At 39.5% G+C, this 207,318-nt stretch overlaps 3 protein-coding genes and 1 pseudogene across 7 annotated transcripts in view; 3 read left to right on the top strand and 1 right to left on the bottom strand.

Annotated features, from left to right (window-relative positions):
* Positions 1–24,099, top strand: part of LOC127421654 (electrogenic aspartate/glutamate antiporter SLC25A13, mitochondrial-like) — a 24,884-nt gene extending 785 nt beyond the window's left edge. The window contains exons 2-7 of the mRNA XM_051664783.1: positions 2,516–2,708; positions 10,906–11,021; positions 15,592–15,746; positions 20,472–20,618; positions 21,704–21,842; positions 24,017–24,099. Of these exons, the coding sequence (XP_051520743.1) occupies positions 2,516–2,708; positions 10,906–11,021; positions 15,592–15,746; positions 20,472–20,618; positions 21,704–21,842; positions 24,017–24,099 (833 nt within the window). The remainder of the gene's footprint in view (positions 1–2,515; positions 2,709–10,905; positions 11,022–15,591; positions 15,747–20,471; positions 20,619–21,703; positions 21,843–24,016) is intronic.
* A 5,858-nt stretch (positions 24,100–29,957) lies between these two features.
* LOC127421359 (electrogenic aspartate/glutamate antiporter SLC25A13, mitochondrial-like) lies at positions 29,958–59,990 on the top strand (annotated as a pseudogene).
* Positions 59,991–60,078: 88 nt separating this feature from the next.
* LOC127421314 (cytoplasmic dynein 1 intermediate chain 1-like) lies at positions 60,079–179,117 on the bottom strand. 5 transcript variants are annotated; one of them, XM_051664303.1, is made up of 19 exons: positions 179,049–179,093; positions 178,862–178,946; positions 177,703–177,816; positions 177,451–177,565; positions 172,836–172,923; positions 168,235–168,294; positions 163,763–163,878; positions 136,505–136,597; positions 132,127–132,289; positions 127,511–127,610; positions 127,243–127,368; positions 100,800–100,946; positions 99,283–99,396; positions 98,959–99,092; positions 97,661–97,805; positions 75,134–75,274; positions 67,475–67,600; positions 64,107–64,133; positions 60,079–61,874 (listed from the first exon to the last, which is right to left on the bottom strand). In XM_051664303.1, exons 3-19 carry the CDS (start codon positions 177,808–177,810, stop codon positions 61,764–61,766), a joined length of 1,914 nt encoding a protein of 637 aa, XP_051520263.1. In that variant the 5' UTR covers positions 177,811–177,816; positions 178,862–178,946; positions 179,049–179,093; the 3' UTR covers positions 60,079–61,763. The 5 variants fall into 5 exon arrangements, with proteins under 5 accessions (XP_051520263.1, XP_051520266.1, XP_051520264.1 ...); XM_051664305.1 differs by lacking the exon at positions 60,079–61,874 and adding an exon at positions 61,889–62,173 and having other exon boundaries at positions 178,862–179,117; XM_051664306.1 differs by lacking the exon at positions 168,235–168,294 and having other exon boundaries at positions 178,862–179,117.
* Positions 179,118–180,212: 1,095 nt separating this feature from the next.
* Positions 180,213–199,233, top strand: LOC127421335 (pyruvate dehydrogenase (acetyl-transferring) kinase isozyme 2, mitochondrial-like). The gene is made up of 11 exons (XM_051664347.1): positions 180,213–180,761; positions 181,721–181,862; positions 187,514–187,585; positions 187,689–187,873; positions 188,049–188,138; positions 188,574–188,651; positions 189,548–189,624; positions 189,950–190,048; positions 190,205–190,315; positions 190,930–191,043; positions 194,812–199,233. Exons 1-11 carry the CDS (start codon positions 180,644–180,646, stop codon positions 194,953–194,955), a joined length of 1,230 nt encoding a protein of 409 aa, XP_051520307.1. The 5' UTR covers positions 180,213–180,643; the 3' UTR covers positions 194,956–199,233.
* Positions 199,234–207,318: the final 8,085 nt, after the last annotated feature.

Consider the following 207,318-nt stretch of genomic DNA (forward strand, 5'->3'; position numbering starts at 1 on the left):
TGTAGGCCAATCAAAATGCTCCACAGATCAACTCAGCAAACCATTTTTTCCCCCAAACCAATCACTTTGTGCACAAAGGGGCTTTAGTACGCTCCATTCTACTGTATATTTATAAAGAAATTGCATGGCTGTATGCTTGATTTTATGCACCTGTTATTTATGGGTGTAGCTGAAATGGCCAAAGGTGGTGTTCTTATGCTTTTAAAGGAGGAGAATGAGCTATGGTGCAACCTTCTTGTACATTAATCATAGATGACATGATCACCGTTACCAGTGGCAAACCATCCACGGGTAAATCATTATAGGAATGCTTTAGCCCAAAGTAATGTTGTTAGACAGCATAGAGCCTCATGTATGCAACCTAAATACCCCTGTCAGTATTGTCCCTGTGAATAGATTTCAATAGTAAGCTAAGTCTCCATGTTTTTTGTTATATTTAAAGGTATACAAGAGGGCTGATCCAGCAGAGCTCAAGTCCATTTTCTTGAAGATATGTCACCGCTCAACTCCACTGAGAGTCTTTAAATGAAGGGATTGGAGCCTTAGCCCAATGTCCAAAGCACTGGTGATAATGAGATATATCTGATGTAATCATGTAATAAATTTCTCATTGCAGAAGAAAACCTGAGGATTCATTTTAAAATGCAACGAGCACTGTATTCATAGTAAGTTCACATGAATATATGAAGCAGAGTTCCTTAAAAGCACAAGAAAATATTTTGCATGGATTAAGTATTTTAATAAACAGTAATGAAATGAATCTAACAACAAATGAATTTAACAACAAGCCAGAATCAACCTAACATATGCTTTATTAATTGTCCTGCTCCTATTATTATTCGATAATCAACATTTTGCTTACTTTCTGTTATTTACAGTAGATTAGACAAGAATTACACTCAGTCTCCGGTAACATTTTACAATAAGGTTCCATATGTTAAGATTAGTTAACAACATTATTTATCATGAACTAACAAAGAAAAATACTTCAGCAGCATTTATTAATCTTAGTTTCAACATATAATAATATATTTTTTAAATCAAATGTTGTATTTGTTGGCATTAGTTAAAGGGATAGTTCACCCAAAAATGAAAATTATCTTCATTTACTCACCCTCATGCCATCCCAGATGTTTGATTTTTAGAAGATTATCTCAGCTCTGGCAGTCATACAATGCAAGTGAATGGTGACCAAAATTTTGAAGTTACAAAAAGCACATAAAGGCAGCATAAAAGTAATCCATATGAATCCAGTGGTTAAATCCATGTCTTCAGAAGTGATATAATAGGTATGGGTGAGAAACAGATAAATATTTACATACTTTTTTATTCTAAATCTCCAATTTGACCAGTCCTTCTAGGTGCATTCATGAGAGGACCACGTTCTTCTTCTTCTTCTGTGTTTTAGCGATTCAAATTATTTGTGCATATCGCCACCTACTGGGCACGGAGGAGAAAAAAAGGGAGGGATTAAGCAGAATAAATAAATCGTATTTGCGCAACAGTCCAGTAGGTGGCGATATGCACGAAGAATGCGAAAATCGGCCAAAAACAGAAAAATAACTCTCCTGAACGTGCGTAGGAGGGCTGTTTGAAAGTGGATTTATAGTAAAAAAGGACTTGTTTCTCACCCACACCTATCATATCTCTTCTGCAGACATGGATTTAACCATCGGAGTGGTATGGATGACTTTATGCTAACTTTATGTGTTTTTTTTGGACCAACAGAGCAGAGATGTTTTTCTAAAAACTTTAGGTCTGTGTTCTGCAGAAGAAAGAAATTCATAGACATCTGGGATGGCATGAGGGTGAGAAAATGATGAGATAATTTTCCATTTTGGGTGCATTATTCCTTTAATGCACTATGAACTAACATGAACTAACAATGAATAATTGTATTTTTATTAACTAAGATTAATAAATGCTATAATAAATCTATTGTTCATTGTTTTTTAATGATACCTAATACATTAACTAATGCTAACAAATGGAACCTTATTGTAAAGTGTTACCCTGTCTCCTTGTAATATTGTGTCTAATAAATGCTGTAATAAATGTATTGTTCATTGTTTGTTCATGATACCTAACACATTAATGTTAATGAATGGAACCTTACTGTAAAGTGTTACCCTGTCTCCTTGTAATATTGTGTCTCATGTCAGCTTTTAGCTGTGAGGATCTGTTTTATTTGTTCATCTGTCTTGGGCTTGTAATACTGAATATTCATGATTGTCATTTTTGATCAACATGATTTTTGATCTTTAACTGAGACATGTTTTGCCATACTAATAATCTGTCTTTTATGGACAATGTATTAAACATGTTTTGATTAAAGTCATTTATTGTTTTTGTTATCAGATTGAATTGAATACTTTGAGTTTACTGCTTTGCAATATAGAATGTATTAACCATATTAATACCTTCTTTGAGAGTGTCACATTAAGATTAAGTATTTTCAGACTGCTCTCATGAATGTTCAACAAACAATGAAATATTGATCTTTTCTGTGATGCAGTGGCCTCAGCACCATATATGAAGCTAGCTCAGTTTTCTTTCCCTTCACATTATGCCAGTGTGGAGAGAAATGGAGAGCGCTACATGTCCCCAGAGGACTTTGTGTCCAAGTTCCTGCATGCACAATCAGACATACGACTGTCCAAGGAGGCAACAGTTCTACTGGCAGGTGTTGTAGACCAGACCAAAGATGGGTTAGCATCTATTTCTCTGCACTATTGTTGATAGTACATTTTTTAGTCACCTTTGGACCTTTAGCTGGTTATAGTTTGGAAACAAATCAAAATATCCTACAAAAGAGAAAGGCCCCCCTACTATAGATTTTCTCATATCTAATACAAATGAACAAGACGCAGGGTGAATTTATGTCTTTCATTAATATTCACGACTTTTGTAAATTACAGTTTACAGTTCAGATGATTTCTGAACAAAGCGTTTGCTGTGGATTATGTGGCGGTATATTCCGCATTTAATCCTGCATTAAGAGGAAAGGTCAGACATCTTTACATGGCACACTTTGTTCAGGTGCTGCTCCATCCAGGCAGCACGGCTCAACCCCCTTTTGCATTAATATGTATGCTTTTAATGATACATAATGATGGCCAATGATACGCAAGCGTAAGTCCAAAAAGATTGTGTGTTGCCGTGGCAACCACTCGGCCCACATTACGCGCAGAGTGCATGTGGTCATGCGGCACACATTATTAGGGCTGCCTTAGACCGGGAGAGGTACACATGCACCGTAATTGCCTGTGCCATTCAGCTCTCATGCTTTGTGCGACTTTGAGGATGGATAAATTGCTGCATCTCAGCTATTAACGGATAACTATTAGGAAATCATGGCCTGAGCTCTGTTTCTGAACATCATTTTTTTAATTTACAGGGCTTTGAGTAAAAATAAGAGGATTGCTTGATTTAATCAAGCTCATGGAAAAAGGTTTGTAGAGTATATTGGTAAGCATTGTGCTTTCAGTTTATTTTCGGAAGCAAGTACTGCTTTTTTAATATATAATTTGCAAATTTTTTGTAGATGACTGAGCTTGGTAAATAAAGATATGCATCATACAAGAATTTCTATGATTTGGTTGTAGAGGCGGCAGTGGTCAGAACCTTCATGCTGTCAGGATTGTGGAATGTTGAAAATGAAGAAACTTTAATTGTAGGCCCTTGGTTCTAGAATTATGATGGCATGAGATCTTTAGCAAGGCCTTAAAGGAATATTCCAGGTTCAGTAAAAGATAAGCTCAATTGTCAGCGTTTGTGGCATAATATTGATTACCACAAAAATGTATTTTGACTTGTCCCTCCTTTTCTTTAAAAAATGCAAATATCTGGGTTACAGTGCTACACTTACTTTTTAAACGTATAGCCACAAGACATAAAGGATATGCATGTAAACACAATTTTTGTGTAATTACAATGTCATGTCAACAAACCCTAAAACCCTAAAATGACTGTAACAATGGCAATTTAAACAATTTTACATCTCAAATAATGCATGAGTTTTAACAGAAGAATGAATGCCAGTGCTTTTATACAATTACAAGCTTCACATTTCTGTGTTTAAACCCTACAAAAAAAGGCCCCTATTCACTTCCCATTGTAAGTTCCTCACTGTAACCTCGTTTTTGGCTTTTTTGAAGGAAAAGGAGGGACGAGTCAAAAAATGTTTTTGTGATAATCAACATTATGCCATAAATGCTGTCGATTGAGCTTAACTTGTATTGAACCCAGAACATTCCTTTAAGGGATACTGCAGTTCACCCAAAAATAAAAGTGAATTCACCAGTTACTCACGCTCATGTTGTTCAAATTCTGTATCTCTTTTCTTTCTCTTTTCTTCCTCCATGGAACACAAAAGGAGATGTTATGCAGAATGTCTCGTTCACCGTTCACTTTCATTGTATGGAAAAAAGATGCAATGAAAGTGAATAGTGACCAAGTCTTAACATGCTGCCTAACATCTAATTTTGTGTTCCATGAAAGAAAGAAAGTCGTTAGCCTTTTGATTTAAATATTGTACCAATTAGAAAAGAAAATAATTTCACACTTTATATAAGCTAATCAAGTCGAGCTAAAAGCTCTGATCTATCTACAGCTACGGTAAATGTGTTTGTGTGTGTTTTCTTGGGAGCCGATGTTTTTGGTGAACACAAAATGTTTTACAACTGAGGTAGGTTTTCATCTGATTGAGATGATTTCCAGGTTATCTCTGTTTCACAAGATGGATACAAACAGCATGATGCATTTTCTACCTCCTCCTGAGCTGGAATAAATCAAGTGATATGGTGACATCCATCAGGCACTGAATCACTTCTCCTTTATTCACTCAGCCCTGTTTGAGCGGCATCCTGCCAACGGTCCTGAATCATTCATTCAGCACATGTATACTTCCCTGCTGATTCAAAGATCTGCCAGAGACATTCTCTCTTTTTCCCCTCTCTCCCTCTCTCTTTTCTCCCCCTCTCCATTTTTGATGAAAAAACTCTTCAAGTGAGAAACTCCATAGCCTCTTGGGGGTTAAAACTTTGTAAAGAGCACATGCTGAGAAAATGGCAGTCCGTGCCCATGTTCCTTTAGGCTGGTCTGAGGTATGCACTCAGGGAAAGCTAAACCAGCCCCTGTCCCTCCACATCCATGCTTGTCAGTGACAATGACAGGGCCAGAGCTTATTGAAGGTGCTCTCTCCTCACCTGTCATGGATAAAAGCTACTACGCTAAGCCACTGAAATAATAAGTCTGTAAATAGTGTTTCTGCTAAGGACAGTGTTTACCAGCACCTTTATGTTTTAGAAACAACACAATTTAAAGGTTTGTGGCACCCCGCTGGGTGATAAAAGAAAATGCTTTGCAAAACATATGCCTAGATGTGAAACCCCTTCTGCCATTCTGATTAGCATACAAACATTGAAAATTAATAACAAAATTATATTAATATTGTAACAGAAATATCCTAAGGCCATTGAAGAATTTTTATTGGTTTCTTAAAAATTCAGTTTGTCACAGTCTGGGGTTTTTGTGATTGTGACACAGAATTAGAATTTGATACATGCTTGATAAATTTAAAGGTGAAGTGTGTATTGTTTTTCCATTTTACCATATCCCAGATTAATTTGTAGATACTGTACAAGTACAGTTGAATTTGGAAGTTTACATACACTTAGGTTGAAGTCATTAAAACTAATTTTTTTTAACCACTCCACAGATTTTATATTGGCAAACTATAGTTTTGGCAAGTTGTTTAGGACATCAACTTTGTGCATGACACAAGTAATTTTTCCAACAGTTGTATACAGACAGATTGTTTCACTTTTAATTGACTAAATCACAATTCCAGTGTTTCAGAAATTTACATACACTAAGTTAACTGTGCCTTTAAGCTGCTTGGAAAATTCCAGAAAACCATGAAAAGCCTTTAGGCAATTAGCCAATTAGCTTCTGATAAGAGGTGTACTGAATTGGAGGTGTACCTGTGGTATTTTAAGACCGACCTTCAAACTCAGTGCCTCTTTGCATGACATCATGGGGAAATCAAAAGAAATCAGCCAAGACTTCAGAAAAAAAAAATTGTTGACCTCCACAAGTCTGGTTCATCCTTGGGAGCAATTTCCAAATGCCTGAAGGTACCACACTCATCTGTACAAACAATAGTACGCAAGTATAAACACCACGCAGCCATCATACCTCTCAGGAAGGAGACGCATTCTGTCTCCTAGAGATGAACGTAGTTTGGTGCAAAAAGTGCAAATCAATCCCAGAACAACAGCAAAGGACCTTGTGAAGATGCAGGAGGAAACAGGTAAACAAGTATCTATATCCACAGTAAAACGAGTCCTATATCGACATAACCTGAAAAGCTGCTCAGGAAGGAAGAAGCCACTGCTACAAAACAGCCATAAAAAAGCGAGACAACAGTTTGCAAGAGCACATGGGGACAAAGATCTTACTTTTTGGAGAAATGTCCTGTTGTCTAATGAAACAAAAATTGAACTGTTTGGCCATAATGACCATCGTTATGTTTGGAGGAAAAAGGGTGAGGCTTGCAAGCCGAAGAACACCATCCCAACCGTGAAGCATAGGGGTGGCAGCATCATGTTGTGGGGGTGCTTTGCTGCAGGAGGGACTGGTGCACTTCACAAAATACTGTATATGGCATCATTAGGAAGGAAAATTATGTAAATATATTGAAGCAACATCTCAAGACATCAGCCAGGAAGGTAAAGCTCAGTTGCAAATAGGTCTTTCTAAATGGACAATGACCCCAAGCATACCACCAAAGTTGTGGCAAAATGGCTTAAGGACAACAAAGTCAAGGTACTGGAGTGGCCGTCACAAAGCCCTAACCTCAATCTGATAGAAAATTTGTGGGCAGAACTGAAAAAGCATGTGCGAGCAAGGAGGCCTACAAACCTGACTCAGTTACACCAGTTCTGTGTGGAGGAATGGGCCAAAATTCCAGCAACTTATTGTGAGAAGCTTGTGGAAGGCTACTCAAAACGACTGGCCCAAGTTAAACAATTTAAAGGCAATGCTACCAAATGCTAACAAAGTGTATGTAAAATTCTGACCCACTGGGAATGTGATGAAAGAAATAAAATCTGAAATAAATATTTCTCTCTACTATTATTTTGACATTTCACATTCTTAAAATAAAGTAGTGATCCTAACTGACCTAAGACAGGGAATGTTTTCTACGATTAAATGTCAGGAATTGTGAAAAACCGAGTTTAAATGTATTTTGGCTAAGGTGTATGTAAACTTCTGACTTCAACTGTAACTATAAATAAGCCATTTTGTAGTGTGATTTCACCGAAGTTAAAATAAAATGACTTCTGTGATGCTTTCAAAATATCGCTTGCTTGTTTGAGCATCCCGACCAGCAACATTGGCTCAACCAATGGCAAGAGAATCCGTTTTTTTTTTTTTTTTTTTTACCAATGGCAGATGTGGGGGAGTGTTTGGGAAACCTGTTTGAAAACCATCATTATTTTTGCAATTCTGTTTGGTGCCACTAGGGGTGCAGAATATACATACTTCACCTTTAAGAAAATGGACCGGTTTGTTTAGCCTGATCTCATGAAAATTACGTGACAGTGGTGACATTTGTGCAAAATTATGGTCCCTTATACCATTAAGGCAGTTTTGTGGTGAAATGTCCACTCTGTGGTGCTAAAAGCAAGTTAAATTTTCTCCCAAATAGATGAGGTTTTTAAAGATGCACTCAGTAATATTTTAATATGTCCTCTTGGACTTACACTGACACCTAGTGGTGTGGATGCAGCATCATTTAAATGCAAAAGGTTTTCAGAACTGATGCCATTGTCGAAATTCTTTATTCACAGTCAGCTATGATTAACTGAAACCATGAGTGAAAGTGTCCAATAACAGGGCTGTTACTGAGATTATGTGAGTAATATTCCGCTGGTCATGTGATCATAGCATGCCAGTCCCCATGAGGATATCCTCTCCTTGTAGATTTAAACAGCTTTTGTAAGGTTATTGATACAACTTGAGTTTTCATCTCATATGAGTGCTCACGATTTTACATACACTACCGGTCAAAAGTTTTGAAACACTTGACTAAAATGTTTCTCGTGATCTTAAAAATCTTTTGATCTGAAGGCATATGCTTAAATGTTTGAAATTAGTTTTGTAGACAAAAATATAATAGTACCACCATATTAATTTATTTCATTATAAAACTAAAATTTAATAAAAAAAAAAAAAAGTTTTTGAAATTGATGACTTGGACCAAATAATAAAGAAAAGCAGCCAATAAGTGCCCAACATAGATGGGAACTCCTTCAATAATGTTTAAAAAGCATCCCAGGGTGATACCTCAAGAAGTTGGTTGAGAAAATGTCAAGAGTACATGTCTGCAAATTCTAGGCAAAGGGTGACTACTTTGAAGATGCTTAAATATAACACAGTTTTGATTTATTTTGGATTTTGTTTAGTCACAACATAATTCCCATAGTTCCATTTAAGTTATTCCATAGTTTTGATGACTTTACTATTATTCTAAAATGTGGGAAAAAAATGATAATAAAGAATGGGTTTCAAAACTTTTCACCGGTATTGTATATTTTTCAAAATTACTATTAATTTCTTTGGGAGTAAACTTTTTTTAATGAGTAAAACAATGACCAAGTGCACCTTTAAGGTTAATACTCTATCGAGTATTAAATCATCAAAATTTACAAATCTAACTCACAAATCTAATCCTTAAACCTAAACCTAACCAACAGTGTCATAATAAGCAAATGAGAAAATGAAAAACAGAGGTTTTTAAAGTTAATGTTCTATGAGGTTTTGGGGCGTTTTCACACCTGGCTCATTTGGAGCATTTGTTTTCGGAACCTGGTGTGTTTTCTCCCTTGGTTTGATTCGTTTAGGCATATATGAACATCATTTTGCCAAAAAAGTAGCTATAGTAATGTGATTCTGTGAGACCAGGTTGAATTTATCATCCTTCTGCTAGTCATAATATTTCATATTAAATAACTGCATTTTCCATTTTTTTTTTTTTTTTTTTTTTTTTTTAATATTTGGAAAAACAAAGTTCCATGTGAAATGTTGAACAGTTTCAGTGTCATATTTAAGGAATGTAATAGTTTTTGCATACTGCACCTTATCGTGAACCATTCTGGTTATGTGCCATGTTAGTTGATTGTTGGAGGATGTTCTACATTGAGCTTATTATCCAAGCAGTGGTCTAGTTTGTTTTACATGGCTATGCCAGCTCAGTTTTTTATTTTTTATTTATTTATTTATTTATTTTTTATGTGTGTGTCTTTGTATCTCTGTAATTGTTAGTCAAGGAACTGTTAATCAACCATCATAGACCTCATGTCTGGCATGCTGCTGGGGAAGCTATGTCCACTCTGTAAATGGTTTTGGTGTGTGTTGATAGAACGTAAATGCAGATACACTCCCAAAATCAATTTCAGTGACACTGACCATCAAGCCCAGACCTGATCTAAAATGAAAGCTATACCATCTGATGATTAGAAGACCATCAATGCCTTTTAACGGTTTCCGGGTTCTGAGAAGTTTTAATAACTCGCTGAGTTTGACTTTTGCTTTTTGTAAAAGCAGCACTAGCTGTATCATTTCTGTTTGCTTTTTGGTTTTAATCATAGATGCCTGGACCCTGTGGATCGCCTTTGTAGCTCTCCACCCACTCTGAAACAACAGGCTCCTGTTCTCCAACTGTCAGATTAGTTAATAAAACAATTACTCTTGACTCCACAATGTGCCTGATTTGGCATGCTGGAAGCACACAAATTCTCAATTCCTTTGAATTTCATCAGTAAAAAAATTAATTAGAGTGGCCACGAAAATGTAATCATTGCTCCCTGGAAATTGAAATAAATTAGACATGCATGCATTGGGACTGCTTGTTAGCAGTGACCTCGAGTAAATGCTGTATCCATTTGTGAAATTCATAATGGAGTTTAGGCAACTTTGAACTGTGCTTAAATAAAGACTATATTGCATGGTCCCCAGGGTTTCATATGAATGTTGAAATTGCTTATTTGATGAGGTAGGTATGTCTGTTTGTGTGCGTGTTTATGTATTTTATGATGGCTTGGCAAATATCATGCTTTCCATTATAATTCAAACTTTTAGTCATTTGCAGAAGGAATGCTGTTCCCCTATATGATTGATATATATATATATATATATATATATATATATATATATATATATATATATATATATATATATATATATATATATATATATTTATCTTTCTCCTGGTTTACTTGATTATTTGTCAGACAACAGAATGCAGTGGTCTTCACTGCAAAGAGAATGCATATATGGAAACTAATGAAGTCAATGCATTGCAAAGCATATATGCTTATTTTATGTTCCTCATGTTTTTCTCAAAATATATACACTTATACCAGTATTTCTGGCATGACATGCATGGCAGGACTGTACATTTCCTCACATTACTTCTTCTGTAATCACTTTGTGTACTGAGTTCCCAACCATCCTGAGGGTCTTATTTGAACTGGTCCCATTCTCAGTAAGGTAATGACATTTGACAGTCAAATTGGAAGCCCTTCAATCAAGATTGGGATCATTGAATAGCTTGTTATGTCAAATTGTTTTGTCATTTACTTAATCTCTGGGCATAGAATTGAAGCCGGACTGTGTGTTTAGATTGTTTGTACATCATAATTTTAGGCTGATAATTACAGTTGAAAAAATCATTCAAGTGTCAAGTGTTCACAATGAAAATATGTGCTACCTTTTTTTGTTTGGCGACAGGAAGCAGTAATCAGTGAATGATACCCTCTCATCATACAATAATGTAATGCCAGGCTGGTGGAGTGAAGTGTCCGCAGTATGTAAGTTGTAAGTGTTTCTCTTCATCAGGTTGATCTCCTTTCCTGAGTTTTTGGCCTTTGAGTCTGTGCTGTGTGCTCCAGATGCTCTCTTCATGGTCGCCTTTCAGCTCTTCGACAAAACTGGAAATGGATTTGCCACTTTTGGTAAGCTTTAAACATGTTTCCTTTTTTGTTAATTTTTTTTTTTTTTTTTTTTGAGACTGCATCTGTTTTAATACTGTATATCTGCTTGATTTTTTTCATTCATTACATTTAAGTGCTAAACGGTACATTTGTTGGTGAATCTCATGAAACGTGTCAAGAAAATGTCAAGTTATTTGTCACAATATTACATGAAAATTAAGCCCCCTCCTCCCCCCCATTCTCATTTTCGCAATGCAAAAAAAGAGATTCTAGTTCTCATATTCTCACTACTGTAATTTATTTTTATTTATATATTTATATATACTGTATATACACAGTTGTGCTCAAAAGTTTGCATACCCTGGCAGAAATTGTGAAATTTTGGCATTGATTTTGAAAATATGACTGATCATGCAAAAAAACTGTCTTTTATTTAAGGATAATGATCATATGAAGCCATTTATTATCACAGTTGTTTGGCTCCTTTTTAAATCATAATGATAACAGAAATCATCCAAATGGCCCTGATCAAAAGTTTACATACCCTTGAATGTTTGGCCTTGTTACAAACACATAAGGTGACACACACAGGTTTAAATGACAATTAAAGGTTAATTTCCAACACCTGTGGCTTTTTAAATTGCAATTAGTGTTTGTGTATAAATAGTCAATGAGTTTGTTAGCTCTCACGTGGATGTACTGAGCAGGCTAGATACTGAGCTATGGGGAGCAGAAAAGAACTGTCAAAAGACCTGTGTAACAAGGTAATGGAAATTTATAAAGATGGAAAAGGATATAAAAAGATATCCAAAGCTTTGAAAATGCCAGTCAGTACTGTTCAATCACTTATTAAGAAGTGGAAAATTCGGGGATCTCTTGATACCAAGCCAAGGTCGGGTAGACCAAGAAAGATTTCAGCCAAAACTGCCAGAAGAATTGTTTGGGATACAAAGAAAAACCCACAGGTAACCTCAGGAGAAATACAGGCTGCTCCGGAAAAAGACGGTGTGGTTGTTTCAAGGAGCACAATAAGACGATACTTGAACAAAAATGAGCTGCATGGTCAAGTTGCCAGAAAGAAGCCTTTATGTCAATGCCACAAAAAAGCCCAGTTACAATATGCCCGACAACACCTTGACATGCCTCACAGATTCTGGCACACTGTAATTAGGAGTGACGAGACCAAAATAGAGCTTTATGGTCACAACCATAAGCGCTATGTTTGGAGAGGGGTCAACAAGGCCTATAGTGAAAAGAATACCATCCCCACTGTGAAGCATGGTGGTGGCTCACTGATGTTTTGGGGGTGTGTGAGCTCTAAAGGCACGGGGAATCTTGTGAGAATTGATGGCAAGATGAATGCAGCATGTTATCAGAAAATACTAGCAGACAATTTGCATTCTTCTGCACGAAAACTGTGCATGGGACGCTCTTGGACATTCCAGCATGACAATGACCCTAAGCACAAGGCCAAGTTGACCCTCCAGTGGTTACAGCAGAAAAAGGTGAAGGTTCTGGAGTGGCCATCACAGTCTCCTGACCTTAATATCATCGAGCCACTCTGGGGAGATCTCAAACGTGCGGTTCATGCAAGACGACCAAAGACTTTGCATGACCTGGAGGCATTTGCCAAGACGAATGGGCAGCTATACCACCTGCAAGAATTTGGGGCCTCATAGACAACTATTACAAAAGATTGCACACTGTCATTGATGCTAAAGGGGGCAATACACAGTATTGAGAACTAAGGGTATGCAGACTTTTGAACAGGGGTCATTTCATTTTTTTTTTTTTTTTTTGTTTTTTTTGCGCCATGTTTTGTTTTATGATTGTGCCATTCTGTTATAACCTACAGTTGAATATGAATCCCATAAGAAATAAAAGAAATGTGTTTTGCCTGCTCACTCATGTTTTCTTTAAAAATGGTACATATACCAATTCTCCAAGGGTATGCAAACTTTTGAGCACAACTGTATATAGTTTTTATACAATATGATAGTATTTGTTTAACTGCCTTTAATTTATGCTGATTTTAATTAAAAAGTATTGCATAACAGTTTTGTTTTACCGTAATAGAGTAAAAACACTACTGTATTACGGTAATGAGAATCATCATTGAAAATAATATTAATGACAAACGTTAAATGTCAGGATGAATTACAGAACAATTAGGGGGTAAAATATGCTTACATAATTGTCCTGAAAATAATGACCAATGCAAAAAATCTTAAAGGAATAGTTCACCCAAAAATGAAAATTCTCTCATCATTTACTCACCCTCATGCCATCCCAGATGTGTATGACTTTCTTTCTTCTGCAGAACACATATTAAGATTTTTGGAAGAATGTTTCAGCAAAAATGCAAGTGAATGGGTGCCAAATTTTTGAGGCTTCAAAAAGCACATATAGCCATCATAAGATCCAGCTGGAATCCTTTAATGATCCTAAATGTAGGCTTTGTTTTCTTTAGGCAAAATATATTTTCTTTGTTTAGAAGAAAATATATGATATGACATTTCATGATAATATGATAGTAGGATATTTCTTGACAGTTTTAATTTCCAGCTGAGGGAAGAGTTGACATTTTAATAGAGCAAGACATTTTATCACCATGTAATATTTAATTTTCTTGAAGAATGGTGTTTTGGCCTTAGCACTTATTGATTTAAGCCTTCAGCTATGAGATAACCTCATGAGAGTACAATGCCAAAGCACCTTAAGTCACCTGACCAAAATAAAACAAAAGGCTGAGGTTAAGTAGTTTAATCTGAATGTTTGATTAAACAGACCGCTCCCTGACACTGAACAAAGTATTACCTCACAGGATCAGAACTTGTAATCGGGTTTATTCAAGCACTGTCAGTAATCTTTAAAATGGAGATTGATTTTAAATGGTCCCTAGTGGACATCAGTATAATCTTACACTGGACATTCATTGTGGTTATTTGATGCCAGACAAGACAGAAGAACAAGGAATTGTATAGTAATAGTAATACACGAACATTATTAGATGTTGCTTTTACTGTTACCTTTGTTCTTCAGAACACTTGTGCAAAAAGACTGCATGTGTTTTCCATGTGTTTCAAGGTTCCGTAATCGACTTAGTCTAATTTGCCTTCTGTTGGTGAGAGCTGTCAGATCAGCTTTTTTAAAATGCAAAGTGCCTAGGCGGCGAGAAAGAGACTTTCATCAACCTGTTTACTCAATGGGGTATAAGATCAGATAATACATGCAAATATTCAAATTTTCATATTCAAATGGGATGTTTCTGTGCTATTCAAAAGACTTTTGTTGTTAATTTCATCAATAGGGTGCTGTAAGGAGTACGTATAGGCAGTATTTGTCTCATGTACACCTGTTTTCAACTGCTATAATCACCTCAACGTAAATAGCAAATAACTTCTGACTAAGATTATGGTCATGTCAAAGTCACTTTATTGTGATGCACTACAGAGTGTCGGAAAATGAAATGCCACTCTGTGTTGAAGCAAACAGGAGACTCCCGTTTATAACCCTCTTAATGTCATTAAAAGCATTAAAGGTCTCTCGCTATTACATTAAACAGTCTTTCTTTTTTCAGTCTTTAATAAACCCTGTCTTTGCAAGTCATGTTATGAAGGGTTATTTTTAAAGGGTTAGGAAAATTTAAGTTTTAATTAATAAATGACTAAATGGGTCTTTTTTTTTTTTTTTTTGCGTTTTTTCCCTTCAACTTCAATTAAGTGAATTAGAGGTAATAAACTTGTAGGCTCCAAAAACGATATAAAGAGAAAGGAACAGAGAAGTGTTGACAGATTCATAAACACTGATAGAATAAAGGCCAGTCTTCAGCCAGTCTGGAGCGACTCTACAGTGGAACTCTGTAGTAATGCTGTGTAAAACGCGTCTGCTAAAATGACTATTTGCTGTACTCTATATGCTGCCTGTAAATGGGGAAAATGTGCTGGAGTTCTGTGTTTGTGTTCCATTAATAATACTTCTCAACAAAAATTTTTTTATTGTCATCTTTGTTGCTAAGAATTATTTTAGCTTATTGATTGTGCAATGGCTGTTTTTCATGAGTGCCGTATATTCAGGTTAGTTCATTTTAAAGGGTTATTTCACCTCCCCAAAAATGAAAATTCTGACATCATTTACCTACCCTTGTGTCATTCCAAACCCCTATTTCTTTCTTGTGTGGCACACAAAAATGAACTAACCACAAATGAATCAATTTGATACTTTTACTCTCTAGTCATGGTAATTGGAAAACCTGGAAATAAGGGAATATCAGGGAATTGTAAAATTGGCATGGAAAAGTTATGGAATGTAAAAAAAAATCATAAAAAGTCATGGACTATAGCGTATATAAATTTTTCTAGTTATGCTCAGCTCAACGTTGGCTATAAATTGCTCTTTGTGAATGTAATCCCTCTAGAATGATTTTAAAAAATCCAGTCATCATTCCAGTAATCACGAATGACTGAAAAAGTCCTGGATATGCATTGGTAATCATCGTGGAAACAATACATAGTTTTGTAACTCAATCCTCCTGTTCCATGTCTTTTGTGTTCAATGACATTTCTCACATCAAGCTTCTCTGTGATTTCAGAGGATGTGAAACAAGTTTTTGGTCAGACCACTATTCACCAGCACATTCCCTTTAACTGGAACTCCCAGTTTGTTCAGCTTCACTTTGGCACAGAGAGGAAGAAACACCTGAACTATGGGGAGTTCATTCAGTTTCTGCTGGGAGGTATGACTGCTGTTCAGATCGATGCAATGTCTTGTTTGGTATATTTTGTGCCTGGTCTGGTCTAGATTGACACAGAGTTCTGGGCACCATTTCCCTAAGCACAACGAGGCATATTGACCTAGTTAGTCATTAATGAAACACTGGAGATATATTCCTATTCCAGCATTTGTTTCTCATTAGGTGACGTAACCTCAGTACAGTCCAGCGATTTCCCCAAAAACAGGTAAAGGTTTTCTCCTATAAGGAGAATAGCGGTATTCCTTTTGTATTTGCTGTTTGCAAGACGTTTTCCAATATAATGTCTAGACCTGCGAGTGGGCAGAGGGGGTGTGAGGGATCGGCTGTGCCAAGTTTACATCTACGCTCGCTATATCTGAATGAGCTTTTCATATTAAACTTAAATTGGACCAGATGTGTTTTGGGGAACTGCGAGAAACGCGCTGATATTGTGTTTGTGGCCAAGACAGAATGAGGTTTTTTTTTTTTGTGACTTGAAAATGTTGAAAAAAAAAACACATTTCCTGTTTGATTGGTTTCATTTTGTTTACATTGAGAAATTCTTATGGTTGTTTGGAGTTATTCAAAAATCCAGTGAAAGATATTGTAATTGTTAGATTTCATCCTCTATACGCCATTGCTACAAAAAAGTTATATCATGTAAGTTACATTCTGCTTCATTGGTTTGATTTCCAGCTTTGTTAATTCCATTTTATATGTTCTGTCCATTAGTTTGTTATAATGCATTATACATTAGACTGTTATAATATGCCAAAATTATTAATATTCATGTTAAAAGTTACTGCTACATGAAGAGATTTTCTCTTTCTCTCTCTTTCTCTCTCTCTCATACACACACACACACACACACACACACACGTATGTATGTATGTATGTATGTATGTATGTGTATATATATATATGTATGTATGTGTATATATATATATATGTATGTATATGTATGTATATATATGTATATATATATGTATATATATATATATATATACATATATATATATATATATGTATATATATATATGTATATATATATATATATATATATATATATATATATATATATATATATATATATATATATATATATTTACAGTATATATGTCTGTTTTATGCAGTATTATTGGTATCATGGTTTTCCACATTTACAGACCAGGGACCTCCCATCCTGTCAGACTCTCAATATCAAAAAAGCTAAATTTCTCATCAGCACTTTAAAAGGAGTTTCATTAAAAACATTAACAAACATTATTACCTCCTATAATGTTTAACAGCTCATTTAATGTACCACATTTAGAAGTAAACTTTAAAAGCGTATAATATATTAGATCTAGATGCAAACTAATTACATAAATTATTACAACCACCATGGCCTCTGTTTGTTTATTATTACAATTACATTTTTCAAAAGTACATCACAAACTAATTCAGCAATTTCAATAATAAGACACTATTCTGGTGGTATTTTTTCTTTATCCTGATGTTTAGTGTGTCAGGAGTTCATGTGTTTTTAATTAAGGAATAATAAAGAAATATTTGCTGAGACCCAACCCCTCTATGACAGACGTGTGCTGCAGAAACACTGTAAAAATGAACCAGCAGCTCCATGTATGAGAAAGATGCAACTGGTTTTACTGCAGATTCCTCTCATGAGCTTCCATGCTAATTTAGTCTCAATGAACCACCCCCCACCCACCCACCCACACTTTGTGAATGGATGCATTCCAACATTGAACTCATTTTTCGTATGATATTTGTAGGTCATATTGACGGGTATTGGTAATGCCAGAAACCTGGCTCAGCTGTCAGAAATGGAATTACTGTCATAGCCAAAGGTCATACATTCTGCAATTTCTTTAACCTGAACATTGTTGATGAGATCTTTAAGACTTCTCAGATATTTCAAGTAGGCAATTTACTGTTTAAATGTGGGTTTAGTGCCAGCGCCTGAATTGAAATAATTGACCCAAACAGAGGTGGCTCATCAAATGTTTTTATTGGAATCCAAAGATAATTAAAGGCACAATAAATGCCAGGGTGGTTTCAATATGGGCCTTCAGAGGTTCTGTTCTTTTCCTCTCTAAATAAAACACATGCTTTTGAAACCCTCACAGTTGCAGTAATTTAAGGTTTTAAGAGACTAACTGTAAACTGTAATGTTCAGAGCCACAATTATTATGCAATTCCACGTGTTTGTGGCTGCACCAGCACAATGCAATGCAGGAAAAATCCACTGCCAGCTATTATTTACCTCGACCTCTCAGCTTGTTTTGTTTATTTACAGTGCTACTCGCATTTCCTTCGTGTTAAAAACGTTAAATGTGAAAGACGAGAACATAAGAGCATGTATCAGACGTACTTTTTTTAAATGAACTTGTGAAGGCAGCGTGTTTGTTTTCTAATGTCTGCTCCCTCCGTCAGCTTTGACATGAATTTGCGAATATTCAAATAATTTTATAGGTGTGAAAAATAGGTTAATAATAGTGAAATTACCGCTAACAATCTGTAACGGCATTTTTGCTGTTTATGTGAGGACAGTGACATTTCTAAAGTATCAATAGTTTGGCGCGGAGTTAGACATGTAAAGCTTTGACATTTTCTTTAATAGCGTTTTTTTTTTTTTTTTTTTTTTTTTTTTTGGCGTTTCTTACATGTGGAGACGCGTCCATTTGCGCAGCAGACCTATATTTTCAGTACTTTGGGACCATAGCTCAATTACGCGTTGAGAGAGAGAAACACAAAGAGAGGGGGAAAAACAACTGGATTTAAAAAGCTTGTGATGTCGGAGAAATTAATTCCTGTCTGTGTCTTGTCTCCTCGTGAGATAAATTCGCGCGACAATTTCCCGCGTTTATTAAGTGTGTTTTTTTTCTCTCTCCAAAATACTTTTTTTTTAATTTAACGACTCAATGTAATATAAACGAAGTAGTATATAAAAAATACACACACACAAAAACGTTTCTTCGTCGAAACCTATCAAAAACAAATACAGCCTACTCCTTTTCTGTCCTGTTCGTGTATATTGAACCTTGACTGCACCTGTCGTCGCGCATTTATGTAATATAGGCGTAGCCTATGTAATATTTTAAAAACATAAAATGTTATTGTAAAATGTTCTTATCTAAAATTCTATTTTAGACAAAACACTGAAGCACTCGTTGATTCAATCAGGGTAGTAATCTTTATTTTTAGGATCAAATGAAGCTGTTTTGATTAGGCCTAGGGGAGAGCGGGGCACAAACTAACACTTTTTGTTTTTCTTCAGTTTGTGTAAATGTGCTTGGGGTTCGATGTATTTTTCGCAATCTACCTCGAAAAAAAGAAAGTGAAACGTTACAACGTACCCCATAGGCGGGGCACGTTGTAACAAGACCATATAACAGCTTAAAATCCACCTCTAACAACTGTATCTGATCTAATTAAAAAGCCTAGAAGATAAACTACATTTTCATGTCAATAAAAGCCGTTTAATAACTTTGTCATATATAATATAGCAATAATTTTGGCACCTGACAATAAATACACAACAAAGCCACAGCACTGACTGAAATAATGCATGGATTGATGACAAAACACACACGCGCACGCACGCACGCGCGCGCGCAGTAAGGGGAATTAGGTAAATTACATATCTGAATGCATGGAATTGCATATAGTTTTTTGTAATTGGGGCACTGGGATTTAAACCTGCTGGTCACTTCTGCTGGCTATCTTAGAATTAAAAGACTAAGAAAGATGCTAGCAAAAAGATTGAAAATTAAAAAGATACCAAGTTTGCCTTGTTTACTTTCATGTGAATTTTTACCTTTGCTACTTTAAAATGAACTTTTGGCGATATCTTCCAAAGGTCTTTTTTTTTATCTACACAGGCTGTCACATTTGGAAGGATGCATCCTCCGGAGGTCGCATTTGTCGGCCGCATACGTCATCGAGGCTGTCTCGTTTCATAAACGCAAGTAGGACACTTCAAATTCGGAGGATGCATGAGGTGTATCCTTCGTGGGCACTCATAACCCACAATTCTTTGCTTCAACGGAAATGTCTAAAAAAAAAAATAAATAACGCCAATTTGCCCGTAAATATGATGTTCACGTGCAATTAATGTTAATTCCCAAGTTGAAGTACCTCAGTAGATGGGTGCAGAGTATATAATATGTATAATTATATTAATATATAATTAAAATAAAGTATTAGACTAAAAGTACACCTGTAAAATCTATTTTCTTTTCTCTTTACATCTTTATAACTCTCCTAAAATTTACCTCATACATTCCCTTCTAAAGGGACTTTGTTCCCTTCTCACTCGAAGCGCTCGCGCTTGTTAAAGAGTGGCGTGCTGTCATAGCAACCATGTTACGTTCTGTTTCCGTTTGTCCTACGAAGGCCGTCTCGTTTAAACGAGATTTGTTTAAAGGAGGATGCTCGGTATATTGCACCCTTCAAAACCAGACACAGCGTTGATATGGCAACAAGAAAACAAATTAAGTTTCGTCTTACCAGCGTGTGTGGAAACGTTTAAACCACGTGTGTAACAAAGACCCGTGCTCCCCTATTTCATTTACATCTGTATCTTTTTGTTACAATGAGGGCCAGATGTAAAGCATGTATCTTGTTTTATGTTAAAAGTACATTTATGCCATATCGGTTTGTTTCTAAATCACTTAAGTGCAGTATTCTGTAAAGGACCAGCATGTAGAAACTGACTTATAATTACTGTGTTGCAGGAGATGCAGCTTGAACATGCCAGACAGGCTTTTGTGCAAAGAGACCAGGCCTGGACGGGCACCATCACGGCTCAGGACTTCAGGGACATTATGGTGACCATCAGACCACACACGCTCACACCATTTGTGGAGGAATGCTTAGTGGCAGCGAGTCTGTTTATCTTTAAAAAAAATAATTTTTTTTATACAGTAGGACAGGGGTCTTGCATTGATGCATTAAGGCAGTTTTAAAGAAACTTTTGGTTTAACATAAACCACTTGGAGATATTTGTTTGCAAGGTGTTTGGCATGTGTTTATTTCTATGAAGAGCAGTCTGTTTTTTAAACACTCCCTGGAGTCTGTCATTTTCTCCACAGTTTGTGCCATTATAAACCTTGTGATTCTGGGAGATGTTTGTAAACACAATTTCGAGGCCATTAGAAATGAATTAAAGACAATACGCTCGTCAAACCTAGCCTATACACTCATCCACTGATTTAGACGCTTTGCAAAACACGACAGGAGGTATAAATATCTTTTCCCATCTTTGGGGGTTTAGAAGTTTATGCTTTTTTTTGGGTCAGTATTCACAACTCCTTGACAGGTTTATGCAGGGTTTTTACAAATGACATGTTGGTTAAAGAAACCTCAAGGCAGGTCTGAGTTTTTGTGGTCTTCAGGTACACATCACAATTTCTGCAAAGCACACAGCGCCATCTAGTGAGAGACAATCCGGCCTTGATTTTCTTTCCCAACCCCCTCTAGCCTGAAAACAACTATACAAGCTCTCTTTCAGCCAAACTAGAGTATGGCCCGTCTCTGCAGTTAACAAATATAAATTAAAAACGCTGAGATTAGGAACTACTTAATATTTATTTTCTTATCCCATCAACCTCTGAATGAATACGTTGAGGACATTTTTACACTGAAAAGGGGGGAATGATTCTGTCAGATGCTATATAAAGATTTAACTCATGTTAGTTTCCCACTTTTTATATGCCCCTCTTCTCATAAAACAGCTTAATTAAAATGCCCCTCGAGCTCGAATCCCTTGAAAATTACCAGTGTTCGTCTCTGTGAAACACATGTATTTATTTAGTGCTCTGTGGGGTGGAAGCGCTAAAGATGTTGCCATACTGCAGCTTGATGAATGTTTTGCACTCCATAGAATATTCAGTTATTTATCACCTCTGTTCCTCATAAAAGGATGTCTTCGTGCAAATGTCTGTGTGTGTGTCTGCTAATTTTGCAGGCGGCCGGTGGCAGTACGTCACATCAGGTCAGCTTTTCCTACTTTAATGGCTTCAACTCTCTGCTAAACAACATGGAGCTCATTAGAAAGATCTACACCACCCTGGCAGGCAACCGCAGAGATGTGGAAGTTACTAAAGGTTAGTAATGAGTTGTTTTTGTCCTGTTTTGTTTTGACGTTGTCCTTCCTCTCCTGGTTAGGCTGACTGGATGTGCCCCAAAAATGCACAAAGAAATCATACCCACAATACTTTGCTGGAGATATCTCTCTGAGCACTTCGTAAGCTTATATAGGATACATGTTCATGAAGTCATAAATTTAAATATACATGTTCATGAACAGCATAAATTTAAATATTGGTAAAGTACATATGAAAAATTAGACTATGGAGTGCTGGTTGCTGGAAGGGGCAGCAAGTTTAGTTTGGCTTTCAAACATTGACATAATAAAGTAAAAAAAAACTAGTCACTGCACAGTAATGCATTTTAGCAAACAGTGTGCCACGTTGCAAAAAAACTGCAGGTGTATCCTAATTAACTAGTACAAGGGCTGAGGAATTCTAAAATCTTAAAAGGGACCCATTTTCATTTAAAGGGATAGTTCACCCCAAATTAAAATTTACTCACTGTCATGTTCTAAAATGTTATTTGACTTTCTTTCTTCTGTGGAACACAAAAGGAGATGTAAGGCAAAATTTGATCCTCAATCACCTTTCACTTTTTTTGTTTGGAAAAAAAGATGCAATGGAAGTGAATGGTGACATTCTGCCAAACATCTCCTTTTATGTTCCTCTGAAGAAAGTAAGTCACATGGGTTTGTAACAACATGAGGGAGAGTAAATAATAGCAGAATTTTCATTTTTGGGGGAACTATTTCTTATAAGACATTTCCAAAACCAAGTAAAATATGCAAAAAAAATAAATAAAAAAAAACATAACCATTGTAAGAAAATGATGCTTAAAGAACAATGATTATGGAAATCTTTTTTTTTTTTTTTTTTTTTTTTGTCAAAACAGACTCTTTATTTAAACTGGCAAAAGTTGTGACCTTTAAATGAAAAATCTAATAGGACAGTAATAGCATCTGTAATCTACCCCGTTTCCTGGTAAAGTTTTTAAATATAAGAGCTTGCACAAAATTAATAATTTTTTGTTGCATTCTAATGGTGTTTACTTGCCCTTTTGCTCAATTTTTATTCCCTACAGTCAAATTTTGTATTTAACAAGTTTATTTACTGTATTGAGCATCTTTACCTCATCACAGGTCGATAAATAATTTCAAAAACCTGTCAAAAATCCTACCAGGGAGTACGATTCTGAAACAAAGCCCTCTTAAAAGCTTGATCTCCTGGTCTGGCTCCCTGGCCAACTGCTGACCTGTGATACAGCCCTCATAGTCTGGCTGCAATGGAGCTCTTAGACACACACTCTTGCTGAACACACCCAGCCTGCGATGCTATCAGCCCTGTGGAGACCGGGGCCAGGTGTGGGGAAGCTACATTTAATGCTGCTGATCCCACAGAGGCTGCAGACCGCCATCGGGCTCCACTGGGACCTGTGCGTGCAAATTTCCATGTCTACTTCTCTTGTTGACCCTCAGCTGATTGGTTCCGTATGTTTTGAGTGGTACGGCAAGGCCTAGTTTCATCATCGCAAACAGTCAACATTGGGCACCTGGGGAAAGTGGCGAACACGTCACTGTGCAAACAAGCTGCACATAGAAAAAAGTGCCTTTAAATGTGGGCCATTTAAGTCACAAGTCTGTTCATTCTTTTTTTAAAAGTTATATTGTTGGCATTTTTACCTTTATTAGATAGGAAATTGGAAAGGGAGAAAGAAAACAACAGGGGAGAGTAGGGGGAACAGGACCAGGAAAGGACCTTGAACCAGAACTCAAACTTGGTTCACCCGTTATGCTTCTGCATGAAATATCGGAGCACTGCCCACAAAGCTACGGCTCTAACAGATCTGTGCATTCTTAAGCAGAATTTCATTGCAGCTATTGCATTGTAAAAGGCGTACTTTCAGATGTACTTTTACTTTAAAATACCTTAAAGTCTATTTCCAACTTTTTGCAGAATCAGATATAGTATCAGTCAGATGATTTTTGGCACTGTAAATGTTCTTGGTGACATGCTCGTCACACATAACGGTAGCCAGTGTTTGTTTTTGGAGAGAGCTGAAGAGACCGATGCCCTGCGTGATCTTTGATTGGAGCGTTCTTCACACTTCACAGCATGTTTAAGACCGGGGTAAGCTGAGCTGGCCTTGATTCAATAGAGCTCTGTGTAAGAACACTTGCTGCCTTTTTCAGGGCAGTCACTCTATACCAGTGCAGTGGGAATCCCACTGTTAACCAGCCTGTGTTCATCCTGCTCATTACCACTCTACACTTAACCTACACAACCCACTGATATCCAATACATGCCCAGACTCAATGATTTACTAAATATTTCCATGAATTATTTACTACTCAAAGGTGTAGGGATGTGATTATGTAAAATAACTGTTCATTAATAGAACAGTGATCGAAGATGATTAATACTGTGGCCCTTAAAAGTATTTGGACACTTAAAGCAAAACATTAAACCAAGTGGCATTTACTTTAAACAAAGAAAGCCCTAGAACACTTTTCAAGCACAACATTGCACAAAAGGAAATTTATTTTATTGAAAATGATAAAACAATAGATGTAAAACTATGAAATAACACAAATAAAAGTATGGGAATTACGTTGTGATCATAAATGTTCAAACAAATTAAAGCTATCTTATATTTTAGCTTCTTCAAAGTTGCCTTACAAAAATAAATAAATAACTCAAGACATTCTCTCAACCAACATAAAGTGTCATCTGGGATGCGTCTTAAACAGTTTGAAGCAGTTGTTTGCGTATGTTTGCCAGTTGTTGGCTGTTTTTCCTTAACTATCCAGTCCAACTTAATTGTAATTTAATTTTTTTTATATTAGTGGTATAAATTCATACATAGGTACATGTTTATTTGTCTACATGACTAATCTGTAGATAAGCATACTCCTTTAGGTCACAAGGATATTAAAATTGAGAAATTCAGTCAAGTCTATCTAAACTATTGATTTATAGTGTGCACGTACATGTCACTAGTTATTGTAACGCGCCATTGCGCCCTCTGCCGTTGATTGAGGTCCCCTTCGAGAGAACTGGCATAGACCTTGTCGGGCCATTAGAGCGGACTGCACGCGGGCATTGCTTTGTACTAGTTCTGGTGGACTATGCAACGTGATATCCGGAAGCAGTGCCTCTTCGCAACATCTCAGCACGTAGTGTTGTGGAAGCACTCTTCAAAATTAGCTTCCAAGTGGGGATTCCAAAAGAAATCCTCACTGACCAAGGCACAACATTCATGTCACGTACACTATTAGAACTGTACGAATTATTAGACATTAAGTCAATTTGCACCAGTGTTTATCACCCGCAAACCGACGGGTTGGTCGAACGATTTAATAAGACCTTGAAATACATGATTCGTAAGTTCATACACAAAGATGCTAAAAATTGGGATAAGTGGTTCGAACCCCTATTTTTTGCAGTACGAGAGGTCCCGCAAGCCTCCACAGGGTTTTCCCCATTGGAGCTACTGTATGGGCATCGGCCATGCGGCGTGATTGACGTCATACAGGAAGCTTAGGAAGAAGGACCTTCTATTAGCAAAAACCAAATTCAATACGTTCTTGACCTTAGAGCAAAACTCCACACTTTGGGGAAGGTAACACAGGATAACTGTACGACAGGGGCACTCGACTACGGGAATTCGCACAGGGAGATAAAGTGCTTGTATTGCTGCCCACTTCAAATTACTCGCCAAATGGTAAGGACCTGTAAGGGGGTTTAGAGGAAAGGAGGAGGCGAGAACCGGCTTGACAACTTAAATAATAATTTATTAAACAAAAACACACAACTAAAAACACAGCACAGCTGTCTGTAATTCTCTCTCTCTCCCGAACTGTCGTCCCCGGCCGCCTTTATCCCTCGCGCGCCCCATCAGGCTGATTGGGGACCGGGTGTGTCTCATTCCAACCTGGCCCCGCCCTCCTCGGCTCCTCCTCGGAGCCCCCGGCATGACGTACATCCCCCCTCACCCTTCCTCTCCGGGTGGGGGGCGTGCCTTATGCCCCGACTGCCGGCGGGTCCTCCCCGCCTTCCTCGACCTGGGAGGAGGAAAAAAAAAAAACACAAAATGGCGAGGGAAAGGCCAACACGGAGCGGCAGAGAGAGGAGAGAGAGGAAAAAAAAAAAAAAACCTCACCGGTTCTCTGATGCACCGTCGCGTGGTCCTCGATCACTACTCCACCCTCTCAGGCGGACTGCAGCCGCTCCTCCCCGGGCGGACCGGAGTCAGACCTCCGACCCCCAGCGGACAGAACGCCCCTCCGCGTTCCCGGCGTCCCGTGGGGACTCTCCTCCGCCCCTGGCAGCGGCCCTACCACTCCAGGCGGTCGGGGAGTCACTTCCCTCCTCCCCCCCGCGGACGGCGGTCTTCTCTCAACCCCTCCACGTTCCCGGGGGACGGCAGGGCACTCCTCCGCCCCCGGCAGCGGCTCCCTCGCTCCAGGCGGTCGGGGAGTCCCGTCCCCACTCGCCTCGCGGACGGCGGCCGTTCCCCGCGTCCGGGTAGTCGGGCTACTCCGTCCCCCGTCGGACGGCAGCGGCGCTCCCCTGGGTGGACGGCAGTGTCGAGGACTCTGCGACGGGAATCCCTCCTCCTTCCCGGGTTTCGGCACCAGTGTAAGGGGGTTTAGAGGAAAGGAGGAGGCGAGAACCGGCTTGACAACTTAAATAATAATTTATTAAACAAAAACACACAACTAAAAACACAGCACAGCTGTCTGTAATTCTCTCTCTCTCCCGAACTGTCGTCCCCGGCCGCCTTTATCCCTCGCGCACCCCATCAGGCTGATTGGGGACCGGGTGTGTCTCATTCCAACCCGGCCCCGCCCTCCTCGGCTCCACAGGACCCTTTGAGGTCACACGACCAGTTGGAGATCTCGATTATGAGGTTAGGCGAACGGATAGGGGAGGAGCATGTCAAATCAACCACCTCAACATCCTCAAACCATGGAGGGAGGCGGTGCCTGTAGCTTTGGCGATGGTAGTTCTAGAGAGGGTGGAGCTCGGGCTGGAGATATCTCCCAAACCAAATTCATTCATCCCGGTCCCTTGCGGAGACCACCTCTCACTGTTGCAGCCTACAGACTTTGCCAGGTTGCAAGCGGAATTCGCGGACATGTTTTCACCCCTTCCCGGTTGCACAAACCTTATAGAGCACCATATCGAGACCACCCCAGGGGTGGTGGTTCGTAGCCACCCCTATCGCTTTCCTGAACACAAGAAAAAGATTGTTCAGCAAGAATTAGAGGCAGTGCTTGAAATGGCCGTAATACAAGAGTCGCACAGCGATTGGGCCAGCCTGGTAGTTCTGGTACTGAAGAACGACGGCTTTGTCCGGTTCTGTGTTGACTATCGGAAAGTGAACGCGGTGTCCAAATTTGATGCTTATCCAATGCCGTAAATTGACGAGTTACTTGTTTGGCTGGGCGTGGCTTAATTTTACTCGACGCTGGACTTAACAAAGGGTTATTGGCAGATCTTTAACTCCAGTATCTCGAGAAAAAACGGCTTTTTCCACACCGTTCGGATTACACCAATTCGTGATGCTTCCATTCAGTTTGTTCGGGTCCCCGGCTACGTTTCAGCGCCTTATGGACAAGATCCTCAGACCGCACACGGCATATGCCGCCGCATATCTGGACAATATTATCATTTATAGTAATGAATGGCGGCGGCATATGCAACATCTGAGGGCTGTCCTGACTCTGCTGGACTCACGGCCAACCCGAAGAAGTGCACAGTTGGGTGGGTGGAAGTTAGGTATCTGGGATTCCACTTGGGTCATAGGCAGGTGCATCCACAGGCTAACAAAACCACAGCGATCGCAGCCTGCCCGGCGCCCAAGACCAAAAATGAGGTAAGGCAGTTTTTGGAGCTGGTTGGCTACTACCGTAGGTTTGTGCCTAGCTATTCTGATGTCACCAGCCCACTGACTGACCTTACTAAAAAGGGGGCTCCCGATCCGTTCCAGTGGACAGAGTCATGCCAACAGGCTTTCATTAAGGTAAAGTCTGCACTGTGTTGGGGGCCGCTTTTGCATGCACCTGACTGCTCTCTCCCCTTTATTTTGCAGACTGATGCATCTGACAGAGTGCTGGGCACGGTGCTCTCGCAGGAGGTGGGAGGGGAGGAACGGCCAGTGTTTTATTATTAGTCGCAAGCTCTTCTTCAAGGAGACAAAGTATAGTACCATCGAGAAGGTGTGTCTTGTGGTTAAGTGGGCTGTTCTTACCCTCCGCTACTACCTGCCAGGGCGGGCCTTCACCCTTTGTTCCGATCATGCTCCTCTGCAGTGGCTCCACCGCATGAAGGATACTAACGCGTGAATCACTGTTGGTATCTGGCTCTTCAGCCCTTTAAATTCGAGGTGGTCCACAGACCGGGTGCGCAGATGGTTGTGGCTGACTTTCTCTCTGGAAATGGGGGGGGGAGTAGGCAGGCCGGATGTTGCCCTGGCCTGAGTCGGCAGTGGGGGTATGTGGCATGGGGGACGTGGTCATGTGTCGGTCTGTGGGAGAGCGGTAAGGCTCATCACCTGGGCCGTAATTACCTCTAACACATATCTCTTATTATAGTAATGGCAGAGGGAGATCTGAAAAGGCACGCCAGAGTGTCAGAGTGGGGAAAGAGACCAGAGCCACCACCTGAAGCTGTGTGTGTCTGTTTGGCTACCAAGAGCCCTTTTGTTTTGAGTTTAAGTAAAGACTGAGAAAGAGTAATAAAACACTCACCTTGACTGTTCGCTGTCTCCTGATTCCTCCTTTGCCCAGTACCCAAAGATCTTGTTACAATGACATAAGAACAACAACCGCAAAAACTATTAATTCTGGTTTTGTTAAACAAGCACAATTTAAGCATAAGCAACAATTATCTTGGTGTATATATAGCACATACAGTTGAGAAGAGCCGTCCGACTCGCGATTCACCGCCGTTCTTTTAAATCCAGAATTTTGAACATGACGTCACCTCAGCTCCTGAGGGATTATGGGATCGTAATTTGTCCAGTCGATACACACTTCAGAATCTCACCAGAAATAGAAGGTCTTCCATGTACTTCTTGCTTACTGCTTCATGAATGCTGTGGATCCGGACATACTACTCCATTGGCATACTGTTTTTGGCATACTGTATAGAAGGGAAGTATGGATATTCGGACGCAGCACATATTTTCACTGAAATGACCTTGGCACCATTTGGTGAAAGGAATATGCTGGGTTCAATAAGAGTTAAGCTCAATCGACAACATTTGTAGCATAATGTTGATTAATACAAAAAATATTTTAGGCTCGTCTCTCATTTTCTTTAAAAAAAAAAAAAATCGATATTATGGTGAGGCACTTACCATGAAAGTGAATAGGGACAGTTTTTGGAGGTGTTAAATTATATTTGAAGCATATCATTTTGCAAAAGTACTTATTATTTCTTCTGTTAAAACTAGTATTATTGTCATTTTAAGGTTTTTGGGTTTAGGCGTCGTTATGACAACTAAGTAGTAAAATTGGATATAACTTTACCCAGAAATGATTAGTAAGTGATTTTATCACACTAAAATCATGTTAGCAACCATATTGTTTACGTCTTGTGGCTATACCTTTGAAACAGAAAATATTTTAATGTTAACAGATTGGGCCAATTCACTTCCATTAAGTGCTATATTTTTGCTTTTTTTCCCCCACCAAAGAATAGGAGTGGCAAGTTAAAATTATTTTTTGTGGTAATTAATATTATGTTACAAATGCTGTCGATTGAGCTTAACTTGTATGGAACCTGGAATATTCCTTGAAAAAGTAACTGCAAAAATGTCCAAGAAAAATAAAGTTAGTTTTGAGAAAAGGTCTTGCGGCAGTTGTTCGTAGATTCCACTTGGTTGGATATTTTGTTATCTATTGCAGTGAATTCTATATATAAAATCATGCGTTTTGGCTTAAGTGTCCAAATACATGCCACTTTATATTTTTATGAAACAGATATATTGCTAGAAACACTGTTAAGACTTCATTATTAAATTACACTGTATTAATTTCCCTCTCTTTCCTTCTGTTCCTCTCTCTTCCTCCTTTTCCAGAAGAGTTTATCATTGCTGCTCAGAGGTTTGGCCAGGTAACCCCCATGGAAATGGACATCCTGTTCCAACTGGCTGACTTGGCTGAGCCAAGAGGGTGAGTCACCTGGGCCCTGCTGAGACATCGTCTGAGAGCATGTGCCCAATGCAGCGAGAGGAGGGTTCGAGGCAAAACCATAACATACTTCAGCACAGCCTCTTTAGCCACTCGCGCCTTCTAAAAACTGCGTCACTTGACTCTTCTCTAATTATATGTGAATATTTTCTGCTCTCTCTTTTCTGAGTCTTGTTCTGGCAATTGCAAAACGAGGGAATAAATGACTCTTCCTATTATTGTACAGTGAGAGGTTTTGAACACTTTTTTCCAACTTTTCTGCAGCATTAGATTGTAGCAGGCACACATGTTTCTACACCCCTGTAACTGTTGCATAGTTTTTACCAGAATGGTAATGATCTTGGAAGTGTATTTACAAAATGCCTGCTCTGAGCCATAGAGCAGTGTAATCATGCCCAGAGACATCACATCAACATTTCTGAAGAGTCAGATACTGTGGCCTCATGACTGCACAGGGTGGGGTCGTAAAGTATGCTGCAATCGCTAATCAGTAATTGCTTTTTTGGACATTATTATTTATTTGCAATGAGTTACTGTAATCGCCCTACTCACTTTGAGTCAAGATGTTGGAGGTTATTACTTTTGAGGACATACTATGCCACTCTACCTCAAACATCTTGTAGATGTTATGTTTTGAAAAGTAGACTTTGGAAAGGTTTAGAATCTGTTTAACTGATTTATGTTTGCCTGTGTTTTTGCTCTTACAGACATGTTGGTTTAGTTGACATTGAGAATTGTTGACTGCACCTCTGGAGGAGGGAGCCCTTCATTACAACCTTACTGAGATTCAAAGACAGGTACGTTTAGCTTCAGAACGCCTGAGTGTAATCTTGTCTTGCTTTGAAATCAGTGATCAGGGGATTCAGTCTTTTTTCTTATTTTTCATTCTAAGTCGTGCTTTCTTAGGCAAGCACCTTTATTACTTATGAATCCCTAAAGTGAAGGATTTATTTAAAACACTCGCTTTAAAGGGACAGTTCACCCGAAAATGAAAATTCTGTCATCATTTCCTCACCCGCATGTCATTCCAAACCGGTAGGACTTCCCCTACAAAAAAATTGAATGTTCTGACAAATTTGCCACAAATTTGCTGCAAACTTGCCACAAATTTCCCACTCATTATTTTCAAATGCAAATGAGCTTGGGATTTTCCACAAATGTTTACAGGTCTTCACCGGTAGTGGTGAATGTGCAGCAAACCTTTGATGGTGACAATGAAAAGTTTGCCGCAAAGCTTATTTGCATGTGAAAATAATGAGTGGCAAATTTGCGGCAAGTTTGCAGAAATTCTAGATTTTTTGTCAGGGTTATTCTTTTTTCTGTGGAATACAAAGGAGATGTTAAGTAGAATGACCAGTCCCCATTTCTTTTTCCATCTCTCTTTTTTGGAAAAATATGCAATGAAAGTGAATGGTGACTGAGACTATCATACTGCCTAATATCTCCTTTTGTGTTCCACTGAGGGCAGAAAGTCATTTGGAACAACATGAACTGGAAATTACAAATTAGACTTGGACATGTAGCTGTTTGTGCTACAGATATCTCAATTTGTATGGGTTGTTGAGGAAAGGTGTGTTATTTCTTTTCTTAATGATCAGTTTCATGATGTTATAACTGGCGGACCAAAATTTGGCAAAAACATTCCACAGACTTAACTTGGAGTGACCCAAGCATTATTTAAGGCGGGTCTTTGGGGTGGGCTCTTAATTGGGTCTTTGGGGTGGGCTCTTTCGACTCTTGCAACCTAGCAATGCCCTAGCAGCCACCCACCCCTTGCATTGTGGTGATGAGCTGACATACTTTTTATGTTCCCATTCCCATTGTTTTGAATTATCATTGCAGGAATTAACTTCTAGGTTGTAGGTTGTATTATGGTAGACACTTTGTAGACAACTTTATGGTAGGGTTTGTGTATATACTGTAGTCGAGTACATTAAGTGCTTCAGATCAGCACATCATTTCCAGCCCCTCTGGATTTTTACATCAGCTACTGCTGGGCTCTTGCTTTTCTCTTTGACCAGAGCAGTGAAAGAAGAGAATATCTGAATCTGTCATCAGCACAAAGATCACACATATAAAAAGCTGTAAATGAAATGCAAGCCCAACAGTCGAGGAAAGTTATCACCCTCTGATGGCGAGATGAGGGGAAATGAAAACAGAAAGAAAGGTTTGAAGACTCTACAGGGAAAAGAAAGTGTGTCTGTGCCTGTATATTCCCTCTTTATTTTATCCGAAGTTCTGCCTCCAAACACATCGAGGGCTGAGTTATTCCTTCATGCTGGGCCATACAAAGCGGGGGCCCCGGACAGAGACGCCAGTCCCACCACAATGAGCCTCTTTGGGCTGTGGTCTGGCCTTATGGGCTGCTGGCCAGCCCTCCCTCACTGCCTCCCCCAAGCGCAGTTCATCCCACACCCTTAACCCCTCAGTGAGCCTGTGGCCGTTTGGGCGGCTCCTAACAGGTGGTCTTGTTCCAGGTCTGAGACGGGCAGGCTGGGTGACTGTATCTCTGTCGGGGAATGCAGTATGGAATGCTTGGATGGTTCTGGCTAGCTAATGGTGCTTTCTTTTTTGCTCTCTTAACTGTGGGGCTATAGCCATGGCTGGAGCACTGATCAGACCCACTTGATTGTGGTTTCTGCTTTTCTGACTAACATTACTCTGAAAGTTGCAGTTCTTGTTATTTAGGGGTGTAGAATGACACTAAATGAAATCTTTACATCTGGTGTAAAATCCTGAATATTCTTTGTTCCAGTGATGAAACTAACAGGACTTGGCCAACATTAGAAGGATTTTTTGTCTGTGACTAATAGAAACAATATACAAAAAAAATCAACCCTCATAATACACAAGGCTGCATCTTCTGTACTGCTTGTATAGGTGCAGTGTTCCAAATACAGTACAACTACTGTTGTTATATGGACCACTATTTTAGGCATTTAAAGTAGTAGTTCACCCAAACTAAAAATTCTGACATTGCTTAATCACCCTCATGTTGTTCTAAACCTGTATGATGTTCTTTCCTTTGTGTAACAAAAAAAAAAGTCATTTAGAAGAATGTTCATGCCTCTCATTTCTATATAGCTAAAGGACACTTTGACAAGGGAATGTAAAGTTACAACCAAAAGGAAGAAAAACCAACATAAATGAGTCCATAGTTTTTTGTCGAGGCTTTCAAAGAATAGTTCACCCAAAAATGACAATTTTCTCATCATTTACTCACCCTCATACAGTCCCAAACTTTCATGACTTTTTTTGTTTAGTCCAAGTCTCCTGAAGCTATGCAATATCTTTGTGTGAGGAAAATGTAAGTCATTATTCACTGAAAATCTTCCCCTCTGACATAGCTGTGAAATCCCTTTTTGATATATGCTTATATTCAAACTTGGCACATTAAAATGTGTCGTTCCAAGTCTGACTTCCATGACACCAAACCCTATGCGGCAGGTATAAATTGAGTGAATTTTGCCTTTAATATTTTAAATGAAAGTGTAGAAAAAGATTTGGAATACGTGTGGATTAAAATTTTTTATTTTAAATTGATTATTGTAAATTGTTGAGAAGCATTAATGCAGTTCTCTTTCTTTCTCTGTTTCACTGTAAACAGCAGTCTGGTGGGGACATATCTCGCTCTGTAATGATTCAGGCCACTGAATCTGCATACAGGTTCACCCTGGGCTCTGTGGCTGGAGGTGAGTCAGTCACGGATCATTGTGCACCACCCCTTTACTTGAGCCTGCACCACCACCAACCCCTCCTCTGCACGAGATAGAGACAAAAAGAAAAACAAAGCTTGCCCTATTGGCTTCTTAGGGGGCTACTCCTCCCATTTAAAGAGGAGAGGAGAAGAGGTTATGCACCATGGAAACCTCCTGCATGGATTCTTTTGCACTTGTGAGTGATCAAAGGTGGGTGTGTGTCGGTGTGTGTGTATGTAAGGAGGTGGTTCTTGGCCCTATGCTTGGCTCCAGACTGGCTCTCTTGGAGGAGACAAGGTAATAAGGAGGTAGTGCAGGGTGACTTACTTTTTAATTAAGCCTGTCGGTGCTGTATCCCCTTTGTGTCCACCCCAGTGTTGTCAGATAATAATTGACTGATGTGTTCTTCAGAAATATCCGGACGTTTTTTTCCCCTACACACGGCTTTTTTTTTTTTTTTTGTGGTTGTTTGATGTGTCCATCACTGCAACCCCATCCATCACTTTCTGGCATACTTCTCCTTTAACATCCTTGCTATTCCAGGTCTTCCTCTTACATATGTTTAAAAACAATTCTTCTGTGACACTTTCCTTTCTCTGGATAGCCATGGGCGCCACCGCTGTGTACCCCATCGACCTGGTGAAGACCCGCATACAGAACCAGCGTTCTTCAGGTTCCTTCGTAGATGAGCTGATGTACAAGAACAGCTTTGACTGCTTCAAGAAGGTGGTGCGCTACGAGGGCTTCTTCGGCCTCTATAGAGGTCAGTACCTGCTCGATCAGGCCATCAGGGATGCACCGACATTGACAAAGAGCGTTTTCATAAAAGCCAGGGGCAGGTCATCTTCCCTCTGGCCTTACCTGCTTTGAAGAGATTGCTGCTTGAGGGGACAATGTGCAAAGCATGAAAGGGCACATACCAGCACAGAAAGTTAACAATGAAGAGCATGAATGCTCTACACAGTCAATGCCGCTCAGAAAACGAGGATCTGCTCTGCTTTTAGAGTTTTTAAAGCATTCAGGTAGGTCACAGATTCAAATTGTGATTGCAAGGTGCAATTGGCATGTGACCTCTATTGAGAACTAACTACTGGTATTTGTCAATCATAGAGCTGACAAAAGAGGGGCTGAGATCTTCATCACCTGTGCAGAATTAGAACTGGGGGATGGTACAAACATTCAGTGCATGTGTTAGCAAGCCATATCGGTGCTGTATGACTGAAAGCACTACATTTGAAGAAGGCCAAATAGTTTACTGATACGCTGTTTTAAAGTAAAGGCCTTTTACTGACAAATATGTAAAAGCCTTAATGACCAACAAAATGTAGTATAGTAGAAACTTGTTTAGAAAGAACAGTTGTGTATACAGTATTAGTGGTTCACAACTGGTTTTACTTCAGGCTTGCCCAGATATAATTAATTTTTTTTATTTTTTTTGGTCATGGCGACCAAACATAGTAATAAAATTGCATATCGTGTAAAAAAAAAAAAAATATATATATATATATATATATATATATATATATATATATATATATATATATAACAAAAATGCCCTTAAATCAAACAATTAAATGTATTTGAATTACCAGGAACTGCATAGATGCAACAATTTGCATACATATTAACATGAAATGACATGATGACTGAATAGTAAAATAACTTTTTAAAAAACAAAATGTGTTTGGTTTCTAAATGTCTCGACATATATTTGATGTAGTCTGGGTTGTATTTTTTTTAAACTTTTTGTTTTGTTTTGTTCATGGTTTTCAAGGATGATGGCATGTTACACAACCTGTCCATACTTGCATCTGTCTAATTTAGCTAGCTTCTACAAATTAATTTGTGCCAAATACAGTAAAGTTTGATCAGATGCGCACAGCTTTTGATGTCAACAGCAAAATACAGTATATGGGAATATTTCCTCTTCCCTTAAAAAGTTGATATGCCTATTTATGTTGCTTTCCTAACAATGCATGTTTATTTGGTTGGTTAGATTTGATTATTTGCCTTAACCGGTAGTATTTTTGCATTTCATTTTCCCCTGCTGTCCATGACTCTGTCAGAACAGACCAAAAGGACACTTCATCTACGTGCACTTCAGCAGTGAATTGGGTTGGACTTCAAAGACACTTAATCATTATTCTTACAGTTAATAAACAGTCCTTTAGTGTATGAAATTGCCTCCCAACATCTACTCAGTTTACTTAGATAAAACAAGACTTGTACTACACATAGATAACTGAAATTGCCATTATGTTCATGATGTTAGCCAGAGGGAACTGGCTTCCCAGTTGAACCTGGTTTCTCCCAAGGTTATTTTTCTCCATAAACAAACAACACTAACAGTTTTGTGTTCCTTGCCACAGTCGCCTTTGGCTTTCTCACTTGGGGCCTAAAGACAATAAATCTTAATGCAATCGCGATATTCATTTAAAACGCACAATGATGACTTTAAGACATCACAGCATAATTTTCTCTTACTGCATCATTTTCTGTAAAGCTGCTTTGAAACAATGTATGCTGTGAAAAGCACTATACAAATAAAGATGACTTGACTTGATTTTACTTGACCTCGACCCACCAGTTGAGAACCACTAAAGTATAATGTACTATGATCTCAGCTAGTGACTTCAGTGCTGTGTTCATTGGCTGGTTATTTCATGCAGTCACAGACAAGTTCATGCACTCTTCTTCATTAACTTGTTGTATTTCAGCTTTTCAAAAGAAACACATATCTAGTATTATTTGAGACAGATCTAAGCTCAGATGAAGATTGTTTATCGACTTTCCAGCAAATCAAAACAAATAAAAACAAAGAAATTATTAAAGACAACAGTCCATGATGTCACCATCCTGGTAACCACAAAGAAATGAGCAGCATGCAAGAACAATAACTGTTTACTGGAGTGGTGATGGATGATTAAGTTTGCAAAATGAACAGCAGTTTTATACAAACACATATCTGGTCCGTAGGCCATGCATGCAGGAAATGTTTGTATTCATCTTGCTGTGTGGCCTATTTGGACTGGTGCACCCACATTACTACAGTATGGTTGATTGTTACTGCCGGGGGATGGTCATCACTTTTAAATCAGATTATTTAGTTTATTTTGATCTAAGCCAGAAATCTGTGTTGTAATTGAGGGCTGTGTAAACTTTGGTTAGGCCTGTTTTTAAAGGAAAAAAAAAAGAGTTTGTAGCACTGTTAAGTTTCCAATATTTAAACACTCCACATCAATAGTGTTCATTAGTGTGTGGATGATAGGGAATTGAAAGCAGTTCTCCAGAATTTTATATTGAGGAAATTTCTCCTGCCTGCTACAGTAGTCGTGCTTCCCTCACCCCCTGTCTTTTTTAATCAAGTTGTTTTCTAATTATAGGCCTCGTACCGCAGCTTCTGGGCGTGGCTCCCGAGAAAGCCATAAAGCTTACAGTAAGTGCTCTGCCTTTACCACATCAGCGTGGCCTCTTTAAACCTAAGCCCTCTCAACTCCTCAGAATTACACCCCTCTGTTTGTCTCTTGCCTTTAGAAGAAGTAAATGTTTTCTGTTTGATCCCTTGTGAAAGCTGTGCACAGTCTTGCATCGGACATCAGTAGACCCGTATGCAGTCTGCACATTATTTCACTTTTGATTGTGGTGGAAAATCTGTTGAATGGGTTTAAATATGGTAAATTGTGTTTAACAGCTGAGAGTACTACATTTTGGAGTGAATTCACTAAAGAGTTGCACCATTTTTGTGCATTGTATTTTATCACAAAACCTGCTTTTTTTTTTATCCAACCAACTGCAGTCGAGTTTAACTAGGCATCCAGTGCATTAAAATAATCTAGTCATTGTCAGTCTTTTCTATGCACACTTTATTTACAAAATTCAGCACTCTTTCACGCAATTCAATTTCCACTATTAATGCCCGAGGAAAGCAGGTGGTAAACAGAATTTTATTTACAGTAATATATGTTTGTGTACATTTTCTGATCATGGTAGCAGTAATTCATTAAATTATTATGAAATGATGGAGAAGAGCATTATAATTGGGCATATATATCCAGACATGCAGTATAGATAAGCACACTGTCTACATTTTAAAGAGCTGATTCAGGTGCGTGTATCGCAGTGGTGGAGCGACAGATTGCAGTAGTCTGTAGCATCTTCCACAACCTAGCACTTAGAACTGGCCTCCAAGATGGGGAATTGCCACATGCAAATTGTGTTCAGCACATATTTTTTGACCGTGTCTGCGCTGTTATCTGATTTGCATAATTTCTTTAGTGAATCAGGTGCTAAAAGAACACAGTGCGTTCAAATGTCGCTATCATCAGGCGCAATTCAATCTTACTGAAGTGAATTTCCCTCTCCATTGAGGAAAACATCGTCAAATTAACCGAAATATTAACAAACAAACACACTTAGGGATTAGGAAGTGTAAAAAATTTTAAATAATGGATGTTTGAATTCTGTAAAAATATGCTGAGCATTCCACTCATTTCTGCAGGCACAGACACTGTGTTCTGTTTAAGCTAAGATGGGTTGTACAAGCGTATGTTTTTTTTCACAGGTAAACGACTTTGTGAGAGGAAAGACAATGCAAAAAGACAGCACCGTTCCTCTAGCTGCTGAAATCCTGGCTGGCGGATGTGTGAGTACCGCTTACCACTTTGATACATGAATGTATAATCCATACATTGGATAGTAGCAGTGCCTTTTGAAATCCTGACAAAAGGAGTTTAGTTTTGAGTGTCAGTGGGCTTTGAGGTGTAAGCCTGGTCCTGAGGGAACACTTCTCTCCTTTTGTTAGGTGATTAAAAGGTACTTCAGCCCCATCAGTGTTTAAAAACACGTATAAAACACTTCTCCTCTGTCATCTCACCTCTAAATCATAGTCTACGGCCCCACTGCTGCAAGTTCTCAACCTGCCCCTCGCAAGCATGCAGAGAGAATCTCTTATCCTTTTCATTAGAAACGTAAAAGTAAGATTGATATTATTAATGCATTGTTTCCATATGCTTCAGTTCATTCTAGTCTGAACTGATATTTGAAAGCAAATAAGGTTTTTATGTGGGTTAGGGTTTCAGAGAGTTTTATCCTGGCTGTGACCTTCCCTAACCCTTATGTTCTGTTGTGATTGACTATACTGTCAATGAAAAATGTGGAAAATGTTGCATAGTGGGGATGTCTTCAAAAATAATGCCATAAATAGTTTTCATTGATCAATTAATGTCATGCAAAGTCCAGTAAACATAAAAAATCTAAGTAAATATTTGGTAACCACCTTTGCTTAAAAACAACACTAGTTCTCCTAGGTACACCTGGACACAGTTTTTCTTTGTTGTTGGCAGATAGGATGTTCCAAGCTTCTTGGAGAATCTGTTTAGGCTGTCTCAATTGCTTCTGTCTCTTCATGTAATCCCAGACTGAGTCAATGTTCAGTTGGGGGCAATGCCATTTGTTGCAGGGCTCCCTGTTCATCTATTCTATTTTATTTGCAAAAGGAATGTTTAGGAGTCTAAAATGTATATTTCCTATTTACACACTAAAGCTGAATATATACAGTAAATAACCATCTTAAGGCAAATGTTTTTGTGAAACATGTGCCTAAGACTTTTGCACACTATTGTACGTGTAAAGTAAATGCTAGTAATTCAAAAGTAACCTCTTATTTTCCATTCAGATTCTTTTAAAAAGTCCCTCTGACCTAATCAAATCCCAGTAAACATATATTATTAAAGCTTTATCCTTCATTTTTAACACAAATTAGTCATGCACTTTTCAAAAATGTGACTGGTATCCATTTTAGTAACGCTGTTTCTGTTTGGCAAAAACACATTGTAGAATTGTAAAATAAAAATAATAAATAACGTTAAAAATCTTTAATGTTTCACAAAAGAAAGAAGGTTATATTGGTTTAAAGCAAGCAGAGTTTTCATATTTAGGTTGAACTATCCCTTTAATGTTTCATAGCTGGGGTCTCTGAGACTCCAAACAAAAGTAATGTAATGATTAAAACATGTTATAAAGTTAAATTATGGTAAACAATTTGTTAATTAGTTTTCATAAGATTAGGAATGTATCAACAAAGTGTCTTCCTGATACTGCAATGTTAAGGTATTTTTAAAGCTATTAAAATGGCCCTGAAGTCTTTAAAACCCAAAGAGAGCATGAGAGCTAGGATCAACATTTTGTGTATGAAAGAGCAGCAGACAGCCCCTGTACCTGCGAGCTGTGTAGTTTTTGATCGGTGAGCTGTCAAACCCTGACCCTGCTTCTTCATGTCTGTCCAAGCCCGGGACCCTAAGAAACGCTCCATGAAAGAGCCTCTTTCATTTGACAGCTATCACTAAAATGCTTCTACGCTCCTCATTTCTACACTTGTGGGTTTCCAATTAAATGTGTCACAGACACTCTGATGATTGCAAGTCTTGATTATGCCGACATGAGTACCTTTATCCCAAAAAGATCTGCAAGCTGATATTTGGCCCACTGATATTTGGAAAGGAGATGGCCACAGAAACATTGGGTAGGTTGCATATGAAGTCAGCTCAGAATGGCAGCTTGTGCTGAGGAGATGTGTTTTTCCTCTTCTGATTTCTCTGACAGCTCCTTTCATCCCGGCCTAATCCCTGGTGTTTGGCCTGGCAGGATCCGCAGCCTTTCTCACGCCTGCACACGCACTGCTCACTCAAAGCTGTGTTTATTGACACTGCAGCTGCAGCAAATCAAATCTATTTATTTGGTTTGAGAGGGAAAAGACTAGACTGCTGATTTGTGCACTATGAGTGTTCCTGTCTGAGAGAAGAGAGTGTGAGGAGAGCAGTGTTGAGGAGTAACTAACTAACTAACTAACTAACGTTAATGCTAGTAACTTAAATGAATAGTTCACCCGAAAATGAAAATTCTGTCATCATTTACTCACCCTCATTTCTTTCTAAACCTATATGACTTTTTTTTTTCATGGAACACAAAAGGAGATGTTAAGCTGAGTGCCTTAGTCAGTTATCCTCCTCAATTGCATTTTTTTCCCCATGCAATGAAAGTGAATGGTGACTGAGGATAACATTTTGCCTGACATATCCTTTTGTGTTCCAGTAATGAAAGAAAGTTAATCATTATAATACAGGCTTGGAACAACCTGGGAGGAGTGAAAGATGAGAGACTTTTCATTTTTGGGTGGACTATGCCTTTTAATGACTAATTCTTCAGTATCAGGACTGTAGCTCATCTGTTTTCAAAATAGTGTAGCTTCTCCAGTAATATACTGGTTTCCAGTTCCAATGAATAGTTAAGACTACAAAGCTCATAGAAGCATAATAGAGATCTTGCTTTTTATGTGTCAGAAAAATACAACAGAAAAAACAAAACAAAAATAATTTCTAAACATTTCAGCATTTCTAATAATTGGCCTATATAAACATATTACAGCCTAAAATAGCTTTAATGTAGTTTGCTACATTTTGCTAGTATTGTGTAGTGTTGTTAGCTAATTTTTGTTAGCATTCTGAAGTGTAGTTAGCAAATTTTTGTTAGCATTCTGAAGTGGAGTTAGCTGCGTTTTGTTGTATCGTTAGTTATTTTTTGTTAGCATTTTGAAGTGTACTTAGTACACAAAAAATTACTAAGTACACTTCAAAATGCTAACAAAAAATTACTTTGCTACTTTTTGTTAGCATTTTGTTGTGTAGTTAGCTGCGTTTTGTTAGCATTTTGTTGTGTAGTTAGTTAATTTTTTTTAGCATTTTGTAGTGTAGTTATCTAATTCTAGGTTAGAAGGGTAGCTTCACTGTAGTTTAACTTCCTTAAATGATGTGTTACTTGAAGGATAACAGTTTACAGTATAAAAGTAATTTCCCCAATACTGGAGGAGAATAAACTAAGAATGAGAAGGAAAATGCAAGAGAGGGTCAGGGTTATGGAACTCTGCTCTGATTCAAAATTTTGAAGGTTTTTTAAATTTTGTAGCTCCTCTCTTCTCACATTGCTGCCTTTGAATTAGGCCCTTGACAGTTGCCAAGAGTCGATAATTTGGTAAGAACAGCACGCTTTGCTGGCCGAGCAGTTGGCTGGATTCTTATCTGGATGTTGCTGGCCTTCATTTGAGGGCTGGGTTACTCAAAATACCCTCTTAGCCAACGTAAAATGCCGTAGACAGCGGGAAAACCATGGCACGCATACAGTGACGCTTTGTTCATTTTCAGCTCAAGTTGTAAAGCTATGTAATTTAGACTACCCAATGTTTCTCAGCCTTTGTAACGGTTTGTTAGTCTGTTGCAAATCTTTTTTATCACAGTGCTCCTTATTTCTATGTGAAAACCCACTTGTGAATTCCCAGCGAGTTTTAATGAACTGAGGCTAATGTTTGCGTCTGGTGCTGAGCTATTGTTTTTAGAAGACTGCAATGTTTTGTGTACATTTGTGGTGCTTGGGGATGTGCGTGCGTTTAAGTATTTGTCCTTACGTCTAGGCGGAGTTCAGTTGTGTTCATCTCGTCAGCAGAGCGTGTATTAGGTATCGCCCCTCCAAACACATACACATGCACACACTACACTCAAAAGCTCTCAGTGCCTCTGGGGATTACCTTGCCTTGTAATTACCACAGAATTATCGAGCTGTTATTGGCTCACTTTGCACACAAATCGCATTTCTTGCAGTCACATTGCAGCGCATGCCTTCCCGCTCTTTAAACTGCCTTCTTCGTCAGAGGTGATTGAAATGTTGTGTCCCTCTAACTGCTGTTCTTGTTTGCTTGTTATTTGTTCTTTTTGAAAACCTTTTTAAATATCCAATTAGTACCTAATTAATGTGACTAAAAACCTGGCCCTCTCCTTAGTGCATTGTTCCTTGCCAAAACAAGTTTGAAACAGATTGCTCTTGGGCCCGATGCCATAATTAACCATAAAAGATTACTTTCCACATAAATAACTATTAAGTCGTAGCTTTGAGCTCTAAAAAGGTAGGCAGCCCTTACTGCATGTCTGTGCTGTAATTTCCTCTGGAAGGGAAGTATGGGTCATTCTGTTCAGTCCTATTTAAAGTGCACCTTCAATGAAACGATACTGATCTTTTATTTTTAAATATGGTATCGTTTACTCAATGGGATTTTTAAATCTGCAAAATTGAGACTCATTTACCGAATTCCCATAAGACAGCCTTGCACACAAGCCTACATTAATATCTCTGGAAGATTGGAGGAAGTAAATTAACAACAAACAAACAGTAAGGCCCTTATGTGTTCGAAAGTAGGGCTGAAGAAATCCATGGAAACTGATTTCCATCTAATTACACCACTCTGTTTTTCTGCGTGCAGCCTCAGTAACTAGGAGCAACGGGGAAGATAGGGCACGGAGGCGGTGAGTGGCCAGCCTCTTTGGCGAGACATGTTTAAATGCATCTGTTGCAGCCTCAGATGCTGTCAGGTTAAAGCCAAAATTTTTATAAGAGCTCAGAGTAACCTGTTCTAACCTGCACATGCTTTTTATCTCACAAGTACAAGGTTGAAGTCATGAGGTTGTTTTTTGAGAGGCCCCTAGGGGCCTGGATTCTGTGTGATGTTTCAGGCACTCTCTGTCTTAGGCAGGGATAACCACCTCTTTCTCCTCCTCCAACAAAGTGTGACAATCAGACCAAGTCTCTCAGGACTGAATGTAAACCATTGTCCTTTTATAATATCACATTATCTTCCTCTTTTCATTTTTGTTTTAAGTCTCCGTTATACATTCCCTCATATTTACAAAGGTTACATTTGACTTGATACCTCAGATGATCTGCACATGCTTTTTGTAGACTCTCTGTTCGTCATTACTCCTCTATTACAAACATGATTGTTAGTGAAGCTTTGTGAGGACCTACAGTATATGGTGTGTTTTGGGTCCTCAGGCTGGTGGATCTCGGGTGATCTTCACAAACCCCCTGGAGATTGTGAAGATCCGGCTGCAGGTGGCAGGAGAGATCACCACAGGGCCACGCATCAGTGCACTCTCTGTCATCCGTGACCTGGGCTTCTACGGCCTGTACAAGGTAGACCTCACTTACTCAAAACAGTCATTGAATCCCAGTTCACATACTTCAATCACAAACTTCAAACTTTGTTGCTGATGGGAAAGAACATACTATCAACATGTTTCACAATTTTTAAACATCTTTTTTTCTACATTAGTTCATTTTAAATGGGCCTGTGAAATTACAAATAATCAGTTTTGGGTGTAATCTGATTATAAAGTTATTAGTTACTGATAATCGAATTACATTTTTTAATACAAAAAGTAGTGAAACGCATTGCATTTTAAATTTTTGTGATCAGATTACAGTTGTTAACATTTAATTATTTAAGTACATTACTTGGGTTGCACATATTTCTAAAATAATATTTGTGTTGAATACTTCTAAAACATGAATTATGTTAGTGAGCGTCTGTTTGCGTTTCTGTGACAACTGAACGATGTATGCCCCCAAAAAGAGTAACTGAAAGTCAGAAATACGTGTAAATACAGGCATTATGAATATGAATTTGTTCAGCAGAAAAAAATAAAAAAAGCTATGATTTTGTTTTAGAAAGTAACTTTAATTAATAATATAATTACTTTTTCGATGAAGTAATCAGTAAAGTCAGTAATCTGTATTATTAGTAGTAATCTATTTCCAGTGAATTACTTTTTTTGTAAACTTATCCAACACTGCAAATAAACTTCTAAAAGTACAAATATTCCATGTAGTGTCTCAATTTATATGTGTTGAAAATCGTTTTAGATGGAATATAGCATGTCACACCTCAGGACATGTCAAATTCACAAAAGTATTTTATGTCAACTACCCATATAAGAGTGTTTAAGATGGTTTGGCAGTATTGGTACATATTTTGACATCAATCTTGCATCAAAGACTACTTTGTCACATACACAGCTTTTAAGTTAATACATATACATTTTTTATTTTTTGCCATATTTATACATCTAAAAAGTCAAAAGGAATCTATCACAAACTTCTGTGGCATATGTATTGTCGAGTATGTCATATGCGCACCTTTGGTATACTATTTTCAGTGTATTACTATTGCGGATGCACTTATCCAAATATAATAAACAATTTAAGAATGAATAGTATGCAAATTGGGATTCAGTCTCATTCTTTCATTCAATCTATAGCTTTACATCCCACGACGTTGTCGCTAACTACCAAGCAGACAAAATCTGTTTAGAAGGTGTCATTTAAATTTCATAAGAGTTTGGAAATGTAATTTCTCATTAAATAGCAATCCAAAATAGAGTCTGACCCTCCTTGTACCACACTTAAGACCCAGGCTAGTATCTTCAGCTCTCTAGCACCTCCCACCTGTGGCTTCACTCCCTGCACTCCCTCTCATAGCCCAGAGTGCTTCAGTCATGCTCCACACTCTTCAACTGTACCAGCAAGACTAATACACACCCACATACACACACACCATCAGGCCTCAATCCACCCCCTGCGGACTTGTGTAGTAATCGGACCAGGTAGCACAGACTCTCAGAACAATGAATGCACCGCGGCTTCCTGAGTGCTGCTTTTGTGTCCTGTGTTTCCACATGAGGCTCAGTAGCACTGCAGGGGAACGTTTCACATTAGACTGCTGCTGCTCAATGCATCTGAGTGGGATGCAGAGCTGCATTCCTGAGGCTTGGAGCGTAGGAGGTTGTGGAGAGCGAGTGTTTTGGTGCAAACAACATTGTGGGGACTGCCATGATGGCGTTAGGTCGTAGCTCATCGAGCGGCCGTGTTATTTGACATTTTATGTACAGCTGGAGAGAAGATCGTTCCATATTTACCTCGGTGTAGGTTTTTTGTTTGGTGCTAATTAAATGTAGAAATTAAAGATTGTTAATGTGCATTTAAAATTTTTTGTACATTTTTTTTTGGCCTATTTATAAGGATAGTAGAGTAGGTTATGGGTGATAGGATGATATAATTGGATATTGACGATATCTGACAAATATCCTGATGTCAATTGCGACACTTATTGACAGACAATGATCGACAACATCAGGAAATGACAAAACCATAGAACTGGGAAGTCACCAAATATATTAAATAGCAGCACAGGGATAAAAAGCAATTTTGCTTATCTACCACCATTGTGGTGGGCTAACTGTAAGACGTCTGGGAATGAGACATGACAAGAAATGCTGTTAGAAACAAAGACTTGAAGACTTGTTCTTTATCTCCCCAATTTGGAATGCCCAATGCGCTCTAAGTCCTCGTGGTGGCGTAGTGACTCGCCTCAATCCGGGTGGCGGAGGATGAATCTCAGTTGCCTCTGCATCTGAGAACGTCAATCAGTGCATCTTATCACGTGGCTTGTTGAGTGCGTTACCGCGGAGACATAGCGCGTGTGGAGGCTTCACACTGTTCTCCATGGCATCCACACGCAACTCACCATGTGCCCCACCGAGAGCGAACCAAATTATTGCGACCACGAGGAGGTTACCCCATGTGACTCTACCCTCCGTAGCAACCAGGCTAATTTGGTTGCTTAGGAGACCTGGCTGGAGAATCTTGAAGAAATACACTTTATTATATTTTGAAGAACAGACAAAAGAAAAGCCACTGATGCTCGTGTCTGATTCGCTGTTTGTTTAAAGGCATTTAAAGTTTACGCTTGACATGCATTGTAAACACAACTCTGTAGATTCACTTTATATATGGCATATTCATGTGTGATTAAATCATAAAATAATACAAAAACACATTCACCTTGAAATTATTATTATTATTATTATTATTATTATTATTATTATCATCATTATTATTATTATTGTTTACATGTATAATCGTCTTTAGATCTTAATTTTCCACTTGTTGTCGTAAACGGATACTTGCGTGATGGCAAATGGCTGACAATTTTTTTACCATTTTGTTATTTTAATTGGTTTTTATTTTCGTTTGAAGTACAATTTGAATTTAGAAATATCTTTTGGTTTAAGTTTTTGTGTTTCAACAGATTAATTTCATTTTTTAAGCAAAATCAGTAAAGTAAGAATATTCACCGATCCCTTGGCTGGGGGGTTGACGATGTAATCGTATATCAACATTTTTTAAAATATACATTTCGTGAACATATTTCTTGCATATCGCCCATCCCTATAGTAGAGAGATTGGATAAGACTGGAAATGATGCAAGCCGGACTAAAACTCACATCGTCCAGCACCATGGCTCAATGTTGCCTCGACTACACACCAGAATACCACACAGTACTAATATGCTTTTGTAGTTCCTGAACAAAAAATCTTTTGGAAATTATTTATGTGCAAGAATTGTTTTTTAATGTATCTCATAACACTACATGGCCAAAAGTATGTGAACACCCGAACACCACATCCATATGTGCTTGTTGAACATTTAATTTTAAAACCATGGGCATTAATATGGAGTTGGTCCTCTTTTTGCTGCTAAAACAGCTTTCGCTCCACTGGAAAGGCTTTCCACTAGATGTTGGAACATGGCTGCAGGGATTTCTTCTTATTCTGAGCATCAGTGAGGTCAGGCCCTGATGTTGGGCCGACTCGCAGTCGGTGTTCCAATTCATCCTAAAGACGTGTATATTTATGACACAAGCTGATATGAACTAATGTTGTCCACAGGAGCATCATGACTCAATATGTCAGAGCATATGTGTTAACCGCTAGGCCATGGCTCCAACACTAAGGTTCACTTTTGTAATGTTGTCTTTTTTCTTTTTTTTTGCTTTATTCTTAATCAAATCCTGCTCTTTAATGTCTAAAATTTTTTAAGTATCAATACCTTAAGTAAAGTTTCAATGTCACTAGATTACAGTAGAATGTACTTGATTAATCAGTGAATCACATGGCTGGTCACATAAAAAAATTTGCACTCCTGTCATCTGGCTGAAGCAGGTAAGTCTCCATGGATCACCTGTCAGCCTGTCGTGGGAAAGGAGCTTTTTATTTTAGAGTCTACGCTACGGCACACAACAGCCTGTGTGTGTGTAAGAATGTCGAATCCGGTGCCTCCCCTCCATCTGTGTCTCTCCTGAGCTGCACGGACAATGTGCTTTGGGTGCAGGAGACGCGCTGCAGCCTGCTTCTCTCAGACGGCCTGGCTCCTCATGGTCCGGCCCAGGCACAGAGCTGTCTTTGTCAGCCTAATTACCCCGCCTCTCCCTTTCTGCCGCTGCAGGGCCTACACCACCACCACCACTCCCTGCCCATGCTCCAAATTGAAGAGCTAGAGAACACACACACTCATGCATGCTTGATATCATATCCACACTAGGGCACGACTTTTCTACTCTACTAGTCGACTAGTTGCCTAGAAATGTCAACAAATCGGTGGGTTGGGGTTTACCTTATGAAAATGACGCAATATGTTAGCATCAGTGGTCTTTGCTGTTTCTGCAAAGTGCAGTGATTTGTTGACAAAGATTGGTGAGTGGACAGAATGTGAGAATGAAAGCACACATTGCAAATGAAAAAAAAAAAACGAAAAAGAACTTACAGGGTTTTTATAGGTCACTCTGTTCCAAAACCTAGTGAGCTTCCTCTTTGCCTCCTGCCTATATATGCAGCATCCTAACTGAGATGGTTAGCAATTGATTTAAAAATAGGTGACGCCAGAGGAACGATGTGCTACTCTAATGAGCATTTTCTAAATATAATACATGACCCACACACATTTTGGGTAAAATGGTCAGTTTTCTATTATTAAAAATTATTTGTAGCAATATTTAAGCACTGAATGGATTATAGGTATATTTATAATAAAAAAACAATTATTTGTTCTTTTTTTCCACCAAGCTCTTTACAGTGCATTCTAAGATTGCCTTCCGCAGGAAGGTTACATACCAAATTTGGCCAAAATGAGGTATCTTAGGAGACAGCATAATTAAGTTACCTACCTTTTGTAACTGCCTTTGCATCGGGAGCACGCCTATGCCTTAAAATGTTGTCACTGGAGGCAGCTAGCTAGGTTTTGGAACAGACTCATTGTTTCTGTCAGCCCTCATTAGTTTCAAGGTGATTCGCAAGAATTTTTGCTTTGAGGATGTGGAAAGAGCCAAGACAGTTACAAATCAAGTGTGCATACAGCAAATTGGTTTTCTTATAACTGGACCGACCTGTCTTCTGAATTTTCATTGGTCAAGAGATGCCTACATCAGAGTGCGATGCAGCAAAAGTTTTAAGTTTTCTCAACTTATATATGGAGCGTTGTTTTCACAAACCCTTGTGTTTTCTTTTTTCCCTGTCTCCTCCCATCTTTGCAATGCACCATTCCCATTTAAATCATTGGATTTGCAGTGTTCTCTGCTGCAGTGTAAACTCCATTGTACAGGCAGGCAACCATAATGCGCGCACACACACACACACCTGTGAACCTGCCATGTTGTGTTTTTATCATGCATAAAAGTTGTTGTGCAAAATCCAGATGTTGCAACTTTCCTTCCATCTGCACCAGCAGTCCGTGAGCTGCATTAACACAGCCCTCACCTCCGGCATTCCGGGCCTGCCAAAAGCAGATGAACCAAGCCTGTCCTTTTGGAAGCAGGGCCAATTTTCTGGTTTTGAAGCAGGCAGTCTGGCCTGGTCTATGGCAGAGAGAGAGAGAGGTACACAAAGATCGCTTCAGGAAAGAGATACCTTGGCTATCTGTGCTACCTGTGTATACGCTGGAGATTAACCTTGCGAGTTTAATGAAGCCTGTCTAAAGCGCACTTCAGCCAGGCTTTAAAGCATTCTGCTGAGAGGAATATCTATGTTTCTCCCCTGCTGACGGCTCGCCAGTGCACTGGAGATGAGGAAACTGAATCTCGTTGAAGGTTTGGCTTTGTTTATGGTGACAGACACTGCAGTAGTTTGTGGCGCATCTTGTGCTGCTGCTTCTCTTCCATTTTCCATCCAAGAAAAAAGACGGTGAAACACTCTGAGATATTTCAGAATTTCTTTGAAGTGACAAGTTAGAAAATCACAAAGCAGACTTGGAAACAGACAGACACATACTCGCACACAAATACTCACACACACACACACACACACACACGTTGGTATGACTATTCTTATGAGGACTCTCCATAGACACAATTATTTTTATACTGTGCGAATTATAGATTCTATCCCCTAACCCTACCCCTAAACCTAACCCTCACAAAAAACTTTCTGCATTTTTACATTTTCTAAAAAACATAGTTTAGTATGTTTAAGTTATTTGAATTATGGGGACACTAGAAATGTCCTCATAAACCACATTTATAGCATAATACCATTGTAATTACCAGTTTGTAACACACACAAACACACACACTTAGACTTATTCCAAAGGGCTGACATTAACACACCATAAACCAAACTCCCAGAATACCTCACATAAGTACAATGCTTCTGTGGTTCGTGAACTAAAACACTCCGAAATGTGTTTTATCTTATATACTTTATAAAATACAGTGGAGTCCACTTTGAGAATATTGGATTCCAAATCTAATTTAAACCTTAAAATATATTGGAAGTTTTAGGCTTTGGAAAAGTGTGAATCATGAAATGTTATGATGTAAAATTAATTACAAAGATTCTATACTATTTCTAGGTCACTAATCAAATGAGCAAATTTGTAACATTGACCGTGTTAACTCCTTTGTACAAAACGTTTTCAAAATATGGAGCGTCAGGTTTTGCACATTACAAAAATGCAAAATAGAATAATTTTCTGAGAAATCCTCAGGTTAATTTTGAGATAGCATGTCCATCTTCCTCCCCTCAGGGTGCAAAAGCTGAGAGACATCCCTTTCTCAGCCATCTACTTCCCCTGCTATGCACACACCAAGGCAGCTCTGACTGATGAGGAGGGGCGAGTGGGACCTGGCAGGCTTTTGCTGGCAGGGGCGCTGGCGGGTAAGCCACCACGCACTCTCCGGTAGCCGCCTGCCACCGCTGGCTCCATTGTGGTTGGCCCTAATTAGAGTGCTCAGTGATTTAGACTGTTTTGAAGTGTGATGTGCCTGCCAAGGGTCGGATATTTTCCACTGTTAATATATAGGGGCTGGAAGTTTGTGCTTTGAGCTTTGAGAGTGTTAAAAGGGTGGGGGGATTACAACGTCCCAAAGTAGCCATACTGGAGCTGAAGCAATAAACAGATCTCACAACACTGACATGATCAAGCCAAAACATCCAAGATCTGACTTGCAATATTTTTACAAGTCTCTCTTTCCTTGTCACATATAAAATATGATCTAACTCTGATGTTATTTTTAATATTTAACTCTTGTGGTTCAACTTAAAACATCATTTAAAAGGCCACGTCTGTAGCCAAGCCAGTACGGTTTGGAATGTAAGTCAAAGACAATTAATTGTTATTTCTAATCCTTTTTGCCTGATGGCTACATTGGATTTACTACTTCTTGACTCAAATTTTAGTATGATATGAGATGGAAAAGCCATACATGTTCAAAGAGAGCTTAGCATTCCTGTCTTCCCCAAAATCTGTCATTCATGTCAGATGGTTTAAAGCAAGTTTTTTATGGTTAGGTATGTTCTTATGGCATGCATCACTCAGTTTGTCATTTATCAGCAATTCGAGCTTTAAGCCAATTAGTTATTTACAGTCGGGCTGGGAAATTTAATTACATGCTCAGTTTGTGTGCCATTATTGGTGAGGCAGACATCAACCAACATAAAATTGGCTTTTCCCCTACTTCTGCCTGTTTCTAAAGAATGGGTGTAAAGATGAAAACAGACTTGTATTAGTTAAAGGAATAGGTCAGTCAAAATAAAAATAAAAATACCCACATTATTTACTCACCCTTGTGTCATTTCAAAACTGTATTTTGTTCTGTGAAATACAAATATAAAAAAGCTTTTCATACAACGAAAGCAAACAATGACCAATGGGCTGTCAAGCTCTAAAAGAAAAAACAAAACTCATGACCTACGCACTAAATTCCAAGTCATCTAAAGCCATACGATAGCTTTGTGTGAAGAACAGACTAAAATATACAATTTGATTCACAAAAAAAAAGTCCAGCCCTCTGCTGCAGCTCTCACAACATGACACCTCGTAATGATTCATATGAGATGGCAAAATCATCCTTGGCTCATACGAAAAAGTATGACATTTATTCCGATATAGAGACCAACCAACAAACATAATCAACAAACTGAATTCCATATTAATACAATACCGGCATTCAATTTGAACTCACTTCCTATACAACACTACTTTAAGAAAGAAAAACTCAGTGAACAAATATGATTACTTATTCCATATTATTTATGCAATACAAATGACTAATGTATCTCAATAACTTGTAATATGTTTCCTTCATCTCATTCCAAACCCTGAAGTTTTCTTCCATGAAAGTTATTTTCCTTAAAGTCATGTTTAGGTTTATGGTTTGGGTAAGGAGTTACACTTTATGGTTAGGTTTATGTTTGGGTTAGGGGTTAAATTTTGGAAAAAAATATTGGCAAACGAAGAGAATTAGAAGCAGCATCCCGAAATTCTGTCTGGCTTAATCATGTTAGCCTCATGCCCATTCCTCGTCCAATAAATAGGAATCTCTGGATAAGAGTATGATGTAAAGGTTGCAGAAGTGAGTTGTCTTAAGGAGTTTACAGATGTGGAATTGAAGCAAAATTTTAGAATGACACAACATTTTTAACTTTTTGGCTTTATGAAATGTCATGCAAGAATATATGTTCCATGCAGAATTAACAGTGTGAGCCCTCATACCCTTAATAATGCATTTTGCCATTGCTTTGTATAAATTAGGTTCCTGTGGCGAGTATTGTGTAATTTCCAATCAATTTGGAATTCATAAAAACATTGTTCGTTGCACTCTGTACATGTGCACAAGATGTTTTTGAATCCAATATAGAAAGTAGTCGGATTTAAAGGATTACATGGCTAATATCCTTCTTTTTAACAGATTATTTAAGGTCTACACCACACCTTTCAATCAGATGGAAATTCATTCGGATCGAGTTCAATTCAAGTCGAAACAAATCGAACATTATAGGAATAGTTCACCCAAAAAGTATTCACTTATTCTGATGCCATCCTAGTTGTGTATGACTATCTTTCTTCACTAGAACACAAATTAAGATTTTTAGAAAAATGTTGAAGCTCTGTAGGTCCTTAAAATGTAAGTAAACGGGTGCCATCAGGCTGCTGGCTATTTGACGGTCCAAAAGGCATATTTAGGCAGCATAAAAGTAATCCACATCCAGTCAATCAATTAATGTCTTCTGAAGCAAATCGATAGGTTGGTGTAAGAAACAAATTGATAATTAAAACGTATTGAACTTTAAATCGTTGCTTCAGGCCAGCGCTGGGATGCTGTTTGAAATGAACTACACTGCTGGTCAAAAGTTTTGAAACACTTGACCGAAATGTTTCCCATGATCTTAAAAATCTTTTGATCTGAAGGCATATGCTTAAATGTTTAAAATTAATTTTGTAGACAAAAATATAATTGTGCCACCATATTAATTTATTTCATTATAAATCTAAAATGTAATTAAAAAAAAAAAAATGTTTTTTGAAATTGATGACTTGGACCAAATAATAAAGAAAAGCAGCCAATAAGTGCCCAACATAGATGGGAACTCCTTCAATACTGTTTAAAAAGCATCCCAGGGTGATACCTCAAGAAGTTGGTTGAGAAAATGTCAAAAGTACATCTGCAAATTCTAGGCAAAGGGTGACTACTTTGAAGATGCTAAAATATAACACAGTTTTGATTTATTTTGGATTTTGTTTAGTCACAACATAATTCCCATAGTTCCATTTATGTTATTCCATAGTTTTGATGACTTTACTCTTATTCTAAAATGTGAAAAAAAAAAATATATATAATAAAGATTGAGTAAGTGTTTCAAAACTTTTGACCGGTAGTGTAACTTTCAAGTGATGTTCAATCCTCTGTTGTGTATAAAGCGCGCGCTTCCGACTTCTTACGTCACTGATGCACCAACTGCTGGCAGGAAGCGATTTTTATATATATATATATATATTTTTTTAAAGTTAATACAGTTTTCATTATCGATTTGTTTCTTACACTACCCTATTCTTTCAGAAGACATTAACTGATTGACTGGAGTCGTATGGATTACTTTTATGCTGCCTAAATATGCCTTTTGGACCATCAAATAGCCAGCAGCCTGATGGCACCCGTTTATTAAGGACCTACAGAGCTTCAACATTTTCCAAAAATCTTAATTTGTGTTCTGCTGAAGAAAGATTGTCATGCACAACTAGGATGGCATCAGGGTAAGTGAATAATGAGAGAAGTTTCATTTTTGGGTGAACTTTTCCTTTAAAATGTTTCAGTCCGATTTAACTATAAATCAGATTATAACGGATTATTAGGTTGCGTGCAAACATAGCCACTGTCATACTGGTTTGTAATGACATGATGATAAGTGATGACAGAATTTACATTTTTTGTTCAACTATCCCTTTGAGAGAAGACTAAAATGTAAGATCTATAAGCAGAAAATGTATTTCTGTAGTTTTTTTATGCCTTTTCTGAATTTGCTATGTCTCGTTTCAAAATTGTCTGACCATAGTCAAAGTTGCCCATTTAAGCAGAGGCTTGTAATTATTCAGAGGCAAATATTTTTATTTAGAGGTTAAAATAAAGCTCTTGAAAACGCAGTGGAGTTGGCATGCTGGTAGTGTTATTCCAGCCTCATTATTAAGTATTGTCTTGCCCTTTCAAGTTCATTTAAATAAAAAAGGAAACATAAAGTTGAATAAATGGTGCTTGGTATTGTCAGGACCCAGGACAGATATTTACAGTATTTGACAAAACAGGCCTCAGATGCTTAATGGAAATTAAACATCAGTATTTATTTGCATGCTGTCAGTATTTATTTGAATTCATGGCATGCTGTGATAGATACAGAGTTTACATAGGCCAATGCTTTAATTCTGGGCTAAAAACTGTTCATGTTAAATACATTTGTATAAATACAAATGTTGCCTGAATCTGCCTCCAAGTTTAATGATATGAATCAACCATAAAATTGTTCTGTTGAATTAACCTTAAACTCTTAAATGAGATGTGTCTTCTCTTAAGGCATGCCTGCAGCATCCCTGGTGACCCCTGCTGATGTTATCAAGACCCGGTTACAAGTGGCTGCCCGTACAGACCAGACCACATACAATGGACTCATTGACTGTTTTTGGAAGATTCTCCGGGAGGAGGGGCCTCGTGCCTTTTGGAAAGGAGCTGGAGGTATATCTTGATGACTTGTACCTGAAAATAACAATGCTGATAATGTAGAAAATCAATTTTGGATACAATGGATTTTACTTTATGGAATACTTTAAATAGTCAGTCCACTCGATCATTTACTCAGCCTAATGTTGGTACAAACCCATATGACTTTCTTTACGCTATGGAACATAAAAGCAGATGTCCAGAGTGCTCTTTTCTATACAATGAAAATGAATGGGGACTGGGGCTGTCGAGCTCCAAATTGACAAAAAAGCATCATAATAGTCAGTAGAATTCATACGCTAGCTTTCAAGTCTTACAAAGCTTTACAATAGTTTTATTTAAGGAAAAGTCTGTAATTTAAATTATTACTGAAAATCTTACCCTTTTATCTCATTCTTGATCACTAGGTTTGCCTCCTTGATGTCAAACAGATTTTTGTGTGTCTCATCAAAGACATCAAACATGCTGTGACGCGACCTGAGCCACCATATTTGAGATAAGGATATTTGAGAGCTGCGTAGAAGGGGCAACAAATAACTTAATATAAGTCTGTTCCTTACAAAGAATATCAGATGGCTTCAGAAGACTTGAAATAGAGCATGTATGTCGCATGGACTACTTTATGGTGCTTACTCTGCCACTCTGGACAGAATTTGACAGAATTTTAATTCTTATTTTTTATTTTCATTTTAAACTTTGAAAGGTGTCAGGCTGTAAGAGGACAGGTTGATACTTCTGTAATGACTACTTATTGATGCTTTATGCTGAAGTTTCTTGCCATTTTTATTTCTTCTCAGCACGTGTGTTTCGTTCTTCGCCGCAGTTTGGAGTAACGCTGGTAACCTATGAGCTGCTGCAGAGGTGGTTCTACATAGACTTCAGTGGACAGTAAGGCTCTCACTCTTCCTCATACCCTAAACTCATCCAAATCCAAAATGTAACAGTTTTGTAACTTTTTTTTTTTCTTTGTTTTCTGACAGCAAAAAAAGCAGGAAAAGGTCTTGGGGATAAAGTATGACTATTAAGTCACTGAAATGTCAGAAGCAGTGAAATTTTATTAATAGTTGTTTAGAGAGGGTTGGCTTTCTTTCAGAGGCCCTCATTTCAATGGGCATTTCATTGTAGCTTGCAAGTCAGGGAGGCTTAATTGCTAGACAAGAAAGCAATCTAAAGCCTGGACTGAAAGCTGTTTGCGGTGGCGTCTTTATCTCTCATGATGAAGTGAAAGACTCCCTGTATAATGCAGAGAGTGTCAGCTGACTCACTGAAGTCTGGAGGTGACATTCCTAGAAACACTCCTCTATAGAGCGCAACAGTGACCGCCCACTTTTTCAGCCGCCTGGGTTCCGGAAGTATTTTCCCTATTAATTTCTTCCATGGACTTTTAATAAAATCCTTCATAAAAGAGTTGTGAGCCATGAACCAAACCAACCAGCCCCAAGGTGAATCACAACATCACGAAATTTGTTTTGAGGCAAAGAAGTATTTGAAAATCGGACATAAAGACAAAGGTACAAGGCTGTGTACTTATTGTGTTCCATGAGGGAACGGACTACAATCCCACGAAGCATTGCAAATGATGTCACTGAATAAAAAATGATGGGAATATATAAAAATATTGATTTTAGGTTGATCATTATAAGTATAGAAGCAATATATTTTACATTTATTGCAAAATATCCCGATATGTTCAAATAAATAAGCAGTTTAAGGGTGAAGGGGGACTGACTCTATTGCGTCATTCACAGTGCGTCATGGGAGCGCGTGGTCGCTCCGAGCCACTTTTCGCAGGTTTCATTGGATGCGGTTCTCTGATTGGTGGAGCTTTCTCTACTGTATCATGGGTAATGTAGTTGTTTACCATGAATTCCGCTATCAAACACATTTTTTAAACAATGAAGTTGAGATAACGCAGACGGTTGGCTTCAACGGAAACAAATACCATCGATGAACAACCTCGGAGCTCATGGTAGGTCTGTCTTTTAAAGGTTTATAATTTATCGTTGAAAATCAATTCATCTATGGGATAATTGAATGGGATTTTTACTTCTGGAACCAGACTGTTGCACTCTATAGCCATATGGCTCCATGAGTCCCAGTGATTTGAGGCAGGGAGAATTGCTTTGACTGGAGCCTGTTCCAGTTTTGGACAGAATTACCTTATTTTCCCATGGAATATTGTGCTTCCCTGGTACCCAAAAACCACAGACGCATATGAAAGAACATCCTATATTCAAGCATACTGTATGTGTTGATTGTTTTTATACCTTAGTTTATATATCAATTCCCTATTTCAGTGAAGACCACTGAAGAATCGCCCACATTTAATAAAGTGCAACCTCAATTAGGGTTACTTTTTTGCCTCCTAGCATGATTTATTGCTATATGAAAAAAAAATAAATATAGGAAAATGTAAATAATATAATAATAAATCTAGTTCTAAAGGGTAGTTTTAAAAATGTGTAAACAGTTTTGAAGGATAGATAAAAATGACGTTAAACTGTTTGTTTAATCTTCGTTTTTTTTTCATTTCTAATATTAGGCTGATTATTGTAGGTATCATCACCAAACCAGTTAGTATTTGAAATTTTTTATTAAAAACAATCTGTTTCTTTTTATTTTCATAAGTTCAAAGTTTAATGACTTCTACAGTACCTACAGTAGGCTTATCTGACTTCTTTTTCTAAAAATTGAAAAATGTCATTACCACCACACACAGTAAGTGTTGGGAAGTTATTCCAAAAAGTAATCCACTACATATTAGTTTTCTTTTACTGTAATCAGATTACTGACTTAATACTTCATCGAAAAAGTAATAAAATTACTAATTAAGTTACTTTCTAAAAACACTTTAATGTTCATTGTCATATGCAAGTCATGCACTCAGCAGCATGCGTTTCTATCGTACAATGACTAATGTGGCACATGCACTCTCACAGAAATATCAACATACTTATGAATATAATTCATGTTTTACATGTATCCTACATAAGTTATATTATTTTTGAAATATTTGTGTATGGAAGTGAATGGGAACAATTTTTGGAGGGTTTAAAGGCAGAAATGTGAAGCTTATAATTTTATAAAAATACTTACATTAATTCTTCTGTTAAAACCTGTGTATTATTTGATATGTAGTTTAAATCAAGTTGAATAAACCGTTGTTTTTGTGGAATTACAAGGTTATCAATGTTATGTGATTATGATAGCGAAGTTGTTAAATTGGATATAACTACACGCACTTCATCTCTCACAGAAACTTCAACGTGCGTATGAATATAATTCAAGATTTACATTTATTCTACATAAATTATATTATTTTAGAAATATGTGTAACCCAAGTAATGTACTTAAAAGTAATTAACTTCACTGAAAGCCAATAACTGTTATACACTACTTTTTTGTACTAAAAGTAATTAGATTACAGTAACTAATTCATTTGTAATTAGATTACACTCAACACTTACCACAGTATCACAAATCCACACCATCACACATTATGATCAGATCTTTATTCCAGTGCATGTGAAGTCCCCCAATTGTAGAATCACCCATATGTTGTTTTATTGAAAAGTTTACTGGAGATGTTTAGAGCCCAAGATTCTTCAAACAGATCTGTGCTACATGATCTCATTCCATTACTCAAGCTAAAATGGTAAGAAGACGTTCTAAAATAAGACCTGAATCCTTATTGGAAGGGTATAAAGAAGGGAAAAAAAAACATTCTGGTCCATCCATTTACTTTGTGTTCCATAACTTGAGGGGAACATATTGTTTATTCTTTATGACGGCACAAAGCAAAATGTGAAGTCTCTCCTCCACCACCTTGCTTTTTTTCCTTTTTTTTTTTTTTTTTTTGCTTCTCCTCATTCATCTTCTCCGCTTCTTTCCTCACCACAGAAAACCAGCTGGCTTGGAGCCTACTCCCAAGTCTCGGATCAGCCTCCCGGCGCCTAATCCTGACCACATCGGTGGCTTCAGGTTGGCCGTGGCCACGTTTGCTGGCATTGAGAGTAAATTTGGACTGCATCTACCACGATTCCAAGTGACTGCCGCCCCCACGTCAGACCACGCATGAGGCTAACGCGTCAACCCGGAGGTGCTGTTAGTGTTCGGCTGCACTGGCACAAACGTACATTTATGAATCTCTTCCTTCTTATTGAGAACATAAAACTTTCAACAGATGAATGAGAAATGATGTTTTATGTGATTATTAGTGCAAATTACAGCTTTACTGTAAAGTACAAAAGAAATGGGATGATGCTTAATTTTTTTTTAAATCTACCATAATGTCCTGGATTGCTCAGTGGCATTGTAGCATGACTAATTTATTAAATGTAAGTATTATATTATCTTATATTATTACATTTTATGCATTCAGTTCTGTTTACCTTAAAATAAATGTAGTTTACTTTAAACAAACTGGTAATGCAAACCAGTTACTGCAGAACATTTACTTAAATCAGTTAATGTAACTGATTGGCTTAGAAAAGACAATCTAGAAAAGACAACTCTTTAAATTTAATTTCCAAGTCTCTTTATGCATATTGCCAAGTTTGAAAACAATCTAAACATATCCAGTTGAAACGGAAAGAATTAGATGTTTTCCAACTATTTTTTTAAATAGATGTGCATCCTGTTTACATGCTTTTTCTTTTCTAACCATAAAACTATATGTTAGCACATATACCATGCACAGGGGCATCTGTCAATGTCTTTTCATTTCATTACTGATGTGGGCACTCTTACCATTGAATGAATTATACTGTAGTTTTTCATGTTCATGTTTGTATCATTCATTGAGGTAAAGAAATTCGGCCAATTAAGTGTCAGTTGTCTTTTTAGGATCTACTTGTAATGGTGATTTTTATGGTCTGTGTAATATGAGACTCTACAGTCAGGTTTTGCAGATAAAATACTATATGTCAGTTTAAGGGTACTGTATTTCTCTACCCTAAGCAAAATAATGATGTTAAGACACTAATTTGATTTGTAGAGTACAGAATTGATGTACATATAGTGTGTAAAGATTGTGCCTTTAAGCATGGCAGCAATACAGGTACTGATGGAGAGAAATGTTTATTAAAAGGAGATACCAAAGGTAATTGCTGTGAACATGTTTTATTTGTTGATAATGGACCATTTAGCCACACACTGCTCACTTAAAGTTTTTTATTACATTACTTCTATAATGTTAAACATCTTTTGATAAGCACATTGTAACTGTTTGCCAATGTGTGAAACATTAATCTGTAGCTGAATCACTGTAACACTGACAAGAGTCATATTTACCAACTGTCAGACGACTTAATTTGTAAATATTTCATGCAGGAGGCTCAGTACAAAAATATACACACAGTTCAAGTATAGCAAACATCACACCATCAACCAATGCTTTCCTAGCAGCAGGTTACCATTGCGACTTCAAATTCACATTTTCCCAGTTCTAGAAGCCATAATTTACCATTAATTGCCATCACAGTAATGAGACAGAACATGAATTACACAAAACTCTTGAACAACCAAACTGTATATAAAGCTCAAGTAGTACGTTTACATGCGCAGTTAAAGTATAATCGAGCTATAGTCTTCATCTTTTTGTCCAAATATAGAAGACCAATGTGTAATCGAATATTAGAAGGACGTCAGCTGAATTAAAGGAATATTCTGGGTTCAATCAACAAAATTTGTGCCATAACTTTATCACAAAAATTACTTTCGACTTGTCCCTCATTTTTCTTTAAAAAAAAGAAAAGAAAAAAAAGAAAAAAAACGAGTTTCAGTACAGTGAGGCACTTACAATGGAAGTGAATGGGACCAATTTTTTGGAGAGTTTAAAGGCATAAATGTGAAGTGTATCATTTTATAAAAGCACGCATTAATTCTTCTGTTAAAACTTGTGTGTTATTTAAGATGTAAACTTGTTTAAATCATTGTTTATGCAGGATTACAAGGTTTACAGTGTTATGCCGTTATGGCAACAAAGTTGTAAAATTGGATATAACTTTACACAAAAAAGGTTAGTAAGCAATTTTATCATGTTATGTCTTGTGGCTATACTTTTGAAACAGTGAGTATTTTCACGTTTACAGATTGCCCCATTCACTTCCATTGTAAGTGCCTCACTGTAAACTCGATTTTTGCTTCTTTTTTTTAAAGGAGGGACAAGTCGAAACAAATTTTTGTGGTAATCAACATTATACTGTATTCCATGAATGCTGTCAATTGAGATTAACTTGTAATGAATCCAGGATTTTTCTTTAAATACATGTCTTGCGCCAATGCCGAGACCAATCGTGATCCGATTAATATGTACATGTTGGACGAAGCCGAGCTACAATCTCAATATAGGTATGTTACTCCGACATTGCAAAAATCAGACTGGTACGATTTCGGTCGTATACTACAGCGTTTACATGACATTTTAAAAAGAACAATTATTGTTTTAGTCTGACTGAAAAGTGCATGTAAATGTACTGACTGTAACTGAACAAAATTTTATGCCAATGTAACAAAATAGTGAGTAACAGAACATTTAAGGAATGTTCCGGGTTAAATACAAGTTAAGCTCAATCGACCGCATAATGTTGATTAACACAAAAATTTGACTTTTCTTTCAAAAAAGCAAAAATCGAGGATAAAGTGGGGCACTTAAAATGGAAGTGAATGGGGACAATGAAAGTGAATGTGGCCAATTTTTGGAGGGTTTAAACAGAAATGTGAAGCTTTTAATTTTCCTTTAATTCGGAATATACAGCACAGTACAAGTGGACATGCCAGCTAATAGGGTGCAAGACATCAGGCTCAATCTGGGTTTGGGAGGAACAGATCCTGGATCAATTTTTATCCTGCCAGCTCCACAGGTCCCTCCTCCTCATTATCACCCCGGTTGGCGCGGATCTCCATCAGCGTGCGGGCGAAGCGGGCCCAGTCCTCACTATGGGGCATGGCCAGCTGCAGGCAACAGATGAGTGTTTTAGTAATCTTGCACCAAAAAACCCCCACCATACCACCACATCAAGAGCAAAGCTACGCATTACATGTGCTGTCACAGTGTGGGAGAGGAGAGAGATCACCGCACATTATTGTGATTCAGAGACAGAACAATAAAGCTGCTTGTTTGGCCTTTGAGTGCTGAATATTTATCGTGTCAGTTCTCAGGAAGGGGAAGATGAGGACTAAGGGCCGGCTGGGTGGCTTTCTGCTGTCAGAGTAAGATTTAGATGAGAAAGGATGGCTGCCTGCCGCCCAGGCTAAGAGAGAGAGAGAGAGAGAGAGAGTTAGAGATAGAGATAGAAAGAGATCTACAGGGTATAATTAAACAGGAATAGAGAGGTGGGAGGAGATGACAGCCACTTCCAAACCAAAGACCAAATCAAGCTCTTTTTTTCTGTACAGAGGGGGTCACGAGGCCTTCATCAATAAACAACCTTATGACTTATATACAGTTGAATTCAGAAGTTTACATACTCAGACAAATACATTTAAACTCAGTTTTTCACAATTCCTGACATTTAATCGTAGAAAACATTCCCCGTCTTAGGTCAGTTAGGATCACAACTTTATTTTAAGAATGTGAAATGTCAGAAAAATAGTAGAGAGAATGATTTATTTCAGCTTTTATTTCTTTCAACACATTCCCAGTGGGTCAGAAGTTTACATACACGTTGTTAGTATTTGGTAGCATTGCCTTTAAATTGTTTAACTTGGGTCAAATGTTTTGGGTTGCCTTCCACAAGCTTCTCACAATAAGTTGCCGTAATTTTGGCCCATTCCTCCACACAGAACTGGTGTAACTGAGTAAGGTTTGTAGGCCTCCTTGCTCACACATGCTTTTTCAGTTCTGCCCACAAATTTTCTATCAGATTGAGGTCAGGGCTTTGTGATGGTCACTCCAATACCTTGACTTTGTTGTCCTTAAGCCTTTTTGCCACAACTTTGGAGGTATGCTTGGGGTCATTGTCCATTTGGAAGACCGAGCTTTAACTTCATGGCTGATGTCTTGAGATGTTGATTCAATATATCCACATAATTTTCCTTCCTCATGATGCCAACTGTTTTGTGAAGTGCATCAGTCCCTCCTGCAGCAAAGCACCCCACAACATGATGCTGCCACCCCCATGCTTCAAAGTTGGGGTGGTGTTCTTCAGCTTGCAAGCCTCACCCTTTTTCCTCCAAACATAACGATGGTCGTTATGGCCAAACAGTTAAATTTTGTTTCATTAGACCAGAGGACATTTCTCCAAAAGGTAAGATCTTTGTCCACATGTGCACTTGCAAACTGTAGTCTGGCTTTTTTATGCCGGTTTTGGAGCAGTGGCTTCTTTCTTGCTGAGCAGCCTTTCAAATATGTCGATATAAGACTCGCTTTCCTGTGGATATAGATACTTGTCTACCTGTTTCCTCCAGCATCTTCACAAGGTCCTTTGCTGTTGTTCTGGGATTGATCTGCACTTTTTGCACCAAACTACGTTCATCTCTAGGAGACAGAATGTATCTCCTTCCTGAGCGGTATGATGGCTGCGTGGTCCCATGATGTTTATACTTGCATACTATTGTTTGTACAGATGAACGTGGTACCTTCAGGCATTTAGAAATTGCTCCCAAGGATGAACCAGACTTGTGGAGGTCCACAATATTTTTCCTGAGGCCTTCTTTTGAAAGCCCAGACCTGGACCCCACTGATCACTTTTTGGGTGAACTGGAACAGCAACTGTAAGTCAGGCCCCATTGACCAACATCAGTTCCTCACTGATAGCCTTGTGTCTGAATGAGAGCAAATCCCTGCAGCCATGTTACTACATACAGTATGGTGGAAAGCCTTCCTAAAAGAGTGGAAGCAGTTATTACAGCAAAGGGAGAAATTGATGCCTAATGTTTTGAAATCAAATGTTCATCAAGCACATATGGTGTCCACAAACATTTGGCCATATAGTGTACATACACAGGTACACCTCCAATTCAGTACACCTCCAATCAAAAGCTAATTGGCTAATTGTCTAAAGGCTTGACATAATTTTCTGGAATTTTCCAAGCTGCTTAAAGGCACAGTTAACTTAGTGTATTTAAACTTCTGACCCACTGGAATTGTGATATAGTCAATTAAAAGTGAAACAATCGGTCTGTAAACAATTGTTGGAAAAATTACTTGTGTCATGCACAAAGTAGATGTCCTAAACGACTTACCAAAACTATAGTTTCCTCATATGAAATCTGTGGAGTGGTTAAAAAAATAAGTTTTAATGACTTCAACCTAAGTGTATGTAAACTTCTGACTTCAACTGTATATATACTATATATTTATATATACACACACACACAGTATATATATATATATATATATATATATATATATATATATATATATATATATATATATATATATATATATATATATATATACACACACACATACACAGTTATTTAACATTATTCTGTAAATTGTATATATTCCTTTAAAGCCAGAAATATACTTTACATAAGTAAGTATACGCAGACTTAAACTCTTGGCCAACGCATCTGTTCTTGCGTTAATGTGCGGTAACAAACCTCTGTCCTCAAGGGGGCGATAAAGTTACCTTTGACAGTTTGATGTATTATTTTTAAGGTAGTTTGTAGTGTTATTTTTCAGGTAAGTTGCTATAAATATATCAACTTTATCTACCTTGCTCTGCAATATTCTCTTCAAACTGTTGCTCCACCATGACAGTAGCTGATTTGAAAGAGAAAAGTCACCATAGAAGTGCACAATTCACACCTATGTCCACTAGCGTGCCCCCTTGAGGCTGTCTCACACATAAGCAACAATGCAAGGAATCAAGCTTGCATAGCTTGAAGTGTTTGCGTTGTCGTACTTGCGTGTTTCTGGCTTCACACCTCTGCTTTAGCTTATGTACTACTCTGGTTTATGCTTAAAATATAGTATTGCTGTACTGCTAATACTGATGACTCCTGTTTGCTAAACTGCTAGTTTGTTTTATTTTTTATTTTTTTTTACCTCATTTGTAAGTTGTTTTGGGTCTATTTTTAGCAAAAGCATCTGCCATACAGTCTGCTCAATGAGTAACTTTCAGTCTATATACAGTAAATGAAATGGGTCAGAACGAACAATGCAAGTTGCCGTGAGGGGTGCTACATTAGCATTAGCATAAACGGTTTTCATCAGTCAATTCACATCAACTACTGTTATTATAGAGCAGCAGTTTAAAGATAATCTTCCTGAGAAAGGAGCTGTTCAAATGCATTTTTTAGCATCCATCCGCACTGTTTTTCAATTGTTTTCCTATGTAAACATGCGCTAGAATTACATGTTTGACTGTTACAAGGTCTTTTTTTTCAGGGTCTTGCACAGGAGCCCCACGTTTTTTATACACCATCAAGTTAAAAGAACTTCAGCAGATAAAAAAAAATGCTGTGCGACACCTATATTCTGCTCATTTCTTGGCGCTGTGCCTAGGAGTTTTTTTAGCGAAAGGACTTGCTCGGTTTGAACGGCACCTACTTAAGTTAGTTGAAGTTAGCAAAACTGTCGACGTGCAAAGCTAGCTACCTGAATAATAATGCATCTGGTTCAAAGGCACATACATTTTAAGGTAACTATAGTGCCCCCTTGTACTGAAGCATTTAGGTCTGTATTTGGGTATGTCGTAGGGTGTTTCTAGCCTTACAAATCTTTATGTTTCCCTCTGCTTTGTTATAGGAGTGGCTTGTGGTTGAAGAACAAAATGTAACATAACTTTGCCTGTAAATCACCCAAAATGGCATCTAAACCATACGCAATATGATTCAAGCATAACGGAAACATGCTGTGGTGGTCCAAAGCAAATACTGAACACGGTCAACTAAATATAACACAAAGGGACCTTAGGAGATGTCAGAAGTGGTACTTCTAGCCACAACTGGAGGTAAGTGACTGCCTCTGCTGTTCTCTTCACTGTTGACAGAGTCCATGTTGAGTGTTTTAAGTTTATGGGAAGCCTTCTGTAAATAAGCCCCCATTCTACCTAAACATAAAACCCTTCAACTTTCCTTCACTTCATTTTAATGATGACCTACCATTATCATCAACCCAAGGAGCCCCCAAGATGCTCAACCGACGTACTCTCCAATTACCACAGTACACTGTGCTAAAATTAACTCTGCCCCACACAGAAGGCGAACCCGAGAGACTGAAAGGAACATGGCGAACATGGGAGTCCTGGTGGTTTGCCGCTCTGTGGCGGTGGTTAAGTCATGTGGAGACTGTCTTAAAAAAGGAATTAAAATAAAGGATTTAAACAAAACAAACTAGCAACACAGAGACATAGGTAAACATTCAATCCCTTTATGTCACGGCCTGACATGCAGGCTGCAGGGAGAAGAGAGAGAGTTTCTAATTTACTTCCTCGTGAAATTGTCACACATTAAGACTTAAAGGTGCACTCAGTAACTTTTTACTCATGTCATCTTGGACTTACAGTGACACCTAGTGGTGTGGATGCAGCATCATTCAAAATCAATAGTTTTCAGTTACAGCAGATTTCATTGTAGAAATTCACTATTCACAATCAGCCATGATTAAATTTAATCCAAGAGTGAAATTGTCCAATGACAAGACGGTTACTGAGATTAAGTGAGTAGTATTCAGCTGGTCATGTGATTGTAAAATGGCAGCCCCCATGAGGGCACCCCTGCCCCATGTAGAATAAAACAGCTTTTAGAAGGTTACTGATATGACTAGAGTCCACATCTCATTTGAGGGCTCATGATTTTATACATAAAGTATGTTTCAAAATTACAAATCATTTCTTTAGGAGTAAAACTTTTTTAATGGGGAAAAAATACTGAGTGCACCTTTAAAAAGTAAAACTGTTGGTATAAAAACTGTATTCCACAGTAGCCAATGACGCTTGTTGCTAAAAAACAAAACAAAAACAGCTTAAACCAGCCTAAACTAGTTTGCTGGTCTTAGCTGGTCTTCCAGCCTGGAAAAGCTAGACTGTTGACTGGTTTTCAAGGGTTTTGTGCACTTTTCAGCTGGTCAGGCTGGCTTAAAGCAGCTAAGACCAGCTTTTTCATCAGGGCTATGTTTGCATCTTCCTTGTTTATACTAGAAAAATCCATGTTTAGGGATTTGGAGATTGAAGGGGCTGGTAGACTAAACATTGCAGGAAGTGCAGGAGACTTTTAGGTATACAGTACCTCAAAGGTACAGTAAAAATACAGGTGGAGGATACAGGATTCAGAATGAATGAAAAAATGCACCTTTTTTTGGACATTTAAAGATTGGACAATTTTTGTACCTTGTGCATAAGAAGTGAATGGACTTGTTTATATTTATATGATTAACCTACTGTTAAACATCTTATAACAGTGTCTGAACTTTTAGTAATTTGATATGCTTTCAAATTTGTTACACACTTTCACTCTGCATTCAGTTAATGACTTCAGACTGGTTTGGGTGAATGATTGTTTATAAAGCTGCTGTACTGAAATGATCCTGAGTGGAGAATAATAACAGTTATTTCACACTTTATGGTGATTAATTACGAACATAAAGAAATTCTGATTCATACCTCTCCAACGTCATATATCCAAACACGCCCCTCTGAGTCTCCTACGGCGACCTCCTTGCCCCCAGCGGCCCACCTGACACGGTTTAGAGCGGGGGCTCCCTCTATAGTCACACTAGAGGTGGGCACCTGGACTCAAAACACATCTCTAATTAAACACAGCATAGCACATGAAATATGCACACCCAGAGATTTTTTTTTTTATTGCTCAGAGGTTGCTCTTTCATAGTTCAAGAGACTTAATGGAGTTTTCAGTTCTGCTTCATTTAAGTATCAGCTCTGAATCAGATGTTGTTTCTCCTAAAATGAATTATTAGAAATGAAAAAAGACTCAAATGAGACCTCAAGGTATAAAAGAACATTAAGGTATAAAATAGAGGTATTAATGGTGGGAGAATAAAGCTAATTTGGTCTTTAAAATTTTTTGATTAGAAATGCTGTTGAGTTATTATTAAAATAAAAAGTTATATTGAAATCTCAGACTTTGGTAATTACTTTTGTATCTTGGCTGCAAGCACAGTGTGTGACATTGTTGAGATCTCTGTTGAAATTCTAGAGACACGTGAGATTTTAGGGTCTTTTTCTCAGGAGAAAAATCTGACAAACAGGACATCTCAGCAAAAGTCTCTGTTTGCTCTCCATTTAAGCTCATTGCTTAGGTGCCCTGATCCAGCCATGAGGAAAAAAAGTAATTCTGAATTTATGTCTCAACATTGCAACTTCATTTCTCGTAATTGTGACTTTTTTATCTCACAATTGCAACTTTTTCTCGCAACTGCATCTATTACTTGTAATTTCGACTTTATATCTTGCAAATACTCCTTTATTTCTTGTAACTACAAACTTATATCTCGCAATTGCAACATTATTTCTCCTAACTGTGACTTAGTTTGTCGCAATTGCAACTATTTCTCACAATTGTGATTTTATGACCTGTAATTGCGACATTATATAAATAATATATCTTGCAAATGTGACTTTATTTCTTATAACTGTGACTTTATATCTTGCAACTGCGACTTTATTTCTCGTAATTGCAACTATCACTTGTAATATCGACTTTATATCTCGCAATTGCAACTATTTCTCACAATTGCGACTTTATTACCTGTAATTGTGACATTATATATCTTGCAAATGTGACTTTATTTCTTGTAACTGCAACCACATATTTGACAATTGCGACCTTATTTCTCGTAAATGCGGATTAATATCTTGCAATTGCGACTTTATTTGTCATAATTAGAATTTTTAATCTCGCAATTGCGACTATTTCTTGTATTTCTGACTATATCCCGCAATTGTGACTTCATTGCTCCTTATTAAGTTTATACATAATTATGATCAATTAAATTGCAATTGCAAGATATAAAGTCATAATTAAGAGAAATAAAGTCGCAGTTGTGAGATATACAGTCAGAATTACTTTTTTCATTGTTTGGTTTGGTGGCGGGATCAAGGCACCACACGTTGCTGTCTAGGAGAAACAATTGAGATATTAAAGAGATTTCATGTGCCATTTTTTTTCCCACTTAAAGACTGAAAAAAAAATTTCTCTCTGTGTCTCTTTTACAAAAATTCTGAATTACATAGAGCTTTCTTTATATAAGATGTATCACCATTAGCTTAAAATCAAGGATGAATATAGAAAAATACATTAAATTATGGAAAGGAAAACTGGTGAATTATAGATCTGGTGTACCTCAGAAGAAGTTTGTGCTGTAACTCTTATTGCATATTATGTTTCATATAATGAAAACATATAGCACCCTTGTGATATGAGATTGTGTACAGGATCACAAATCAAAGCTGAGCTCTGAGAGGAAGAACATGTTTCCTCTAACTCAGCTCCTGAATCCACAGCTCCACTGGAAATAACTAAAAGCACTTCTAATTATTCATAAATCATCATGAAAAGTTGCACTATAATACACATTAAAGCAATACACAGGCTCTGTTAATGTGTGTGTGTATGTGAAGTTGATTTCTGCCTATTACTTATGACAGCTTAGACTGGCCTGACATATGTTGTCAGCAAAGATGGAAGCTGTACGCTGGCTAATACAAAAGCCTCCTCGCTTCAGAACAGGCTAACCACAGCCTGAGAGCTATTAGCGAGTGGCTTCCTCCAAGAGTCAACTGCAAGGTTAAATTGGCTGCAAGCTTCTCTCTGCGTAAATTGGAACCAGGCAAGCTCACAGTCTGTTAATGGTGTTCTGGGTGAAATTTCTTTATAAGTTGACAATGGACAACTGTTAGCTGCTTTCTGGCTGCAGATCTTTGCGTGTTTGTGCATGTGTGTGCGTTAGCATGCATGTTGCCGTGGCACAGGGGTCTCCTGATATTTCTTATAATGTGTATTGTTCTTGAGACAACATACACACAGATTGAGCATGCAAATTTATTCTCATATAAATGCAAGTCATACTTTCAGAACATGAAAATGTCAAAATACTGTATATGACATCCCAATTGCCAAGGCCTTAAAGGAATATTGCAGGATGAATAAAAATGAAACTCGAAATGAAATATGAAAGGATTTGTGGCATGTTTTCAATTGCCACCGAAAATAATTTTGACTAGCCTCTCAATACATTTGCCCTTGCAATGGAAGCCTATGGGGCAAGGCTTCAGCGCCTAATATACATTTTCACTTCAAATGAAACTGTCACACTGTTTCAAAAGTATAACTGTAACTTTTCAACATTAAATGTTTTAGCGTGATTATTTGGTGCAATATTTACAGGTATATCCAATCTTTCAACTCCTGTCATGACCATGTAAAACTGGGAAGACCTGTTAATTCTCAAATTATATCTTTGCAAGGATCCAAGAAAGGAACATAGTTCAAGTTGTATTTAATCCAAAATATTTCTTTAACACTGTATGATTTACAAGCAGTGAGCTGTTTATTGGGTACCTTCCACCAAACACACAGATTGTATGGTTAGAGGGAGATGGGTGAGTCAGGAACAGATCTCAGACCAGTATGTAATTAAAGTGGGTGTGTTTGCCTCAGTGGACAGGCAGTGTCAGTCAGAGCAGATCTCATTTCACATGAGAGAGACGTAACACCCAACTGCTCTCTGTCAACTCTGTGTCCTCAGGGGCCAGCAATTGTGAGGCATGTCCACCTCTGTGACTGATGTATTATGTGAATGGTCCGTGTAGCACTAAGTCAACTGTCAAAGATTAAACAACATCTATAGTATGCACTGTACACTGACATTCCATTATCAGAGATGCTGTCTGATGATTTATGATGACCAATATTAGAGATCAATACACTGCACAAAAAAAAAAAAAAAAAAAAAAAACCTTTTCTTAATCATTATCTTTTGTCTTGTTTTCCAGTAAAAATATATAAACATCCTTAAAACAAGATTTATTTACATGAAAAGTAAAATTGTGTACTAGACTTGTTTTTAGATCACATATTTTGAATTAAGTTTATTTCTCATGTTTAGTATTTTTTTAAGCATAAATCTAACAAGGTATATCTAAAACTAACTCTGAGAGAAAAAAATTAATTCAATATATATTCCCTGAAAACAGGAAAGTCTTTTATTATTATTTTACGAAACTTTGCTTCATGTTTTAATTTAACTTGTTTTAAAATGTTACGATATTTGTATTGGAAATCAAGACAAAATACTCATTTAAATGTTAATGTTTTTTTCGTTTTTTTACAGTGTGCCTCAAATGTCATATAATGTGATTGTCTGTGACACTGTGCTGTAGTTGCAGGGCCGGTGGCCTCAGAAGACCAGGTTAAACCGCTCTGCTGGGCCGTAGCCCATGGGAACTCAACGACTCTGGAATGGTGGAGAGAGTGGAATCCGCACACATCGGAGTAATTAGCCTGAAGCCTGCAGACTGTGTGTGCGTGTGCAGAGGATCGTTGCAGGAGTGTTGGTGAGGAGCTGTCAGAGTGTTGATTTAAGTGCCTGTGGGGAAACGCCCACACAGAAAGGAACTTGTTGTTGTTTTGATGCGTCTCTGGCCTGGCGTGATCTGGGGGACCATAGCTGAGAGCGTTACCTCACCTCAGTGTCGCTGTTCCAGTTTTACTGATCCAGATGACCCATGTCATCCAAGATTATAGAGCTACAAAATTAATGTGGATAGCATAGCCCAGATCAATTAGTCTTTGAAGAATTTGTTGAGAAATATTTAAGTTTGTCAGAGCAGTGGCCTTGTTGTCAGTGCAAGTGCTCTAATGCTCATGGGACATCCTGATTCAAGTATATTTTATTTATATATTTTATATTTATATTTTAAGTGTGTGTGTGTGTGTGTGTGTGTGTGTGTGTGTGTATATACTGTATATATATATATATACACTATATTGCCAAAAGTATTCGCTCACCCATCCAAATAATTGAATTCAGGTGTTCCAATCACTTCCATGGCCACAGGTGTATAAAATGAAGCACCTAGGCATGCAGACTGCTTCTACAAACATTTGTGAAAGAATGGGCCGCTCTCAGGAGCTCAGTGAATTCCAGCGTGGTACTGTGATAGGATGCCACCTGTGCATCCTATCCAGTCATGAAATTTCCTCGCTACTAAATATTCCACAGTCAACTGTCAGTGGTATTATAACAAAGTGGAAGCGATTGGGAATGACAGCAACTCAGCCACGAAGTGGTAGGCCACGTAAAATGACAGAGCGGGGTCAGCGGATGCTGAGGCGCATAGTGCGCAGAGGTCGCCAACTTTCTGCAGAGTCAATCGCTACAGACCTCCAAAGTTCATGTGGCCTTCAGATTAGCTCAAGAACAGTGCACAGAGAGCTTCATGGAATGGGTTTCATGGCCGAGCAGCTGCATCCAAGCCATACATCACCAAGTGCAATGCAAAGCGTCGGATGCAGTGGTGTAAAGCACGCCGCCACTGGACTCTAGAGCAGTGGAGACGTGTTCTCTGGAGTGACGAATCACGCTTCTCCATCTGGCAATCTGATGGACGAGTCTGGGTTTGGCGGTTGCCAGGAGAACGGTACTTGTCTGACTGCATTGCGCTAACTGTGAAATTTGGTGGAGGGGGGATTATGGTGTGGGGTTGTTTTTCAGGAGCTGGGCTTGGCCCCTTAGTTCCAGTGAAAGGAAATCTGAATGCTTCAGCATACCAAGAGATTTTGGACAATTCCATGCTCCCAACTTTGTGGGAACAGTTTGGGGATGGCCCCTTCCTGTTCCAACATGACTGTGCACCAGTGCACAAAGCAAGGTCCATAAAGACATGGATGAGCGAGTTTGGTGTGGAAGAACTTGACTGGCCTGCACAGAGTCCTGACCTCAACCCGATAGAGTACCTTTGGGATGAATTCGAGCGAAGACTGCGAGCCAGGCCTTCTCGTCCAACATCAGTGTCTGACCTCACAAATGCGCTTCTGGAAGAATGGTCAGAAATTCCCATAAACACACTCCTAAACCTTGTGGAAAGCCTTCCCAGAAGAGTTGAAGCTGTTATAGCTGCAAAGGGTGGGCCAACGTCATATTAAACCCTATGGATTAAGAATGGGATGTCACTTAAGTTCATATGCGTCTAAAGGCAGATGAGCGAATACTTTTGGCAGTATAGTGTATATATATATATATATATATATATATATATATATATATATATATATATATATATATACGTATATTAGCAGCTGATCCTTTAAGACATGTAAGTTGTGAGGTGGGGTCTCCATGGATCGGAACTGTTGGTCCAGCACATCCCATAGATGCTCAATCGGATTAAGATCTGGGGAATTTGGAGGCCAAGTCCAACACCTTGAACTCTTTGTCATGTTCCTCCAACCATTCCTGAACAATTTTTGCAGTGTGGCAGGGTGTATTATCCTGCTGAAATAGGCCACTGCCATCAGGGAATATCGCTGCCATGAAGGGGTGTACGTGGTTTGCAACAATCTGTCAAAGTTACATCCACATGAATGCCAGGACACAAGTTTTCCCAGCAGAACATTGCCCAGAGCATCACACTGCCTCCATCGACCTGCTTTCTTCCCATAGTGCATCCTGCTGCCATCTCTTCCCCAGGTAAATGATGCACACGAACCCTGCCATCCACATAATCCAAAAGAAAATGTGATTCATCAGACCGGGCCACCATCTTCCATTGCTCCATGGTCCAGTTCTGATGCTCACATGCTCATTGTAGGCGCTTTCGGCGGTGGACAGGGGTCAGCATGGGCACTCTGACTGGTCTGCTGCTACGTGTATGTTCTGACACCTTTCTATCATGTCCAGCGTTACATTTTTCAGCAATTTAAGCTACAGTATCTCTTCTGTGGGATCGGATCAGATGGGCTAGCCTTCGCTCCCCACGCGCATCAGTGAGCCTTGGGCGCCCATGACCTTGTCGCCGGTTCACTGGTTGTCCTTCCTTGGACCACTTTTGGTAGGTACTAACCACTGCAAACTGGGAACACCCTAAAAGACCTGCTGTTTTGGAGATGCTCTGACCAAGTCATCTAACCATCACAATTTGGCCCTTGTCAAATTCGCTCAGATCCTTACGCTTGCCCATTTTTCCTGCTTCCAACACATGAAATTCAAGAACTGACTATTCACTTGCTGTCTAATATATCCCACCCCTTGACAGGTGCCATTGTAATGATATAATAAATGTTATTCACTTCACCTGTCAGTGGTTTTAACGTTGTGGCTGATCAGTATATATATATATATATATATGTATATACTGTATATACTATACTATACTGTATGTTGTCACATGTGCAATATCTCAGTAGCAATAAGATTTAGAGTCTAAACTCCAATTGTACAAATGTGTTTTGTCATGCAAAGGTTTTGTAAGTTGTATTCAAACACCTTGTATTCAAACAAGTGTATATATTCAAAACCCTGTTAAACTAGAATCATTTTGTGATTTCTATTTTGTAAAGTGGGTAGAATTATTTTCACTACTTTTTACTATCATGTTTTGTATGTTATATTTTTGTTCTAGCTCTTAGGTAAATATGATAACATTATAGAACGACAATGGCATATATTAAGACATTTAATAGAGTCAACTATATTACAGTTTGAAGGAAGATTTTTACCAAAAGTTTTAATTGTTGTCATAGTACAAAGGTATTTTTCATGAAAGTCAGGTTGGGACAAGTTGTCACATGTGTTTAAAGTGTCATAAATTTATACAATTAATTTATTACAATATTTGTTGGCCAAAACAATGTTTTCATATTTTGATATCACCTTTTAAATTTTTGTTGTTTCTTCACTCGCTTTGTGCTGTATAATTGTTTAACTTTTTAGGTTTAGCTGAAAAGCCTATAAAAGGGTATTTAATGCAGGCATTTTGGTATTTTGGTGGTCGTAAAGGTTAAACCACTACTGGTTTATTGGCAGGGTCCATTGTGACAACTTACCCTAAGAAGTTTTTGAATTCATATTGAAATCTCTGACATTTGATTGCAGACTTGTGGAAGGTATCTAAGTAAATCTGAGAAAAGAGCTTGATATTGTTGAGATCTCTTCTGAAACTCTAGAGAAGACGCATTAAAGACTATTGTTTTGTTTTTTTCAGGTGACAAATCTGAAATCTAATTTGTGATCCTTCGAAACAATAGGGAATTAAATACCCTGAGTCGGCAGATCTCAGACCAGACTGAGAGTGTTACCTCACCTCAGTGTCATTGTTCAGGTTCCACAGATCCAGACGACCCATGCCGTCCACGGATGCGAAGAGCGAGGGGTGCACAGGTGACCACATCACATCGTAGACATAGTCTGCATTGTCCTCAAAGGAGTAGAGCGGCTTGTTTTGCTGAAGGGGACACGAAAAGAGAAAAAGGAGATTAAATATAAAGAGAGGAAGAGAATGAAAGGGCAAATGGGACAAGCAAGGAGTTGATGGGGTTGTAAGGGGACAGGCAGAGGGCGAGAGAGCAGATGAGTGAGGGAGAGAAAGAATGAGAGAGTGGCATAGGGAGTAGACTGAGTGGCGCTGCTGCAGCCCTGAGGCCTGTCTGGGATTGGGCTAATTAAAACCTATGCACATTCAAGCAGTGTCATAAAAGAAAATAAAAAATAAAAAAACACAGATGAAAGTCTCTCCAAGGTGTACTGTAACCTAAGTGTAACAGCTGTCTGTGGCATAGAAGAGAAGAGAATAAAAGGAGACAGAGTGAGAGAGAGAGAGAGAGAGAGTTCCTAAGGACTGCTAGATGAATTCCAAACAGGTACAAGGGAGACAGCTGGGCGGGAGCAACACAGACCACAGCACGCTAATGAGCCACAAAGAGAGACAAAAGAATGTGCACAGAGCCACTCGACTACACACGCTGTGCATATTTACATAAGTGATCTCATAAAGTATTTGGACATTTAAGTCTCACTTAAAGGGATAGTTCACCCAAAAAGAAAATTTCTCGTTTCATTTACTCACCCTCATGCCATCCCAGATGTTTAAGACTTTCTTTCTTCTGCAGAACACAAATGAAGATTTTTAGAAGAATATCTCATCTCTGTAGGTCCATACAATGCAAGTGAATGGTGACCAATATTTTTAAGCTCCAAAAGCACATATTTAAGTCCTTTTTTACTGTCAATCTCTACTTTCACTTTCACAGTCTTCTTCTTTTGTTATTGGCGATTCGCATTCTTTGTGCATATCACCATCTACTGTACAGGGAGGATAATTTTAGTAAAAAGGACATAAACTTTGATCTGTTTCTCACCCACACCTATCATATTGCTTCAGAAGACATAGATTTGACCACTGGAGTCGTATTAATTACCTTTATGTTGCCTTTATGTGCATTTTGTAGCTTCTAAATGTTGGTACCCATTCACTTGCATTGTATGGACCTACAGAGCTTAGATATTCTTCTAAATATCTTCATTTGTGTCTAGCAGAAGAAAGAAAGTCATACACACCTGGGATGGCATGAGGGTGAGTAATTAATGAGAGAATTGTAATTTTTGGGTGAACTATACATTTAAAAATGTATGAATTTCATTGCATTAGATAACAAAATTTCAGCACGGTAACTACATACAGTGTATCCGGAAAGTATTCACAGCGCTTCACTTTTTCCACATTTTGTTATGTTACAGCCTTATTCCAAAATGGATTAAATTCATTATTTTCCTCAAAATTCTACAAACAATACCCCATAATGACAACGTGAAAGAAGTTTGTTTGAAATCTTTGCAAATTTATTAAAAATAAAAAACGAAAAAAAAAATCACATGTACATAAGTATTCACAGCCTTTGCTCAATACTTTGTTGAAGCACCTTTGGCACCAATTACAACCTCAAGTCTTTTAGAGTATGATGCTACAAGCTTGGCACACCTATTTTTGGGCAGTTTCTCCCATTCTTCTTTGCAGGACCTCTCAAGCTCCATCAGGTTGGATGGGGAGCGTCGGTGCACAGCCATTTTCAGATCTCTCCAGAGATGTTCAATCGGGTTCAAGTCTGGGCTCTGGCTGGGCCACTCAAGGACATTCACAGAGTTGTCCTGGAGCCACTCCTTTGTTATCTTGGCTGTGTGCTTAGGGTCGTTGTCCTGTTGGAAGATGAACCTTTGCCCCAGTCTGAGGTCCAGAGTGCTCTGGAGCAGGTTTTCATCAAGGATGTCTTTGTACATTGCTGCATTCATCTTTCCCTATATCCTGACTAGTCTCCCAGTTCCTGCCACTGAAAAATATCCCCACAGCATGATGCTGCCACCGCCATGCTTCACCGTAGGGATGGTATTGGCCAGGTGATTAGCGGTGCCTGGTTTCCTCCAGGCATGATGCTTGAAATTCTGGCCGAAGAGTTCAATCTTTGTTTCTCATGGTCTGAGAGTCCTTCAGGTGCCTTTTGGCAAACCCCAGGCGGGCTGTCATGTGCCTTTTACTGAGGAGTGGCTTCCGTCTGGCCACTCTACCATACAGGCCTGATTGGTGGAGTGCTGCAGAGATGGTTGTTCTTCTGGAAGGTTCTCCTCTCTCCACAGAGAAACGCTGGAGCTCTGTCAGAGTGACCATCGGGTTCTTGGTCACCTCCCTGACTAAGGCCCTTCTCCCCCGATCACTCAGTTTGGCTGGGCGGCCAGCTCTAGGAAGAGTCCTGGTGATTCCAAACTTCATCCATTTATGGATGATGGAGGCCACTGTGCTCATTGGGACCTTCAATGCTGCAGAAATTTTTCTGTACTCTTCCCCAGATCTGTGCCTCGGTACAATCCTGTCTCGGAGGTCTACAGACAATTCCTTGGACTTCATAGCTTGGTTTGTGCTCTGACATGCACTGTTAACTGTTGGACCTTATACAGACAGGTGTGTGCCTTTCCAAATCATGTCCAATCAACTGAATTTACCACAGGTGGACTCCAATCAAGTTGTAGAAACATCTCAAGGATGATCAGTGGAAACAGGATGAACCTGAGCTCAATTTTGAGTGTCATGGCAAAGGCTGTGAATACTTATGTACATGTGATTTTTTTCATTTTTTATTTTTAACAAATTTGCAAAGATTTCAAACAAACTTCTTTCACGTTGTCATTATGGGGTATTGTTTGTAGAATTTTGAGGAAAATAATGAATTTAATCCATTTTGGAATAAGGCTGTAACATAACAAAATGTGGAAAAAGTGAAGCGCTGTAAATACTTTCCGGATGCACTGTAGCTATGTTTCGTTATCGTTCCACTTCAGTTTTACAACCAGAACGTGTCTCAATAATTTCTCTCTTCATTTTGAAGAGTATATCTATTATCTATCACATTAATAACCTTATTTGCTTGAAAAGTGAGCTTGCGCCTATCTTTCTTCAAAATGAAGGCCACTTTGTATGATATTTTGTTTGGTAATGCAATGACAAATTGTCCTTTTTGGAGCCACAGTACATGCAAACTAATATTTCACCACCCAAATCCGTTTAGAGGTATAAAATGCAGCCCAAAGGCCATCCAGATGCAACGCTTGTTTACATGTCCACAGGTTATAATCCTTTGAATGCACCGATGAATTGCGGATTGTTAAATTACTGTGCGTGTGATGACACATTTCTGTCCTATTCTCTCCCTAACTTGTGTGCAAATCCACCAGTATGAAATGAATGGTGGTTGATTTTACATATTCAGTACTGTTCTGTATTGCTATGGTAATGTAGTTGTTTTGTTTTGTTATGTTATGATCAAACCAGTACAGGCCCAATTAGAACATGAACTGTGCTCATCAGTAGATCTGATCCACAGGATCCACAGCCACAAATCCAAATCCTGAAGGCGCCAGTGCTGATTCTGGCCTCCCAGAGGACTACAGATCAGTTTGCACACTATTTTTTTCTGTCTAACAGAGCGTGATGTGCATACTCCTCAGCCCGCAGAGCAGCGCACCTCTTATTCATTCCATGACCTCTTTGACAGAACATAGATCTAGAGGGATTTGGTATTTGTTTGTATTTAGTATCCTGTAGCACAAGTATTTCTTTACACACCTCGGCATTTCTTCAACTACAGGCACTTTTATGTCCCAGGGGTTGATTTTTATTAAAACTAACTCCTTCTTTTGGTTTTATGAAGGTCAGATTAAAACTGTCTTGGAAACGTTTTGCCGTTTCTAAATCATTTATTTTTTATGTATAGATTTTATTGTTTTTATTGTTACCTGTGTCCCAGATCCAGACTTTCAATTTTAAAGCATGAAAATCCATAATATATTTTTTTTTTTGACATTTAAAAAAAAATCTAGGATCATCTAAACAAAGTACAAAATAACATTTATTTCAATATTTAGTGTGTGAAAATAATTTATACCAATTTTTACACAAATTTCCACCTGCCCCTCATTTGTGGTGGCAACAACCAACCATTCTGCCACTAATAGAAGTTTTAACAGACGTTAGTGTGCTTTGTTATCAAGGAAAAAAAGTGTTAGTGAAAAGCCTGCTTGATACGAATTTTAGTGTTCTTCACTTCCGATCAAGCTATAATTTTTGCAAATTGTGCAAAAAGTGTGGAAAACAATTTAATTACCTTGCTACCTATGAAATTAGCCTTAGCTAGACAAAGGAGTCTGTCATTTTATTCTAATGTTTTAAGTGATAAATCCATCGCAGCATGCCATGAAAAACAATACATAATTTGAGATGAGATGGAAATTACATTGTGGCGAAAATGAAAAATTAAGAAAAAATTACAGAATCTTCTCTGATGCATGTATACACTGTTAGTACACAAATTAAATAAACTAGTAAGAGTGTGAAAAGTGTGTTTTAAGAGATTTTATTTTCTAAAAGTCCACATGACCACAAGTGGTGTTATTAACAGTCTCTGTGACGCTTAGACCGGCCATCACATCACAGATCTGGACAGAGGATACTAAATCATTAAGGGCATTTAAGGACGCAAATTAGGGCAAAAGGAGGGTTTTCCAAGCAGGGAGAGGGGTTTGACGGGAAGCATACTCAGGTTTTTCCTTCCGTGTTTTATAAGGCGCCAATAAAGGACACAAATTTACTGTCTGTCGGCACCGACTTGCATGTAGTCACAGAGCATACAGATTAATGGAGACAACTTTATACTTATTAAAATAAGATTATCAATTTCTATTGCCCATAATGACAAATACTTTCATGTATTTTTATTTTATTTTAACCTGCCAATGTCTAAAAATAGTGTGCCAGGTGTAATCTGAAGCTCAGACTATTGCATATGGCCGATAATGTGCAAAGGCTCCCACGGTGCTTAGCTTCAAGCTAAGGTGTGCCCAGAACCACACGCGGGAAAAAGAGACAGGTCTGCATTCCTGCGGCTCTCCTCAAAGGGGAAGGAATTCCCCCGTCCCCAAAAAATAACAAAGGCACATCCATAACATCCCAGGAATGTTTTAATATCTGTCAGAATGCACGAAGCAGAAGATTTGTGAGGAAAATACGTGGAGCCCAACTTACAGTGACAGGACGGTATGTTGTGGTTTCAGGAAGCTCAGCGCTTTATGTATGGTTGTGCACAGATTATGCTGTGTGTTAGAACATGATATGTATACAGCAGACTGGGGTTTTCATTCATAGAGCTCAGCTGGATTATCCATCGCAGGGCCTGAGGCAGTAGATGTGCCACTTCCGTGGTAATTGACCCGTGTCCACCCTCTTCTTCAGTTGTTTACTTTCCTCATCTCTGCCTGATGACTCCTTGTTAACTTCTTTAAAACTCCTTCTAATGTTTTCCTTTTTTCCAGAGTCTTTTCATTGATATGTGGGCCATTCTTGCCATGCAGTAAATGCTCATGTTGTCATCATATACAGTATGTCTTAATATATTAGTAATAATAATAATTATTATTATTATTATTTGTATTCATATAGCACCTTTCCAAAGCTTTGCAATGAAAGGAGAGACAAAATCAACTATCAGAGGAGTAGTACAGAGAAAAGGTGAGTTTTGAATGTAGAGATAGAGGTGATGTCATGGAGGGACTGTGGATTGTGGACTGTGGGTAAATTGAATAAAATATTAAACTCACAAACATGTTAGTTTACTTTCATCACAATTAATTAAACATATAGGTAAGTTTTAAATAACTTCACTCATTTGGTTTGAGCAGATGGGTGATTTTACTCCAAAATCAAATGAAACAAATAAGAAATTGCATTTTTCATGTGAAGCCTATTTTCAAATTAAGCCTATTTTTAGGGCCATTAAGGTTTTTTACATTGTGACATTATTTTCATGACAGTTACTCACATTTTACCTCTCATTACTGCAACATAAAACATTTTATATTATAGAAATTGTAAAGTATTTACACATAATAGCAATACTCCCTTGTTACTGCCATTCATTTTTTTGTTTTCTCCAGATTTTATTTCAAACATTTGTTCAGCAGCTTATTTTTTTACTGTAATACAGTTAAAATTGTTATGGTAATGAGAATCATCACTGAAAACAATGGGAATAGTAAAAGTAAAATGTCTGGACACATTACGTTAATTCAAATTGGGGGGTAAAATGTGCTCAAGTATCCTAAAATAATGTCACACTGCAAAAAATCTTAATGGTCCTAAATGTAGGTTTTATTTTCATTATGCAAAATAGAATTTCATTTTTATTTTATTTTTTTATTGACATTTTCTTGACAGGTTTCATAATCACCCAGATGTTGCTATTGTTTTCATGCTCTAAAATTAAAAACAGGCAATTTATTAAGAAATACTCCAAGCATGTTTTCTTATTATAATAATTGATAATATTTGTAACTTTTTTCTTTGTCCTAAATTTTACTTTTCATTCTGTGAAATTCCCATCAAAAGCCAGTTGGTGTCATCCTCCAGGAAGTGACATCATCTTTGGAGGGAAAACAACAACACAAACATCAGTAAGTATTAGCAATGAATTTTATGAATTCAGTGGTGTTTTGTAGTTTTAGTTGGTTTGTTTAATTCTAAAACTCTCCATTCTGTTAGAATGACAATAATCGGTATTATAAAAATGTAAAGGTTAGTTACAAAGTAGACCTCATGCAAGTAAACTCTCAATCCCTCACTGACCAATGCCTAAATTTAGCACTTTATTTCCATCTTGCTAGTTTCCATCCAATTAATTTTCTTGCCATTGAGTAAATATTCATGTTACAATTAAAACAGTTTGCGTGCCTGATATTGACCAGATCATACAGGTATTTCTTAAAGTATGGTATACCCTTTCACAGAAATGCTTGCTTAAATTACAACACATACATATTGATTTACTAAAAGTTACAGAGATGTTAACAGAAATGGCCCATATCTTCTCCAAACTCTTCCACATTTCCCTCTTTTTTTATCATGCCTCTCTCCTCTAACATTCTTTCTATGTCCATCTTTTATTCATACTTGGCCTTCATGCTTACCTCACTGTGGTTAATGTGATCTGAGCCAGTATTTCCAAACACAGATTACAGTATCTGTGAGCACAACCATATCCATACGTTTCCAGTCCTAGCTCTCTCTTGCTCAATCTCTTTGGCCCTTGTGGTTTGAACCCCAATCAAGAGACTCAATCATTCATTTCTGAACTTGCAGATTAAGCTTTAAGGCAGAGAGCCACCACTGTCCAGTGGTCTCAGTGCTTTGGACCCACAATGGCTCCACCATCAGTCAAACAGACAGACCATCTACATACAAGACAGATATACTGGTCTGTACACGAGACGGCCAAGATACCAGCATCATATCCTGATTAACAAAGCAAGGCTTATAGCTTAAATGTTGGAAACTGTGAGTACATTTTGAATTAGTCTAGTCTGCAAATTGCATATTAGGGTTTTAGAGTACCACGCTCAGTGTGCCAAAGCATTAACTGCAAACACGTCTGTTGTCACTCTTCACTCCACAACTGACATTTCAATATTAATTCAGGAATTATGGGTGCATTTTTGATAGATTAATTATTATTTGGTACTTTCTGAGCAATGTGCCATCAAACTTCAGACTCTTGGATGAATTCAGTAAATGTGCATAAGCATGAATGAGATTAAAAATAGCTACAGCACAGGGGAGGATTTTCTGTGCATAAAGAGATTTCAGTCTGTTCACCTCAAAAAAAGCCATTAGATACCTCTAAAGACTTGGAATATAGCTATTGTATGGCTTCAGAAAACTTTGAAGCATAGCACATGCTTTTATGGTTCTTTTTTGTCCTTTTTGGAGCTTTGCAGTGTGAAACACTGTCCCATTCTCACTCAACCTAGTCTCATAGAATGAAGGTTACTATAACTTCATTTTTGCAAACTGACTTTTATGTGCTGTGTTCTAGCACTACAACGACTACAAAGGCTGGCTTTGACATTATAAACACGTATTTTTCACACTATTGCTCAAACACTGCTATGTTATGATATCTATATACGGTTACAATAACGCATCATTTGAAAAACAATACATTACATTTAACGTATTGAGACCCACCTACATTTACACACTCTTTCCAACATGATTAGCTTCCTCTGTAGCTCACCTGATAGAGTGTTAGACTTTGAACTTGGAAGTCTGCGGTTCAGGCTAAGTCAAGCACATAAGCTGACACATGAGACGAAAGTGTAACACTGCAAAAAATTATTTTCAAGACAAGTATTTTTGTCTTGTTTTCCTGTAAAAATATCTAAACATTCTGAAAACGTGATTATTTACTTGACAAGCAAACTAGCATAAGATTTTAAGTCTTGTTTTGAGAGAAATCTAACTGATGAGATTTAATGAGATTTATGCTTAAAACAAGAAAAAACTGTTTGCCAGTGGGGTAAGAAAAATAAACTTAATTCAAAGGGAAAACGTCATGGTTACTTGTGTAACCTCTGTTCCCTGATGGAGGCAACGAGACATTGTGTCGATGTAATGACACTAGGGGTCACTCTTGGGAGCCCGAGACACCTCTGGTCTTTGATAAAAGGCCATTGGCAAGTGGTATTTGCATGCCACTCCCCCGGACATACGGGTATAAAAGGAGCTGGTATGCAACCACTCATTCAGGTTTTATGCTGAGGAGCCGATATAAGGTCCGGCCATTTCAGCGGTAGTTCAGCGTTGTGGCAGGAGGGACACAACGTCTCATTCCCTCCATCAGGGAATGGAGGTTACACAAGTAACCATGACGTTCCCTATCTGTCACTCACTCGACGTTGTGTCGATGTAGTGACACTAGGGGTTCCTATACGAAATGCCACAACTGGCTGAACTGTGTTATGTGAACTGGCGGTGTGTGGTGGGCAGACTACTGTGTGCCTCATAGCCAGCATACCAGGTCGACACGTAACCTCCCCCAACATAGTTATGAGTGTCGAACAGCCCTTTTTGGGGACAAGTCGACTACCCAAAACATAGAGACAGGCTTAACCCAGTCGTGGCCTCTTTTCCCTTTCTTTTTTCCACTCCCTAATAAAGAAGGGGGATTATCCGACTGGGCCGCTAGGTCTAGTCAGGCGGTGTCCCTCCCAAGGGGAAGACACCGCGGAGACCACACCTCGCCCAAAGAGAGGGGGGGATATTTAAGTGGAAGAATATGTCACATGGTCTTTCCAACTATGTGGAGAGTCTTCAAGGTAGATCATGCCCAATGGGGGAGGAGTTACTACAAACATGGAGACTGGGGCAGAGGGGCTCTGCCCAAGGAAGACGCAGTTTGCCAACAGGGAAACGAACTAGCGGAAGATATATATCGCATGGGGTAAGCCTTACAGGGAACCGCCACATGCGGAGCACCTACCCTAGAACAGGACTCTTAATTAGCACGTGTACTGGGCCGGCAGTGAGTCTCTCCAAAAACCTGACTGCCACAGGGCTCGGAGGAAGTCAACCAGGGAACAAAGTTTGTGAACACTACTGGGAATTAATGGCGCACGTCTTCAGCTCCAAGGAAGGTGGAAGGCGCTATGTGCAAGCGATACACCCGGCCAGCTATCCCGGCTTATCCGCTTGTGTTGCGTGCCACTACCTGGGATGAAACCGGTTCCACCCGGAGGTTGTAGAACCTTGCAAAGGTGTTGGGTGTTGCCCAGCCCACTGCTCTGCAAATGTCTGTTAGAGAGGCACCTCTGGCCAGGGCCCAGGAAGCCGCTACACCTCTGGTAGAATGGGCTCGTAGCCCTACCGGGGGCGGCATGTTCTGGGCGAGATATGCCATAGTTATGGCTTCAATGAGCCAGTGGGAGATCCTCTGCTTGGAGATAGCGCTTCCTTTCTGCTGTGCACCAAAGCAAACAAAGAGCTGCTCAGAGATTCTAAAGCTCTACGTGTGGTCCAAATAGATGCATAAAGCATGCACCAGACACAGCAACGACAGGGCTGGGTCTGCCTCCTCCTGGGGCAGCGCTTGCAGGTTCACCACCTGGTCCCTAAAAGGGGTGGTGGGAACCTTGGGCACACAGCCCGGTCGGGGTCTCAGGATCACTTGAGAGTAACTCGGACCGAACTCCAGGCACGTTTCGCTGACAGAGAACGCTTGCAGGTCACCTACCCTCTTGATGGAAGTGAGCGCAGTCAGGAGGGCAGTCTTCAAGGAGAGTGCCTTAAGCTCGGCTGACTGCAAAGGCTCAAAGGGGGCTCTCTGTAGACCCTGAAGAACTACGGAGAGGTCCCATGAGGGAACGAGGTGCGGTCTGGAGGGATTCAGCCTCCTGGTGCCTCTTAGGAACCTGATGATCAGGTCGTGCTTCCCTAAGGACTTACTGTCGACTGCATCGTGGTGTGCTGCTATGGCGGCAATGTACACCTTCAAGGTGGAAGGAGACAGCCTCCCTTCCAGCCTCTCCTGCAGGAAGGAAAGCACTGATCCAACTGCGCATCTCTGGGGGTCTTCGCGTCGGGAAGAACACCACTTAGCGAACAGACGCCACTTAAAGGCATACAGGCGCCTCGTAGAGGGGGCCCTAGCCTGAGTGATCGTGTCTACCACCGCGGGTGGTAGACTGCTTAGGTCTTCCGCATCCCGTCCAGACATGGAGATTCCAGAGGTCTGGGCGTGGGTGCCAGAGGGTGCCCCGTCCCTGAGAAAGAAGGTCCTTCCTCAGGGGAATTCGCCAGGGGGGAGCTGTCGCGAGGAGCGTGAGGTCCGAGAACCACGTCTGGGTGGGCCAGTAGGGTGTTACCAGGATGACCTGCTCCTCGTCCTCCCTGACCTTGCACAGGGTCTGTGCAGGCAGGGGGAAACACATATTTGCGTAGGCCAGGGGGCCAGCTGTGTGCCAGCGTGTCTATGCCGAGAAGAGCCTCGGTGAGGGCATACCAGAGCGGGCAGTGGGAGGATTCTTGGGAGGCGAACAGGTCCACCTGTGCCCGTCCGAATTGACTCCAAATCAGCTGGACCACCTGAGGGTGGAGTCTCCACTCTCACCTGCCATGACAGCGCGTCCGCTGTAGTGTTGAGGTTGCCCGGGATGTGAGTGGCTCGCAGCGACTTAAAGTGCTGCTGACTCCAGAGGAGGAGACGGTGGGCGAGTTGTGACATACAACGAGAGCGCAGACCACCTTGGCAGTTGACATATGCTACCGTTGCCGTGCTGTCTGTCCAAACTAACATGTGCTTGCCCTGGATCAATGGCCGGAACCTCCGCAGGGCTAGCAGAATTGTCAACAACTCGAGGCAGTTGATGTGCCAATGCAGTCGCGGGCCCGTCCAGAGGCCGGCGGCTGCGTGCCTGTTGCAAACAGCGCCCCAGCCCGTTTTGGAGGCGTCTGTCATGACCATGACGTGCCTGGAGGCCAGTTCTAGAGGAACACCTGCTCGTAGAAACAAGAGGTCAGTCCAAGGGCTGAAAAGACAGTGACAGACCGACGTGATGGCCACGCGATTTGTCCCGTGGCGCCATGCCCATCTTGGGACTCGAGACTGGAGCCAGTGCTGAAGCGGCCTTATATGCATCAACCCGAGTGGGGTGGCCACTGCCGAGGATGCCATATGCCCCAGGAGCTTCTGAAAAAGTTTCAGTGGAACCGCTGTTCCCTGTTTGAACGCCTTCAAACAGGCCAGCACCGACTGGGCGTGCTCGTTCATAAGGCGCGCCATCAATGAGACTGAGTCCAACTCCAATCCGAGAAAAGAGATGCTCTGAACCGGGAGGAGCTTGCTCTTTTCCCAGTTGACCCGAAGCCCTAGTCGGCTGAGGTGTGAGAGCACCAGGTCCCTGTGTGCACATAACATGTCTCGAGAGTGAGCTAGGATTAGCCAGTCATCGAGATAGTTGAGAATGCGAATGCCCACCTCCCTTAATGGGGCAAGGGCAGCCTCTGCGATCTTCGTAAAGACGCAAGGAGACAGGGACAGGCTGAAAGGGAGGACTTTGTACTGATATGCCTGACCCTCGAACGCGAACCACAGGAAGGGTCTGTGTCGAGGAAGGATCGAGACGTGGAAGTACGCATCCTTCAAGTCTACCGCCATGAACCAATCTTGATGCCGGACGCTCGCCAGAATGCATTTTTGTGTCAGCATCTTGAACGGGAGTCTGTGTAAAGCCCGGTTCAGTACTCGCAGGTCCAAGATTGGCCACAACCCACCGCCTTTTTTCGGTACGATGAAGTAGGGGCTGTAAAACCCTTTCTTCATCTCGGCCGGAGGGATAGGTTCTATCGCATCCTTCCGTAGGAGGGTAGCGATCTCCGCGCACAGGGTAACAGCGTTTTCGCCCTTGACCAAGGTGAAGTGAATACCGCTGAACCTGGGCGGGCGCCTGGCAAACTGATTCGTGTAGCCGAGTCGGACCGTCTGGATCAGCCATCGCGACGGATTGGAAAGCACGAGCCACGCCTCCAAGTTCCGCACGAGGGGGACCAAGGGGACAACGTCGTCGGACGTACCAGCAGGTGGGGCCTCACGGCAGGGCGGAGCGTGAGGTGCCACAGCACGTCGTGGCCGTGCTGAGTCTAGGGACATCGAAGCACTTACCTGGCTCCTTGTGACCACCCCTGGAACAGCCTGGGACGGGGGAGGAAGAGGCCTGTCCTCGTAACCCATGGAGACTGCCACATCGGGGACGGCTGTGTGCCACAGCTGGGTGCTCGGGGCGGAAAGGCCACCGCTGGAGCGCCAATCCCGCAAGAAAAAGCCTGTGGACGGTAGTCGTGGTGATGACCGTACACACCTGGTATGTGACCCAGGGAGGAAGGAAGCCGCTCTTTTGCTGAACTGTTGGGTACTGCAGCCACTTGGGCATGCGGTGAAATCAAACAAAAAGGCAACAAAAGATTTTCTACCCGGCCCTCCACCGGGGGATGGAGTGGTCTTCTTACCAGCTCCACGTGAGTGGGTTCCCTCGTCCCTGGGTCGCCCGTCTCAGGGGCGCTTCGAGGACCTCCGTGGGTTCTTCGGCACCGGCTGTGAGACGGGTAGTGTCGGCTTCCTGCGGTGGGCTCCACGCCAGGGCCGGGCCGAAGGGGTGGGCTGTGGCGGAGCCGGTGCAGTCACCGCAGGGGGACGCCCTTGGCGACGAGCAGACGGGGTGCGGGATCTTGAGCCGCGCCGGGGCAGGATGTGCCGGATTGCCTCCATCTGCTGCTTCACCGTCGAGAACTGCTGGGCAAAGTCCTCGACGATGTCGCCGAATAGGCCCGCCTGGGAAATGGGGGCAGCAAGGAACCGTGTCTTGTCAGCCTCGCCCATCTCGACCAGGTTGAGCCAAAGGTGGCGCTCCTGGACCACTAGTGTGGCCAATGTCCGCCCGAGAGACCGCGCCGTGACCTTTGTCGCCCGGAGAGCGAGGTCGGTCGCCGAGTGCAGTTCCTGCATCAAACCTGGGCGGAACTACCCTTGTGCAGCTCTTTCAGCGCATTGGCTTGGTGGACCTGCAGGAGAGCCATGGCATGCAGGGCAGAGGCGGCTTGTCTAGCAGCACTGTAGGCTTTAGTTGTCAGGGACGATGTGAGCCTACAGGGCTTGGACGGGAGCTTAGGGCGTCCGCGCCAGGTGGCGGCGCTCTGCGGGCATAGGTGCACTGCGAGCGCCTTATCCACCAGGGGAAACGCCGTATAGCCCTTGGCCGCCCCGCCATCGAGGGTAGTGAGAGCGGGGAAACTGCGGAGTCGGGCCGGGCATTAAATGGTGCCTCCTACGACTTCGTCAGCTCCTCATGCACTTCCGGGAAGAATGGCACTGGAGCGAGGCGTGGCTGCTTTGAGCGGCGCCGCGAGCCCAGAAACCAATCATCAAGCCGCGATTGTTCAGGGGAGAACGGAGGGTTCCACTCTAACCCGACGCTCGAGGCCGCCCGGGAAAGCATGTCCATCATTTCGGCATCGGCCTGTGACTGGGCAATTGTCCCCAAAGGGGGAAGCCCAGCTGAGGCTTCTGCGTCCGACTGGACAAGCCCGCTCTCCGATGCTGCGCTCGAGAGCTCATCATCTTCGCGGGCTCCGAACAAGCCAGACTTGCTGTGAGATGAGCCGGCGAACTCATCCGGAAGCCCGATTGGGGCAGACGAGCGTGCTGGGGAATGGGAGGTCCGCAGGGGGATACCCGGCGGAGACGATCCCATTGGGGTCCCCAAATTGCCCCCAGTGCTAGCCGCACTGGCCTTATACCCATAGGTAGAAGGACCGAGGCGGGGAGCCGCTGGGGTGGCTTGCTTTCTTACGAAAGCAAGCCGCGACCGCAATGTTGCATGGTCATGTTCTCGCAGTGAGAACATGAACCATTCACAAACGCTGCCTCCGTGTGAGTCGCGCCCAGACATGAAAGACAGCGATCATGACCATCCAAAGCTGAGAGATAACGACCGCTACCAGGAATAACACACAATCGGAAAGGCATCTTTAAAAAGACGCGTCTTTAAAAAGACGTTCCGAGTGTGCGCTCTTTTAGAGAAATATATACTCTTTTAGAAGGGAAAAGCTCTTTCAGAAAATATACTCTCTAGTTTTTTCTGCCGAAGCGCCCAGGGGCGTTCTCTGCAGTGCACCAGTGCAGAGGAGGGAGAAGCCGCTAAAATGCGCCGCCAGATCCAGCAGGGGTGAATGAACAGTAGTATTCAGCTCAATGAGCATAACCGTTCGGCTCCGAAGAGAAAATCTGAATGAGTGGTTGTATACCAGCTCCTTTTATACCCGTATGTCCGGGGGAGTGGCATGCAAATACCACTCACCAATTTTCATTGGCTTTTTATCAAAGACCAGAGGTGTCTCGGGCTCCCAAGAGTGATCCCTAGTGTCACTACATCGACACCAACGTCGAGTGAGTGACAGATAGGGAACAAGTTTATTTTTCTGCCCTACTGGCAGATTTTTTTTTTCTTGTTTTAAGTCTAAAGTTCTCAAAATTTGGTCAGATTTCTCTTAAAACAAGACTTTATATCTTATGCCATTTTGCCTGACAAGTAAATAAATCACATTTTAAGAATGTTTAGATAATTTTACAGGAAAACAAGATACAAATACTTGTCTTGAAAATCATTTTTTTGTGTAGAAGCAACACAAAATGACATAATTGCTTTAGAAAATGTGCTTTTCATTTGGCATTTTCCAACTGATGACACTATCGGTTAGGTTTAGGTGTTGGTAAGGGAAAGGATGTCTGTTTTGTTCAACTCTCGTTTGTTTTTAGGACACTGTTGGTTAAGGTTTTTTTATGATTAACATTTTTATTTATTAAACACAGGAAAACAAAACATAATTATAAATACACAAAATCAACTTTAACACCCATTACCACCCCTCCTCCTCCCCAACCCCAACCCCACCCCAAACCTCAACAAACATCTCTGTGTTCTTAGATGAACACATATAGAAGAATACAAAAACAAAAACCAAACAACTAAAATAGGAAAAAAGAGAATAATAATAATAAATAAAATAAAAATAAAAATACATATATATACAAATATAGAAATCACACACACTGACAATTACCCCTCTCTCTCCACTATTCCACCCGAGAACCCTCCAAGAATGCTAAATATCCACCCCATTTTCCCACAAACAGATCCGGATTCCCCAGTCTTCTATAAGACCCCTCCTCTAAGGCCGCCACTCTTCCCATCTCCAAGCACCATTCCTGAAACGGGGGTGCTCCAACCGACTTCCAACCCCTCAAAATCACCCGCCTGGTGACCATAACACAGGTCAGGACCCAATCCTCCACATGTTTATTCCCCACATTAATTTCTGCCTCATCTCCCAAAATACAGAGTCTGGGACAAAATGAAACCCGAGTGCCCAAGACCTCACATACAAAATTCTGAACTCTCAACCAAAACCCCTGGATCTCAACGCACCTCCAAAAAACATGGGTTATATCTCCATCCTCCGATTGGTATCGCCAGCAGGTAGGTGTGTCTTTAAGACCAAGCCTATACAGTCTAGAGGGGGTCCAATAGAATCTATGTAAAATCTTGAACTGAATAAGGCAAACTCTTGCATCTCTAGATACAGACTTGACATTTTTCAGAATCTTAGTCCACACTCAATCCTCCAATACAAAATCCAAATCTTTCTCCCATAATCTCTTAATAAAAGTTAAGGCTCCATCCCCCATACTCTGAATTAACAGGGAGTAGTACACTGATGCCTCATGACCTTTTCCAAAAGATGCAATCACTTCACCCAAAGCATCTGCCTCCATAGGGGGATGTGTGCTACTCCCAAAAATAGTACAAAGTAGGTGGCGCAATTGTAAATATCTATAAAACTGAGGTCTGGGGATCCCAAAATGTTGGACCAAGTTTTCAAACAATCTCAACACTCCACTTTCACATAGGTCACTGAGTGTAGCAACCCCCCTCACAATCCACTCTGGCCAGCAGAAAGGGGACTTTCCAATACATAATCTTGGGTTCTGCCATATACTCGAGGCAACATTTAAATAAGTGTCCAATTTAAACAATCTGGACACTTTAGTCCATACCGAGTGTAAATGCGAAATAACGGGGTGTAACTTAACTTTTCCGATTAGTTTGATAGAGATGCTTTGTAATGGCGAAATGGGGCAAGAACTGCCTGTTCAATAACAAACCAGGGAGGGGCTCTCTCAGGTGGAAGTGATCAATGAGCCAAATGTCTGAGACTGAGTAATAAAACAAAATCTTGGGTAGGCCTAGCCCTCCTTTGTCTATTGGCCTATGTAACTTATTAAAATGCAATCTGGGACGTTTACCATTCCAAATGAAGGACTTTGCTATGCGATCAAATTCCTTGAAATAAGAGAGGGACATCTACAGGGAGAGATTGTAGCAGGTAGTTAAATTTTGGAATACAGTTCATTTTAATAACATTAACCTTCCCAATCATAGATAAATGTAATGAAGCCCACCTGCCCACATTGCTCGAAAATCTTTTTATTAAAGGGTCAAAAATAACTCTAACTAAATCAGACAATTTTGCTGGGAATAAAATCCCCAAATATTTAATGCCCTGTTTGGGCCATTGGAAGGCGCCTGGCTGAAAAGCTGTTACTGGACAGTACGCTGTCAAAGCCAAAGCTTCGGATTTAGACCAATTGACTTTGTATCCTGAGAATTTGGAAAAGGAATTAATAATTCTGTGGAGGCAAGGCATAGATCTAGTAGGTTCAGGGACAAATAATAAAATATCATCTGCATAAAGCAGAAGCTTATGTGCCACACCTCCCGCCACCACCCCTGGAAAATCATCCTTCTTTCTTATCGCGGCTGCTAATGGTTCCAGGCAGAACAATAATGGGGAAAGAGGGCAGCCCTGCCGAGTGCCCCTATTCAGAGTAAAATAATCTGAAATTAATCCATTTGTTTGTACCGCTGCTACAGGGTGTTTATAAAGTAACTTAATCCAACCAATAAATGTACTCCCGAACTCATACATTTCCAAAATCTTAAAAAGATAATCCCATTCTACCATATCAAACGCCTTTTCGGCATCAAGTGAGATGGCAGCGACCGGAGACTGATCATTCGCCACTGACCACATGATATTGATGAGACGCCTGATGTTATCAGAAGAGCTACGTCCCCGAATAAATCGCACCTGATCTATATGCATAAGAGATGTCATAACCTTCCTTAATCGGTTAGCCAAAATTTTTGACAATATTTTTACATCTAGTTGGATCAGGGAGATTGGACAGTAACTTTTACACTTGCTTGGATCTTTGTCCTTTTTAAGAATCAGACTGATCCGGGCTTGCGTCATGGTTAGAGGAAGCTTTCCGTTCTTTAATGATTCCATATAAATTTCTAGCAAAAGTGGAGCCAGTTCTGTAGCATAGGATCTGATAAATTCTGCAGCAAAACCATCTGGCCCCAGAGCTTTGCCAGTAGGTAGGGACTTAATTACCTCGTCAAGCTCCTCCAAGGTTATCTCAGAATCAAGAGAGTTTTTTTGCTCAATCGTCAATTTAGGTTATCTAATGGTTCCACAAATTTTCTAATATCTTCATCAGTAGACGAAGACATGGAACTATAAAGCTCAAGATAGAATTCTTTAAACGCATTATTAATATCAATGGCTGAGGTAAAAATTTCACCACCAGCAGATTTCAATGAGGGAATGATAGAAAGAGACTCTCTCTGCTTTATATATCTAGCCAAAAGCTTCCCTGCTCTGTCACTGACTCAAAGTATGACTGTCTTGCCTTGAATAACCAAAACTCCACTTTCCGCGACAAAATAGTATTATACCTATACTTCAATCGGGTCAATTCTCTGAGGCCATCAGATGACATACGGTGCTTCAGCTCTGCCTCGGCACTTTTAATATTTCCTTCCAACTCCACGAGTTCTTGTGCTTTGGATTTTTTGAGGAATGAGGCATACTGTATGATCCGACCCCTAAGAACCGCCTTAAGTGCCTCCCAAGCCACGCCCACAGAGGATACTGAGGACCAGTTGGTCTCCATATAATCATTGATTTCAGTCTTTAACATTTGTTGGAAATCAGGATTTTGCAAAAGGGACACATTAAGGCGCCAACTATTTGATTTCTTTTTCTCTGTATATGGCAACACCTCTAAACTCACCAGGGCATGATCTGAGACTAAAATGTTTCCAATTGAGCAGTCAACAACAGATGAAATGAGGGATCTGGATATCAAAATATTCTGGATATTCTGGAATAAATCTTATGTACTGATGAAAAAAATGTATAGTCCCTACCAGATGGGTTCAAAATATCCAAATATCCATAAGACCAAGATTTTTACACATCCTGTGAAGCATAAATGTTGCTCTAGGGGGTTTACACACTTTTGCTTCACTGTGATCAAGGACTGAGTCCATCAAAAGATTAAAGTCTCCTCCCAATATTATATCATGAGGGGTGCCAGCGGTTTGCAGCATCCCTTCAAGATCTATAAAAAAGCCCTGATCATCAGCGTTAGGTGCGTAAATATTAGCCAAAATCAACCTTTGCCCTTGAATTTCAGCTAAAACAATAATGACACTCCCTAATTTATCTTTAGTCTGTTTGAGACATTTGAATTGTAAATGTTTATTTACCAATATAATGACTCCCTTGCTCTTACTTGAGCCAGCACTAAAGAAAACATGTCCACCCCATATCTTCCCAAATTTTTCAGCTTCCTGCGGGGAGAGATGTGTTTCTTGAAGAAACACAATATCATATTTCTTACATTTGAGAAAAGTAATAACCTTCCTTCTTTTTATGGGGTGCCCCAACCCATTTACATTCCATGTGGAGAGAGATAATCCACTCATATTAACAACTGACATATTGATATAATAATAAAAAAAAAAACTGTGTGTTAAAAACAAAATTATACAGACCACATTCCCCATTAGTGAAACAATCAAACCCCGAACTTCCCCCCGAACAAAACAAACAGAAAAAAGAAAAACGTGCGCATTAACCCCACGCATGACAGCGCCAACTGGCGACAATCCCTTTAAACTCAAAAGATCCATGAACGCCCACGAGAGCCCACGACAACTTTGCCATCGGATAGCTCAATTTTGCCTCACAAATTTGTGAGGCAAAATTACATAACAGAAAATACTTTGTGAAATAAACCCAGTCAACTGGAAGAATGAACACAAAGAATGTGTAGATTCATTCACAGAACTGTCTCAAAGATGTGATCTTCCACAAAACAAATTCCAACTGATATAAAACCGTTCAGATTCCTCGGACAGACAAACGAATGTTCAATGAGCCAGCTGTTATGAGTTCAGCGGATGACGTAATCATTCAATGTCCCGTAAAAAACTCAAAACAAACTACAGCCAGCAGGAGGAATAAGCACGAAGAACGAACAGATAAATCCACAGCTGTTCCAAAGGAGTGTTATTCAATAGAACAAGCTCCAGCCGCTAGGCGGAACCAACACAAAAAGAAACAAAATCGGCAACCCGGTTCCCCTGGTGATCGAGTCAATTCACTCGGAGGCCGCACAAAACTACATACCATGACTTACACAATCCGTCAACTTTATAAAAGACATCCTTTGTGTGAGCATGTAGATATTTTGCGGTCATCCATAGTGTCTATCCTCAATCTGTCCGGGAACTTCAATGCAAAAGTTTCTTTAAGGAAAAGTGTTATTCACAAAACAAGCTCCAGCCGCACGGTGGAGCCAACGCAAAAAAACCAAAATGTCGCCCAGCTTCCTCAAGAGTAAGTACAGTGAGTCGACCCACTCACATGAAAAATATCCACTGGTTTACTCAGACATTGATTCAATAAAAGATATTGCCTGATTTGGACATGTAAATACTTTGCGACCATTTTTCGTATCTATTCTCAGTTTGGCAGGAAACATCAGAGCAAACGAGATCTTTTTCTGATGTAAGAGTTTCTTACATTCCTTGAACCGATCACGTTTCTCTCTTGTCGAACTCACAAAGTCCGGGAACAAGAAAATATTATGGTTCTTCCAAGAAAGCTTCCCTTTGCTCCTCGCCTAGCGCAACACGAGATCTTTATCGGATGATCTCAGAAATCTGGCCAGAATCGATCGGGGCCTGTCTCCCTCAGCAGATCTCAGAGCAGGGACTCTGTGAGCTCGCTCGATTTCCAGCTTGTGGCCTGTTATGTCGAGCAGACTCGGGAAAAGCTCCTCTAGGAATTTCACCATATCTCTGCCCTCCTCATGCTCAGGAATTCCAACAATTCGAGCATTATTCCTGCGGCTTCTATTCTCAAGATCTTCAATCTTGTCAAGGAGATGTTCCAAATCAACTTTGGTCGCAGGCGGATTAGCGGTTAATTCCCTCTCCGAAGATTCCAGAAAATCGATTCGTTTTTCAACATCAGTCACTCTTGTGACTTGCTCTTTGCCATGTTTTGCATCAAAAAGCAAATGTGTAACTGGATGTATCAAATTCACCAGATTATAACATAAAAATAATTAAATATTTAGCAAAGTGCGCAGAGCTCGTCGCTCACACGTTTGCTCCTTGCATGGCATCACGTGACCCCAGGTTATGTTAAGGTTAAAGTTTTAGGTGAGGCAGGTATGTTTTACTTATTAAAACCTCCATCTAATATTCACCTTAAAGGAACAGTTCACCCAAAAATGAAAATTCTCTCATTATTCACTTACCCTGATGCCATCACAGATGTGTATGACTGTCTGTCTTCAGCAGAACACAAATGAAGATTTTTTAGAAGAAGATAGAACTCTGTCAGGACCTTATAATGCAAGTACACGGGTGCCAACACTTTGATGGTCCAAAAGTCCCATTTAGGCAGCATAAAAGTAATCCACATGACTCCAGTCGATCAATGAATGCCTTCTGAAGCAAATCGATAGGTTTATGTAAGAAACAAGTTGATAATTAAAATGTTTTTAACTTTATATCGGTGCTTCCGTCTAGGGCTCTGATGCTGTTTGAAATGGCCGAACTCTCATGTGACGTTTGTTCTTCTGTTGTAAATAAGCGCTGCTTCCAAATTCTCGTGTGAACTTGCTGACAAGCTTACGTCACATGACATCTACGTGATGCGTCAACTGCTGGCAGGAAGTGCTTTTTAAAAGTTAATAATTTTTTAATTATGAATTAATTTTTTACACAAATGTATCCATTTGCTTCAGAAGACATTCATTGATTGACTGGAGTCACGTGGATTACTTTTATGGTGCCTAAATGTGACTTTTGGACCGACAAAGTGCTGGCACCCGTGTACTTGCATTATAAGGACCTGACAGAGGTCCTTCTTCTAAAAATCTTTAATTGTGTTCTGCTGGACAAAGACAGTCATACACATCTGGGATGGCATCAGGGTAAATGAATGAGTTCCTTTACTATTCCTTTAAAAACCTTGTCTGATTACAACACCACTTCACTCGCTTTTTTGCCCCCTGCTGGACATTTCACTGGGAAACTGCAGCTAAAGGTGTAATAGGCACATAATATTGTTTTGAATATTTGTTTTGCCACAGTCACGTAGTGTTCATAAGATCAGGCTGCCCATTTTTGTTATATGGTAAAGAGCAGCCAGGACATTCTGCAAAATATCTCCCTTTGTGTTCCACAGAATGATATGAGGGTGAGTACATGATGACAAAAAGGTCATATCTGGATGAACTATTCCTTTAATGATGCAATGGTAAATGTTTGAATATCTGATTATTTAAATCTAGTCCCCAAGGAGAGACCAAGAAAATCAATACCAACTGCTGCACAGAACTAATGGCTTCTGCCCACGGTATGCTTTTTATTAAAGTAAATTGTTAGTCATGCTTAAATACCTGAAGATTATTTTGCAATGTGGTGTCAATAGGGAACAGGGAGGATCTCTGATTATGGTGGGAAGAGTCTGTGTTACCTTTGTGCTCCACAACTTTACTGTCCAGTCGAAGGATGAGGTGACAAACAGGTGGGAAAAGTCGACGGGGCCAACAGCACTGTGACAACTGATGCCTGTCACTGGCCCCTGGTGTCCCTCAAAAATTTCACCGATCCCAGCTTTACTGTGGAGCAACAACAAGAGAAGTTCCTACTAAGGTTTTCCATGTATAGTGTGTCAAATGTACTGTTTGTATACTGTATGTCAGGGCTGGATGATGCAACAATAAGTTTGTATCATTTTTTTAGAGATTTTGCTGTACTGCAAATATATCTGCACAGCTATCAGCTGGTTGTGATTTGGAGGTTGCATTTTCCATCTAGCATTACAGTTTGGGGTTTGGGTTGGGGGGTTCATTTAATAAAATATGCATTCCTCTTCACTGTATTACATCCTGTACAGCTGAAAACATCTCGCTTCACAACTTGCTTTTGGCACTAAACCTTGGATATTTCACATGGAAAATGGAGCTCACACATGCCCATATGCCCAACAACACTTACCACTTTGGCCACTGGGGGCATTGTTTTTAATTTCAGCACAGACCAATTTTAGGTAAAGAAAAATCAACCTGTTTCAGATTTAACTTAGATCAGTCTGTTTTTTTTTATTTTGACCTATTTTACTAATGTGCAAAATGACGGAAGCAAGTTGTAAGAGACCAAACTTCTACCAAATATTCAAATATTTTATTAAATGCATAAACTACTTACAATAAAATAATATGTTTAATATATGATTAAACAACGTGAGAAAACTTTCCTGAAAAACTGAGCTCCTGAAAAATAGCATATTATAATTAATATAATGCTACTTTTTAGAAGTTACTTTGTTGTGAATTCCTCATGTTTACACATCTTTTTATCATGGGAATGTAAAACTGTTTGATTATTGTCATGAGTCTTTTTCATCTCATCTTAGCCATCATTGACAAAAAAAAAAAAAAAAAAAAAAAAACTTCATCAATGAACATTTACGTCAGCAATTTTATTTACAAAATCAACATGTGCATTTATCAAGTTCCAAGTAAAAAGAAAAATGAATTATTTAGGCCTTTCTTTCATTTGTAATGTATTAAATTAATCGGATTATGCAAAAGGCATTACCACATTGTTATTTCTTAGATAACCATTTTTGTTGAATTTCCAGCTAAAATACCTACAGTATATTGTGATATATACCGTTTCAATATAAATATTGAAAGTACTTTATATATCCTTTATATACGTGATATAAGATTTTGGTCATACCACCTACCCCTAGTATGTGCCACTCACCTGCCATGTCTGGATGCTGTGTACACCGTTCCTTCCTCACTGCCAACTATATAATTATTGACGTCTCCAGTAGGAAAGGCCATCCCAGTCACGGCCACTGGCTTAGACTTGTTATACACCAGCTCCATGCTCTCCTACAACACACACACACTTCACAATTCAACATACAAGACTGATATAACTATACACAACGTGTATTGATATTATTACAAGACAATGGCTGCAAGCAAGCTGACCTTTATACAGATCCCAAAAGGTGATGTGATTGATGCTGGTACAGTTTCAGGTGTTAGGTATATGTGTCAGAACTGTGTCAGCACTGACCTGAGGCTGTGACAGCATATCCAAACTCCAGGAACACATCCTGCCATCTGTGGACACAGTGATCAAGTTGTTGGCGTTCTGGGTGCCGACCAAATTTACGCAGTACACAGGGTGCTTCAATAAGAGAAAAAACATGTTTCATGTTCCAGTGTCTAACAATTTTGAGGAATTCAAGAAAGCATGAAACATCTTGTGGAAAACCTTTCCAGAAAAGTAAGGACCAACTCCCTGTTAAAACCCACTGTTTGAAAAATTAAATGTTCAGTGAGCACATATGGGTGTGATATTTGGGTGTCCACATACTTTTGTATCTATGGATGGGCCCTTAATAAAGGCAACAAACTGAATGTCTACAATGACACAGTACCTAGCCTGTGTACTAACCTGGCCCGAGCATCTGCAAATACAGTTGATTGTGTAAATCCATTATGTCATTATTGCTGTCAATTTGATTTTTGTTTTTTAGCCAACAATGGGCTCTTTGAGAGGGGCCACTGGAGTGGTGAGATGGCAGTCGGGACATAGGCTTTCATTATTGAGGGCATGGGAGTTTAAACCTTCAGCATGTATGGCATTCAGGGGCTGTGTGTGTGGCAACTGAGCACAATAAGGGTCTATGGGCCTCCCTTTGCTCAGCCACTAGGCTGTCTTTATTGCATGCAGAGGCGGACTGGGAAGAGAAATTGGCCCTGGATTTTTACATAGAAACCGGCCCAAATGTTGTTGAGTGGAAGGGAAAATGTCCATTATTTTAAGATATGCAAAGTTGCATATCGCGCCGCTATTTTGCGGCCCTCTTCAGCTTATTGCTGCCTGTTCGGCCCTGTTTCACGGCCAGCCCATTGGGAAAAGTCCCAGTTCTCCCTATGGTCAGTCCGCCTCTGATTGCATGACAAAGAGTTAGATGGGGCTCATTGAGCCTGACTGTGCTGACAGACTTAGTCTGGCCCTGCAAAGATGGCGGGTGACCTTTTACACTAAAGAAGACTAAGATGAGCCAGTAACAGAGGCAGTGAGAGGTGATTGCTACCAACATTCTAATGCAACAGCATAATTTAATATAATTTGATAAAACTCTATGAAAACACTTAGGTGTTAACTAAGTCCATTATGGAGTTTACTGAGGATGATTATATTTGTTCAGCAGGGGTTCTCAACAGGGGGTCCGCAATCCACTGAGTCTGCTTATTATTGTTTGATCACAAGCTAATACCTGCATAAAATGCAAATACAGTATGTGTTACACAAAAATGCAATATTAATATTAAAGCTAATGGTACGATGCTAATATTCAGCTAAATGTTTCATTGTCCTTCCCACATTCAAATGTATTAAGTACAATTAAAAAGTAATATGCACAAGTATATGATTTCTGGGCCAGACTTCTAATTCAACACTCAAATGTAAGCAATACAGTTGTAACAACATGGTCCCTATTCAGTCTCTCTATCCACCAAGAAGTCCTTGGCCTAATAAGGGTTAAAGGCCTCTGATGGAGGGTGTTGTTTGGGTCTTACTGTGTGTGCAGCAGCAGACAGAGGGGTCCTTTGGACTGGTGTTCTCCTGTGGCTTCTGTTGTCCCAGAGAACAATCTGCCCAGAGTATGTGCCACCCACCAACAGGTTAGGATGAAACCGAGCAAAACCCACAGACACAACTGGAGACTGGAGAGAAGATAACAAAACAACATCTTTAGGATAAAAAGAAAAGAAAGAAAAAAGACACTGAGAAAGACAGTGAGAGCTGGTTACCCTGCTTGAAAAAAAATAAAAAAATAAAAATAAAAACCTTAAACTGGTAACTGTGTTTTGAAACATGGTAGATGGTTTCTAGCTGGTCCAAGCTGGTCATTATCTAGTATAAGTTGGTCCAAGATGGTTATTGGCTGGGCCAAGCTGTTCATTAAAGGGTTCATGACATGGCTTTTTTATTATTTTAAAATGTTCCTTGAGGTTCACTTACTGTATAATATTAATAAAGGTATTTGCACAAAAAACAGTCATATATTTGTAAAACTTGATCATTTTCCATCCTCATTCTGACCCTCTTTTTTGGTGCTGCTTCTCCTTTAAGATTTGACAGTAAATGCCCACTGTTATGATTGGCTATCTGGTCTTGACTGACCTGCTCTCTTCTTGCTATCTCAATGCTCACCGCAACTGGGTGGGGCTACAGAAGTGATAAGGTAAAGCAGGTGTGGATGTGTTGTTGTGGAGGCGGTCAGATGCAATCACAATGTGGAGGAAGTAGAGAACGAGTTGTTTTGTTAGTTTGATTTCAACAAATGCTCTTTTTGCAGTAAGGAGGAAGTTTTGAGTTCTGAATCTTATGGTATATTTTTATAGTACAATGACCTCTTATATGTCAAAAGATCAAGGACATTTTAATTCCTCCTATCATGACACCTTTAACTGTGTCAAGCTGTTCATTAACTGGTCCAAGCTGGTTCTTAGCTCCTCCAAGCTGTTCATTAGCCGGTTCAAGCTGGTTATTAGCTGCTCCAAGCTGGTTATTAGCTGCTCCAAGCTGGTTAACTGGTCCAATGTAGTTATTTGCAGGTTCAGGCTGGTCATTAGCTGGTATAAGCTGGTCCAAACTGATTATTATTAACTGGTTAAAGCTGGTTATTAGCTGGTCCAAACTGTTCATTCTCTGGTCTAGACTGGTTTTTAGTTGGTCCAAGCTGGTCATTAGCTAGTCCAAGCAGATCATTACCTGTTTCAAGCTGGTCATTAGCAGGTCCAAGCTGGTCATTAGCTGGTTCAAGCTGATTATCGCTGGTCCAAGCTAAACTGGTCCAAATGGGTTATTAGCTGGTCCAAGATGGTCATTAACTGATCCAAGCTAGCTATTAACTGGTCCAAGCTGGTTATTAGCTACTCCAAGCTGGTTATTAACTAACTGGTCCAATGTGGTTATTTGCAGGTTTAAGCTTGTCATTAGCTGGTAATAAGCTGTTCCAAACTGGTTAATATTAACTGGTTAAAGCTGGTTATTAACCGGGCTAATCTGTTCATTAACCAGGCCAAGCTGTTCATTCTCTGGTCTAAACTGTTTTTTAGCTGGTCCAAGCTCGTCATTAGCTTGTCCAAGCTGGTTATTACCTGGTTTAAGCTGGTCATTAGTGGGTCCAAGCTGGTCATTAGCTGGTCCAAGATGGTCATTAACTGGTCCAAGCTAGTTAATAAATAACTGGTCCAAGCTGATCATTAGCTGGTTATTAGATGGTCCAAGTTGGATATTAGCTGATCCAATGTAGTTATTTGCTGGTTCAAGCTGGTCATTAGATGGTATATGATGGTCCAAGCTTGTTATTATTAACTTGTTCATGCTGGTTATTAGCTGGTCCAAGCTGGTTATTACCTGGTCCAAACTGGTCATTAGCTGGTCCAAGCTAGTTATTACCTGGTCCAAACTGGTCATTAGCTGGTCCAAGCTAGTTATTACCTGGTCCAAGCTGGTTAAAACCTGGTCCAAGCTGGTCATTATATGGTTCAATCTGATTAACTGGTCCAAGCTGGTCATTATCTGATCCAATGTGGTTATTAGCGTGTCCAAGCTGAACATTTATTGGTCCAAGCTTTACAAGATTGTTCAAGCTGATCAATAGCTGGTCCAGGCTGGTAAACCATTTTGGGCTAACAACAAACCAGCTACCATCAGGTCAAAACCTCTTAAGGTGTTCAAGCTAATTTTTGGAACATGGTAGCTGGTTGAAAAGCTAATGACCAGATCGGACCATAACCAGCTAGAAACAAGTTAGAGAACAGCTACTATATTCCAAAACACAGCTGCCAGCTTAAACTGGTTTTCCAGCAGGGTATGAGGATGATGATAAAGAGGATGCAGATGAAGAAGCGTTCACTGTAAAGATCTCATGTAGGGGAGGGTTTGGGGCAGAGTACCAAACTATGTTAAGGATTGTGGGAGCAGCAGTTTTATATTACAACATCATAAACAGAGAGCAGTAGAGCGAAAAGCATGGCCTTTTGTTGTGACAACCTTGGCCTTGAACTTTCCCTCTGTCTTTACTTTTATTGAGTTTTTGTTTCCTTTTCAGTGCCTGTCACATAAAATGTGCCCTCAAGCTTACATATTTTCACACAAAATTCTCTTTAGTACATCTTGTGCCCCTTACTAAGCCTTTTTACAATTATCTCAGCAGACCAATTACTGATAGGAACGAGAGAATTATTTTTTGTTTTACTTGCAAAACTGCCCTTTTGGCATGGTGTGACAGCAGCGAGACAGAAGTGTAAGAGATGTTGTTTTCATATTACTCTCCAGTCGTTTGTTAAGCAAAAACTATGACAGAGAAGAGTCTCTATTCCTACACCGCATCATCTGCTGCCAGCTAGTCATGCACCCTGAGTTCATTTTAAAGTGACTGGAAAACAAACCAAAGAAAAAGAAAACATGCTCCTCTTTTCTTTTATTCATTGCCCTCTCAAAAAAATACAGTTTCCATGAAAGTTTGGGAGCAGCCTTACATGTGAGGTGGTTTTTTTAAAAGGATTCAAAATAAACCAAGTTGGAGGGGTAAAAATAAAGGCGAGACTCGACCATCAGAAATAAAAAAAGATCCTGGAGTGGAGTTTATTTACACTCAGGACACACAGGACACTTGCATATGAAGACAAAATTGTTTGATGGTTGCGCTGGAGATTATTTGGAAACTCAGAAATACATCTGACTGATTGTGTGATTGACTACGGCCTCGCTGAGCGATACAATAAAGAAGCCTACATTATTGTTGTGAAAAAATAAAACAAAAAACAGATACTTGCATGCAAGGATGAAACCAAATATCCAAGATTGGAGGAGGGGGGGATGTAGAGGTTTTAGAGTCAGTCATTGAAAAACCAAAATTGGTTGACTGCTATTCTGAATTTTTAAGAGGATGTGTCCCCCTCAATGTCTAGTGGCATTAAAGCACCTGCTGAACAGGCAAGCTTAGACCAGCATGAATTTCCATGCTTGTCTGCGCTGTTTTGCTGATTTTGGTACTAGTCTAGCTGGTGGACCAACACAGCCACACTGCATCATCAAAACTTGCTGGTCGACAAATTGTTTTAAGCATAAACCTTACTAAATTTAGTTGGATTTATCTTAAAACAAGACTTCAAATCAAAATCAAATCACTTTTATTGTCACACAACCATATACACAAGTGCAATAGTGTGTGAAATTCTTGGGTGCAGTTCTGAGCAACATAGTAGTCGTAACAGTGATGAGACATATACCAATTTACAATAAACATCAGATTTACACAACACAATTTACCTATCTAATATACACATAATTACACACAACACAATATACAAATAATAATATACAATGTACAGTATACAATACACATAATATAGAATACACATTATACAATAAAAATAGTATATATAGTATATATCAAATATACAGTAGGTTGTATTGTACTGTAATGACATCCAGGCTGTCGGTTGATAGTAAGTTGCCAGTGCGTTGTTAAGAGAGAATATAATTTATGACAGTCCGGTGTGAGATAATAAGAGTAATAAAGGGCAGTGCTGATGTATTTGATCGTGAGAGATCAAGAGTTCAAAAGTCTGATTGCTTGGGGGAAGAAGCTGTCATGAAGTCGGCTGGTGCAGGTCCTGATGCTGCGATACCACCTGCCTGATGGTAGCAGTGAGAACAGCCCATGGCTCGGGTGGCTGGAGTCTCTGATGATCCTCCGAGCTTTTTTCACACACCGCCTGGTATATATGTCCTGGAGGGAGGGAAGCTCACCTCCGATGATGTGTCTGGCAGATCGCACCACCCTTTGCAGGGCTTTGCGGTTGTGGGCGGTGCTATTGCTGTACCAGGCAGAGATGCAGCCAGTCAGGATGCTCTCTACAGTGCAGGTGTAGAACCATGTGAGGATGTGGTGGTTCATTCCAAACTTCCTCAGCTGTCTCAGGAAGAAGAGGTGCTGATGAGCCTTCTTCACAACAGCCTCAGTGTGGACGGACCATGTGATTTCCTCAGTGATGTGGACACCCAGGGACTTGAAGCTGCTGACTCTCTCCACCGGTGCTCCATTGATGGTGATGGGGCTGTGTTCTCTTTCTCTTCTTCTGAAGTCCACCACAAGCTCCATTGTCTTACTGACGTTGAGGGAGAGGTTGTGCTCCTGACACCAGCATGTCAGAGTGTGCACCTCCTCTCTGTAGGCTGTTTCATCACTGTCAATGATCAGACCTACCAACGTCGTATCATCAGCAAACTTAATGATGGCATTGGAGCTGTGTGTTGCCACACAGTCATGTGTGTACAGAGAATACAGGAGTGGGCTGAGAACACAGCCCTGTGGGGCTCCAGTGTTGAGGGTCAGTGATGAGGAGATGTTGCTGCCCATTCTAACCACCTGGCGTCTGCTTGACAGGAAGTCCAGGATCCAGCTGCACAGCGAGCTGTTTAAGCCCAGAGCCCGGAGTTTCACATAAAGCTTGGAGGGCACTATGGTATTGAATGCTGAGCTGTAGTCTACAAACCACATTCTCACATAAGTGTTCTTTTTTTCCAGGTGGGAGAGAGTAGTGTGTATTGTGGATGCAATGGCATCATCAGTGGAGCGGTTGTTGCGGTAAGCAAACTGCAATGGGTCCAGTGATGGAGGCAGCACAGACCAGATGTAATCTCTGATTAGTCTCTCAAAGCATTTGCTGATGATGGGGGTCAGAGCAACAGGACCCCAGTCATTTAAGCAAGTGATTTTGGATTACTTTGGAACAGGAACAATGGTGGACGTTTTAAAGCATGTGGGGACCACAGACAAGGAGAGGGAAAGGTTGAAAATGTCCGTAAAAACACCAGCCACTTGGTTCGCACACGCTCTGATGACGCGGCCCGGAATGCCGTCTGGACCCGTGGGTTTGCAGATATTCACCTGTCGTAAGGAACGGGTTACATCCGCTACAGAGACGGAGAGTGAACTAACCTCTGTAGCTTCGGCAGCGAGAGCTCTCTCCGCGAGGGCGGTGTATATTTAGCTCATCCGGGAGAGAGGCAGCGGTGTTCATGGCAGAGTTTTTATTCCCTTTAAAGTCCGTGATGATGTTAATTCCCTGCCACATGCTTCTAGAGTTGGTGGTGTTAAACTGTCCTTCAATCTTGTCCCTGTACTGGCGTTTTGCTGTTCTGATCGTTTTTCGGAGGGCATAACTGGCTTGTTTATGCTCCTCCGCGTTCCTGGAATTAAAAGCGGAGGTCCGCGCATCAAGTGCCGCGCGAACATCCCTATTAATCCAAGGTTTCTGGTTTGGGTAGAACCGTATTGTTTTGGTCGGAACGACGTCCTCTACGCATTTTCTGATGAAACACATTACGCTATCAGCATAAAGCTCGATGTCGTCATCAGAGGCAGACTGGAACATCTCCCAGTCTGCGTGATCAAAACAGTCTTGTAGCGTAGAGTCTGATTGGTCCGACCAGCACTGGATCGTTCTGAGGGTGGGTGCTTCCTGTTTCAGTTTCTGCCTGTAAGCGGGCAGAAGCAGAATGGAAGAGTGGTCCGATTTACCAAATGGTGGGCGGGGGAGGGATTTGTAGCCATCCCCGAAGGGAGAGTAGCAATGGTCCAAAACACGGTCCCCTCGTGTGTTAAAACTAATGTGTTGGTGGTATTTTGGTGCAACTGATTTGAGATTGGCTTTGTTAAAGTCCCCGATCACAATGAACGTGGCCTAAGGGTGCGCGGTTTCCTGCTTGCTTATAATCCCGTACAGTTCCTTGAGTGCCTGGTCTGTGTTGGCTTGTGGCGGGATGTACACAGCAGTGATTATGACCGCTGTGAATTCCCTCGGTAGCCAGAATGGTCAACACAGAAGCATAAGAAATTCCAGATCAGGAGAGCAGAAAGACTTGATAGAATGTATGTTCCTCTGATCACACCAGGATTTGTTGATCATAAAACATACACCACCACCTCTGCTTTTACCTGAGAGGTCTTTCGCTCTGTCCGCTCGGTGCACGGAGAACCCTGTGGGTTTAATGGATGAGTCATCCAAGTTTCTGTAAGGCAGATAATGCAGCAGTCCCTCATCTCTCATTGGAAAGAGATCCACGCTCTCAGCTCGCAGAGCTTGTTATCCAGAGACTGAACATTTGCCAGTAGAATACTGGGTAGCGGGGGTCGATTTGCGCAACGTCTTACTCTGATAAGAACGCCAGCTCTGTTTCCCCTTTTCCTTTTGCGTTTCCGCGGCTGGGCAGCCCAGACAAAGGGCTCCGCTGCCGTGTTTCTAAACAGCAGGTCGGCATCGAGGAATTTGAAGTCCGGTTTATGGTGTGTAATTGCAGATCCAATGTCCAAAAGTGTTTGTCTGTTGTAGACAATAAGGCAGACAACATCCAAGACAAAAAACATAAGAATTGTAAACAAAACAAATATACTTAATGTATTATATAATTTTACTCGAGTAAATATATCTTGTTTTAAGGATGTTTAGATAGATTTTTTACTGGAAAACAAGACAAAAATACTAAGAAAATTTAGCACTGTTCACTAGCAGCAATAATACAGTCATTGGACATCAAAAGCCAACTTTTTAGTTAATAAATTGATTAGTATCTTTAAAAAGGCTGAAATGTTTCACTCAAGCCTTGATTAGTCTGATTGCCAGTACTGCTGGAAAAGGATCTCTGTTCTGTGATTAACAATCAGTCAGTCCTGAATACTAACAGAGAGGCAGGAGTGCATTGCTGTTCAAACACTCGCCTATTTCAATCAGAGCCACAAGGCCGACCTCTGAACCATCTTTCTTTCTCTCTCTCTCCCATAGTCATGTGTCAGGGACACGCTCCTCAGACCAGTGCTTCATTACTGGGCTAATGAACATGAGCTGGGGTCACCACAACAAGAGGGTAATAACTCCACTATGAAGCCATTAATCAGAGACTTAATGAAGTATTGTAACCTGAAACCTCAGCTCATGAGAGCAATCCCACCAATAGCCAATCACAGCCATCTCTGGCCTCTCTGTACACTGCAAGCCTGTTTTTATCAGACTTGTCTACTGTGGTATCATCACTGTGTCCAGCAGCAACCTATGACTACAGAATCGATCTGTCCTTAAGGATATCAAGTCTAAAGGCTTGAAGGGCTAGTTCAGCCAAATAGGAAAATTTTTCATGTTGTTCCAAACCCATATTACTTTATTCTTACATGGAACACAAAAGGAGCAGAATGTTAGCCTCACCATTCACTTACACTGCATATTTTTTCCATACAATGAAAGTGAATGGTGATGAGGCTCACATTCTGCCTAAAATTTACTTTTCAGGAAAATGCAGTACCAAAAATTGTAATCATATAAAAGTAAACAAAATGTTCTTACATTCAAACATTGTCATCTGTTAATACTACTGTGAACTGTATAGGCCCAAAAATATAATTTCTATGGTTTTGTATTCTCTGCAGTCGATAATGTATTGGTTACTGTCATAACCTCCATTCCCTGATGGAGGGAACGAGACGTTGTGTCGATGTAGTGACACTAGGGGTCGCTCTTGGGAGTTTTTTTTGGTTTTGCGCTGAGGAGCCGAGACAGGGTCCCGGCCATTTCAGCGGGTAGCTCAGCGTTGTGGCAAGAGGGACACAAAGTCTCAGTCCCTCCATCAGGGAATGAAGGTTACAAAAGTAACCAAGACGTTCCCTATCTGTCACTCACTCAACATTGTGTCGATGTAGTGACACTAGGGGTCCCTATACGAAACACCACAACAAGCTGAACTCTGTTACGTGGACTGGCGGTTCAGGTGCAGGCAGACCACTGCATAGCAAGTGCACTCGGCCCCCACGTAACCTCCCCCAGTGCCCCACGAGTGTCGTATGGCCCCTCGCACCCCGGGGACAAGACAAACTCATAGTGGGTACAGGCCGCACCAGCCGTGGCCTCTTCTTTTTTCTCCCACAAAAATGGAAAATCATTCAGCTGATGCAATATGCGTCCACGTCGGGGTGGGGGGGTGGGGGGGGTGTACTTTCCCAAGGGGAAAGACACCGCAGAGACCACACCCTGCCCGAAGGGGATGTAACATGTGGAGAACATGTCACATGGACTTACCTACCGGTAGTATCGCATGTGGAAGAAGTCCCGTGGTAGGTCCTTCCCGGGGGGAGGAGCTCTACAAACACGGCGACTGGTGGTAGAGGGAGCTCTGCCCAAGGAAGATGCGGATTTATCAACAGGAAAACCGTACAGTGGAAAATACATCACATGGGGTTACCCACGGGTAACCAGCACATGTGGAGCACCTACCCCAGTACAGGGCATACTAGCACACGTACTGAGCTGGCATCAAATTTCTCAGCCAAATTCACCTTCCACAAGGCTAAAGAGGAAAGACATCCAGGGTTCACCATCTCGTGAACTCGCATGGGGAAAAAAAGCGCACGTCTTCCCCTCCGGGAGGGGAAAGGCACTGTACGCAAACAAATGGTACACCCAGCCAGCTGCCCCGCATACTTACCTGTTCGTACCTGACAACACACGGGATGAGACCGGTTCAACCCGGAGATTATAAAATCTCGAAGGTATTGGGTGTTGCCCAGCCCGCTGCTCTACAGATGTCTGCTAGAGAGGCACCGTTAGTCAAGGCCCAGGAGGCAGCCACACTCCTAGTGGAGTGTGCTCGTAGTCCCAAAGGGGGCGGCATGTCCTGGGCCTGGTACGCCAAAGCGTTGGCATCCACGACCCAGTGGGCGATCCTCTGTTTGGAGACAGCCCTCCCTTTCCGCTGTCCTCCAAAGCAGACAAAGAGCTGCTCAGAGCGTCTAAAGCTCTGCGTGTGGTCCAAGTAGATGCGCAAAGCGTGCACCGGACACAGCAACGACAAGGCTGGGTCTGCCTCCTCCTGGGGCAGTGCTTGCAGGCTCACCACCTGATCCCTAAAAGGGGTCATGGGAACCTTGGGCACATAGCCCGGACGGGGTCTCAATATCACGTGAGAGTACGCCGGACTGAACTCCAGGCAGGTGTCACTGACAGATAACGCCTGTAGGTCCCCAACCCTCTTGATGGACATGAGTGCAGTTAGGAGGGCATTCTTCAATGAGAGAGCCTTTAGCTCAACTGACTCTAGGGGCTCAAACGGGGCTCTCCGCAGGCCCAGCAGGACCACGGGAGATCCCACGAGGGAATGAGGTGCAGCCTAGGAGGATTCAACCTCCTCGCGCCTCTAAGGAACCTGATGATCAGGTTGTGATTCCCGGGGGACTTACCATCAGGAAGAACACCAATTTGCGAACAAACGCCACTTCAAGGTATACAGGCACCTCGTAGAGGGAGCCCTGGCCTGAGTGATCGTGTCTACCACCGCTGGTGGTAGGCCACTTAGGTCTTCCGCGTCTCCCTCAGGGGAACTTGCCAGGGAGGGGCTGTCGCGAGGAGCGTGAGCTGAAACTGTTTCAGTGGGACAGCTGTTCTCTGAATGACTTCAGGCAGTTCAGGATCCGACTGCACGCGAGAGTCTAACTCCATCCCGAGAAAAGAGACGCTCTGAACTGGGGAGAGCTTGCTCTTTTCCCAGTTGACCCGAAGCCCCAACCGGCTGAGGTGCCTGAGCACCAGGTCCCTGTGCACACACAACAGGTCTTGAGAGTGAGCTAGAATCAGCCAGTCATCAAGATAATTGAGGACGCGAACACCCACTTCCCTTAGCGGGGCAAGGACTGCCTCTGCGACTTTCATAAAGACGCGAGGCCACAGGGACAGACCGAAGGGGAGGACCTTGTACTGATACGCCTGGCCCTCGAAGGCAAACCGCAGAAAGGGTCTGTGCCGAGGTAAAACCGAGACGTGGAAGTACACGTCCTTCAGGTCTACTGCCGCGAACCAATCTTGATGTTGGACGCATGACAGAATGCACTTCTGCATCAGCATCTTGAACGGGAGTCTGTGCAAGGCCCGGTTCAGCACTCGCAGGTCCAAGATTGGCCACAACCCACCGCCTTTCTTTGGCACAATGAAGTAGGAGCTGTAGAACCCCTTCTTCATCTCGGCTGGAGGGACAGGCTCTATCGTGTCCTTCTGCAGAAATATCATGACCTCCGCATGCAGGGCAGTGGTGTTCTCGACCCTCACCGAGGTGAAGCAGATGCCGCTGAGCCCGGGCAGGCGCCTGGTGAACTGAATCGCATAGCCGAGTAGGATCGTCCTGGCCAGCCAGCACGACGGATTGGAGAGCGCAATCCACACCTCCAAACTCCGAGCCAGGGGCATGAAGGGGACAATCGCATCTGACGTACCTGCGGGTGGGGCCTCACGGCGGGGCAGAGCAGGAGTTGCCACGTCGAGGAGCCTTGGTTCCTGAGCTCGTGGCTGTGCTGAGAGAAAGGTCAAAGCACTTACCTTGCTCCGCGTGCCCACCATAGGACCGGTCAGCGACGGGGAGGAAAGTGAACATCCTTGTGACATTTTAGTCAGTGTGAACCATGTTTATCCTCGTTGCATGTTCAGTTGAATTTCTTGTTATTAACATTTTTTATTGATTCCAAGACAGACAAAAATAAATGTAACCACAAAATTATACATTAGGAATCAACTTAAAACCCTTTATAACCCCACCCACCCACACACACACACACACACACACACACAAATATAAAATAACTAAATACCCACATATAAACAGACACACAAATAGTACATACAAAAAAAAGACAAAGTTCAACATATAGGAAAAAAATAAAAATAAATATGGTCTCCCTCCACTGCCCCACACTAGGACCTCTCCAAATGAGACAAATAACTGCCCCATTTTCTGCCATAACTCGACAGGTTCCCCAGCAGTCTGGAAATCATCTCCTCGAAAGCTACCACTCACGAAATAAGGGTGCATCAGTTGACTTCCAACCCCTAAGGATTAGCTGTCTGCCAATCATCATGCTGGTTAGGACCCAGCGTTTCATATATTTATCTCCTACATTCAGGACCCCTCCATCACCCAAAATACAAAGTCTGGGGCAAAATGAAAACTGAGTGTCCAGTACGTCACACACAAAACGCTGGATCCTCAACCAAAATTCCTGAATCTTAATACAACCCCAAAAAACATGGGTTGTGTCCCCGTCTTCTGAATGGCATCGCCAGCAGGTGGATGAGTCTTTAAGACCAAGCCTATACAATAGAGGGGGTCCAGTAGAACCGATGCAAAATCTTAAATTGCATCAGACGGATCCTTGCATCTCTAGATGCAGACCTGATGCTTTTTAGGATCCTAGCCCACTCTCCCTCCTCCAATAACAAATTTAAATCTTTCTCCCATAATCTTTTGAGAGAATTTAAAGCTCCGTCCCTCAGACTCTGAATTAACAGGGAGTAATACACTGATGCCTCATGACCCTTCCCAAAAGCAGCAATCACCACTTCCAGATTATCTGCCACTCAAGGGGGGGGGGTGTATGCTACTCCCAAAAACAAAGCAGAGCAGGTGGCGCAGCTGTAAATACTCATAAAATTGAGATCTGGGAATCCCAAAATTTTAAATCAAATTTTCAAAAGATCTCAATACTCCACTCTCATACAGGTCACCAAGTGTATTAACCCCCCTCACAATCCAATCTGACAAACAGAAAGGGGACTTATTAATACATATTTTAGGGTTCAGCCATATGCTCGTGGCTACGTTTAAATAAATATCAGAATTAAACACTCTGGACACTTTTGTCCATATCGAGTGCAAATGTAAAATGACGGGGTGCGACTTAACCTCTCTGGCTAGTTTAATCGAAAGGCTTTGCAGTGGTGAGATAGGGGCAAGAACTTGCTTTTCAATACAAAACCAGGGACGAGCTCTCTCAGGTGGAAGCGACCAATGAGCCAAATGTCTAAGACTGAATGCATAATAATAAAACAAAATCTTCGGTAGGCCTAACCCACCTTTGTCAATCAGCCTATGTAACTTATTGAAATTTAACCTGGGACATTTACCATTCCAAATGAAGGACTTCGCTATGCTATCAAATTGCTTGAAATAATAGAGGGGGACATCTACGGGGAGAGACTGCAGTAAGTAATTGAATTTTGGAATACAATTCATTTTAATAACATTAACCTTCCCAATCATTGATAAGTGTAATGAAGCCCACCTGTCCACATCATTCGAAAACCTTTTTAATTAAGGGATCAAAATTAACTCTGACTAAATCAGACAAATTTGCTGGGAATAAAATCTCCAAATACTTAATGCCCTGTTTGGGCCACTGGAAGGCACCCGGCTGGAAGGCCGTTACTGGACAGTACGCTGTCAAAGCCAAAGCTTCGGATTTAGACCAATTGACTTTGTATCCTGAGAATTTGGAAAAGGAGTTAATAATTCTGTGGAGGCAAGGCATAGATCTAGTAGGGTCGGAGATGAATAATAAAATATCATCTGCGTAAAGCAGAAGCTTATGCGCCACACCACCTGCCGTCACCCCTGGAAAATCATCCTCTTTTCTTATTGCAGCTGCTAATGGTTCCAGGGCAAGACAGAACAATAATGGGGAAGGAGGGCAACCCTGCCGGGTGCCCCTATCCAGAGTAAAATAATCTGAAATTAACCCATTTGTTTGCACCGCTGCTACAGGGTGTCTATAAAGTAACTTAATCCAACCAATAAATGTACTCCCAAACCCATACATTTCCAAAATCTTAAAAAGATAATCCCATTCTACCATATCAAACGCTTTTTCGGCATCAAGAGAGATGGCAGCGACCGGAGATTGATCATTCGCAACTGACCACATGATATTGATGAGACGCCTAATATTATCAGAAGAGCTACGGCCTCGAATAAACCCCACCTGATCAATATGTATAAGTGATGTCATAACTTTACTTAATCGATTAGCCAGAATTTTGGACAAAATTTTTACATCTAACTGGATCAGGGAAATTGGACGGTCACTTTTACACTCGCTTGGATCTTTGTCCTTTTTAAGAATCAGACTGATCCGGGCTTGCGTCATGGTTGGAGGAAGCTTTCCGTTCTTCAATGTTTCCGTATAAACTTCTAACAAAAGTGGAGCCAGTTCTGTAGCATAAGATTTGAAAAACTCAGAGGAAAAGCCATCAGGCCCCGGAGCCTTGCCTGTAGGCAAGGCCTTAATTACCTCATCAAGCTTCTCCAAGGTTATCTCAGACTCAAGATAATTGTTTTGCACAGTCGTCAGTTTAGGGAGATCTAATGGTTCCACAAAGTTCCTAATATATTCATCAGTGGATGAAGACCTGGAACTATAGAGATCAAAATAGAATTCTTTAAAAGCATTATTAATATCAATGGCTGAGGTAAATATTTCACCACCACCAGATTTCACTGAGGAAATGGTAGAAAAAGACTCTCTCTGCTTTATATATCTAGCCAAAAGTTTTCCTGCTTTGTCCCCCGACTCAAAGTATGACTGTCTTGCCCTGAATAACCAAAACTCCACTTTCCGTGACAAAATAGTATTGTATTTATATTTCAATCGGGTCAATTCTCTGAGGCCATCAGCTGACATATGGCGCTTCAGCTCTGCCTCGGCACTTTTAATATTTCCTTCCAACTTCACAAGTTCTTGTGCTTTGGATTTTTTAATGAACGAGGCATACTGTATGATCCGACCCCTAAGAACCGCCTTAAGTGCCTCCCAAGCCACACCCACAGAGGATACTGAGGACCAGTTGGTCTCCATATAAACATTGATTTCAGTCTTTAACATTTGTTGGAAATCAGGATTTTGCAAAAGAGACACATTAAGGTGCCAACTATATGATTTCTTTTTCTCTGTATATGGCAACACCTCTAAACTCACCAGAGCGTGATCTGAGACTAAGATATTTCCAATTGAGCAATCAACAACAGATGAAATGAGGGACTTGGACACCAAAAAACAAATCTATTCTAGAATAAATCTTATGGACTGATGAAAAAAAATGTATAGTCCCTACCGGATGGGTTCAAAAGTCTCCAAATATCTGTAAGACCAAGATTTTTACACATCCTGTGAAGCGTCAATGTTGCTCTAGGGGGTTTACACACTTTTGCTTCACTATGATCAAGGACTGCGTCCATCAAAAGATTAAAGTCTCCTCCCAATGTTATATCATGAGGGGTGCCAGCGGTTTGCAGCATCCCTTCAAGATCTATAAAAAAGCCCTGATCATCAGCGTTAGGTGCATAAATATTAGCCAAAATCAACCTTTGCCCTTGAATTTCAGCTAAAACAATAATGACTCTTCCTAATTTATCTTTAGTCTGTTTGAGAAATTTGAATTGTTGATGTTTATTTACCAATATAATAACTCCCTTGCTCTTACTTGAGCCAGCACTAAAAAAAACATGTCCACCCCATATCTTCCCAAATTTTTCAGCTTCCTGCAGGGAGAGATGTGTTTCTTGAAGAAACACTATATCATATTTCTTACGTTTAAGAAAAGTAATAACCTTCCTTCTTTTTATGGGGTGTCCCAACCCATTCACATTCCATGTAGAGAGACAATCCACTCATATTAACATTTGACATTTTGATATAGAAGAAAAAATAAATTGTGTGTCAAAAACAAAATTATACAGACCACATTCCCCATGAAACAATCAAACCCCGAACTTCCCCCCGAACAAAACAAACAGAAAAAAGAAAAACGTGCGCATCAACCCCATGCACGTAAGCGCCAACCAGTGACAATCCCTTTAAACTCAAAAGGTCCATGAACGCCCACGAGCCCCCACGACAACTTTGCCATCGGATTGCTCAATTTTGCCTCACAAATTTGTGAAAAGAATGAACACAAAGGACATGTAGATTAATTCACAGAACTGTCTCAAAGGTGTGATCTTCCACAAAACAAATTCCAGCTGATATAAACCGTTCAGATTCCTCTGACAGACAGACGAGTGTTCCGTGAGCCAGCTGTTATGAGTTCAATGGATGACGTAATCATTCCAATGTCCCGTAAAAATACTCAACAAAACAAACTACAGCCAGCAGGAGGAATAAGCACAGCTGTTCCAAAGCAGTGTTAATCAACAGAACAAGCTCCAGCTGCTAGGCGGAACACAAATGAAACAAAACCGGCATCCCGGTTCCCCGGGTGGTCGAGTCAATTCAATCGGAGGCCGCATAAAAGTATATACCATGCCTAACACAATCCGTCAACTTTATAAAAGACATCCTTTGTGTGAGCATGTAGATATTTTGCGGTCATCCGTTGTGTCCACTCTCAAACTTCAAAGCAAAGTAATATTTCATCAATGCAAAAGTTTCTTTAAGGAAAAGTGTTATTCAAAAACAAGCTCCAGCCGCTCGGCGGAGCCAACGCAGTTTACTCAGCCATTGATTCAATAAAAGACATTGCCTGATTGGGACATACAAATACTTTGCGACCAACCTTCATTTCTATTCTCAGTTTGGCAGGGAACATCAGAGCAAAAGTTATCTTTTTCTGATGTAAGAGTTTCTTGCATTCCTTGAACCGATCGCGTTTCTCTCTTGTCGAGTTCGCAAAATCCGGGAACAAGAAAATATTATGGTTCTTCCAAGAAAGCTTCCCTTTGCTCCTCGCCTGGCGCAACACAAGATCTTTATCGGATGATCTCAGAAATCTGGCCAGAATTGATCGGGACTTGTCTCCCTCAGCAAATCTGTGAGCCGGGACTCTGTGAGCTCACTCGATTTCCAGCTTGTGGCCTGTTATGTCGAGCAGCCTCGGGAAAAGCTCGTCTAGGAATTTCACCATATCTCTGCCCTCTTCATGCTCAGGAATTCCAACAATTCGAACGTTATTCCTGCGGCTTCTATTCTCAAGATCTTCAAGCTTTTCAAGGAGATGTTCCAAATCAACTTTGGTCGCAGGATTAGCGGTTAATTCCCTCTACGAAGATTCCAGAAAATCGATTCGTCTCTCAACATATGACACTCTTGTAACTATCTCCGAGAATTTAATTTCCATCGCCGTAATCGATCGACGTATTACAACGAGATCCTCCAAGTCAGCAAGAACCTTCGTCAACATCACCGACATGTTGGACAACTGATGCTGGATCACCTCTCCCGCCGTGCCATCCAAATCGAGTCCCTGGTCTGTAGGGCTGTCGGGGCTTTCATCCTGAACACGTAAGTGTCTTTTAATGTCTCCAGAGCCCGAGGATTTTGACTTATTTGCCATGTTTTGCCTCAAAGAGCAAATGTGTAACTGGGTGTATCAAATTTCACCGAATTATAACATGAAAATAATCAAAAATTTAGCAAAGTGCACAGAGCTCGTCACTCACACATCTGCTTCTTGCATGGCGTCACGTGACCCTCAGTTGAATTTCATAATTTGTATGTTTTTTACTTGCAACCCATTTTTAGGTCACAACCCACCAGTTGAGAACCAATGAACTTGATTGCTTTTGATGAACTTTGAAGTATTTCATTTCTTTCTTTTTTCCTTTTTGATGTCAATAGTAGTCATATAGTGTGTGCACATCAGTTGAAAGCATTCAAGTTTTACTGTTTAAGATACAAGACTGGTCATAACAGTGAGGGAGCCATAATCAGCTTAGTGATGAAAACATGTCATAGAACAATCTCAGTGTATAAAACATCTGATGTATACTTGCCTCATTAATGTAACCACATAAATCTAAAGAGACCTTTTGCTCCGTAACGAAGCACAGATAAATATGACAAGTATCTGAACTCTCTTTAAAGTCATAATCTAAACATGGCAAAGTCGAAAGACGCAGAGAGGAAAAGGCATGAACAGGCTGTATATTCACACCATATGTCTGCTCTTCCATCTCCAATAATGGGATCCTGAAACTAACTCCTTATCTTTACCATGGAGGTCCATAAACACCACTATTCGAGCACCATGCTCCACATGCAGGCTTTTGCTACTGGAATTAGCTCAATTTGTCCCAATAGGCAGGTTGGCTGGTTCTGCCATTTGGGAAACTAGGCAGTGGACCATAGTTCCGCTCGCTTTAAGAATGTCATAAGGGTGCATGCTGTCGACTAATGAAAGGCATCTTTTCATAAGAAGTTCGGATGTCTTTTTACGGACAGATTTATGTGCATTTCTTGAAACTACTGAGATTTAAGGTCACTGACCTGCTTTAACTGGCACCAAAGTACATAAACTTCCAGGGGTGTGTATATCCCAAGGGGACATCCACCCAATTTGGAAAAACAGCAATTTGTCAATATTACAGTCAACATCCCTGTTGAAAACACAACCTGAATATGTTGTGTTTTGGATGCTGGTGTCCCCACCAGGCTATCTTAACCAGCAAGCCTTCCTTGGTAAACCAGTTTCATCAGAAAAACCAAGCCTTTGATTTTAAGCATTTATTTTATAGGATGGACAAGAAAGAGACAGGAAAGTTGAGGTAGAGAGGGGGATGAGATTGGGACATGACCCAGGCCAGACTCGATCCTAGGTCCCTATGAACCAACAACTCTTACATTTCACGAGTACAACCAATTGCACCATGACTCTTTTTTTTTTTGTTTTTTTTTTTTTTTGCTGGTGAACACCATAGCCTTGTTGGTGCATCAGCTGGATGAGCAGTTATCAAACTTTTCAATGACAAGGACCCCCAGTATGATGACATCCTTGTGAAGGACCCCCCGTCCTATAATATAAGGTCAGCTTTATGTTTTCATGTATAAAGACCCTCTGTGTGAGAAAAATAGTAAGCGTGATATAACAAAGATAAAATGTTAGCGAAATTAAATAATTGCCTTTTATATTGTCATTGTCCTTAAACAAAAATATTATCTCCAAAAGAATGTATCTTGTATTAAGTTTATGGTTTTTCCTTTTTTCTTCAGCTTATGTCCACTATTAATGTTTGTATAAACCAGAAAAGAAATGTTTTCAATTAAATTCAAGTGTATTTACATAGCGTGTCCAGAATAAATAGTATTTCTATTATTATTTCTTACAGTTAAAAACTATGGCTGTCAATAGACTAAATTAATAATAATTAACCTCTCCATTTCCAACAAGTCTTAAAAAAAACAAAAAAACAATTACACTTATTATTTTTTTGAGGGGGATTTTTCCCCCTTTTCTCCCAATTTGGAATGCCCAGTTCCCAATGTGCTTTTAAGTCCTTGTGGTTGTGTAGTGATTCACCTCAGTCTGGGTGGCAGAGGATGAATCCCAGTTGCCTCCGCATCTGAGATCGTCAACCTGTGCATCTTATCACGTGGCTTGTTGAGTGCATTGCCACAGAGACATAGCGTGTGTGGAGGCTTCACGCCACCCACTGCGGCAACCACGCTCAACTCACCACGCACCCCACCAAGAACGAACCACATTATAGCGATCACGAGGAGGTTACCCCATGTGATTCTACACTCCCTAGCAACTGGGCCAATTTGGTTGCTTAGGAGACCTGGCTGGAGTCACTCAGCATGCCCTGGGATTTGAACTAGCGAGCTAGCGAACCCCAGGGGTGGTAGCCAGCGTCTTTACCACTGAGCTACCCAGGCCCCTATTACATTTATTTTTTTAATTTTCTTTGGACCCCCTAGCTCCCCCTTGTGGCCCATCCCTGGACCCTGGTTTGAAAACCCTTGAGCTAGACTACAATAACTAGCTCTAACCAGCATTAAACCAGCTAGGACCAAAATAAAAATGCACTACACAAACGTCTTTGACCTGTTTTTACATCTTGCGCAGGTGCAAGATGCATTTTTTAGACACCGTGTCAAGTTCAATGTTCGCTGTGTCAAGAAATTCAACTGTTAAAAACACATCTTCACACCTGCGTTCTACTCTACTGGTGGGAATGCATCAAGCCTTTTTAGCGCAATGACACTGTGTGAACAGCCCTTAGTTGTCTCTCTTTAAGAATGTTACAGTATTTCAGCTCTTCCGCAATTGCAATGCAGCTTTGTTTTGTACACTTAAGCAATTCAATTCAATGACTCATTTAACTAAATATATTTCTCATTTCAAGCTAAGCTTGACGTCTGACAACCTGGAGCTGTGATGATATTCAAATTGATGAGTGAAAATGCAAGTGAAAACACAATCCTGCATCACTTTTCTGCAGTTTAATACAAGGGTGTAGCCAGGAAATTACTTTTGGGTGGGCCTTAGCAGAAATGGATGGGCCATTTGGTTTTTTAACCAAATTTTCCTAAACAACAGAAAAGCGGCACATTCAAACAGTTCTTTCACACTTATAGAAATCAGAATTTATGCATTTTATAACTATTATATAAATATATATTTGAAGTCAAAGAATCATCCCAAATATTCTGGGTGGGGCTGGGTTTAATTTGGGTGGGCCCAAGCCCACCCCGGCCCAACCTTGGCTTCACCACTGGTTTAATAGGTTTTACTGGCACTTAGTGCATGGCACATGATAATATCATTGGGAAAGTATCAGTATGTGATAATCCACCAGAGTAAACCTGTGAGGAGAGATGGCATGAGGGGAAAAGAGGGAACACTCCCTCTTTTGTTGCCCCCTTTTTACAAGCAAAAAGGAAAAGGGGGAAAAAAGCATTTGGAGTCATTTGTCAGGGAGGGGATGACTGTGTAACAGACAGTACATTCACTGCCGCCTCTCCTGAAGCACCACAATCATGTGGTTCTCAGCAAAGCTTATTAGCTCCAGATGCACTCCTCTGTCTTCCACCAGCATCCTTCACTCTCTCCCTCTTTTTTCCCCAAACGGCACCCCATGGATTTTGTCACTCTGCGGTTACTGGCACAGGCTGTGTAATACCATATCTCCGTTTCAGAGAACAATGGAAATGAAGCCAGTCAATGCGAGTAGTTCTCTTTCTCTTTTACCTTCGGACAACAAGGAGAGTACTAATGCCTTCCGATCAACAGGAACAGAATGTACTTTATTTTTTAAAAGGAGATCAAGCATAGTCAAATCTGTATAAAATGCAATTTTATACTTAAAGGTGAAGTGTGTATTTTTTCTACAAATAAGCCATTCGGTTGAATTTGATTTCCCCAAAAAGTGTAAAGTGTAAACACTGTAGCGCTATCACAATATTGCTCTGTGTGAGCATCCCAACCAACCCAACGCATCAATATTGGCTGAACCAATGGCGTAAATTGTGATGGGATTATTGATTTGTCCAACCAACAGAAGATGGATGGAATTTCGAGAACCATGTTTGAAAAATTATTTTTGTAATTACTTTTGTTGACAATAGTCATGCAGAAATTACACCCTTCACAATTACTTTCTTTTGATCTGGCAGTGCACTTATAAAAGCCAATTTGCTTTTCCTCAAAATACATAAAAAGAAAACCACAAAATAATTCACTTTAAAGTATTTGGTTCCTTGTCCAAATCAAAGTTTAGGCCATTTGTTTTTTGTTGAAATTATCTTAGCCTTTTCTAGAATTTCACCTTATTTCATGCTCTAGAATCAAACCATAATATTCAGCTTGTTCTTGAAGCTTAACCCATTTAATTCATCTAGCTCCAAAACCTAAACATACATCATTCCCCATCGATTTACAAACTGTTAAGTTCTAAATTAATCCAAATCTCCTGGCCACAGTAATGCTTCTATGTGGACATTGGCGTAGGCAGTAAAACTATAGCGGACTCTTCCTCTCTCTAAGCTGTGAGCGGTTGTGAAGCCTTTCTACACTCAGCTTTATGAGCGCATGCAACTCCATCCACCAGCATTATTTACAGCGGGCCTCTCTCCAAGCTCCTATGAATACATATCCCTCTGTGCCAACCCTGTTCAATGAGCTTCAGGCATTTAGCAGGGGTTCATACAGAGTCATCCTGGGTAAAAAAAAAAAAAAAAAGATATCAATAAAGTACAGGCGAAGGAGATGAGGGCTGACAGTATCAGTGAGCAGTTTTTAGGGGTGAGCCCTTGATGTGGCGCAAGGCAGCCCACTTTAGATGGTCATATGATGTTTTTGGCGAGCTGGGCCTGCTGTTATGATGGGCCCAAAAGAACAGAGAGCAGGCAGCCAAGATCACACCGCACAGAGCCCATACCAACCAAAACCCCTCAACCGTCTGAAAAGGAGTGGCTTTTTGTAACCATGCCCAGCCAGTGGCCTTAGACACTTTGAAATAAAGGAGGGAAGTAAGGTTACTCCTTTGACTTATTTTCCATAAAAAATATCAAAATGTCCTTAACAGAGACCTAAGCATAGAGATGGATGATGTATTTTCTTTTTTCCTCCTTGAAAGCCACTGATGATAAAAATCTTGGTTTAAAAGCATATTATGTTCCAGATTTCAATTTTGCTTTGAGGTGATTATTGTGTGACTTTAGCAAGCTGTGACATTAATTTCAATTTGCAATTTTTTCCCCACTAAAATAGTTGTTGTGTTACAGTTCAGAGTGTCAGCTACTGTTATGTATTTTTTTAATATAAAATAGGTATTGTTTAATTGCTGTAAATAAACATTGCAGTTCTGCTACCCTGGGTGTCTGAGGGTTAAAACAAGATAAATTCACATGAGAAGCAAAAGTTTCTCCTATGCCAGCCTAATATGTCGAGACAACTATAACACACTGTTTCTGTGGCACTAAAAAAATATATATTTGTTTGAGCGTTCCGACCACCCAACACAGCAACACTGGCTTAACCAATGATGTGAGTTTGGGACGTTCGACGGGGGGAATATTCAGGAAAGCTGTTTGAAAACAATGTTTATTTTTGCAATTCCATTTGGCGGTGCTAGTGACACAGAAATGACACACATCAGCTTTAAGGATTGCTTTCAGAGAATGTATCTAGAATATAAGAATATTTGCCAAAAACAATGTGCTAATAAATAAACATTTTTCATTAAATATTTAAAAGTAGCAATAAAATAGTTCAGTATAATTAAAATGAAATATTTAGTCACTACTGTATGTGTGTCCTGTGTATTTTTATGCTTATTAGAGAATCACATCGTTAGCTTAGCAACATGCTAATGTCAAAATCTGTGAGTTGAGTCTCCTGGTGCATTCAAATCATGTCGAAATTATTGTATTTACGATTGTATTCACAAGCTGAAAGTTGTAACTACCAGTGAGAAACTCTATGAGCCTCGACTTTCCAAGTTGGGGTCACGTCAATTAAAGAATCATGGTGGAAGCAAATTTGTATTGGTCATAATTCAGTTTTACTTGTAGATTTTGACAGTCCAGTTTAGTTTATATGCGTTTTTGTACTGTTAATGAAGAATAATGAAGAAAATAAGACTAATTTAGCTGGTATATGAGGCGACAGGTTTGTGCAACAAAGCTACATCATTATATATGGTCACATGAGAATGATACGATAGATGACACACCTAATCCATGCTAAAAAGGCTTCCTGTCTGTCAGTGAATGAAAAAAAAAAAAACACATGACATTGCAAAAAGGGTTTATTCTTTACAACTAATATTCCTTGAGCACACATTATATTAACGACTTCCGACCTTGTAACTACAAACTTCCAAGGAGGAGGAATTGAACATGGCATCCCATGTAGTGTGCTTTCTGTGTGATGCATGGAGTTGCTGCAGCATTCCAAATCAGTTACTTGAGATCCAAATGATGTAGAGTAGAGTATAGTGAGGCATCTCACTATTGGAACTTCGCTAGAGTGTAAGAAAAAGAGAGAGACTGAAGCCAGGAGAGATGATGTGGTGAAAAGAGGTAAAGATGGAAGAGCAAAGAGAGAGACAGTGGTGCTGAAAAGGGGGGTGGGGGGGGGTGAGGACACGTAAATCTGGAAAAACTTCTGCAAAACTGCTGAACTCCGCCACACGGCCTGCCAAAAGTGAGGGAAGCCACAGCTAGAAAAAAGGAGGGGAGCAGAAGAGAGGAACGGAGCATGTGGGGGATGAGTATATGGCTCTTGCATGCATGTACCACAGAGGGAATAAGATCAGTGCGGTTTGGAGGGGTTAAGCGGCAGAACATGCTCGCACATTAAGATCCATCAGATCCCGTTCTAGTGAGCGGGGAGCACCATCGTTTTGAACGGAGCCCAGAGTGAAAAAGAAAATTTCGGCAAATTGGCCCAGCCTCTTTCATCCTCAGCCAATGGTAGAGCATGCAAGCCCCAGGCCAAATGTTTGTAGATATACTGCCTCTCTCTCAATTTCTCTCCTCTTGAAGGTTGAACCTCAGGCCACACTGAGGGAAAGCTGTGAAATACCATTCAATGTTCTTCATTTTATATGTGTGGCCCCAAATAGCATTTGGACTCAAAGCGCCCAAAATTAATTATCTCATTGCAATTGATAAACAAATGTTAAAGCAGGAGTCATTATTTTAAAGAAACATAACACTGGTACACTTTTCAAATAAAACATTAGGTTTGATAAAACAATAGAATATAACATCATACCCCATTGGTTGTTGTGTTATGACGTCATGATATTTGGTCACAAGAAGTGCAAGAACCATATTGGATTAGTGCACGGTTTACGTGAGCTGATGAGAGTGAATAACGATTTAACTTTTAGTCTGTCTATCATACAATTGCCTTCAGAAGACTTAGAATATGTCACACAATGGACTACTTTTAAGACACTTTTGGATGCTTTGAAGTAGGGATGTGCACGGATAGCCGACATTCAGTTAACCTTTCGACGTGCCACTATTTGAATACCAAAATCACTATTCGGATATTCTACACATGCAATAGAGGTCTTTAACCCAACACAAACCATCAGGTTTTCCGGCCGGGTTTGAATCAGTTTTTCAAGTATAGGGCAAGTTAGGGGCTGTTCAAACATGCTTTTGTGTGCTTTTCTATATATTGTTAACACACGCTGGACGAACGCATTTGACTAAATCTCACTGTTTTTTCATTCAGCGTCTCGCACAGGATTGCTACATTTTTAGATCACTGCATTTATAACCAAGTAAAGTTAAAAAAGAACTTTCATTTTATAAACGCATCTCGAAACACCTGTGTTGCATTTCATTCATTGTGCTGTGTTCTGAAAAAGTTCACGTTACAAAAAGGGACTTCAACAAAGGGTTGTTTTTCACCGTGCAAAGTTTCAGCACTTGATAAATGATAAGACAATGTTTTTCCCTTTTGCTCTGGTGTGCATATTTACATACAATAATTAGACAATAATTTAATAATTAAACCATTTAAAAATCAGAGCACCCCAAAGAGGCAATTAAACCGCAGCAGTGTAACTCAACACACATGACAAAACTGCAAATACAGGCAGTAACAGTTTGATTATTTTTGTTTGACTTCAATGTGAGTAGTTACTATATTAACACCTTATTACTGTAGTAACATCATGGTCAATTGCATCAAAACTATGGTTTTGGACAAAAAAATTAAAACATTGTTTCTACAATATTACTATAGTAAAACGATTGTTAATTTTTGTATAGGTTACTCTCCAAGGAGCGATACAATCTACACTCGAGCGATGCTGAGCTGCGGGATAAAGGCATCACCACTCTCGCCCTGGATGAAGAGGGGAACGTGTGCAATCAACAGACCCGCCTCTGGATCAAACCCTTCTCTGCACATCCCGACATTCACCGTGATCAAATCACTGCGATCAAATCAACCTTATATAATTTTTATTTATTATTATAAGTAGTATTATATTAAATTTTAAGAGTGGAAGCAGGAGACCGGATGGGAAAAAGAGTGGGACAAAAGGCAGAATCGAACCAGGATTGCTTGCAAGAAAATAAACATTTGCAATGTCTTTACATCCCACGCCAATACACGGGCACCTTTAACCCAGTTTGTTGTTTATTTCTGTGGTTCCACCAGACTATTGGGGTGCAAATATCTGGGCTGTACTGCAGGTGCTATTTACACCTGGGTTCAAATAGTCACTATCCTTTTGTGTTTCACAGAGGAAAGAAAGTCATATGGGTATGGAATGACATGAGGGCAAGTAAATGATGACAGACTTTTCATTGAACTATTCCTTTATGTTAGTTATGAGTAAAGGTCATCATTTGTTTGCTTCTTTTATTATCTACTATATGCAATGAAATGCATTCATTTTTAAGTGTGGCTTAAATGGCCAAAAGTGTCCATATACTTTCTTTACATCCTATTAGCTATAACTTTTTTGTGTATGTGAATGTATACTGTATGAGCATATCTTTATATTTGGAGCAACTGTGTGTGTGAACGAGCAAGTGTATGTGTATCTATCTGTGTGCATGTGAGAGGTGTTCGCCAGTGTGGGCACTGGAAAAGCAGCACATGCGCGAGCAGTCCACGTGGGTGGGCAATACATATGCGGCTTGTTGGATTAGGAAGTGGTAAGCCACATCTTTTTATTACAGAAATGTCTCTCTAATATCGCTCCCATTGCACCAGGCTGTCGCCTCTCTGACTTGGATACTCGGTCGTCTCCCTAAAAAGACCCTCAGCCCCAGGGTCTTTTACAATTCATGTCAAAACCAACACTAGATATGTTTTACACACAAACCCCAGGATTTTTTCAGCCTTACCCAAGCGGACACACACTATTTTATGGTGTTCTATTCCGCTGCGGTACTCCAAGGCCAGCAAGCACCTTTAATTAAAGATCACCTTACTCTTCGTCATCCTAAGTGGCACACTTCATTAGACCTCTCTTTTATTGAAGCTACTGTACCACTTCCTCTACCATGGCTTTCCAATTAGGTCATTTCGGTATACATTTATTGGGAAGTGCTTAGAATACTACAGTATGGCTATGTTTGGAATGGAATACTAGTGTACTTCTTACTGCACAGTATGTACTGCATACTGCCAACTATTTTTCTTTAAAACTGTATGCATTCTACAGGTAGTAAGCAGTGTGTAATAATAAACATTTCAAATAGTAGTATACAACATTGCTGTCACATCCAAATTTGTGAAAATAATAATTTATTTTTTCAAAGTTTAAACAAATAATGATGCAAAAATCCCGGTTGATCTGTTTCCAGTGCAATTTTGCTCCTTTTATATTCTGTGGAGCAAGACTTCAGACTGTAAGATTTTGAAGCCGTGTTAATGTGTTCACCTGGCAGTGGTAGATGTACTCTGGCGTGGTCTTCTTGAATTTCATGTTCCACACCAAAGCCACACCATCTGGCTCATGAGGGGCATCTTCATTGTTGTTGTAGGAGGCCACCAAGAGCTCTGGATACTGCAGGCATAAAGTGGAGACAGTGAGGAGAGAGAGGATGAGGATGGTAAAGCTGTCTCAGAGACAGAGCAAGGGAGGATTCTCTTTTTTAAATGAACAGGTGTTGACACATTCGTGAGGTCAGAGAGAGAGGTCACTCTACCTGGGGGGACCAGTCCAGACACGTGATGACCCGATGCTTTGACCACCGCTCATCATAGAACAGACGATTGAGGGAGAGACTGGAGCCACCCTGCAGATCTCTGAGAGGGGGAGGGATGCTTATTAACATGGGATCTGGGGTTTTAATAAGAGTTTTGTCATATATGCTGCTAATTATTAATGTAAAGCAAATTGTAGCAAGTTAGAGTGAAAAAGACCTATTTTGATGGACCATGTTGTGCTGTATTCAGTGTATACATGAAAAAATAGGAAATAAATTGCATAATATAGTGTGTTTGCAACACCCAAACAGAATGAAATAAGAGGTTGTGAATGGATGACACCATTTTAGAAGAATTTCTTTGAAGAACAAAGGTGGCATGCTAATTACTGTATAATTACTTTAAACTAAATCTAACCCACTTGCTAACCCTACCCCTAAAAGAAAACTTTTTGTAGTAAAAAAAAAAAAAAAAATCTTTTGCTTTACAGTATTTAAGAAGCAAAGTCCCCGAATGTCCCAAAAGGTTGTGAGATTTAGCTCACTTTTGGAGAAAATTTTGTCCCCAAACTATAAATTTGGGGACTACACTATATACCGTATATGGGGACCAAACTATAAATTACACACACACACACACACACACACACACACACACACACACACATAAAATGTGTGTATTCTGAAAATATAGTGGAACATCAAATGATATCCCTGACAAATACTTTTGTAGCCTTTTTATGAAAGATTTGTGTTAAACTTTCTAGAGGTCATAGTTTATTTTTCAATTATTATTAGGGTCAAGCACCGAAGGTGCTAAGGCATCTATTGCATCCGTTAGTATTATTATTATTATTATTATTATTATTCCTCCCAATGGGAGTCTATGGCAGCCCATAGAACCGTACATAGGAAAATGATGAAATTTGCCATACTGATATGGGTGATTATGAATAGCCCCTATACCAAATTTGGGGTTTCTAGGACATTCTCTATAGTGCCACCAAAAATTCACTTTTCTTTTGTGTGTATCTTTTGAACCATTTGTCCTAGAAACAAAATCCTTTTTTGTCTGATTACTCTCCTCCTGTTGATTAAAATGAATCCCTTACATTAAAACTCTGCCCATTACAGTGGCCGCCATCTTGGATTGTGTCGTTTATCTTTAAAACATTTCATGCCCTTCAAACTTTGCCCAAATTAGCTAAATAAGGTCTCAAAATAATCTCCAGATCAAGCTGCACAGAAATGAAGAAGCAGAATTTTTTTGAAGTTTCAGCAGTGCAAAGTTAACGACATTGACATAAAACAGGATGTGAGGCTGTATCTCTGCAATGCTTTGTCCTATCGAAACGAAACTTGGTGTGTTTCATCAGGACCAAGACTTGACTTTTGACCCATAGGCCACCTATGGGTCAAAAAATATTATTTTTGCCTGTATCTTTTAAACCGTATGTCCTAAAATCATGAGCATTGTGACTCTAGACTCCTTGGGCCATGAGGATTTCAACAATACAAATTTTTCCCATATCGACCATACTGTCTCTCCACCACACTGAATTTTATAAAAAAGTGCTAAATCTTTTGAAAACAATTGGTACGCTTCATCAACATCATGCCCTGAGGATCCCTGAGCAGTTTGGGGACAGCACCACCTATTGAAAGATAAATCACACTTTTGTGCTGACTCTAAACTCAGGATGTCTCTTTGCCACCCGTAAGCATATTAACCTATGAGAGTAGCACAGTGTGTTAGTGTACTGGATTATAGTTCAAAAGGTCCTGGGTTTGCGTCCCTGCCTAGGCAAATAATATAGTTGATTTTATATTGTATTTGAGGTCTTTGTATTTTGCTTACTGAATAGTTGCAGGGCTTATCCCTGATCATTTCTGCTTGGGGAACAGTGTATTTTTATTGTATACAGTCTTCTTATTTTGTGTATACTGTATATTGTATATTATTAGGTGTATATTGTGTTGTGTAACAGATGTGTAAACTGTGTTATGTGTAAATCAGATGTTTATTGTAATTGTCATACTGCTATGTTGCTTGGAACCGCACCCAAGACTTTCACCCACTGTTGCACTTGTGTATATGGTTGAGTGACAATAAAGGGATTTGATTTGATTTGATTTGCAGATTTAATTTTTGTTCTTCTTCTTATAATTGTTCTTCTGATATATACATTTAGTTAAAACTGTATTTATAGCTTTTGAATACATTTTTGAATTTAAAAGAAAATTGTTATGCATCATCAACATTATTTCCTGAAGATACCTGGACTGTTTGGAGATAGCACCACCTATAGTTAAAAAGATAACCTACAGATTCGCAAATCTCTTTGCCAAGCTATGTTGACTGAGTGGCACAGTATGTAAGGTTCTTTGCTATAGTACCAAAGGTTGTTGGTTTGATCCCCATGTCATGCATTAGAAAGTTCCTTAGAATTTTGTATTGTGCTTACTGAATGGTTGCTGGGATTTTCCCCAATCAATTCTGATTTTCATCTTTTTTGAAAAATTGCATGAATACAAAGTTTATTATGATGAATGCTACGTTTGGCTGTGTTGCTCTAAGCGTGGTATGCCCCCTTGGTGACTGACAAAACTGTGGCTCTGCGGTACAGTGGATTGTTCTCTGAACTGTGGAGTGGACAGTCCTAAGTTTGAATCCATCCTGGGGTGATTTGTCATGTGGTGTTGGCTTGTTCTGTATGTCGTATGTGCAGTGGTTGCCATGATTGTGCTTGGCCCTGTAGTTGCTGCTTGCAGATACATTTATTTTTATGTTTATACAGTTGTGCTCTAAAGTTTGCATACCCTTGGAGAATTGGTAATATATGTACCATTTTTAAAGAAAACATGAGTGAGCAGGCAAAACACATTTGTTTTATTTCTTATGGGATTCATATTCAACTGTAGGTTATAACAGAATGACACAATCATAAAACAAAACATTGCAAAAAAAAAAAAACAAAAAAAAATGAAATGACCCCTGTTCAAAAGTCTGCATACCCTTAGTTCTCAATACTGTGTATTGCCCCCTTTAGCATCAATGACAGTGTGCAATCTTTTGTAATAATTGTCTATGAGGCCCCAAATTCTTGCAGGTGGTATAGCTGCCCATTCGTCTTGGCAAAATGCCTCCAGGTCATGAAAAGTCTTTGGTCATCTTGCATGAACTGCACATTTGAGATCTCCCCAGAGTGGCTCGATGATATTAAGGTCAGGAGACTGTGATGGCCACTCCAGAACCTACACCTTTTTCTGCTGTAACCACTGGAGGGTCAAATTGGCCTTGTGCTTAGGGTAAATGTCGTGCTGGAAAGTCCAAGAGCGTCCCATGCGCAGCTTTCGTGCAGAAGAATGCAAATTGTCTGCCAGAATTTTCTGATAACATGCTGCATTCATTTTGCCAACAATTTTCACAAGATTCCCCATGTCTTTAGAGCTCACACACCCCCAAAACATCAGTGAGCCACCACCATGCTTCACAGTGGGGATGGTATTCTTTTCACAATAGGCCTTGTTGACCCCTCTCCAAACATAGCACTTATGGTTGTGACCATAAAGCTCTCTTTTGGTCTCGTCACTCCAAATTACAGTGTGCCAGAAGCTGTGAGGCGTGTCAAGGTGTTGTCGGGCATATTGTAACTGGGCTTTTTTGTGGCATTGGCTTCTTTCTGGCAACTCGACCATGCAGCTAATTTTTGTTCAAGTATCGTCTTATTGTGCTCCTTGAAACAACCACACCATCTTTTTCCAGAGCAGCTTGTATTTCTCCTGAGGCTACCTGTGGGTTTTTCTTTGTATCCCGAACAATTCTTCTGGCAGTTGTGGCTGAAATCTTTCTTGGTCTACCTGACCTTGGCTTGGTATCAAGAGATCCCCGAATTTTCTACTTCTTAATAAGTGATTGAACAGTACTGACTGGCATTTCCAAAGCTTTGGATATCTTTTTATATCCTTTTCCATCTTTATAATGTTCCATTACCTTTTTACGCAGGTCTTTTGACAGTTCTTTTCTGCTACCCATGGCTCAGTATCTAGCCTGCTCAGTGCATCCACATGAGAGCTAACAAACTCATTGACTATTTATACACAAACACTAATTGCAATTTAAAAAGCCACAGGTGTGGGAAATTAACCTTTAATTGCCATTTAAACCTGTGTGTGTCACCTTGTGTGTCTGTAACAAGGCCAAACATTCAAGGGTATGTAAACTTTTGATCAGGGCCATTTGGGTGATTTCTGTTACTATGATTTAAAAAGGAGCCAAACAACTACGTGATAATAAATGGCTTCGTATGATCACTATCCTTAAATAAATATCCTTTTGCATGATCAGTCATATTTTCTAAATCAATGCCAAAATTTCACAATTTCTGCCATATATATATATATATATATATATATATATATATATATATATATATATACATATATATATATATATAAACACACACACACACACACACATTTCGGTTTAGGGACACCACGAGTCTGTGTTTTTTGTGTATATGTGGTCTGAGTTGGTTATAAATTTTATCCTACAATTAGAAAAAAATTAAGGGTGAACTTATTGATGAATCATGAAACCCTAATCGGATTCTCACCCCTCTTTATCTTCCAGATCTTGTCCACTGTAGTCAAAAAAGATGTTGGAGTCCTCAGCTAATGCTCTCTCCATCACACGAATACTGCGATCAAAAAAGATGAGGAACTCCTCCGAGTGCAGAACCTGCTGTTTCTCCTCCTCCGTCAGCTCCCGCGGGTGGCCTGATTCACATACAACACAACACAATTAAGACATAAACACAGCTGCATAGTAAATAAACACTGAACAGCCTATACATTTTAATACACAAACTTGTCACGACCGCAATGACGGGATATGTGTTGATACCTACCACTTACACACAATAACACAAACAAACTGATCAAAACCACAGAGAAAATCATGGCCATAACATAACAATGAGCAGTAACTGTACAAAAGCTGTTGATATAAGAACATGATAAATCTAAACAAAACTCTTCATGCATACACACTGACTTCTAAAAAGCCTTAAAGGAATAGTTCATCTAAAAAAATAAAAAATCATCATTTACTCACCTTTATGTCGTTCCAAACCTATATAAGTTCATAAAGGTGTAGAACAACATGAGGGTAGGTGAATAAAAAAAATATATAATTTTTGGGTGAACTATCCATTTAAAGGTAGTTATGCCAATTAGGGATAGGAGGATGAAAACAACAAACAAACAACTAAATGAATAAGCAAATACATTAGCAAACACACATAGCTCTCAGTCCTTTTTCCATAATCACTACACTCCTCCCTTTTTGATGTTATTCCATTTCTCCATTTTCTCCCAGACTATTAGGGGCCCTTCCCTTTGATCTGAGCCCACTTGATTTGCGTGCCTTTTTTGATGACTCATGAGGAAGACAAAAGCGTGATCAAAGTCAGCGTGGAGTCAAAGCCCTCGTGTGCTTTCACAGTCTGCCTCTGTCCAGCCTCTCTCTGGTTATTTACCCTGTACACTTGCACAAAGAATGCACTCTCTACTCGCTTTGAAGTTCACTTGCTGGGGTCTAGTGACATTAAAGGTCGATCAGGCCTAACCCAGAATGCCGTGGCCCAATAAGCCCAGCCCCCGGCCAGAAAGAATGCCATCTGATACGGCTGCAGGGGTCACACACGAGTGGCCACTCAACGCTCCAGAGATCCTGTTTGGTGACTTTGGGAAATTTGATGTGTGGGAGGCCCAAACACAAACCGCTAAGGCCAATAGGAGCAAGCTTGAGGAATGCAAATATGATATGTACAGTAAAGTGGAAATATTTTAAAGCATATACACTGCAAAAATTATCAGTATTTTTGTATTGATATCCAGTAAAAATATCAAAACATCCTTAAAACAAGATAAATCTACCTAAGAAGCACAATACTTGTTTTCAAAAAACATTATATTTATATTTACAATATAGTTTTAAGTGGTTTTTTGTTTGTTTTTGTTTAGTTTTTTTGGACAGGACTGGTGTCACTAAACAATCTAAATTGTAAAACTTCCTGTAATTGTAAGATACACACATTACTTCTGCATGACTTGCATAACAGCACAAGCTGTAAATCATATGGTAAATTATTAGAGGCACTACGTCATGTTAATAATCCCCTCAATGTCATGTCATTCCACCCATGGCTCATTAACTGCTTACTGGATGCATTTTCCTTTAGAACATAAGAAGAAGGCAACAATAAAATCCCAGCTATGCCAACACGGAAGGAATTGCCCTTGTGGAACAACCCTATTGAGTGCCATTTAAGGCAGTCTGGGTAATTTATCTACAAATGTATTATAGTTTCTATTGGCACTCATGGAACATGTGTGCAGAACATGTTTCTGAATGTCAGGCTTTGCTGTTTTAAAAAGACGTCTCCCACGCCGAGTCTGAAATGTGCACATGTTGCTCGACATCCAGCGTACAGAAGTCAAATGTGCTAAATTTGTGCCAGGTGGAAGATGTTGGTGCAGAGAATACATTTTCTAAAAGAGCAAGTCATGTACTCTTTGGTGTAGCTTTACACACACACACACACACACACACACACGAGCGTACGTGCACACACACACTTTAAATGCACGCATAACCACACTCAAAAACCATGGTTGTGCAGAACTGAACTGAGAATTCCTGAATTTGATTTAAGGCTGAAAACAGGATGCAGAATTGTAATTCAAATTTGTATTTAAGGAAGTAGAATTAAAATTCAAAAAAATCCAAAGCGATTCACATCACTGCTGTAAGTGCCGTTTTTAATCATACATTTCCATGTTCATTATGAATTACCCACAAACATGTTATCATGCACAAAGCATATGTGGTATTTCCAGAAACATTAGTTAGTATTATAGGAATGTGCCAGGTTGAATACAAGTTAAGCTTAAACAATTGCATTTGTGGAATAATGTTGTTTACCAAAAAAAAAAAAATTTGTTTATTTAAAAAAGAAGCAGCAAATCGCTATTATAGTAAGGCATTTACGACGGAAGTGAAAGGGGCCAGTCGACTTTGTTGCCATGATGACACAATGCCGGTAAACCCTGTGATTTTATTTTATCACACTAAAATCATGTACTGTAGAACAGAGATTTTATCTCACTAAAAGCATGTTAACATGTATAATGTTTATGTTTGTGGTTCTACTTTTGAAACCGTGTATTTTAATGTTTATGGACTGGTCCCATTCACTTCAATTGTAAGTGCCTTACTGCAAGAGCTATTTTTTTTTTTTTTTTTTTTTAAATAAATAAATAAACAAGGGATGATACAAAATGATTTTCTCTAGTAATCAACATTATGCTACAAATGCTTTCAATTGTGCTTAACTAGTATTGAACCTGGAAAGTTTCTTTAATAATCACTGGTCGAAAATGTCCTTGTAGAAATGTGTATTCAATTAATTTTTTTATTTTTATTATTTAATATAATACCTTTTTTTCTTTTCTTTTGATCATGGCGAAAGAACACTTAATTTCCCAGAATGCTCTAATTTACCCCCAGTGGTGTCAATATTTATAATAACCTTTACTTAACTTATAAAATAAGTCATCTTAAAACTGTTTGGTGAACATTTTGTGGTGCTGTATGGCAAAAAGAATTAATTAATTGCTTTAATTGCTTTGACAGCATTGAATTGTACACATCAAGGAATTAAAGCCATAATTAGTCAAACTATTAAAACATATTTGTGGCAGGGCGGAGGGCGGGGTCATGATTCCGCACACCCAGCCCCTAATAAGGCTGATTAAGCCGGAGAGGGATAATGCCGACTGGAGACGGCGGTGCGACAGAGAGAGAGTTACGGACAGCTGTCCAACACCTGTGTGTGTTTGTGTCTTTTTGGTTAAGTTTGTCATTAAAACTTTATTTATATTGTCAAGCCGGTTCTCGCCTCCTCCTTTCCATTGATGTGTTACACTGGTGCTGAAACCCGGGAAGGAGGAGGGATGCGCCGTAGCAGAGTTCTCGCCGCTACCATCCACCCCAAAGGAGCAGCCACGGCCATCTGCCGGGGGACAGAGGAGCCCGGCCGCCTGAAAGCGGAGGAATGGCCGCTGACCACGAGGGGAGGAGGGGCTCCCAACCAACCGCCTGGAGTGGTTACCACTGCCAGGGGCGGGGGAGACCCCTACCGTCCACCAAAAAACGCAGCGGGGCGTTCCGTCCGCCAGGGGCCGGAGGACTGCCTCCGATCCACCCGGGGAGGCATGGCTGTTGTCCACTAGAGGGTGGAGGAGTGACCGGGGACCAGACTACGGCGTATCGGAGAACCGGCAAGTAAATTTTTTTTTTTTCTCTCTCTCCTCTCTCTCTCTCCCGCTGCCGCTCCGTGTTGGCCTTTTCCCTCTCTTTTTAAATGTTTGTGTTAATTTGGCACTGTCGCCGTTATGGCGTACAGGTGCCACATGTTTTATTTTTTTTTTCCTCCCCTTGTCCCCTACCTGATCCAGGTAAATAGGGATGACCTGCCGGCAGACGGGGTGGAAGGCACGCCCACCCCCAGAGAAGGGGGGGGGGGGGGGATGTACATCATGCCGGGGGCTGACCGGAGACGGCGGTGCGACAGAGAGAGAGTTATGGACAGCTGTCCGACACCTGTGTGTGTTTGTGTCCTTTTGGTTAAGTTTATCATTAAACCTTTATTTATATTGTCAAGCCGGTTCTCGCCTCCTCCTTTCCATTGATGTGTTACAATATTATTATTATTATTATTTATTTATTTATTTTCATTTTTGCAATTCACTAAATTGATCTTCTTGTCATATTAAATCAACTTGTGGGCAAATCAACTCAAATTCCAACTTCAAATGGAATGCGCCGTGAATTATAAAATTCTGAATTTTGTCCAACCCTGTCATAAACAAACATGTTAATAGACAAGTTAATGAAAAACACTCACACACAAACTTGACTCCTCTCACCTTCCTTGGTGTCGATGGTTTCCTCCTCTTCCTGTTGATCAGTCTCTGGGCCAGCTTTCAGCTCTGTGACCTCCTCATCCTCTTCTTCATCTTCTGCAAGGACACATACAAGGTCAGATTCAGTCTCTGTTCTGTGATACCTGCCAAAACTACCCTCTCTCCCTCTGACCCACCATGACACACAATCTCACCCACCTCTTGTGTAATAATGACTTGCAGATCACCTGTACCTGACATACAGACTCCTGGAGTACTAGACTTCCATTCACTTCCCATCAGACTCACTTACTAATCAGACACTTCGCTAATCAGACTCAATGCCTTGCTTTGGGTCAACAGGGCCTATTGGTTTTTTGATTCGATATGGATTTGCACAGCTGCTTTACACAACCATGAGTTCTAGAGAAACAACACACTGAGTTAAAACACACTTCCCTCGGGTCCCCAAGAACATATGTGCTACACGTGTGCACGCGTTTTGGCAAGTTTATAATTCTAGAGGTCCCCTTGTGAAGAGAGGCACAGATACCCCACAGGAAGCTGGGTTGGTGAGTGGTGTGGCCCCTTTCTGCACACTATCAACTCCCCAAAACCCCCCAACCAAATGGCCCGAGGTCCCCAAGGCCCTAAGGCTCACCCCTTAATTAACCTAGTCACCCCAGTCAAAAAATTTGCCTAGCACTACTCTCTCTCAGCCACCTGCTATGCCATCCACTCCATACCCCTCCTCGGCCCTGAAGCGCTGGGCATGTGGTCCTAACCCTGCCCCTCGCCTGCAGATGGTGAGAAGGATGTGAGGCGCTTAACACCCTCGCAGGCACCTGTAGATGGGGAGCACACAAAATCGCCTACACCCGTGCACGCTAGCATACACACAGAGCTCTGTGGGATTGTTTTCTTGTTGAACTCCAGTGGCAGAGGTTAATTATCAGGGGTCGGGCTGACAGTGGGTGCCCAGTCTACAGAAGGAAGTGATCCCATCGTGCCAGACGTGTTGCGGCTGACTCTCTCAACACCAGTGTATTTGTGTTCACACCAGTCGAGGAGGAGGCAAGGGCCTGGAGGCACACTCAACAATGATTTAAGCTTTCCAAGAATGCAGCCGCTTACACTGTTGAGAATGATCCTGTAGTATGACATAATTTAGTGGCTATTGTTTATTTTTAGGGATTAATTTCAAACAATAATGTTTTTGCCTTCATTTATCTTTATCCAATTTGGATTAAAAGTAGAGTTCTGGAAGTAAAAAGTGAAACTGACTTCAGAGGTAATTTATTAACATTTCAAGACAAACCTACAATGATATCAAGGGTTGTTTAAACAAAGTTTGCCACAAGCTTGACTTTATCTTTATTTTTTATTTTATTTTGTTTATTTCCAAATTCCTGGTGAAGTACAACACTATCCACAAAAGTAAAAACAAGATCAATCAATTAGGCAAGTCGCAGAGACCAAGAAAAATATGAATCACAGCGGAGGCTAGTAGAGGCTAGCTCTGTAATATTAGCTAACATTAGCTCGCTATCTATTTAAAGTTAGTTATGAGATGTTGTCGCATTACAGCATAAAAAAAATAATGGTCTTAAAAACACACACACACACACAAAAAAACTGAATGGTTTGCAATGATTTACCGTACGTTTCCACTGGCGCGTGTTGAGCAAGGTGAGCGAGCATTTTCAATTCATTTCTATGGGAGTCAAGCATGGGGAGCAGCCGAGAGCATAAAAAAAAGATAAGAATTCTCAGCTTTATGCAAATGAGAAGCGGAAAACGCCATGTGCGAGCCAATCACAGTGAGCTGAAAGCAGTGACGTCTGTCAGAATCGCTTCAAGATCTACAAAAATGCTGGAATTTCTGCTGTATTCAGTGCTTAAATCACAAATTTACATTTAATTCTGACTTCAAACAGACTTCAAATGATGATAACACACATTCATTGTGGCAATACTGAGGCTGGGTAAGCAAATGTCTAACAAATCAACACTGTATGTACATTATGGCCATTTGGAAATGAAGTTGGCATCTTTCCAACTGTAATTGCATATATATAAAATTATATTATTGTTCATGCACTGAAAACAATGATAGAATGTATTTCTATAATTCAAAGCCTAGTTCCCATTTGAGTCCATATGAAATTTGTCTTCTAGCCTGACTAAGGTCCATGGGGTTCATTTTTATTTCCTAAAACATTTAAATACTTCTTTAATATAAATTGTCCCTCATGCCCAGTAGGTGGCGGTATGCACGAATAATAAGAAGGGCAGTTTAAAAGATTATATGAATAGTAAAAAGTGTACTTTTTGAGCTTTAAAGTTTTGGATCCTGTCATTGCATGGACCTACAGAGCTATTTTTCTAAAAACCTTTGTTTGTGTTAAGCTAAAAAAAGAAAGTCATACACATCTGAGATGGCATGAGAGTGAGTAAATGATGAGAGAATTTTCATTTTTTGGGTGAACTATTCCTTTAAAACTGGTGAGCAGGGTCCAGAAACAGTGGGTGTGGCATCAGGTCCTCAAGAGACGTTTATGAGAAATAATAATAAACAAAATGCCCAAAAAGGGGATTAAAGTGTCCATGGAGAATTACTGTCCAAAATAAAGGTGAAATCTGGCATCCTTGTGGTGCACTGGGGCTATGTGAAGGCAGGGAGTGCAGAGAGGATAAAGTCCAGTTATAATGGGCGGGGTCCTTGAGGGGAATAGCAGCCCAGCATCCTGGCGTACTCCAATCTCCGGTGCCGCATTTAATTTGTGCCGAACACTCCCCCGTTTCTAGACCCACGAAAACGGCAGTGTGCACACAAGGAGACAGAAGACAGCTCCCTGAGGAGAGGTGCACTCTGTGTTTAAATGGCAGCAGCAATGAGGCTCGATTAACGTTAGGTGAGCCTCATCAACCGCTGCTCAAATGAGGTTCATTAAGTTGCGCCTCTCCTCTCTCCCGTTGTGAGCCTAGCTGAAGGACAGCCCTAAGAGGCAGGGCGATGACGACGAGAGGGAGGGGCAGGTCACTCCGTCAACTCCCACATGCGCTTCCCCTGTGGATCAGAGGAGCATGGTGTGGCAGCCGCAATACAATCCCCCGGCGTCACATCTAATTCGATCAAATGGGTTTCGGGGTGTGGGTCTGGCGATACATCTATTTAGCGCCAGACACTCCCTGCTCCATTCCTGGACCTGCGAAGATGCCAGTTGTGTGCACACAAGGAGATAGAAGCTAGCTACCCGAGGAGCGCTCTTCATTTTAATGGCATCAGGTGTGCCTCATCAACCGCGGCCCAAACTAAATTGCACCTTAGTGAGCCTTGCACCTTGGTGAGCCTTAGTGAGGCAGAGCGACGATGATGAGAGGGAGGGCCGGGTCGTTCCACCACAGTATATTAAAGAATAAATTATAAAATGGGAAAAATACTTTCAGAACCAAGGCTGATGTAAAGTGGTCAGTCACTGCTGAGCTCAACGTATTGAGTTAGAAATGGTTGTACTCCATATAATGTACTGTATATTGAAAGCATAATGATGGAATGCATTGAAGGTGTTACAGCAAACCTATATAGTAAGCATTCACTTCGTGTTAATATGTATAAACTGTGATTTAAAGGCATTACATTTCAGTAGCAGCATTGAGACAATTGATTCACCAGAGGCTGAATGTGGATCACTGATGTGAGCCAGATTGGACCAGAGCAAATGTGGTTTAGCTGCTGAATACGACTGAGCTTCTGAGCCAGAGACCAGCAGGGAAGAAAGGAGTCCTTAGACCTAGACAGGCAGCCAGCCAGCCCAGGCCGACCACACCACCATAGACTACTCTTTCCCTGACTCTCTACCATCTGTTTTTGCCCTGTTCTTCACTGAGCTGAAAGGAAAAAAGAACCCTGCCATTCATTTTCACTCTCACTCTTTTGCCTTTTGATGAGTTATGTCTCAAATTATGTACTATACACCATGCAGTTAATTGATACACTATGCACTCTCTGTACTTGCGCTCTTGAGTATTGGAATTGATCTTTGGCAGTGGATGATGTAGAACGAGTCCACAATAACATAAGAACACAAAAGAATGCACATTGAGAAACAGCCTATGTCAGAAGGTTTTGGTTGGGATGTGCAAGTCTAGAATCTGCGCCAAAGCAGGATGTGACCTGATTTGACCAGGTCTGGAGGAAAGTCATCTGGAAAAGGAAAAGTTGAGAGCTTTCACCACATAAAGTGGCCAGCAGAAGTGTTGACCACACAGATGGGGATAAAGCAACAGCACCCCTGATTAATGGTTGTGGTTGAGACACCATAGGTTCGTAAACAACACACAAGAGTTTTGCAATATATCTGAAGATCTCTGTGGCTTCCTGCCCAAAGCTTCAGCCTCAGCATGTTTTTGTGACACCCCATATCACTCTGCAAAACATCAACTATGTGGACTAAAACCCAATGAGGGAAACTCTAAAGCCAATTTGTAAATTAAATGATATCCTAAGATACATTTTTAATGGATCTGACCTTCCCATTTCCCTAAATATATTTATTTGAGCTTACCATGAAGCAATGGCAAACCTGCATGGCATCAGCGGATGATTACATTTATGCAATTGGCAAATGCATTCATCCAAAAATCTGACTGTGCATTCAAGCTACCCCTTTAATCACTACATGCATTCCAATTGAACCCATGACTTTGGCATTGTTATCGGCATGCTCTATACAGTAATACCGATAGCAGGGGTTCTTAACCTTTTTTGGTACATGGACATTTTTTTAGGATCCAAAAATTCTTGCAGTACTAGCAAACAATACCAGAAGTTTTGGGGCACTCTGTGACACTTCTGCATACTCATCTTTTGCAGCAAACAAAAATTAGATATACAGAGTTTTGCTTTGTGTCCAGGTCAAGTTGTAGCCTACATTTCACTTAAATGGATCATGTCATGAGAAATACAATTTTCCTTGACATTTTGACATATAAGATATCATTGTACTATAAAAATATACTGTAAGTTTCAGAACTCAAAACTTCCTCTCCAGTCCATAAAAAAAAGTCCATTGTTCCACAAGGCCCAAGAGATCAGTTAGAAGTCTTGAAGAATGTGAGGACAAATGTCTATTTAAAAATCTCTAGCCTTGCAACCTAGAACCAATTTCATCCCAGTCACGAGATGCCTTCCTCGCCTGGTGCTTAATACTAGTTCACTCTGTGGGAAAGAACATAAAGAACCATCTACCCCACTGTCCAGGGTGAATCAACCTGCCCTGCAAGGTAATGACATCTCTCCATCTTACCTGCCTTCAATCTCCTCTCAGCTTCCTCAAGCTGCTCTGAGCAGTTGAAATCCACCACTTCTCAAGCTGCTAGCTGTAATGACCAACGCAGCAGCAGTGAGTGCTCAATCAAAACAAGACTTCCATCCTTAAACAACAAGCTTATCTCTGTGTTGGCCTCAGATTTAAAGAAAGACACCAGAATTAACAGCTTAAACAAACAACAGAAATTGCTATTAATGCAACGGTTGGGTGCCGCATATGTCAAAGATTGGTTCTGGTTATCACATATTAGAGCCGCAGTGGAAACATAAATTATTTGATTCATTACAGAGGGTGAGAGAATGAATCCTGAATGTGGTATGGAGAATCTTAGCACTTTCCGCTACAAAGACACTGCACGCGATGTACCATATACAAATGGCTTACAGATGGAAGCAGTCATGGAAATATCAGTGTTGGAGAGTTGCACTTGTCAGACTCACAATGCCATCAAGTTTTCTGACAATACTATTAAAGAAATCAACATGAAATTGGATTTTACCCTATTTACGGAACATTCTTAAAGGGATAGTTCACCCAAAACTGTAAATTCAGTCATCATTTACTTGCTCTCATTTTGTTCCAAACCCATTTTACTTTCTTTCTTCTGTGGAACACAAAATGAGATGTTAGGCAGAATGTTAGTCACAGTCACCATTCATTAGGACTGGGGGATATGGCTACAAATAATTTATATAGTTTTTCAATAATAGAACACAAGTGAGAATGTGATATGATTTTTCATTTTTATTTATATTTTATATACATTTACACATAGTAGCTTAATCAAAAGCATTGTTTACTTATTTTAATGAATGAACAATGTTTTATTTTCAGAATTTCAGGCAACACTGGGGCTAGTTGTCACACAGTTTATTCCGATGGCTATTTATGAAAATATTTATAATTATTTATTAAATACTATTTGTATTATTCAACATAATCCAGCAAAATAAAAATGACACTTATGAAGGAATAAAATTAAACAACAAAATATAAAACCATTTTGGGTGATCTAATATTGTAATCAATAAAATATAGGCTATAATTATTTATGACATAAAATATTCTTATATAATATTTATGACATTAAAAAACATGTGTCCTACCTGACATTACCTGTCCTGAGCAAAGTTGCCTAAATGGATGCTACTGTTGTTCTACTGTGCTCACACAACTGATATAATAAAAAAATGAAAACTGACTTGATATTAGATTGCCTAATTGCTATCACTTAAACTATTTAATGAATACATGATTTTTATTACACATACCATAGATAAATAATAATGGCATATGTTCACGATGCAAAGCCAGAGGAGGACAGGTCATCTAAGTGAACAGTAACACAAAATAAGAAAAAATTAATTTTAGATCATTTTAATTGCAGGTCAAACTCCAACAGTATCATATCAAATAATCATCCAGTGAAGACTTGGAAACAACGGAGAAACTCATATTCTACCTTTATTTTTTTCATGTTTTATGTTCACTAGGTTTCACTCGCTGATCCAGTTTACAGCGTGAAGTGCGAATATGCATGTATGTGTGAGACCGCGAGTGCTGCGCGTCGTTTTGTACTCTTCCACTCACCGGATGACTGACATGCCTGATGTAGAGTGCGGCTTGAAGAGTAGATGGGGATATTTGACAGTTGCTATTAGTGGTGGGTCATATTCTGCTAAGTGTTAATAATCCCCAGCAAGCCCAAAAACCGCTGATTGAATACTGAAAATAAGCCCAAAAAAATGCAACCTGCGACTGCCCATATTTGCAAGCGACTTTCTGAAAAAACAAGCCCAAAGTCACTTATAATAAGCGTACTTGGCAACTATGATGGTGTTGCACAAGTGTGTCATGAGTGCGTCTCCAGCACATTTGGTTAGGGTTATGTTTAGCGCCATGACACAAAGTGCTTCACTTGCACTTGGAGGGGGGGGGGCATAAGGATAATTTGGGGGGGAGTAGATCTGTAGGCCTGTAGATCCGGCCCTGTTTGTTTTATATATAAGTAATATATTTCTGTCCTATTTAATTTACCTTCACATTGAGCTTTTATTTTGACATTTCACCTTCACTTGGAGCTTTTATTTTGACACTTCACCTTCACCTGGAGCTTTTTGGAGATTTTGACACTGAAATTGCAGTTTTTAGTTTACAATATCAGTCTGTAGTTTAAAGCTGTCATCTCCTTTTCTGTTATACTGTGCTGCGTTTGTACAGTTGATTTGTATAATTACTTGTAACAGTTACTAATGTTTGGAATTGCACGAATGCTTGAACCTGCAATATTTTTCTTTCACAATGCATGTGAATTGCTCTAAAAGCACTAAAAACACGAGCCCATGAGCCCCGTGCATGCACAGAACAGCGTGTCATCCGTTTATTCTGAAGCACACACAGACCATGTTTATTTATCTTTAATCAGCCTTTTGCAGTTATTATCACATATAACCATGTTGCCATTTTGATGTTATCTTGATTAATTGTGCAGCCCTGAAGGGTTGTGAAATTAGTCTACTGATGTGTTCTTTATGAAACTTAATGGCCAAATAAAAAGCACATTAAAATCATTACGATATTCACGATATTGCTTAATTTTATATCGTCAGCAAAATATCATCCAGCCCTACTATTCTTTGCATCTTTTTTCCATACAATGAAAGTCAATGGTGACTAAGGCTGTCATTCTCCCTAGCATCTCCTTTTGTGTTCCATGGAAAAAAGAAAGTCATACAGATTTGGAACAACATGAGAATGAGTAAATCATGACATAATTCACTTTCCCAAAAATATATAAATAAATAAATAAATAAATAAAAATATTTCTTCATAATTTTTCAATGAATCAAAAATGAAATTTTGATTTAAGTAAATTGTAATCTAATCGGAAAAAAATATATAACTAGAAGAGAACTAGTAGAACTAGAACTTTTGTAGCCATTTCTTTAAAGGGGTTATATTATATATCTGAAATCACTTTCATCTTCGTCTGACATCACAGATCACTCTCACTTTTCAAAACCTCCCCTCCAAAACCTAGATTCTGATTCTGGTACGGAATACACATTTTTCATGATAAAATCAATTCCTGATGGATAAAATCAAGTCCTGCCCAACTTTTGTTCCCTTTTTGAATATCCTGATCCACTCTGAAATACTTCAGATTTTGGAAGATCCTCCTGATGCCACCACCAATGTAAGAATGGCAGAATTATTTCTATAAAGTAGTTTCATCTTTTTGAGTTAGAGGGCATCCAGATCATCTCAACACCAGTCCTCTCACAAAAGGCACATGACATTTTTAAAAATGAATGGTGCCCAAAAGCAGGATAAGATGCCATCGATTAAACGGAAGGAGGATGCAACTCTTTCATCCAGCGTTTTATTGGAGCAAGCTGCACTGCTTCAGGCATCTGAACTGGGATATGGAGCTGATTAGACAATAAAAAAAATCCCCTCATCTAACAAGAGGGGATTTTTTTCTCTCTGCAAGGGGCGGAGGGTGTTTGTTTTCCTCAGGACCTCCGAAACACAGAGAGAAATTGAACTAAAAGGCAGAGGGTATTTCCATATGGGGGCATGAGACACGACAGGGAGGACAACCCAATGCTCCGCCGTATGAGCATAAAATACTGTTGTGAATTATCCTGTAGCATGACATATTCTGTGCAATTTTATGGCTTACTCTTAAACAAAAACAATTTTTCCATTTAAATGTATCCAATAGTTTGCAAAAGTAAGGTTCCAGAAGTAAAAAAATACCATTCAAAATCTCCATTGTAACATTTTTGCAATAATATATAAACCATTAAAGACAGACCAACAAGCTTCACGGTTGATAAATGACAGTGGATATACTTCAGTACAAGCCACAAATTTAAACTTAATTTACAGTGAAGTACTAAACTATCCACATTTTTAAATTGAGATTCACCAATAATACGAGCATGAATGCGAAGTTTAGCAAAACACACAGCCTGGCAAACATACAGTACACACGTGCTGTGTCTTCCTCTTTTAATATGCAGCATACACAGACATACACAAATGAGGCTTTAGAAGTTGGGTGTTGAGCAGTCTGCAGACCACAACAGAGGCAGAGCACTGAGGAGGCGGCAACAGCAAAATGAAAGACATCTGTCATATGGAACTGGCACGACACTCTGGGAATGAGACAAATACTATCTGTCTATTGCACCCCTGCATGGCAAACTACCCAGCAAAAAGTTCATAAAGCCACATTCACACTAATCCACACATTCCTATATTATTGTACCCAGGCCATAAAGAACACCTTTATATATACAGTGCATTCAGAAAGTATTCAGACCCCTTCATTTTTTTCCACATTATTTTTTATGTTGCAGCCATATGCTAAAATGCTTTAAATTATTTTATTTTTTCACATCAATCTACACCATAATGACAAAGCTAAAAACAGATTTTTGATAACTAAAATATAGTTTTCAGACCCTTAAACTCAGTACTTAGTTGAAGCACCTTTGACAGTGATTACAGCCTCAAGTCTTTTTGGGTATGATGCGACAAGCTTTGCACACCTGGATTTGAGGATTTTCTGCCATTCTTCTCTGCAGATCCTCTCAAGCTCTGTCAGGTTGGAAGGTGAACCTTCGGCTCAGTCTGAGGTCCTGAGTGCTCTAGACCAGGTTTTCATTAAGGATATCTCTGTATATTGCTGCGTTCAGCTTTCCTTCAACCCTGACCAGTCCCCGCTGCTGAAAAACACCCCCACAACATGATGCTACCACCACCATGCTTCTCCGTTGGGATGGTATTGCTCAGGTGATGAGTGGTGCCTTGTTTCCTCCAGACATGATACTTGGAATTGAGGCCAAACAGTTCAGTCTTTGTTTTATCAGACCAGAGAATCTTGTTTCTCACAGTCTGAGAGTCCTTTAGGGACTTTTTTGCAAATTCCAAGTGGGCTTTCATGTGTCTTGCACTGAGGAGAGGCTTTGGTCTGGCCACTGAGATCGGTGGAGTGCTGCAGTGATGGATGTCCTTCAGCAAGTTTCTCCCATCTCCACACATGATCTCTGGAGCTCAACCAGAGTGTCCATCAGGTTCTTGGTCACCTCTCTTACCAAGGTCCTTCTCCCCCGATTGCTCAGTTTGGCCGGGTGGCCAGCTCTAGAAAGACTCCTGGTTGTTCCAAACTTCTTCCATTTAAGAATTATGGAGGCCACTGTGCTCTTGGGAACCTTCAATGCAGCCAATTTTTTTTTGTTTTTTTTGTAGTCTTTCTCAGATCTGTGCCTCGACACAATCGTGTCTCTGAGCTCTGAAGGCAGTTCGTTTGACCTCATGGCTTGGTTTTTGTTCTGATATGTATTTTAAGCTGTGAGAACTTATATAGACAGGTGTGTGCCTTTCCAAATCATGTCCAATCAATTGAATTTGCCACAAGTGGACTCCAATCAAAGTGTAGAAACATCTCATAGATGATCCAAAGAAATGGGATGCACCTGAGCTAAATTTCAAGTGTCATAGAAAAGGGTCTGAATACTTGTGTCAATGGGATATTTCAGTTTTTTTCTTTTTAATAAATTTTGCAAAGTTATCAAAAATCTTTTTTTTTTTTTTTCTTTGTTATTATGGGGTATGGAGTGTAGGTTGATGTCAAAAAAATAAATAATTTAAAACATTTTAGCATTAGACTGCAACATAACAAAATGTGAAAAAAATGAAGGGGTCTGATACTTTATGAATGCACTGTACAGTTTATTTGACAATACAAGCCCAGCTGAAGAAAACAAAAGAGTTCTAAGGTGGTTTGCTGCTGGTTTAAGCTGGTCTCTCAGCCTGGCCAAGCTCGGGTTAAGCTGCTCAGCCAGCTGTTCTCCAGGCCGACCAGCTAAAAAAGTGCCCAAAACCCCTCTAAAACCATCAAAACAGACCAGCCTAACTGTTTTCACATTAGGTTGGTTTAAGTTGTTTCTTCAACAGCAAGTGCCATATTCCATGGACATATTATGTCATTATTTGAAGATAAAACACATTAAAATATGATTAATGTTTTATTATTATTATTTTATAATATAAGCGCCATGGCTTAACATGTCAGAGTTAATGCATTAATGTATAGCCCCTGAATGCTTTCATCGATATAATGTGCTATAACTATTTTGAGAAGGCTCAAACATGAAGATCTACCAAACAAGGTGATGGGTTCGTATGTGAAATCATTCATATAGAATTTGGAATGAGCCATGATGATAAATTCTGCACACGCAGCAGTCTGCAAACTCTGACCCATCCAGCCAACAAAAGCCCTTCTCTTTCCTTTTCCTCTCTCTCTCTCTCTCTCTCTCTCTCTCTCACTCAGAAACCAAAAGAGTATCAGGCTGTCTCCTGAAAAAAAAAAAAAGGTGTGGAAAGAGTACTTGTGATCATGGCTACTTGCTCATCAAACACAGGGAGCAGCACATACCAGAGTGGAGTCAAGCCCTTGAGCCAACACTCTTCACTGCCTCCTGCAGCTGTGTAAAATCCCATGCCTCTGGACACACTGTTTGCATTTCATAACTACAAACCACACGGACGGGCGACAAACTAGTCATGCCATTAGAACTCCTGCCGTTACAATTCAGACCAGTGTTTCCCAACCTTTTTTGAGATGAGTATAGAGAACTGTTACACATTTGTCTATGTGTCCATTCATATATATTCTCCTTTACATGTTATTCAAACACCCTACATCGCAATAATAATAATAATTATTATTATTATTATTATTATTATTATTATTATTGTGTTTGTGTTTCCTTAAATGGTTATTTCTAATCATTAAAAAAAAAAAAAAAATTCTGTTTAAAAGATTTAACAAAGAATCATGTACCTTTTGCAATCTGATGAAGAACCCTGTGGGATACATTGCTATATTTAGAAAGAGTCCAAATCAAAGTGCAAAAGTAAACTTGGATCATGATTATTAATTGTGGTAATGGAAGTATACATTAGACTTATATATACTGCTATGATGATCTCATTGTGAACCATGATAATGACTCAAACTGCAGAGGGAGAGATGAATGAATTAATAGCAACATGACAAATGCTAGCGAAAACTATGTAATGCAGTGAATGCAGCTCATCAATCCATGTACATAAATCATATTATCTTTCTTGTCCTCTTCTGAAGCCCATTCTGAGGCTCTTCAGAAGTTTGCTGTTTGTACTCTTTACTGGAAAAGCAACTTCAGACTTAGGCACAGCCTTTTGTTAGCCTCTCTCATCATTCTCGTTTGTCATCATTATGACATCATTATGACAAACGGCTGAGATCGATCACAAAGTTCTTTTGGAGCGCCGCTATCTTCGTGCCCAAGGCCATGCAGCACAGACCTGCTTTCCCCTCAGAGAGTGAGACAGCACTCTGGGGTCTGGAAATGTTCAGAGTCTGAGAGATAAAGAGCACAAACACTTTGAACAGATATCTTTTCAGAAGCACTGCTAACGCGCACAGGAAATGTTTTAGATTTGAGCTTTTAAAGTCTTGTCAGATTGAACTGAAATTTTTAAATAATGTGTCAGTGTGTGGGGGCTACCACATTTTACCAGTGCTTACAGTATCTGAGATTTCATCTTATATAAGAATAGTGAAATATACTGTATATGTATAATTAATACAATAAATGTCTTTTATTAATAACTATTAACTTCTAAGAAGCATAACTAATATGAATAAGAAATAATGTTTACTATTATAACTTATCAAAATAATTATAACATATTTTATAATGTGCAAACATTTCTACAATGATTTGGACAAAAATATTTGAAGGGAAAACCTAACATCTCTATTGAAACAATTTACATCTTTACTTTAGAAGATATATCTGCAGTCCTTTGATAGTGTTACACAATATTAAAATACATACTTTTATCAAGCCTATTTTAAATTCAACTCTTGTCTTATTTGCACAGTAAATAATTTTTCAAACAACATAAAAAAAACGAGAAGTAGAAAATGGTTATAATCAAGGAAATACACTATGATTCTTATGAGGAACAGAACATGATACTTTATTGTTAGATACCATTTTAATCCACTAATTCAAACAATGAAAAGAAACTAGATACTATTTAGACTGTTTTTTTAAACAAAGACATGGTTCCATTCACCATCTGCCCTAGATTGACTGTTGTTTGCTTTTGTCAGTATTTATTTTATTTTTTTTAATTAAAACTTTCTATTAAATTGATGTCTTTAATTGATCAGACGCAACTTCTAAGCCCTTTAAGTACGTATGGTCATAGTATTCATGTTCAGAAATGTTGCAGAAGAAAAAAGTTCTTCAAAACCTTAAAAGTTACCTTCCAATACATCAAAACCTAATAGTTTGATAGATTAGAAAAAAAATGACAATTACATTCTGCACTTGATCTGAAATGAATTCCTTACAGCATCATACTGACATTAATCAGACTCTTTTCAAATGATTAGTTCCTCTTTATACTGAGCATCTTCTGTTCCAGATTCCATATTTCTGACCTACCGAGACTCTCGGCTGGTAATGAACCTACATTATGCAACGGGTCTCTGGCCCGTAAATGTGGTACCAGTGAAGCTGGCCTGCTCCCATAACCACATCTTTAAGGAAGTCATCATGCCACGCCATGCACAGACTGGCCACAGAGCATGATTAAACCTCATGACTTCAAACTTTCCAAACCCTAGCCTGTCAAAATGTGCAACTCGACCCAGGCAATGAGCTAAACTCACTTTTCAACAAGTCACAAAACAGAGAAAGAGAAAAGTCTTTAAGACATTCATTTTAAGACACTTCATTACTGTACGCGTTTAAATGAATTTGTCTAAAAGAAGTTGTGTTTTCATTCAGAATTAAGAATGAGAAATTTATCACATTTATGTGACTGGTGTTCAGTGTTAAAATAAATAGATTTCTATTGCTCCTCAGTTAAATACACTGTTGCTATTCGTACATATTTACAATAAATTAGAAATAGCTCTCAATGACTTTTAAATTATTTAATACAGCAGATCATGTCATTTTCTTAAGTACACAATTTGTGTTTTTTCATAGCAGCAAAAATCTAAATTCTGTTACAGTGTGTATTATGTCCATGTGTTAAGAGTGCCCCCTTATGTCCCCTGTAGTGCATAACCAAAACAACTGATTTCATTATATAGACTATTTATTATTTAATGTTAATTGTTATGTTTTTAATACACAATGGCCCCAAAAATTATTTGGGCACTTAAGCCACAATTAATTGTTCACCCAAAAATGAAAACTCTTTCATCATTTACTCACCATCATGCCATCCCAGATGTGTATGACTTTCTTTCTTCTGCTGAACACAAAGATTTTTAGAAGAATATTTCAGCTCTATAGGTCCTCACAATGCAAGTGAATGTGTACCAAAATTGATGCTCCAAAAACATATACAGTGCTCCTGATTTCTTCTATTTTTGTGTATTTTTCATACTAAATATTTTTAGATCTTCAAACGAGATATAAAACAAAATACAGTTTTCAAATATATATATATTTTTTATTGAAGCAAAAAAGTTATACAACACCTGTATCACCCCTGTGAAAAACAAACTGCCCCCTTAAACTTAGTAGCTGGTTGTGCCACATTTAGCAGCAACAACTGCAACCAAACTTCTGATAACTGGAGATCAGTCAACGCAGGAACTGCCCGTTTCAGGTCCTGCCACAGCATCTCAATCGGGTTCAAGTCAGGACTTTCAATAATCCACTCCAAAACTTTCATTTTGCTTCGTTTGAGCCATTCATAGGTGGACTCACTCATATTCTTTGGATCATTGTCTTGCTGCATAATCCAGTTGCGCTTGAGCTTCAACTCACAAACTGATGACTGAACATTCTCCTTTAGGATTTTCTGGTAGAGAGCAGAATTCATGTTTCCCTCAATTATTGCAAGTCATCCAGGCCCTGAAGCAGCAAAGCATCCCCACACCATCACACTACCACCACAATGCTTGACCATAGGTATGAAGTGTTTTTTTTGTGGAATTCTGTATTTGATTTACACCAGATGTAATGGGACCCCTGTCTTCCAAACAGTTCCACTTTCGACTCATCAGTCCACAGAACATTCTCCCAAAAGGTTTGAGGATCATCAAAGTGTGTTTTGGCAAAAATCAGATGAGCCTTAATGCTCTTCTGGGTTAGCAGTGGTTTTCACCTTGCCACTCTTCCATGGATGCCATTTTTGCCCAGTGTCTTTCTGATAGTGGAGTCATGAACAGTGACCTTTATTGATGTGACAGAGGCCTGAAGTTCCTTGGATGCTGTCCTTGGCTTTTTTGTGACTTCCTAGATTAGTCATCACTGTGCTCTTGGAGGAATTTTGGAAGGTCGGCCACTTCTGAGAAGGTTCACTACTTTGCCAACTGTTCTCCATTTGGAGACCTTTTAGCCAACTTCATGCTGCTGAAAGTTCTATTTAAGTGTTAATTTGATTGAACAGGGCTGGCATTAATACGCCCTGGGTGTGGTTTAGTGAAGCTGAACCCCATTATGAATGCAATTTCATAGATTTGGGGATTTAGTAAAGGGGGCAAATACTTTTTCAAGCAGGCCCAGTTGGTATTGGATAACTTTTTGCTTCAATAAATAACATTATCATTTAAAAACTGTATTTTGTGTTTACTCAGATTGACTTTGTTTTATGTTAGATTTTGTTTACATTTTTGAAACAATTTAGTATGAGATACAAAAACAGAAGAAACAGGCAAATACTTCTTCACAGCACTGTATATGCAGGCTATGCAGCATACAAGTAATCCATAAGAGTCCAGTGGTTAAATTAATGTCTTCAGAAGCATGTGTGGGTGAGATAGAGATCAATATTTAAGCCCCTTTTTACTATAAATCTCCACTTTCACATTCTTCTTCTTTTGTTTTTGGCAATTCACATTCTTTGTGCATATCACCACCTACTGGGCAGGGAGGAGAATTTATAGTAAAATAAATAAATAAATAAATAAATAAAAAGTCTTAAATATTAATCTACACCTATTATATCGCTTCTGAATATATAGATTTAACCACTGGAGTTGTATTGGTTAATTTTATGCTGTATTTATGTGCTTTTTTGGAGCTTCAAAGTTCTGGCCACCATTCACTTGCATTGTGAAGACCTGCAGAGCTGAAATATTATTCTAAAAATCTTAATTTGTGTTTAGCAGAAGAAAAAGAAATTCAAATATCTGAGATGGCATGAGGGTGAGTAAATGAGAGAATTTTTTATTTTTGGGTGAACTATCTTTTAAAAATGTACAAACGTCTATGCATAATATTTTACTGTATAACGAAACATCAAACCATGTGTGATTTTTTTAAAGAAAGATAGAAACGCAAACTGACTTCAATCACATACTTACTAAAATCACAATTGACACTAGTTGCTTAAAAGTAATTTCAAAAATGGCCCAGAGAATAAAAAGATGAGTTCTTCTGTAAAAAGGTCTAGCATCGTTTGTTGGCACCTTTGATATTTTGTTATCTAATGCAATGACATTCAGATATTTTAAAGTGTGAGTTAAATGTTCAAATAATTTTTGGGTCCTCTGTATTTTACTCAATTACAGTATTTTATTTATAATTTCCCAGCTAAATCTAAAACAATCTGAGGAACCTTACATAAATGTAAACAAGGTTTTTGTAGCAAAGTGTGGCATTTACACGCTTTAAAATATCTCAGGTCTCATAAACATAAGTGACAGAGCTTCACTTTTTGTTCACATGCAAACATACTGTGCATACATACATTCAGAAGTTAAGATATTAAACAGAGAAAGCATCGGCCCTCTGCAGCAGCAACTTCAGGACCACCCAGATCTGTGCACTGCCTCACTCTGACTTTACATTAAACCTAGCAAATCGGGGGGAAAATGAGACCTTAAAGTTTAGTACATGGAAAAAAGTCCAACTGTTTGCAGGAATGTAACTGTATCCCATCTGATGTTCAACACACATCAGATGGCAAATATTATTACAGTGCCTCCATAGACAGCAACCAATTTTGGCAGAGGTGTTTCATGTATCTTATATTATGTTGGTAAGAGAGGAAAATTGTAATCATATGGATGCAAATTGGCATGGTCCACCTACTGTGAAAGACATTGTACTGTCTCATTTCAGATTTTTTGACTGGCATCCCGCCTTGATCCAAACCATTTGGGACTCTGGCCTTTTTGGGATTGAAACCAGATTCAGATGATGATGATGAATTCAAAGTCAAACCATTTTCAGCGCAGAGCACAGGGGGAATAAGACACAGACATTCCCTCTAATGCCACCAATTAATTCTGACATTGCAGATCAAAAGAGAGTAAATGTAACAGTTTCTAAATGCGACATGACGCTCTCCTTGCCCTGGGAGGTATATGGAGGGAAAGAGCAAAGCTCTATTGTGTGAGAGGGAATTTTGGCTAACCTTTAGTTTTGTGAACACTGACACCCTCATCTTTTTTCTTGTATAAGAGAACTAAAACAACATGCCGCCATTAAGCGCTTCCATATGTGACCCATACGCCTGGCTCAACCCAGACACCCACGACTGAGGGCGGCGTTCTGGTGCCAAATGCCAAGGCTACAAGCAAAAGCCTTGACTACAGGCCCTATAGAAAAATATAGCCTGTGACAAGAGGATGCCAACCGTACCACACACATTCAAATGGTGGGTTGTGACCCAAAGATGGGTTGCAGGTCTGTTTTGATAGGGCCGTGGACAGCAGGGAAACAATAATATTAAATGTGCAACAAACCATATAATCATATATTGTTAGGATATCAAAATACACAGCCTTATCAACTTTCAAAAGGGATGAAAAAATGCTTCCCATATCTTTTGTTCATATCTTCCCATATCTTGACATCCTATCAATCTCTATGGTATTTTGATGCAAAATTCATTTCACTTGGTAGAAGCTAGCCAAATTAGGCAAATGGCTTTTGGTTGCTTGATGCATGTTAAAATAACACATGACCCAGACACCATTAAATATACAGTAGGTTCACTGGCAACATGAAAATAAACATGGTTTGTGCCGACAACAATGTGTTTTGTGCAGTTATTTATTGGTCATTTAAATTCAAGGGACATTTAGAAACAAATTAGAAAGAAATGTCATATTAAGCCTATGCCATGATAATAATTTTGCATACTGTTGGGCCTATAAAGTTCATGGTAATATTAATAATTTTAATGTTTGATTATAAGGACTTTTGTTTACTTTTGTACTGTATGATACACAATAATGGTAAAGTTACCACTTGAGTATCATTCACTGTATATATAACTTAAGAGATTTGAGCTGCTCTTGAGAATGACCAGAACAAAATCATTATGTCAATTAGTCTGATTGTTCATTTTCATAGATGGGTCATCAAACATTATGAATATGTAGACTCTTGAGATGTTCAGCAGTAAAAAAAATAAATAAAAAAACCTCAAATAATTAACTGAGCTTGCTTATTTACACTTATGCTTGCTTACAGCTTGCTTACTGTGCTCTCTGAAAAGTCCCAGTAATGTCTTTCAAACTAGTAGTTAGTTAGAACTTTGTTTGCTTGCTATTAGGAACTACTTTGGGACCACCACAAGTTTACCAAAAAAGTGATTGTAAAAATAGTAATTCACCACTTCCCACTGGAGATCCATAGAGCTAATGGCCCTGAACAATCCCAGAAGAAGGAGTCTTCTGCACACACAAATGCATGTCCAAATGCACAAATAGGAACAAGAGAAACAAAATCATGAGAAAACAAGAACATCATTTCCATGAACTTCTGAACTCTTAACTTTCCATGAGATTGTTTCCAGGACAGAGGTGACCAAGTGCAGTAATGAAATTACCGCTTCAGCATCAGCAGTTGCAACCAAATTCTGAGCTTCTGATCCAATGCCAGCCCTCCCTATCTGGGCACATGGGGATTTTACACGGCTAGAATACTTCTCCCTTTTTAACCGTAGCCTACTGCTGAAACAACCCTTATCTCCTGATAGAAATACACTGCACATGACATTTCAGTGTTTTGTCCTACCTATAGAACCAAGCTCAGCTGGTTTTGGCCACTTTCATTGATAGAGTCACTTACTCCAGAAGAAAAGGTTGGAGCTAAGGCTATGTGCATTGTTGGGGAGTAACAAAATAAAAGCAATGCTACTAATTTAAAGTTACACTACAGAATTCTATTGAACTCTATCGACATCTATGGTTAAAACATAAAATTGCAAGTAACTAGAAAAACATTGTTTTGTGTTTTTACTTCAGTAGTGCCTTGGCACTGCTTTTCTGCATGGATGAATCTGATGGTTTGAGGAATACACATGCCTGTGATCGCCATATCAGAGCTGATCTGACTAGTTACACCAAGAGTCACTGAGAGTAAGTCAAAGAATATGTTGTCTGAGTACAATAAGTAGAATATCTGCCACCGGATCTTTTCTCTTTGTTTACGGACATGACGCGAATATGTAAGGATGAATGACAGAAGCCTGAAATTTCCAGCCAAAACAGGCCTGACAGCTCTCTATATAAATCATTTATTGTAGGCTTAACGTAGTGAAATGGGGTAAGACACGATTTTGAATTTATTTATTTTTTTACAGTAGCATTTTAGTTAGTAGCGTATTAATTATTGCAGTAACTTCTTTAAATGATTAGCTTGTAGCTTGAGAAGCAACATTTTCAAAGTAGCTTCCCCAACACTGGCTATGTGATGTTTCAGAGGAGCTTTTCCTTACTCTCAGAGCAATAATGTCATCTATTAACAACTCTTTCCTCTCAAAAGATCTAGTGCCTATTTAAAGTGTTTCTACAGTTTGTCAGATCAAACATCTAATCAATAGCTTTGCCCCATTGGATGATGCCAAATTTTGATGGGTCATGACAACAATGGAAAAAAGCATGATAAAAGTGTGCAACTGACCTTCCCAGAACCCCTGGCTTACTGTCCAGTGGATGAGCCATGCCTCTGCAATGTTATCCTCTCCCAGCAGCCTTCACAAGCCTGCTCTTTCATACAAATAATTTAACCAAGAGCACACTGGAGCCTTGAATATGGTGTTTAGTGATTGGTGGGTAATTTGATTGAGTGAAGGACAATGCACACTTAGCAGAGAGCGATCTCAGACCAATCAAAAGACAAGAACCTGGACAGATATCACACTAGCTATATTCATTAGAGCAAAGCTGAGGCGGAAACCAGTAGCTCATTGAATTAAACTGTCCTAAACAGAGTCACACACATTTAGATTGATGTGTGACGAGAGAATGGGTTTTCTCAGAGGGGTTAATAGCTCACATGAGCCATAACCCTTGATTTGACCAGGACTGCTGAGTCATGACTGCATTCTACACTCATCCAATTCTGTTGCTTCACAATAATGTAATTTTAAGGTCTTTCGCTTCTAATGATGAGATCTGGAAGGCTTTAAAAGCAAAAATGAACCGCTGGCAATCATTGCTGCCACCTTCTCAGACACCACCTTTAATATTTATGAAACTGTATCAATCATGGGATCTGAATGATACTGCTGGAAACACAAAATACAGTAACAGCAATAAACAGTTTGCTGAACCTGCACACAACTAGAGCTGCAGAGAGAGCTGAATTGGGGTCAACATCACAACCAGCCGACGAACAGCTAGATTCTTGTTGGATCCATCAAGGAATGTATTAAGCCAAAGGCATCATACTGTATACGTGACTTAAAACAAATAGCCCAAATAGAGTGATTAACAAACAATAGTGATAACATTTTATATTGCATAACAGATTAGTTAAGATAGATTCAAATACTAAAAACAAATGTCATGAAACATATATTTTCATAAATATTTATATGTGAATGTACATGAACAACTGATCTATTAAGCATTATATAATCTTTGTTAATAAAGTTGTATTCATTTCCATGATCTATCCACATCTGAAAATAAAGAATTCAAGCTTTTCGATGATTGCAGGAACCCTCAAAAGATTTGTTGGCAACAGAGTCTGTGTTGATAAATCTGTTCTATAGACTGGTACTTGCAACTTGGTCTCATAGAATGATTGTTCCTATAATTACATTTCTGCAAATTGACTTTTACATGCTGCGTTCTATACGTTTCTCTACAGTTTCCTGGTGAAATGACCACTAGAGGTGGTACAACACCTGTGCGTTTTATTCACTTTCACACAAATCACTACTACAACGGCTGATTATGACTTTATAAACACTTTTTTATAAATTACTCACACTCAAACACTGCTACTGTATGTTATGATATCGAAACACTTTAACTACGATGCATCATTTGAAAAACGACACATTACAATGCTTGTATTACAGACCCACCTACATTTAAACACTTAATCCAATGTCATTAGCTTCCGCTGTAGCTCACCTGAGTGTTGGACTATGAACTCGGAAGACCGCAGTTCAAGCCCAGTTAATCACGCTGGCATGTGAAATGAAAGGTTCATAGAAATGACACAAAATGACATGGTTGCTTCAGAAAATTTGCTTTTCATGTCACGTTTTCTTTTAGGACATTATCGTTAGGTTTAGGTGTTGGTTAAGGGTAAGGGAATTTTGTTCACCTCTAATTTGTTTTAGGACACTATTGGTTAGGTTTAGGCTAAAGTTTTAGTTTAGGGAGCAACATTTTATTTAAAACCTCCATCTAATATTCACCTTAAAAACCTTGTTTGACTATAACACCACTTCACTTGCTTATGGTGCCCCCTGCTGGACATTTCACTGGGAAATTGCAGCGAAACATGTTATAAAGTGCATAATTTCATTCAGCAAAAATTTTTGCTATGGCCACATAATATTTTATTAGAAAAATTTATGAGATCAGGCTGGGTACTTACCACAGAATCTATGGAAAATGGTAGCGGTAATGTACTATGACACCTCATGAAAGGTATTTTTAAACGGGTTACCGATAACCACCAAAAATCAGCTTATTCAAAAAATTCCAACAACACATCAACATATGTGTTTACATATGACTTGAAATCATGGGGTTATTCTCTGCTTTTGGCATCAAAACATAAACAGTCATGCGCACAACAATTGTGCACATTAGATAAGCCGGAAATAAAAGCTGTTTACCTACAATGCCAAATCTGGGAAATCTGAAAATATCTACCTGTGTTGATCGTTTTGTGCTTAAAACATTTATGACCTTACCATAAAAAGGAAAGCCATTGTCGAGACTGTGCAAGTGAACATGCTCAATAAGGATAAGATCCAGCATATTCTCTAAATATTTAGTGAAAATTAAACTTAATTTAGTCAAACAGATATCATCTCAGTTTTAGTACTGTATAAGTATATCCCCAAAATTCATATCATATCTCCCAAAAATGACACATTTTTCCCATAACATCCAGTTAAATAATTCCTTTGAGAGATGTTTAGTCATCTAAAACCTTTGCATAGGAAGTACAGGCGACTTTGAAAGGAGTTTGGCTTCATTCAAGCTTAATCAAACAGAGCTGTATGCTGGCCGCTGCCCTTAATGACAGTGTTGTAGTGCTGTTTCGGGGGGCTAACACCTGGGCTATTCTCTGGTCCCCCCAACTAAGGGAGAGAAAGAGAGGGTCAGAAAGGAGAAAAGAATGAAAAAAAGTGTGTGTATGGGGGGGGGGAGACGTCTGTTTAGTTTCACCAATCAATGGTCGAAACCTCTGGACCAGCCTGAACAAACACAGAATGCAAGCTGTAGCAGGTGGTGCAAAGACTCATTAAAACCCTCTCTTTCTCATGTGTTCTCTCTGAAATGAGAGGTCCCACAGGAACAGGGTCTCCCTGGACAGCCAACCTGTACCTTCAGACAGCTGTGAGCCCAACCTGCATCTATATGAACAGAGGATGGGGACTAGCAGAGAGGAAAAAACAAATAAACTGTACAGAGTGCTAAGGGCAACGGCCAATCAAAGGCTTGTCAGCAGTTGCACTTGCTGAATAAATGACCTGCCTTGACAGGAAATTCCACAAGCAATTTTAATTCTGATCAGGCTTCAAGGAAGTGGAAGGAATAAAAACACATCAGTTATAATGACAGGAAATCACCAATCACACGGCAAGCAGCTGTTGCCAGCGCAGGGATCAAGAAGCCATGTGAGGATGGCGGGGATTCTGGTGCGAAATGCAGATGAATAAAAAAACGGGATACCATAGGTAAACCCATTTTGAGCTCAGAACGAGTCAGTGTTTTACAAAACCCATTTTAAAGGGATAGTTCACCAAAAAAAGAAAATTTGGTTACCATTTACTCACCCTCATGCCGATCCAAACCCGCATTACTTTTTTTTTCTCCAATGGAGCACAAAAGATGTTAGGAAGAATGTTAGCCTCAGTCACCATTCTCTTTCACTGTACGCACAAAGGATGCAATGAAGTGAATGGTGACTGAGACTGAACATTCTGCCTAACATTTCCTTTTGTGTTCAATGGAAGACAGAAAGTCATATGGGTTTGGAACAACTTGTGGGAGTAAATGATGACAGAATTTAAATTTTTGGGTGAAATGTCTTCTGAAGTGCATTGCTTGCAGGATTAAAACTCAAATCAGAAGAAACTTTAGCAAAGCTAAGCTTCATTTCAGGACTACCAGCAATTTTTGCAAATACCAAACAGTGCTTGTTAGGGGGTTCCATCCATATGGAGATGTTTATGGTGCTTTTCAAACCATCTGCATTTTATACCAGGCCTGGCTCCCGAATCTGGAGGATGCAATCAAATTAGTCGAACTCTATGTGAGCTTCATTTTAAGACCATAAATTTAAAAATGTAATTGAAATATGATGCTTTAAATATGATTGGCTTTAGAAAAAATGATTTAAGCATATGTTGAAAGCGTAGAGTAAATTAGAGTACACTTGTGGAAAAGGGAGGCTTACGGCTGACTGCTGTGTTGAGTTAACGAATATAGAAGCCAAGAAGCCTTTGTGGTATGAACCACATTTAAACTAATAAGGAAAAATATCCTGACATTATTCTTTTACAAACAAGCAAAAGTGACTGTGATTAAGCATTTTCACATCTCATAAATCAATCAACTCAATGAGTTTTATTAATTTTGTCTCATGCTAGAAATAAGGCATGTTAGTTTGTTTGTTTATTAACTTTTAATGCCATGTCAGCAACAAGGCTATTCACATGGCAAGCACAGGTTAACAATAAATATATACAGTTTACAAAGCTATATAAGACATTTGAGATTAATACAAGCTAAAAATTCAAAAATACGTTCAGGTGATACCTTTCTAAATATTTCCATTAAGTATGTCTCTGAATAAAATCGTTGTCTGATAGTTTCAAAGGTGTTACTGTTCAGTAAGATGTGTTTGATAGTCAAAGGGGTTTGACAGAGAAGGCATAATGGAGGATCTTCACCAATCAGCAAAAACCCGTGAGTGAGTCTTGAATGAATGTAAAGATAGAGCTTTGACCTGGGGTTTGAATGCCATAGTGCTGATCTGTTATCCGTTTTTGATCCATCCGTGAATACGGTTCCATGAAGTGGGAATCTACACCTTAACTCTAAGAATTATAAGGCATGTTAGAAATAAGGTATGCATTTACTGCTTAACTGTTTAAAGGAGTTTTACTCTTTTAAGGTGAAGAGCCATTTCTGTGCCACTACTGTTTTCAAACAGATTTCCCAAAACACTACCTCCTACTGTCATTGATTGGACAAACAAGTAGTCCCGGCCCCAAATTCATACCATTGGTTGAGCCAATGTTGTTGTGTCAGGCTGGTCGGGATGCTCAAACAAACAGAACAATGTTTAGATAGCGCCAAAGAGCGAAAAAATAAAACAATTCGGAAAAATCAACCTACAAATGGCATACTTATAGTTGACTATGCATAGTTAGCTGGGATAGGAGAAAGTATTTTAAAAGAGAAAAAAAGACAAACTTCACCTTTAAGTAGGTATATCACTATTTAAATGGAAATTAGTTCAGAAACTGGTCTACAAAAGGTATCATCTACATCTAAGCATCCAAACGTTAGAACTGTTGTGCACCTGGACTGATAGTGGACCCAACCATCTGAACAGTTAGGCAAAAGTAAACTCATAGTGCTCTACAGAGAAGTAGGCACAACTCCAAGTGACGTTCTGATGATAGAAGCCATCTTGAATTACCCGTCTGCATCCACTTAAAGCTTGACTCAATGCCGTTACTGTTCTGCCATTTCAAGCAGAGCCACTGATGGGCAGGCATCTCTTTCAAAAAAAGCCACCCTCCCCCCTCAGGAAATGGAGGCCGCGGCTGGTCAAATGAATTTTAATCTGTGCAGGTTTGGAGCTCTTCAACGGAACTAGACAATGAGGATGACAGCCCACCTGACAGCAATGACAATCAAAGCTCATCTCTGAGCAGCCCGTATGAATTTCCAAGATTGTCCTAAGCTGTTTCACCATGAAATCTAAAATTGCCTATTTTGATTGACTACAGATAAAATTATATAAATAAGTTATTGTAGAACTTAACAGTGACTGACAATCTAATTAATTTTAATTAAATGTCTGATTTTGTGCTACGTAAATACCACTTCACACAACAGGCAATTATAGTTCTGACATTTAAATGGTGCTAAATCAACAAAGGAAAAACTATTTGTTACTTTAATTTTTAATTTAATTAAAGGAATATTCCAGGTTCAATACAAGTTAAGCTCAATCGACAGCATTTGTGGCATAATGTTGATTACCACAAAACTTGCCCCTCCTTTTCTGGGTTACAGTGAGGCACTTACAATGGAAGTGAATGGGGCCAATTTTTTAACATTAAAATACTCACTTTTTCAAAGGTATAACCACAAGACATGAACAATATGTGTTTTAATGTGATTTTAGTGTGATAAAATCACTTACTAACCTTTTCTGTGTAAAGATATAGCCAATTTTACAACTTCGTTGCCAATACGATGTAATGTCAATAAACCCTAAAATGACAGTAAAAATTACAATTTAAACAAATTTACAGCACAAATAATACATGAGTTTTAACAGAAGAATTAATGTGAGTGCTTTTATAAAATTATAAGCTTCATATTTCTGCTTTTAAATCCTCCAAAAATTGGCCACATTCAATTCCACTGTAAGTGCCTCACTGTAACTTTTTTAAAGAAAAGGAGGGATGAGTCGAAATACATTTTTGTGGGAATCAACATTACGCTACAAATGCTGTCGAATGAGTTTAACTTGTATTGAACCTGGAATATTCCTTTAAACTGAGGTTATGACATCACAATATAGTTGGCCGGATAAGCTTGATTGATTAAAAGCATTATAATTTTTTTTTTTTTTTTTTTTTTCATAATTCATGTGGTTAGAGTTACAAGAACACTGCAAAACAAATAAAAATAAAAAAATTCTAAACCAATATTCTTTGTCATGTTTTACAATACATCCTTAAAATAAGAAAAAATTACTTTAAAAGAAAAATTATGTAAAATAATAATGACGTTTAAGACATGTTTTCAGGAAAAAAATATATATTATAAATATTATATACCAAAGAATTATATTAAATATATTATATATATATATATATATAGAGAGAGAGAGAGAGAGAGAGAGAGAGAGAGAGAGAGAGAGAGAGTATATGTACATATGTACCTTCACCATATTGTTTTTTTAAGCATAAACCTCACTAAATTTTGTTAGGCTTACAATTTATGCTTACAAGAAATAAACAATTGGGATAAGAAAAAAAATTTGCTAATAATTCTAATGTAAATGTATCTTGTTTTAAAGACGTTTAGTTTGTTCTTGAAAAAGAAAATAATTATATATATATATATATATATATATATATATATATATATATATATATATATATATATATATATATATATTAAGAACATTATTTTTGGCAGTGTGAAGCCAAGAATGTGCCTACTGTTTTCTACCTTCAGACTGATGGGCTGCTAAAGGTGTCTGAGTCGCTTTACTGTAGGAGACCACTTCTCTGGGCAGGAAGTCCACCTGAGTTATCTTAGATGGCCCCAACCTGTGTGTTCGGTGCCTGGAGAGAGGTAATATGGTATATGACAGCACTGCAATCTGACACACATGCATACACTTGCATGCACATTAAAATTGTCATCTGCATCACACACAAATTTCATACTACCCATCTAATAATATACAGTAGCCCCAAAAATTCTATACTCTGAGTGTGTTTGTAAAATATAACAAAATATAAAACCTAAAAAAAATAAAAAAAAAATAAAACAATAAATCAAATGCAAAAAATACTTGCACACTTTGGAATAGTTGTAAAACTTTGTGGAACAAAGTTTTTGTGGTGAACTACACCTATGGTTAAGGCTCCTGTGTGAACTTGCAGGAAATTATCCTTATACATCCACTAAAAAAATGTCTTGGTTACTGTCATAACCTCCGTTCCCTGATGGAGGGAACGAGACGTTGTGTTGATGCAGTGACACTAGGGGTCGCTCTTGAGAGCCCCGAACACCTCAGATCTTTGAGAAAAGGCCAATGAGAATTGGCAAGTGGAATTTGCATGCCACTCCCCCAGACATACGGGTATAAAAGGAGCTGGCTCGCAACCACTCATTCAGGGTTTTGTGCTGAGGAGCCGAGACAGTGTCCCGGACATTTCAGCGTGTAGTACAGCATTGTGGCAGGGTGGACACAACGTCTCATTCCCTACATCAGTGTAACGGAGGTTACGACAGTAACCGAGACGTTCCCCTTCTGTCACTCACTCGACGTTGTTTCGATGTAGTGACACTAGGGGTCCCTATACGAAACGCCACAACTAGCTGAACCTTGTTACGTGGAATGCCAGTGCAGGTGCATGCAAGCTGCTGCATGCATAGTAGCGGGTTCACTGGTCTGCGCGTAGCCTCCCCCAACGCCCCAAAAAGTTGTATAGTTCCCCACATCCCTGGGGAGGGGAAGAGACGTATCCAGTATGGAAGCAGGCCACGCCAGCCAGTCTCAGCCAGTCATCGAGGTAGTTGAGTATGCGGACACCCACTTCCCTTAACGGGGCAAGAGCTGCCTCTGCGACTTTCGTGAAGACGCGAGGGGATAGGGACAGGCCGGAGGGGAGGACCTTGTACTGATACGCCCGGCCGTCGAAAGCAAACCGTAGGAAGGGTCTGTGTCGAGGTAGAACCGAGACGTGAAAGTACGCGTCCTTCAAGTCTACCACCGCAAACCAATATTGATACCGGACACACGCCAAAATGTGCTTTGGCGTCAGCATCTTGAACGGGAGTCTGTGCAAGGCCCGGTTCAGAACTCGCAGGTCCAAGATCGCAAGGTCCTTTCTTCGGTACGATGAAGTAAGGGCTGTAAAACCCTTTCTTCATCTCGGCTGGAGGGTCAGGCTCTATCGTGCCCTTGTGCAGAAGGGTCGCGATCTCTGCACGCAAGGTGAAGGCATTCTCACCCCTCACCGAAGTGAAGCGGATGACGCTGATCGGGGGCGGGCGCCTGGCGAACTGAATCATGTAGCCGAGTCGGATGGTCCTGGCCAACCACCGTGATGGGTTGGAAAGCGCTAGCCACGCGTCCAAGCTCCGGGCAAGAGGCACTAAGGGGACGATCGCGTTTAATGTACCTGTGGGTGGGGCCTCATGGCGGGAGGGTGCAGGGGATGCCACGTCGAGGAGCCTCGCTTCGTCTCGAACTTGTGGCTGCGCTGAGGGGACCCTCGAAGCACTTATCTTGCTCCATGTACCCGGCGTCGGGAGGGTCGGCGATGGGGGAGGAGGGACTTTTTGACCTCGTAGTCCGTCACTACCACCTGGCCGTGGGTGTGAGTGTGGTGCGACCGGACGCCTAAGTCGCAGGTGCTCAATGCCCGGTTGCCGTGATAACGGCGGTCGTAAACACTGGCTATGTGACCCAGGGAGTGAGGAAATTGCTCTTTTGAGGTGCAGCGAACATAAAAGAAAAGGAAACCAAGGATTTACCTCCCGGCCCTCCAACGGGGGATGGAGTGGTCTGGATACCAGCTCTGGATTTGCAGGGGCGCTTAGGAGCCTTCCGGGTCCTCATGCTGGCCCGTGAGGCAGGGGGTGTCAGCTTCCTGTGGGGGGCTCTACGCTGGGGTCGAGAACTGGGCTCAGGCTGAGGCGGAGCCGCCTGGGCTTTCACCACCCCAGGGGGACGCCCTCGGTGAGCAGACGGGATAAGGATCTTGAGCCGCGCCAGGGCAAGATGCGTTGTATAGCCTCCGTCTGCTTCCTCACCGCCGAGAACTGCTGGGTAAAGTCCTCAACGGTGTTGCCGAATAGGCTGATCTGAGAGATGGGGGCGTTGAGAAAGCGAACCTTGTCCGTGTCCCTCATCTCGACCAGATTCAACCACAGGTGCCGTTCCTGGACCACGAGGGTGGACATCGCCTGCACGTGTGCTTGCGCCATGACCTTCATCGCCCAGAGGGCGAGGTCGGTCGCCGAGCGCAGCTCCTGCATCACATCGGGATCAGGACTACCCACGTACAGTTCCTTTAGTGCCTTGGCCTTATGTACTTGCAGAAGGGCCATGGCATGCAGGGCAGAGGCGGCCTGACCAGCGGTGCTATATGCTTTGGCCGTCAGAGATGACGTCGTCCTACAGGCCTTGGAAGGGAGTGCCGGGCGATCCCAACAGGTGGCTGCGCTTTGCGGACACAGGTGCACCGCAACCACCTTATCCACCTGAGGGACCACCATATACCCGTGGGCCGCCCCACCATCGAGGGTAGTGAGAGCGGACGAGCTTGGAGGTCGGTTTCAGGCAGAAAAAGGTGCCCTCCACGACCTCATCAGCTCATCGTGCACTTCCGGGAAGAAAGGGACCGGGGGGGGCGAGGCTGTGAGCAGCGCCCCGAACCCAGGAACCAATCATCTAGCCACGAGGGCTCAGGGGAGGGTGGAAGGATCCACTCCAACCCGACACACGCGGCGGCCCGGGCAAGCATGGCGGTCATCTCGCCGTCAGCCTCAGACTGGGCGGGCTGACCCGAAGGTGGCAGCCCAGTCGAGTCCTCGATGTCTGACATCGCCAGTACGCTCACTGATGCAGCGATCGAGCACTCATCCCGCTCCAGAGCTCCGAAAGGGACACTAAGCTGGCCCTGGGGCGAGCTGGTCTCCTCTCGGAACTCGCCAGGGGGAAACGAGCGTGCTGGGGAATGGGAGGTCCGCGGGGATTTACTCGGCGGAGCTGCGCCCATTGAAGCCCCCAAATCGCCTCCAGCGCTAGCCGGGCCGGCCTCGTACCCGGAGGTAAAGGCGAGGCGCGGGGGGCGGCAAGAGTGGCTTTCCCCCGGAAGAAGGAAAGCCGCGACCGCAATGTTGCCATGGTCATATTCTCGCGATGAGAACATGAACCATCCACGAATGCTGCCTCAGTGTGATCACTGCCCAGACACGTGAGGCAGCGCCCTAGGCCGTCGGAAGCAGAGAAACAGCGACCGCATCCAGGAATCACACAAAGACAGAAAGGCATCTTTATAAAGACGCGCCTTTATAAAGACGCGCCTTTATAAAGACGCGCCTTTAAAAAGACGTTCAATGTCAATGTGTGTGCTCTAATAGAGAAAATATACTCTTTAGCAGGAATATACACTCTTTTTAGCGCTGTCGAAGTGCCCAGGGGCGAAATCTGCACTCGTCGTGCAGAAGGAGAGAAAGCCGCTGGAAATGCGCCGTATATCCAACAGCTTACGCTTCTTACGAGGTGAATGGAACAGCAGTAGTATTCAGCTCGCTGATAGTACAACCGTTCGGCTCCGAAGAAAAAATCTGAATGAGTGGTTGTGAGCCAGCTCCTTTTATACCCGTATGTCCGGGGGAGTGGCATGCAAATTCTACTCGCCAATTCTCTTTGGCCTTTTCTCAAAGATCTGAGGTGTTTGGGGCTCTCAAGAGCGACCCCTACGTCGACACAACTTCGAGAGAGTGACAGAAGGGGAACACAGTGACACCAGCTGGATAAAAGTCATTGCTGGCTCAGAAAAGTGAAGTTAGATCTGAGAAATAATATTTTGAGGAGAGATATTTTGTTATGTAATGTAATGACATTCATGCATTTTTAAGTGCAACTTATGTGTACAAATACTTTTTGGGGCCACTGTATCTAAAATGCTGTATCACTCATTATTCAGGTCCATGAACATACTGTGTGTATGGATGACCCACAGTTGACTGCTAGAACTAATGTTTAAAGCATTCTCAGTACATGGCATGATGCATCAATCAATGTCACATGCAGCCCTGGGCAAACAGCTGGAAAGAGACCAGCTGAAAACACTTGAACCTGACCAACTTAAAAGGAAATGCAGAATGAGACAGAGTGAGAGAGCTCCAGAAAGAGAAAGAAAGAGAGAGATGGAGAGAGAAAGAGAAGGAGAAGATACCCGAGCTCAGAGTCTGCCTGCAGCTGGAGAACAGAGGGGTCAGTGTCCCACTGCAGGGTCCTGGAGGGGGCGCAAGAGGGTGTCACACGGAGGACAGGAGGGAGAGAACATGCAAGATTAACCTCAGCAGAAACAACACAATTACACACACAAAACAAATCCCATAACACACACACGCCACATGCAAGCCAGGAGAACAGAAAAAAGGACCAATCCAATCAGCACACATGGGGATGCAGTTCAAAGCAATGCTAATGAGGTTTAAATGTATTGAACAAATGATGTACTGATTTGCAATTTCTGAAGGGTGAACAGAACAATACTTGGTGATACTTCACAAAATATATTAAAATGCTAGATGTTAAAATGGCTTGAGAGATATGAATTTAATATGACCCAGCCTTTCTTGTGCATTTGTGTACAGTAAATACTGTTGCAATATAGTAACAAATATTGTGTCTTGATATGTGTGTATGTGAATGACTATAGAAATTAAAGACTCATTCAATAAAAAGAATGCACTTACAAAAAAGTACCATGGTACTACCATGTTCTTTTGGACATATACCATGGTAATACCATGTTTTGTTTTTTTTTTGGACAGGACCCATGGTAATACCATGAATTTTTGAACATGTAATACTAAAGCCTGCATGGTGTTCTTTGAAGTACCATTTAATAAACATTCAGTCTCATGGTGTCATCATGCAGTCACACCAGGGGGAACGACCTAAACTGCTCTGCTTTTTTTCAGCTGCCAATGAGATACAGTGTGTATTGACATTAATAGCAGAGCATACATTTTCCCTTCAAGGAGCATACTAGGTCACGTTTTGGTGTAACACCAGTGTTACACTAAGCCATGTTACCACCATTGTACTTTTTGTAAGAGATGTACAGAGACTGTCATCTTTCATGAACTCAGAAAGATGAATGTGTATAGTGTATACTGAACATTTCGACAGGCATATATGAACAAAGACTTTCATACATGACATATTTTGGTAGGTGGCCAGAATATATTATATGTATATTCTGTATATATAGTGCAAATGCTCGAGCTGTATCTTCTCATATAACCCACAAAACTTCAGGCAAAGCGTTGCTGTGACTTCTCTATTTTATCCTACAGGAATGAGTTGTGAAAGGGTAGGGTTGACCTTCTAAACTTTTTTCTCAACCTTCTTACAAGTCACAAACATGCCTGTTATTTTTTTTTCCCACTATATTAACACAGCCAGAGGGGTAGCATGTCAAACTGACATTCTGTTTTACCAGCGATGACATTTAAAAAACCGTATTGTCATTCATGTCGTTGCAAATGGCTCCAATTTAACCACGCAAGAGGAATTGTTGAAGTGAAGGCTCAAGGTAACAGCAGGCATCATGCAGTCACACCAGGGGGAACGACCTAAACTGCTCTGCTTTTTTCAGCTGCCAATGAGATACAGTGTGTATTGACATTAATAGCAGAGCATACATGTTCCCTTCAAGGAGCATACTAGGTCACGTTTTGGTGTAAATACATACATTTCATCATCTGTTATGTGCCAACTAATGCCACTGAGCCCAGACCTGGGAGAGGACAAGAGTTGTATTTTCTTAGATGCTTAGTAGTGGAGAGCATTACAACACAGTGTTGGGAAAGTAATGGGCCATTCACACCGAACGCACTTTTGCATCTGTCCGCACTGTAGAAGATTTGTTTTTCTATGTGAACATGCCCTAGATGGACATCTTTGACAGTGAGCACCATGTTTTTCAGATGCTGTTTCAAGTTCAATTCTCCGCTGTTATGTGTCTTACCACGGAGCCCATCTCATATCTGTTCCATGAGTTCTGTTGAACTTGCACCAGCTAGAAAGTGCTGTCATGTCCGCTTGTGATTTTGAATTCTCCACTGTAATGCAAGCTCATGCATGAAACGCTCAGAATCGAATGACGTATTAGGTCGTTTACACACTAGGGAAAGCTCAGACGGAGCGTTTGACGCATGGGACTGCGAAAGGTCCATTTGGAAGGCGTGTACCACAGACGGTAGAGGCAGACATGGATAGAGATGGTTATTTTAAATATATCTTTTTGACAATGCATCAGTAAACCCTGAAACTCTTCTCCATGCTCTCTCTCCACAATTACTATCATTTTAGCCTGCAGAGAAAGATAATAGAGGACAGGGAATGAATACACAGCATGCTTGAGTTTGTCCATGTTTTTTTTTCGATTTCACAGCACAAATAGTCCTGCCTCTCCGAGATTCCCATTGGTCAATGGATGCCTAAACCAGAGTGCGTTCACTCTGCTTCACAATCGGAAACCCTTGCGTTTTCCCTCACCGTCCTTCCAACGCACCATCCCCACTGAAATCAATGCATTCGCAGCGTTCTCTGAAGCAGCGTTAACTGTGTGTAGGTGCCCTTAGTGTACTCTACAACCAGCTACAACTCAGAGTTATGACGTTGCTTCAAGTTTAGTTTTTAAACCGGAAGAAACAAATGGTAAAAAATAAAAATACCCACTTTACCCTTAACAAGAAACATATTAAGCACTATACTTGTTTGATGTGCAACCTGTACATATCTGTTAACATCTCAAAAAATGTTGATGCAAAAACCAAGAACTGATGTTTCACAATAGTGTATCATTTTTCTATTTAGAAGTGCAACTAAAAAGTTGTGCTTTTGCAAGACAAAACGCCTTTTTTGCCATATCTTTCACCCGCAGCTTTAAAGCCGATCTGAAGTACTAATAAAACGTGCTTGTCCTCTCTCTCTCTTATATGTAGCATTGGTAATCAACTTTCAGTTTGTTTAACTGGAATGAATGGCCCATTACTGATTCAGTCAAATTAACTGGAATTATTTTGTAAAATTACTGTAATTCATGTAATAATATTCACCAGTTTATTTTATGTCTTCTTTTTATAGTCATATAAATTGACATGATAGCATTTATTACAATAATTTTACAAAATAATAACGTTAAAGGCTGCTGTTCATCAATGTGGGTTTTTTTTATATAATTTATCTGACTGTAAATTAAGGTGCTTTAAGTTTTTATTTAGCCTCCCTCGCTTTTGTATCATTGGTAAGTCCAGTTAGTTTTACTGAATCGATTAGTTAGGATCATTTAAATAAACCAGATGAGAAAAAGATTCATTGAATAATTTTCTTTTTATAGCTATATAAAATAATAAAAAACAATACTCTTACGATAATTTTACAGAATTAATATTAATAGTTAATTAATAGTTAATTAATTAATAGTTACATTTTTTCATATAATATAATCGACTGCACATGATGGTGATTTTAGCTTTAATAGTTCTATTTAGTGTAAATTTATGGTCAGGTCTGCCTAAGATCCTAATTGCTTTTGTACCAAAAAAATAAAAATTAAAAAAATAAAATAAAAAATAAAAAAATAAAAAAATCCTGCTATGGTTAAAAAAACAAAAACAAATAATATATCTGATTATACCCCCCGATCCCAAATAGCTTCAGTGTATCTAGCTATGTTTTATTGGCAGCTTGTAGTTTTGCTAACTACTTTTTTTTTTGGTAGTTTGACTGTAGTGTAATAGATTCAAAGTAGCGTCCCCAACACAACATGACAGAGTCTAGCACAACTACTCCCCCACAGAAGCAGAATAAACAGGGATTTGTTGCTATGATGAGACAATGATATTGTATGGCTGTGCAGATGAAGTCATTAATATGTACTGGAGATGTGTCTCTTCAGTCCAGAGGCTGTGAGCAGAGCCCCCTGGAGGGAGCGTTGACAGAGACAAACGCACACATCATGTGTCAAACGTGCTGCACATCTGCATTATGCAGGTTTAATTACAGGCCAGTGCATCCGCATCAACCTTCCCCTTTCCACATGACTGGAGCTATCTGTCTATATTTCAGAGAAAGAAAAATGAGCCTGTTAACAATCCTCACAGCTACTGGCACTGATATACTCTTGGTTGTTATTTTTGATAGGCTTTATATTAAATTCAACTTCTATCATGTTAACCATGAATATTTCTCCCACAGGTAGAGTTGATTAATGTTGATTATCAATTTCTAGACGAAATTGATCAGAAAATCTCAATCAGTCCATTTTAGTCTAAACATTTAAGTAGTATTAGTTTTTACATCTTAATATCTAGAATGTCTTGCCTCATTGTCACAGGCTGACTGAGAGGTGAAGTGATGCCATGTTGGAAGCGAACACTAAATTCTGAAAAACACACTCAGGAACCACAAACATGGATTCTTACCTATATCTGTTGATCCCACATAAAAAGACAAAACATTTTTTTAAATTAGTTCTTCAATTTGAAATTATGATTTAGGGTAATTCTAACTAAGGAAATTCTAACAGAAATCAATACTGATGTTCCCAAGACTCATTATACCATTAATAATAAATAAAATAAAATAAAACAGACAAACTAAAAGTAACAAAAGTAACATTATTGTTTACCTTAATACACTATTTATTAGGGAATGCACTTTTTGCCCTCTCTCAAATACTATAAAAACATGAATTATTCATGTTAGGTAAATGTTTTTAGATTTACATGTATACGTAGATTTAGGGTTGTTAAATACCTGCCAGCAGTTGCGCCATCCACCGAGTCCTGGCTGCCTGTCTCGCTGGGTGTGCTCATAGACTTTGATGGGGACATTAGTGTTGGGACTATGAAAAGATAAAAAAAGGCAGTCAGATATACCCTTGAGTTCCAAACGGCCTAAATGATGCCCTTGGAGGGCATTTCAAAGGGATTATAATCATTATCGCCATGCTGTAAGGTCATTCCAAACCGAATTTTGAATAAAATTTACTCTAAAAGTGCATTCCAAATTACTGTTATTTTTGAGCCCCACTCTTTCCAGCAATCCAAAGCTCTCACACTTGATGGTAAATTCTGAATTCTAAAAAACTGAATAGGGCTTAGAGATGATCACTTCTGAATGGAATGCACCCATCAAGCATAAATAAACTGCTCGAAGACAGTAAAAAAAACGTCATGGTTACTTTCGTAACCTCCATTCCCTGATGGAGAGAACGAGACGTTGTGTCGATGTAGTGACACTAGGGGTCGCACTTGGGAGCCCCAAACACCTATGACCTTTGAGAAAAGGCCAATGGGAATTGGCAAGTGGAATTTGCATGCCACTCCCCCGGACATTACGAGTATAAAAGGAGCTGGCTCGCAACCACTCATTCAGGTTTTGCCCTGAGGGGCCGAGACAGGGTCCCAGCCATTTCAGTGGGTAGCTCAGCGTTGTGGCAAGAGGGACATGGAGGTTACGACAGTAACCAAGACATTCCCTATCTGTCACTCACTCGATGTTGTGTCGATGTAGTGACACTAGGGGTCCCTATACAAAATGCCACAACCAGCTGAACTGTGTTACATGGACTGGCAGTGCAGGTGCAGGCAAGCCACTGCGTGCCTCATAGCAAGTGCACCCGGCCCCCACATAACCTTCCCCAATGCACCACGAATGTCATATAGTCCCTCGAACCCCGGGGACAAGACGAACTGATAGTGGGAACAGCCCGTGCCAGCCGTGGCCTCTTCTCTTCTTTTTTCTCCCACAAAAATGGAAAATCATTCAGCTGGAGCCATATGTATCCGCGTCGGGGAGGATGTCCTTTCCCATAGGGGAAAGACACCACGGAGACCACACCCTGCCGAAGGGGAGGTAACGTGTGGAGAATACGTCACATGGACTTACCGATCGGCAGTATCACATGTGGAAGAAGTCCCAGCGGTAGGTCCTACCCGGAGGAGAGGAGCTCTACAAACATGGCGACCGGTGGCAGAGGGGGCTCTGAACTATACACAGACGGAAAGGCATTTTTAAAAAGATGCTCTCCGTCAGTGCCCACTCTTTTAGAGGAAAATACTCTTTTAGAATATACTCTCTTTTAGCTGTCAAAGCGCTCAGGGGCGTTCTTTGCACTTTATCCATGCACGAGGGGGAGAAACCACTGAAATGTGCCATATATCCAACAGCATACACACTCGAGGTGAATGGAATGGCAGTGGAATTCAGTGAATGAACACCGCTCGGCTCTGAAGAAAAAGTCTGAATGAGTGGTTGCGAGCCAGCTCCTTTTATATCCGTATGTCCGGGGGAGTGGCATGAAAATTCCATTTGTCAATTCCCATTGGCCTTTTCTTAAAGATCAGAGGTGTCTGGGGCTCCCAAGAGCGACCCCTAGTGTCACTTCATTGACACAACGTCGAGTGAGTGACAGATAGGGAACTTTAAATGTGCACTCAGTAACTTTTTTGTTTGTCATTTTGGTCTTACAGTGACACCTCGCTTGGATGCAGCATCATTTAAATTAAATAGTTTTCAGTTACAGATGCCAATGTAGAAATTCACTATTCACAATCACTCATGATTAATTTAATCATTTCTGTCATTCAAGGATCTGGAGACTGATATTCATGCTTTTATTTCATCCAGATTGGATTATTGTAATTCACTGTATTTGGGGCTTTCAAACGCATCATTATTACATTTACAGTTAGTGTAAAATGCAGTGGCTAGACTCCTAACTGGCACTAGGAAGCACATTAGTATTTCTCCTGTGATGGCCTCTTTGCTCTGGCTGGTACTCTGTAACAGATAAAGGACGGGCAAGGAGGAGGCGGGAACCGGCTGACCAGTAAACATAAAGTTTAACAAAAAACTCAACATAAAACAAACATCTCTCTCTCGAACTGGGGCCTCTGGCTCCCCTTTATCTCGCTCTCTCGCTGATCAGCTGACTCAGCGCCGGCCGTGCATCATCATGGCCCGGCCACACCCTCATCCTCATCACACTCCTCCCCCGCCCGATTCAGGCTGGGACACCACCGGTCTGACCAACTCTGCCCCATCTCTGGAGGGGAGAGTCTGCCCTTCCGGCCATTCTGTCAGCCGGTGGTCCACCTCCTGTGAACCTGGGGGAGAGACGAGGGGATGTGTGGGGAGAGGGAAAGGGCAAGCAGAGACACACACACACAGAGAGAGAGAGAGAGAGAGAGAGAGAGAGAGAGAGAGAGAGAGAGAGAGAGAGAGAGAAGAATCCCTCCTCCCTCCTGTGTTTTGGCACCACTGTAACAGATAAAGGACTGGCAAAGAGGAGGCGGGAACCAGCTGAACAGTAAACATAAAGTTTAATCTCAACATAAAACAAACATAAACAAACACAGACACACATGCAACAAGGCCGCGTGCATCTCTCTCGCTCTCTCTCGAACTGGCACCTCCGGCTCCCCTTTATCATCTCGCTCTCCCGCTGATCAGCTGATTCAGTACCGGCCGTGCATCATCACAGCCTGGCCACGCCCTCCTCCTCATCACATACTCTTAACTGTTTCTAAGGGTCTGCTTGGGCTTGCATCTGATTACATTTCTGACCTTCTCTATCAATATCAAACCAAGCTAGACCATTAAGGTCTTCACAGAGTCTGCTTTTGAGTGTCCCCAAGTCCCGTTTGAAATCTAAAGATGATCATGCCTTCTCTGTTGCGGCCCCTCGCCTTCGGAATAGTCTGCCTCTCCACATTAGATCCTGTGGCACAACTGAGTCTTTTAAAACTCAGTTAAAAACTAATCTTTTTTCTATTGCCTATGATTGTACCTAGCTGTACTGTAATTATACTTTGGTTTGTGTATGTGCTTAAATGTAGCTGTATTTTAAATCTGAGTCTTTTGACTCTAAATTGAGTCTTTTAAAACTCAGTTAAAGACTCATCTTTTCTCCATTGTCTTTGGCTGTATTTATATTTTGGTTTATATTTTTATTGTGTATGTGTTTAAATGTGGCTTAATTTTAATTTTTCAAATGTAAAGCACGTTGGTCAACATGTGTTATTTTAAATGTACTATAGCAATAACTGATTGATTGACTGATTAAATTTAAGAGTAAAAGTGTCCAATAACAGGGCGGTTACTGAGATTAAGCAAGCAGAATTTAGATCGTCATGTGGTCTCAACATGGCAGTACTAATAAGGGGACCCTCTCCATGTAGAGGTTACTGATATGACTAAAGTCCCCATCTCATGTGAGTGCTCATGATTTCATCCATAAGTTTCAAAATTACAATTCATTCCTTTTGGAGTAAAACGTTTTTAATGAAGAAAAAAGGTGCACTCAGTAATTTTTTTAATGTGTTTTCAGAACTTACAATGACGCCTAGGGGCGTGGATGCAGCATAATTTAAATGCAATCGTTTTTAGTGACCAATGCCATTGTGGAAATTCACTATTCACAGTCAGCCATGATTAATTTAATCCCTGAGTGAAAGTGTCCAATAACAGGGCAGTTGCTGAGATTAAGCGAGTAGTATTTGGCTGGTCCTAATATGGCAGCTCCCATGAGGGGACCCTCTACATGTAAAATAAAACAGCTTTTATAAGGTTACTGATATGACTGGAGTTTTCCTCTTGTCTTGGTGGTCATGATTTTATACTATTGTTTCAAAATTACAATTCACTCTTTAGAAGTAAAACTACTGAGTTCACCTCTAAAAGAGCCATATTGCACTGTGGTCTATGAACAATAAATTCCACGAGTGAGTACTCATGTATGTAATATAGAATTCTCTCCACAAGATGGAGATGTAGAAGAGGATGCCTTATTTTGTGATTAAAAGGACTGCCAAAACCATTAGTGGATGACTCGGATGGGGTTGATCATTTACCAATAACAAAATGACAGTGCATTTATAACACGCACAAAAAAAAAAAAAAAAAAAATTCCAACCATTCTTAGCTTTCTCATTTCTGCATAAGGGCATGAGATAGTACTTTTGCTACAGGTCTGAAGATTTGCGGGGCAGAAACACAAATTTAAAAGATCCATTTTGGTGTAGGTTTTTGAAATTACATTACTTAAAAACAACTTTGACAGGACCAATATTGTGGGAGGTATAGTGGTAAAATGGGGTAAAAAATAAAGAAGCAAAAAATAAATAAATAAATACATTTGACTAGTAACAGCCCACAGAAAAAGAGGTTTGGATGAAGTCCCATTCAAAGTCATGTATCATTAACGTAGACCTACACTGAAATCTGAACACAAAATATTACACAGCCTGGCATTGACAAAGTAAAAAAGGCTATTTTCTTATGTGTTTTGGAGGCAAGCACTTGTTGAGTGAGATGGCTTTGACACAGATGCATATTTGAATACAGTCCAATGGGCTGTGTACTGTACCTAATGGAGGTTCGGGTGAGATTCCAATACTCTGGAGAAGGGCCTCCGTCTCCCTGCGTTTACGGTCCAAATCCGAGTCCTCAGTGGCAGTTTCTGCATTCTGTTGGGTCTCTGTCTGTTTTTGTGTGCAAATGCACACACAAACAAACATAGGCAGATATATGTTATGTTCTTAGCACATTCTAAATGAAATGTTATTAATCTGTCTGTGTAATGCTCATTAAAATTAAGGTTAATTACAGGTTGCCTTGCCTCTTTTTTCTTTTTTTCTTCCTCCTTTCTCTTTTTTTCTTCTCTGATTTGAGCAAGGCGCTGTTTTTTGCGCTCAAGTTCAGCTTTTAAGTCACTCTTATCAGCCATTTTGTCCTGCGACAAGAGGATTACATGACAGATTTATAGTTTTGCACATTTGTCCTCTTCTGTTCAGTGTAAGCAGGGCACTATGGAAACTGGGTAGAAGTATTTTTAGACTCTTTGTTCAATAACAGCAATTGTAAAACACAGGCTACTGTAGTACACTATTAGACTATTACCTACCTATAACAATTTTATATTGGCCCATTTGTATTTTCAATTTGCTTGTTATATATCTTATTCAATAAAACAAAGAAAAAAAAAGATTAACATATTTATGAGGCATTTGAAAGCTGGATTGATCACACTAATATGGCAAACAAATTATATGGGTGTGGCAGATGTCTGGAACTGGAGTATTTATCTAGCTAATACTTCCTAATATCAACACCAATAAAGCTTTGATGAACTGATTTTGTGCTTATAAAATTATGAAACAAAACAAAGCATGCATATGATACAGACTAAAATAAAATGAAACAAAACAAACAAATTCCAAATTGTGAAGAAAGCTTTATTAAAACAACCAATGCTGGTTGTTTGAAATGCATTAGGTGGGGAGATATATAAAATAATAATAATAATAATTAAAAAAATAAACAATGACATCAACACTGACATAAAGATTAGATAGTTAGTGAATCAGTATTATAATTTTCATGCAGATTTAACATTAATAACGTCTATAGGCTGTTCATGGTATTGGAAAGGACTAGAGACACATGTCTATGAGGATGCTAGGTTATAACTGTCATGTATCATAATCTGGTTTTGGAACCATGACAAAGGTCATGCATGCCCCAATTCCAATTCAGTGAATTACGTCATAAACTACCATTACAAATTCAGTTCTGTTTCACAAATGTCACAATAGTATATCTAGAAATACAACTGATGTGAATGGATGTTGCTATTGCTAACAGTGGGTACCAACAGAAGCAGAATGACGTCATAATCCATATGCCATTATGAAGGCATATCGAACATACAGAATGAAAGACACCGCGCCAATCCAACCAAAACAAGTATGAAACCGCACAGTTAAGTGACTTCCTACCTGCTCCCTGTGCGGATGCTGTTCACTCTAAATATGCTGTATCACTGCTGCTGTGCACAATCTGGCATCCGCTTTAATGATGTCCCTTGCATTAAAACATGTTTGAGATTACACGATGCGATATTTCAGTAATGCAATGAAGATGTTGGCAAACCCAATCAAACTGTATTTAAGGATAATGGCCTACATTTTTCAGGGGTGGCAGATGCTCAAAGACCGCCTTGCTACCTCCACATTGAAACTAAACAATGCGCCTCTCCCCTTCCAAATGATGTCTAATACAGAAATAAAGTAATCTGTACTGACAGTGCCACCTAGCGGATTCTATAGTCAATTAATTTGAAGATTTAAGCAGTGGGTTCGTAGTACTTTTCATTTATTTATTTATTTATTTATTATGTTTTATTGTTTATGTTGTATTTCTGTTAATCACATTTTGTGTTCATCTTGGTAGTTTTGTCTTACGTTTTGCAATCTTCCGTCTTGTAATGTAAATGTGCAACAAAAAAATAACTATACCAACAAAAAAGCAGTGGATTCTTGAACCAACAACCACGTTTTGTTTAAAAACCGCTTCTAAATTTAAAAAGGAAGAACGCAAATCCCCGAAAAAAAAAAATAAAAAAAAAAAAACGTTTTTAAATGTTTTGAGGGTGGTTAACAGCTTTTAAACGAAATTGTCTTTTTTGACAATAAATAAATAAATAATTTTAGTCCAATTCACAACCATACGAATCTGACCATGAAAACGATTGTTACTCATTTCAATCGCTTGCACGCCACTAGATGGAGCCATGGTCAAAAATGAGCAAATTACTGAATTGTTGTATTTTCTGCTGTTTAAACATCCAGCAGATTAGGCTTAATAAATAATAATAATAATAATAATAATAATAATAATAATAATACATTATTATAAAAAATATAAACTATAAATAATACAACTCAAAATTAATTTAATATTATTCATATAATTTATTTTAATTAATATTTTTGTTGTTTATATAATATATTATGCTATTTTGCTTTATATTATATTTAATTATATATTTTTTTAAATATTATTTAAAAAAAGTATTGTAATTTCATAATAAAATTATTGTAATATTGTAATATATGAAAATAAATGACTAATCTGCATTATAGTCTGATTGTATTATGATTATCTTAGAAGGGGAAAATCAAGTTATAGTAAGTGATTTGTCCATTTAGTCGTTTTGATGATGCGGAACACACTGTACAATACACCGCTAAAGACTTCTCAGACCCACTCCCAAAGACCTTTGCTCTACATTAGCTGTGCGCATGCGCCCACGGTCTCATTGATATAGACATACCGCTTGTAGATCGACTATATCCGTTTCTGTTGCTCGCGCTAGGAACAACCTAGGATACAGTTATTCAGTACATTGCTATTACACGAGTGTTTACAACATTTATAGTCTTGGGATGCTTTATAGCTTTCAATAAGACTATAAAAAATTATTTGATGTGTGTTAGATAATCTACTATATTGTACCTAGGGGAGTAACAGTCTCCCCTCTCCCCTCCCTTCTCCTTGTGTTATGCTTGTACCCTGTTTGCACCTTATGCTGATCAGGTATTTTGGCGCAATGACAAATTAATGCGATTCAGAAGGACTACATCTTTATTTGTAAAATGAAAGTTATAGGCTGTGCTAGAATGCAAACTTTGCGGATTTTATGATCTGCTGCTGATGAGAACAGGACAATAACTCGGTGAGAAGGTTTCAAGAGCATTGGATTTCACTTGAAGATCAACATGAAGTTCGCCCAGCTGTTGTTGAAGAACAACTCAAAGTTAAACATACCAAAGCAAGTGGACCGATTTTCAAAGTACTCTCCGTCCCCACTCTCAATGAAGCAGTTCATTGACTTTGGTGAGTTGTTTACTTATTTAAAATTCATTTAATGCAAACACTGCAAACATTGTGGCTGTCTCAAAAACTAGTGAACTGAACAACCAAAATACCATAATATTACCATGGTTTTCGGACGTATAATACCGTAGTATTCTTTGAAGTACCTTGGAGTACCATGTAAACACCATGGTGAACGAATATGGTAATCATTCAGTTCCCTTGTATATAAATCGAAGTGACATATTACCAGTTCATTATACCATGGTATCGTCATAGTATTTTTTATTTAATTTTTTCGTAAAAGCTTCCCCAAAAATGCTACACACACATGTGATGCCCAGAATGCTGTCTATGTATGCATCTCATTTGTTTTTGAATCATCTGTTATTGTTATTTGTGCATTTGAGACTGCATAAACATTCTCTTAAAAGACATTTAAAGGGATAGTCCCCTTTAAAAAAGAAGTCTTTCTTTTTTTTCTGTGGCAGAATGTAAGACAATGACAGCCTCAGTCATCATTCACTTAAAATGCATTTTTTTTTTTTTTTTTTTTTTTTTTTTACATACAATGCAAGTGAATGGTGACTGAGACTGAACATTCTGCCAAACATTTCCTTTTGTGCTCTGCGGAAGAATATAAGTTAAACGGTGCAAAAATAATGACAGAATTTTCATTTTTGAGTGAACTATCCTTTTAATGCAGATGTTGAATGATCTACTACTAGAATCTGTCTTTGTTGATTTTGTATGGCTGTTATGCTTTGTGCATTACATAATATACAGTATATCAAAATGTTCTAGTGGGATAAGATTTGATCCTTAACAACCTGACATTATCTGTCCAGTTAGACTTCACCCCAAAATATTGTGTCTATTGGGTTTAACAGTATATTGAATTTCAGGTGCATAGTGCATACTGATTTAATGAATTGTTTGTGAGTTCTGTCCTTACTAATATCGTCATTTCTTGCTCGCAGGATCTGCCAATGCCTGTGAGAAGACCTCCTTCATTTTTTTAAGGCAAGAGCTTCCTGTCCGGTTAGCCAACATCATGAAGGAGATAGACTTCCTCCCTGACAAACTGCTCAGCACACCCTCTCTGAAGCTGCTTCATAGCTGGTGAGATCCACAGCCAATAAACAATTCCGTGCTGTTCCAGACTCCTGCTGTTCCGTAATGAACAGTACACCACGCGGGACCATATGTTTGGAATGTGACCAGTGTGATGAATTCCAGATCATTGAATACACTCGCTTTCTTTCTGTTAACCTTTTACAACTCATGTGACATATGAGTTATACTGCATGGCACATGACTTCAAAAGAGAGGTGACGGCCATTGGTGTTTTTAGATAAACAGGATCTTGCAATTTTGAGGGCAAATAAGATTGCATCACACAATTAAATGGATAGTTCACCCAAAAATGTTATTTCTGTTATTATTTACTCACCCTCATGTTGTTCCAAGCCCACAGGACTCTCTGTCTTCCGTGAAACTGAAGGAGACGTAGGCAAAATGACAGCCTCAGTCATTATTCACATTGCATCTTTTTTGTGTGTGTGCAATGAAAGCTATGCAGGCTTTCATAACATTCCTCTGTTTTTTGAGCATCTTGACCAGCTAGACATTGACTCAGCCATCAATCCATCCATTTTCTATAGCCGCTTATCCTATGCAGGGTCTGGGCATAGTCCCTTTCAAGGCAAGTCAGTCCACTTGGCAGCCATCTATAGAACGCTCCTGGGCAGGCTGGGCAGCTATTTTTGCATGTAAACAAGCGGCATCCAAGTACAGCTCCTATCTACTTGAATGGGGAAAGACCAAAATCCCCAAAACGGTTTGTCAAGATTACGATCAAAGAACACGTTTAAAATCAGCAGTAAAATCTGACAACATTGATATCATATATTGTGCTTCTTTACCTCAGAGTACGGCAAAAAAAAAAGCAATTTTCTAGCTTGTATAGCTAATGCGCATGCTCGTTCTCGAGTTGATTGACAGGCAATGTCTATATCTGAAAGGTGATTGGCTCTTTTACCTGTAAGGCAGGACTTCCTTTTCTTCATCTGTTGGCCGTGGGCATTCCAATTTCTCCCACTCATTTTAATAGAAATGGCCCATCTCCGCTAAATATTTTTAGGTTGTGGGTAGTGCTGGAGCCTATCCCAGCTGTCTCAGGCCGAAGGTGGGGAAATACCCTGGACAGGTGGCCATTGACTCAACCAATCAATGAGCTATAAGGCCTTGGCCTTGTTTGTTTGAAATCATTTATCTCATTGTTCATTGTGATAAGTTGAATAGTTCAGTTCCAAGCTGAATAACAATCTATATTAGGACATGTACTTGGGTCAGTTTTCATCAACAGTGTCTAGTAAGCACATTGAGACTTAGCAAAAACTTAGGATGTCAGCAGTCTGCATCAGCATTTTTGATTGTTTAGCCACCATTCAGAATGAATAGTTCACAGATTACATTTGATTTTCTGAAAAATTTCTGCTCAGCTTTAGGCCAAATGCACAGGGTGTCTGGTTCTGAAATTTTAACCTGAGGTCACTGGTAAGTTCAGTGGTATTTACATCATGAAAACAGAGACACTGGATAGACTGTCTAACAGCTGTGCTTTTATACACATCATTTATCTGTCTGTGGGATGTATATTAGTCATAGTTCTAATGTAAATGCATTAGCTAAACTCTATTCCTTTAAAGGAATAGTTTACTCAAAAATGAAAAAAAAAATAAATAAATAAAATCTACTCACCCTCATATTGTTCCAAACCTGAAAAATGACTTTATTTTATGCAGAGTACAAAAGGAAGTGTTTTAATGAATATCTCAATTCATATTTTAAATACAATGGCAGTAGATAGTGCCTCAGTTAAAAAAATTAAAAGGACCCAAAAGTATCATAAAATAACTTATTGCGACTTGTGCATCATATTCCAAGTCTTCTTAAGGCATTCACTAGGTTTTAGTGAGAAACAGACCAAAATTTAAGTCACTTTGCAAATTTTTATTATTAATGTCTCCAAGGCAACATTAGAGAGGTTTTAGTCAAAATCGCAAAAAATGATTTGTGATAGTGTTGAAAGCATCTGTTAGAATGCCTTGAAAATTACAAATGCATGATTGTTTTTCAGCAGAAAAAAAAGTGTGTGTGTGTGTGTTTATTAGTTCCATTATACTGTAGTTGTAATGTATAATTTCCAGCTGTTATTGCAAATTGAAGGATGTTTTTTATGCAGACCACAAAAGGATGTGTTTTAATGAATTTCTCAGTCCACCTTTTAAATACAATGGCAGTAGACAGTGCCTTAGTTTAAAACATAAAAATGGCCCAAAATATCAAAAAATAACTCCTTGCGACTTGTGCGTCATATTCTAAGTCTTCTGAAGGCATTCACTGGATTTTAGTGAGAAAAAGACCAAAATTTAAGTCACTTTTCAGTAACAATCTTGACGTCTGTTGCATGTTCATGAGTGTATGAGAGAATCTCGTTCATGCGAAAACTTCTGTTGTTTTTAACACTAAAGTCACTGTGAACAAGCTGTTCTCCTATAGCGCTCATGAATGTGCAACATACGTCAAGATTGTCACTGAAGTTAAGTTTCTTATTTTTAAAATGGCAAAAAAAGAACTTCAGCGGAGTGGATAGTACACATGCTCAAGACATATATGAGCCGTTGTCCTCATATGGATGCAGGTTCGAGTCCTTTGTCATGTCGTTCCCATTCTCTCTGGCCCCTCCCCCTCCTCTTTCCCATTTTTCTCAACTGCCCTAACCATTAACATCCCTTAAATATATATTTATATATATTTTCTTTTTTCTTAAAAAAAAAAAAAAAAAAATGGTGTGTGGGGGGTGGGGGGTGCAGGCAATTATTGATGCTAAAAATGTACATTTGATTTGTTTACATGCGTCTAGTTTGCTAGTGGGGTGAAAATAACAGCCTGATCTCACATAAATATCGGCAAGTGTGTGCCGATTTTTCTTTAACCGAAATTGGTATACGTTGACCGAATTTGAAAACACTGCCTCCAGAGGCTAAAATGGTAAGTGTTTCAGAGCATATAAACAAGTGTGATATCCTTTTATATCCAGGAGAGGTCGCCAGAAGCCAGTTGTAAAAATAATTGTTTTCAGCTGAACGGTGTGTAAAACGGTGAAGAAATGCTTATTTTATTTAAACTACCCCCCAACCAAAACCCAAATCTAACCCTAACCATTAGAAGAGACAAAATGCAATGTTAGGGACAAAAAAGCAACCTCCTTATCACGCTCGTGATTGTTTATACAAACGTGATTACTTCCTCATTGGAATGGGGATCGATCTGCGGCCTCCCGTGCAACTGACGCAACATGCTACCAGTCGTGCCACAAGAGAAAGTAATTATTGTTGAGCTGATAGGGCATGTCATTGAGTTGGCATACTGTTGCTGATCCTAGGGTAATGGAACCTTTGGAAACAGCATGCCGACATCCCGTGTGATCATGTTGGAAAATAAGGGAAGCATGAAGGGTTGGCAGCCCCTTTTACCCACTCATGTGTGACTATGCATGAACTACGTGCATGTGATTTAAATAGCTTGTTGTTCATGGAAAGTTTTTAGGTTTAAGAATAGACTTTGTCATACAGTGCTCTGAATGAACAGGATTTAGAAGGACAGAATTATTTATTAACACAAACAGTAGCAGTCATAGCTGTTGCCTTTGTCTTACAAGGTTTGGCAAAGGCTTTGTGTTCAACAAGTCAACTGCATCACAAATTATGTAATAATCGCTGTTATGTAAACTATATTATCTGCTGACTTTACTGGATTCTTTCAGAGGCTGTTATGAAAGCTGTTTATGAAAAACTGTATCTACTGTATGATAAAAAATATATATAATTGTTGTTTGTAAACTTGAGTTTAAAGGCTAAAGGTTTGTTTGGGAATTTATATCCTCAAGACCAGAGAATCTGTGACTCACGCTGAGATCAAAGCCTGAGCCAAATGCTTCAGACTTTCACATGTGGTCTTTGAAACATTATGCAGAGTCAGATATCCTGAACACTGTACACAAACAGGTGTTCACTGTAACCTTCTCAGAGGTTTAGCTAGTAGTATTGTATCTTGTTAGACGTGGCGCAATTAGACGTGTTGTTGCTCTCCTTGCCAATAGTCACATGGGTGGACTTGATTCACGCAACCCTTAAAATTATCCAGGCAAATCTATTTAATCATACCAAGCCTCCATTCATCATTGGAAAAGGCTGCATTAAGAATTGGATTAGTGGTTATAGTAAATACTATTACTGCTAAGCACCTCCTTTAGCCATTGAAACAAACAATTGTACAGGCTTTGTTGTTAAAAAGAAAGAATACAGACTTACGTAAATTCTGGTGAATTATGGCTGCGTTTCAAAAAGAGATGCCTTCCTATACTGCAATTTCGAGCATCATGGGTTCAGATTGATTCCCACAAAAGAAAGACGATGCACTAGTTTTGTTTTTCTTTGTTTTTGTATTTGTTTTTTTGAATCACAGCCAATGTCTCTTATGATACATGGTTCAACAATAAGGATGGCCCATTCGCCCATGGCCAGTTTGAGAGAGTTTCGTGCCAGTACAGCATTGTCACTACGTTTTTATGCCTTGCAATCTTAAACATTTAGTTTTCTGTGATTGACCATTGTTGCAAATTCTGCTTATTATTATGGTTAACATTATATGTCAAAATTGCAAGAATGATTTGTGATAGTGCTGTGAAAATTACCATACATGATTCTTTTTCAGCTAATTTGTGTGTGTGTTTGTGATAATTAATTCCATTATACTGTAGCTGTAAAATTTCCAGCTATTATTGCAAATTAAAGGAATGTTCCAGGTTCAATACAAGTTTAGTTCATTGGACAGCATTTGTGGCATGATGTTGATTATGACAAAAAAAAAATTATATCTCGTTTATTGAAAAAAAATCCAATCAAATTAAAAGAAAAAAAGTAAATATTGCAGGTACATTAAGGCAATTACTAAGGAAGTAAATGGGGCCAGTCAATAAATGTTAAAATAAACACTTTCGTAAAATAAACAAAATTTCAAAAGTATAGCCACGAAATGTAAACGTGCTAACATGATTTCATTGTGATAAAATTGCTTACTTTTCTTATCTGTATAAAGTTATATCCAAATTACAACTTCATTGTCATGACAACGTGACGCTGATAAACACTGTAATTTGGTGAACGCCTTTACGCAGTTAAATCCCTCGATTTTAGCGCACTAAAATTATGTTAACACATAAAGTTTACATCTTACTATTGTATTGTAACATTTATGGACTGGCCCCATTCACTTCCATTGTAATTCTGTTTTGCTTTTTCAATGTGCTTTTTATATATATATATATATATATATATATATATATATATATATATACAGTATATATATATATAAACAAAAATGTTTTTGTTTTTTTTGTGGTAATCAACATTATGCCAAAAATACTGTTGATTGAGCTTAGCTTGTATTGAACTTGGAACATTTCTACAAAAAACTAATAAATTATTGCTTGTAAAGAAAGTTTAATGTTTAATAAATAATGTAATGGACAGTATATGTATTTTTGACACGTATTTAAAATCTATTGCTAAAAATAGTCCTTTTTTTTTTTTGTGTGTGTGGCCTGTGAAAATATTGGCAGAGCAAATACAAATCTGAACTGTACCCCTTGGAATTGTGCTCATTCCCAGTCTAAACACCCTCACTGTTTGTATACTCACAAACAGGTACGCCCAGAGTCTGATGGAGCTTGTTGACTTCTTAGAGAAAAACCCTGATGATAAAAAGATCTTAACTAAGTAAGTACAATATTAAGGACCATACTAGGAAATGACGAAAGTCACACAATTTAACTTGGCTGCTGCTCTAGTGGTGTGTTTAACCGGTTGACATGTCTCTCAGATTCACAGAAACGCTGATCAATGTCAGGAACAGGCATAATAACGTGGTGCCCACCATGGCACAGGGAGTGCTGGAGTACAAGGAGGCCTTTGGCGTGGATCCCGTGACCAATCAGAACGTCCAGTACTTTTTGGACCGTTTCTACATGAGCCGAATCTCCACACGCATGCTGATGAATCAACACAGTAAGTGCTCTGGACGGTACTAAAGCCTTCTGCCAGATAGTAAAGATATGAATAACTCCAAAACGCAAAGTACTGTACATAGTAATACTGCAGCTGAATGTTAGTTTATATTGTCAGAAATTTCTGTTGTTCATTATTAAACTGTACTCAAAAAAATATTATATGATCAATGCAGCATTAATCTTTGATGGCAGCACCAATCCAGCCCACCCTAAACATATTGGCAGTATCGACCCACACTGTGATGTTGTGGAGGTTGTAAAAGGTAATTACCTGTGCTTGCTACCTGGTTAGCACTTTTAATCTGTGAAAGAAAGTGATCATTCTGAATGAAGGCCACAGAAATAAACTTTCACACTTATCTGCTACACCTTTTGCAAATTTGTTTTAGTTAGTTTTCTGATTTGTCTGCTAGCTTAAGCCTAAGACATACTTTGTTTTTCCGTATGCTGGTCCGAAGTATACTTTGGCCTTTAGCTTAACTGGGAGTGAAATTAATTAGAGATGCAAGACTTATTTTACATATATACTGTATACATATTAATAATAATCAAAATCCTCTAGTTGGGGGTTGTCTGAATGACTAGTTAACTAATCTAGTCAACTAGTCATGACCCATCCCTAAAATGGACATTATTGTTGGCCCTACATACAACAAAACTGTACCCCTGACTCCATGTCTCCCTCTTTCTCACTCCAGATGCCTATGAGAGTGCCAAAATGCTGTGTGATCAATACTACTTGACCTCTCCGGAAGTGGAAATCAAACAAGTGAACTGTGAGCAAGAATTTTCTCTCTCAAACTTTCAGTTCAGTCTTTCTTTTTTTTGTGTGCTGTGCATGGTGATTCCTGACCTGTGAGAAAAAAACTGAACTCTGCCGTGCCGGTCTCTGTTGTGTTATTTACACAGCAGCTCATTCAATGCATGGCTTTAGATTTGAGATTGTTTGACAATGTGGGATGGCGCAAACTGAAAGTATTTGGAGGGGGGTATGTTTTAGAATGCTACATTCTTTTCTTGCATGCTATAAAACATGTCTAGACTCTTTAGTGTGTTATGTTGTTAGTTATGTGTCTTATCAATTCACGCATGGCCTTGAATTCAACTTTCCCCCTAAAATAAATGTAATGAAATAACTACATTCATTTTTACATTAAGACGCAGTATGTGGTTTGGTGGCAATAACGTAGCTTATCTGAATGTGTTTCGGTGATGAGAAATATAAGCTATGTTAACCACACTGACATTGAGATAAGTTGTTAAATCACTTATCAGTGGAGACTGCCTGAAAATCTTATCACAGTGCATCTATGGAGATATATATGGAATGATAGGAACAGCGCTAGTTGCATGATAGCAAGTTTGGCACAATCTCTCTCCTTATCTCATAGACATGTAAATAGCACTGCATTATGGTGTCAAGCACGGAGAACCTTGCAAGGTTGAGTGCCCACCATTTGCAGCTGGTCATCTGGTGTACTAACACATAGTAACAAATTAGCCAGCATAAATTCTATCATGTGCTTCATTGCTGACAAATTGTAGCAGCATGCCAATGTTGATTTCATCAGTGGATTCATAAAAAAATATGTTTTTGTGGACTAGCGAGCTATGAGCTCGTTTTACAATTTGCAGAACTGTTACTGAATCAATAAATCTGTTGTTTTTGCAGTTAAAGGACCCAGTGAGCCCATAAATATAGTTTATGTGCCTTCTCATCTGTACCACATGCTCTTTGAACTCTTCAAGGTACTTACTGTAATAGCAGCTATACACCACACACAACAATACATTTATTTATTTTAAACATGGAAGTAAGAATCTTTAAAGGGATAGTTCATTCCAAAATAATAGTTCTGTCATCATTTAGTTACAAAAGGTGAAGTTTTGCAGAATGTTGGTATAATAAAAAAGTCATATGGGTTTGGAACGACATGAGGATGAGTAAGTGGAGGAATTTTATTATTATTATTATCTTTTTTTTTTTTCTTTTTTATTTTGGTGAACTCTAAGATTTAATTGTGTATTTGCATTAAAACCTCATGCATATGATGGTTTGATTTGTCCATAACAGAACGCAATGAGAGCAACTGTGGAAACCCATGAAACCAGCCTACGTCTTCCACCAATCAAAGTGAGAGTTTCTCTTGGGAGTGAAGACCTGACTATTAAGGTGAGGTCTTTTTCAATTACATCTCAGGGTTCGTACTCCCTCAACAGTTCATCAAGAGCAATATTTCACCTCTGTTTTAACTTATAACATCCTTGCATGAGCCATGCAGATGTGTAATGACTTACAGGTTTTGTAATGACTCCTACATTATCTTAGATGTCTGACAGAGGAGGTGGCGTTCCCTTGAGGAAAATTGAAAGGCTTTTCAGCTACATGTATTCTACTGCACCGAGTCCTGTGACAGAAGATAATCGCAATGTTCCCCTGGTAAGAACCATGATATATTTTAAGACCCAGTGAAATCAAAATTGAAGTTTTGTGGCTTTCAGTCCATGTCTGTTAGTTTAAGGCCATCTATTTGCTAGTGTACTTCTAAAAGTGGACAAAAGTAACCTTCAGCAGATATACGCATTTTCAATTTACAGTCTTTGTCCTCTGGGAAAAATATTGTGTGACAAGCCCTTATTAATATCTCTCGCCCAAACTTTGTTTAAAAAATAAAAATGTCAACAGAAAGAAAAGCAGGGCCTGTCAAGTGAATTCATGGGGTCTTTAATAAATGGAAGCATAAATATACATGAAACATCTATACTTTGCTAAACCACTATTGTTTGTTGTGTAATGTTACTATGTGTCAAAACTTTGATCCACACAGTAATGTTTTCTGTAGCAGAACTAAAATGTAATCTGTGAGATCACAGTAATCAGATGGCTTATAAATTAGCAGAATTACTAACAGCTCAGTATTGTTTAAACCAGATTAGATTCGTAATGCAGTCGTAATGCAGTCGTGATGCAGTTGTAATGCTTTCTTCTCTCTCTCTCTTTCTCTCTCTCTCTCTCTCTTACTCACAAATGCACTTTGCCTCTCTTCTTTGCAGGCTGGTTTTGGCTATGGTCTTCCTATCTCCCGCCTCTATGCCAAGTACTTTCAGGGAGATCTACAGCTGTACTCTATGGAGGGATATGGAACATCGGCAGTCATATACCTAAAGGTACACTCTGTCAGCTTCAAGTAAATTGCAAAGTCATTGAGATAAATCTATTAAATGGACTCACATCAGGCATTATTCACTAAGACAACAACATACTTACGGAGAAGTTCTTCTTCATTCAGAGGTAAAAAAGAAGATCAAAACAGCTGAACAACGACATACTGTTTGCGAACATTCAGACTCCGGCCACGGTGCTGGGGGAGGCGTTTAGAGGTACATTTAAAACTACGTGTAAAAACATCAATCACATGAGATCAGTAAAAGAACTGTTTTAACTACTCAATGATGATTTAATGTAATATATATGCAGTAGATAATGTGTGATCTTTCTTGTTTACATTCTAATTTCATGGAGCTAATGCGCTAACACAATATATGCGGCCATAATAAGCACCGATTACACTCTATTATTGTAATTTATAAAGACACTGATACTACTGTAAAGATAGTAGAATACAGACAAAAGAATGATGATAGGCATATCTTACTACAGGCAGATGTGTAAATGGATTTCGCTGCGGATGGCATGAGTGAATGGGCACTTAAGAGTATTTGCGTAGATTTGATTCCTTTTTAGACTAATTAAACAACAAAAATCGTATGACATTATGTCTCTATGCAAACGACTGAACAGATAGTAGGTAAATTTGCACCAACTCGCTAATATCTGCATGTGGGTGCTTTCATGTTGACTGATCTTAACTGACTGAATGGGAATTAGCTGTCAGCCTCAAAGTAGGTGGAGCTCCAGGGCACACCGAACGATGACGTGGACCAATGGCAGTAAGAAGATGTTTTACAGCCTGTAAGAAGCTTTCCTAAAAGTTGGCCCTGGTGAGCTGTTACGAACCATGAAACGAAAAAAAAAAAAAACCTTTTTGGAGAGATTTTGTTTTAAATGATGTCACACCCATTCGGTCTTAGATTTAGTAGGAAGAATGTAGGGGCCTTAAGTGTTGTACGCTGAAGTTAAATGTGACGTGTAATTTTTTAAGCCCCTAATGGCACCAAATGGAATAAAGCTCAACAGTCAGTTCCAGAATTAAAGATCCTGTTCATTTTCACAATAGGCTAATTGATTTTTAACCATAACTTATAAACTTTTAAAGACAGACCTAGCTCCAAAGTTGTTCATTGATAGTATATGCTCCGGTTGAAGCCATCAGTCTTTTTTTCTTTTCTTTTTTCTCTCTCTCTCTCAAAAAAAAAGCCTTTCACAGTGGAAATCTTGGTAAATAACTACACTACCTGTGAATTCTGAAGGGAAACGATACACCAATCAGAGTCACAGCAAACAAGCGCTGCAGCGACCGTCCACTACCATGACGCAATGCCAAAGACACAGTCGAGTCTCCCTGCACTCTCAAACTGTTTATAAATTCACCTCACAGCTGGTTGGTTTGGTTTATGGCTTAGAATGACTATGAAGTACTTACCAGTATTGAAATCCCTATGGGGAAAAAATAATGTGAAAAACACTTCCAGAAACATGACAGCTGATATAGTGAAGGTAGCCTGCAGCTCATGCCTGGTTACCCATTGAAGCTAAGCAGGGTTGAGCCTGGTCAGTACCTGGATGGGAAACCTCCTGGGGAAAACTAAGGTTGCTGCTGGAAGAGGTGTTAGTGAGGCCAGCAGGGGGTGCTCATCCTGCGGTCTGTGCTGGTCCATACGCCCCAGTATAGTGACGGGGACACTATACTGTAAAAAGGCACCCTCTTTTGGATGAGACATTAAACCGAGGTCCTGACTCTCTGTGGTCATAAAAATCCCAGGGCACTTCTCATAAAGAGAATATCCATTAATTGGCTGTATCACTCTACTCTCCTCTCCACTGATAGCTGGTGTTTGGTGAGCCTACTGGTGCACTATGGCTGCTGTTGCATCATCTTGGTGGATGCTGCAGACTGGTGGTGGTTGAGGAGAGTCCCCTGTTCACTATGTGAAGTGCTCTGAGTGTAGTGTCAGAAAAAAAGTGCTATATAAATGTAACATTCATTCAAAAATAATGTTTTCAAACAGGTTTCCTGAACACTCTGAACAACCTTTCGCTTTAGTCGTTGTTCAGAAAAAAATGGTCAATTCCCAGTTAAACAGCTTTTTACACATAGTCTCGCCCCAATTCACGTAATTGATTCAGCAAATGTTTTGAAAGCACCACAGAGCCACAGCCAGGATGTCTGCAGACATGGGAAAACTGGGAAACTCTAAAAAAATAAAAAAATAAAATAAAATAAAAATAAATAAATAAATAAAATGTCAGGCCTGGAATCATCATGGAAATTTCAATAATATGTATTTTTCTAGTTACTGTCTGCCAAATATTGACTAATCAGCAAAGAAATTGCTCTTGTGTAGAGCAGAATATTACTTGTATGCCATTGTGATGTCTGATAATTTTGTTAAATTCCTGTAATGAGTGAGAACAAAATAAGTCAATGAAACGGTCAAACCTGTTCACAAATCGGTCAGAATAATTCATCAGCGGATTGTCTGAATTTGAATAATTTTGAAAAATCCTTATTCAGTCATGAAAAATTATGGGAACTCTGCACATTGTTTACACTCTCTTTAGAAGTCAACCTATGATTGGTTTACTTAATTGTCTCTGCACATTATGATATGAAAAAGAATTTTAACCAGGGACTAGACGGTTCAAGGAATGAAAACGAACTAAATTTTATGCAGAATGTAGCCAAAACGGGAACAAAGTCATTTTCAATTGTTCCGGAGTGAAAACTTTATTTTTAAATGCTGGTAACAGGTTATAACGGTTTCATTTCGTTCATGAAACCAAAGGTCAGAGGGTTTATCAAAGTACATTTTTGGAACTACATCTCTTCATGTTGCCTGAAAAATGTTTTGCTTTGATCCTGAAGGAAACCACTGCATCACACATTGTAACACCCCCCCCCCCTCCCTTTTTTTTTGTGTGCCTAATTTCCTGTTGTAATACCACATTCTATGAAATGAAGACCTTTTTAACAACTATGTATAAGTTCTACATGTACACGCACAGCTATCTAGATACAAGCAAAACATTATTTGAGGTAAAAAGTAAATTTCTCATTTGTTTACAAGTCTTCACTGATTTATTGTTAGATATGAGGCATTAATACAGATTTGATGCCGCTGGGTTTTGACTGAGAAGCAGATCTGTAATAAAAATGATACTTGAATTTGAATTTAACTGTATGCTTATGATTTCTATGCTGATAAATTCACCACTCCGGAAAAAAAAATTGATGGCTCATTTTCACTTATTTTGGTGAGGCAAGTGGCTTATTTTGGGCTTGTTTTTCCAGACCAGGTGGCTTGTTTCTCTCGCTAGATCTGGCAACCCGGCAACTGGTATTTCACCCACCCTTAGCTCAGAGTACTGTCATTTTAAAAAGAACGTTATTAACCGCTCTTTTATTTTGTTCTAATCAGTTACCATTTGGAAAGGAGGCTGCAGAACTTCTGAATCGGAATGAAAAAATAACGTTTTTGATCTGATCGAACCTCAGTGAAAATCATTTCGTTCTTAGTCCCTGATTTTAACATTGAAAAAATTACACACGTAACCTTTAAATTCATAAATGTGTTTAATTTTGGGTAAGAGTGTAATGAACAGTGTAATGTGATTCAGGAATTTCACTAAGAAAGACTACCTAGGCCTTTGCAGAATACCAACGGTCCTCTCTCTCTCTCTCTCTCTCTCTCTCTCTCTCTCTCTCTCTCTCTCTCTCTCTCTCTCTCTCTCTCTCTCTCTCTCGTTTATTACAGGCCTTATCCTCAGAGTCTGTAGAGAGACTGCCTGTTTTCAACAAGTCAGCCTTAAGGCATTATCAAACCAGCACAGAGGCAGATGACTGGTGCATCCCGAGCAGTGAGCCCAAGAAACTGGGAAAGTATGAATGCAGTGTCTGAGAGTGAACTGCTCTGGGAGGAAAAGTTCAAATGATGAACTTATGAACTGAATGGGACTATGGTCAGTGTGTGTTGTGGAGGCCTTGAGTTCATTAGGATAACTATATATTTGACAATTCAGGTATTTCAGAAGCATGGTATTATCAAATGTTTGATAATTGACTTTTTGAATGTTACAGTCTGAATGACTGTAATAATAATTTCTTATACACCACACACTTCACTGGCGGTGCTAAAACTTTCCAGCTTTCATTGAGAATTTCAAAGAACTCATTGGGTTTCTCTTAAATAGGGAAAATATATATTGTAACTGTTCTTCTGTGATATCACAGACTTCAGACTTCAAATGTACAGAAGCTAATTGGTTGTTTGAGCGTGTGTTGATTTCTATACATTAGCATGTATTGTCAAGCCGATGGTTCTGTAAGTATTTTTAGGAGTATGTGGACTTATTTTAGTCAGTGGGGCCAAGTCATAAGTGTCCGATGCATTGTGCGAGTCATAGCCTTCATCTCTTGCATGTTTGGGAGAACACACAAACGAACAAAAGTAACCCAGGCTTTATTTATTTTGCTTGGTAGAAAATGCGTTCACAATGCAAGCCTTAGAATGACAATAGTTGCATATTGATTGATTGTTTCTTTTGCAGATTTAGAAATGTTCAAGTAATAGTGAAACTTACTGTCACTCCATTAAGTTTCAATTAGTTTCATAAACAATGAGGTTAAATATTTCACAAAAAACATTAAATGTATGCCCTATGCATCTTAGAAGAAAAATATTAATACTAAAATACATTTTTCAAGTAAGAACAAGAGTTGTTGCCATGGTAACATCTAAGTAACCCAGTTCATATACTGTATAAAAAAGTTTTTCCTGATATACTGGGCGATTGCCAAACTATTCTTTTTCTTCTGTAAGGGGACTCAAAGGGTTGTTCCAAACATAAGAAAATATGCATTATCTTTTCACAACGGGCCCTTCCACAGGACTGGTAGCGCATGGTTCGTTCATACAGTAATGCCATGTTCCCTTCAGAGTACCCACTTCGAAATGAGTAGGGCATAGTGATGATCACTTTCGACAGGAATTCAACCACTGTATGTAATACAGATAATTCTGACAACAGCTCATAGCTGAAAACATTTCAATTATTCTGTGTGAACAAACACAACATGTAGCACCATAGTCAACAGTTATGGATCTTGTTTTTTTTATTATTTATATATATATATATATATATAAGCATGAAAACACTAAAGTGGCAATATTTCTTTATTTTCATGTTAATTTTAAAGATAAATGAAATTTCTTGTTTTTAATTATATTAACTCAGGATTGTGCAAATTTGCCTTTCAAGTTTTCTTTTCCATTCATTTAATTTTCAGAGTTTTTTTTATTGTATTTAATATTTGTAAAGTTGGCTTTTTGAACGCAATGCGAAGGACCTGTATGAATTTTAAGGGAATTGAAGTGGCAAAAGCTGCTTGACACTCATCAAATTCTACTATCCATTTTCTACTGAAGTAGGTTTCAGCTGCTAGCAGTTCAGCTGCTAACATGTGTTTGCCTTGTACAGAGGAGGAAGTACAACCTCAACGGATCATTTGCACATTTCCAGTTATAATCTAGTACTGAAATCTACGGTGTTGATCAGTGTCCTCATTCATACATCATAAGCTTCATTTGCAGTCATGGAGAGCATGACATTTGCTTCCCCGTCCTCTTGAAAACACACCTCTTTCCTGGTGTGTTCTAGATACACAATCCTGTATTCAGAAAGCAGCTAGAATCTGGAAGCACAGGATCGGTGCCTAAAAACAGTGTTTGCCTCACTGCAATAATAAATAGTTGCTCGGCTCTCTTCATGACTCATTTATAGATTCAATGTGAGAGGGCCTGTTTCTGTACTATTAAAACTATGAAGAGAAAAAAAAGCAGCATTTTGATTCATCTGTGTGTGTGCGTGTGTGTGTGTGTGTGTGTGTGTGTGTGTGTGTGTGTGTGGGCAGGTTTGGGTGGTTTATGAGGAAATTTTTTTAGGTTACAAACTGGTAATTACAAGGGTATTATGCTATAAATGTGGTTTATGACATTTCTAGAGTCCCCATAATTCAAATCACTTAAAAAAACATACCAAATTATGTTTCTTTTTTTTTTTTTTTTTTTTTTTTTTTTAAATGTAAAAATGCAGAACGTTTTTTTTGTGAAGGTTAAGTTTAGGGGTAGGGGATAGAATCTATAGTTTGTACAGTATAAAAATCATTATGTCTATGGAGAGACCTCATAAGGATAGCTGCACCAACATGTGTGTGTGTGTGCGCGCGCTGCTAACTAGTTGAGAGATTAAAGAACAATTGCTGTGTGCCAAATCACATATTTCTGCACTATTTTACATCATTTTATAGTGTAGTGTATGTAATGAAAAGAAGAGTACTATTAGTACCCAGATGATGTACTTCAACCTGACAAAACAATTGTGATTAATGGTGAATTGACCACTATATATATATATATATATATATATATATATATATATATATATATATATACAGTTTATGTATATACAGTGTGTATGTATGTATACACACACACCTCGACCACTTTATTAGGTACACCTGTTCACCTTATTCATGCGATTATCTAATCAGCCAATAGTGTTGCAGCAGTGCAATGCATAAAATCATGCAGATATGGATCAGGAGCTTCAGTTAATGTTCACATCAACCATCAGAATGGGGAAAAATGTGATCTAAGTGATTTGGACTGTGGCATAATTGTTGGTGCCAGGCGGGCTGGTTTGAGTATTTCTGTAACTGCTGATCTCCTGGGATTTTCATGCACAACAGTCTCTAGAGTTTACTCCGAATGCTGCCAAAAACAAAAAACATCCAGTGAGTGGCAGTTCTGCGGATGGAAATGCCTTGTTGATGAGAGAGGTCAACGGAGAATGGCCAGACTGGTTCGAGTTGACAGAAAGGCTACGGTAACTCGGATAACTCAGTTAGCAGAATCGTATATCAGAATGCACAACACGTCAAACTTTGAGGCAAATGAGCTACAACAGCAGAAGACCACATTGGGTTCCACAAGCTGAGAAACTGCTACCACACGACTGGCTTAGATAATCACATGAATAAGTAGGTGTACAGACAGATATATATATATAATTTACACTTAGAAATCTCCTGATGTTGCTATAACAGTGCAAAAAGCACTTACCAATTTACTCGAAGTGAAAATCAGTCCTCCTTTCCTGTTTAATAAATTAAGCAGTCACACTGTCATGCAGAACATCTTGTGTTTTTAAATCCATAAGGATCTCTTTCTCAGTGGTGATGTGGCAATGAGAGCCAACTCGTAAGATCTTGTGCTTTTCGCTCTTGAATTACGTACATCACTTAAAGCATGATTGCGTCACTCAAGGCCAGCTAGATCACACCCACCAAGAACAAATAAATCAATCTGATTGGCTGATGAACCTGACAATTTGACTTCAGTTGCTCATTCATTTACACTGTTGAGGGATTCTGTAGAAATTCTGAAGGCCTGAGGGGGTGGAGCTCAAACTCACACGCTGCTTCGGCTTTGGGCATGCGATTTGTGAAACAGTTGTCACACTTTGCTTGTAAGCATCGAGGAATAAATTCTGACTGGATAAACTTTTCGTTTTTCTCTATTTGTTTGTAGATTCATTAAGAATGGAAAATGATTAAACATAAATAGGCAAAAAGGTGATTGAGAATGAAAGGATGAAAAATATTTATTTATTTGGCATGTTAGTCCAGCAGAGAAGGCTTTGCTGGCCCTGAGAAATTGCCACTGATAATATATACTGTATATATATACAGTACTGTGCAAAAGTTTTAGGCACTTGTGAAAAATTTTGCTTAATGAGGATTTCTTAAAAAATAGTGGCATAATTAGTTTTCATTTTTCAGTTAACATCATCCAAAGTCTAGTAAACATAAAAAAATCTAAATCAATGTCTGGTGTGACCAACTTTACCTTCAAAACAGCACCAATTCTCCTAGGGACACCTGGACACAGTTTTTCTTGGTTGTTGGCAGATGGGAAGTTCCAAGCTTATTGGAGAATTCACCACAGTTCTTCTATATATTTAGGCTGTCTCAGTTGCTTCTGTTTCTTCATGTTATCCCAGACTGATTCGATTTTTAGTGGAGGACACTGTGGGGGCATGCCACCTGTTGCATGGCTACATGTTCTTCTATTGTATTCTATTTGCAGAAGGAATGTTTGGGAGTCTAAAATGTATATTACCTATTGACACACTACAGCTACAGATATAAAAAACATCTTAAGACAAATGTTTTTGTTAAACATCTTATGTGCCTAAGACTTTGCACAGTACTGTGTGTGTGTGTGTATGTGTATATATATATATATATATATATATATATATATATATATATATATATATATATATATATATATTCTTAAAATAAAATAGTGATCCTAACTGATTATAATATATATATATATATATATATATTAGTCAGTTAGGATCACTGTTTTAAGAATGTGAAATGTCAGAATAATAGTAGAGAGAATTATTTAGTTGAGCTTTTATTTCTTTCATCACATTCCCAGTAGGTCAGAAGTTTACATACACTTTGTTAGCATTTGGTAGCATTGCCTTTAAATTGTTTAACTTGGGTCAGATGTTTTGGGTAGCCTTCCACAAGCTTCTCACAATAAGTTGCTGGAATTTTGGCCCATTCCTCCAGACACAACTGGTGTAACTGAGACAGGTTTGTAGGCCTCTTTGCTCACACATGCTTTTTCAGTTCTTCTTCCTTGCGGAGCAGCCTTTTATGTTATGTCGATATAGGACTTGTTTTACTGTGGATATAGATACTTGTCTACCTGTTTCCTCCAGCATCTTCACAAGGTCCTTTGCTGTTGTTCTGGGATTGATTTGCACTTTTTGCACCAAACTATGTCATTTGGAGACAGAATGTGTCTCTTTCTTGAGCAGTATTATGGCTGTGTGGTCCCATGGTGTTTATACTTGCATACTATTGTTTGTACAGATGAACATGGTACCTTCAGGCATTTGGAAATTGCTCCCAAGGATTTTTTTCTGAGGTCTTGGCTGATTTCTTTTGATTTTCCCATGATGTCAAGCAAAGAGGCACTGAGTTTGAAGGTAGGCCTTAAAATATATCCACAGGTACACCTCCAGTTCAGTACACCTCCTATCAGAAGCTAATTGTCTAAAGGCTTGACATCATTTTCTGGAATTTTCGAGGCTGCTTAAAGGCACAGTTAACTAAGTGTATGTAAACTTCTGACCCACTGGAATTGTGACATAGTCAATTAAAAGTGAAACAATCTGTCTATAAACAATTGTTGGAAAAATTACTTGTGTCATGCACAAAGTAGATGTCCTAAAACAACTTGCCAAAACTAAAGTTTGCTAATATGAAATCTGTGGAGTGGTTAAATTAGTTTCAATGACTTCAACCTAAGTGTATGTAAACTTCTGACTTCAACTGTATATATACAGTATATGTATATACAGATAGATATACTGTATATAGATATATATGTATATACATAAACTTAAGGTCTCTAAACATGGATTAACATGCATGAATAAAAGTGTAAGAATCCTTGCTAATTGGTTGGATCATTCTGAATGAGTGTTTCACAATACTAACTTGCCATGGTCTTAGTCATGTAGCCTGGGATGTCTTATTTATACAAATCATACGGGAGAGTGAACATTCTTACTAAGGCACAAAGCTGGCTGTAGCCACAAGCCTGGAACAAAATGATCCATCTTTTCTTTTGCACTGCTACTAATCTCTCCTTACAGCACTTGAGTTTGTGGCGCCCCGCCCCCTTTGGAAAGCGTTGCTCTATTTTAGGATCTATAACTGCACCGCTTGACCTGTCAATCACCTATCACCTATGTCTATATCACCAATCATTATGTTGCCCATGTAATGCCACACAGCTGCCGTTAGTCCCTAATGTCAATAACAATTACAGTAACCTACTTGTTGCCCTGCACTGCAGACGTGTTTATAAGATTTTCACCTTTATGTACTTTCATCACATACAAAGGCCAAACTCTAATAGTCTGTGTATACTATTGCAGGGTTAGAGTTTGAAATGTAGGTGGCTATTTCTCTGTTTTATCTCCTTTCCTTTGTAGAGAATGAGTTGAAACAAGCTGTTTTCTAGGAAGAAGAATCATTGCTTCCATATGGCATTTGTGTGGGGTGTGGGGTGTGGGGTGTGGGGGGGGGTTGGACAGAGAGGGAGCAAGTGCAGACACTCCCCCAAATTCACACGCAACACAGCAATCACATCACACAAGCTGCAAGGAGTGATTGCAACCTCAAATCAGTGCATACATGACAGTTGACCAAGTGCTTGACTGAGGCCAGTGACTGCCAAAGAGTGATCTCGAAAAGGTTGAAAGGACAAACATAGATCAGATCGTATTATAAAAAAAATAGGCCTTCACAGAATCTGCACACACAAAACTCTGCGTAATCTCAGCAAATTTCAGCAGAACTGGAACATCTGTCATTCATACAATCTACAAGGCCGGTCCTTGCGAGCACATTTATATGCATCAGTGCTTGTGTTGATACTTTAATGGCTTGTGAGGCAAAAATAAATAAATAAATAAATATCATGTTTTAATCCATTCTATAGGATTCCATAGATCTTCCTTTTAAATCAACAGAGAAAAAGCAAAAATCAAAAGATTCTATATGTGCCTACTAATAAATAACATATTTGTTGTGAGTCTTACTCCCCTTGCTTTGTACACTTGTGTATGACAAAATACACAGTATATGACAATTGCTAAGAATGCAGTTTAGCAAAGGACAAACATGAGAACAGATACATTACATCAAAGCTTGGGTTAGTATGAGTAAAATATACATACAGTAATAATTACACTTTGAGATCCATTTTGGCTCTTTGGTACAAAGAGTTTCAACTGTAATCCACAGAAATCCATATCAAAAGAACATTTATTCAGATCAAATATACAGCTTTTATTCATATTCTTTTATTCTAAGATACCTCAAAGTAATTTAACTTGTCTCGAATTACCTTTAAAAACACTTTTATAGCTAAACTAAATAGACAAGATCTAAAGCAACAAGGACCCTCAAAAGAGAGAGCTATACATTACTACTGTCTCTTGTTTCATTTATTAATCAGGGTTAATCCCTGATAAGCACTTTATTTTTCACATGACAAAAGCATTAACTGCTTAGACATCACATCTTATTAAACTATTATCTGTAATGTGCTGCTGGTGTACTCCCTGCTATTATCCACTTAAATGAAATATGACTTTTTCATTGTTTGTTTCCCTTTCAAAAAAATGATCTACAGTCTTGGCAGACATGCTTAAAACCTGAGTTTGATTATACAGGGTTACCACCATGGTCATAAAAAAACCTGGAAAGATAAAATTTTCAAACTGTGATTTCTAGGCCTGGAAAAATCATGGAAGCTTCTTCTATAGTGACTATGTTTTTTTCTAGTTATTCTCAGTTAAAAAATAATAATTATTGGCTAGAATGAGCTATAAGTGCAAGTCCTATAAATGAATGAGAAAAATCATTATCCATTATTCACTGGCAACTGCACATAGAAAAGTCATGAAAATTCATTGGTCATAAGGTGTGGGAAACTTTTGGTCTCCTACCCTTAAAATATGGATGTGTGGAAAGTTACTTTTAAGTGTTTTATATTTAGAAAAGAAGATTAAATATATAAGAATTATTATTAAAAGGTAAAGTTTCTTTTGAATGTACAGTATATGTTCAAAAGAATGTGTGACAAAAAAAATAAGCATGTTTGCCACATTTGGAAACCCATGAACAAAAAACATTGTTGAATATCATGTCTGCACCAACACTGGAATTATATGTCATGTCTGATATGCAAATGCAATTTACGTGATAAGCAGTTTGTCTGTAAATGTCTAGTTTCCACCAGACTATTGGAGTGCAAATAGCCGCGCTGTGTGGAAGGTGCTATTTACACCTAGTGCAAACAGACTCTCTGTATTTTGTTTCTTACTTTCTATCTATTCTTTGTTGTGTATAAAATAGTTTGCTTCTGACCGCATATACAGGCTCAGGAATAGCAGCCCTCCATTTTTTAGTGTACTTTATGTGTTCATAAGAATTAACCACGTATAAAAGAAAGACAACCATGTAAATAAGGAAAACATTAATATTTTAACACCTACTGTAAGTGACAACGGCTTAAAGGAATATTTCATCAAAATTAAAAATGTAATAATTTGCTCACCCTTATGTTGTTCCAAATCCATATGACTTTCATCTTTCCGTGAAACACAAAAAGTGAATTTTTGAGAGCAATTTCAGTGAATACCGGCTTTACTTTCAGTCTGTCCCTCACATAAAGCTATCATATGGTTTTGGCTTCAAAAGACTTGGAATATAGTGCACAAGTCATATGAACAACTTTTATGGTACCTCTTTGGGGCTTTGTTGTTTTGTCATTATATGGGGAAAAAAGCAGCATTCTTCATATGTCATATTGGTTTGGAACAGCGCGAGTGTGAGTTAATGATGACAGTATTTATTTTTGGGTGAACTGCTCCTTTAATTTAAAACACAACCTTTAGGGTGTTGACAGGATTTAGATGTGCAATCATGACTTTGCATTTGCAGACCTTTGAAAATAAGATGTTTGGCGCAGTCCAGTGACTCTCGCGTAACGCAATAGTGTAAAGGGGTATGTCCACTCAAGGAAAAACTGTTGATCCGAGCCCCCCATTCCAGCAGAAGTTTCACACAGTCACCATTAGATACAGTACAGACCACGTGTAAAGGGGTCTTGCCGTTGGGTTTCCTGTTGACCGCTGCTCCATTCTGCAGAAATACTATGGCACTCTCCAAATCATTGTACATCATACACACGTGAAGACCCATTGCCCAGGATGACTCCAACTTATAACTTGGTAACCAGTAACCTGGTGGGGGAGAAAAAAAAAAAAAAAGAGTATTGTTTAAAGCAGTCATGGAGCCTGGGGAACAATCTTAATCACAGAAAATGTATGAACTGAAGTATGTGATATAAAATAAAATGCATAAAAGTAATGCATGTACGCAGGGACAGATTATAACTTGCAAAGGCCCTGGGGCTAATTATCTCCAAGGGCCATCTTAAAGCCCAGGGCCCCTCGGGCAGTCAAGGGTCCCTGGTAGTCAAGGGCCCATGGGCACTGGCCCCATTGGCCCGGTCAGTAATCCATCCCTGCATGTACATGGAACTTTTTCATTTAAGAATTATAATACAGTTTATGTTTATGCAAAGTTGACAAATAACATAGACAACAGTTGTTTTCTTAACGAGATTTTAGGAGTACATTTTATATAAATGTAAAAGGGAACAGTTTTGCAGCTGGTCACTATGTTTTCCCACCATTTGTTAATCACCATTTAGCTTTTTGCTGTTCACTTAAATAGTCCTGCAGTGTGACAAATTAATTTTAACCCAATTAAAGGGCAAGAAGGCAAGCTGTTGTCATTGCTTGACATTTCATGCCTACCACTCTAGTTTATTCAGTGCGTTTCACTAAAGGGAAGTTCAGATTGATTCTTGTGTATTTTGCTTGCAGTCTGGCGCCAACATGTGGCTAGATCAGGAAACTGCACAACAGAGTAATGTAATTATTGCTATCTCAAGGGACTATTGTTATTTTCACACCTTGCTTATATGAGGCAAGTACCTTATTGCAGTCCTCCACGTCCAACACAGTGTCTATGTCAATGTTAGTGGTGCGAAGTATTTTTGCCACCTGGGCTGCATCGTTAGCTTGAGCGCTTCCAGAAACTGTGCCTGCAGTCGGTTTGCTGCCTCCTGCCGTGACAAATCCATGCTGTTATCTTCCTCCGGTAAACCGAGAACTGCTCGCGGCCAGCTCATATCTCAGCCATACAAATAAACTGCGCACCGATTAATCCGCGCAGAAATTTTAAGTTATTCCCGAAAGTTCATCTCTGGTAAATTCCAGTGGACAGTAGTGTGAGTGTGAAACACAATCGGTGTAGACTAACTTCAGTCTGGAGTCTGGATATTTATAAACAGACGTTGAGGGGAAACGGGAAAAAGACACTGGCAGGGAAAACGACAGAATCTTACCTTTACAAAAAAATACAGTAAAAATACGGTCGTCAAAAATAATTGTAAGCAAAATGGCAGAAAGATTCTGAAGGCTTTACTCTTTGTGTGTTTGTAATTTACAGTGGTGCTTGACGTTTGTGAACCCTTTAGAATTGTCTATATTTCTTCATAAATATGACTTCAGACATCACCATATGTCCACACAAGTCCTAAAAGTAGATACAGAGAACCCAGTTAAACAAATGAGACAAAAATATTGTACTTGGTCATTTATTTATTGAGGGAAAGTATCCAATATTACATATCTGTGAGTGGCATAAGTATGTGAACCAGGATTAGCAGTTAATTTGAAGGTGAAATTAGAGTCAGGTGTTTTCAAACAATGGGATGACAATCAGGTGTGAGTGGGTGCCCTGTTTTATTTAAAGAACAGGGATCTATCAAAGTCTGATCTTCACAACACATGTTTGTGGAAGTGCATCATGGCACGAACAAAGGAGATTTCTGAGGATGTCAGAAAAAGAGTTGTTGATGCTCATAAGGCTGGAAAAGGTTACAAAACCATCTCTAAAGAGTTTGGACACCACCAATCCACAGTCAGACAGATTGTGTACAAATGGAGGAAATTCAGGACCATTGTTACCCTCCCCAGGAGTGGTCGACCACCAAAGATCACTCCAAGAGCTTGGTGTGTAAAAGTCTGCGAGGTCACAAAGGAACCCAGGGTAACTTCTAAGCAACTAAAGTCCTCTCTCGCATTGGCTAATGTTAATGTTCATGAGTCCACCATCAAGAGAACACTGAACAACAATGGTGTGCATGGCAGGGTTGTGAGGAGAAGCCCACTGCTCTCCAAAAAGAACATAGCAAACTGTAGATGGGCAGCAAAAGATCACATGGACAAACCAGAAGGGAAAAAAGTTTTGTGGACGGATGAGACCAAAATGGAGCTTTTTGGTTTAAATGAGAAGTGTTATATTTGGAGAAAGGAAAACACTGCATTCCAGCATAAGAACCTTATCCCATTTGTGAAACATGGTGATGGTAGTATCATGGTTTGGGCCTGTTTTGCTGCATTCTGGGCCAGGACGGCTTACCATCATTGATGGAACAATGAATTCTGAATTATACCAGTGAATTCTAAAGGAAAATGTCAGGATATCTGTCTGTGAACTGAATCTCAAGAGAAAGTGGGTCATGCAGCAAGACAAGTCGTTCTACCAATGAATGGTTAAAGAAGAATAAAGTTAATGTTTTGGAATAGCCAAGTCAAAGTCCTGACCTTAATCCAATAGAAATGTTGTGGAAGGACCTGAAAATGAGCAGTTCATGTGAGGAAACCCACCAACATCCCAGAGTTGAAGCTGTTATGTACTGAGGAATGAGCTAAAATTCCTCTAAGCCGATGTGCAGGACTGATCAACAGTTACCAGAAACTTTTAGTTGCAGTTATTGCTGTACAAGGGGGTCACATCCAATACTGAAAGCAAAGGTTCACATACTTTTGCCACTCACAGATATGTAATATTGGATCATTTCCCTCTAAATATATGACCAAGTATAATATTTTTGTCACATTTGTTTAATTGGGTTCTCTATCTACTTCTAGGACTTGTGTGAAATTCTGATGTTTGTGGTCATATTTATGCAGCAATATAGAACATTCTAAAGGGTTCACAAACTTTCAAGCACCACTGTATGTAATAATAAAGGTTTATCAATAACTTTAAACCAACATTTGCTCTCAAATTAGCCTGTACTGAGTGATGGCTTAATTTAGGCAAAATTTACAACCCTGTCACCCATACTTGGTGTGACCCATAGCCCCAACTATTATTATTAATATTTAATTGTATTATTCTTATTTTATTTGTCTCTATGTTAAGCACCATCTTTCATTGACCATTTGTAGAATATATATATATATATATATATATATATATATATATATTTCTCAAGATTTTCAGCCCCTATTTTTGTACCCAATTTGAGCAAAGTGTCACAATATGTTAATTTACTAACTATTTATTATACTGGATAGTTTTGTGTATCTTACTACTCTGTATCTTTATATATATATATTAGTTAGTATGCATTATAGTGTGCACTACTATCTTGTGAGTAGTGCTATGTTATATGCTCTGTCACTTATAAAATAATTTTAAGATTTATGCATTTCAATTTCATGAAAAAAAAATTCCATCA

This window comes from Myxocyprinus asiaticus, chromosome 30 (genome assembly GCF_019703515.2).
Source record: "Myxocyprinus asiaticus isolate MX2 ecotype Aquarium Trade chromosome 30, UBuf_Myxa_2, whole genome shotgun sequence".
In the NCBI taxonomy this organism is placed as follows: domain Eukaryota; kingdom Metazoa; phylum Chordata; class Actinopteri; order Cypriniformes; family Catostomidae; genus Myxocyprinus; species Myxocyprinus asiaticus.

What these genes read in the sequence shown, in the direction of transcription:
- LOC127421314 (XM_051664303.1), bottom strand. Translation starts at nt 177,810, where the DNA reads ATGGCTGATAAGAGTGACTTAAAAGCTGAACTTGAGCGCAAAAAACAG. An exon ending in TAAAGTTGTGGAGCACAAAG is followed by an intron (nt 75,275 to 97,660) that starts GTAACACAGACT and finishes TGTCCCCTTCAG; the next exon opens with CAAAACAAGCCGCTCTACTC. An exon ending in ATGAGGAAACTATAGTTTTG is followed by an intron (nt 61,875 to 64,106) that starts GTAAGTCGTTTA and finishes TGTTGCCTGCAG; the next exon opens with CTGGCCATGCCCCATAGTGA.
- LOC127421335 (XM_051664347.1), top strand. Translation starts at nt 180,644, where the DNA reads ATGAAGTTCGCCCAGCTGTTGTTGAAGAACAACTCAAAGTTAAACATA. An exon ending in GAAGCAGTTCATTGACTTTG is followed by an intron (nt 180,762 to 181,720) that starts GTGAGTTGTTTA and finishes TCTTGCTCGCAG; the next exon opens with GATCTGCCAATGCCTGTGAG. An exon ending in TGTTGTGGAGGTTGTAAAAG is followed by an intron (nt 188,139 to 188,573) that starts GTAATTACCTGT and finishes TTCTCACTCCAG; the next exon opens with ATGCCTATGAGAGTGCCAAA.